This window comes from Castor canadensis, chromosome 7, assembly GCF_047511655.1.
Source record: "Castor canadensis chromosome 7, mCasCan1.hap1v2, whole genome shotgun sequence".
NCBI classification, from domain to species: domain Eukaryota; kingdom Metazoa; phylum Chordata; class Mammalia; order Rodentia; family Castoridae; genus Castor; species Castor canadensis.
This window is the reverse complement of record NC_133392.1, coordinates 60,910,717-61,197,773: the sequence shown is the minus strand read 5'-3', so window position 1 is coordinate 61,197,773 and position 287,057 is coordinate 60,910,717. Positions and strand designations below refer to the sequence as shown.

The following is a 287,057-nucleotide window of genomic DNA, read 5'->3' as shown; positions in this document are numbered from 1 at the left end:
CCCAAACAAAAGTTCGCCCTACAGATGAGATGATAAAACCTTAAGTTCTTAGGAGTCTACTAAAAAGTAATTAATCCTAAAATACTAAATTATGCATGTCACTAACTCTCAATGACCGAGCCTGTTATTCTTGGGCTCTAGGGGCTGCGTGCAGGTCAACAACAACCCTGTTGTGTGTCCTACGCCATTCTGTTAACATCAGCAGTCTAGGATGTGGTTTCTTCCAAGCCATGGCTGTCACTGGGCCTCCTAACTCTATGCTTACCCTTTCTCTTTTTCTGTATCTAATCATTTAAGACATTAGTCTTAATTGGTTTATTATCTTATTAAAAAATGTACATGTTCCCCCATTTTTCTCAGCCTGCAAGCTGACCACAACCCCACAGCTTGATGTGTGCACATGCTGCTGGCTCTTCCTTCACAGCCAAAATCCTGAGCTTTCTGTCCACATCTTCTCACTGCAGCAAGCAAAAGACACAGGTCTTAGGAAAACTGACCACAGGCTATGGGTTTCTACCAACCAAGTTTACCTTGATGCAATCTGGATTTGATTAAGATGTTTCTTTTTAACACTCAACAAATTGTCTTCCTTTATATTGTTATCTTTTCATTTCACATATTTCTGGTATCAGCCTCTTCGCCCAATGTATGTTTTAATAGGTCAACATTGAGGATCAGCATGCCATTTAGGAACACTCATGCAGGGGTGGAGACATGGGCCCCTAGAAGAACAGATAACTCTAGCCAGGGGCCCCTGCCGTTCATTCACTCCAGAGATGTCTGACAAAAGCAGGTCAAATGGACCTGTATTGGAGACTTCCTTGATACAAGGGAGACGCTTCACAGGATCTCAGAAGTTCGTGCTCTCACCCAAAGGGCCTTTCCTTTTCTCTCTCCACCAGCCAGCGTAGGAGAAGCTAACATATTCACCACATGGCTCTGACCTTAAGTACTGGAGTACTGGGAGTTCTTTGATCCTGCTAACCATAAAAAAAAGAAAAAAAAAGATGACCGGTTCTCTACGAAGCCCATTTAAAATTATTTACTATTCTTTACATCCTGTCTAAATTAGTCCCTTGCCAGACACAAAAACCCTAAGGTATTTTTCTGATAACACTAAAAAAAACTTAAGTTTGAACTAAGTAAAAATTATTTTAAATGGTTCTAATACTGCTAGTGCCGTGTATGTGTATCTAAATGCTATATGTCATTTATAGAGTCAAAAGTGTATACATGTAAGCAGCTATAGTTCTTTTATCTTAGATATCTTGTATCTAAGGTACATTCTATCTAATAAGGCCTTTAACATTTCTGCTCTCTATGACAAATGCTAAAAGTTCTGTCATTTAGGCCTGACATCTGTTTGTCAGATAAACATTTTCTGAGAGCTGGTATTCCACAAGTGACATTCAGCCACCTGAGATAGTTCAAAAGGACTGCACAAATGAGGGGGACTTCTCCAGATCTAGATGGAGTCAATTATGCAAGACCTCTAAAAATAACCAAAGCCAAGAGATTTTAAAAGGGGGCTCTTATGCATGTGCTCTCATATTGAAGCCTTCTAAGCTTCTGGCAAAAGGCAAACTCATGTCTTTGGTCAAAGCCTTCTGTTTAAACAAAGGCAATATAACTTTCAATGGTATCTAACTTCTGCTTAGGGACACCATGAATTTTCTTTCTGTACAGAACTGACTCATTTATGTTTATAGCCTAATTGGACTGGAAGGCACAGATTGGGGTGATGATTTTAAAAGGTGAAGGATACCAGACTGCCAGCAAACCACCAGCAGTAAGAGGAAAGACATGGCCCCTAATTGTTGATATTGCCTCAAATAATCAGTCCTTAACTGCCCACTATAGTGGCAGTCCAAAACAAAGGGCCATATAAGAGTTAAAAATAGCTACAGGTATAAACACCTGTAGGCAAAGTAACCATAAGACTCTGTCACTTTTCAAAATTACTTTATCCTCCTGCCACACCTGGCAGGGTCCCTTCTAATGCTCCTATCTTGTTAATGTTCAGGTCAAGTCTTCTAAACCAGATTTATCTCTTCCAGAAAGAAAGCCTTTAGAACCCAAATAATGAGACTATCAATCTTTACAGATGAATGAGATCTCCGTGAGGAACCTTGACTGTTCTGGACAATAATTCAGATACCTTGTGTCCAAATGAACCCCAAGGGAAAGAAATAGGAGAGACAATTTCCCTTTATAGGTAGGGTCTTCTGCCCCTTGTCAGCTCGAAGATGGACTGCCTCCCTTCAGTAACCCCAAAAAAGAATTTTTTGGAATATTGTCTCGGGGAATTTGAGGCAGGCTAGAAGTACAAAAAGTTTAGGACTCATATGTAAGTTGCCCAGGGATGGCCCAGACCACCTGCAACTGACCAAGAACCACTCATGCCCCTCCACACTGATTGACATTGGGTGGGAATCTCCTGGGTCTGCCCTTCCCATGAGTTAGTGTAGGTTTTAAAAACCCCTAAAAAAGAAAAGCACGCTCTCTCTGCTGGCAGACTCCACCTGGGCCCCACCATGCTCCCCTTTGTATTTCCCTTCCCTAACTTTTAACAAACTCCCTTTTTATACCCACGCATTCTGCCACAGAGTCTTCCACGCCAGAGCACAAGAATCAAGGTCTTCTGGAAACACCATTTGCCTAACAAAATGAGATTGTTGCAGATAAATTAGTTAAGACGTAGTACTGGAGTAGGATGGGCTAACTCCTAACTCAAAGTGGCAGGTGTCCTTACAAAAAGGGGAAATTTGGCCAGACATGCAAACAGGGAGAACCATGAGAAAATGAAGGCACAGATTGTGGTGATGATTTTAAAAGGTGAAAGATACCAGACTGCCAGCAAACCACCAGCAGCTAGAGGAGAGACATGGAGCATGCTTTTCTTTAGCCATTAAAAACGACTTACCTTGCCAACACCTTCATCTTAGGCCTTCTAGCCTCCAAAATTGTGAGACAATCCATTTCTGTTGTTTACAGTTTTTAGTATTTTATGTCAGCAGCATAATTAAACTAATATATCTAGATTTTCAAATTACCCTACTATAGTTCAAATGTATCCAAAGGTTGTGTGTTGGAAATTTGATCCCAGATGCAGTGGTGTTAGGAGGTGGGAACTCAGGAGGCAATTAGTCCACCAGGGCTCTGCCCTCATTTGTGGATTAATAATGCTCTTATCAAGTTTGGATCCCTCTTGCCCTCTGTTGCTCTCTTTGCCCTTGGGCTAAAGGACAGCATGACAACAAAGACAGATGCTGGTCTTGGACTTCCATTCCGCCAGACAAATATGTCAATAAATTTCTGGCCATTACGAATGATCCAGCCTGTGAGATTCTGTTAAAGCAGGACAAAGGTACCTAAGACTTAGCCTCAAACCTCAGTAGACTAGTGAAAGAGAAGGTGGGGAGGTGACAGAGCCATTCTCAGTACAGGTAGCCTCTGGTTCCATCCGAATGTCAGTAGTGGGGCAGGGGCTGGTTTGGAAGGTGTCCAGAACCCTGCTTGTAGCTACTGCTCACTGGCTTCCTGGTGGCCAAGCAGCCTGAAACTAGTCCTATGGATCTGTTTACAAGGACTGCTACTTCAACTATGTGGACAAATCAAAACCCGCTGCTCAAGGACAGATGTTGCAGGGGGAACTAGGAATAAAACACTCATTCAGACATATTTCAAATGTTCACTCTTATTGTCCATCACCCATTTAATTCAAGTATTTCAAATGTTTAAACCATTTCCACTGGTGCCATTCAAACTTCCAGCTTAGCATCCCTAGGTATTCTATCATCTTAAAGCATATTAAACTCATTTCACATGAATATTCTTACAAGTCCCTTTAATACAAAAATCCTACCAGTCCCTTAAAACAATTTGTTTATAGCTAGTAGGCCTCTTGCTGACCCCAGTTGCCCTCTTCTAGGGAAGCCTTGCAAAGGTTCTGGATGGAAACAGAAGGCCCTGTGGGGATTGCCCAATGTTGTCCCAGAATGCAACCTTACAACCATGAAAACAAGTCAAAACCCAAGGCCTATTGGCAAAGAATCAGTTACAGGACATTCATCAGCAAAGGTCAGCAGAGGTTGTCTGGGCCTCACCCCAGACTATGCAGAAAGCACTTACCTAGTGAGCTCTCGGTACATGGTAACTCATAGCAATAAGCATCTATCAGTGGATATACTGATCTGTCTATGAATTATGTCATATGTGGAGAAGACAACCTCAAAAAAGAAAGACTGCATGTGAAGCTGGCCTTCACAAGTCAAGGCCCATTGTGATTGGCATTTGCCTCTCTCTATCTTCTTTCCCATTTCCACCTCATCCTTACACTTCAGGCCCCAGCCATACTTGCAGTGACCATACAATTCATCATCCAGTCTGAGAATCTTTGAGACTTAGGGTAGGTTATTATGTTTTCTGGGACAGTAGACATAACTAGACAACTCTGCACACCCTGGGACTTGTGGTCTCTCTAACCATATGGAACTGCCTAGAGTTCCTATTCTCTGCCCTGGGCAGATAAATGCTATTGAATTTTCTTGAATTATCTTTCCCTTCTTGGTCTTCTTGGAGCAAATTCTATAATTCACTCCTCTTGGGGAGCCAAGCTGCCTAGGTAGGCTTGGACTCTCTTTCCTTTGAGTCTCTATTTCCCTAACATGTATCACAGGCTGTCTTAGTTTTGTTTTTATTTATTTATTTATTTATTTAGGTTCCTCATAAGACCAGTAGCTGCTAGGTTAGGTATAAAATGTTTTCATCTTTATAGTTTCTAGCCTATTCCATGTTGTATATTGTGAGAAATACACTCACCTGTCCAAAATCAAAGAATGGACTCGGAGACATGTGGAGCACAGCAAAAGTGAGACTTTAATGAAGATCTTGTAAGACTGGATGTCTGGTAATCAGATAAGCCCAGAGTGATTACAATAGGTATTTAACCCCTAGTGCACAGGTCCTTCCCCTGGTTCCTCGTTGGCTGAGTACTATGGGGAGTACATTCTTCCCATATAGCACCTAAATTTCCTATTGGATTGTTTAAAAATATGCTTCTCTTGGAACTGGTCAAATTTTAGGAACAGGTTTTAGTGGTGTCCACTTCTCTTTGTGGCGGGAAGGTTCCCTGTGATATGTACTTTCTGGCATGTACATAGTTTTTACCCATTTCCTCATTTTATCGTGATTTACCCCTCCCAGTTTAAGTTCCTTTATTATCCCCCAACATCCACAAGCTAATATGCGAGCAAATGGCCAGTAATTTTCCACTCAGGGTTAAATGTCTTGCCTTGAAAATGGACCACCACTGACCTTATTTCTAACACAGATGCTCAACAAATATGTATCTAATAAATGATTTCGTGATTGCACTGGGGAAAAGGAGGGTGTGAGAACTAACTTCAAATATCTGAAGGCTTTTCATAGCAAAGAAGGTTTCAATTTGATTTGTGTGGCCAAAAAGACTAGAACAAGAATATCAACTGGAGCCTTATGGAATTATATGGATGAGGAATAACATCCCTACCCTCAATATGAGGACATTTCTAGCTAACAGAACCACATAGAAAATGAACAGGCAGTCTTGGGCAATACAAAGTTCCTCATTGCTAGGGTAATCAATTGACAAATATTAGCAAACACTTGGTAATGAGGAGGCAAAGATTCAAGCATGCAGTAGATGAATGATCTGGGTACATACCCAAGACTCTATAATTGACTCATTCCTGCCTACATTCATTCAACTAATACTGGGCACCAAGGGCGCACAAAACAAACAACCGTTTAACCACCACACATACCAAAGTCCTATGCTTGATGACAAAAGTGGCCTCTGACCTCCTGGAAGGTCAGGCTTGCAGAAGAGGTACATATAATTGTAAGAATCATTAGATACTAAGAAAGCATGTGAGGTGAGGAAGTCAGAGCATAGAGATTTATGTTGAAAAATGATGCATGTGGGAAGCTTGCATGTTTCTTGACCTTGGACTTTTGAAAATTGAGGCTGCTTCTCTCTCCTCTGTCTGCTCTTCTACTTCAGTGAACTTCCTGGGTGTTGGCTTAGCCCAGTCTATACCTGTAAGTCCTGCTCAGATGATGGGTAACCAGGGGAGACAGGTGGATGAGCTGGGTGGGGTCTTTAGCCACACCTCCTTCTTTCCTCCCCACTTCTCAGAAAGACTGTCAGACTTTCTCTGCTAGTCATACAAACCTCAGGACAGTAAAGGCACAGGCAATGCCATGGTGTACCCCAACAACCTGGCAAAGACTCAACGCCCAGAGTAGCCACCCCTCACCAAAGCACCTAGTGATGCTGGCCACAATCAATTCAAAGCAGAAAAGACCTAGATCAGGCAAGCAAATCTGGTTGCAAGATGTTCTTTCACACACTGATAGGGAGTAACATGAAAATCCAACAGCCATTTGTGAATTAAAAAAAATTTTTTTCGTAGACAATAATTTTTAAAAATCCTGTGCACCAAGCCTTTGCTGTGGGCCGGGTCCTGTGCTAGGTGATCATACAGGCATTATCTTATTTAATCATCAAATAGTCCCATAAAGTTAGTGGAATTTTTATCCGTATTTTACAGACAAGGAAACTGAGGCCCAGAAGCTGTCAAAATTTATCGACAGTCTCATAGCTAAAGAATGGTGGCCTGAAGCTGGGTGCCAGTGGTTCACGCCTGTAATCCTAGCAATTTAGGAGGCAGAGATCAAGAGGATCATGGTTCAAAGCCAGCCCAGGCAAATAATTCATGAGACCCTATCTCAAAAACCCATCACAAAAACAGGGTTGGTGGAGTGGCTCAAGGTGGAGGCCCTGAGTTCAAGTCCCAGTACTACAAAAAAAAAAGAATGGTAGCCTGATTGTCTCTGGAACCCATGTTTAGGAACTCTGTTCTGTGCAACAGTGCATGAAGTTAAATGAAAGCCTGATAAAGCAGAATGAGTTGAAATGAATTCCAAAGGTAGGAATCTTCACCAGAGAAGCAGTTTAGCATGAGAAGAATGTGAGTTCACAACACAGGCAAAATAAAACAATAAGCTAGAAGGAAAACATGTATTATTCATGTTCTAAAGGGATAACTTCTCTAATATTTAAATCTGTATATCTATGTAAGAAGGACTAATGAGCCAACAGGAAAACAGGCAAAAGAATAAAGTTCACTTTGTTTATATATATATATATATTCAATACTGCCTCCTGATATGGCTCTAAATATGGATAGAAAATATTTAAGGCAATTACTTTATAAACAAGGAAGGGGCCAGGTGTGGTGATACATGCCTGTAATACCAGTACTCAGGAAATAACTGAGAGTTTGAGGTCAGCTTGGGCTATATACAAGCTCTGTCTCAAAAAAAAAGAAAATAGAGAAGGGTAAACAAACACAAAGAGAAGTTAGCTTCATTTGAACTGGGAAAACAAGACTACTAGTAGACCTTGGTAAGTTATGCATATATAATACCTAAAACCATCACCAAATAACTATACAAAGAGATATACTAAAAAAATAGATAAATCAGCCAGGTGATGATGGCTCATGCCTGTAATCCTAGGTATTTGGGAGGCTAAGATTGGATGGATCATGGTTCTAGGCCAGCCGGAGGAAAAAGTTAGCTGAGACTCCCATACCAATAGCTGGGCACAGTGGCATGTGCCTATCATCCCATTTGCACAGGAGGCTGAGATCAGAATGGTGGCTGTTCTAAGCCAGCCCAGGCAAAAAACATTGAGAGACCCCCTCTCAATGGAAAAAAGCTGGGTGTGGCAGCATGTACCTGTCATCCTAGTGACATCAAGAAGCATAAAAACAGGAGGATCATGGTCTAGCCAGGAGATAGAGTCATGGTCCAAGACTCTATCTCCAAAATAACTAGAGTAAAAAGGGCTGGGGTGTGGCTCAAGAAGTAGAGCACCTGCCAAGCAAGAACAAAGCCCTGAGTTCAAACCCCAGTACCACCAAAAAAACCTTAAGAAACAAAAAGATAGATTGATAGAGTAGATTTAAAAGCCCAACACAATTATATACTGTTCTTATGGTTTAAATATGAAGTATTCCCAAAAAAGGGTCATGTGTTGAAGGCTTGGTCACCAGTTAGTGATGATATTGAGAGGTGATCAGTTCACGAGGGTTCTAATTTCATGGATGGTTTAATCCATTGATGAGTTATACTGAATAGGCTATTAGGAGGTTGGGCCTGGGTGGAGGAAGTAGGTCACTGGGATCATGCCTTTGAAGGGTCTATCTTGCCCTGTTCTCTCTGTTTCCTGGCCACCATGAGGTAAGCAGATTTCCTCTGCTATTCCCTTCCACTATGACATTCTGCCTCACCACAGATGAGCTTAGAAACAACAATGCCAACTGATCATAGACTGAAACCATGAACCCAAATTAGTTGTGTTTCAGGCATTTTATCAGTGACAAAATCACTACCCAACCATCTACCAAAAAAACTCATTTCAAATATACCAATACAGATAAGTTGAAAGTAAAAGAATGGGACATTAGTGAAACATTAATTAAAGTCATACAAACATTCATTAAAGAAAAGGAATAGTTATATTACTAACAGGTAAAATAAACTCCAAAGCAAAGAAAATTAGCTGAGATAGAGGGAATATCATATAGTGATTAAAAAGTACCAATCCACTAGAAGACATAACATCCTAAATTTGTATGCACCAAACAACAGAGTCATAAACTATGCGAGGAAAAAAATAATAAAAGTGAAAAGAGAAACAGGCATATCCACAATTATAGTTGGAAGCACTAAACCTCTTTCAAAAATGGAACTAGCCAGAAAATCAGCAAAGATATATAAGAACTCAATGACATAAGAACTTATAGGATCTAATCAGCATTTATAGTAAACAATATCCCCAAACAGCAGAATACACACTCTTTTCAAGTGCCCATGGAATCTATATCAATTATAGGTCATATCTTGAGCCACGAAACAAGACTCAACAATTTATAAGGGATTAAAATAATAGTATGTTTCCAACATAGTAGATTTTCCAAATTTTGGAAACTAAATAATACACTTTTAAACAACCCACAAGTCAAAGAGAAAATCTCAAGTTAAATAATAGAAACTCACTGAACAGAATGAAAATGAAGATAGAGCATATTGAGATTTGTGGGACCCTGCTAAGCAGTGCCATGAGGGGGAATTTAGAGCACTAAATGCATAGATTAGAAAAGAAGAAAAGTTTCAAGTCAATCATCTCCACACTCACCTCAGGAACCTAGAAGAATAAAACAGAAAGTTCAGAGCAAGTATAAAAAGGAAACAATGAAAGGTAATTACAGAAATAAGTGAAACTCGAAAGAGAAAAATTAATGAAACAAAGAGCTTATTCTTTGAAAAAATCAGTAAAATTGATACTCCAAACAAATTAACAATACCAGGAAGGAGACGGGACATCACTACAGACTCTACAGACTTCAAAAGAATAGTACAGGAATATTATAAACAACTCTACACAAAAAACAATTGGTAATTTAGGAGCAAGAAATCACTTCTTTAGAAACACAAACTATTACTATTCACCCAACACGCAGTAAATCATTAAAATAGTAGTATGACTGTGAAGAAATTAAAATGAAAAATTACCAAATATAGGTCTTCAGGCCCAGATATTTTCTTTGGAAAGGTCTAGCAAACATTTAAGGTATTAACACAGATTTTACATAATGTCTTCCAGAAAACAGAAGAACAAAGAAGACTTCCCAATATTTTATGAAGCTAGTATTACCTTCCCAAACCAGATAAAGATAGCACACAAATCAACAATCCTTAACAAAACACTAGCAAGTAGAATTCTGCAGTATAAATTGTACACAATTGCCGTGTATGATTTATTCTAGGGATACCAGGCTGGTTCAATATTTTAAAATCAATATAATCCATCATATTCATAAGCTAAAGAAGAAAAATCAACATCAACAGAAAAAGCACTCGAGTGTTTTTCAATATCATGACAAAACTCTCAGAAAAGCAGAGATAGAAGGGAATTTCCTCAACTTGATACAGAACATCAAAACCAAAACCAAAGCAAAACCTTACAACTAGCATTCTATTAAGTGGTTAAAGCTCAAGGCTTACCTGAGACAAGGCAAGGACACCCATTCTCCCCAGTCTTCTTCAATCCAGCAGTGGATGCTTTAGGCGGTACAACAAGGCCAGAAAAGGTGTACAGATTGGAAAGAAAGAAATAAAACCACCCCTATTTGCAGATGACATATTATCTACATACAAAAATCTCCGAGAATCTACAATACATCTCCCAGAATAAATGAATCCAGCAACGCCTCAGGATGTAGAGTGGCGTACAAAAATCAATTGTGATCTCTGTATACTAGCAATGGACACATGGACGTCAAGAGTAAAAAAAGAATACCATTTACACTTGCTCAGAAACTTAAGTACTCAGGTGAAAAATCTCACAAAACATGTATGAGGCTTATCTGCTGAAATCTACACAATGCTGATGAAAGAAAACCATGATAAAATAAACAGGGACTGGGGGTGCACATAGCTCAGTGGTAGAGTACATATTTGGTATGTGAAAGGCCCTGAATTCAATCCCCAGCAGGCACCCATAAACAAACAAATGGAAAGTAATACCCAGCTCATGGACTGAAAGACACAACATAGTAAAGATTTCAGTTCTCCTCAAGTAGATACACAGGATTAACCTGATTCTTATAAAAAATTACAGCAAAATTGTTTGAAGATATTGATAAAATTACTCTAAAATGTATGTGGAAAGGCAAAGAACAAGAATAGTCAAGGCAATCTTAAAAACAAAGCTGGAAGTCTTATGCCACCATATACCAAAAGTTACTTAAAGCTACAGTGATTAAGAAGGTATAATACTGGTGCAATGATAGACAAACTCCAGAGACAGACCCTTGAATTTTGATATGGATACTTTGAATTTTGACAAAGATGATACTACAGAGAAACAAGACAAGGAGAGTGTTTTAAATAATGGTGCTGGTCAAATGGATATTTGTATGGCAAAAAGTATGAATCTTGACCCCTACATTATACCATACACAAAAATCTATTTGCAGTATCATAGATCTAAATTTGAAAGGTAAAACAACAAATCTTATACAAAATGTTATGGAAAATGTCACCATAACCTTGGGTAGACAAAGGTCTCTCTCTCTCTCTCTCTCTTTTTTTTTTTTTTGGTGGTACTGGGGTTTGAACTCCAACTACTCCCAAGCAGACAACTCCTCTCCTGTTTCTGATACTCAGCAGAGAAGGAAGTCTGGGGTTTCCTTAGCTCCTTTACAAAGCAGCTGCAATCAGCATGAGACTCCTTGTGCAGCTCTAAATACAATGGGAGCATTAAAAGACCCCCGTGGGGAGGGTAGTAGTGGGTTTTCCTCTCAGCTGTGTCAGCTTGCCTGGTGGGAAATTCCCCCAGAGTGCTGTAAGCTGCAGGGAAGGCTTGGTCATGGGGAAGAAAGCCTTCTCTTCTTTCACACACAATATGATTTATTGCCATGGTTGCCAGGCTGCCCTGCAGCATGCAAAAGGGGGTTTCAGAATGATTTCACCTCAATCCTGCAGAGGCAGGCCCAGGAAAAGTGCAAGCTCAGACAGGGAACATTCTGACCCCACTAAATGGAGAAACATTTGGAGCAAGGTCAAGTACAGAAGCCACCCTCTGTGATTTCTACAGTGGTTTTAATCCCCCTCAGCTGGGAGGGGTGGAACTTCAGAAAGACGGGTTTACGACTAGCTCCCCACTGTTCTTTTCTTGTTTCCCAGGAGTTAGTCATGGAGTCTAGAAGCCTCAGGTCACTGATAGGAAGGCAGGATGCTGACCACTAAGACCCTCGAAGTCCCACCTCACCAGTTCTGAGGGGCAACAAACTCATTCCCAGGGCAGCCTCCAACATTTGCAAGATCTCACCCCTTGCAGCCTTTGATTGTATCACAGCCCCAGGAGCCAAGGGTCAGCCTTTCCCCTTTCCAGGGGTCCATATTAAGTTGAGCTTCAGAGAAATAAAGTGATTACCCATCGTATTTCTGGACCAAGGACTCACCCCACTATAAAATCGTATCTCCATCAAGTTACAAGTAGTAATCATCATCACCTTTTTTTTTTTTTTGGTGGACTAGTGTTTAAATTCAGGGCCTCACACTTGCTACACAGGTGCACTGCCACTTGAGCAATACCCTCAGCCTTTTTGCTTTTAGTTATTTTTCAGATAGGGTCTCATGCTTTTGCCTGGGCTGGCCTCAACATGATCCTCCTACCTCTGCCTATTGTGTAGCTAGGATTACAGAACTGTGCTGCCATATGCAGCTTGTTCTTTGACAGGGTCTGGCTATAACTTTTTGCCTGGGTGGGGCTCAAAACGAAGATCCTAGCTGGGAACCAGTGCCTCACACCTATAATCCTAACTACTCAGGAGGAAGAGATCGGGAGGATCATGATTTGAAGCCATGTTCTTGAAACCCTAACTCGAAAATATACCCAACCCAAAAACGGCTGGTAGAGTGGTTCAAGTGGTAGTGAGGCAGGCTAGTAGTAGGAAAAGTTTGGGGCTCACGTAGGTTGCCTGGGGATGGCCCAGACCATCCTTACCTGGTTGGGAACCATCCATGTCCTTCCCCACTCATTCATCAATGGGTGGGAATCTCTGCCCTCCCAGGGGTTAGTATAGGTTTTAAAAGTACCTGAAGAACAGAAACATACTCTACCTGGCTGGTGGACTCCACCTGCACCCACTTTCCTAACTTTTAATAAATCCCATGTATACCCATGCGTTCTGCTTGGATTCTTCCATGCTGGAATGCAAGAACCAAGGTCTTCTGAGAACATCATTTTGCTGTCAACAGTAGACTGCCTGCCTAGCAAGCGTGAGGCCCTGAGTTCAAACCCTAGTACCACAAAACAAAACAAAAGGTCCTCCTCCCAAGTAACTGGGATTAAGGCTGGAGCCACTGTACCTGGCCTTATTACTGTCGTTTGGAGTGTCTCTTCTTAAGCCAGGCATATGACTAGGCACTTCACTTACATTAGTAGTTCGCTTGTTCTTAGGATAAATCTAGAACTATTAACTCACTTCAATTTCTAAGAGAGAATAAGCGGGAGTATCATTTCCCTTTCAGAGACCAGAACTGAGGTCCAGAGACATTGGGTAAAATGTCTAAGTCCACACAGCTAAGAAGTAGCAGAACAAGGAATTTGGACAGAGGATTCTCATCACTACTCCACACCTCTGGCAGTATAAGCAACTTACCCAAGGTGACACCATAGGAGGTGTCAATCTGATCAGAAATACTGCCCAAGTGAAAACCCAGAATCTTCCCAGCCAGCCACTCCACCAAATGAAGCTGGATCTTGTGATTGGTCTCCTCTGTCTAAAAAACAATCCCCTATGTATTGATCTGCAGAAATACCAATTGCCTGGTGACAGACTCCTCCATGGCAGTATCGGGCTGCGTTGAGCTGACAAAGGTGGCCCAACCAGCATCTATGGCCAGATTTTCTTTCTGGCCACAGGCTGGCTGAGCCAGATATTCAACCTTCTCTCCCTTGGTCCCCATTGGAAGCACTGCATGGGACAAGGATGACGAGCTTGGAGGGACAAGAAAAAGCCCTCAGTGAGCTGTCTGCCCTTCTGGAAGAAGAAAGAGGAACTGGGTGGGGTGAGAGAGAGGGGTGCTGGGAACAGTTCTGGAGTTGTGGGGAAGGGGTAACCTAGCAACCACTGAGCTCACTGCAGTCACAAAGCCATTGGCTTGCCCACTGTTGCTCTGAGTCGTTCGCTTGGTTCCTCCTCTTGTGCCGTCCTGCTCAGGCAGCAAGGGCTTCTCCCCACATGCTATAGACGGCATCTTCCCTCGGTGAGTCCAGAGGTCTCTCCCTGGAGGCAAAGAATGCTGGAATCAGATTGGGACCAGGGGAAGGCCCTGAGGGGCAAGGGTAGAGAGGAAGTCTTATGACTGAATTGATGGCTGCTTTCAGACCCTTGTGCCTAGTTGTCTGTTCCTGTCTGAGAGCACAGGAACAGAGACAGGGCAGAGTAGGGACAGTCTGCAGTGGCCCCACCTGCCCTGCTCTGGACAAGGCCACATGCAGTAACTCACACCTGTAATCCCAGCTACTGGGGAGATAGAGATAGGGAGGGTCACACTTTGAGGACAGCCCAGGCAAAAAAGTTAAGAAGACCCCCATCTCAAAAATAAATTAGGCATGGCTGTGCATGCCTGTTATCCCAACAATGTGGGAGGTGTAAATAGGATTGTAGTCCAGGCCTGCCTGGGCAAAAATGCCAAGACCCTGTTCAAAAAATAAATAGCTAAAATAAAAAGGGCTCGGGCGTTGCTCAAGTGATAGAGCACCTGTCTAGCAAGCACAAGGCCCCAAGGTCAAGCTCTAATACCACCAAAAAAAAAAAAGAACTAAAGAAAAGAAGGCAGACCCAGTTTATTAGGTCCCTGTTACCCCTCTATTGAGGGTCATGACTCACCCGTGGCCTAGTGAAGCAGTTTAATGAGTCATGTCTAACGTTACAAAATGAAAACTAAAAAGAGCGTGAAAGTATTCATGTACATCCCGTGTCATGTGGGCAAGTACTACTTCAGGACATTCCTGTTTCAGTTGCACACACACACAAGTTCTCACATATGTGAATTGTGTCCTGATGGAAAAATGAGTTTCTTACTATCATCATGGTCAAAAGTATTTGAGAGTTTGTTCTAAAAACTACCTTTTCCTGTAGGCAGTGGACTCAGAGCTTCCAAACACCCTGTCATCAAGCATGCAGCATCTGAGTGCTCCAGAGCTCAGCCCCTGTCATTGAGGATGTCTGCCCCAAGTTTCCTGAAAAGGAAGCTCTGCTCATTGTTTTCAGACAAAAGATAAAGAGCCTGTGAGTCAGATGCCTGTCTCTGGTCTCTTGCTGTGTAGCCTCAGCAAGTCTTTCCCCTTCCCTGATCTCAGACAAGGCCAACCCACCGTACCCTAACTTGACGAAGGGTGGCACTGAGAGATCTCTAGAGTCCCTTGCAGATTCTGTGACTCTGAGGGCCAGTTCTCAGAATGTACTAGTTTTCTGTCTCAACCCCATTCCTTAGCACTTCTGGATAAATATCAGGCTAATAGATTTAGGTGAACAATACTTCGTGGTTTTGACACCTGCCATCTTTTATCCATTTCATTTAATTAGTTAATTTAAGAGCATAATGAACCCAGCTAAGTGCATTGCCCATACCAAGACCAAGAATGTCACCACTAATGTATCTCCGATGTGCCTTTCTGCTTCCCTCACTCCAAAACAGCCACTACCAGAATTTTGCATTTCTCTGCTTTTTTTTGTTTTTGTTTCATCCCATGTTTGTGATAATTTCACTTGCTTTTGGACTTTTATTTTTAAAAAGCATTTCATGTTATCTGAAACATGCTGCCTTTGACTTAGCATCATATTTGTAAGAATCATTTTGGCCGTAGCTATGGCTCATTTCTCTTCAAAGCAGTAAAATGACCCACTGTCTGAGTGGAACACTTTATTTATCCCTTCTGGACATTTGGTTGGGGGTGTCACCAGGTTTTTGCTACTTTGAACAATGTGAATAGGAATATTCTTATAAATAGCCCATGTTGCACATCTGCAAGAATTTCTTTTATAGCTGGTAGAGAAGTTACTAGATGATACAACATGCAAGTATTCAATTTTATCAGCTGTTTTCTCTCTCTCTCCAAAGTGTCTGTTCCATTTATTTTACCACCACCAGCCCACGAGAGTTTCTGTGATCCATCTTGAACTAGCATTGGGTGCATTGGTCTTTTTATCCTGTTAGAAACTCTGCAATGGCTACAGATGTGAAGACTCAACCGGCTGAACACTCACTTCCACGGTAAGGTCCTAAATGCCCACTTGCTGACAAAGGGTAGGGACAGAGGGGGGACAAAGGTGGCTTTGGGGGAACTCAGTAAACTGAGAGAGACAGCCACCATCATCCTGGGTCCCTGAGTCCTCAAGCTGTTAGCACAGGTTATGGGCTGGGCCCCTCACTGGGTAAGGAGAAGACATGAACAAAGGGTAGGAGGAACACATGGGGCACAGGCTCTTGGGCGGAGTTCAGGTGACTTCCTGTTAGTTGTGGGTAGAGGAGGTAGCTAAGTGTGGTTTTCAGAGAAGGTTTGCCTTATTTCTTTAAGTCCCAGATTGACTAGAGGCGAATGGAGAATGGAACAGGAAACTCAGGGGCCTGGTCAGCGAAGTCCTCACAGGGTCCAGGGGCAGCACATCTTGCTTAGCATATCCAGAGTCCACCTATACTCCTCCAGAGGGACCCCCTTCAGCCAGGGCCACCAGGAGAAGGGAATGCAGACAGTCATCAGGCAGGTGGTCACACCAGGGCCCCAGTGGTCTACCTTTGGATCCTTGCTGGACTGACCTCTATTTCTTCCTCCAGGGGCAGAGAGGCCCAGCATCCTCAGGATGGGGTGGGTGCAGGGAACCTGAGACAGCTGGTCTCCAGCGAAGCTCAGCAAGAGAGAGCTTGATGCTTCCCTGCAGCTTCACAGCCCTGACAGCTTCCCATCAACTGTGCAGCTCCTGGGAAGGATCCTATGGGAAAAAGACTTGCCTGGCCTTGTCTGGCCTTGGCTCCAACTCTGGACCTTGGGTCCCAAGCCTGGGTCAGGACTGCCCCTGAGGGCACAGGGAAGGGTGACAGCCTTCAACTGGCTTCTCAGGACTGCCAATAGTTTGGCTTAGGGAGAGGCCCCTGATGGGGACAGTCCCCTGTCCTTAGTGGGTATATATAAGGGGCCTTTACTCCATCCCAGGCATGTGGAGGACTAGGTGGGTCTGAGGCTTCTCTTTCTGGTTTTAGATTTGGTCCCTGGGAGATTTCATCTGAGCTCTCACACATGGATCCTAACTCCCTGCCACGCACCTCAGGAAGACAGAGGCTCACTGGGAGTGGATTGTACCATTGGGAAAGGACGCTGGGGGAGCCAAGCTTTGGGTGCCACAGGCTGGGGGTGAAACCCAGGAAGCAAGATTTCAGAGTGTCTGGGCATGGGCTCTATGAGAAGCCCTGAACTCTGAGACTGTGTGGGCACCATTGTCAGTGCCTATGAGCCAGAAGAGGCTCCATTCGCTTTTCTTTAAACCTTCTCTTTCAGTCCAAAGGCTGAGCTGAAGCCTGAGAAGAAGCCAGAGCACAAGCCACGAATCCATGGGGATGGTGGAGCACAGAAAGAACTGGTGACCCCAGGCATTGTGGATTTTGAGCTGATTCGAGAGGCACTGATGACTCCCAAGCCCCGAATGCCTGGAGCCTACTACCACTTTGGCCGCCTCAGCCACCATTCCTTCTTCTCCCGGCACCACCCCCATCCCCAGCATGTGACCCACATGCCAGGTAAGGCCAGGTCAGCAGGGTCTGGATGGTGGGGGTGTGTGTTACTACTTGGCCTTGAGATCTAGGGGGGATGCACCCCAGCCTGTTTCTAGGCAGGGCTCAGAGAGCATGGGGCCTGGTCAGGGTCCTAGGGCTGCCAAGTTGCCATGCCAGGGTTGACCTGGGGACAGGTCCCTTGGGGACAGACTCCAAGGGAAAATCAGGGGTCCCCTACAGGATTTCCTTTACTGCCAGATTCTTCTTTTCTATAAATCAGAGAAAGGAATGGATGTTCTGTCTAGAGCTGTGCCCTGCCCCTCTAACTTCAGGCTATTCCATCCTCTCAGCCATCCATCCATCCATCTATCCATCACCAATACTTATACCAAGTGTGAACTAAAAGCTGCTGCTTTTCTAGGTCCTGAGGACATGACAGAGAACAAAACAGATGGTTGCTGCTGTCCTGGAGTTCACATACAGTGGGGAATGATGGAAATATATTAGGTGTCACTGTCAAGACTGTAGAGGGGAGATTGATATTTTTAAAAGGTGGCCAAGAAAGACCTGGCTAATACCATGACATCTGAGCAAAAAACTAAAGGAAGCGAGTGTGGGAACCTCGTAGATATCAGGGTCAAGAATGTCCTAGGTAGAGGGATCAGCAAATAGAAAGGCCCTGGCTGTGCTGAAGGTGCAGCAAGGAAGCCCATGTGTGGCTGGGGAAGAGTGAGGAGGAGGAGATGACATCAGAGAAGATGACCTCACAGGCCAGTGGTGTCACCATTAAGCCGCCTTACTGACTCAATGGAAGTTTGAGAGCACAGAAGTGGCAGATGTGATATTTTAGGAAAGTTACCCTGGCCTCTGTCTTGATGGTGGCTCCGACCATCAAGCAGTGGACGAGTCCAAGGCCATAGTCTAGAGACACAGAAGGTAGAGCCTTCTGATTGAAAGTGGAGTTGAGGGGCACTCCCCATCAAAGTTCACTCCAATTTTTGCCCCAAGCAATTGGAGAAACAGGGTGCCCTGACTGAGACCAAGAAGGCACCAAGGGCCAAGAAGGGTAGGAAGTAGCCAGGCATGAGAGGTGTGAAATACAAGCTAGATGACAGAAAGAGGTAAAACATGACAGCCATTCAAGGGGTGCTTTAAAGTGTACACCAGGAAAGATTGTGATGACCCCAGAAAAGAACTTGGGCTCCCAAGATTAATAAGTTGAGGAGTTTGGAAGGCATCAGCAGAGGAGATGAGGAAAGGCCAGTGAGCCAGGAGGAGCCAAAAAAGTGGGGGCTGTGGTACCAAAAGGATGGATTCAGGAAGGAGACCACAGCCATACTAAGTCCTAACCAGTCCTCCATAACATCATAATCACCCACTCTGGGAAGGGTCTTCATGTGTGAACTGCCCCCCACCATCTCCAGGGTGACACATAGTAGAAATTCTCTCCAGAGGTCAAGTTCAATCTCTTTTACTGTGACTTGAGCCCAGGCCCCTCCTGTGCCAAACTATGACTTACTGCTCCACCATCTTAAGCTGTCTGATACTGTGCGCTCACACCTGCAATTCATTGGCCTGTCATGAGAATCCAGAAGAACCACGGGACTACGAAGCCTAGGTTCTTGTTTTGCTTCTGCCAAACTTGCTGGTAAGCCTGAGCAGATCTCTTCCCCATCCATTCTCAGTGCCCTGTGGGTAAGGTGGCTGCTGGTCTAGGTGGTTTCAGGATCCATGGAATGCTGGTTACTGGAAGAAGAGGAACCAGAGCTCTTTCTGCCCACTCCCCTCCCAGCTTTTTCTCACCTCCCAGTGCTTCTGGGGTCTGCCAAGACCCCCCGACAATATAGCCTCTACCCTTCCACAGATTTCACTGGGAAGCCCGTCTGTGTCATCAGGGATGAGTGCTCTATGATGCCCTTGCCTCAGTCCATACTTTTTTCCCACTGTCCGATGGGGATACCAGCCATCACTGTCCCCATTGGGGACCCACACTCCAACCGGAACCCCCAGCTTTCTTCTGGTGGGTACTTGGACCACACCTTTATACTTAGGAGCTTATACCTCTCTCCAAGGGCTGCATTCCTTGGGCAGGTGCTTGAGAAGGAAAGGGCCATCGCTGTTGGGTTGTGGGTCCATCAGGAGGGCCCCATATTTTCCCTCGTTTCCTGGGGTAGCCTCATCTCTATATTACTGCCCACCTCATCCCCAGCTCTTAGCCCTCAGAAATGTACCCTTACTTGTATTTGAGGTGCCTGGGTTAAGCTGATTTTGACTTACAGCTATAGATAGGAAGAGTATTTCAATATTTAGTGACCTATATGCTCAGGCACTAGCCAAACAGAACCACCATCCATGGTGTGCTAGAGTGGATTCTGGAAGCCTCTGTGTTCTACCTCTCTGCTACTAGGGTGTCGGAGAGTCAAGGTGTTGGGGGTGGGGATAGGGGTAGGAGTGAAATCCTGGCAAGGATCTCAGTAGTTAATGGTAGGGCAGAGAGGTTTGTGGATGGGCTGTGGATTTCTATACCAACCTGTTTCAGGAGTTGCTCAATGTCTTCAGAATGGACTCAGAATATCTCTCAGACCTCAATCTGAGCTCCAAGTACATAAAGAGAGGTTTGATGTAACTTTGATCAAACCTCATGCATCTAGACATAAGTAGCCTGGTGTTCTCCAGCATCTCCCCGAAATGCCACAGGCAGGACACCAGTATCAGCCCCCTAGAGAAGTGAAGTGACCACATTCATCCCCACCCATGGTACAATCCTAATCCTTCTCCCTCCAGGGCACTGTCCTGGGGCAGGGAGGCCTGAAAGGAGAGGGGCCTCTTTTACCTAGATCATTCCCTGCCCTTCCAGCCCTGGTGCCACAGAGAGGGTGAACAGGGCCCCAGGATCTTGTCCTGTCCTCCCAGAGACCTGGAAGAGACAGTTGAAGGAGCTGACCTCCCGGGTGGCTGTTTTTACCAAGGAGAATGAGCTGAAAATCAAAGAGGTGGGTGCAGAACAAAGCCTCTTTTGTCTTTTGTCTGGGAAAAGAGGATCTGCCCCTTTGTAAGGAAGTTCCTTCAAAGCTCTGCCTTTGGCACTGGGCAGAGGGGCCAATGACAAACATAAGGGAGGAAGGTAACAGTGAAGGTCAAAGGAAGGAAGGTTCAAGGACAACAAGAGCACACCTCAAGAAGCAATCCAAGAAGGGTTCTCAGAAGAACTGGCCTTTGGGGGCATGGATATATGAGTGGATGCTTTCAGGGAGAACTTCTGAGCAGTGGCTCCTGTCATAACAGTTCAGAAGCTGTCACTCACAGCACATCTTTAGAGACCAGGGCCCAGAGCAGAGGGAGCAAATGGGCAGTGATGGGAAAAAGGTAACAGGAGGCTATCTTTGAACATGGACAGGAGTTCTTAATTTCTCAATGTGGATTAACGTCCAACCTCAAAAGAAATGGAGAATCAATTGCTGAAGGTTTTCAAATAGGATAGGTGTGACTTCTTAGGTGTTACTTGGTGACAAAATGGTAAAGGCAACAGACAGGCAGCATGACGCTTGAATGCCTGGGCTGGCCCTTCACAGTACAGTCTGGTCCTGCCCCTTTTTTTGGGCAACCAGAATGGACAGGCAGGAGCCTGGTTCCTCATCCCAGCTTGCACTTTGTAGCACTCAATTAAGCTATCTGTGTATCAGTTTTTTATCTTTAAAATGGGGAGAAGAAGTGATTATGTGCACCTGGGATCCCAGCTTTGCAGGAGGCTGTAGGTAGGAGAATCACAGTCCGTGGCTGGCCCCAGGCAAAAACTCTGAAAAATAACTAAAGCAAAAGGCTGGGGGTGTGACTCAAGTGGTAGAGTGCCTGCCTAACAAGTGCAAGGCCTTGAGTTCAAACACCAGTACTGCCAAAAGGCGGGGCGAGGGGGTAAAGGAGGAGGATACTGTTAAGAAGTCTTAACTGGAATTGCAAGACAATTCTTGTGCCCAGAGGCCTGGTTTTCCAGGGCAAAGAAAGGATGGCAAGCTGAGGAGTCAGACCTGGTGGTAGCTGAGCTAGGACTTAAGGTAGGCAGTGGGGCCATTGTACGGGATGCTGTTCTCAAATCTCCCATAGGCTGGGGGAGAAGAACAAGGACAACCAGGAGCATCCATGCACATTTAACTCTGGGATGCTGAGCTGGGGGGAACATGCAAGGGACACGTAAGGAGTCTAGAACAGGGTGGAGGTAGCTAGATGAATTGCTGGGTCCCCTTGGCAAGGTTGTGATACTGAGGTTTGGAAGAGGTAGCTCCCTGGAGACATGACCTGACCTCTTCTTCATCATCTTCCTTCTGCCTTCTCCCTCCCCTCTCACTGGCTTCTAGAGTGTCTGGCCACTTTTGTCCCAGCAGAAGCAGGAGCCTCTTCCGAGGGAACAGGGAGCAAAGTACTCAGCTGAGACTGGCCGGCTCATTCCCGCGTCCACTCAAGCTCTGACTCGCCGCAGCTTTCGCCAAGGCCAGCGGAGCCATACTTCTGGCAGTGATGGCATCCAGGCCTCTTTCCTGAAGGACCAGGAGATGCTGGTGAGCTCAGCTTTGGGGGCAGAGACTGTGATGGTCTCTTCCCCCAGGCTTCCAGTTCTCCCATTTGGCACCCTTCCAGACCACTGTGAGATATGGCCTTCCTGGAATACTGGCACCTGTGACTGTAAGACAGGAAGACCCTGCCCTGGGAGTCTCAGCCCCCTATGCTCCAATCCCTTCTGCCCCTAGGGGAGACTGTGCCCCACCTGTCCTTTTCTGTGTAAGTCCTTCTTCAGTGGGCCTTAGTTCCATGATCTACCTGGGAGTATGAGCCCGTTATCATGGAAGGTCCATCCAAGTGGTGGCATCTAATATTAATGAGGGAGAAAGATGGAGGTCCTATCCAGGGTGCTCTCAAAGGCCCTCTGCCTGCCAGGCAAGTCCCAGCTGTTTTCACACCTCTGACAGGGGTTCTGCCTGTGCTTCACCACAGCACAGAGCCCACTACCTCTATGCTCAAGTTTCCCCATCAAGGCCCAAGATGAGTCCATGCCTCATTTGGGTGGGCCAGGGCATGGAAGTCCCTGTGAAAAGTCATGTGTATCCTCCAGAGAAGTTCAGACATAGAGCTGGCATCTCACTTGGATCCCACAAAGTGGAGAACAGATGAGGAGGCTGAGGTTCTGCCAGGTGGTATTTTGTGGCTCAGGTCCCCAGAAAAGGAACACGATTGCTGAGACTAGAACCAGTACTTTCTCCACTGTAGGGTGGCATCACTGTGCCTGGAATTAGGTGCTCGGGTCCTGTGGGGAGGGGGCCCAGGGCAGGTAAGTAGGATGTTGAGAATGGACAAGGGCCCAGAGGCAGACCAGGGTGGGTCACCATAGTAGGTGGGTGCTGGGGGTAAGGGTGGGCACCCAAGCATACACAGGCCTGTGGAAAGGCTCAGCCAGTTCCCACTCTACCAAGGACAAGATAGACCTGCTGGGGTCTGACGGTCCCCTCCAGGTCACAGGAAGATTGACTGCCAATTGCTGAGAGAGTCCCACTTTCCCAGGACTCCGGGGTCTCCATCTCCCACCATGGGCTCCAATTCCAGCCTGCCATAGACACAGCCACCATCAGCAACATGGCCTAGGAAGCCCTCAGAGTCTGTCCAAGACACTGGATCATTTCCTGACGCTATCTGATTGGAGGATGCAGGGGAAATGGAGCCCTGAAGTAGCAAAGATGCCAAAGGCTGAGGAGGCAGCTAGGAGCCAAGAGTAACTACCACTCAGCAGGACAGAGCCCTGTGCTGGGCAGCTTCCAGAACCAGGCCACCCTGACCCACAGCCTGCCCACCAAGAGTCCCCCACACTTTTGCTAACATCTTCAGATTCTAGGAACTCCAGGGTGGGAAGGCCTGTGGGGGACCCTAAATCCCCATCCAAAAGACATGGGCATTGGAAACTCGGTGCGTCTCTGAGGAGGTGGATGGCTAGCTTTGACTTTGCCTTCCCTGTGAGGGACTTTAGGGTACAAAGAGCCCAAGCAGACTCCAGGGATGAGGGTTTCACATATCTGATATCCGAGGCTTAATTCTGCTAGGTATTTTTTTACTTTCAAAGCCTTGGATAAAGCAAAGACTTTTTTTCAGGATTGTTGTAGGAGAAAAAGTCCTCCATAAAGTGCAAAGTCCCATGCAGAGGGGAGGCAGGGACCGTGGTTGGGACCAGTTTAACCAAGCATGTGGTTCTGGAGCCCACTTCCTGGGGAGGAGCCCCCTTGATGCCTGAAGTCCTGGCTGGAGTGTGCTGTAGGTCACACTGACCCAGGCTTTCCTCCTGACCACAGGTCCTGGAGTTACTTTGTCAGATTCTGCAAACAGACTCGCTGAGTGCAATCCAGTTCTGGCTGCTCTACGCTCCCCCCAAGGGTGAGGACATAGCTGCACAGTCCCTCTCTGCCACGATCCTGTCCTTGTTCTCTGGCTCTGCAAGACTCAAATGTCAGTCATCTCCTATCCCAGGGACTTCCTTCTCCTCCTTTTTAGGACTCTCAAAGAAACGCTTTCCAGCTGGACAATGTCACTGCTCCTTCCTGACCCACTCATCAGGATTTCTGCGGCTTTGCTTCTTGGAGGGAACTCTCCTTTATGCTGAGGCAGAAAGCCAAAGATTGTACCTAGTAGACATAGCCTCTCTCCTGCTACTGTGAGAAAGTCACAGACACACGCACTCACACACACACACGTGCATGTAGACCCACAGGTATAAATGCAAGAACACACAGGTATATGCACAAGGACACATTAATAAGCCAGCATGGTGATGGACACCTGTAATTCCAGCTACTCAGGAGGTGAAGGCAGGAGGATCACAAACTTGAGGCCAGTCTAGGTGAAGTTATCAAGACCCTATCTGAAAAAATACAACAAAAGTACTGGTGGCGTTGCTCAAGTGGTAGAACTCTTGCCTAGCATGAGCAAGACTCTGAGTTCAAAGTTCATTCCCTAGTAACACAGAGAGAGAGAGAGAGAGAGAGAGAGAGAGAGAGAGAGAGAGAGAGAGAACACACAAATATACATACATACAGATCCATATTGGGACCATGGGTGGAGGATGTATCTTAGCATCTTAGTGGGAGGCTAAGGGGTGCTGAGATCAGGACGCTAACCAGAGACTTCCAGGGTGGGAGGGAGGAAGGAGGAGGATGGGCAGGTGAGAGGGAGAGGAGGGTGGGCCCCAGTATACTTCCCAGAGGTGGGTGGAGGGTGTGGTGGGCAGGATGGGACCAAGAACAAGGTGTTCTTGTAGGGTGGAAGAAGGTGTTGAAGGGCTGGGTGCTCTGTGTGCACATGGGCCAGGAGAACTGGCCTCTGTGGGGACCTGTGGGCAGAATGTGGGATGGTTAGAAAAAACTGCCCTTGGCCAGGGTTGGGAAGATCTGGAGATCCTGTTTGGGCTCAAGTCGCATCCAGGGTCAGGAAAGGCCCTGGGGCTGAGGACTCTGTCCTGTGCTATACTTTCAGAGAAAGACCTTGCACTAGGACTCCTGCAGACAGCAGTGGCTCAGCTCCTTCCCCAACCCCTGACCTCCATTCCAGAAGAAAAACTCTTGAACCAGCTCCAAGAAGTCCAAGAACCACATCAAGAGAAGCAGCAGACATCTTACAGGTGGGCTCCATATCCCTCACCTGCCCTTCTGTTCCCAGAACCACTCCCAGTTAGCATCTATCTGATAGATGCAGGTGAGGCTAGAGGGATGCAGAAAAGGGGGATGGTGCTGGCCAAGTTAGGTTAACCAAGCCTGTCCTACAGCAAGAGGCCCAGTGTCCAATCCCTGGGGTCCTCCAAGTCTAGGTGAGCTGCCTGAAAGCCCACATTGCCAAACTAGACTCTTGCCTGAGTTTGCTAAGGGCAAGGGGTGTCAGTTGTAACAAGTTAGGGCTGGATATGTTCCATCTAGCCTTCCAATAGCTCTTGGTCTATAGGAAGACACAGGTAGGAAGGAATGTAGCACCAGGCAGGCAAAAGTACCTTATACCCACAATAAATGTCTCAGGGCAGCTGGAGGAGAAAGGGCTTAATTAATTATAAATCACAGAAGGCTTCTCAAAGCAGGTGGATAGAACCTGCATAGCAGCAAGGCAATCAGAAATACTGAGAGCCCACTACACTTGCCTGACACCCAGGCATCTTATTCTAGCCCTGGATTTGGCTCTCTTTTCCTCTTTGAGAGACCAGAGGATGAGGGACATAGTGAATAAGGCAGGCATCCCTGTGACCTTGGACAAGCCACCCCTGTCTTTGAGCCTCTCTTTCATGTCTCTCTAAACCCCCTACCAACATCAGAGAGGGAAGTGACATGGTGTGTGAAAAGCCTGGACAGTGTAAAGCCCCACACAAAGCAGGAGAACATTACTCATGCTCGTGAGTAACCTGCTCAGGAGGCAGGAGTCCTGTCTTCTCCATGCAGATGGAAGGTTTTTTCTCCCTCTGCCAGGGGAACACTGGGGGTCGAGCAAGGGACTGTGGGGAAGGCTGCGGCAGTGGCCATCCCTTGCAGCTCCATGTATAGGAGGGTCGTGGTTCCCAGTGGCCAGGGACAACTTGCCTCTCCTTGGAAAGGGCAGCTGACTACACCTGTACCACCCTCCTACTTCCCACCCGCTGGCCATCTGTGGGCCTGGCCTCACCAGCCTCTCCTTTGTATTTGGTTACAGTCAATCCCTGAAGAAGGTGAAAATGCCACCTCTTCCAAAAAGTGAGAAACCAGGTAAGATCCCATGCTGGGAGTCAATCTGGGGCTCACTTGGAGGGCTAAAGGCAACTTAGAAATGGGATCCCACCTGAGGAAGCTGCTCCTTTTGAGTTCATTCTACATGTTTATTCAGCACCTACCATGTGCTGTGGATTCCCTGGGGGAAAATTCAGACAAGCAAGTCCCTGCATCAAGGGGCTTACATTTCAGTTAGGAAGCTACAGAGAACATATAAAAACCCTCAAGGGGATCAAATTAAAGCAGGTGGATGTGGTGGATGGTAGGGATAGAGGGGGAGGGAGTTTCCCTGAGCTGAGCCACAGGGAGGATCCAGTCCTGTGCAGGTGCAGGAAGAGTCCACAAGCACAGCTCCCACCTCCCTGGTATGTTTGTGGAAGAGCAAGTAGGCCAGGGTGACCAGGGCCCTAGGGGTGGGGGGGATAGTAGTATAAGAGGTGAGAAACAGGTGGGCAGGACTGGCCTGTGGGGAAAGCCAGGTGGGTAGTCTCCCAAAGAGGACATGGGTGGCACTGGAAGATTACAGGGTGGGGTGTAGTGTATCTCTGAGGCTGCTGTGTGGGGCATTAGATTGGGGTGGGGGAGATGAGGAAGACTAGGGAGAAAGCCCCTACGGTCACCCTGGTTCCTTATACCAAAGTGGGGGGGGCAGGATATGGGGGAAAGAGGAGGTCAAATATCAACAGTGGAAACCATTCTCCCCCATCAGATTACAAAGGGTCCTGAGTGCCTGGCAGAGCGTCTGGCTTGGAGTAGGCACTTAATTGATATTTGCTAACTGGATGAGAATGAAGAGAAGGGGTTCTGAGGCATGGAGAAGGGATGTTTGTCCCAGGTCCCCAGCAGAGCTGATGGTGAAGCTGGGCTTGACTCAGGCTTTCCTCTCCCACATTCACTGAGAAAAGGAGTCTGCCAGGACCTGGGGTAGCTCCTCCTCCTGCCCACCGTCTCTCCCCTCCCCCCCAGAGTACATTGGAAAGGCCCAAGTCCTTCGACTGCATTCCAGTGAGGACTCAGAGGAGAAAGCAGCCAAGCCAAAGGCAGAGAGCTGAGGAGCAAGGCCTGTCTGACTCAAGAGCACCTCCTAAGCTTGGGGACTCCTGTCCCACCACCTCCACAGCAGCCCTTGGTTTCCCACCACAGTCAGCTAAATAAAATCCTGCCTTCCCCTACAGAAGACAGTTCATCCTAGCAGCAGTCACTCTGTGCTTGGGTTATTTATTCCAGAAGAGGGGAGGGCCACACTGAATTATAGAGAAAGCCCAGGCATACCACTCATCCAGGACTCACCTAGAGTTCTTCGGTTCTAGGGAAACGAAGGTCAGGTGTTAGCAGGTAGCCTGGGACAGGCTCTGTTGAACCCTGCTTGTAACCGCTGCATTCTACTGCCTCCCAAACAGCAATCCTCACTCAAAGCTGTGGGCGCATTTCTGAAAAGCACAAGGGCTGGCAAAATAGTGGCTGGCAAAAAGGAAGAGGAAAGGGTCTTCACATGAATGTGACCCCTAGTAGCTGGAGAAGATGGCCTTGACCCTGGAGGAATGCCAATGTCTGCCTTGAGATTTCTGCAAATTCCCTGGAGAGCTGGGGTGGGGAGAGGGTCATGGCCACATGTGGTTCTGATCTCCTGTTCTGCAGACTTAGTTCATGAGCCCAGTGGACTTGGTTCCATGGACTGGCTTCATTCTATACTTGCACCACTTCATGTTCATTCAGAGGGACTTTACCCCCTAGGCTTTCCCAAATACAGTATTTCCATAAACCTTTCCATGCAACAGGCTTCAGTCAAGATTAGTGAGTGAGTGGGGACTGATTTCGAGTCCCACAAACAGCTGCACATTCAAAGTTAAATCACCTGTCTTTAAAGCCCATGGCTACTCCTCCACTGGGGGTGCTTCCCCAGCAGCAGCACACGAAGCAACTATGCCACTTACCATCTCTCCCCCTGGGCACCCATTTGGCCCCAGAAAGCCCACATTTATTTTTTTCTAGTTTTAAAAACGGGGAAATTTGTAGACAATAGAATTTTATTGCTCAGTTCTGGAAGCTGAAAAGGCTCTGGTAGATTTGGTGTCTGCTAAGAGCCTATCAATCTTAGATGTGCTTTTTGTGTGATCTCATATGGCAGAATGGATAAACAGGCTCCCTCAAGCCTTTTTATAAGGGCATTAATCCCATTTGTGAGATAAAAACCTTCGTGAACCAATCAGTTCTCAAAGGCCCCTCTTCTTAATACTCTCACCTTGGGGGTTAGGTTTCAATACATGGATTTGAGGAAACACAAACATTCAGACCATAGTACCCATTAAACACTAACTCCACATTCCCTCCTCGGCAGCCACTGGCAACCATTTTGCTTTTTGTCTCTATGTATTTACCCACTCTAGATACCCCACATAAATGGAATCAGACAATATTTGTCTTTTGTGAGTGGTTTATTTCACATAACAATGTTCTCAAGGTCTATCCAGGTAGCATATGTCAGGATTTCCCTCCTTTTTAAGACTAAATAATATTCCATAGAATGGGTAGACCACATTTTGTTTATCCATTCATCCATTGACATGTTGGAGTATTTTCTACTTTTTTCCTTTTGCAAATAACACTGCTATGGGCATCGGTATACAAAAAGACAGTGATTGATTTTTTTATATCATATGCCATCAAAAGGATCTGTAAAGTCACATGCTAGAAGTGATGGTTCTAGAATTCATTCCAGACACATCAGACTCCAGAGTTCAGCTCTCAGTCACTGACAAGAGCCCTTCTTTCCTAAATCTGAGGCATGCCCACACTCCTACTATGAATTTTACTAAAACTGCTAATAATAAAATAAATATAGTTTTGTCCTAAGCAATAATCTCCCTGCACCCTGGTTTTTGTTGTTGTTGTTTTTGTTATTGTTTCTATTATAGGTTTTTGGGCAATATTGGAGTTTGAACTCAGGGCTTTGTATGCTTGCTACACAGGCTCTGTATTATCCAACCCTTTTTGCTCTGGTTATATTGGAAATAGGGTCTCACTTTTTGCCTAAGCCAGCCTGAACTTACTCCTTTTTCATGCTTCCCACTGTAGCTGGGATGACAAGCACATGCCATCACACCCAGCTGTTGGCTGAGATGGAGTCTTGGTACCTTTTTGCCCAGGCTGGCCTTGAACCACAATCCTACTGATCTCAGCCTCCCAACTAGCTAGGATTACAGGCATGAATCACCAGTGCCTGGCTGCATTCTGGTTTCATGTATTATTTATAAAAGTATCTCATATACATGAAAATAAATATAGGTATAATGAAATTTAAAATGTTCCTCCATGTCATCTAAGTTCATCTGTTATACAACAAGAGTACCCTGACTATACCTTGGGTAATGTTGATTAAAACAGATTTCAATTTGAAGATAAGAGAACCATCCTTGGGGACTCTTGGCTTATGGACACATGTAGGTATGCCCCACTTCTTTGCTTCTCCCTGCCCAGTTTGCTGGCTCAATAATCAAGTCCTCCCCTGCTTCACTCCAATAGGTAAGAATAGTCTGAAGAACCATTTTCAGCAAAGGCAAAGAATGCTGTCAGTCAAACACCCCATAGGAACCCCCTTTCCATTTTAGCACCCATTAGAAGGTCAACCTCAGCTTCAACAGGAATCTGGGGCATTACATTTTCTGACTTTACAAATCTTAACTCTGCTCACTGAGCCAGAAAGGTCAAGTTTATTCCCTCTTCCCCTAGCTATCTAAGTTTGTCCTTGTCAAACCTCTTATAAGTCTCCAGCAGACCACACCCCCTTTCAAATACACATACTTTTATTTCCTCTTTTTCTTGTCCTATTGCATTAGTTAATCCTTCCAGAGAAAATGTTAAATAATAATGATAGGAGTCACATCAATACCATTTTAATGGGAGTGCTTCTCATTTTCACCATTAGGCATGAATTATCATTATTTACATATATATTTGCATGACACACATATTCAAAAAATCATGTCAAGAAGCATCTTTTGGTAAGATTGCAAATTAGAAACTTCCCCTATTTGACTGTCTCTTTTTTTTTTTTTTTTGTAGTATTGGGGTTTGAATTCAGGGCCTTGTGTTTACCGGGCAGGTGTTTTGCCACTTGCCACTTGAGCCACACTCCCAGCCCCTCCCCCACCCTACCCACCCCATTTGATTCTCTAAATGAGAAGAGTCAGGGTAATAAAATAGTGACCACAGTCTGGAGAGAGAAAGAGCATCAGGAATCACAAAAGAGGGTCAGGACAGCTGAAAAGCACAGAGAAACAAGAAGACATCAGAGAAAAGTAGGCAATACTCTGCAGTTCCAACTCCAGGTCCTAGAGCTGGGGAGAATTGAAGACACAACCACAAAGGTGAGCCAGGTGGCCCAGACTGGTAGAGCTAAACTCAGAATAAACCCATATTTCCTGTAAGCCTTAAACCTGTTGTGGGGACCTGGTGTGGCAGTCACTACTCCTGCATAGCAGGCTAGCATTGGAGCAAAGACATTTTATCATTCCTCATATCTCAAGAGTGCTGTAGCCTGGTGCCATCTTGAGAGGGGGCCACTTTAGGAACATGAAAACAAGGAACAATCATACCCCAGGGATCCTGGGGACATCCTGCTACACTGTCTGGGTGGGAGATGGCCATTAGAAGGGTTGTAGAGAGGGGTAAGGTTTGACATGGATGCACTGAGAAGTTTTAAGCAGTGACAAGGGCAATGGTCAATGGCCCTACCTGCTCTATGAGGAGAGAGCTCTGTCTCCTGAAGATGGCTGTGGAAATAGAACCCTGAGCCCATGGCTGATGGAGTGCTAGCCTCTGCCTCCCAGCTGTGTGATGGTTGTTACTGGGCAGGATTAAGAACTCTAAGCCCATGTCCTGCAAATCATGTGTTATCCCCAGCCTCCTCCCTCCCATGGGGTGGTTAAGTGCTGGGCTGGTGAAATCAGCAGGTTAGTGCCTAAGACCTTCAGTCCTCTTCCTTCAGTCCAGAACTCAGTTCTCTGTTTGCTACCTCCACTCTCCAATGCATTTGGGGGACACCTCTAGGCTTGGATACTTGCTGCCCCTAGGAACACAAACTGCATAGGGTGGGGGACTATGGAGCAAATGAGAACCTGCCCAGCCCATGGACTGCAAAACTACTTGCAGCAAGCAGTTGCTCCCAGTATATAAACAAGTGAAAGCATCCCTAAAGCAGATAACTTACCCTTGACCAACATATAGCAACAACCTATCCATTAAAAATGACAAGAGATGCCAGATAGTTTTTTTCTCTCTGAGTGGTGCTGGGGTTTGGGCCTGGTGCCTTGAGCATATGGGCGAATGTTTGGCTACTGAGCCATACTCCCACTCCAGTGGTGAGACACCGCATATCAACCCTGCCAATATGCAGTCCTACTCAACATTGAGACAACTTCAATCTATACTCATATCTGACAAAACAGACTTCAAACCAAAATTGGTTAAAAGAGATAGAAAAGGTCACTTCATATTGATAAAGCAAAAATCCATAAAGAATATATAGCAATTAAAAACATTTATGCAACAAACATCAGTATAGTGTTTCTTCATAAAACAAACATTACTGAACATAAAAGCACAGATAGAACTCAAAACAATTAATAGTGGGTGACTTCAATACCTCACACTCCCAAATAGGTGATTCAGACAAAAACTTCAGAATTAAATGACAGTATAGATCTGTAAAATATTCCATCCAACAGTCACAGGATACACATAAAACAGGCACCTATAAAATATTCCATCCAACAGTCACAGGATACACATTCTTCTCAGCAGCCCACAGAACTTTCTCTGAAATAAATCATATTTTAGGAAATAAAGTGAGTCTCAATGAAAATTAAAAAATTGAAATAATGTTCTGTATTCTATCAGAACACAATGACATAAAACCAGAAACCAATAACAAGAGAAACTACAAAAAATATACAAACACATGAACACTGAATAATACATTTTTAAGTGATCAGTGGGTCATCAAAGAAATAAGGGGGGAAAATAAGAAAATTCCTAGAATCAAATGAAAATGAAAATACATCTTACCAGAACCTTGGGAAACAGAAAAGTCAATGCTAAGAGGAAAGTTTTTAGCTATGACAGCCTACATTAAAAATAAGAGATCTCAAGTAAATAATCTAATGATTCATTTCAAGCTCTTAGAAAAACAAGAACAAGTCAAAACTAAAATCAGCAGATGGAAAGAAATAACAAAGACCAGGGCAGAAATAGAGACAAAAAGAATATGCAAAGAATCCATGAAACACAGATCTGGTTCTCTGAAAAGATAAATAGGGAGAGATTCCAAGATGGCGGCTAGAGGGAGGAAGCAGAAAGTGTGCTTCCTAAAGTAAATCATGGAGAGACACTGGAGATACAGCTGGCAGGAAAAACCACCAAGAAGAGGCAAAACTCTGACACCTCCACACCCCCAGCCCATGCATAGCATCCCCACTCCACATTAAATGGAGAAACCAGGAGGGCTCCCATGCCACCAGATGCCAGCTCCTAACCTGCTTGGGAGAAGCAGACCACCAGGTGAGCTAAGTGGCACACAGTACTCCCACAGACAACCCTGAGCCAAATCAGCATAGCCCCCTGGACAGACTGACCCCCACACAGGGGAAAAAAAGAAAAAAAAAACCAAACTGAATAATAAACAAGCAGCTGAAAAAAAAAAAAAGACACATAGCAAAGAGGGTGGGGTGCCCTGAGCCCGGGAGAGTGGGGAGGGGCGCTCCTTCACATGAACTGTAAATAAACAAGCCGGGCCGGAGAAGGAAGGAGTGGCAGCACTCGCCTAGCAACCTTGGAGTGGGGAAAGCTTGTGACAGTGGCTGTTGTGTGGAAAGCTCCACTGGAGAGTGGGGGAGGGGCACTTCCCCATGGGAACTCTAAATAAAAAAAGACTGCAATTGCAACAGGCAGGTAGGGCTGTACACTGGAGAAAACAAAAGGGGCATGTGTCCAGGAGAACTCTAAATAAACAAAGCCTGCAGGACTAGGTGAGTGTAAAGCTCATTCTTGAGATCTGCAATAAATAAACCCTACAGCAGCAGCTGGCTGACAGTAGGTGGCAGGTGAGCCGCAGCCTCAGACATTCACAAAGTTGTCTCCAGACTTTTTTTTTCTTTTGATGAGACAACGACAGAACTTCTACTCAAACACCAACACCAGGACTGGATGCTGAAGGACTAACTAAAACTGTATTGCATTTGAACTTGGGATATATTTTTTTTCCCCTTTGATGAGACAACAACAGAACTACTACTCAGACACCAACACCAGGACTGGGTGCTGAAGGACTAACACCAAACTATTAAGACTGAAACTTTATTGCATTTGAATTTGGGGATTTTTTTTTTTTAATCCTCTCTCTGTCTCTCTAATGTCTGTTTAGCTCACCATTCATTAGTACACTATCTCTCCCTGTTTATTTCTTTGGCTCCGTTTTTTTTTTCCCCTTTTTCTTTACTTTCTTTGCTTTCCCTCTCGTCTCACCCATCCATTCTTGATATCATCATAGTTAATATTACAAGCTAGACAATACTGAATTGCACACAGTACAGGGACAGTAACAGTAGCAAGGGCAATGAAGGGAAGATGGAAAAAAGAGGGAAACCATTTTCCCCCCAATAATAAATTAGTACAGGAACCAGAGGGAAATGAAGAAAACAGATACCCAGATCCAGACTCCAATAAAATGAAGATAAACTATGCCAAAGAACCCAATGATGCCCACAAGAACACTCTGAAAGAAGAAATCCTGCAAGTAATCAATGAGAATTTTATAGAGATGATACTGGATATGGTCAACCAAAATGTACAGGAGACACTCAAGAAATTCCAAGACAACAAAAATAGAGAATTTGAGAAAGCACAAGAACAAATAAAAGAAACTATAGAAGCACTGTATAAACACCAAAGTGAAAGAAAGAACATGATAAATAAAGAGATAAATGAACTCAGGATGAAAATAGACAATATTAAAGAGGAAGTGACTCAGAATGTGGAAAACCTCAGAAAAAAGAATGAAACAGAATTGCAAAACAAAATGGAAGGCCAATCCAGCAGACTAGAACAAGCAGAAGACAGAATCTCAGAACTAGAAGATGAAATGGTAATTAAAGGAAAAACCGAACTATTAGTTAAACAATTCAAGACCTGTGAAAAGAAAATGCAAGAACTTACTGACTCTATCAAAAGACCAAACTTGAGAATCATGGGCATTGAAGAAGGAGAAGAGGTGCAAGCAAAAGGAATGCATAGTATACTCAACAAAATAATAACAGAAAATTTCCCAAATCTAGAGAAATCTATTCCCATACAGGTACAGGAAGCCTCCAAAACACCAAACAGACCTGTCCAAAATAGAACTACCCCACAACATATCATCATTAAAACAAGTACAGAGACTAGAGAAAGAATATTGATGGCTGTAAGAGAGAAAAAACAATAACATACAAAGATAAATCCATCAAAATCACAGCAGACTTCTCAACAGAAACATTAAAAGCAAGAAGAGCGTGGGGTGAGATCTTCCAGGCACTGAATGAAAATAACTTCAACCCTAGGATACTGTAACCATCAAAACTATCATTCACAATAGATGGAGCAATAAGAGTCTTCCATGATAAGCAGAAACTAAAACAATATATGACCACAAAGCCACCACTACAAAAGATTCTTCAAGGGATTCTGCACACAGAAAGTGAAACCCAACATAACCATGAAAGGGCAGGCAGTACCAAACCACAGGAAAAGAAAAACATGAAAGTAGAGAGTAACATTGATTTAGCTACACACAATCAAACCCTCAAACAACTAAGACAATTAAGTACAGGAATCACCACATACCTATCAATACTAACACTTAATGTTAACGGACTTAATTCCCCCATCAAAAGGCACCATTTTACAATCTGGATTAAAAAGGAAGATCAACAATCTTTTGTTTACAGGAGACTCATCTCATTGATAGAAATAAGCATAGGCTTAGGATGAAAGGCTAGAAGAAGATTTACCAAGCCAATGGCCCCTGAAAACAGGCAGGAGTAGCAATACTTATCTCTGACAAAGTAGACTTCAAACCTACATTGATAAAACGAGATAAAGAAAGACATTCCATACTAATAAAAGGGGAAATACACCAAAAGGAAATAACAATTATCAACCTATATGCACCCAATGTCAACGCACCCAAGTTCATCAAACATACCCTGAAGGACCTAAAAGCATACATTAACTCCAACACAGTGGTAATGGGAGACTTTAATACCCTGCTATCATCAGTAGATATGTCATCCAAACAAAAAATCAATAAAGAAATCCTAGATCTAAAACATACCATAGATCAAATGGACCTAATTGATGTCTACAGAACATTTCATCCAACTTCTACACAATATATGTTTTACTCCGCAGGCCACAGAACCTTCTCCAAAATAGATCATATCCTAGGGCACAAAGCAAGCCTCAGCAAATATAAGAAAATAGAAATTATACCATGCATTCTATTTGATCACAATGCAATAAAACTAGAACTCAACAACAAAAATAAAGACAAAAAACATGCAAACAGCTGGAAACTGAATAACTCATTGCTTAATGAATAATGGGTCATTGATGAAATAAAAGAGGAAATTAAAAGGTTCCTGGAAGTCAATGAAAATGAAAACACAACCTACCGGAACCTATGGGACACAGCAAAGGCAGTCCTGAGAGGAAAGTTTATAGCCATGAGTGCGTATATTAAAAAGACTGAAAGATCCCAAATCAATGACCTGATGATACATCTCGAACTCCTAGAAAAACAAGAACAAGCAAATCCCAAAACAAATAGGAGAGAAATAATAAAAATAAGAGCTGAAATCAACGAAATAGAAACTAAAAAAACCATACAAAGAATTAATGAAACAAAAAGTTAGTTCTTTGAAAAAATAAATAAGATCGATAGACCCCTGGCAAACCTGACTAAAATGAGGACAGAAAAAACCCAAATCAGCATAATCAAGAATGCAAAAGGGGAGATAACAACAAATACCATGGAAGTCCAGGAAATAATCAGAGACTACTTTGAGAACTTATATTCAAATAAATTTGAAAATCTTGAAGAAATGGACAGATTTCTAGATACTTATGATCATCCAAAACTGAACCAAGAGGACATTAATCATCTGAATAGATCTATAACACAAAATGAAACTGAAGCAGCAATCAAGAGTCTCCCAAAAAAGAAAAGTCCAGGACCTGATGGATTCTCTGCTGAATTCTATCAGACCTTTAAAGAAGAACTGATACCAACCCTCCTTAAACTGTTCCATTAAATAGGAAAGGAAGGAAAACTGCCTAACACATTTTATGAAGCCAGCATTACACTTATCCCAAAACCAGGCAAAGACACCTCCAAAAAGGAGAACTATAGGCCAATCTCCTTAATGAACATTGACGCAAAAATCCTCAACAAAATAATGGCAAACCGAATTCAACAACACATCAAAAAGATCATTCACCACAACCAAGTCGGCTTCATCCCAGGAATGCAGGGGTGGTTCAACATATGCAAATCAATAAATATAATACATCACATTAACAGAAGCAAAGAAAAAAAACACTTGATCATCTCAATAGATGCAGAAAAAGCCTTTGATAAGATCCAACACCATTTCATGATAAAAGCGCTAAGAAAACTAGGAAAAGAAGGAAAGTACCTCAACATTATAAAAGCTATATATGACAAACCTACAGCCAGCACTATACTTAACAGAGAAAAACTGAAACCATTCCCTCTAAAGTCAGGAACGAGACAAGGATGCCCACTATCCCCACTCCTATCAACATAGTACTGGAATTCCTAGCCAGAGCAATTAGGCAAGAAGAAGGAATAAAAGGAATACAAATAGGTAAAGAAACTGTCAAAATATCCCTATTTGCAGACTATATGATTCTATACCTTAAAGACCCAAAAAACTCTACTCAAAAGCTCCTAGACACCATCAATAGCTATAGCAAGGTAGCAGGATACAAAATCAACATAGAAAAATCATTAGCATTTCTATACACTAATAATGAGCAAACTAAGAAAAAATATATGAAAACAATTCCATTTACAATAGCCTCAAAAAAAATCAAATACCTAGGTATAAACCTAACAAAGGATGTGAACAACCTCTACAAGGAAAACTATAAACTCCTGAAGAAAGAGATTGAGGAAGACTATAGAAAGTGGAGAGATCTCCCATGCTCATGGATTGATAGAATCAACATAGTAAAAATGTCTATACTCCCAAAAGTAATCTACATGTTTAATGCAATTCCCATCAAAATCCCAATGACATTCATCAAAGAGATTGAAAAATCTACCGTTAAATTTATTTGGAAACACAAGAGACCACGAATAGCCAAGGCAATACTCAATGAAAAGAACAATGCAGGAGGTATCACAATACCTGACTTCAAACTATATTACAAAGCAATAGCAATAAAAACAGCATGGTACTGGCACAAAAACAGACATGAAGACCAGTGGAACAGAATAGAGGACCCAGATATGAAGCCACACAACTATAACCAACTTATCTTTGACAAAGGCACTAAAAATATACAATGGAGAAAAGACAGCCTCTTCAGCAAAAACTGCTGGGAAAACTGGTTAGCAGTCTGCAAAAAACTGAAAGTAGATCCATGTTTATCATCCTATACCAATATTAACTCAAAATGGATCAAGGACCTTAATATCAGACCCCAAACTCTAAAGTTGGTATAGGAAAGAGTAGGAAATACTTTGAAACCAATAGGTATAGGAAAGGACTTTCTCAATGGAACCCCAGCAGCTCAGCAACTAAGAGATAGCATAGATAAATGGGACTTCATAAAACTAAAAAACTTCTGCTCAACAAAAGAAATGGTCTCTAAACTGAAGAGACCACCCACAGAGTGGGAGAAAATATTTGCCAGTTACACATCAGACAAAGGACTGATAACCAAAATATATAGGGAACTCAAAAAACAAAACTCTCCCAAAATTAATGAACCAATAAAGAAATGGGCAAGTGAACTAAACAGAACTTTCTCAAAAGAAGAAATTCAAATGGCCAAAACACACATGAAAAAATGCTCACCATCCCTAGCAATAAAGGAAATGCAAATTAAAACCACACTAAGATTCCACCTCACCCCTGTTAGAATAGCCATCATTAGCAACACCACCACCAACAAGTGTTGGCGAGGATGCGGGGAAAAAGGAACCCTATTACACTGCTGGTGGGAATGCAAACTAGTACAACCACTCTGGAAAAAAATTTGAAGGCTTCTTAAAAATCTAAGCATAGATCTACCATATGATCCAGCAATACCACTCTTGGGGATACACCCAAAAGACTGTGACACAGGTTACTCCAGAGGCACCTGCACACCCATGTTTATTGCGGCACTATTCACAATAGCCAAGTTATGGAAACAGCCAAGATGCCCCACTACTGATGAATGGATTAAGAAAATGTGGTATTTATACACAATGGAATTTTATGCAGCCATGAAGAAGAATGAAATCTTATCATTCGCAAGTAAATGGATGGAACTGGAGAACATCATTCTGAGTGAGGTTAGCCTGGCCCAGAAGACCAAAAATCGTATGTTCTCCTTCATATGCGGACATTAGATCAAGGGCAAACACAACAAGGGGATTGGACTTTGATCACGTGATAAAGCGAGAGCACACAAGGGAGGTATGAGGATAGGTAAGACACCTAAAAAACCTAGATAGCATTTTTTGCCCTCAATGCAGAGAAACTAATGCAGAAACTTTAAAGCTACAGAGGCCAATAGTAGAAGGGGACCAGGAACTAGAGAAAAGGTCAGTTCAAGAAGAATTAATTTAGAATGTAACACATATGTACAGGAAAGCAATTCGAGTCAATTCCCTGTATAGCTATCCTTATCTCAACTAGCAAAACCCCTTGGTCCTTCCTATTATTGCTTATACTCTCTCTTCAACAAAATTAGAGATAAGGGCAAAATATTTTCTGCCTGGTAGCTAGGGAGTTGTGGGGGGGAGAGGGAGGGGGCGGGGGAAGGGGGGAGAAATGACCCATTGTATGCACATATGAATAAGAGGAATAAAAAATAAATAAAGAAAAGAAAAAAAAAAACAGGATAAATAAGATTGACAAACCCTTAGCCAAACTACAGAGAGAAGACCAGGTGCTGGCTCATGCCTATAATCCTAGCTTCTTGGAAGGCTGGGATCCAGGAGGATTTGTGATTCAAGGCCAGTCCAGGAAAATAGTTCACAAGACCACATTTCCAAAAGAACCAGAAGAAAGTGGACTGGAGGTGTGGCTCAAGCAGTAGAGTGCCTGCTTTGTAAAGGTATAGCCCTGAGTTCAAACCTCAGTCCCACCAAAAAGAAAAAAAGAAGAGCGAGAAGACCCAAATTAATAAACTCAGAGATGAAAAAAATGATTTCAAAACAAATACCAATGAAATTCAGGTGATCATTAAAGAATATTTCAAAAACTTATACTCCAATAAACTGGATAATCTAGAAGAAATGGATAAATTTTTAGATGCACATGACTTACCAAAACTGAGCCAAGAGAATATAAGCCACTTAGATCTATAACAAGCAATGAAATTGAAGCAGTAATAGAGTCTTCCAACAAAGAAAACCCCAGGTTTTCTTTGGATGGATTTACTCTGAATTCTACCAGATGTTTAAAGAAGAGCTGACATCAATGTCCTTCAAACTATTTCATAAAATAGAAAGGGAAGGAATGCTACGAAACTCATTCTATGAATCCAGATTTACCCTAATACTAAAACTTGATAAGGACACAACAAAAACACTATAGATCAATCTCTTTTATGAACATTCACACAGAAATTCTCAATAAAATACCTGCAAATTGAATTCAACAACATACTAAAAAGATCATACACCATGATCAAGTTTGTTTCATTCTAGGGATTCAAGGATTCAATCATTTATCGATTCATACACAAATCAATAAATATAATGTACCACAGAGATCTCAATAGATGCAGAAAAAGCCTTTTACAAAATTCAACATCCCATAATGGTAAAAAAAAATCCTCAAAGAAACTAAGCATAGAGGGAATGTTCCTCAACACAATAAAAGGTATATATAACAAACCTCTAGCCAACATTATAGAAATGGGGAAAAACAAACCATTTCCTCTGAAGACAGGAATGAAACAAGGATGTCTATACTCTCCACTGTTGCTTCATAAAGTGCTTGAATTCTTAGCTAGTAGAATAAAGCAAGAGAAAGAGAGGAAGAAGTCAAATTATCCCTATTTGCAGATGATATGATCCCATACTTAAAAGGCTCTACCAGGGGCAGGTGGAGTGGCTTAAGTGATAGAATGCTGACCTAGCAAGTGTGAGGCCCTGAGTACAAACCCAGAACCACACACACAGAAAAAAAACAAAACTCTTAGATCTGATAAAAATTTCAGTGAACTAACAAGACACAAAATCAGTAGTTTTTCTACATACCAATAACAAACCAGCTGAGAAATAAATCAGGAAAATAATATCATAGCAGCCTAAAAAAAAATACCTAGGAATAAACAAAGGAGGCAAAAGGCTTCTGCAATGAAAGGTATAAAACACTGAAGAAAGAAATTGGAGAAGATGCTAAAAGATGGAAAGACCTCTCATGTTCATGGAGGACCAGCAGAATTAATATCGCAGAAATGGCCATATTACTAAAAGCAATCTATAGATTCAATGCAATATCTATAAAAATTCCAATGATATTCTTCACAAAAGTAGCAAAATCAATCCTAAAATTCATATGGAAACACAAAAGACCTTGAATATACAAAGCAATCCTGAGCAAAAAAGAGTACACGCTGTGGGTATCACAATACTGACTTCAAATTACACTACAGAGGAGCCATAGTAACAAAAACAGAATAGTGCTGACACAAACAGTCACAAAGACCAGTGAAACAGACTAGAAGGCCCAAACATAAACCCACACAGCTACATCTACCTGACTTTTTTTTTGGCAATACTGAGGTTTGAACTCGGGGCCTACACCTTGAGCCACTCCACCAGCCCTTTTTTGTGATATTTCTTTCTTTCTTTCTTTCTTTCTTTTTGAGATAGGGTCTCATGATCTATTTTCCCAAACTGAATTTAAACTGAGATCCTCCTGAGCTCTGTGTCCTGAGTAGCTAGGATTACAGCATAAGACACTGGTGCCCAGCCCATCTGATTTTTGACAAAGGTGTGAAAAACACATATTACAGAAAAAGCAGCCCCTTCAACAAATGATGCTGTGTTAACTGGATATCCACATGTAGAAGACTGAAACTAGACCCCTATCTCTCATCCTATACAAAAGTCAACTCAAAATGAATCAAAGGCCTTAATGTAAGACCTGAAACTTTGAAACTACTACAGGAAAAGAGGGAGAAACACTTGAAGATGTAGGAATAGGCAATGATTTTCTGAATAGGATTGTAACAGCTCAGGAAACGAGAGCAAGAGTTGACAAAGGAGGTTGTCAACCTCCTTTGCAGACACCATTGGCTCACACCTATAATCTTAACTACTTGAGAGGCTGAGACTGGGAGGATTATAGTTGGAGGCCAGCCTGGGCAAATAGTTCATGAGTCCCCATCTCCATGATAACCAGAGAAAAATGGACTGGAGGTGTGACTCACAAGATAGAGTGCCTGCTTGAATGAAGAAACAACCTCTCGAATGGGAGCAAAGTCTTTGCAAGCTATTCATCAAAGAATTAATATCCAGGATATGTGCAGAACATATCCTGGATATATATAAACAAAAGAACAAATAATCTAATAATAATCAATCCAAAGAATTGAGCAGAAGATGTACAAATGGCAAATAAATACATGAATAAATGTTCAATAACCATAAAGGAGATGCAAATTAAAACTACACTAAGGGTCCATCTTATCCCAGTCAAAATGGCTACCATCAAGAAAACAACAAATGCTGGTGAGGAAATGGAGGAAAAGGAACCTTCAGAGACTGTTGGTGGGAATATAAATTCGTACAATCACTATGGAAAGCATTATGGAGGCTCCTCAAAAACCTAAAAATAGAACTACCATATGATCCTGCTATACCTCTCCTAGAGATACAGCCAAAGGATTGTAGGTCAGCACACAATGGAGAAACCTGCATACCCATGTTTACACGGAGTGTGGTGATAATGGCCAAGGTATGGAAGCATGGATATCCACTAACAGATGAATGGATGACTCAAAGGTGGTGTACATACACTACGTGGTAATTGTTCAGTCATAAACAAAGAAGAAATTTTGTCCTTTGCAGGAAAATGAATGGAACTAAAGATTACCTTGTTAAACAAAATAAACCAGACTCAGATAAATATGTCATTTTTTTCATATGAAGAAGTTAGATCAAAAGAAAGAAATGGACATGAACATACCTAGGGACTAACTGTTGGAGGAGTCAGCAAGAGGTAGGAGAGGGGAGGGGAAGAATATGATCAAAGTGCATTGTGAGCATGTATGAAAAGGTCATAATGAAACCCATTAAATTGCAAGCAAGAAAAGAAAAAGAGGTGGAGGAGGGGAAATAAAAAAGAGTAATAGAGGGATGAATATGATCAAAGTATATTATATGCGTGTGTGGTTATATCACAGTGAAACTCCTCCCATTGTACAATTAATATGTGCCAATGAAAAAGACACATCCTTCAATTCTTCAGTGTTTAATCCACATGAGAATCTTATTATTCTAATTAGATAGGGATCTGAAATATCACACAAGTAATAAGAGGCAGATTCAGGATTCAAACCCTGGCACTTTAGTTTTTTTGTTTTTTATAATTTTGGCAGCACTGGGAGTTGAAGTCAGGGCCTCGTGCTTGCCAGGCAGGTGCTCTACCACTTGAGTCACTCTGCCAGCCCCAAACCTCAAATGGGCTGAGCCCATGCTCTTGACCCTGTACACCCCATAACAATTTCACATAATAGTTACCTTCATTAGCACAATTTTACAGATGAGAACTCAGAAGAGTGTCAATGCTTTGTCCAAGGACAAACAGCAGGTAAGTAGGCCGTTCTCCTGGTTTAGCAGGGTGGGCTAATGGTTCATCACCATTGCATTGGTTCATTTCTTCTATATGCGGTGGGATTTTTTCCCCAGGCTCTTCTTCTGCCTGAGTTTCTGTCATGTCAACTATACTTTCAACAGGAGAATTACTCTTTTATATGCATTGTCTCTGCAGTGGTGTTATTTTTATCCTTAGTTTCTTAAAAGGACTGCAAGCTGCTTTTTACCTCATTCTATTGCCTTGTCTCAATGTTGATCTCTTGTTTCAAAGAGTTAAAGTTCTATTTAATTTCTTGGCAATACAAAACACTTAACTAATATTTTCTTTTATATGCTGGCGGCATCTCTGTATACTTCTTTTTTCCTTTGCATGCTATCCTTACGCTCTCTCTTTCATTCTTAGTCCATTTTGTGCTCATGTAACCTGATGCTGGGCAATTTATAAAGAACAGAGATTTATTTCTCAGAGTCCTGGAGGGTGGAAGTTATTGAGTCCAGGGCCCATGTCCAGCCAGGGTCTTCTTGCTGAGTCATCCCATAGTAGAGGTGGAAGGGCAACAGTGCCGAAGTGAGAGAGAGAGGAGGGAAGGGGCCAATCTCCTCTTTTGCAGAAGCCCACTCCTGTGATTACTAACCCTTTCTGTGATGATGGCATTAATCTAGTCATGAGAGCAGAATCTTCATGATCTAATCACTGTAAAGAGTCTCACCTCTCAATACTATTGGTTTGAGGTTTAAGTTCCCCCCACATAAACTTTGGGTGATGTGTCCAAACCATAGTGTGTTCCTTCTTTGCTTCCTTCCTCTTTCCTGTAGGATTTTTTGCAGACTTGCCTGGTCACTCTCCTCTTGTTTTCACTTACCTTAGTCTGGAACACTTCCACCCAAGCCCCTTGGATGGCAAGATGGCTTCTCCCTTCTGACTTCCTTGGCCTGGTGTGGTGTCCCTGCTCTGAGCATCGCCACCGTGAGGGCAGAGAGCTGTTGCCCTACCCTGTCTGTTTCAGCCTTTGGCTGCTCAGCTCAGAGGGCTTGGGGGAAGGCTGGGTCCTGAGGAGCTGGTAAATGAACCGGGAATTCATTTGTAATTTTTAAAAACAAGCTCTTAACTTTAGAACAATTTTAGATTTACTTTAAAATTTGCAAAAGTACTCCTTCGTTCAGTTTCCCCTATTTTCTTATATAACAGACTAATGAAAGTATAATTCATACACTATAAAATACACCCATTTAAAGTGTACAGTTCAACAGTGTTTAGTATTCACAGTGTGTAACACAATCAATTCCAGAACCTTTTAATCACTCCCAAATGAAACTCCAGTAGCCATTAGCAGTCACTCACAATTTCCCAGCAAGGTCCCTCTGTCTGTCCCACACAACCACTAATCTATTTTCTGTCTCTATAGAGTTGCCTTATGTGATCTTTTCATATAAATGGAATGATGGAATAGGAAGTCTTTGGGTGTCCTTTCATTTAGCATAACATTTCCAAGCTTCATCCATATTGTAGCATGTATCACTACTTCATTCCTTTTTAGGGCTAAGTAAGTAAGTAGACCACATCTAGTTGATCCTTTCATTAGCTGACCGACATATGGGTTGTTTCTACCCTTTGGCTATTCTGAATAATAGTGCTATGAACATTCATGTGCAGGATTTTTTTGAGTGGGTGCATGTTTTCAATTCTCTTGAGCATCTACCTAGAAGTGGATTTCTGGGTCACATGACAACTTCACATTTAACTCTTTGAAGAACTGCCAGTCCCTTTTCCAAAGTGACTGTACCATTTCAAGTCCCACCAGCAGGTATGAGGTATGGATTTCTGTATATCCTGCCAACACTTGTTACTATTTTAAATTCTTGTCATTAAATTCTTGTCAAATTATGTCATTGTCATTTTAGTGAGTACAAAGTGCTATCTCATTATAGTTTTTATTTGCATTTCTCTGATGGCCAATAATGTATAACATCTTTCCTGTGCTTTATAGGCCATTTGTATAAATGCTTTCAAGAACTCTCTATTCAGATGTATTTGTGTTTTAAAAAAATAAACTCTGAGTTTTGTATATGACTCCATCCTGACTAGAATTTTTCTAGTGCTTCAAGAAAAACCCATTAGACATTTTGTTCTTTTTGTGTACTGGGCTCAAACTCAGGGCCTTGGGCTTGCGAGGCAAGCACTCTATCACTTGAGCCACACCTCCAGCCCCCATCAGACATAGTCTTAGGTCTTTGTTTTTGTTTGTGTTGGTGTTGCCCAACAAAGTTGTTAATTCCATTGAGATAAGACCACCAGAGATGATTAATACAGGTAACTATTGCTTACTTACTTTCTGCCAGCTGGAAAGAAAAACAGTGCACATTAGCAGTTTTTCTATCTCCATCTGGGATGTTCTTTTTCCCTAACAGGAGACAAGTACCAGGGGTCACAGTGCTCATCTGTTCCCACAGCCTCCCATATCCACAGTTCTTTTTCCACTGTACTGAGGGGAATGGTGACATAATCAGACTTCTCTCTGCCTGGCTTGTCATTGCACCACTGTGGGGAGCAAGCACCTGCTCATTCCTGCAGCCTTCCTTGGTTTGCCCTAAACATCTCCTTCTCTGGGTAACTCTTTAGGATGCCAATGTTTTTGGTTGAGACCCTTCCAAATTGCCACATAATTGACCCGTTCCTTGCTATTGGATTTCCTTGGGGTCAATTCAGTATGCAAAAAAGAGAAGAAAAATAGCAACAAAATTGCCATAATGGTCATTGAGTTTTAATTGTCCAAGAGTTGGTTGTGAAGGAGTAAAAACCTGAAAAGGACTGAAAGCTTGAAAATTATCCCAGACTGAAAACCACGAAAGAAGCCCTGCCATCCCTCAAACTGGGGGACAGCTAGGGACAAAGCCAGTGGCAGTGTTCACAGGAAATGCTGCTTTCCCCAAGATCACCCTAATGTTATAAAATGCCACAATTCGTCCCCCCACCCCCTCACCTCAACTTCGACAATTGCTTTCTCACCAGTGAGGACCCAAAGCCACTGTTGCCACTTTAACTTTTAACTAGCTCCTGGGAACACCCAGTTGCTTAGCCACCTTGGCCTGGAGCAACACCAATTCCTAGTTCATCCCTGTTCTGCCTCTCCAGCACCGATCCTACCTGCCTTGGACTCTCGCCAGACTCTAGAACGCCCCTCTTCCCTCCAGCCGCATTCCACCAAGGCAATAAATTAGATTTCATCAGACCACAGACTTGAATTCTGATATCTCTGGCTGATTAGACTTCAATATACTAGATTGGTACTCTGTTTTGTCAAATCAGCTAAGTGCTTGTTTGCTCTCAGAGACCATCAACCAAGGCAATTATTGCAGAGGTTCTTCCTTCCCACCAGCAGGAGGGGGAGTGAAATAGCAATATTTCTCCCGGATCTGGTCATCTCCTCTACCATGGTGATAGACCACTAAAAATGCTGTTATTTGATAGTTTTGCTGCATGCAGGAAAGTGGGCAATTGTCAAACCCTGGCTGTGGGCAGCACTTGGATTAGGGGCCAATGGTCACTGAGAGCATTGCAGGGCCACTCCTGAAACCTGCCAGGAAAGAACCACAGGTAGGCAGCTGGTCCTTCCTCCCATTAGCTGTCTGTTCCTTGGGACGTCCCCCCTCTTTTGGGGGCTCTACTCATTCAGTGCCCCCTTCTTTCTCTTTCTCCCTTTCCTCCTTCCTTCCTTCTTTCCTTCCTTCCTTCTTCTTTCTTTCCTTCCTTCCTTCCCTCCCTCCTTTTCTCCTTCCCTCCCTCCTTCACATCTTTCTTTCTTTTTTTAAAAAAAATTATTTTCAAGGCCTCATGCATACTAGGCAAGTGCCTTACATTCAGCCACACCTTCAGCTTTAAGGCCCCTCCTTAATAGTTAGTCTAGTGTGAAATGTTGCGGGCCAGTATTGAGGGTCCTTCCCTTCACAGGCCAGAGAACTGGCTAGTGAGGCCAGACAAGTACATGATGCAGGATTCATTAGCGAAAGGAAAGGCTACAGCTAGAGCAGGGCAGCAGAGCCTGGAAACTGGTGGCTCCCTGATCAGGTGAAGGCTGGGGCTTTTATGGACACTTTAACTCTGGGTTAGGGTAAGGGTTAGGTGGGTTCTTACCATCGGCTATGGATTCGCATGCGTGGGCTCTCTTAGATGAGCTGGTCTGTTTGCTTCTTATTGAGGGGGGAACAACCTGAGAGCATTTTGTTATCAGCCAAATTATGAGATCCTGTATCTCCTCCTCAGGGTGCAAGAATGCAGATTTATGAGCTCCTTAGGGTGCAGAACTCATAGTGCTCTCCATGGGGGATGGGATACTCACTTCTCTGTTCTTTAGGCTCCCAGACCCAATAGTCTGTTATTCTAAGTTCAAACTATAGAATCACCTGGGGTAGTAAGTCACTAACATTTGTTAATTGCTCTTATCCTTTTCATCCTTATGATAATGACCTTATATATTATTAACATGCCCAATTTTAGGTAAGAAAACCAAGTAAGAAGCCCATGCATTTAATCAACACAGCATACTGCTTGCCTAAGTGTTAGAGAGACCAAAAAGAAACTGAGGCACAGAGATGTGACTTGCTTCAGGCACACTGCCAGAACCCAAGTCTCTTGACTTCCCAGCCCAGTGCCTTTCTTGGCCTCCCTTTCTTTCCAGAGGTGCAAGCAATGCCCCTTCCGACCTAGTCTAGCCAGAGCAACGGGAAGGCTCTCCTTCCAAAACTGTGACCCATTAAGGTAACCTGACTTGGACTTGGAAGTCAAGGTGAAGATCAAGGAGGAGAGTTGAGGGGCTCCCTAGATAGGCTGCTCCTTTGCTGGAGGAGCATCCTCCAGTCTGTTCCCAGCAGACAGTGTCCAGCAGTGTAGCAGCTATGTCACCTCAGCAAATGAGAGGCCAAACACAGTAACCACCGAGCAAACCCAGATGATTGACAGCTTTCATCCGGCCTACTTGTGTGGTTTTAAACATGTAAAAATCAGCATTGAGTGTTCTCTTGAAGCTGTGGGAATGCCGGATTCTTGTTTCCCATGGCAACAACTCTTGGGCCCAGTGATTCCTACCCTCATTTACAAGGTATGCCTAAAGTTTGGAGCCCTCCTCTGCAAACCTATGGTCCCTTTATGCATGTTCTGGCTTACTCAGTTCTCCAGTGACCTGTATTCCAATTGTTCTCACCCACTGCAGTGGCCTCTAGGCTCCAAAGCATCTGAACTGCTTTCTCTTGGCCGGGCCATTGCCCAGTGAGCCTTTAGCTCCATCTCCTGTTTCATAGACCAAGCAGAGCCCTAGAGAGGAGCAATTTTGCCCACGACTAGAGCAGGGTACGTTCTGTGAAGTGTCTTGTATCACACAACACACGATCACATTGTAAGTCACTAAAAATTAGCAATGGGCGCGGGGTGGAGGGGGAGCAGTTCTATCCACTGCAAAAAGTGTTTGCTGACAGCTTAGTTTTATCTAGCAGTCAGTTAGTTCTGTAGTTCCTGGGCCAAGGGAAAGGAGGACAGGCTTTCCACTCCCCCTGTGACCTGTGGATACTTCCTTTCTGAGCCTTGGCTTCTTCATTAGGAGGGGAATTGTTCCCAGTCAAACTTTAACTTCATCAACAAGCAGAATGAATATTGGATCCTGACTTCAGTCATACGAGCCTTGGCATCTCCACCCCCACCTTTTGCAAACACTGTCACTTACTAGGTAGCAGAAGCTGTCTTACCTAAATAATGCTAGATTTATGTTTTGTCAGCTGTATGGTCTCTCCTCAGCTGTTTATGTGGAGATTGCTTCTACTGCTTGTTGGATGTGTGACTTTAAGCAAGTGAGTCAATCTCTCTGAGCCTCAGTTTATTCATATGGGAAACAGGGATAATAATAGCACGTTCCTGTTTCTCCTTAGAGGGGCTTGTCACTCTTTGGACTCTAGTTCACTTGCTTGCCTTGCAACCTCAGATCTGATGGCCTAAAAATGCTTGAATTTGTAAATTATCCAGCTTTAGCTTATTTTTAGAGTCTCTCTCTCTCTCTCTCTCTCTCTCTCTTTCTCTCGCTCCTCTCTTGATCCCTCTCCATCTGGAGATGGGACTCAGCGCCTTGTGCATGCCAACAAGCACTCTGCCACTTAACCCCATCCCTAGCCTTGTAATGCTGTCTTACAGTGTCTGCACCCTAAGCACAGCATGAGCGACCTGTGATCAGGATCCCAAGGCCCAAGCGACAGTCCAGACAGCTTAGACCTGAAGGGGTGGGAGAGCCATAGGGAGGCTGGGGGAGGGGGAGGACCCCACAGGCTGATGTGTGGGGACCTTGGGGAATAGCACTCCTATGGCAGAGCCAACAGCTTCACTGACCCCCCAAGCTAACTGATTCCCCTTCTTCTAGGAATAACACAGCAATCAACATCACCCCTGGGAGGCAATCACCATAATAGCACGTTTTCTGGACACGCTGCTTTTGCACAGGCAGGAAAGACAAAGAAACACTTTCATCTTCATTTCTCAGATGAGCAGATGGGCTCAGCGACCCTCAGAATGCTAGGGCCTGAAGGTTCCCCAGGATGTCTCACTCCCATCCTGAGCTCCATGAGCCCCTCAGAGATTCCTTGGATGGGTTTCTAGGTTCCTCTTCCTCAACTTGACCGCTGCACTCCTGCTTCTGAATGCTGCACTTCTTTCCGCCCAAGATGTAGACTGAGCAAAGGTTTCCAGGACTGTAAAACTTAAATTATCAATCCAGCACCCCTGTTCCTTGTCCTGATTGGGGTGGTGATCAGTGGCCACTGCTCAGAGCACTATGGGAAGGATTCTTAGGGGGAACCAGCGCTCAGAGTACGGCGATGGACTGGCAATGTCTGCCATGGACATGGGATGAGAACACATTGACATTGCACTTTCCATGTGTTGACCCTGCCCCACACAACACATTTGGACTGCTGTGAAGAGTTGGACTGCTAGGCATTTTACAGGCTTCACTCTTCCTGTACTATGTCATATGGCAAGTATTGCAGTAGGCCAAGGGGAAGTGCCCAACCAGGGCCCTGGTTCCCCTTTCTGCAGTCCACACTCTGGGAACCTGGACCTACAGGATTTCCTGCCTGTACCATACTAAGCAGGCTTCTAAGGCCTGTGTTAGTATCTCCCTAGGTCAGTCCTCCAAGGTGTGATATCCTAGGATATCCACGTATGATATCCTAGGGCTTTGTGGCAGCTGTTGGCAAGGGGGTAGCTCCTAAGGGGAGGCTATCTGCAGAGAGATGGAGAGGGAGCTTGGCCATGAGGACTGGACTGTTCACACACAGAATGTGAAGGCCTTGCAGGCAGGAAGAGAAGGGGAATATGTTATGGGCTGTGAGGTCTGTGTGCTCTTTTTATGGGTCTCACAAATGTCAAGAAAGGACCTGTGTGTGCACACTGAACCAGGTGATGATGGATTAGTAATATCTGACATGGGCAAGAGGGGAGGCATGGATCAGCTCTTTTTTGTTTGGTTTGGTTTGGTTTTATGAGACAGGATCTCACTGTGCACAAGACTAGCTATGATGTTACTATGTGGACCAGGCTGGCCTTGAATTTACAATCCTCCTGCCTCTACCTCCCAAGTGTTGGGATTATAGGTATATGCCACCACACCCAGCTCATGGGTTGGCACTTTTAAATTATTCGGCCTGATTCACATCTCAGTCCTCCTTGTCCAATAAGACACATCCCAGTCCTTCTTCCTACCTGGCATCCAGGTTCTACTTGGATCCTTCCAGGAAGAGTGCTCACTACTTCCCAAGGAAACCACCCTTGGAAGTTCTAATCATTGGAATGTTTTTCTCTCTTGGACCCCAAAGCTACCTCCCAGGCATATCCACCCTGTGGGTGGTGGCTTGCCACATAGCTCCATGGTGTCCCCTCCCTGCTTGTCCCATCCCCTTCATCTTGCTATAGCCTGGTCAAACCCCTTGCTAGAACTCCTTACTTAGTGCTCTGGCTTCATTGTCCCCTTCCTCTAAAACAGAGAGAGAAAGAAAAACACACACAGCATCACTTCTAGGGTGCAAATCAAAACACCAAGGGCAATGTTAATAAATACATAACATTTTAAAAATCTGAATCTCCAAGGCACAATAGTTTACACTCCTTAACCCAGGCCAAGCTGGTTCTCACAGGAATGACTCAACATGGGCCCCAGAAACCTGCAGAGGGGAGGGCAGTGGTGGGCAGAGCCCTGAGGAGCTCCCAGCACTCCTGTTCTCCAAGGAGGCTGCAGGGCAGAGGCCCATTTTTTAGCACCTCTATGACCTGGCAAGGGGTCTCAGAGACCCCCTGTTGACCTTGGGAATGAGGACCCTAGAAGGCATCCTGGGGACCTGGTCTACTTCCTGAGAGTCAGAGGGCCGAGGGCTGTTGCCTGCTCCTTGTACATGACACAGAAGACAGCTGAGCCTGGCTCAACGTGACTGGGGCAGAGGCCATGCCCTTGCCATGCCCAGGGCCTGGTTGAGGGGCTCTCTGGTGCCGAGCCCTGGGCCCACCTGCCCCTCAGAGCATCGCTCACCTCTGGTCCAGCTCCAGCCAAGTGAGGGGATCCTGACTCCAGTAGGAGAGGACTTTGGCAGAAGGTGATAACTGAAGGGCACAGCCTGAAAAGTCATGTCTCCTGTGTCCTATGGTCACTTGCCAGGCCAGGCTCCCTCTAAGCCCCAGAGTGATGACTAAAGTTGCTGTTTCTGGTCCAGCCAGGGGTCAAGCACCAGTATGGAAAACCCCTGGATGATGAGGACATGGGTCGAGGGTGCTTGGTCCCCTTTTTCTGGTGGGTTGGGTATGTGATTGGGAGGCCAGTGTGTAACCTCGAGTAACCAGAAATAACAGATGTGACATCTATAAAGGGGCAGAGTGCGACCACAAACCATTCCCCCCAGCCAACCAAGATGAGCTGGCTTCTGACTTGGCCTCAGCTAAGGAAGGCTGGGCCTGGGAGGAACTTGCCTCTTCCCCACCCACTGTGCAACAGGGAAGCTTCACACCACGTTCACCCAGCTCCCTTTGTGGACCTGCCCTGCGAGCAGCCCCTACCTCCCTTGACCCTGCTTTGTCTTTCTGGGCTCTGCACAAGGTTCCCTACAAGTTCTGTGAAGGCAGACAGCCCTGACAGCTCCTGACATGAGCTTCAGACTTGCCTGGGCCCAGTGGCAGTGGGGAGGGGAAATTACTGACCTTTGGTCATGGCAGGAAAGGCCCTAGGAGCCCCTGAGAGGTTCAGTCCAGGGCCTGCTGACTGAGGTATCTGTGGTTAGGGCTTTCCCTGATCTTTCTCTTCCTCCCATCCCCATCATGGGGTAAAGAGCATCACAGTCCCAAACAAGAACAAGACAAATAATTTAAAAGGAAGTCTGTGCTTGTCCCTGCCCCATTGCATGTGTCCTCTGAGCTGGGGTCACCAGGGCAGCACACAGAGTGTAAACATTGGCAGGATGGGCATGGTGTAGCTCAGGTCACCAAGGAGGTGGCAGGAAGACTGGTGCCTGGATGGTTTGGGTCCTCCCTGGGCTGTCCTTGATCCTTGGAGGTTGGCACAGCTGCCTGGGTCCAGACCCAAGGCGGTCCCACAGGGGTGGCAGGAGAAGTGCCCCTGAGTGCCCTTGGGCTTAGAGTCTCCGGGTCAAAATGCCTCTGGGTCACCAAGGAGCTTGTGTCCAGTGGTCTTGGTTGCTGTGTGGGGTGGCCTTGCTGATAGTCATTGGATCCTCCTGACCCTCTGGTAGGCCCCACAGTCCCTGGAGTGGCCTTGGATTCTAGTAAGGGACTCCCAGGAGTGGAGAAGGGAGGTGGTGAGGTCATGCTGGGGTTCAGGCTCACACCGGGGCTTGAGACCTTGGTACAGGACTCACAGCACAGCCGGTGGTAGCCGGGGATGGCACAGTAGCGACTGAGCACTTCCATCTGGCAGAAGATAGATCGGTCCCCCACGCAGGGCTCCGCTGCACACAAAGCACAAGGAACAATGACAGGGGAATGCCCATCAGCTGGGTGGCACTGATACATGGGCCACACCAATAGCCTTCTCCCCACCACCCATGCTGGACTTACTACCCAGCTTTTCCTAGGGTGGGGAGAAAAGATCACATGATGGGAGAGCCATCCCATAGAGAAGAGGTACTAAGATCCCCCAGAATAGTGGATCTCCCAAGTAGAGAGCCCCATATACTCAGTGTCACCATCACTGGAAGTTTAGGAGCAATGCCAGTTCTCGAGTCCCACTCGGTCCTAGGGCACCAGAAACTGGGGCAAAGCCAGCACTGTTTTAACACTGGCTCCAGGGGGTTCCAGTGTGGGGAACCTGAGAACATGGCTCTGCACTGATTCATTCACAGACTGAGCTGTGCCCTGGAATCATCCATGGAGCTTCACAAATGGCTCATGCCCAACTCCTCCCCCACTGAACATGGGGTGTGGCCAGGTACTGGGGCCAAGTGGGAAGACCCTGTTTTAGAACTAGGAACCCCTACCCCTTCCAATCCATCCAAAAGATTCTGACCCCTGCAGCCATAGTCAGGCTAATTGCCCAATGTTTAACAAGCAGGTCAGCATCCCGCCACCTTTTAGGGCCTGCCTGTATCATTAAACCCCCCAATCACTAAATTTGAATCAAGAAAATTAAGGTTCAAGTTCAGGTTATATTCCCTAAAAACCGTGAGACCTTGGAGCAGTTACTTAAACTTTCCAAGCTTCAGTTTATGCACCTGTAAAATGGAGATAATACTGACATGTATCAAGAAATGATAATATTACAATCATAATAAATTACATTTATAAAATAACTGGTGAAGAGGAGCGCTCATTAAATTAGCTTTCTTTACTTTAGGTAGAAAATGTTTTTGTTATTAGGCCAAATAGAGATCTTTAGAAAGGAGGCAGGAACATGGCTTTCTACTAATTTTGCCAGAGACTGAAGGGGTAGGAGATGGTAGGCGGGTTTAGGGTAACAGATCAGATGCCAGTGGCCTCTAGGTGGCGCCAACACTCCAAGACCAGAATCCGTTTTTCTGGTCCCTTGGCTTTGGGGAAAAAAAAGGAAGGGAACCCAGGGAACTTGCCCAGCGAACCTTAGCACAAGAGCAGAGAAGCCGAGAGGCCCAGGGATTTGTACCAGGTCACACAGGCACCTGCTCCTCTAACTAGGGGCATGACCTTTCTGCTACTTGTCTTGCCAGACCCTGGTTAGTAACAGGATGAGAAAGAAGGAACTTAGGAAGAGAGCACAGCTTTACTCATGGATGAATGAATGGAAAGATGGGAGGATGACCTGTTAAGCTACCCCTACTGCGTGGTTCTTAGCAGACCACTGGGCAGGAGCCAAGCCCTGGAAATGCAGCTCTCGTCTACAATTTGCTGATACAGATATGGCTCAGCATTCAGAACTTTGGGGTCAGAAGAGTGATCCTCTGTGTATTTATATTATAGGACATCCTCAGTGGAATCTGGGGTGTTACCTTGTAACCAAATATGGCAGTGTTTGCAGCCAAAGCTGCAGAAAGAGATCTCCTTAGCCCAGGTCATACTTTACCACCAAATTTAGGAATAACTCTCTCAGCTCTCAGTACTTTGGAATCACAGATGAGAGGTCAAGGACCAGGACAGCATCAACCCTACTTCCCAGTTGCCAAGTCTGAACTTCAGGGAGGCCAAGGCCACACAGACAGCTGGCACGCCAGCTCTGCTCCCTGCATGGTCCATGCTTGGGACCCAGGCCACTGAAAAGTTTGGGGAGGGAAGGGACCTGTGACTGTACTTACTTGCTAATATCCTGTTGGTAGGGGGCAGGGACCCAGACTGGGGCTCCCATTGCCCCTCTGGAGTCACAAGTTCTAGGACCTCAGCCTTGACTGTGGAATTCTGGAGATTTCCTGTGAGCAGAGAGAAGCAACTCTACTATAGGTAAGCACCTCTTGTCCAAAATGCTTGAAACAGGAAGCACTTCAGTTTAGTGTTCTTTTTGATAGGTATTTGCACATACATACGTCTTTCTGTATATGCAATGACTTACCTTGGAGTTGTGACCCAAATATAAACATGAAATCCATTTCTGTTTCTTATACACAGAGCATGAAGGTAACTTTGTACAATATTTTTAAATAATTTGAGGAATGAAACAAAATTTGTATATCACAGCCAAAGGGACTTTTTCCCTTGGGGATGCTGACTAAACTATATATATTAGGTTTTGACCATGAACTGTCCCATGAGGTCAGGCATGGAATTTTTCACTTATGATATCATGTCAGCCTTCAGAAAGTTTTGGATTTTGGATTTCAGGTTTTCAGATTAGGGATGCTCAACCTGTACTTGGGATTTCTAAGGGCCAGGATTAAAGATAGGGCTGAGTCCAAGGTCAAGGCTTGGGGAATGGGGCTAGGCCTCCCCAGCCCATGTGCTTACCTCCACAGGCTGGCAGGCTGCAGACCTGCACAGTGTCTGGCTTGTCCCCCTCGCACTGCCCAAGACTGTTGGCATTGGTCCGGCATCCCACCTGCCGCTGCTGGATGCCTTCTCCACAGGTGGTGGAGCACTGCATGGAGGGCCAGACCCAGGCCATGGCACCCAGGGTCAGGATGAGTGAACAGAATAGAGACAGAGGACCACCAGTGAGCTCAGAGTCCAGCCAAAACCCAAGGGTAGAAAAGGTATAAAAGAGGTGCCACATCTTCACTTGACCAGAGGGACATGCAAGGTCTGTCCCACCAGGACACCCTCCCCTACTGTCAGGTTTTTTTGAAGAGCTGCTGCCCGAGCTTGGGACCCCCTTAGGCCCTTCCGCAATCTACTCCCGGTTTAGAAGCAAATCTCTGGGACCCTTTTCCAGCTAGTCCCATCTGCATTCACTATGTGTGACCTGTACCCAGTTCTTTTTTTTTTTCCCCCATGTCATGAGTTTATTTACAAATATATTTTGTATGTTATATGAGTTTTCCAAAGAGACTGCACCTCTTAAAACATTCTTCATGTCTGTTACATGGATGACTTCAAACACCCAGGGCCCCCCCTCACAGTGGCTCTGACGGACCATAGTTTGTGAACTTTGGCTGCTCTGCCGCAATGTAGCACTGTTAGAAGCTTTGTGAAGGGCACAGAGATGAGAGGTGGAAGAAATGACCACACTACCCCGTGCCTGATTCTTCAATATTTTGTGTATCACTCTGGCAAGCTCCCCTGTCATGATCCACCACAGATCACTTGAAGTGTGTGAGAGCCTGGATTGTGGCACTGTTGCCTCACTAGGTCAGTTTCCAACTCTGTAAACCAGAAGATCTATGAACAGGTTCTTCATGGACCTTTCTAGCTGTGACAGTCAATGATCTGGGGACTCGACTTACCCAACACTGGCTTCAGAGGCAGATGCACACATCTTCCTCTCCAAAAGGGAAACAGACAGCTGGATGCAAGGACTACCACACACACCATCCCCTGCACCTAACACACTTCTTACTGTGATAAATGTGTGTGTAGGACAGTACTGGGATGGCAGGGCAGGGTCCCCAGAAAAGCAAGGTTGCCTGATATGACTGGGTCACTTCTTGGGCACTGATCACAGCCTCTCCTAGCAGGACGGGGAAGAACTTGCAGAGTTTCACTTCTCATACTGGGGCGTGTGATCACGGATGGAGACAAACATGGCTCATCTTTCCAGGAGGCTGATGGAGGGAGGGCTAATGGTGTAGCCCATGTGCCAGTGCCACCCAGCGATGGGCATTCCCCTGCCATTGGTCCTTGTGCTTTGTGTGCAGTGGAGCCCTGCATGGGTGACAGGTCCATCTTCTGCCAGATGGAAGTGCTCAGTCACTACGGTGCCATCCCCGGCTACCACTGGCTGTGCTGTGAGACCAGGAAGTTTCTTAAGCCCCAGCATGAGCCTGGACCCCAGCCTGACCTCACCACCTCCCTTCTCCACTCCTGGGAGTCCCTTACTAGAATCCAAGGCCACTCCAGGGACTGTGGGGCCTACCAGAGGGTCAGGAGGATCCAATGACTATCAGCAAGGCCACCCCACACAGCAACCAAGACCACTGGACACAAGCTCCTTGGTGACCCAGAGGAACTTTGCCCCAGAGACTCTAAGCCCAAGGGCACTCAGGGGCACTTCTTCTGCCACTCCTGTGGGAACTCCTTGGGTCTGGACCCATGCAGCTGTGCCAGCTTCCAAGGATCAAGGACAGCCCAGGGAGGACCCAAAGCATCCAGACACCAGCCTTCCTGCCATCTCCTTGGTGACTTTAGCTACACCATGCCCATCCTGCCAGTCATGTTTACACTCTGTGTGCTGCCCTGGTGACCCCAGCTCAGTGACTGTTGTTTGTCACTAGCTCTTGGTAACAAATACTAGCCACTGGTCTTACAAGGGGCTCTATCTTCCACTATCTGTCACTTCTCTGTTAGTGTCATCTCTAAGGCTTTGGAGGACCCTGTCTTATATGGAAACAAATGAAGCTATATGTTATAGAGAATATAAGAGGCACATGGCCTGGCCTGGTATCTCATGCCTGCAGTCCTGGCTCCTCTGGAGGGTCGAGGTTTGAGGCCCACCAGGCAAACAGTTAGCGAGACACCCATCTCAAACAATAAAAAGCTGGGCGTGGTAGTGCGTGCCTGTCATCCCAACTATGCAGGAAGCTTAACTTGGAGGATCGTGGTCCAGGTTAGCCCCTGCACAAAAGCAAGACCCTATTAGAAAAATAACTAAAGAAGAAGGACTGGTAGCATGGCTCAAGTGGTAAAGCACCTCTGTAGTAAGCACAAGGTCCTGAGTTCAAACATCAGTACTAAAACCCAAAAACCTATGTGAGTTGAGTGGGGATTTTTGTCCTTTATTTAATTACTTTAAGTTGCTAAGGATCAAACCCAGATCATGTGGGGCAAACTTTCTACCTCTGAGCTATACCCAAAGCCTAAGTAAGGATGTTTAGTTCTTTAAAAGTAGTCTACTATGCACTACTTCAAGGAGACCCTCCCTGACCACCTTCCATCCTGTCCTTGGTCACATTCCCCATCACCCCAGCACAGCTGCAGACTCGATCTGGAATTATTGCTTGTGTCATTAGTCTACTGTCTATTCTACCTCCCTCAGTGGACTGAGTAGGGCAACAATCCTGCTGGTTTCTGCTGGGTCCCTGGCCTTCCTTGCACGATACCTAGCATGCAGTTGGTACTCAGCAAATCTTTCTGGAATGAAAAGATGTGCTTTAATTTGTTTATCTGGGACACGAGATATTAACCCTGATGTGAAACTTGGAGTCAATGTAAATGAATGTAAAGGGCCACACATAGCAAATGCGCAAGCTGTTCTACTTTGTTATGAGAAAAACCAAACTAGATGTAGGGAAGGATTCAGACAGAAATTCTGCCTGTAGGGAACACAAGAAAACTCAGAACCTTCCTCTCCTCAGACCCACATCTTACCCACATGCCTCTCACCTCCTGAGGACCACTCACCTGGGACCAGGCCCCTGTCCGCCACTGGGCTGGGCAGGGCACACGGAAACAGGGCCTCCGGGCTTCTGGACGGTCACCAAGGCAGGCTTTGGCCGGCATGGCCTTGTGGGTGCCGTTGGAGAGGGGCAGCAGGCACTGTACTCCCCGGGTCTGCACCCCCAGTTTCCCGCAACTCCGGCTGCAGGCACCCCACTCCTCTGTCATCCACCTGGACATAGAGCAAAAGATAGAAGAAGGTGGGACTAAGGGGACACACTTTCCTCTTGGAGCTGCCTCCCAAACTTAGAAGACCACAGGCTTCAGAATGCTTGGGACCAGGACAACTGTCCACCTGCCTCTGCCACCGCCTGGCTGTGTGACCTCAGGGAGGTCCTGTTTTCTCATGTGAGGTTCTATTGCATATTTAAATTCCGGCACTCTGTGTCCTTGGGCGAGATTAGCCCTACTAAGCCTCAGTTACTCTGTCTTTACATCAGGATGGTCTCAACATCCCATAAATAGATGAGTGCTACCTTGTGCAGATGCTGTACACAGCAGTGTGAAACACACCAAAGCCACACTTCCACAGATGCGTTTCCCAGGGAGGACAACAGCAATTAGTATGGTCATCAGCACCCACAGCGCTTCAGCACCCAGCGGTTCTGCAGGGGTCTGCAAGCGTCTCAGCAGCAAAGCAACTTCCACCAGTATCTCCAGCGGTGCCACGGTTGAGTGCGACCACAGCCAAGCCTGATGCTGGTGGGGGAGGGGCAGCCCCAACTCCTCCCTCTGGGTTTCCTGAGACTTCTTTTAGTAACCAAGGATCTTTCAGGCCCATTTTCAAAGTCAACCTTTTCTTTAAAAAAAACAAAACTCCATTGTCGGGGTTGGGCAGTGGCCCAGGATCTCAGGCAGAGTTAGTCCTACATGCACACTCTGTGATCACCATGTTTGTGAGAAGTCAAATTTCTGTCAATGACAGTGCAGAGTAACAAGGGGAAGGGACACACAAAGGGAGGGAATGAAGCTGTCCTGGGCACTGGAGGGACTGGGTATCACAGCCAGGCCATGCACAGGGTAGACACAGCAGACTCTAGCTCCCACCCTGGCCCCTGATCACATGACCGGCCCTGGGGCTCCCTGGGGCTCCCTAGCCCAAGGGCACAGGAGCAGTCACCCTGAGACCTAGTCAGCACCCTGTCTCCACCCAGGAAGATGTCTGCACCATGCTGGGAAGCACTCACAGGGGGCTGGGAGTACTCATAGGGGCAGGAGCACTCACGCGGGCTGGGAGCAGTCACAGGGGGCTGGGAGCACTCACGTGGGCTGGGAGCACTCACGGGGGGCTGGGAGCACTCATGCAGGCTGGCAGCACTCACAGGGGGCTGGGAGCACTCACGTGGGCTGGGGAGCACTCACGGGGTCTGGGAGCACTCGCAGGGGGATGGGAGCACTCACGCGGGCTGGTTGCACAGGTGTTGGTTGCAGGGCCGGCGGATGGGCTTGGGCCGCTTCCTGTGGTCGCACAGGTGCCTTTGCACCATGTGGTGATCCCGACGGCGCCGGCAGCCATACTTAGTGAACTGGATTCCTATGAAGGCAGGGTGCTGTGGACCCACTCCAGAGGCCCCCCCCAACATGTCCACACCCTCAGAGAGGGCACCTCTAGAGAATCTGGAGGACCAATTCCATCTCCCTCTGTTCCTCTGTGGCTCCTCCTACCCAAGTCTGCAAGACATCTTCCTCCATTTTCCCAACTGCTCCTCACGTAGCACTGGTGGGCAAGTGCTTTGGACAGCTGCTTCTCTCCCAAGCTCTTATATGGACAGAGACCCTACCCTGGGTCCTACTCTAGCAGCCCCCGGCTCCGCCACAAGGCCCTACCCTGAACAACTTCCACACGCTGGAGATCTTCGAGGGGAAGCTGTGACATGAGTATGGACATGTCAAATGGAAACACCAGTCCCTTTCCCCCATCCCCTGGCTCCTCTCCTCCTTAGAGGCGCTGGATTGCCCCCTTGCAGGCACTGGAAGGTCAAGAGAGCCAGTACCTCCTCCGCAGGTCTTGGTGCATGGGGCCCAGCTCTTGAGGGCCCACTCATAGGTGTCCGTCTCCTCCAGGAGCACATTGTTGCTCCCAATGAGAGGCAATAGGTCCTCGTGGATGGTGTACTTGTAGGATAGGCTGCCTCGGGGGCCACCCTCAGCTGGGGGAAGCACCTGAGGGGAGATGAGGAACAGGTGGTACCAGACAAGAGAGAGAAGCAGGGCCAATACAGAGCGGGGTAGAGGGGCCAAAGAGAAGGATGTGAGAATAGGAATGGATGGGGACTGTGCTGAGTATGGCTGGGGGTGAGTGGGATGTTCACACCAGTGCCACATACAAACTCCTTTTTTCCAAACTAAGTAGCTGTGAGTCAAGCCTGAGAGCAGCCTGCAGACCCTAAGTGCTCTTCCTCCCATAGACATATGTTCTAGCAAGGGCAGGACCCATGTCTGTGGGTCTTTAGCTCTCTGGAGCATCAGCACTGGCTGGCTCCAGAAGATGATCACTAGGCTGGATGCCAGATCTTTACCAGATATATTATTCGCAAACAAATTTTCTCCCATTCTCTGGGTGATCTGTTTCACTCTTTTTTTTTTTTTTTTCTTCCCCTCCTTTGGTAGTACTGGGGCTTGAACTCAGGGCATCATACTTGCTAGGCAGGCGTTCTACCACTCGAGCCACTCCACCAGTCCTTTTTTTAAGTTGGCTAGTTTTGAGATAGGTTCTTGCAAACTGTTTGCCTGGGCTGGCCTTGAACTGCAATCGTTCAGATCTCTGCCTCCTGAGTAGCTAGGATTACAGGAATGAGCCACTGGCACCTGACTGGTCTGTTTACTTCTTGATAGAATTCTTTGTTACACAGAAGTTTCCAATTTTGATAAGTCTTGTTTATATACTTCTTTTGTTGCTTATGCTTTTGGCTACATATCTCAGAATCCAAGGGTATCAAAATTTATCCCTGTTTTGTTTGAAGAGTTGTAGGTTTTCAGCTCTTACATTAAGGTCTTTGATCAATTGTGAGTTAATATTTGTGTATGGTGTGAGGTAGGGGTCTAACTTTTTGTCCAGTTTTTGTATGTGACTATCCAGTTGTCTCAGCACCAATTGTTGAAAAGACTATTCTTTCCCCCTTGAATGGCCTTGGTAGTCATGTTGAAAATCAGCTGGCCCTAGATATATGGGTGGACAAGAGATACAAGGTGAATAGGAAACATGTGTTGGATGGAATTAGTATTAGATATATGGGTGGACAAGAGATACAAGGTGAATAGAAAACATGTGTTGGATGGAATTAGTATGCTGGCACCAATAGCCACAGAGCCTGACCTCCAGGAACTCTCTGACTGAGCAACAGGGCAATACTAGGAACAAAGTCCATCCAAGGACCCCTGCCACCAGCCAGAGCAACAAGCATGTGGAAAGAGCTTTCCTGGGCTTAAAAATCCCTGTTCTATTGGGCCCTGACCCAGGCCTAGGAAGGTGTATGGGCAGAGATGGCCCCGACGAGGACAATGGCCCTGTCCCCTTCCCAAAGGCTCACACTGCCAGATGGCATCCCCAGGCCTTAAAGGCCTAAGAAAGCCATCTAAGGACCTGGGCATTGACCATGCCATAATGCATGCTGACCCTGGATGATGCCAGGGTGACCTTTGGAATCAGTCCTGCCCCCACCAGAAGCCTCCTGCAGGCCCCATCTCCTACGCTGCAGTGAAGGAGAGCAGGCTTCCAGCATGTAGCTCCCTGAGGTTTGACAGCAAGAAGACGCCATTTCCTTTTCCCTTCTCATTTGCCATCCTGCCACAGCTTTCAAGCATGCGTGAGGAGCTGCCCCAGGATGGAGGGCACCTTGGCCTCCTGCAGACAAGGGAATGGCAATTTCCACCATTCCTTTGCTCACCTCCCAGCTCATTATGCAGTGGAGATAGTGAACTGGAGGAGAGGCAAGAGCGACACCAGGGAAGTAGGGCTCACCAGGATGGCGATGGCTTCGGGCAGGGGCCCACTGGTCTTGAGGCTATCCTTGGTGTCCTCCAGCACGTGCTCCCACTCCAGGCCCAGTGCAGTGAAGGTCCTGCTAGAGGCCTCCTTGCCCTTGGGGTTGAGGATGAAGCTGCCCGTGACCTGGTTCTTTACCGCTGACCAGGGGAGAGGGTCATACAGATTTCTATTCCCTTCTATAGGGACCCATTAATATGACAAGCAACAGCCCCTTGGGACTCCCGTCTACCTCATACTCCTCCCTGTCAGCCCTCCCACCACATAGGTCCACACAATGCTGGCGAAATGCACTTGTTCTGCCTCTGGTCCCTGGTGCACACCACTGCTCCCACCTCACCACCTTCCCTTCTTCATGACCAACTAATCTCCACCTACAATTACGGCTCAGCATAACCCCTCCTCTAGGAAGCTTCCTGTGATTGCCCTCCCTGAAGCTTCTGGAGTGAAACAAAGAGGTTAGGAGTCCAGACTGGAGTCAGGCTGGTCATGAGGAAGTTACTTAGCCCCATGCAGTCTCAATTTCACCATCTGGAAAGTGGAAATGATCACTGTAGCCAACACTCAGGCCCAAGAGGATAGTAGCAATACGCACCCGAGGAGCCTGTGTATGTAACAGCCTTAGCGGAGTGCATGACACATGCTGAGTGCTATCCCCACAATCACAGAATAGGACCTGGCTCAGCCCACTGCTGGGATTATAGACACCTAGTCTCTCTCAGCAGCCTGGCAGTACATTTCCATCTTAGGGTCCTTGTCCCGAGGATTCCAGAACAAGTCCCTGCAGCCCAACAGGCACAGTGGGTAGGAGCCATCTGAGCCAGTGTCCTCCAAACTCATGCTCGCTGTAGTACAGGGAGGGCTGGCAAGGGCACAGGGCTGAGACACAGGAGCCTGGACCCAAGCTGACTGCCTCATTCCCCATGGGTGACTTGAAGCTCAAAGAGGGCCTTGAAGCCACTTTAGGACTCAGGTTCCTCTTCTGCCCATTACTAGTGTGCACTACACCTTTTCAAGTGGCTTCTGGAGAGAAGGTTGGGGATCAATTGTGGCTATGCTGAGAGGCACTGATCTCTAAGAGGTGTTAATTTTTCTATTATTATATGGATAGTAATATAAAAAATGATTGTCAGCATTTTGTGATATATGAGCTTGCCAAGAATGTCAAGTTTTGTGTTGCACTTATGATGGAGTAGGCAACAAGCGGTATGACTTAATAGGCATAATAGGTTAGAGGGGCCTCTACGATATGACAAGGTGAAGTCCCAGCCCATGGACTCTCTGAGAGGCATCTGAACACAGATGCATGCAGGAGAATCCAGCCATCACTCAACATGCAGAAGCAGCCTGCTGCCCACAGTCTGTCAGGCCCTGCTGTAAACCACACTTATGGGTTTGTAACTGAGAAATAATTCACACACCATACAATTCACTCTACTAAAGTGTGCAATTCAGTAATTTTTTTAGTACATTCAATCATCATTACTATGTAATTCCCAAACATTTTCATCACCCTCAAAAGAAACCCAATACCCATGAACAATACCCACCCCATTTCCACACTCCCACCCCAGGCCCTGGCCACCATGAACCTGTTTTATGTCTCTGTGAATTTACCTCTTCGGACATAATTACTGCCAATTTGGTTCCAGTAATAATGAAACAAAACAAACCAATAAAAACATCTCTCAGATTCTGTTCATGTTTTTATTTTGAACCTTTTGATCTAATTTATTTTGAGATTCTGATTTTTAATCTATCTTGGCCTCATGATCGTATAACCATTACAAGAAAAAAGTATAGACACCTCATTTAGTTCTGTGTTTAAGTATCATTGTGAGAATAAGTGAAGGGCCCATGTGGTAGACCGCAGAATTAGTTATCAGTTCTTCCTATTCCTACATGCAATGCCCCCTTGTACTGTGACTCTACCATTTCGCCCATCAAGAGACAGTCTGTTTTTCTACCCTTTGAACCAGGTTTGGCCATGCGATTTGAGGGAGTGAGGCATTAGAAAATGACGCAAGCAGAGAATTGAAAAGTACTTGTATACTGGGGCCAATCCTCTCTTGCTACTTACTGCTGAAGACCATGTGACAGACACCATGGGAATAATCTCAGGTTACCCTGCTGGGGACATGTCCCTGTCACCCTTATGATCCCAACTGACAGCCACTATCAACCCCACACTTCCTAGACCTACCAGCTGCCAGAAGAACCATCCACACAACCAGTAGAAGAACTGCACAGCTGAGCCCAGGCCCTACCTGATGGTCACAGATTTGTGAACTCATAAGCAACTGTTACTTGGAATCATTTCATCCTAGGGTAGTATGGTATGCAGCAAGAACTGACCAATACACTCTATGAAAATGGTTTTCCTTTAAAAACTATCTAATGCATGAGAAATTTGAACAGTAATTCTCTCTGGGGAAGAAACCAGCCCAGGGGATAGGGGTGTGAGAGGGACTGTTCACTAGATCCCTTTTAGACCTTCCAAAATCTGAACCATGGAATGGGCAACCCATTCAGCATAAATTAAAATGTAAAATAAAAGGAGTTCTCTGTCCACTATCTGTGTCTGTGAAATCCTACCAACACTGAAATTGTGGCCCTGCTCCCCCAGCACCCCAAGCCTGAGGGCAGTCCTGGCACTCACCAATGCGGTGGGGGGCCTTCTCCAGTGTCTCGATCTGGATGTGCCTGGCACCTGCTGGGATCTGCACGAGTTTGAGAGCTGCTGCCACACAGGGGGATCCAGAAAAGCAAAGAGTGTCCTGAGCAGGTGGCCCACTACTGGCATCCCACCCCACCCAGGATCAGGAGCAACTCACTCAATCATAGAACCTCTCAGAACCTGTTTGTTCATCTGTGAAATAGGGTGGGGCCTTCCCACCAGGGGACCAGGAGGAGCAAATGAGATGTTATGGCTTCAAGTGCCCTGTGAACTGAGGGTTGTTGTAAACACCCATGCACGTATGTTGCTATTATTTCCCACTTCTTGACCTTCTTCTCTCACTTCTGCCCTCTCCCCTCCTTTTCACTCCTCTGACCTTCTCCCTTCCCTCCTTTCTAAGCTATTATAGGGATTTAGATGAAATACACTATGAAGATCCCACGTGACTGTCTTGGGCCCCTAAGGACCTCCTCATCCAAGGCCAGGAGATAAGGCCTTCTCAGAGTCATCAACCCTCCCTCACACCACACAATGAACGATGAGGCAAAGCTGTAAATTCCCCAAGGGAAAATAGATCCAGTTCATATTAAAGTGCAAAGACTAATATCTGGCCCTTTTTCACAGCAGGTTTTGTCAGATTGGAGGTTGGGAGTCAAAGAATTCAGAGGTACCAGGAGTCCAAAACAGGAGGTGTCATAGGTTTTTAAAAAATGAGAGGAAAAGAAAATTACCCGTCCAATCTTGGTTACACATTTAGGCCTATCTGATCCTTCCATCCCACCAACAGCCCCACGGCCAAAGAGATGACTAGGCTCCTTCTTGTCACAATGACACCTATCAGGAAAATGTTGATGGGCTCCAGGCCCATCAATAGCATGCTGGGAAGATGGGGGTGACCAGCACTGGGCAGCTGGGAAGTTGGCAAACAATCCAGTCTCCAACCCTCCCCTGAACTCTGGCAAGGGTCAAGGAGGGAAGCCCATCCGGGAATGCCCTGGTCCCAGTACAGCTCACCTGACTGCTTGGAGACCTTTCCCAGTGTCCCCTTCACAGTCCTGCAGTGGGAGTTGTCTCCACCGCAGACTCCACACTTGTCATCTGCCTTCATGGACCCCACCTCCTTGTCACAGCCGATGGGCTGAGGCCAGAGGCAAGATCAGTGAGAGGAGGCTCCCTGTCCCATCACCCCTAGGTGACTCCACCCTGGTACCCAGGCCCTGGCCAAGGGAGGAACCCTGCCCCAAGAAGGTTCCCAGGACAGAACTGTCCTAAAAATTCACCCTGCAACCCTGGTGAGGTCTTAAACCTGGCATTGTAATTATTCTTGCCATCTCCTCACCCCTTGAATGGGGCTGGCAAAAGGGACTCTTTTCCAGCAGCCCAGGCTATGTTGCAAGCCAAGGGGTGCCCAAGTGTAGCAGTTGTGACCACACCTATCTTAGGGAGCAGGAAGCCATCAGCACAGCCCTCCAGGCCCCAGGAGCAGGCAAAGGGTAGGTGGCCCAGTGGGGCACCCACCACACATTCGCCACGGGCACAGACGCTGTATGGGTCCCGGTAGCTGCAGCGTGTCCCGTCGTGAACCACCTGGTTCATGAACACTACGTCTCCTGTGTCCGCTGACTGGCAGATCAGCTCACACTTCTGGGCATCTGTAGAGAAAGGAACACTGTTGAGCCCCCACTGGGCTTGCAGAAAGTGGCTGGCCCAGAATGATATCAGTGTCATCTCAGCCCAGCCAAGAAGCTCCAGGCCTGCTCTGAGCAGTGAGGGGGCACTAACTGTGGAGCCAGGGCTTAAAATCCCTGCTATGGCACTTACTAACCTAGTCACATGACCTGGGGCAACCCATTTAACCTTTCTGAGACTCAGTTCCCTTTTTTCATTGTCCCTGATCAGTAAAATACCACATCAGGTTATAGAGAAAAATCAAGTGACAAAATAACAACAATAAGTTTACAGTATAAAATATAGGTCCAAAGCCTTTGTACATTCTTAACATGCAACTTTAAATGCCTGTCACGAACCAACTCACTTTACCCTGTCAGTTCCCCTGTGAGGCAGGTTCCAGCATGATGGGGAGACTGAGGACCAGAGGTTAAGGAAGCATTTAAAGCCACACAGTAAGTGCTCAGCTTGGGCCCTAACCCGGGCAGTCAGGCTTGCATCCTGCTCTGAGTCTACAGCACTCCACTGGCACACAAGTAACATGATGGCATGTCCGCGTGCACGTGCACATCAGAACTCAGCCCGAACCTAAGGCAGAGGGGAGGCCTGGATTTGAGTTCCTCAACAGAGCGCCTGTAAAGGGAGAATGAGCGCCTTTCCAGTCCTAACAATGAAATGTTCTCTTTTCTCTCTGGGTTGCTGATATCCTTAAAAGGCGGTTCCAGAGAATACATAAACACTTGCTGTGTTTCTTAGGAAAAGCGAGGTTAGGGGCTTAGCTAACTTCCTGGAATTTGTCTCAAAACCCTGGGAAAAGCCTGAAGTCTAGCGGCCTCAGGGGCCTTTCTGCCCTCCCTTCCTCAGGCCACGGCTGTCTGTTTGACTTCTGAACGTTCCTAGAATCTTTTAAAGAGAGCCTCTCCCTAGCCCATTCCTAGGGACACCGTCTGGCTCCTGTTCCTGTCCCCAAGCTCCCAGAGCACCTAGTGGCTTCTTGCCTCCAGCACTCAGGACTCTAGTCTGAATCCAGCATGCTAAAACCTCCACAGGAACCAGATTCTCAGTGGGGCTTGGGGCTCCAACTGTCGAGGGGACAGGCAGGGTCCAGGCCAATACAGCCCAGCAGGCAGGTGTCTGACAGCAATGGAAGCCAGAAGACAGTGCCAAGGGACTGGTGAGTTGCCTAGAATGGGAGGAATGCAGGCAGAGGGAAGACACCCACTAGGGAAGGGCCTCTGAGGTCCGTCCAACTTGAGGATCATTGTGAGCATGAGCCAGGGAGCCCAGAGTCCTGAGGTCAGCCCAGGCTAGTCCTCTAGTTCTCCTAGGAACTGTCTGTGGCACAGAGGCATAGAGCCACACAGCAGTGTCTGTCATGGAGGACACAGAGAAGCCAGGATCAGAGGGCTGGTAAGGACCTTCTTTCTTTAAGATACCATGTGTTCCAGGCTTCCATGGATTGTCTGCCACTGAGGAAGCCCAGAGCCAAGCCCAAGGCTAGAGCATGCTCAAAACATGAGAGCTGGCACCAGCTAGTCCCCAAATTCAGACCCTCTGTGTGAGACCTGAGCCCTGTGTTTGTCCCAGAGCCACTGAGGGGTCAGTATGAGGATCCTATAGACTCCCACCTGCCTGCCTTTCCAATCACCTTCAGCCACTGTTGAAATGGAGACTGGATTAATGAGATTGAAAACCTCACATGTAGTAGGACCAAGCACCCCCAGGAGGGGCTGAGAGGCCAGTGAGGCAGCAAGACTTTGAGATAAATTCCAGGAAGTTAGCTAAGCTCCCACCTCACTTTTCTAAGGACAACAGACCTCTATGTTCTGCAGAACCTCTTTTTTAAGGACAGATGCCTTCCCACACATGTAAGGACAGATGTCTGAAAGGCACCCCAGCCTCAACCCCAGCACTGCTGCCGGCCTCTTTAGCCTTTCTGGGTGAAGCCCCTCCTTGGCCACATTCACTGCATAAGCATGCAAATTAGGAACAGCTTTAATGGGGACCGTGGCAGCAGCTGCTGGGTACAATGCACAGGCTTGTACGGAAGTATGTGGCCAACCTGCTGTCTGCAATGTCCCCCTTTTGTACTGTCACCTCCCTCTACTCTCACTGGCAGGAACAGGGGAGGGAGGCCCCAGCTCGGAACACTTGGCGCAGAGGACACCTGGGCCATGGGCAAAGCACGACCGCTTACCATCCTCAGACTCATAAGGAACCCAGCTGTGCTTGGCGTTCTGGTGGATGTAGTAGGAGTTGCGCTTGGCACACTGCTGGGCCCGGAAGTCCTCATAGGGCCCAGGGCACTCCTCGCTGTTGCAGATCTGGTACTCGAACATGGGCCCTGAGCATGAGCGACCTCCGTAGGATGGGCTGAAACAGCAGAGAGACACCAGGTGACCTGCCTGGCTGGGAAGGCTGGCAGGGAGAGGGTGTGCTTCCCACATCCAGGCTACTCAGCCTTTACAATAAGTAGCATCGCAAGGGCTCCACTAACTTATCAAGTAGAGACTGACCACATGTGGTGGCCTCTGAGCTCAGAGCCTTCCTTCTCTCTAACTACTCTGTCCTTCACATATACACCACCTAGTCCACTGTGTGAGGGGGAAAGGGACAGAATGACAGTCAAGACACAGGGACTGGCCCCTTTTCAGTGGGGCTGGAAATTAACCTTTGCTCATCCTTCAATGACTACACATGGCCTGGCATGAAGTAGGCACTCAATAAGTGACTCAACAGCTCTTATTTGTATCCACTTCCATCTACTATCACAGGAAACTAAGGAGTGGTCAGAGACTTAGATTTGGAACCAGAAGGGTGGTGTCCAAGTTCTGACCATGCAGACTTAGTCTAATCGCTTGACTGTGCCTTGCTTGCCCCTCAAAAAGACGGACCATCATACCAGTTATTCTACCCACCTCCTGGTGTCTATAAAGGAGGGCAAGAAAAGGGTATTGTTGGGCCAGGGGTGTGGCTCAAGTGGTAGAATGCCTGCCTAGCAAGGGGGAGGTCCTAAGTTCAAACTCCAGTACTGTCAAAAAAATAAAGTCATCTATACTTTTTTTCTCCATTATATCTCAAGACTATTGATATGAAGCATCCAAGTGTACCAGGTTAACAGTCCCCTGCCACAGAGATGGAGGTCAATGCACCTAAGTGCTTACTTAGCATTCTGCCTAGCTCAGACAAGTGCTGGACACACATTGCGATGATAACTATAACAGCAGTTGTCATCTAGTAAGTGGTTAACCTGTGATGGACAGACATGTTAGTATATTTCTGAGGGCATACACATTAGTTCCCTTAAACTTCATAAAATAAAAGCAATTATTACAGAGGAACTTGATAAACGGTAGCTTTGATCAAGAGGATAACTGTCAGTTATGACTGCAAGGTGGTTTATCAGAGCAAGTACCCTCTGCCTTCCTGTCACCTCAGCTTTCATGTGTCTTACAGCCAACAATTACAAGGCAGTCCATGTTGGCTCCCATTTGCAGACTATCTAACAAAGGAACAAATGGCTCCCACTTGTAGAAGGTCAAAATAGCTGTTCAACAAGGAATAGGCTGCTTCAGCAGGTATTAGGTAAATGACACAGCACAAATCACCATTTCTGAGAGTGCTTGAGACACTGTGGTCCTGTGATCTGCTATTTTTGTGCAGTGTTCATGACATCACACAGTGCCAGGAGGGGCAAGGCTGGGCCCTGTCCATGTGGAGGTCCCTAGGCCAACGAACCACATAGTGGCCTCAGCCATCCCCATCGTCCCCATCTCTCACAAGGCTGCTTCAGCCTGGAGATGGGGACCTCAGAGAGCTGTGGCTCTGAAGTTCCAAAAACATGGAGTAGGGAAAGGGATCCTATAAGAAGGAATAAGAAGGGAAATATCGATGTGTCCCCAGAATGCTGAAATTGGGAGGGCATTATTAGAAAAAGGTAAGTTAAGAAAATTAAAGGAAGTTTTGCACATGTGGTAGAAAATAAACTTGGAGATGATGTGTAACACATTTAGGTCACTGTTTACTCAAAGTTTAGCTGGAAAGCAAGGTTGTGGGAAGTCTTGCTTAACCAGACAAGCCCTGGGCCACCCAGACTCTGGGAAACTTTCTCCATAGAATTTGGGAATCACTAATTTATGCACATCCTCAGAAGTTGCTTATGAATGCAGGTGGGAGTGATCTGCCCCACCCCAACAGTGTTGGGTCCTCAAGCACAGAATATATAACTGTCTGTAGAGGCCATTCCATTCACTCCTGCACCCTGTCCCCCACTGCCTTCCCCCTCCAACCCCCTCAGTCCTAGGGAGGTGGGGTCACCTACCCTGCCCACCCCAGCCAAGCACACTCACGGGGGATTGTCACAGCTTCGACTGCGGGATCGCACTCCGCCCCCGCAGGACCGAGAACATGACCCAAACTTGGTCCAGGAGCTCCAGCCTCCATCCTGGCCATAAGTCTGTTCCGGCGACTTCCAGATGCAGTGACCTTTAAAGCACCACTGGGATGGAACAGAGGGCATTAGGTCACCCTTAGCCACTGCAGTGCAGTACAGAATAGCTGGTGGACCCCATAGGGGAGCCCAGAGAAAGAGATGTTGAGGGAGCAGAAAAGCCTGGGGTTAGACAGAATTGCACCCTTACCAGGAGCTGAGCAAACTCAGACAAAGGGCACGCCTTCCTGGACCTACTCCTCATTTATAAATGTAGATAGTTGTACTTGCTCATGGTATCCAGTGCCTGATCCACACAGTGCCCCCCCAAGAATGGCATATATTAGTCAATGAGATTAATGATGACAATAAATGTGTAATTATTTTATTTAGCACCCTGGGAGAAATAAAGGGCAGAGAGGGGAGAAAAGACATAATCTTCCCACACTATCTGAGCCAATCTTGGCTCTGCACATTGAATCACTTCCCAGGAGCCACAAGGTGGGGTCAGGGGTGTGGGGGGCTCTGTCCATGTGTGGGGAGTGGATTATGAGAAGCCTATGAGAACTTGACATAAGCACAGTTGTGCTCAATGATCTACAGGCTGAGTTTGGCAAGGCCCCAGCTGCAGAAGAGAGAGAGAGGCAAAATGCAGCACAGCTGCTTTTCCTAAGTTGTTTACATTCAGAGAGAGAGAGAGAGAGAGAGAGAGAGAGAGAGCAGGTTTCTCTTGTTACAATGTCACACCACTCCCCGGAGAACTATTGCTCCACCTCCTTGTTTACCACTGGATATAAAAGACTCACTGAAGGAGGATGAGAGGTTTTTCTGATGGGGGTTGATTGGCTGGCTACCAGCTGCTTGTGAGACTGCTGCTGCTGCTGAGTTATGCTAGAGATTAGAGGAAACATGGGACAGTGCAAGTCTAAGGACAGTGACTTTAAGAGTTATGCCAATGTAGTTTTTAGATGTGGCTGCTGCACCCATGTTTATTGCGGCACTATTCACAATAGCCAAGTTATGGAAACAGACAAGATGCCCCACCACTGATGAATGGATTAAGAAAATGTGGTATCTATGCACAATGGAATTTTATGCAGCCATGAAGAAGAACGAAATGTTATCATTCGCTGGTAAATGGATGGAATTGGAGAACATCATTCTGAGTGAGGTTAGCCTGGCCCCAAAGACCAAAAATCGTATGTTCTCCCTCATATGTGGACATTAGATCAAGGGCAAACACAACAAGGGGATTGGACTATGAGCACATGATAAAAGCGAGAGCACACAAGGAAGGGGTGAGGATAGGTAAGACACCTAAAAAACTAGCTAGCATTTGCCCTTAACGCAGAGAAACTAAAGCAGATACCTTAAAAGCAACTGAGGCCAATAGGAAAAGGGGACCAGGAACTAGAGAAAAGGTGAGATCAAAAAGAATTAACCTAGAAGGTAACACCCACGCACAGGAAATCAATGTGAGTCAATGCCCTGTATAGCCATCCTTATCTCAACCAGTAAAAACCCTTGTTCCTTCCTATTATTGCTTATACTCTCTCTTCAACAAAATTAGAAATAAGGGCAAAATAGTTTCTGCTGGGTATTGAGGGGGTTGGGGGGAGAGGGAGGGGGCAGAGTGGGTGGTAAGGGAGGGGGTGGGGGCAGGGGGGAGAAATGAACCAAGCCTTGTATTCACATATGAATAATAAAAGAAAAAAAAAGGAAAACCAAAAAAAAAAAAAAATAGATGTGGCTGCTGTTGTTTGTCTGCAAGTCTGAGCACTGAGACTTTAAGAGAGAACAAGGGACAGTGCAAGTCTGAGGGCCAAGGCTTTAAGAGAGATTAAAGAAAACATGGGACAGTGCAAGTCTAAGGAAAGAGACTTTAAAGAATAGAAAAGCAAAGTTTTAAAGAACAGAGAGAAAAGAAGCAAAGTAAAAGAGTTATTAGCAGAAAAGAAGCAACTAGGCTGTTGTGTGTCTCCATCCAAGTGCCCAGCACACCTGGCCCCAACTTTCTGCATGTCTGTCTTCTATTGTTTGTCCTTTCTGCATCTCCAGTCGCCCACAGTTAGGATGGAGAACAAGAGCTTGTGAGAAAGCTCGCTACATCCATGGAGTGGAAGGAGTGTATGCATGGCAGCAGAAAGGCCTGGTTTTGAATCCCAGTTCAGCCATTCCTAGCTGTGTATTCACACCTCACTTTGCCAGGCCCTGGTTTACTCACCTTTAAATGGAACGGTTCTGAGAACTGAAGGCACTAACCCTGCAAAGGCCTAAGCATAGAGCCAGGCATTCAAAGGTGGGCTCCACTAAAGGCAGCTCCCTTCGCTTTTGCTGTAGGGTAACATGGAATAAACACCCACCGGTGAAGGCACAAGCCTGGGAGATGCCTAGTAGGACTGAGGGGAGAGTGGGAAGAGCCTGGCTAGGGCAGAGGTCACAAGTCAGTGGGCAGGCGGTTAAGTAACTGGGTTGGAGGGGCTGGCAAAGTCCAGTGAATGGTCCAAGATCACAACCCAATGGTCAAGGGCAGGGCCAGCAAGAGAGCAGATCCCCAGCTCAAGGCTCTCAGATCCAGCCATAAGGTCCCCTGACAAACACAACCCTGCCACCCACGAAGGCCCAAGGAGCAGACACAAACCCAGAAGGCATAGGTGAAGGGTAGGCTGGGGAAGGGGAGAGAACCCATTTTGGGGAAAGAGGCAGCCTGGGGGCGGGAGAGTAGGCAGGCACCTGGAGTCTTCCCCATCTGCTTTCTCTCCCTGTGTGATCCCAACTGTACCTTAACCATTCTGGGCATCAATCTTCTCATCTGTAAAATGGGAAGAAGCATTCCTGCTGTATGGGCTATAAGATCATGCTAAACTTGGCCAACTGCAGAAGTGAAGGCCATGGTGTGGGAGATATGAGAGTGTATGAGTGTGCAAGGTTGTAGGAAGACTCGAGCACATCTGCTACACACTGGACTCGTGACAGTCCTTTGCTCTGCCCCATCCACATACACACAGGCAGGGAGGGGGCCCTGACACCAGTGCCCATGCCAGTGACAGATGGTCTATACCCTAGAAGACACTTCTGCTGCAGCCCCTGCAGGTACCTTGCCTGGTTCACACTCGGTCCCATCCAGCGGGGGCCCCTTCTTGGTCTTGCAGAAGTATGGGTTGTCAGGGTGGCTGCACCATAGCTGCTTGCAGGGCTCAAAGGTCCTGAACTGCGTGGCAAGAGCACGGGGTCACAGGCTGAACTCTCCAGCTCTGACAAGTTGTCCAGGGGGCAAAGGGCAGTGATATGGAGAGACAGGGGGTGGTGGATGCCAGGGCCCAGGACACTGTGAGGAAACCAAAGACCCCATACCCTCAAAGCTCTATTCTATCCCCAGTGCCAGCAGCCTCCAGGACGCTGCATCTCTCATCAGGTACTGAGAAGGGGCCCAGCTTAGTGCACAGGATCCTTGTCCTCTCTCTCCTAGCCTCCCTCCTATCTTTGCAGAAGCCACTGTGCCAGGGTTTGAGGCTCTGGGGATGTAGCAGCCCTGACATGACAGATGAGGGTGAGAGCCTCATCTTCCTCTAATGGGGACACTCAGTGAGGCCAGAGGTTGGTAACCTTATGTTCAGATTGTCCAGGAAAGCCCCAATCTTCTTAATATTCTCTCTGCATCTCTCGCTAGCCAGACAAGCCCTGTTCTTCTGCCCTCAAAGCAATGCTGTGTCAGACCACATGTCCCACTGTGGCCTGGGGAAGGTGACCACACACAGGCTCCTTCTAGCACCAAGCAGGGCAGGGCCTCTTCTCCTGAGGAGATGAGAAGGCCTGCATTTCTGAGTGGGGGTGTAAAGCACTCAGGCTACCAAGGCCTGCCTTAAAGTCCCCACGCAGGGATGCCCCCTTCTCTGAGCCTCAGCCTGGCCCCATAGTTAGCACTGTTTGCCCCTCTGTTGGGTGGCTTGAGCTGACCTCCAGGCTCAAAGGTCTCCTCCTGCCTATCCTACAGGGAAGGGTGATGCTCCCTGGTATCTATGGCAATGGGGGCCAGGAAGTGACCCTTGGGAGAGAAGTAACTTGCACGTACAGGAGTAGGGAGTTAGACCAAAATGTCTCACCAAACCCCATTGGGGAACTCTTCTTCCCCTGGGCCCTACTCCCAACACCTGGACTACTTCATTGGTAAACTCCCCAGGTGATCAGCCTAGTTGAAGCCTCAGAGACCATCTACCATTCCTGTCCTTTCCCCAGGGCTAAAGTCCGTGCAAGCTTCTGCCTCCACAGGTGGGACTGGGCAGGTCCTATTTCCTTCGTCTTGCACTTCCCCCACCATGCAATGACACCAAGCCTGTGGACCCATAATCAAGACCACTAGCTAGCTGGGTGGAAGGTACTCCATGAGCAATTATCCTGGGTTACACAAGGATATTCCCTGGCCCCTATCCTGGCACAGGCCAGATACTCACTGCCAAGCACATGTGGTACCCAGTGCCAAAGTCAAAGCGGCATTGCTCATCCATTGAGTAGTCAATCCCGGGCAGCTCTGGGGGCTGGGGCCAGGTGCGCTCAAAGGGGTCATCCAGGAGACAGTCGTAGGATCTGCAGTGAAAACAGTAAATGAGCCAGCCAGAGGGCCACAGTCCTAAGCGACTGGGACTTTTAATGAGCAAGGAAGGCCTGCAGGAATCTGCACCCATACCCGGGCCCTAACTCTCTCTTCTTGGGAGGACAGGCTTCCTGGGTACCCCCTCTGTCAGTGATTATCTGGCCATCTGCAGCCAGGGTCATAGGGGCTCAACTCATAGCTGCCTTAGGGGATCAATTTTGCCCACATTAAAGGGACATGCAATGGCCAAAATTAGGAGTTGATTCATAGACAATTTGAGGGCTCACTGCCCCAAGGCAGACATCCCCCCACCACCACGCATAAGCAACACTGGACAGGCTACCCTAGCCAGCTGCTGTGGTCAGGGACTGCGTGTCTGCCTTCATCTGCCCATCCAGATTCACTCTGTGCTGTTCTCAGGCCTAGTGCTCCTGAGCCCAACACTTGTCCTGTACCTCCACATTCCCTCCTCAGCATGTCCCTGTCTAGGGCCCTTGGGAGACACAGCTACTCCAGCCCCAGCCCAGTGTCTTTAATCATAAGAGCACCTGCAGTATTTAATGAATCCAGATTCCCAGGCCAAACCCCAGTAGACACTAATCAGCATCTTAGAGAAGCCTGGGGACCTGGGTTTTTCATAAGAGTTCTATGCAAGTGATCTCCCGGGCACAAGGAAATGAGAGGCTAACCTACCTGGGACGCTAGTGGAGGTGGGGTTAAGGCCAGGTGGACAAGAGCCACCGAAGAGGCAAGCCAGGAGAGTAGGGTGATGACTTGAGGGAGTGGCAGGCCCCCTGCTTCCTGGCCCCAGCCCGGAGAGTGAGGTGACTTACGGGAGGTAGCGGCTGAGCTCCAGCTTGCTGCAGCGGGACCAGTGGAAACGGTGGAAGGCAGCCTGCACCAGGGGTGCCATGACACTGCCCAGGCTAGTCTCATCTGCACAGCCATTCCCCTGCCCGTCATGCTCCATGCCAAGCCTGGAAGGTGGGGGACAGGCATGAGCCCTGAGCCATACTGGGGAACCCGCCCCTCGGAAGGCAGGCCCAAGGCAGGAACCCCTACCCTGACCAGGAATTCGGGCTGCACCTCCTGGCTTAGTTTCCTGACCATGTAGTGGGGAGGACCACCCCTCTCTCTCCATGGCTGCTGGTGAGAGCTGTCCCCAAAGGGGCTGAGCTCATTCTGCCTGGCAAGCCTTTGCTCCCTGATTCCTTCCTTCCAGATACCCTCCCCCTCCCTCATGTCCTGCCCACAGCTCCCAAGGCCAGTTCCAGCCTGACTCCTGCTCCAGGACACCTGCCCTAGCTGCCTTGACCATGAGCTGACTTCCACAGCACAAGTCACCTGCACCACCATTAACAACCTGTATACCATGCACTGTCTCCCCACCAGATGAATGGCCTCTGAGTGCAAGGCAGGATCTCATTCAATTCCATTCAGCCTCATTCATAGAGCCCCTCTGTGTGCCAGCCTTTTAAACTCCTCCAGACCCTGCCCAATGGCAGTTTAAACTTAAAGTTTTGCTCTTTATAGCTAGAATTTAATGCCAAAGCCCAGTGTCCTAATTTCTTAAATAGTCCCAGGTGGCTGCAGAATATTTGGGTCTAACAGCTTCCACAGTATGCAGGGGCCTCAGAGGTTTCTCCAGAGTCAGCTCCATATTTTAGGGGAGGCCCAAGGAGAAAAGGAGTGAGGAACAGAGCTGGGATGAAATCCAACAGAGCCAATGCCATCTCTTGGCTCTGCCCCTGTGGACAGACGTGGCCAGAGTGCGACTGTAGGCTATGTGCATCCCCATGTGACACACTGTACAGTGGCTCCTGGGTTTCTGCCCAACATGTAGCTTCCTGAGGGCTTTTCTATAGCCTTCTGCCTAGAGGGTGAGGGCAGGTACTCAAGAACTATTGGTTGAATGAATGAATGAATGTGCTCTAAACACCACTCAAGCCTACAGAGCCAGAAGCCAGCCTCTACCTAGCCTGCTGCCTGGGTTCTAAGTATGTCTGTTTGTGGTAGGCTCAGGCCAGCTCCTCAGCAAGCAGGAAAACCAGGGTGAGAGCTGGCAGAGTGTGGCTCAAGTGGTAAGAGAGCCTACCCCAGTGTAGCCAAAAAAAAAAAAAAAAAAAATGGGAACCAGGTTGAATGCCTGAGGTGAGGACAAGATGGAGGGAAGTCAGGGATGGAGATCAACCAGGTAGCAGGCCCTGCCTGTTACAGGGACACTGCCACTGACCTGCCCCAATGCAGGGCATATCTGGTTCCCATAGCCCTGCCCTTAGGAGGCTGGGTCCAAGACAGGCCCAGAACTGCTGAGGGCCTCTTGGCTCCCTCTCTCTCAGTGCAGGGTCTCCCTCCATGGGCAGCACCCAAGCATTTCCTGGGACTTGAGGACCAAAGCCTGACCTGAGCAAAGCCTTTCACCCACTGGACTCTTGGGAATTCAGCACAGCAAACACTCATAGACCTGCCCAGCCCTGACCACCTTCCTTGTGCTACTTACACATGGCCAGTCTCATGGGCCACCACAAAGGCTGAGGAGAAGCCATCCTCGTGGTTGAGAGCACAGCTTCTCAGGGGGTGGCACATGCCAGTGACAGGTGCATATCCTGCCAGGGAGAGAGGGAAAGGGTAGAGAAAGAAGTCACAGGCAAGCAAAGTAGAATGTGCTGAGGTCTGTGCCAGCCTGGCCACTGCAGGGACAACTTGGGAGGTGCTGGAGAGTCCCTGGAGAAGCAAACCTGGGCCTGGCTGTCCCCATGTCTAATGACCTGGTGGCTTTTCTTTTGGTCTACAGTTCCCAAGGTCTATTGGCAACTCCTCTGAATTTTCATACAGAATCCAAGCCTGTACACACTCTACTTCCATGCTATCTCCTTCCACTCCTGCAGTCAGTCATCAGTCAACAAACGTGCTTGGAATGCTTTCTGTGTGAAGGTTGGGAATGGCACTATTTGGATAATATGGGGAGCTGAGTGTAGTAATGCAAATCTGTAGTCCCAGCTACTCTTGAGACATCTCAAAAAACAAAAGCAATACAAAACAAAAAACCCACTCTGGATACCATGGAAACACATTAAGGAAGGTGCAATTCGGCAGGCCAGCAGGGAGATTAGGTCTGTGTGCTAAGGACCTGTTTTTAAGACCGTCTAGGCTGGGGTGTGGCTCAGAAGTAGAGTACGTGTTGAGCACTCACAAGGTCCTGGGTTCAATTCCCAGAACCACAAAAAACACCACCAAAAAATACAGGTTGGGAGTGCTGACCAAGCCCTGGAAGATCTCAGAGGGGCAGCCAATAGGAAGCACTCCCTGCCTTGGCCTGCAGTCAACTAGAGAGCTTTCCCTGTCTTAGAGTTGTGGCTGACATGGTCTTTCATTTGACGTGACTTTGGGGAGTACAATGACAGACTGTTGCAGGAAGGAGGTTTGGGGCCTCTATTGTCCTGAGCTCTGGGTTTTGTCCTACATGTCATGCCATTACACCCACAAATGTGTGCATGTGCCTGTGTCTGTGTGTGTGCCTGTGTACATGCATCTCTGTGTGTGCATGTGTGTAAGTCTTATGTCTGCATGTGTGCATGTGTCTGTGCATGCATGTGAGTGGTACGTGCGTGTCTATAAACCACATTTGGGCTTCAGTGGTGCAGACAGGCAACCCTTGGGAAGGCAGGGCTGGCTGACTCATTTCCAATGTTAAACCAGAAAACATGCAAAGCCCTTAATGTGGGGCCTAGAGAGCCAGATCTGCCTCCTGGTTGCTGTGGGGCATGGGCACACCTCTTCATCACTCTGTATCTCAGTTTCCCCACAAAGGAAAGTGGTACATGTTTACAGATGCTTACAGTTGTCAATACTCTGTCACGGATATTTCACACATTCCTCAGTCCTGTGAGCAGTTGAGGACTGAAGCAAGACCATTGTTACAATCTTTCCCATTTGAGAGTTGGGAGAATCCAAGAGCGAAAGGGGAACTTGAGTCCACGGGCCAGCAGGGCATGGAGTGGGATGAGACATGGGCTTCCTTTTCTGTAGCCCACATGACCACCCCTAAGTACCCACAGTCTGTGATAAGAATACCAGACATGGTGTGAGCAGGAAAATTATGGGGTCACCAAGTAGGTGGGCTCTGGGACATAAAGCACAGAGCTCAGGGCCTGACCACACACAGCTGCCTCAGGCTGGGCCAAGACAGTAGGCACCCACGTGGGGACCCTTTCACTTTCCTGGTCCCCAAGAAACCACTCCAAGTTCTATCCAGGTCATGTTTCCTCCCTCCCTGAGGCAGGCTCCACAGAGAGCCTGTCTACCTCCAGGCCTAACCCTGTGCCCTGCAGGCTACACACACCTGGCCACGGCAAATACAGTACCTTGCATACCTGAGGGCCCAAAGTTCTGCCGGGTGAGGAAGACAACATGGTCGTGGTGCTCAGAATGGCTGGGGTCCTGACGCTGTTGGGAATGTGCCCAGCGACACACCTGTTCCAGGCTGCGAGCGGGGTTCCCATGCTCGATGAGGCTCAGAGACTGCAGGGGCCAGAAGAGTGCCACCAGTGGAGTGGTCAGAATCCTGGATGCCACAGGAGCTCTCTTCCCACTTACAAGTGGGAGCTCCGAGGCCCAGGGGGCTGCATGCTGTGCCTGTCCCAGAGATCGCCAGCTGTGTCCACCTGGCATGGCTGGCACACGGCCCACCCTGTTTTAGGGAGTGTTCCTGTGACAAACCAAGCACTTTGTCTACATGTGTCCACTAGAAATGGCACACTATTTCTTGTCCCCTCTACTAACCCACTGGCAGGTGCCAGGATGAATGCTTTCCTGGGCTTTACATTCACTGCACTGTCTCATCTCCACAGCAATCCTTGGAGGAAAGTCCAGATTAAGTGTCTTATTGGAGATTGCAGAGCCCAGGGTTCAACCATGACAGGACTTGTCTTGGTCACTGCCCCCTCTAAGCCTGTTTCCCTAAATCCCTCAAGAAGGGTCTCCTCCATAAGGTAGTAGGATGTCCATTCCCCACTGAAGGAACCCTTAGTTTCTGCTCTCACCTCTAATGCCTCCAACCTAAGCCTTGGTTCTGATGGTCTCAGGGCTCTGATTTTGGAGAGGAAGTTTCTGGGACCACACTGTGGCTGCACACCCCTCCTCCATCCAAGGTCTCTCAGGTGGCAAGCAGGGGCTCACCTGTCGGTACCCGACCATGATCAAGCGGACAAGGGCGATGTTCACATGGACCCCCAGGGACTCGTCATGGTAAATTTCATCCACCTGTTAAGGAGAGGCGAGAGAATTCTATGGGAAGCAAACACACACTGAGGGCCCATGGTGTGCCAAGTACCAGGCTAGATTCCTAGTATATGTTACACCTCTTCACCCTGCCATGACCTTCTCAAGCAGGCATTCTCACCCCTGCTTTATAGGTGAGGAAACTGAGGCTGAAAGAGTTGAAAAGATTTGCCCAAGGATACCCAGCTAATAAACTGGGATTTAAATTCTGGACAGCTAAATCCCAATCCTGAGCTTTTTCCAAAAAACAAAGCTGCTCTCAAACTAAGCAAGACACTCATCTTTCCAAATCTCTGAAGAGCCTCTTCCAGAAAGGTTACTGGACTCAGGGAATCCCTGCTCAAGCTGCTTGTCCTAACATCCCTGTGTACCTTTGCAGTCACCACTGGGACAATGTCTGCCTGATAGTGCCTGGCTACCAGGGAGCCAGCACTGGGCTCTTCTCCAGGGCAGTGCTCAAGGGCCTTGGAGCAGCAGCACCAAACACACAGAGCCTCGGACCCCACCCAAGCCTCCTAACAAGCAGGGGCTCACCTGTCGGTACCCAGCCATGATCAGGAGCCTGCATTTGAAGTCAGGACCTGCACTTAAACAAGAGGCCCAGGTGGTTCTCAGACCCGGTCAAGCTCCAGGAGTCCTACCCAGGATAATTCCTTCTTCTCAGCCCCAAGGACCCCACACAGTTCATCAAGGAATCTGAGACACTGCCTTACCACAAAGCCCTAGACAGCAATCACAAGGAACACGCAGCTCTCCTGAGGATGCTATCTCCTGAGCTGCCCATTGGACATTCCAGCTTTTTTGTTTTAGATAATTTTTTTAAGACATGAAACATTTCACTGCAAAAAATTGAAAAGTACAAAAAAATAGAACATCATCCACACTGCTAGTAGCCAAATACAGAATGGCCGTCGCTAGAATTAGCTTCCTGCCACACGTGCAAGTATATGCACACACGACTGTTGATTTACAAATAGGAGTCTGTGACTTGGAATACATTGTTCACATTTTGCTTGTTTTCTGGAACATGTTCCATGGCGTTGACAGCATCCCTGATGTCTGCTTGAGACGTACCATTGCTATATAACTAATCCCAGGATGCAGCTTGAGAGAAATCATTGCCCAACAGCAGCACTGACTTTGCTTAGCCAGTCAATTTTAGGACACACCAATAGTGATGCACCTATTGAGAGTTCTGGGCTCAAATCCCAACTCTGCCCTTTATGAGATGACTGGTTTAGGCACAGCAAGGAGTTCCTTAGAATCTCTATTTCTTTTGCTATAGAATAGGAATAATAGTGGCTGTTATAGGGACGCCATGTATGAATGTCTGGGAACCACGAATGAGCCACACAAGCCCCCAGGCACGATCAACAGCTGTGAAGGAGGAAGAAGTGGAATCTAGCCTCTGTCTCCTGCGTGCACAGCTTCCTGGGAGCTGTGATGGAGTTTCTGCTGCTGTTGTTCTCACTGCTTCCACCTCTCCATGCCCATTAGGCCCCAACTCTTTCCCATGCTTAAGCGAAGTAACCAACCTACAACCCACAAGGGGACTGTTGTCCACCAGGTAGAGAGGAAGGGGCTTCCAACCATGCATATGTGTGTCCAATGAGGATAGAAAGCCAGGAGGGGAACTGGAAACCTGCTCCAGGGCTGACACACTCCTCTTGGGCCAGCCAAGGACAGAGCCAAGCCATGGGCACAGAGCCACTCAGCAGAAGCCCCATGCACCATGGAGCCCAGCCCAGCCCCAACCCAGCATCCCAGCGCCCAGAACTGGCAGCAGACCCAGTGCGTGAATATGCAGAATTCAGAACAGGCTTCTGCCACGGGGCCTTCCTGGCACCCATATCTGGATCCAATGGAATAGTGAGAACAAAGCTTAATGCCTGCTGTGGGCGACCCTGCCAATCCCCACCACAGGGCAAGATGGACAGGCCCACGGGCACAGAAGTCCCTCCCACCCTCCTGCCCTCCCCAGTGTTCATGGGAACAAAGTGTTCCATGGCATAGAGATGGTATCTTCCTCAACTGCACTCCCCAGACTTATCCTAAGAGGACTTGGCCCCACAGGACTGCAGCCCCCCACACCCATGTTCCCTAGAAGAAAGCCAACTTCAGGAAGTTTTGCTGCTTGATGTTGATAATCCCCCTGCAACAGAGTGACTCTCAAATAACCTTCCTTTCCAGCCCTTCCAACGCAGAATGGCCTTCCTCCCACACAGGGATGTAGTCAGTGTTGTGATCTCCCCATGTGCTTTGGAGGCACATCAAGAGTGGGTTCATAGCCACTTCTGGGCCCCACATGTACATGTGAAAACCTACTTCTTGTCTTAAGAGAAAAGAGGAGTCACTGAGACAACTGTGTGGGGGCATGTTCTGGGCTTCTGGAAGTATCCTAGGCTGCTACCATCTCCCACAAGTCATCCCCCTAGTGGGTTGGACCATTTAGACTACTCCAGAATCCTGCTGTGTGACAGTTGGCCCTCTGTATAGGCAGGCTCTGCATCCCTGGGTTCAACCAACTGTGCACTGAAAATCTTTGGAAAAGTCTATATTGAACATGTACACTCCTTGACGTCACTGACTAAACAATACAGTATAACAACTATTTCCATAGCATTTGCATAGCATTAGGCATCACAAGTAATCTACAGATGACTTAAAGTATATGGGAGGATTGCATTGGTTATATAGGGGACTTAAGCATCTGTAGATTTTGATATCCATAGGTGTCTTGGGACCAAACCCCCCAGGGATACTGAGGAACAATTGTACTTATCTCTGTCCCTGACTTGGTAGATCAAATCCATTCATCGAGGCCTTCAATGATTTTTCAACAGCTACCAACTCCAGCCTACAGCTCTGGGAGGTGGAGTTGGCCCTGCCATTCCAAGTTCCCCGGTCCAGTCCTTCTCTGGCCCCTGGCACGCTCATCTGCACACACCCTACCTGCCCTGAACTCTTGAGTAGGGACCTCAGTGGCTTTTACTCAGTTGGAACTGCCTTGAGGCTTTGCACAGGCCAGGAAAGCTACCGTGCAGGACTCCCATATTGGCTGGCACTGTAGAGGCCACCCAGCACATGGCACCACAGCCAGGAGACTGTGGCCTCTTGGGAAGCCCAGGACTCCAACCTCTCTGGAGCACACTCACACTCCCTGACAGGCTCCAGGCTAGCTATGCAACCAGGGTCTGGCCCTGTCAGCCTTGGCCTTCAACGGCTACATCCCATATGCCAGAGGAGGAGCCAGCTAAGGGGCTATCATAAACTGCTTCCCATGGTTGGGAGCAAGGCAGGATGGTCACAAAACACACCCTCAAGCCAGAAAGAACAGCATGTCTGGTATCCTTGTTTCTCATCTCTGAGCCAAGTTCAAGGTCTCCGCCAGGACCCCCAGGTTAAGGTTTAAAACCACATTTGGCCTGAGATAGCCACTGAGTGTGAAGCAAAAAAAAAAACAAGTAAGGGTCAGGACCCTGGCCAAGGGAAGAAAAACGGCAGAGTGGAGAGGAAGGTAGAGAGCACTGGGGTTAGAGGGACAGATGAGCTGTTCCCTGAGCACGTACTGGGCACTGGGCACTGTGCTGAGGGCTTCTCCCTCTGAAAATTATTCCATCTCATAGGTAAGAAATTCGAAGTTCATTGAAGTTTGATTACTTGTCCCAGGCCCCCAGACTAGGATGTGGGAAGGCCAGGGAAATCAGAACTCTGTGACTCTATGGCCCCCATTTATACTTAGGTGCTATCCAGAACCAGTTTCTAGGCTGCAATGACAAGATGAGGAGACTTCACAGCTCAGAAGAGAGAAGTCCTTCCCCTGGACCAAGGCCTGACTCTGCTAGTGGTGGCATCAGCAGGAAGCACACAGAAACCAAGATTCCAGGGCCCAGGGCTATAGGGAAGTCCTGGCCGTGAATATTCTGTCATTCTGTCCCAGTAGCACACGGTAATCCTCAAGCCAACTCCTACTTCAGAAGTGCAGCCTCTGCAAGGGTGAGGACATAGACTGACCCTGTCCTCCAGTAGTTTATAGTCTTACTAGGAAGATGAGAAGCACTGGCGGGAGGTGGCAAGGGGTCCGTGGCGGTGAGCTTAGGGAAGCCAGAGGAGCTTTACGGCTGAGCTTCAACCCTGGGGTCCCAAACACAGGCAGCCTATATAGAGGGACAAAGGGGATGGATTTGAAGTCAGATGGTCTGAGAAGGCAGAGAATCACCCAGGGGCCAGGAAACAGGGCAAGGAAAGAGGCAACTGGATAGGGGAGGCAGGAGTTGAAGCCGAATCTCTTCTCTGGGAGCCTCGGAGCTCCCAGAACCTGTTCCACTCTCCTGTGTCAACCACGCCCTTGACTTTTGGATCACAAAAAGGGTTCCTTGGTTCCAAATGTGGGTGGAGGTGGGTATCCAGTCAACAGCAACTCAGCTAAGCAAGCAGCAGTTGAAAGAACCCCTCCACCACCTCCATAATCCTGCATAGCCAGGCCCCTCTGGGGCCAGGTGGCCAAGCTCCCCTGGTTTGGGGATTCAGCATCAGTTTTCCTGGGAGGGTCAGGCTTGGTGCCTAAGACAGGAATGCCTAGGCAACAGCTTGTGGCTGGAGGGGACCACCTAGACCCCCAGGGAGCCCATGGAAGGTCATTTGGAAGCCTTCCCTTCCGTGCCAAACCAAGACTGACTTCTCGCTGGCAGAATAGGGGTGAGGGAATCATCACCAGCAATGCCAAGTTCCCTTTCTCCAGGGGTCCACTCTTCCAAAACAGCCTTAGCAGACTGTGTACCTCCTGCTTGGCAGCCAGGTTCTGGTAGGTCAGGGAGAGGGCAGGGACAGCACTGATAAACAAGGCCCTGCAGTATCCAGTCCACCTGTGCTCACACAGAAGGATGACACTAATTGCCATTAGGGTTGGAACTGCCCATGAAGGGGGACAGTCCCCTCACTGTCTCCTCCCAGCAGCCTCCCAGATGGTGGTACGCACCCTCTTTTCCTTTTAATTACAGATGGAGAATCCCTGTTCTGATAATCTGAAATCTGAAATGCTCCTACTTCAAAACTTTTTGAGCATAACACCACAAGTGGAAAATTCCACACCTGGACTCACGTGAGAGATTACAGTCAAAACGCAGGCACACTAAAAATATTGATAAAATCACCTTCAGGCTACAAGTCCAAGATGAATATGAATATAAATGAATTTCGTGTTTAGACTTGAATCCCATCCTCAAGATAGCCAATTATGTATGTGCGAATATCCAAAAATCCAGAACACTTCTGGTCCCAAGCTTTTCAGAAAAGGGATGCTCAACCTGTAACAAACTTTTAATTTTAAAATAACTTGAGATTTGCAGGAAAGGTGCCCGGGTGGTGCAGATGTCCCATGCACCCTGCACCCAGTTTCCCCTAGGTCAATATCTTCTATCACTATGGCACATTTGTCACAGCTAGTGACCCAATACTTTTATATGATTACTAACCAAAGTCCCTAATTTCCCCCTATTGTCCTGGTGCTCCAAGATCCCAACCAGGGCAGGACAGTGCACTGCATCACCACATCTCCTTTGGCTGTTCCTGTCTGATTCTCCTCTGTGACAGTTTCTCAGACCTTCCTGGGTTTTGGTGGCCTCAATGGTTTCATGGAGTACTGGTCAAGTTTTTTTTTTTTTTTTTTTTGGACTCTTCTTCAATTTGGGTATGATCTATGTTTTTTCTTTTTCTTTTTCTATGTCTCACGATATAGTCAAGGCTGGTCTTGAATTCAAGATTCTCCTACCTCTGCTACCTGAATGCTGGGTGCACAGGTGTGTAACACTGTGCCCAGCTTTGTCTATTTTGTGGTTAGACTGGGGTTATGAGTTTGAAGGGGGATGACCACACAGGTAAGGTGCCATTCTTACCACATCATGTCAAGGTGATATCAGATGACTTATCTCCATTGATGTTGACCTTGACCACCTGGCTGTGACAGAGAGTCCGGTTTCTTTCCTGTAAAGTTACTCTCTTTTCATGCTGAATTTTTTAGGGAAAAAAAAAAGTCACTGCACGGACTACATTTAAGGAGTAGGAAGTTAAATTCTACCTCCCTAAGAGTAAAGTATCTTCATAAGTTATTTGTACTTTCTCTGCACCTCCCTCATCTTCCCTACCCATTTACCTGGCAATATGGGCTCATGGATATTTGTTTATACTTTGGATTATAATTCAATGCTAAGTTAGTTATTTTGTTCAAATTGTTCCAGCTCTGGCCATTGGGAGCTCCTTCAGTTGTCTCCTTTGACCCTTTAACACACTCCATGGTTTGGGGACTGTTTGTCTATCTATATTTTGCACGCTTTGTCACTTTCTGGTCTTACAAGATGCTCCAGGCTCATCCTGTACAACCTATGCCCGACTTCTAGAGTTGTTCATTTTTCCAGACAGGGACTCTGAGGAAATTGATACTTTACCTATATTTTCATGATGAGAAAAGAGGCCTAAAGTCATGAAGAAGGTTGCCTAAGGACAGCAATCATAGGTCCCCAAGGTCCTGACCCATTCACATGACTTCTCTGGTCCCTTACTGATTCTGAACCTGGACAGAATGGGCAGCATTGCTTCAAAACAGGGGGTTGTCCATAATGACCCCTCCTGCCTGACTCAAGCCTAGAAGGATGACAGCAACGTAGCATCTCAGGCCCTTAGACCAAGCCCTCCACTCTGCACATGCTGAGTATGACATCCAAGGTACCTGGACACCCACTGCCTGGCATCTCATTTCAGGTGCTCTTCTTTCCTCATGTTTATAATCACTGCCACCCAGGTGGCAATCATGGTGTTGCACTCACTGCCTGAGTAAGCAGGAACCTCTTGGTTATTCTTGATAGATATATGGGTTTGGGGAGGAAGAGCACAGAGGTACAGTGCCATGTTGGCACACACTACACAGCACAGTCCCTGGTCCTTTCAAGCAATGGAATATCTGAGGAAGGAAAACAAGTCCTGGTGGTCCCATTGGCATGTTCCAGTAGACCAAGATGGCACCGGTGCTAGGTGTTGCATAGCCAGAGTGTGTGGCTCAAACAGAAAAGCAGAGATCACAGTGGGGCCCTCACACATCCTGCCTTGCTCCTGGTGGCACACCAGCAATGCTGTGCTGTGCAGAGAAGCACATGCTCTGCCGACTATATTGAAAGCATCTTGGAAGCGTGAGACTCAAAAGTGGAGAAGGTATGGAAACCCCTTAATTTCTCATAACCTCCTGTCTATGTACAAGAGTAACATGCAAGAAAAATCTAAGTTCTGATAAAATACAAAAATGCTAACTGACAATAATTATTACATCAGAGTTTAGTTGGTAGCACTTTTTTCTTAAGTACACGAAATAATGGGGCATCTGACAATTGATAGGTCTTAGGTTTGATGACATATGTTAAGTACATGCTCACACATGGGTGAGCTTGTCTGTGTGTGCACATCTGATTTGGCATGGTATATACCAGTTCATGGATCTATACAAACACATGTGTATTTTCCCATGTGGATGACAAGACATGTACGTGCATGAACACAAATATTACATGTCTGCATGTTTGCATGCATGTGTGGTGTGGATAAACATCACCAATCCATTGCTGCCAGTGACTTGAGATCCTGCCCTCCCTGAAGCTTGGGCTGATGCACAGAGTAGCCAGGCTTGGGCCTGGTTTCCTCTGAGTTGGAACATAGTCCTGACTGGCCAGGGGACCATGTTCCCTCATGTGCCATATCAGCAGACCTTGTCCCCACAGTCATCAGTGAGGACTTAGAGGCTGATGCTGCACTCAGGGCAGTAGAAGGAGGGTGCTGATTGTGCTGACTTATTTCCTGTTACCACAGGACTCCTAGCCCAAGTTCATGACTATAGCCCTGTATTTCAAAGGGCTTATGTGGGCAGTGTCAGCTGCCTGTTAAGCAACACACCTCAAAAGGGCATGGTGTCTCCAGGGCTCCCTAGAGTCTATGGGCTGGCCTGGGTTGTTCCCCAGGGATCAAGCTACTCAGCCCACTCCACACCCAGGCTGTTTGTGCATGGGGCAAAAGGACAGACCCACCCAATCCAACAGAGTTCCTTTCACAAGTCCACAATGCTCAGCATTGATCCCCTATGACTTATTTGCAAAATGCAGCAGCCTTTATGTCCCAGGTTGGCCTACCTGTGTGTAAACAGAGGCCTGGGAAGACCCAAGCTCTGCCCTTCCTGCTGCCGCGTGAGCTCACCTCTTGGAGCCCACTGGGCTCATCTGCAGTGTGCAGGAAATACACCTTGTAGCAGCAGGAGGATGGAAGGTGAAGGCAGATGTGAAGCACTTGAAGCACAGCCTGGTACAAAGTCTGTGCTCCATCACTTGAATCTTAGTTTAAAACTACTTTCCACTTTGGGAGCCCATTAGGTCATTCCAGAAATAAGACTTTAGGAGTCTCCCCTCTAGTATGTCCAGCAGGACGCTGTGTAAGAAAGCATTCTGAGGCCTGGAATGCTCTCTTCCCCTGTGAGGGGCACTCATTACTATCACGTCTCTCTTAACAGGAAGGACAGCGTCTTCCTTCCTTTTGTGGAAGCATGGTTCCCTGCCCAGGATCTTGCTTGGAATATGTAAATACCTATGTGCAGCACCTGAAGCTAACAGCTGAGAGCAGGGCTTCTCACCTGCACCACATACAATCTGGCATTGTAACCCTCAGTCAGGGGACTGTTCCACCATATATACCTCCAGACATCACCAATGTCATCAATGGACAATCACTGCTTTGGGCTGGAGGGTATAGTTCAGTGGTCAAGTGATCAGATCCTGGGTTCAACCCCCAGCACCACAAAAAAATTTATATATATTAAAGTGAATGAGGTTTTGTCCTTAGCAAAAGCAGGGGAAAGTTTCGGGGGAGAGATAAAAGAAGGGAGTGGGAGGAAGAGGACTTGAATCCTTCCCATCCTTCCATTGTCGAGAGCTGTTTTGCAGGACCATCTACTGTGGAAAGGCAAAGGTGTGGCAGAGCATGGTGGTCCTAAGGGTTGAACTCAGGGCCACATGCTTGCTAGGCTCTACAACCTGAGCCACTCCCCCAGCCCTTTTTTGTATTTTTGAGATAGGGTCTCACGAACTATTTGTCCAGACTGCCTTTGAACTGCAATCCTTCTGATCTTTGCCCCCTGAGTAGCTAGGATTACAGGCGTGAGACACTGGCTACAAAAGCAGTTTTGGGGGCTCCAAACCAACCTTTAGGATGAATATTTAACTCAGGTCATGAGCCAACAGAACGCTAACCTCTCAGGCTGAAGCCAGCAAGGCCCTGGTTTGACAGCCATCTGTACCATAACATCCTGGGTCTAGAAGAGGTACCAGGCTCTTCCAAGCAGGCATCCAAGTGGCCTGTAATGAGAAAGAGCTCTGAAGCAGATGGAGCTGGGACAACACAAAGTTGGCAGAGACACCAGCTAATGTCTTCCAGGCAACCTTTGTATTGTCAGCCAGTTAAGGCAAGGTGGGCAGACAAGTAGCCAGGGGCCTATCATCCAAACACGTGGGCTGGCAAGAGGGGTTCCAGAGAAAGAAGAGACTGGAAGCTTCTGGCAGCAGACTGGCTAGATGAAGAATCATGAAAGGGCCTTTGTCTCCTCTCCCTGCAACCTCTGCTCCAACTCCAGGTCCCAGTTGGATCCCCACATCCCTATATCCAAGGCAGTCCTCTACAGCCAAGAGCAGGAACATGCCAGGGTGGGGGGCAGGGAAGCTTCAGAAGATGACTCCCTAGGGAGACCCACATCAGGCAGACACTCTTCCAGAGTTCTTCTAACCTCCCAGCTGGAAGCTGAGGTCTTCCTTCTCCCCTCTAAAGAGCTGCTTGCCTTCACACTCTGAAACAGCAATAGTGGAGGGGGAGGAAGTATAAATTCTGAAACAGACAGATCTGTGTTTGAGGCCTGGCTCTGCTACTTAGGAGCTGTGTAGATTCTGAGAAAGTCACTTAGCTCCTCCAAGTCTCGGAGGTAACAGGGATATAAGCACATGAGGCTGCAGGGTGAGGATTCAATGAGCCATCTGAAAAGTGCTCAGCTCTACAGTGGACATAAGGCAAATGCCTCTCTTCTGGGCCTTTCCACTCACCCATCACAGCCTCAGCTAGGCTCTGGCCCATCCTCTCCTCCCCCATCAACTTGGGGTTGCCACCATCTTGAACCATTCCTCCTGCCTCTTCATGTCAGAGTCTACGCTGTCTCATGGATTTTCCTGCCACAGCTAGACACCAAGAGCTCTCTGCAGCCTCTGGCACCTGCCCCTGCACAACGGGGTCTGCATCCTCCTTCTGACTCTCCACAGTGTGCCACACTGCCTCCTGCTACCACCACACTTGTCTGCCTGCTCCTCACCTCCTCCCATTTCCCTCTTCCCTAAGGCTGCCTTCCCTGCCTCTAACCTCATCTACAAAGCCTTCCACTCATGTCCTGTCTGCAGATTGGTCACCTTCCCTAAGCCCTTCAGCATCCTCAGTGAGTCCTTGATTGTTTCAGGGAACTGAGGCATGTTTCTGCAGCCAGACCAAAGTTTCTAGAAATGGATTCTGTCTGTGATAACAGAGGCACTCACTAAATGCTGAAAACAACTTCCCCTTATGCTTCAAAGGGCTCAAACGGCTCTCTAGTTCTGAATTTCGAAGAAATCTTAAGATATATATATCTTAAGGAAAGTGACTCAGTAAAAAGGGTAAACTAGGCACAGATAAAGACAAGTGCTTCCATGGCCTATGGACAGATGAGGGAAAGATGAGGAGGAGGTCTATGGTTGTCATTTGGAGCTCTGAATATTTTTAGCACATTCCCAAGTTAGTGTGAAGACAGGATAGCACTGATGCTCTCACAGCTGCCCCTACCACTGCAGTGCCACGGGCCTCATCACACAATAGTGAATATTTTCCTAATGGCTTCTGTCTCTTCTCCCTGCATTAGCACAATGGGACCATCCATCCTGGCAACAAGATCTCCTCTCTGGACCTGACAGGCCAGCCCTGGCCCTGGAAATCAGGATCAGACATGGTCACAGGCAGGCGGGCACTTCAGGACAAGAGCAAAGGGACACCCTTTTCACTGGTTCCAGAAAGTCCCCAGGGAAACCTGTGCGTCAAGCAAATGAAAGTCTCCACACTGGCAGGATGATCTGTGGGTATCCTGAGCAGGCAAGGCTGTCTGCTGCCCCATCCGCTCACCATCTGGCTGGCTGGCTTCTGTGCCCGGGAAGCCAAAGCCCCATGTCAGCCACTTACCTCAAGGGCAGTGACAGGCATGCAAGGTGACAGTCCCTAAAGTTGCAGCTGATCCCAGTGCTGTGAGCCTCTCCACAGAGGAGTTAGGCCTTCACGAACACCTCTGGCCCATGGGCCTCCCCATTCACAGGGCAAGTCAGCAATGGGCAAGCCAGCCAGCCTACAGCCTTCCAGAAGCTCTGAGAAGACTATAGCTCTCCTCCTCCCCAGGCCTCTGGTAGGTAGTAAGGAGAAGGAAGGCAGAACCCAGACTATTCAAACAGCAGTCTCCAAGGCAGGCCCTCATGGCATGGTCTTTGGGGAGGCTGACATTGCTCCCTAGCAAAGGCTGTAAGTTGTAGGTTAGAAGTAAAGGGTCAAAAGTCAGAATATGGTAATTGGACCAAGAGAGCTGGAATGGGTCATGGGCTTACCTTTCTCCAGCAGTGAAGTTTTGGGGACATGGGGAAGGTCCCTAGGAAGGAGGAAAGGTGGATGGCTGGCCCTCACACCTTGAACCTTGGAGGACTGAGAAAGAACTTTTTACCCTGCCCCATACACCTCCTCCCAGGTGGACTCTCACAGCCCTAGATCTGAGAGGTTTACCAGACCCTCTGAATTTATCACACTTCAGTGTGGCTAACTCAAAACTACACTTCGGCCTGTGGGAAGGAATTATCTCTTTATATGACCCATCAAAAGACCATTTCCTAGCTAGGCATCATGGTGCACACCTGTAATTCCCGTATTTGGGAGGCTGAGACAGGAGGATCACAAGTTTAAGGCCTGCTTGGGCTACACAGGGAGACCCTGTTTGAAAAACAAAAGCAAGCAAACAAACAAACAACAAAAAAAAACCCACCACAACAAAAAAACCTCTTCCCATCTCCAAAGGACACCCCCAGATCTCGGTGGGGACTAGTTTCCTGTCTACCCTCCCCATCAGCCCTACATCTCCCAGGCAGCTTCACTTCTAGTTCTAGAGAGCAGCTTCTCCATCCCTGCCACTTGGGTTGACCCTTTAGGGGAACTAGACCTGGCCAGCTAACTGGCTTGTGGGGGCCTTGCCAAGGGCACAGTGGCCCAAAACCCACACATATAAGGTCTCACCGCAAGCAGCAATGTCAGAAACCCAAACAGGGTTGAAGGCCTTCCAGGACACACACAGGCATCTCCTGAGGTTGCTTGAGGGGCTGTTCCTGGACTGCATGGGCCACAGAGTTGATAGGAAGATTATTTTTAAGTGAAGACATTTAAAATTCAACAGATTCAGAAAAGAGCCTTCTCAAACATCCGTGCTGACTAACAGCAGTAATTTCTAGGAAATGAGGCCACCAGAAATCCTTTCGGGGGACTTCCACCAATACAGAAGACAGACCCCTCCATCCTGCTTCAGCAAATGTCACCACAAACCTCTTCATCTTCTTTTGTCCTCCTAAGAACCCATTTGACTGGCCTAAAACCTATTTGTAGCCAGGTGCTGATGGCTCAAGCTTATAATCCTAATACTTTGGAGACTGAGATCAGGAGGATCACAGTTCCAGGCCAGCCTGGGCAAAAAGTTCATAAGATCTCATCTCAACCAATAGTTGGTGTGGTGGTGCCCGCCTGTGGTTCCAGCTATACAAGAGGCTGAGATGGAGAGGAACAACTACAGTAGGGTCCACACCTCCCCTCTCGTCCTTTTCTCCTTCTTGCTCTCCCTTGTCTCTGCCCCTTAGCTCAGAAGGTATCCCTGGATCCCCAGGCCAAATGCAGGCACAGTCCTTTATTTCAGCATTTAAAAACTGGAAATTTTCACTTAGATATCTGGATTTGAATTGTCCATAACAGTTTAAGAAAAAAAAGCTGCATTTTTGACTTTTCTTGAAACATTGGTCTGTTTGTGACAAGAATCTACATCTGTGGAGGACGGCCACCGGCCACACTGAGCAGCAGCTGCACACTTTGGACAGGGTCTGGCTTCTACCAGAGTCTCAACATCTGCCCTTGGTCCTTGTCCTTGCCTGCCTGGTCCCTGAAAAGCACTCACAGCCCCTGGCAGGATTCTGGGACCTCCCCTGCAGATGGACAGCTCCCCAGACTGAGTGTGTTTCCAGGGGACAAATCTCAAGAAAGTCCCTCAACCCTAAGGCAAATGATGTCCCAGGCAATGCCCAAGGCAGGCTTGGAATGTGACCAAGCCCAGAACCCACAGACGACAGGCCAGCCTGGGCCTGTGATACCATGGCACTCACTGCTGAGGGCTCCCATGCTGAACAAAAGCAAGTGGTGACTCCCTCACATCCTCCCTGGGAAGCACCAGGCCTGGTGGCCGCCCCACCCCAGAGCACAGGGACACTCACGATGTTCATGAGGGTGAGGACGTAGTTCTGCACATGCTCCTTGCCATGGAAGCGAACCACCGAGTCGTCCACCGCCAGCAGCACCTCGATACTGTAGCTGCCAGGCTTGGCGTGTCGCCGCTTCCGCTCTGTGTCAACAAGCTGTTCCCCCACCAGGTCCAGCAGGTTGGGAAGGTCACCCAGGCCAAAGGCTGGAAGCAGGATGGGAAGGGAGGGAGGCTGCATTACTTGTGGCATTGATTTCTGAGAACACTTGTTTATTTACTGCTATTCAAGAATGCACCCGGGCTGAGGATGTAAGAATGCTACTACGTGTCCCAGTAAGTGGATGCAGGAGGGGCCCACACTTAGATGGATGACCACAGGGTGCGTGACACAGGTGGCTGCCTGCCCTTGGGTCCACAGCCTAGTTGAGGTGACAGATAAAAAAATCAGATGATAACAACACTTGGGACCAGAGTTTTTCAGATTTTGGATTATTTGCATAGATTTTGCCAGTTGAGCATCCAATTCAAACATCCACAATCAGAAATGCTCTGAAATCCAAAACATTGTCAGTGTGAGAGCACCTGGCAGGTCAGGCATCTGAGTCCTACAGTGAGTTCAGCAGCTCAAATGAATCACTGGTGGAAGAGGGAGGGCTGGGAAAGAGGTTCAGGCTCTCTGCATGAAGTGGGTAGAATAAGTCACCCCAACATGTGAACAGCACCCAGAAGTTGAAGAGTTGCAAGTAGAAGGCTAAACTTGACCCCTGGAGCCCTCCCTGCCAGGACTGCCAAAGGGAGATTCAGAGAGGTTACCTGACTCACCCTAGGTCACAAAGCAAGTTAATAAATAACAAGAGTCCAGACTACATCTGGATCTCCCCCTCCTCCATGACTATCAGGATTCACTCAGATTTCCCACTCAGCAAACAAGGGGAACTGAGGGGAAGGAGAACTGACAGTAGCCATGTGTGCTGGGGATGCCCAGTCACATTCTCTTCTATATGTCCCTCATCCTTCAGGCCAGGAGCAGGTAGCCCTCCCAGGCACAGCAGGGGTAGCCAGCCCTGGAGGCTTAGAGGAGCTCACCCAAGGAGTCCAAAGTGAATGGAAAATGGTTGAAAAAACAGTTGGCAGTCCCCCAAAACTTTGAACCTCAAGTCACCCTATAACCCATGCATTCCACTTCTAGATCCATGCCCAGAATGGAAAAGCATATGTTCACATTGAACTTGCACATGAATATTAACAGCATTATTATCCCAATAGCCCAAAAGTTGGAACAACCCAAATGTGCATGGACAGATAATGGACAGATAGAAGGTGATGTATTCAGGCCAGGTGCAGTGCTCATATCTGTAATCCCAGCTACTCAGAAGGAGATGGGGAGAATTGTGGTTTGAGGCCATTAAGGTAAAACGTTAGAGAGACCCTCTCCCCCATCGCAATTAATAAAAGCTGGGTGTGGTGATGCATGCCTGTCATCCCAGGTGTGCAGAAGGCATAGATAGGAGGATCAAGGTGTGAGGCCAGTCCTTGGTTAAAAACATGAGACTACACCCGAAGACTAACTAACGCAAACAGGGTTGGGGCCATGGCGCAAGTGGTAAAACTGCCTAGCGAATGCAAGGCCCCAAGTTCAAACCTCAGTACTACCAAAATCAAAAAGGTGGTAAACTCACACAGTGGACTAGTACTTTGTTGTAAAAATGAGTGAAGTATAAAGCACGTCATAATGTGATGAACCCTGAAAACATTCTGAGAAAAAGAAACCAGGCACAAAAGGCCTCGTGCTATGTGATTCCATTCACAGGAAAAACCCTGTTTGGGAAATCAGTAGTGATAGGAAGCTGATGAACAGTTGCCAGGGAGGTGGGGAGGAAGAAACGGAAGTGACTGCTAGTGGGTATGGAGAGCTTTATGGGGGAGGGGGTGGAAATGTTTTGGAATTGGATAGCAGTCATGGTTGAATAACATTGGGAGTATAACAAAAACCCACCAAACTGTGAACTTTAAAATGGTTAAAATGGTGAACTTTATCTTGATTTAAAAAAAAAAAAAAAGCAGTAGCCCTTTGCCTGGGAGGGAGGGGCTGCCCTAAGGGGCTGCAGTCCAGTCCCAGGCTGAGTGCCAGAGCTCTGGCCACAGGAGCATGAGCGCTGCTCAAATCCAGTTCCCTCCTCAAGAGGCATGTGGGGGTGGGAAGAAGGTTACCTTACCAAGAGAAGGCCTGGGTTGAAGGAGAGGGCAGCTTTAGGTACTGGGGGTGTTCAGAGGACAGCTTGAGGCTGAGGCAGGGCTCAGGAGAGTCCCTGAGGGGAGGGCCTGGCACAAGGCAGCTCATATCAGGAGGCCCAACCAAGGGAGTCCAACCTCTGGACTCCACTTGCATGGACTGTACTTGTCAGCAAGCCCTTGAGAACAGAATTGCTTAACTCTTCCTTGAGGCCCAAGGATGAGTGTGTGAGAGAGTGTGTGGGGTGTGGGTTTGCTGTGTCTATGCTCTGCCCACAGCTGGATCAAAAAAATCTTCTATTGCCTGGTGACTTTTCAAGAAGGGACCATAGATGGCTGGCTGGGACCCACTGGCTAGCACACAGGAGCTTCAGGTAGACAGCCTGAGGCACAGAAGATCATTCGCGTTTCCTGGACCGGACTCCAACCCTGAGCACTCAGCTTCCCAGCTGCCATAGGTGTGGCTCAAGGCCAGGGAGCCAGACTTCCTCAAGACCTCTCCCCAAAAGAGAGGTGGATGGTCTTTTTGATGCAGAATGGGCCTCAAACACAATGAAGCCCAAGTAAGACACCGCTCTTCCCAGCCATGTGGAGGGAGCAGTGCCCACCACCAGCCAGCTCCTGAAGCCACACCAGTGCTTGGTGTGGCTCTCTGCTCATCCCCGCACTTCCACCCCAGGCCAGCAGCCCCCTTCTTGACTCCTCTGTGAGTGACACTTGAGGAGCTACTGGGGCTCCAAGGAAGGCACTGTGTGGGGTGTGGGGGACAACCAGCTTCCAGACATTCTTTCAGGCAAGGCCCAGCCCTTCAGGGCTCTGGTAGAGGGTGTGGCCACTCAGAACCAGATTCCACCTAGCCATCGTCATTGTCTCTTTGCCAAAGGGGCCTCATGACAAAGCTAAGTCCAACTATGAAGCTGGCCCAGGGCCAGTACCTGTCACTTGCCCTGTCTCATTTGTTCATCCATAATCCTAAGTGCCACCAGATGCAGGGCTCCCTGTCTTCAGGGAGCTCCCGCTCTAACATGCCAGTAGTCAGTTACCACCATGAGACGGTTCTCAAGCACCTGCTCAATGTCTTGCTTCTTGCTGGGAATTTATATAAGCTTCACCAAGACACAGTAGCCTTAGCAGGTAGCCTCTGCTCATCCCCTCATCACTGTTTAGGAAAATGAGGCTCAGAGATGTTAAGGAACTTGCCTGGGGGTCACAGAACAGACAGAGACAGAGGCAGAAGCAGGATTTAAAGATGGCCTGCTGGACACAAAGCTGACCCCATACCAAGCAGCTATTCACAATGGCCTGAAGAACCTCCGCACGGTGGGTCCCACAGCGTGGAGTTAATTGTCAGGGAGAAGAACCAACTACAGCCACTCCACCTTCTGCCTCAGCTCAGAAACGACCTTCAGAAGCAATTCCGAGCCTCCCAAAATTGCTGGAGCCCAGAGGACCACTGTCCAGGACATCAATGTCCTTCTAGCTGGCTGTGCCTCCAGCCAGTTATAGGAGCCCCTTAAATCCATTTTGGCTTCTCTGCTGTACAGCAGCTCTGTGTGGCCTGGTCCTATTTTACAGATGAGAACACTGGGGTCAGGCACTGAGAGCTTAAGGCCAGAAGTTATCACAGAAATGTGAACAAAGTTGTGGGCCCCTGCCCACAATTTACCTTCATTGTGAAGGTCCTCGTGAGGCTCTGCCCATTCCTGCTGGATGGCTTCCTGGCGATACACCACATGTGTCCTCCCACTGGCCTCCTTCTCCTGCTGCCCTCGCTCCAGAGGCTCAATGAAGTAGTCAGTTTTGTCTGTGCGGATGAGGCCCGCCTGTGGGAACACAGGAGCAGGAGGAAGAGGGGAAGAGAGAAAGGAGGAGTGAATGCATAGCACACGACAGGCGCGTATCTGTGAATGCAAACGTGTGTGACCGTACATACACATGCACGCTCTTCCTCCAGGGGCTGGAGTTTCATACTTGGGAGTCCTGGGATTCCAGGAAGTGCTGTGGCAGGGAAGGGGAGGGAGGTGGTCGGGAGGCTGAGCGAGGGGAGGGGGGCTCCCCATTTCAAGCACAGCAGACCCATATTTACTGTGCTGTGCACTCATGGAATTCCAGGAGCATTTCATTTGAAGAAAAGGGGGGAGGCACACAAGCTACCACTACAGGCTGTGTACACACCCTGAATTCCAATGCATGTTCATTCCGCTCTTCCTACCAGCGGACAGCAAAGGCAGGCATGGCTCTGCTCCCCTATAGAGTGCTGTTATCTCAGACCTAAGCACTGCACGTACAGTGCCTAGTGGGCTCCTGGGGCCCGCTAAGGCTCCCAGGAGAACCCAGACAGGACGGCGCCCCAGGAGAGCACGCTCTGCTTTCAATCTCATGTTTTGCCTACATCAAAATTTTCCCTTAAAAAATATCAGGTTGTTGGCCTTGGAAATCAAAACATAAAAATATGACCTTGGCCAGCAAATGTGTTATTAGCCACCAATGAAGGCAATAATCAAAGGGTCCAATAAAACATACAAATAGATGAGTGTTATTCTATGTGTGCCTGCATATGCATATACACACGTGCGCCCACGTCATCTCTATAAAGTAGTAAACCAGTCCACCTACCACAGTGTGTGGAAAATAGCAGGCAATATTTAATAAATAAATATTTGTTGAATTTGTTCACTCATTCAACAAGTATCTATTGAGTACCTGCTATACACCAGGCTCTGGGAGCACAGCTGTGAACACAAAGCAGTGAATGAAGGAAATTTTTTATAAGTTGATTGGATTTTCTCCATTTCAACTCCTTTTTTAAAGCAGTCACTTTGTGTAATTCGACTCCACCCATTTCCCCAGCTCAGCCTGGTCCCCCTCCAAGACCAGTGAACCTCTAACCCAGCAACAGGGGGGCCTTTTTTTGTCCTTTCATATTTGTTGATGGAACAGAAAACACCACTTTGGATCAAAACCAAGATGCCTGCCTTCTGTTGCTCATCACAGATCCAATCAGGAGGCCAAGAAATGCTCCAGGGAAAAATGGTGGCGTTATTGTAATGTGTTTGCAGCTTTCCCAGGAACCATTTTATCAGGTGATACTCAATGGTCTGCAGAAGTCCTGGCATGTGTATTAAAATGTCAATGTCAAGTCTTATGCTGAGCACATATTCCTTGGTTCAGAGCTCTCTGGCCCTGCACCTGCTATGTACTCTGGGCAGGGGGAAACAGGTAAGTAAGGCTGACCTTTGGCTACCAGTTTCTCATTACCTGGAGATGCCAAGGATGACAGAATGTCCTGGCCAGTGCTATGGCTGGTGTGACCAGGCATCCAGAAGTGGTCCTGAGGATAGGTATGCATCGGGCTCCTGGATTTAAGGGCCAGAAATTCAACCTGAACCCCCTGGACCAAAAGGAAATGTATTGGCCATGGCAGGGACCAGGAACGAGAGATCCAAATGCCCCAGTGCCACAGCACCGGCTGCATTCTCTCCGACAAGCTATATAAACCCCCAAGCTTGCAGAACAAGTCCACCGTGCCACTAACCAAAAGGGAGACCGTCCCTTAAAAGAAAAAATCAGGGAGGAGGGGAGAGGGTGGGGCGGGGGGCAGGTGGGAGAAATGACCCAAACAATGTACGCATTGTGAATAAATGGATAATAAAAAAAAAGAAAAAATCGGGTGTTGGCCTTGGAAATAAAAACATAAAAATACAATCATGGCCGACATGCACGTCTAACTTTTGCTTACATGCTCCCAGCGACAGAGTGCCCTTCCTCGTAATGCAGCAAAGTCTGTGTAGGGAAGCTCCTAACATTTTACTGAGCTGAAACACATATCCCTACATCTTACCTTTACAAACATTCTTACTGTCATTGTTATTATCAATAATAGTACCTGTCACTTGTGTTTACACATATTATTTTACAGTGCTTCATCATCATAGCCCTATGGATACAGTCTCTAATATTAGACCCATTTCATGGATAAGTAAATAGAGATTCTGAAAGGCTAAGGAACTTGCCCAAAGTCACCCAATGAGTGCCAGCAGTGAAACAGGAGTCTGGTTCTGTGTGGCTCTTAACCTCTATACCATATTACCTCCAATCCTCTCTGGGCCTGCATCTGCCATTGGGGGCACTGGGAGCAAGGAAATAAAGTCCTTTCCTACTCCTATCTGCCAACCCCTGAACCTTTGTTCTGGTCTGACCTTGCAGAACAAGAATGCTCACTTCCCACCTCTGGGCAAAACCCTCCCATGGAAGCCAGCCCACCTTCACCATGAGTGTGAGAACAGAGACTCGATGGATCCCTCCCCTTCCCTAGCTGACCTCCCACCCCTCAACCTAAAAGGATTCTCAACCCCTATGAGCCATCCTCATTACACCCTCAATTCTTCACTACAGTGGACTCCATAGGTCGGTCTGGCCAGCCTCCCTGCCCTCCGGTTTTGCTAAAGCTGGGGGTTAAAGACCTGTCCCCACCTCAGTTAACTGTTCAGGACAAGGGAGCTGAATTCAGTGATCTGAGAAGTGAATTTCCACCTTTCTTTGTGACTGTGGGTCCCATCAGCCTCCAGGAATCAAGGGCAGAACCTCCCCAGATTGTCCCTGTCACTTTTGTACAGGATGTCTGTGCCCTGTCCAGGTCTGGGCTCCTCCTGGGACTCAGAGATCCTCCTCCTGGAGAGAGGATGAGAAGGCAAGCCTGGCTCCAACTATTACTAACATTTGTCAAGCTCTCCAAGGTGTGACCTACCCAGGCAGGATGGGCGCAGTCCCTTCCCCAAGGACCTTGGTCTCCCTCTTTGCACGATGAGAGGTTTTGCCCAAGTTTCCTTGAATCTCTGCCCTGGCCAGGAAACCAGGCACCACGCAGGGCAGACAGACTGGCAAACAGAAACTTCTGGCTCCCTGCCTCCTCACTAAATTACTCCCGTCTCTCAATTTATGAGATGTTTATATTTCTGAAAAGTGGTGGCTAATTTTAAAGTACTAAAATCAAATCAAATTTCTGGATAAGACATCAAGGAAAAGAGGAAAAATAAATTCTGGTAGACTGGAAAATAAATGTCAGCCATATTTCCACCCATACCTTATTCTTTCACAAACAGTACATAAGAAGGAAATATATACTAGAAAGGTTCTTCATGCAATAAAAACAAAACAAAGAATCACTGATTATGTCCAATGGAGCCACATTCCACATGGGCCTTAGCCAATCTCCCCAGATGGAAACTTTCCAACAGGCAGGCCTGGCCACCCCAGCCTTGCTTTTAAGCTCCTTTTAATGTGGCTGCTTCTGAGGTGCCCTTCCTGGGAGGCATGTGGCTGATTGAGGGTGAGGGGAGGACTGTTAGAATTTTCCGATGTGACTGGTGACATCATTTCAGTGGCAAAGACAACAGCTTCTTCTGTATCTTCATCCTCAGGCCTTGTTTTTCCATCTAGGTTCCCCTCAGGGGAAGCCCCCAAGACCAGGATGAAATTCCAGGGCACCTGAAGAAGCCAGGGTCACATGGCAACTGGGTTTGTGAAAGCCGACTTAGAACTTACCTTATGTCTTGCTGTGAGCCCTAGTTGAATAAGTGTTATTAGTCACTAGTAGCTGCCTACTATTAGGCTGAGGTCACAAAATAAAAAAAAAAAACTGCAGACAAATTATTTTGAAATTTATACACATGTATGCATGAGTGTGTATAAATGTGCTTATTTTGTTTGGCAGTACTAGGGCTTGAACTCAGAGCCTCACACTTGCTAGGCTACTCCTCCAGCCCTTAAATGTGCTTATTTTTAAATTGCATGGACATGGATGTAGATTGGGAGGCAAAGGTACATTGAGCCAACAAATGAATCTCCAGAGAGATTCATGGGAATCATGCTGTCAGATCAGAATCCCAAGCTTAGCTATGAGCAGGGTGCTATCTGCTCTAGCAGGTGCAGACAGTGAGCAAGGATCCAGCCTCCAGTCTAGACAGATACAAGTGGACTCGGACAGGACAGTTGCAGGCCCTCTGAGAAGGGGGGAGCTTGGATCCCCTTGCTGCCCCAATGAACTCCCCAGCATTTACCGAACGCCCAGACAGAAAGCCCATTTCCAGATGGCTGCTCCATGGAACCAACTGTGAGGGGAACCAGGTCTCCTCTTCCTTCTCCTTGCATGGCCAGCTGATCTGGAGCCTCCCCAGAGGAGAAGAAGCAAAGGAGCCACCTCCCAGCCAACCATTCCACCACTTCCCAAGAAGTAATTCCTGGGTCTGAACTTATCCTGGAAATTTCACCACAAAGGTTCTGGTGCCATGGGCACCCCTTGGCCAGCTGCACTGTCTCAGGCTCTAGGCTTCCAGAAAATTTAGCTTGAAAGTGTCCCATCATAGGAAACAAAAGAAAACCCAGCAACTGGAGGCTGGGTGAGAGTCAGAAACGGATTCTGCCACATTTCTGAAGGGGTAGCAGGATGCCCTCTAACTTGGCACCTCATATCTGCTGTGTTATCTCCAGCCACTGCCACCATGCTCTCTCCCTAGACCACATGGCTACTATAACCTGCTAAGTCTTCTGAGACTCTGACCACGGTCTCTGTTCCCTCCCACCACCATCCTGTCTGCCCAACACTTGGCTTTTGTTCAACTTCATCAAGACCTGTAAGGTGTAACCCCCTGCTTACCTCACCACCCCAGTCCTAACTTCCCTTCTCACCACCTTGGACCTCTTGGTCTACATGCACTTTAATTCTCTTGCAAAAGCCCACAACTCCGTCACCCTTCTTCCAATACTGCTCTCCCAGAGAAGTGCCTCTGCTTCCATCTGCCCCAACTGCCCACTCCCTGCACAGGTGCACATTGATGAAAATGACCCACACAGGTGCCCACTGCTCACTGAAACCAGTGACTACACATCTCATATGTCCATGATGCTAATGGGGGGCACCGTTGCCCTTCCCTAGCACAGGCCTCTCAAATGGCCCGACTCCCAACACTACCCACCGCCCCCAGCCTCATCCTTCAATGCTCCATTTACCTACTGCAGCTGAGCCCTTCTCTCCTTTCCTGCAACTGGATGTTACCCCTCCAACCTGTGCTCAAGTCATCTCTCTCTCACCTCCTCCAGGACTCAGCTTCTGTGACTAGTAGTCCTCTTGCCAGCATCACCATGCTCTCATCTCTGCTAGATCATCACTATCAACAATCAAGTGCACCTGAGTATCTCCTATCCTTGGCGCTCCTTCCTCCCATCCCTGTTCAGCTGTTGCTCGGGTCTTCTGCTTGCCTCAACAGCAGAAAAGGTTGTCTACTATACTGTCTCTATGCCGCATGGCTTCCTTCTGCCCACCCCAATGACCTTCTCCAGACACTACTTCCTAGAAGCTGCTCAACTGTAACCACCATGTGGCCAAAGCTGGTGATCTTGTCTTTGTCCTGGTCTCCTGTTAACCACACGCTCTCCTGGACATTTCCCCAACCCTGACTTGAAAGACCTCATGTTTGCAGATCCCAGATCACATATGTGGTCCTGGCTCCTACCAGAATTCCTTACATGTTTATCCAATAGCCCCTAGATAGAGACCTGGATCTCTTCTGGGTACCTCAAGCTTTACAGCAGAGTTCTGGGTTCATCTCACCCATATCTACAAATGGCACTTTTTTCCCAGGTGCTCAAGCCAAAATCAACAAGAGAGGTAGACCGGGGATCAAGTTCTTCAACCCCTGCTGGGTCTGGCAAAATCAGTTCAGTTGACTGCAGTCCCCAGGTAACCTGCACGGTTCAGACCCTCTGATGGGTCATCCTAGGCCATTGCCTCTGGGTCATGACAAGCGAGGGCAGCACCACCTGGGACAGGGGTCCTTCCAGGACTTTTCATGGTGGCCTATACCTTTCCTCCCTCAAGTCCTCCTGTCTATATGAAGCATTGACTGCATGCTAAGCATGATGGGAGTGGAAAGGAAGTGCAAAAACACATAAAAGATCAGCCTCTGCTCTCATGTATCTGGGGTGGGGGTGTGTATATATATATATATATATATATATATATATACATATATATATACATATATATATGTATATATATATATATATATACACTCTTTCAACTTGTTAATTAATAGATAAATCACTCAATTTAAAAATGAGCTAAGGCTGGGCGCCTGTGGCTCATGCCTGTAATCCTGGCTACTCAGAAGGCAGAGATTAGGAGGATTGCAGTTTTGAAGCCAACCCAGGAAAATAGTTTACGAGACCTTATCTCAAAAATACCCATAACAAAAAGAGCTGGAAGAGTGACTCAAGGTGAAGGTCTTAAGTTCAAGCCCCAGTACTGCAAAAAAAAAAAAAAGAAAGCGAGCTAAGGACATGAATAGGCTTTCTTCAAGTAATGTATGCTAATGACCAATAAACACATGAAATGATGTTTGGGATCAGTAGTCACCAGGGAAATGTAAATCAAAACCACAATGAAGTGATACTTCACACCCACTAGGATGGCTAGAATCAAAGTCAGATAATAATAAGTGTTGACAAGCATGCAGAGAAATTGGAACGCTCTTACATTGCTGATGGAAAATGGAAAATGGTGCAGTCATTTGAAAAACAGTCTGGCAATTCCTCAATTAAACAGTTACCACACGATCCAGAAACTCCTCCCCTAGGTGTCCGCCCAAGAGAAATGAAAACATATATCCAAACAAAAACTTGATCAGGGATGTTTGTAAGTATTACTTATGGAAACCACCAAATGTTCACCACAGAAGAATGGATAAACAAAACGTGGCAGATCCATGCAATGAACTATTATCTAACCGTGAAAAGAAATGAAGTACTGATAACATGCTGCAAATGGAGGAACCCAGAAAACACTCTACCAAGTGAAGGAAGCCAGATCGAAAGACCACATGTTGCATGAACACATTTATATGAAATGTCCAGAATAGGGAAAGTCAATTAGTGGTTGCATGGGCTGCGGTCAGTAGGGATTAGGAGATGATAGCTAAAAGGTATACATTTCTTTACGAGGTGATGAAAATCTAACATCCGCTGTGGAGGTGGCTGTGCGTATCTGTGAGTATAACAAAGACCTATTGAATTGTGCCCTTTAAACTGGTGAATTACATGGCATGTGAACTACATCTTCATAAAGCTATTAATAAAAAAGGTGATGCACATTCAGGGAGATGAGAGTCATACAAGGAGCCACACGTGTGGCATGCAGACTGCCTGCTGCCCAGGCAGCGTGAGTCAGCATGGCTCAGATGAAAGCCGGCAGGCCCTGAGGTTCTGTGTAACTTGAACCCCATGCGAAGCCCTGACCACAGGAGCTCTGCTGAAAACTGGGGCAGCCAAGGCCTCCGCCCAAGCCAAGGAAAGTCTGTAAACTGACTCTGACAGTTACAGCCTTAGGGATAGGCAGGAGCAAGGAACGCTTGGAGGATGGGGCCGAAATAGCCAGACTTGCTCTCTGCTGGAATGCGATGCTATGCCAATGCCCCAAATCAGTAGCATGAGAACTCCCATGGTCAGAGACTCTACCAGCTGGAGGTGGTTAGCTGGGATGACCCCTCTGCCTCAGTTCCCAGGGTTGTGACCTCTGCAGGCAATGGCAGCTGCTGGGTGAAAGGTCTTTCTGGGCACAGCCTATTTGCAGTAAGAATCGTTCTCAGAGGAGAAGACATATAATGGGTAGGTGGGTAAAGGCAGACCCTAGAGCCAGAGAGTCCCTGGGTTCAAATCCTGGCACCACTCTCATTCATGTAATCTTGGGCAAGTTACATAGCATGTCACACGTAGGTGCTTCTGGATCATAGCAGCACCTATCTTGCAGAGAGGCTGAGAAAGCATTACACTTACAGCCAGGATGGCCCTGACCATGCAATGAAGGCCATGCAAGTATTTGCATTTGCTGCTATTACTGTTGTTGTCATCATTCAAACTATGCCTGGGAGCCCTAGAGGCCCCGGAAAGCAGCAGTGGCTCAGAGCTGGAAGCAACATTCTGGAGCCAGAATGTCAGAGGGTTTGTCCCTAACTCCTGGCTCTCATGGCCTGGCTTTGACCTGCTAAGATCCTCTGCCTATAAACAGGAGGACATCCTGAAAAAGATTCCAGTGTGAGCAGCAAAGTCCAAGACAAGGAGACTAGGAAAGGGTGATTTTAAAGGTGAAAAGAATATGCACAAACAGAAGGTGGGTCAGAAATGTATCCAGCTGATATACCCAAAAGACTGTTACTCCAGAGGCACTTGCACATCCATGTTTATTGCAGCACTATTCACAATAGCCAAGTTATGGAAACAGCCAAGATGCCCCACCACTGACGAATGGATTAAGAAAATGTGGTTATCTATACACAATGGAATTCTATGCAGCCATGAAGAAGAACGAAATGTTATCATTCGCTGGTAAATGGATGGAATTGGAGAACATCATTCTGAGTGAGGTTAGCCTGGCTCAAAAGACCAAAAATCGTATGTTCTCCCTCATATGTGGACATTAGATCAAGGGCAAACACAACAATGGGATTGGACTATGAGCACATGATAAAAGCGAGAGCACACAAGGGAGGGGTGAGGATAGGTAAGACACCTAAAAAACTAGCTAGCATTCGTTGCCCTTAATGCAGAGAAACTAAAGCAGATACCTTAAAGCAACTGAGGCCAATAGGAAAAGGGGACCAGGAACTAGAGAAAAGGTTAGATCAAAAAGAATTAACCTAGAAGGTAACACCCACGCACAGGAAATCAATGTGAGTCAATGCCCTGTATAGCTATCCTTATCTCAACCAGCAAAACCCCTTGTTCCTTCCTATTATTGCTTATACTCTCTCTACAACAAAATTAGAGATAAGGGCAAAATAGTTTCTGCTGGGTATTGAGGGGGGGAGCGGGAGGGGGTGGAGTGGGTGGTAAGGGAGGGGGTGGGGGCAGGGGGGAGAAATGAACCAAGCCTTGTATGCACATATGAATAATAAAAGAAAAATGAAAAAAAAAAAAAAATAAACAAGGTGGCCAATAAACCTGGCCTCAAAGATTGTATTTCCTGTATGGAAGGAAGATCAAATGAAACAAATAAATAAATATGCAAGATCAAAAAAAAAAAAAAAAAAAAAAGAAATGTATCCAGCTGTCATCATATTCAGTTTCCTTCTCTTTAAACTTTTAGGTATTTTCTAACATCTCTATGATTTCCTTATCTGAAAAGGCAAGGCCTGTTCTGCACAGAACAGCCGCCTACTAAGTGAGCAGGCAATAATTATACAACTCCCCTCCCCTATATTAGTTCAAAAAAGGAAGCTAACTGTGTTAGTCAGGTTTCAGTTGCTGGGACAAAATACCTGAGATAATCAACTTAACGGGAGGAAAGGTTTATTTGGGCTCATGGTTTCAAAAGTGCATTCCATGGTCACTTGGCTCCATTGTTTCAGGACCTGTGTGGCACAGTACACCATAGAGAGCGTGTGGTGAAGCAAAACTGCTCACCTCATGGCAGCTGAGAGACAAAGAGAGAAAGAAAAGAGGGACCATGGTCCCAATACTCCTTCAAGACCATGCCACCAATGACATAACTTTCTTCGAGAGGCCCCACCTCCTAAAGGTTCCACCACCTCCCAATAGCACCACAGGCTGGTGACACAAAAATGCCTTTAACACAAAAGCTATTGGGGAACACTCCAGATCCAAACTGTAGCACCAACACAATGTAACCCTCCTTTTTAATCATGCAACTTTCCTTCAAGTTTGTTCAGGCTGCACTATGGAACAGCACACTAGGGTTCCATCCCAGCTAGGCCCTTCCCAGCTTGGAGGGTGACACAGGCCCTCCCCAAGCCTCAGTTTCCGCAAAGAGTGGGAGAATGGAATGTAATAAGGGCTGAAGAATGCCTGTCCTGGAGCTGGCCTGGTAGGGTGTGTTCTCCTGTCTCCTTCCTTCCTTGGTCTGGCCCTCCTGATCCCCCATGACCTGACCCCAGCTTCTCTGTCAAACATGGTAGACTTTCTAGAAAGCTATGGCTGTGGTACTCATTACAATCGCCCAGAGAATTTGCAGATTACTATTGCCTGGGCCACACCCCAGATCCATAAAACAGATCTCAGAGGGTGGGCTCAGGCATCATTATATCCTCAAAGCTGCCTCAGCAGCTCCGATGTGCAGCCAGAGCTGAAAGCCACGCGCCTAAACTCTAGAGGTTTCCAATGCACAGAATGGCGCTAAAAGGAATGTCTGAGTGATTACCTGTGTTTCTTTTCACAAACAGGGAAAGAGCAGCGTTGGGAGGAAGGGGGCAGGTTTCAACCAGAAGGAGTTTGTCATAATGCAGGAAAGGGGCAAGAAAGAGAGGACACGAGTGCCTCCTACATGCGTGCCCTGAAAAGGGTGGCATCCAGACAGGCCAATCTGCACGTCTCTTGCATTGTGAGCATCTTCTTGGCTGAGCATGACCAGGAGATCACATATAGTCTGTGCCTCGGTGCTGCCTCAAGACTGAACTGCCTGCCCACAGTTCCTCTATGAGTGAAAAACAATTTACTAAAATTGCCCCTCAGTTCAAGAAGAATTAACCTAGAAGGTAACACACATGCACAGGAAAGTAATGTGAGTCAGCTCCCTGTATAGCTATCCTTATCTCAACCAGCAAAAACCCTTGTTCCTTCCTATTATTGCTTATACTCTCTCTACAACAAAATTAGAGATAAGGGCAAATAATTTCTGCCGGGTATCGAGAGGGTGGGGGGCGGGGGGGAAAGGAGGGGGTGGGGGAAGGGGGGAGCAATGACCCAAACATTGTATGCACATATGAATAAGAAATAAATAAATAAAATAAAATAAAATGGGGAAAATATTTTTAAAAATAATAATAATAATAAAATAAAATAAAATAAAATTGTCCCTGAAATTTTAGATATAGAAGCAGATGAGTGGCTGTGATTTGCTGGCAGTCAATGGCAAGCCAATGATGTCACGGCCACCCAAGTGGGATGTCCGTAGAGCAGAGAGTGAAGACAATAATTAATAGTAACTGCATACAAATATTTTTGATGATGATGAAGATGACAATGATGGAGTCAATAATTAACCGTCCTCTAGCACCAACTAAAACTAAGTGGCTCCTGTGGCCAAAAGCTTGGTACACGATCTTAAAGGAGGAGTGGTCACTTTTGATTTCTACTTACACCCCCGCCCCCCAGAGAAGGGGTTCTGAAGCAGATGCAGGGGAGGGGAGGCAGAGTTCACACCTGCAGGTGATCAGAGGCTCTCCTGCAGCTTCAAATCCAGCCCTCGAGCCCGGCCAGAGCGAGGACAGACCTTGCCAGGCCCACAGCCACCCCCAGTTTCCATTCCCCAGTGCCCAGGAGCCACGTGGCTCCACTCCTTCATCACCACTACAGCCCACCATGCTCGGGCTGGGAGCTCTGCCTGGCCCCCTGCTTGGCCCTGAGTCCTGGCAGCAGCTGAGGCTTCAGGACGAGGAGACAGGAAACAGCCCTCAAGTGCCAGAATGCAGTGTGGCTGCCAGGCCCTGAGCTGAGGAGTAGCTCCCTGCATGGAGGCCCTGCAGTCTGCATCTCACAGCTGAGATAGCAACCAACTGATCCAGGGCACACCAGGGCAAAGGTACAGAGGAGGACTGGCCAAGAGAGGGTCCAGCAGGTCCCTGTCGCTGCCAGGCTACCCCTCCGCTAGCCAGCAGCCTGACCCAGACAGTGCTGTCTTGGCTACAAGCGATGCCTCCCCCACGTGACATCACACATGTAAATGTTTATCACAGAGCATCACACACACTCTGGTCTGCAGTGGAGTGACAAGTGAGGGGACTCAGTGGTGGCTGAGGAGAAGGTTCCCTATGGAAGGCAGGTAAGCCCGGGTTTGTGGAAAGGAGTGTGGCTCTAGTCCCTGAACCCCTGTGCTGCCTGGCACTGGCCCCACAGTGGCCTTGACAACACATTGACCCTTCAGGCATCACAGGCCTCCTCTGCATAGGGTGGGAGGCATGGATAAAATGCTGTGAAATCCTGCCCAGGGACCCACCACTAGCATGTGTTCTAGGATTCCAGACAGCACATCAAATCATATCTGTCAGTTACTAGGACCAGGAATGTGTACACTGCAGCCGCTAGGCCTGTCCACCAGGTTCCTTCTCCCTTCCCTTGTTCATGGATGTCTCTGTCACTCTGCTTCTCCTACAACTTTCCCTGATGCATACTCTTCATTCATTCATTCATTCATTCATCAGAGAACAGCTAAGCAGGCCCATTCAAGGTGCTGGGGGTGTCCCCACTTAGGGTGGAGTGTCCACTTTAAAATGACAGGCCACACATACTTCCCCAAAGGGGAAAGCAGTGGAGAAAATGAAGCAGAGAAGGAAAGAAGTACAGGTTGAAATATTAAATAAGAGAGTCAGGGAGGATGTCACGAGGAAGGTGATGCTTAAGCAAAGGCCAATGGAGCAGAGGGGCAGACTCAGGCACTATGTGAGGAAGATGTTCTTGGAAGGGAGGGTGATGGCCCAGGGCTTGGCTGGCTTTTCTGGAAGAGTACCATGTGTCATGGGAGGATGTGGATTTTAACACAACTGCTCTAGCTGCCAGCAGAGAAGACTGTAGGCAAGGACCCACAGTGAGGGAGACCATTCCTACCACCAGGGAGACATGGAGATGGTTCAGGGCACCCCAGCGTTTGCTGCTCTTATTATGCCCCATTTGTTTCCCTTTCAGAATTTCTAGAAACAAAAGTTTCCACAAGAGCCACATGGGACCTATTCTGCACCTGGAACCATCCATGTTCATATGACCTCTGTACCTTTGCCTCTCCAAACCACCTCAGATGTCTCCTCATCACCCCCTCCTCCCTTCCCCTGGGGGCTCCTGGCACATGAATGCACCTGACCTCTGTCTGGCCCTCTTCCAGACTTGAACTTCAGAGAGATAAAAACTGATTCGCATCATGCTACCACTTTGTCATGAAAGCATCTTAACAAGCGACCTTGGGGCTAGGCCGTCAAAATGAACTCCCCTGGGTATGTGACCCTTATGAGATGACTGCTTTCCCCCAGTGCTGGCCATGGGTTATCAGACATTTCACCCAGTCTCCCCATCCGGAGGCTGTGGTGGCCAAGTATCCAATGTCCATGTCCCAGGGCAGCAGTATCTAGGGCTGAGGATCACAGGACTTTGGGCTAGAGGAGCTAAGGCAGAGTGAGAGCTCCTGTCTGCCTCAATGGCCACCGTGAACCCACTTTGCAGGTTGGGGGTGGGGGCCTAGTTTTTCTGGACAGAGGAAACATGGGACTGACTTCGAAGCAAAGACTGAAGAAGTCCTTCAGCAATCTGCTGGGAACAAGGTTTGTATACAACCAGCTACGTCCTGGCAAACTCTCACTTTCAGACTTTTCTCAGTCTAAAAGCTCTCTCTGTCATGTTACTGAAAACAGTAACAGGCTGCAGTGTTTTGAATATTCCATGACAAGTAATGGGTACACAACAGCACCCACTTCCCTCTAATATTTTGAAAATGGATAAAACAGCAGCCATGGCAAATGGGGCAGAGAAACTCCGGTTCCATTTGAACTTCAAATCCCACTAACTGGACCATTGACATCTGTTTTTTCTTAGTTGGCCTCCACATTTTGGGGAAATCACTGACATACAGGAGTTGAGCAGCCCACCCCCAGTGCTGGGAGCCTCATAAACACCTCACTCGGCAGCCTACTCAGTATCCTGGCTATCCTACCAGTACCCCAGGACCCAGTTGCTTTCAGCATCCATCACCCCGAGGACATTGCCACGGCTACCAGGTCACTGGATGTCATGTGGTGTGGCCTTGAGTACTGTTCACACATACTCTGTCCCTCTTTCATTGACTCAGGACAATGGCTGAAGGATGGTGGAAGGAGTGTGGCCCTGCCAGCCCTGAGAAAACATTCACCCACTGCTGGTGACCTTGAGTGAGTCTCTTCCCTTCCCTGGGCTTTGGCTTCCTCAGTTGGAAAATGAAGGATGCAGAGGCCCTCAGGGCCTCTTCCAGCCCCAGCTGGCTCCATGTCAGGCCAGGATGAAGAGAGAGAACTGAGATCCAGTTCAGGGTGTGAGCATGACAGCGCCAGGTGACTGTCACAGCAGCTCCTGGTCTTCAGAGGAGCCCAGGGAGCTAGGAATCCCTGAGCCCACCCAGGCCCCTCCCACTGAGGCCAGGAGGTGGGTGGGTGAGCAAGCACCACCTTCCATATCCCCTAAGTCCAGTTGGACAAGCTGCCCCAGCCACCCTCCCTCCAGCTATGGCAGGGAGACACGGAGGAAGGAAAATCAAACCAACCCTTGATGGAAGAGGAGGCTGCTCTGCTTCAGAGCCGTGGCTGTGAGGTGATGTCTGGCTTTTATTCCATATCATAAATAAGTTATTAATCCAGGGCAGACAGCAAGGCAAAGCCGTGGGAGACAGGAAGGCAAGTTTGCAAGATCGGACCATCTGGAGGACTGGAAACCCCCAGCACAGGCCCCGGGCTCCACACATACAGACCACAGCCAGGGTAGATGGCTCTCCAGGGAGCAAGAGCCAGAACAGAACAAAAGTGGGCATCCAGGAATCTGCACAGAAACCTCTATGCATCCCACTGTGCTGACCTTACTCACTCCAAGACATCACAATAGCAATACTCACTCCCATTTATTGTCCCAGGTAGTACTTCCAGCACGTGATTTGGGATAAACAAAATTACAAAGTAGGGGTGCCTACCTTATGTACACAGAAACTGAGGCTCAGAGGGGTCAAGGCACTTGTCTAGGGTCAGCAATGGAGCAATGTTTGCAAAGATGGCTGCAACTGTCCTGTCCCTGTGCAGTCTCTTTGCAATGAGGCTTCGCTGCTAACACTCACTTAAGAGGTGGAGTCCCTGTCCCCACTCTGGCCAACAGAATGTGCACAAGTAACATCATGCAATTTCCAAGGCTAGACCTGGGGGCCATGCAGTTTCTGTTTTCTTCCTTTAGGAATGCTACCCGGAGACTGGTGAAAGAGCTGAGCTGCCTACTGGAGGAAAAGAGGCCACAGAGGAGAACTGAGAACACCTAGCTGATAGCCAGCACCATGCTGGTGTGTGAACAAGGCCAGCGGGGACCCTCTAGCTAGCCCACCCACCCTCAAGAAAAAGCCCAGGAGCACAGGAGAGGGACTACCAACCAACCTGAAGAACTGTGAGGACAGTGTGTTGGTTAACTTCCTCCATTCTGGGCAAACAGGTGGCAACGCTGGGACCCTGCCCCTCGGAAATACCAGTGGAAACATTCATGATGAGAATGCCAAAGGGGACAAGAGAAAAACTAACAGTCCTGGGTGAGGCTGGGACACCCACTGAGATGACAGTCAGACAAATGGAGTGCTCTGGACTTCCTCTTCCTCCCTGTCACCATTCTCAGCCCCAGCAGACTTGACCAATAAACCACATCTCTAATGGCCACTGTGACATGTCCCCAGCATTGCAAAAAGCCCTTTACACACTGACAACTCTGTGAAGTGATGGTTACTATGTTCCTACTTTCCAGATAAGGAAACTAAGGCACAAAGGTTCAGGAGCTACCTACAGTCATATAACATGCAAAAGGTAGAGCTGGGGTTTCGACCCAGGTAGTCTGTCCCTGGGGTCACACCCTCATCTCCAGCACATACTGCCTAACTGCTAGATGCTGACTGTGTCCCCCCAAATTTATATGTTGAAACCTAATCACCAATATGGTCATATTGAGAGGTGGGGCCTTGCGGGGGTAATTGAGTCACAAAGGCAGAGCCCTCATGAGTGGGCTTAGCTGCCTTAGAAACAGGCTGAAAGGAACTGGGTAGGCCTTTTGCCCTTCCTTCCCTTCTTTCTCTTCTGCCATGTGAGGACACAGCATTCATCCCATCCATAGGGCACAGCAACAAGGCACCATCTTAAAAACAGAGACAGGCTCTCACCAGAGATGCCAGCACCTTGTTCTTGGATTTCCCAGCCTCCAGAACCATGAGAAATAAATTTCTGTTATTTATAAATGACCTAGTCTTAAGCATGTTGTTATAGCACCACTAAAGGACTAAGACACTTGCTGACAATCCCAGGCATCTAGCTAACAACCTTACTGTGCTTGCTTCAGACCCCTTCATAAAGATTAAAGCACTTTATTTAAAAATTTGTATTTCTGATTTTTTCCAAAAATAAGCCAAACACTTGTAACACCACACTGGCACTACAGCAAGCAGGTCATCTCCTGTTTGCCACAATGCCACCTCCTCCTGCTGTCACTTGCACTCTGTTCTTCTTCTGTTACCCCTCTACTCCTGGAGGTATCTGAAATTTCTATCTCTTGTCCCTGAACCCTGGGGTTCAGCCTTGTACTCAAGCACAAATACTGAAGCACGGTGTCTGATCTCTAGGGACTGGAGTTTGAAAAGGGACATGCATCAGGGAGTGGAAGGGAGAGACACAGTGGGAGATGTAAAGACCATGAGCTAAGGTCAGGGATGGGAAAGTGAGGCAGGAGCAGACCAGCCTGGTAGGGGTGGGGCCTGGAGGGGTTTACAGAGTCAGAGCCGATGAGGTGAGAGGAACAGGTCAGCAATGTCTGCACCGATGTGAGGTTCAACACAAACTCTGGTGAGCCCCTGCCCCTCCCAGGATCTCTAGGCACCGAGGTGTGAGGGCAGCAGTCTGCAGGCTGTTATTAGGGGTCAGGCCGGCTGGGTGTCTGAGTGGAGCATGGTCAAAGTGAAGAAGCCAGGCCTGCACAGTCCACATGTTCAGAGTAGAGGGGGAATGTAGGGCCAACCTGGGGCTTCCCAAGGGGTCTCCAGGAAAGTCCCCACATTTACCCAGAAAGGAGCAATCCCTGGGTGAGAACCACAGACAAACCTGCGCATACCAGCTCTGCAGCTGGAAAGATGACTATCTTTCCCAAGCACTAACATCACTCATGCCCACAAACCTCTCATAGCTCCCTGGGGCCCCAGGAATGCTAGGCTCCATGGTGAGATGGAGAATTTCCAGGTTATGTTTTCTCACATTCCCCATCTCCCACAGAGACCTGGGAGGACTTGCTGTTTCCCAAATCCTACAAAGACACAGGATTTCTCTCCCTGCAGAATACCTGCAATTCCTCCTCCACAGTTTTACAATCTCATATACATCATTTAAAACCTGGCCCAAATGTCCCCTCCCTGGGAAGCCTTCTCTGAGCTTCTCTGAGAAGAGGGCTTCTTCTATGAACTCACCTCCAGGCTACCTGTGGAGTTCATGGTGCATTTTTTCAAGGCCCCACCATCAACCAGACATGTCACACAATCCCCATGAAACTTCTGAACACCCCTTTAGACAGTTGCTGTCCCCACAGCTGAGGAACCTAAGCCCAAGAGATTAGAAACACTCAGGGCCACACAGACAGTGGGCACCAGAATGGAAGATTCCACACTTCTCACATCCTAGACCATATCCTCATGACTACCAGCAGTGCCTCTCCAGGACCTTTCTGTAGGCCAGACACTTTTTATAACAGCTTTATTGAACTATAATTCACACACAATACAATCCACCACTTAAAGTGCAATTTACTGGAGTATGTGCAGCTAGGCAACCACCACCATCATTGATTTTAGAGCATTTTTCAATCTCAAAAGAAAAGTAAAGAGAGCCCTTACTCTTTGGTCACTGCAGTCCCATTTTAAAGAGAAAAGGAATGTGGTTCAGAGGGTCCCTGGGACATGGCCAGCGTAAGAGGCAGAGCTGGGAATCTGCCTCCTCATACCCTCCCCGCCGCCTACAAGGGTCTACTCAGAGTAACCCATCAACAATGCAGGATCTGCAGAGTGGAAAATGGAACCAGATGTGACAAATCTTACACGTGTGGCTGCTTCCGCGCCAGGCCCTGACTCACAGAGGCACTGAGGGAAAAGGAGGGAGCCCCACGTAGCCAAGCCCCCACCAGCCAGCATAGGGCCTCATGGCCCAGGACCCATGCAGGCAGTGATGACTAGCGGTCTGAGTCCTGAGTCCTGAATGCACAGCTCCATGAGAAGCCTGCCCACCCTGCTGCTCCTGCCCCTGCCCCTGTAAGACCCACAAATAACTGGACCCTGCCCAGGCCTCATGCTCTTCCTTGGAATAGGGCATTAGTCTGAAGAGCTGGCCATTGGGTCACTGCCATCTGGACACATTCCCGCTTGGGCCCTGCATCCCAGCTAGCTGTCCTCAGCCCCAGAGAGGTACTTTGCAGGTGGGACTGAGCGTCCCCAACATCCCTTATTTGCTTCCCCAAGCATCCTCAGGACTGACTGGGTCAGTCACTCTCTCTGCTGGCACAGAACCCAGCACTTTAGTTCATGTTTGAACAGTCTTGAGCCAATACCACCTCCTCCAGGGAGCCATGTCCAGCTGTGGATTGTTGCTTCATGACACAGGGCAGTCCTGGCTGGGATTTTGAATCTGAGCCCTTTAAACCCATAGCTGACTCCTCCCTCCCTGGTTGGTACTTAGCACTAGCTCTTGCCAGGCTTGTGATGGGCTGCAGGTTCAGAGAAGAGTAAGACTTGTCCTGAACTTGGCTTTCATGGCCCAACAAACCTTCAGTTGTAAGACGGCCCGAAGAAAAGCCCTGTGTGGTCAGACCTGTAGCCATGTGGCATATTCACTGCCTTGCTGAAAATCACAGTGTCTACATGGGTGTTTGCTTCGCATTTGAACTAGAACCTGCACTGGGGGCAGCGACCCTCTGTGCACCTCCCTGCTTACCCAACAAAGTCACTTACCATGGGTGCCTAGGACAACACTGTGCACTGCAGTTAATTCATGCTTAACCGTGGGTACAGACTCTTTATCTTACCTGTGCTACTGTTATTTTCCTGTGATCTCCCGTGGCCAGCTCATGGCTGGTGCCCAGTACATGTGTTTTTAGCACATGTATTTTCAGTTGTTTAGGAATGAATGAGATGTGAGAGAAAATAGTGTTAAGATTCAGGGACAGCATAAAAGAACAATTAAACCTTATCATAGGAACTGCTGTAGTGAAGCCTTACAGTCCAAAGATAAGCTCAGCTGGGCCATGTGAAGTGGCACTTCCCTGGCTGGGCTGGGACAGAGGAAATTCCCACTCCAGAGGCCTCTACACTGGACAAGTGCTGATGGCCTCTGGAGAAAGGTAGCCACAGGGTGCCACGCTGGCCTGGAGAGTAGGCATCCAGACAATGAACTTTAGGACTGGCCTGAAGACAGACAGCCTAGGGCACAAGCAATGGTGGAATGCAGTGATCCAGCCTAAGGCTTGGCCCAGGGAATTCCATTTTTGCCTCTCGATAAGGGCAGGGAAACCCTATGGAGTCATTCCTTGGAACCCCTTGTACAAGGTATGGCACAAGGCTCATGGACAGCCTCAGAGACCTGACTCAGCCTCCAAAAAGGTCACACAGAATCAATTCACATCTGCCAGGCAGTATCAAGTACAACCTCTCTTTGGACAAATGAGAAGAGACAGGGAGCAACTTGCCCAAGGTCACACAGTTAATGAGAGCATTAACTAAGAGACCACCAAAAGTCAGCATGCTGAGCCCAGGGCCCACCAATCGGCCCTACCTCCACCATCTGCAGCCCCAACAACCAGAGCACAACTTGCCGTCACACACATTGGATTGTGCAGCCATGTGGTCATGCTTCATAATGTGCTGGGTGGGGGTCTTTATTGTCCAGTCCCTGCAGCATCAGACTGCTGAGCTGGCTCTAGACTGTGGGAGGTTCTCAGGAGGTCTGGATGGTGATGGTCATCCACCCCTGCCTTAGCAGAGATCCCCAGCATATACTTACTGAGCACCTCCCTGGCTGTGCAGATGAGCTCTCAGGCTTTGCCTGCTGACTGTACAACTGGGCTTTCTCAGTCTGTCTATGGAACCCTTGCCTCAGATCCCATGGAGGGTTTGGTAGAACACACAGCTGCTGAGCCCACTCTGGAGAGATAGATTCTTCACCTCTGGTGGGGTGCTCAGTAGTACACACTGCCTACATGCCTCTCAACGGCAGCCCTATGCTGGCAGTGGGTGTGAAAACTGGTTTTAGGAAATGCCGTATATCCACACAGCGTATCAGTGGTAGTATATTTTTGTGGGGGGATGAAACTAAAATAGTTTCATGGAGGCTGATAATAAATAAGGTTGAGAAGCACAGGCCTAAGCTGGGGTGGTAGTGCACACCTGTAATCCCAGCACTTGTGAGGTTGAGGCAGGAAGATTGTGAATTCGAGGCCAGTACGGGCTACATAGGGAGACTCTGTCTCAAAAAAATGAAAAAATGAGAGAGAGAGAGAATACCATGGACCTAGACACAGGCAATCACGACACTGGGCAGGAAGGATGAGAAGAAAATGGGGACAAATGCTCCCAGCTCTCACTCTCTCTCAAAGCTGAAGTACACAGGGACAAGTGGGTCCCTTTTTGGGACACATCAGTTCATGCCTGATGTCACTGCCAAAGGAGACTGAGGAAAGAACTGCCAATCAGGGGCAGAGGTAGCCAGGCAGGCTCATAAGAGCTTGGCACACAGACAAGGGGAAACAGAGGGAGTGATAGACAGCACAGGTGGACAGTGAGAAAGAACCCATCCATGGCTTTCTGGTTTGCAACACGAAACCAGGCAGCAGGACATTCCCAGCGGAAGGTGAGGGGTTCTAAGACAGGGACCATGCAGAGAAGCCAGGAAAGAGCAAGCAGCTTTGGGAGATGCTGAAAGGAGGAAGAGTAAAGGTGTAATAAACATCAGCAGTAATGATATCAGCAGCTACCACTGACTAAGCCTTGAGCCCTGTGCCACACACAAGCCAACTACCAGATGAGATGGCTGGTAAGGTAGAACACAGAAAACTACCCTGTTGGCTTGGTGAGGACAGGGACAAGATCTGCCTCAGGCACTACCATATCCCCAGCATCTAGGAAGTGGGTATGTGAGACATGAATAAGTTTTCATTTTATGCATGAGAAAGAACCACATGTTCACAGATAGCAAGTAGTACAGCCACCCAGAGCCTGGGCCTCAGACCTATGTCTGTCCAGGCCCAGAGAACGTAGCCAGGTACCACAAGGTCCAGGTGGGCCTCTAGATGGTGAGGAAATGAGCAAGTAGGCTGCTTCACACCCACCTAGTGGAGGTGGCTGGCCAGCGCATATGGTACCCTCTCTGGAAGGCAGCACAACCCTGAACTGGTCCCACTGCATACCATGCTCTTAAGCATACCAAACCCAGGAGAGCACCACATGAGTGGGGGACTGCGGGAAGGGCTTGAAGCTTAAGAGAATGAGTCAGGTCCCTTACCAATCCATCACAGTTGCTGATGGCAACAGCTGCACCAGGCATCCCCGTGACACCTCCAGTGTACACACATTCCTGCTGCAAGGGCTGCCAGAAGACCTTCTGAAAATCCTCCTGCCACTCCACAGAGGCCCCGGGCACCACCAACCTCCGGTTAGGCCTCAGTCGCAAGTGCAGCTCTTTCCCAAAGACAGTGACATTGAAGTAGAGGAAGTGCCGCCTGGCAGGTGACACTTTCAGCTGCAGGGGGCTGCGAGCCACCCGGTGACTGGAGTGCGATGGTGCGATAGGTGACCTGTCCACTCCCACACTCTCTGTGGAGGCTGCTGCAGGGCTGGACACCACATGTGAGAGGAAGCGTCCTCGAAAATCTGTGCTGCAGGGCACAGTCACACCATAATCACTGAGCTTCCCAGAGAGATGCTCTGTTGGAGGTAAACAAAGAGTCATTTCGCACGCAGAGACAAAAGCAAGCTGGAAATCTCATGGGGGCAGAAGCAGGGACTGGCAACCCTGACTGTCACCTTTGATGGATCCCTTAGCCCACGTCCATTTATTTTCCACCCGTTGTTTCATGAGCGCCTGGATTTCTACCTTTGGATGACTGGTTGTTCAGTTGAATACACATTTGTGGATATAAATTACTTGCTGCAGCCCTTGGGTCTTTTTTATATTTAGCAAAAGAAAACAAATGATACCAGAATCCTGTCATTCTAGCAATAAGCCTTCCAACCTTGAGCACTGCTAAAGAAAGGGCTGAAATTCTACGAAATCCCCCAGGGCAAGAAAGGGAGGGACAAATCTGCCCAAACTCCCCTAATGTGCTGAAGTCACCAGCCCGGGCTGGGGTAGGGCCATCCTCGCCAAGCTCCAAAGAATGCAGCTGCCAAAACAAACACACCTAGAAACCCAGGGGATCCTGGCCCATGTCGTGGAGAAAGGTGGGGCTGGAGTAGGGAAGGAGAGAATACACGGTTCTATATTTTTCCAAGGTTAAAAAGAAAACTTTCTAAAGTAGCAGAGTGGCTGCTGAGATTTTTGCATGGCCCAGTCCCAAGAAGGATAAATATAGATCTTCAAAAATAAAAGGAGACACAGGGGGTGACCTGCCCACTTGGGCTGAATTAAGTGTGAGGTCACGGCCCCATGCTCCAGGCCACATGCCAGCCATCCCATCCTCACACAGCTCTCCCTGCGCCTACCCAGGCCAGGCAAGAATGACAGTTCCCTGGCTTTCAGGCCTGGTGATTCATGGATATGAGTTTGGGAGGAATTTTCATTTCCACACTGCTCTATCTCTCCTCTCCCCAGTTCGCTGCGCTGATAAAACATAGAAAATGATGTGTCCTGAAAACTCCAACACAGCTACCAGTAGAGTGCTAATTCTCCTCCGACGCACTATAGTGGAGGACCACAAGACTCCTGCAAGAGTGGTACCACTTTAGCACCTGAATCCTGCCTGGAAATGACCAGAGCCTCCTCCCAGGTCCACAGAACCACCAGGAGGCTACCGCATGCCATAAGGTGAGGCGCAGTGTGTCTGCCCTGTACCTGACAGGATGTCCTCACACTCTGAGAATGCTACGTTGGAAAGGACCAGAGATGCCAGTGTTTCTGTGCAGAAGTGCCAGTGCCCAGGTGGGAGCAGTCACCTGGTACCCTGATTCTGTGTGTGAGACAATCAGACCCACGCACATGTATACACTCTCACACGCGCGTGAACTCAAGTTGGAGAATGAGCAGACACTGAAAAAGAAAGACACAGGAAGAGCCAGAAACAGACAGACCCTCCCCTAAGAAAAGACTCAAAGTTCCCAAATCCCCTGCTGGAGTTTCTCTTCCTTCAGTGACAGAAAGGAAGAGAACTTGGTTAAAGAAGCCAGAGCAGCTCAACCCTGAGTGTACGCACCGCCTTGCTCCCACCCGGTGCAACCTTGCGGGCATGACTCGGGCACCCTGAGGGCCACTCTGACCGCTTGCACCCCGGACCCCACGCGTCTCTGCGCGCCCGACCCACAAGCACCTGGAGTCTGGCTGTCGGCGGAGCAGAGCGTGCAGAACAGCAGACAGGACAGCAGCGCGCAGAGCGGAGCCATGTGGCGGCACGGGGACGCGGGCCGGGCAGGCGCCCTAGCCCCGGGCTGCGGGCGAGGCTGGGGCGCTCCCCGCACTGCCCGAGCGCCAGCCAGGCGGCCTCCGCTTCCTCCCGGCCTCATAGCCTCCGGATCGCCGGGTCCCGGTCTCCCGCACTGCACCGCTGCCTGGACGGCTGGCTTCGGGCGCCCAACCGCTCCAGCGCCCCGGGTGCCAACTGTCGGCTGCTGGTCCGCCCGCGCCGTGCCGCTCCGGGACGCTGCAGGAGCCGAGCCAGGGGCGCGGGGCGGGCCAGGGGTGGGCATACCGGGCGGGGCGGAGCCGGGCGCGGATCGGAGCAGGGGGCGCCGGCGCCCGAGGGCGGAGTGCAGCGGCGAGCGGCCGGGATCGGAAGTGCCACGCGGAGCCCAAGCAGGGGCTCCTGGCGCACGGGGCGACGGTCCCTTCAGACGCCGGAGCTTTCCGGAGTGATGGCCCCAATCCGCTTCCCATGGCCGCTCCGCCCCTTTGTCGGCTGCTGGGCGGCTCAGTGTTACTGCTGCAGAGTCAAGGCGCCAAAGGGACGTCTGACTACATTTGGAGGATGAAGAATAGAGAGTCCCCAAGGAGTCCCCGAGGAGTCCCCCACTTTCTCTCGTAGTGGTATGGATGCCCTCCTAATCACTGACCCTTCAGATCTACCCATTTTGCAGAGTACAGCAACCTGGGCCCCACGGTGCTTTGACTGTGCTGAGTCCTGACCAAGAGCAGGCTGAGCAAGGTGAGGAGAGAGCTCTGGCTTTGTAGTCAGGCAGCCCTGATTGAAATCCCAACTCTGAGTCCAATTTCCTCATCTGCGACCTGGATGTTAGCTATAACGCATCGTTGGTGCCCAATATATGATAAGCGCCCTCCACACACACTCCTGGCACCAATAGCACCTGCCGTGGTCCACAATGAAAGGAACCAAGAGCCGGACAGATAAGAGCAAATGGCTGGCCTGGCAATGGTGTTGAGACCAGTTCCATAGTCAGGGCCAACAGCCATCAGAAAAGTGACATTCCTGCTTTACTCTGTAAATGTGTTCCTAATAATTTGAAAATAAATTGTATTTCAAGCAATCCAGAGGTGAAAATTGGAGAAAAGTTCTTTTTTTTTAATTCTTATTATCACATTATTGTGGTACTGGGAGTACATTGTGACACTTACAACAGTGCTTACAATATATCTCAGTCAAATTCACCCTTTCCATCACTCTCCTTTATCCCCCCTCCCTCAAAAGTTGTTTTTTTTTTTTTTAATAACCATAAAATTAAGAAGCTTTGAAATGATACTGAGGTTTTGGGAAGCAGGTCAGTGAGCATATCACCTTCCAAGCAACATGGGAGCACCCAGTAATTTGGACATGGCACCCCCCAAACTGATCTATATGAAGTTCAGGAAGCATAGAGTTTTTGCACTTTCTGGTCCTTCAAGATCCTGGGAAATCAAAAGCCAGGCAGGGCACTGTGTGGGAGGCCAAGGGGGCCAAGGTGGGAGGGTGGGGATGAAGGAGAGACTGGGAGATGACCAGGTGGAGCAGTTCTGCTAAATAATGGCTTCACAGGGTCTCAGTTTTCCAAGCCGCAGAGTGGAACCCTGTGGGGACAGAAAAGACACATATCATAAGGATTGCTCATTTTCTCCCTGCCTTTGAGGTCCATGCAAAGAAGAGAAAACTCAGGGGGTCCTGGCCCCACTCCAGCCTTTCTTCCTGCCTCAAGCAGAACAAGTCAAGAGGGACAGCCTGCAGCTGGGACCCCAGCATCTGAGTCATGGGGAGGGCTGGGGCTTTCCCTGGAACCAGTCTTGGCAAACAGAAAGCAGAGCCTCACCCTGCTTCCCTGCCCCCATCCCTGCCCGAGGGCTACAATGCTTGCTTTTGTTGGCAAGTATTGTGTGTCCAGGCTCTCTTCCACTGAGGAAGCCTTTGTTAGGAAGAGGGTCTAGGCCAGAAGTTGGGGAAATGGCTGGGTGGCCCCATTTCTGGAGATGAACGAGACCAAAGCAAAGAAATCCACCCCTATCAGCTGGGGATGCTTCTGGTAAGGTGAGTTCTGAATTTCCCCAGATTCTCACCTCGGGAATTTGCACAGGGGAGAATGACTTGGGGATTCTCAGGGTAGTGGTCCCCTGACCCTGATCCAACACTCAAGTGCAAGGCTCTGGGGAGCAGGACACAAGAAGTTGGTATTGTATGAAGCCAGCAACTATTTGAAGGACACTTGCCAGTGAGGACTAGGGAGATCCTAGGAAAGAAGAGCCCAGAGGAAGGTTTTGGGGACCCCAGACAGGGCTTCCATGAGAGAGTCGGAAAGGACGAAGTGTCCCGGTCAGGGAATGGTCTGAGCACAGGCAGGTAGTGGGCCAGCCCGCCTTGAGTGAGTACTCCAGGCAGAAGGAAAGGCCAGACAAGCTAGAACCCAGGATTTAGGAACCCAGAAAGAAGGAAGGCAGAAGGGTCTAGCACTGAAAGTTTGCAAGTTTGAAGATCAGCTGGGTAGCTGGAAGGGCTTGAACAAAGCCCCAGGACTGAGGAGGAAGGCAGGTCTGGTTTTCAGCATATGCTTCTTTTAGCACAGACAAAACCCTAGGGACTTGGAGCTCCAGGGGCTCCACTTCAGACTCCAATCTAATGCCCCACCTCCACTTTGCAGTTAAGTAAACTGAGGTCTGCAGTAGGAAAAGGATTTCAGTCTCCTGACTCTAGACCTCTGGTCACACAGCTAGTTTAGAGCTGGCTTCACATCTGAGACACCTGGTCTCACTTGTAAAAGCTCAGCCTCCACCAAGCCCCACGTCCCTTCTCCCTGCTTGTCAGCTCCAATGAAGATGAGATAGCTCAAGGTAGAAGAGTCCTACAGTGGGTAACTGAAGAAACAGTGTTATCTCAGCTTGGAAATCCAGCAGGTGTCATTGTTGAGTTCCAGCTGCTGTACTAAGCTCTTTGCATGTTTTATGGCTCTCTGGACAATGTGAGGACCCCAAAATACACACAGAGGGTCCCTAGTGTGTCAGTAACCAGCCAGGATCTGAAATGTTCAGGAGCAGAGACAGAGAATTCTACCCTAGCTCAGTGAAAGCCACCACCATCCACCTAAACAGCTAGTCAAGAGGGCAGGTAGACTCTCCTCCCCCTGCCCGTCACCTCTCACCCACCACGTCAATCACCTCCAAGTCCATCTCAAACACACACCCAACACACTCTCCATCCAGAATCCCTTGTCTGGACACCACAGTTTTGTCCTAACAGATCTTTTTACGCCTCTCTGGCCCCTAGAATCTTCTCCGATTGCATCCAGAGGAGATACCTGAGATCTCACCTCACGTGATGTGGTCCTTTCTGCTGCAGACCTCCAAAAGCTCTGTTGGTCTTGGGCTAAAAGCCAGACTCCCTGCTGCTCACCCTCCTGTCTTCACAGCCCTCCAGCCTAGCTCCTTGCAGGTGCCATGTTTAGCCTGCCTCAGGGCCTTTGCATGGGTCATTCTCTATGCCTTGAAGGTTCTACCTTCCCTCTTCACCCAGTCAATTCTTCTTCCTTCAGATGTAATCCTTTCAGTAGGCCTTCCCTCAGCCTGTGAGCGCCATGGGAGCCAGACAACATCTAGGTTTTTTTTTTCTTTCCCTTAAGTCTCAGTGACTGTCCTATATTGCACATATGGCAGGCCCTCAATAAATATTAAATTAATAATCAAGTGGGAATCAGACAAGGAACAGTTCATAGAAATTTTGGGGAGTTAAGTATTTCCCAGAACAATCATTCCAGGGGAAAACTTGAGACATGTACAATCTCTCGTTCCACCATTACCATGAAGGTCACCAGACTGCACAGGAAGGCAGGGATGGGGAAAAGGAGTTGCCTTCCTGTGTCTCTAAGCATTGAAAAGAAATTGCAAATAGAAACCATCATAGCTGAGGCTTGTCACCCTTGCATGTTATGGGTCTATCTCAGTCCTCAGGTCCCTCAAAAACCTTAAAGGCTGGCGTCCTTATCCCTACAGGGAGGCCAAGGCCCCACCGGGTTGGGTAACTCACCCTAATCCTCACAACTGCCAAACATAGAGCCATGTTCAAACCCAAGTGAGATCCAACTCACAGGGTTCCAAGCACACTGAGCCGACAAGACTCCTCCACCCTCCTTCAAGATTGCACCGTTCATTTTGTCTTCCTTTTTATTATTAAAAACATTCTTGTTTTGTAAAAACAATAAAGCATGCAGAAAAGTGCCACCTTCTCGTTTTAAAGGGGGACAAACAGGCCCAGAGAGGACAGGTAACTTCTCAAGGTCACAGAGTAAAGTCATTCAGGGTCTCAACACCCCACGTCTCAGGACTCATGGTCCAGTGGCTTCAAAGCACTAATGGTAGTGGGCCTTTCTGCTGAGAACCACCCTTGGCCATTCACTGTTGGGTCCTCCCTCAGCAGGAAGCAAAGAGGAAGTTGGAGCTCTTCCTCCTGCTACATACAGCCTTTGGACAAGTTCAAAGCCAGTGGTCCTCTAATCAGTGTCACCCTGGCCAGCAGGGGGCAGCACTTGGGAGCTTACTAGGCATAAGGAACTCGGGCAGGCAAGCAATCGAGGGGATTCTGGCATATGTTCAAATTTAAGAATCACTGTTCCAAGCAAGGCCATAAAAACTGGGGACAAATTAGGACCGAGAATAAACACAGTCTATGACCTGCTTCTCATTCAAGGTGGCCACCTTGTCCATCTTAGACTCAGAAGCCTAGGCTGGAGACTATCCAAGCTCCAGAAGCCTAAGCAGCCTCAGGAGCCCTGGAGGAACAGAGAGACCATGCTTCGTGTCCTTCCTCCAGATCTTCTCTTCCTCACTCTCCCCAGCGTCCCGGCTGCACATTTTTGGCAAGTGTCTAAAGCCTGTATCTAGGAAACCCGGATGGGTTAAGCTAACCACAGTGACTTGTCATGCATTACAGAGCAGGGCCTACCCCCCGAGAGCAGCTGAGACATGAGTTCAATAAGAAGCAATGCTGCCTCTGCCGCGTGTAACGGTTGCGTGGTCTGATTGCTGCGTGTCAAGGGTGCGGGGAAAAGAGGTCTCCTTGTCTTTGCAGGAGGAGGCCAGAAAAGCCAGCTGTTCTCCCCAAGCTATGGTTCTGGTTCTCTTGAAACTGTAGGGCTATGATTGCAACACCAGCATCCTCCCACCCAAAGTCCTGGGCAGCCCCTGGCACTGGCCTCTGGGCTTTAAGAGCAGCTAAGGCCGAAAGCAGAGACCTCCCTATGTCCGGGAGCCTGTCGGGTGTGATGGACATTCTCAGAGAGGTTGGTCCATTTCTCACAAAACTTTTCTTCCGATGTGTACTGGCACCCTGTAGCTAAGAGGGCCAGGCCCCCATACCATTCTTTCCTCTAGATCAGTTAGAGTATTTTGGGTTACATGTAACCAAAAACAATTTTGAAATTAAGTATGGCTTAATTTATTATCTCACATAAAAAGGAATCCTCAAGCAAGTCAGTTCTGGACCTGATTAGTATAGCAGCCAAAAGAATCATCCAGTATGCAAATTCCTTCCTCTGTTCACTCTGCCACTTTTGGTGAGTAGTCTCAACTTTAGGCTTGTCCTCTTAGTCACAAAATGACTGCATTAGCACTGGGCATCACACAGTTACCTGATGCAACGGTGGCAGACACAATGGAAGAGACAGTTTTTCTTTACTGCCCATTTCTATTTTATTAGCAGATTTCCAAATACCATGAAAGAAGACAGAATAGTATGAAGACCCCCTTCCATTTACCTGTCACCTAGCTTTAATCCTTATGATCACATGGCCAGTATTATGTCTTCTTATCCCTCTTCCCCTACACCCTGGGTTATTTTAAAGCAAATCCCAAACACAGACTCCCTGATAGGTAAAGACTTTTCTTTTTTTTTTTTTTTTTTTTTTTGAGGTACTGGAGATTGAACTCAGGGCTTTGCACTTGCTAGGCAGATACTCTACCACTTGAGCCATACCCCCCAGTCCTCCTTTTTTTCAGTTTATTTTTCAAATAGGTTCTCATGCTTTTGCCTCAGCTGAATTTGGACCTCAATCCTCCTGCCTTGACCTCCTGAGTAGCTGGGCTTACAGGTGTGCACTTATCATGCTCAGCAAGACTTCTTTAAAAACAAAATTAGCCAGGCACCAGTGGCCTATGCCTATAATCCTAGCTACTTAGGAGGCAGAGATCAGAAGGATCATGGTTCAAATCCAACCCAGACAAATAGGCTGCGAGACCCTATCTCAAAAAAATATCACAAAAATAGAACTGGTGGAGTGGCTCAAAGTGAAGGCCCTGAGTTCAAATCCCAGTACTGCAAAAAAAAACCCAACAAAACCATTTTGTCTTTGTCACACTTAACAATAGTAACAATAATTCCTTAAAATCATCTTCAATCAATCATTTTTCACATTCCCTCAATTGCCATTAAGAAAATGTTATCTTTTGTTTTTAAGATTTGGTTCATTGAAATCTGGATCCAAGGAAAGTCCATGCACTGCATTTGGCTGACGAGTCTCAGAAGTCTCTCTTCATCTAAACCCTGGGTGGGCAAACTACACCCAGGGCCAAACCCAGCCTGCGCCGCAAGTGTGCGGGACCCAGCCCCTCCCCCCGATTACACATTCTCTGATTTATTCCATGTGGAATTGAGATGCCGCAGAGGCAAGATGGGCCAAAATGCTTAAATATTTACTACTTGTCCTTGACAGAAAAAAATGCTAGTCCCCCCTCTTTGGAGGGTTGAAGGAACCTCTGTCCTACACAATCCCCCAATATTCTCTAACCCCTTTGAAAAGCAAGCTCAAGGTTTCCCAGGTCCCTGGCAGCGGGGACCCCAGTCTCACTGTGCAGAACCTCTGAGCCCATTCCTTACAAGTCCTGTGTAGACAGAGCCTGTCTTGAGGGGCACATAGTTGCTGATAAGAGGATAATCAAAATTGGGGTTCCATCAATCAGAAAGGTGGGAAGGATGTGAATGATTACCAGGTGGGGAGCCAAGGATGACTGCAACCTTCCAAAAAGGCCAACTGGCAAAACACTGGATGATGCTGGCCCCTGGTGGAGGCTGGGGTCTTAGAACTTAAGAGAGGGAGAGCCCTGCTTATTGAAGCATATCACATATGTGCATATATATATGTCTTCATATTCTATTTTAAATATGCAATTTTATTTTAATATACAATTTGTATATTGTGTACTATAATACTATAAAATATGTTCTATCATATATAATGTATAGTTATATATTGACTATATAATATATGATCATCTCTTAACATATTGATATAATAAATATGTAATTCAATATATAAATGTTATATAGGTCAATATGAAATATAATATGAACATATGTATCAATGTATGACCTATTTTAAAAATCCAGAAGAAATAGCCTAATAGAACAGTCTTCTAGTTCTAGTTGATCAATCCAAATTCAGAAACTGCAGAAGTAGGAATGACTTTACCTGGGGTTTGGGGAACTGCCATTGCAGATACAGGTTTGGGGGGCTCTGATCTGTGTTTTGAGAGGGAAGACTGTGAGCAGATGCAGATTGATGGTTCAAACTCCTTTGTAGGAAGGTGCTATTGAAATGTCGAGAAAGAGAAGGGTAGTAGACAAAAGAGCAGAGAAGAACATATAAACATAATGGAAATGCCCAGAAACCAAGAGTCCAGGTCCTCTTCTTTTGAGACTGGGTCTTGTTAAGTGGCTTCACACTTGAGCCACTCTGCCAGCCCTTTTGCAGTTGGGTATTTTCAAAATAGGGTCTCACAAACTGTTTGCCCAAACTAGCCTCAAACCTTGATCCTCCTAATCTCTGCCTCCTAAGTAGGTAGGATTATAGGCTCCACACTGTCTGTTTTCAACATAATGGGAAAGTGGTCCAGAGATGCCATTGAGCCCCTGCACCCACACCAAAGAGCTGGTGATTTCTCTCTTTGCCCAAACCCTGGGCCAGGCTCCCTCTTTTGGCCTCAGTTTCTAAATCTGGACAATGAGACTGGGCTCACCCACGTGCTGCTACGAAGGGTCCCAGCCATCCCAGCCACCAGTCCAGCAGCTCAGTGAGAGCCAGGACAGAAGACACTTCAGCCATCATCCGGCATTGCTGCTTCCCCTTGGTCCTGCAAAACTGAAAGCCCCAAGTGCCTGTGAAGACCTCCTCACTGCAGCCACTTGCGGGGCAGCCCAGTCGGAGGTGACACTTGGTCATTTCCACGATGACCCGTCCCTCTCACATTGAGTAATACAGGTGCCTCAAAATTCTTATCTTCATTTGCTAAGCGGTTTCACAAGCCTGGCCTCAAGCCATCACAAGTTCAAAGGTGTCACCTGTGTGTCCTCCGAAGGAGAGGGACACCTTCACCATCTCCCAGCTAGGGAGACCACAAACAATTGGTTGAACACCTGTCGTGTATCAGGCACAGCAGAAAGCACTTCACAGTCCCCACTAAACATCAGCCCCTCCAGCTCTGCTCCCCACTTTCATGCTTTGAATTAAATTCAGATGATTTGAGCGTGAACCTGCTTGTGCCCCAGCAAGTGACGAAGATGGTATGGTGTGTGACTTCTAGCATTTTCCCAGTAAGAGCAAAATGTTCCTGGTAGTCACAAGGCTAAGTTCCACTCAGAACTCTGCTGGTAAACAGCTGTGAAGGCTCTGAGCCTTCTGCAGCCCAGTCTCATCCAAGCCACCAGTGGGTGGATGAGGTCACCTCTGTAGTGCCTCTCAGGTCAGACAGTGTTGACTCAGCCCCTGGACCTTTGCACAAGCTGTTTCCTCAGGATGCCCTTCCCCACACATCCCCTGATAGGCATGAGTCTTCCTTCCAGTTCTACTTCAGTGAAACCCTCCCAGACACAGCCACCCCACTCCCTCCAGCAGGTCTTTCCACGCTCCCTCTTTTCCCGTCTGTACTTCCAGCTTCTTGTGCTGAAACTATCCACTGACAGAATAGTTGCAAACCAAAGGTCTCATTCACCTTCACTTCCTGTTTAGCACACAGCCTGGAACATGGTAGATCCTGCTACAGTGTCAGGGGATCCTAGTATGGCCTGGAGAGATGCACACACTTCTTGTTGAAGCATTTCTTATTTTATTTATTTATTTTTGGAGACAGGGTCTTGCTATGTTGCCCAGGCTGGCCTTGAACTCGATCCTCCTGCCTCAGGCTCTGAGGCAGTGCTGATCAAATCCAGAGCCTAATGCATGCTGAGCAAAGGCTCTGGCACTGGGTCCCACCCCCAACCCTTCTTTTATACATTTTTTTAAGGGCAAGGGCCATCCCTCGCTCAACTTTTGTCTCACCAAGCCTAGGCACTCAATAAATGTGTGTTGCATTAGACAGTATGGAGAAGTCCCCCACTGCCACCACCCCAGCCCTCCACACTGGGTAAGCAGGCTCTTCAGAGGGCTGGATGATTCCCCTAAAAGTCTGAATTTGTCCCAAAGGGTGAGGGGATAGGGATTAGATCAGAAGAGAAACTATCTCTACTTGCCTTAGTGTGGGGACCTGCAGGCCGGGCTCCAATAGCATACCTGAGAGATCATCATGACCCAGGCTTATGGGAAAAGGTCCCTGAGAAGAAAACCTCTCCTATCAGAAAAATAGTAGTAATGATGTCTTCTTATGGGGCAAAGGGTGGGTGGTGCAGGCTTTGGTCAAGAGGCTGGGCTCATCAGAGTATGGTGGTACACACACATAATCCCAGCTTTCAGAAGGCTGAGGCAGGAGGATTGAGAGTTCGAGGCCAGCTTGGGAAGGGAAGGGAAGGAAAGGAAACAAAAGAAAGGAGAAAAGAAAAAAGAGGTTGAGCTCAGATCTGCACCTAAAAGGGCTGGATATGTTGAATGTGACCCAGCCAAGGATATTCTTTTTTTTTTTCCTACCCCAATGTCAGCTAAAACTGATGTTATGATCTCTTCACTAACCCCTGTGGGATAGGTACTGTCCCCATTTTACAGATTAGATAAACTGAGGTCCAGAGAAGTTACAAGGTCACACAGCTAGTAAGTGCCAGACTTGGGATCTAGAGTCAGCTGTTCAGACTTCATAATCCACATTCTCCATGCTCCTGTAGGGACTGCAAGCACTCAGTTTGTCACTTCTCACCAATTGTGAGCTTTAAACGGTTCCTTATAGTACATGGCCTGCCATCATGCCTGGAACTGGGCTGGACCACAGTCAGGTCTTAGAGGAAACGGTGGGCCATTGAACAAAGTCTTTTGACCAAGGTAGAAATGGTCCCTGCACAGCCTGGAAGATGAGGAAAGATATCCAGAAACAAGCCTTGGGAACTAGGTGGGGTTGCTACATCCCCAGTAGCTGACGTGACACCCTGAGCAGCCACCATTAATCACCGCCCACCACAGCCACTGCTGTTCTTTTTATAACTCCAAGCAGCTGAACCCAACCCAGCCCTCCAGCTGCCCCACGTTTTTAGCTCCCAGACCTCGGGATAGGTTTTTGGCAAGGCCTCCAACTCAATTAGCCAAGTCAGCACTGGGAAGCTTGGAGGTGATGGGGTGGGAACCAGGTCAGAAATTCCTCCCAAGGCCACTGACTCAGTCACCAGATGGCCACTTAAGGCCAGTGTTGCTTAGCAGAGGCCTTGGGTGGAGCGCTACAGAGAGCCACAGGAAGACGAGGTCATAGAGAGAGCAAAGTGCGTGGAGAATTAAAGTACAGTGTGAAGACCCAAATCCGGATCAAGCTAAAAGAGGCCACTAGATTGTACACTATAAGACAAAAAGCCAGGGCCCCTCAGCTGTGTGTTCCCACAGTCCACTCCAATTGGCCGAGAGGAAGCGCCCTCTGCTCACTGGAAGCAACTGAATTTCCAAAAGAGGCCCACACAACACCCAGCTCCACTGCCAGAGAGGAACTGGATTTTTAAGCCCACATGCAGGTCCAGCCCCTCACCCCAATACACCAAATCAAGAGATACAGTGAAGGCAGAGAAAGGTGTATTACAAGGCACAGGCTGCTAGCCACAGGAAGAAGCAAAGTAAGCACTTCAGCCCATCTTTAGTCATTTTAGGTTACAGATATGAGCCTTAGGTTTAAATGGGAAGTGAGTTAGGGTGGGGGGGTGGTTTAAACTGAACATAGGTATATAGTCCCAGTCACAAGTGTGGCCTGGTTGGTATTATCTGAGTCCTGGTTTGGGGAGGAGCTCTGGAGAAACTCTTAACCCTCTCATCACTTGAGAGGAGTAATCTGGTCAGATAAACAAGTCATTATTGCCTTGTAAGTGTTCTGTCCTCAGGAAACTGTGCTGTTCTCCTCTTTGGGCAGTTTCTGCATCCTTCCTTGTATCTATCAGTCCTGTTCTTCCCAGATTCCAAGGTGGCTGCAAGGTGAATGGCTCAGAGCAAAGGACACAGATATAAAATGGAGGCAGAAGTGTCAAGCTTTTATGGGCCCAAGTAAGGAGTCAGTGTTTTTTTTAGCAAAAAGCAGTTTAAGTTCCTCTGACAACCTCACCACACTAAGGTATGAACACCAGGGAGGTAGTAAGACAGTCAGTCCCTTGTGAGTAGCATTTGTAATGGAAGTGCACCATAGTCAAGGTCTAGAAAGCCAAAGGTAAGACCCACCTTGGGTTTATCAGTCACAAGAAGAAATGTCAGTAATGGAGGGTCAGCTTGTTAATCTGCTGGGCGAGGCAGCACTACACTGCTTGGGGTTTCAGCAGCCCTGTGGCTACCTTGGCTCAGTTTGGGCTCATGTGGAACTTCCACCAACTTGGGAGTTAACTGTTGAACGAGGCAGGCACCTTTAGGGGCAAACTTCTACACTGATTCGGGAAGGAGAGGCAGGGAAGTTGCTGCCCCTTTAAAAGACTGTTAACACGCTTCCAAAGTTGGGTTTTCTTTTTGTTTCAACAAAAGTTTTTGGAAAAACTTAGGAGGGACCAGCTAAGGTCACGAGGTCACTCTCACTCATTCAACCTAGAGTAAACTTGGCTCATTATAATACTGAATTGAGCATGCCAAGTAGCATGCATGTCCACCATCTTTCCTTTTTGATCATGTGCTCTATGAGCTTAAACTGAGCATGCTCAGAAATGTGCCTGCCCTTACATTTGCTTTCCTGTGTGAATCTGTATAAGTTTCCCAATAAAATCCCTATACTTCCTTTGTTCACAGACAGCACTGCTTTGCAAATAACCCCAGCACTCTCGTCACCAGCAGCAGATAATAAAACTACCTCCATTCTTTTATCTCCTGCTTGTGCTTTTTGGCTTTGCACTCCCCAAGATCCTCTCACTATTTCAGTTACCCAGGGACTCCTTGGTCCTCCTTCCTGCTCACAGGAGGGTAAACAACAGCCAAAGTGACACTGGGGCACTACAGCCTCATTAACAGGAAGGACAGTGAGGAACCCTTATTCAACAATCCTCACCCACCATGCGTATGAGAGCACTTACCAGACCTGTATCTGCCACCGAAACCTTTGTGGAACTCCCCCAGACAGTCGTGCCCCCATCGCCACCCCCTCTTTGCCAACTGTAAAGTGTTGTGAAGGGTATGAGATGTTCCTCTTCTAACCCAGTTTCCTGGCAGGAGACACTAACCCAACTTGGGTCAGGACTTTGTTGCTCCAGGGACAGCAGGCAACACGAGCCTCATGCTCCCCTTGCGCCCCAAGACCCATGAGGCCAATTTGGACGCAGGCCCAAGTTAACGCTGTGCATGGGATGGTTTTCGTGTCACAGCTGAAGAACCTTGAGTTTGGGGAACCCCTGATCTCAAGGGGGGAGCTGCTATCAAACCTTACCAATCACTCCTGGGGGGAAGGGCAGCAAACAAATCTGCCCTCCACCCTGGAGAAAAACAAGATCTTCATCTTTCAAGGCCATTTCCTTTGCAAAAATCCTTGTAAAGATGATCTGGAATAAAGATGTGGCAAGACAGAAAGCCCTGAGAATCTTTTCCCAGCAGACACTGGTTGGGGGTAACGGGAAAGGCAAGCCTATGAGCTGAAAGAGGAGAGGAGACCTCTCAAACTAGAGAGCAAGGTGAGCTGAATCTGGAAGCAGGATCAGAGATAATCCAGGGGTGGGCACCTGGGCAGAGGGGAGGAGGTGGAAGAAGGGGTGGCCATATCAAACTGATAACAGAGGCCACTGAGGGGTAGCCTCTGACTGAGATGACAGTACCTTTCTCATTTCCCTTTATTATTTGTGACCCTACCCTTGGGATCTCCTTCCCTGCTTCAAGATCCCTCATTACTTCCCTGACCCTAACAAGAGAGGAGGCTCCCCCCGCACTTCTGATTTTAATCAACATGAGGGCTTCACAAATTCCATAATTGCCCAGATAGTAAACCCTTGGAGATTGGTCCACGTTCAAACTTGGTGTCAACACTAAGCATCCAGGTGACATGGTACAAGTCATTCTACCTGTCACATGGCTCACCTTCCTTCTCTGCACGGTTAAAAGAATAATGGCATCCACCCGTGAGTGAACTTGTAGAGACCAAGTCAGTATCATCATGGTAACACCATGAGTGATGACTGCTGTTACCCTAACAGCTTTTCTAGTGGGAAACGGAATGGGCTGGATGGAAATAAGCTCTGATTTTCCAACCTAGGCTCCCCAGCATCCTGTACAGGGTGCCCACGCCCACTGCGGGGGCCCTACTGACTAACTCCAACTTCCTTTTTTCCATCTTCCCTCCAACCTCAGCAGCTTTGCAGTCCCCGCATTGACATCAGAAACCTTGACAGGGGGTTGGGCACATTGCCCTAGACTTGTCCCTGTCACAGGCAGGTTCGGTTCTAGAAGGTTTTAGAAAAGTAAGCAATGCTAATGAAGGTCCAATGTCAGTTTGACTCCTAGCACAAAGGGAATGTTACTCAACCCCTCCACAACCCCCAATTTCCCCGGATGTTGAGAAATCTTAGACATGGCATATTGGACACTGGTGAGGGTTAAGCAATGTGAAGTGCTTAGCAGTGCCTTGCACATTGGAAAGACTCAGCAAGCATACATTGTGTTTTATTACTGTTCCAAATGAGAATTATAAAATGCTCAGACATCCATGCCTGGGGCTTTGGCAGATTCTGTGCTTAGTAAATGAGAAATAGAGACACTGCTGATGAGATCGTGGATGAGTATGAAAGCCCTTTGTAAGCTCTGGGAAGCCCTGCAGGTGAGAGAGGAGATGCCAACCAGGGGTGGGCCTGACAGAAGAGCCAGTGGACTATGCACAGCAAAGTAAGAACCCTGGGGACAACAGGCTGAGCTCAGCCTCGTAAGTTTCCCCACCAGAGTGAGAGCAGAGGTGGAGAGGGCAAGGGCACCAGCAGTCACCTGCCAAAGTCCCCACTAGATCCTTGCACATTCACAGTGCCCTTTTGTGGTTTGCTGGGCAGAAGGATATTAATACTCCTGTTTGTAGAAATGGAGGCTCCAGCCTAAGGTCACAGAGCCAGCAAGGGGAAGAGCCTGTGTGGCAGAGAACTGCCAGGGTCTCAGAAATGTAAGGCCATAGTATGGCCAGGGCCGGGGAGGTCCACAGCTTGTGTTAGTGGAGTGCCTGGTGGGAGTAAGAACCTGTTCTTAGTTTGCTGAGGAGATTCCTATTTTCACATGGAAAGTTCCTCTCCTAGATGGGAGCAGCCTGAAAGAATATCAAGACCAATGGCAGATATGGTTGTATATGAGGCATGAAAAACAAGATAATAAAAACACTGTAAAAATAACTTATAGTAAAATGTCTTTAAGGACTGTAATTATGTCTATTTTCAAAGTCAGTGAAGAGTTATAAAGTTGGATGAACACACTTATACAAAGCAAATAATCTTGATGTATAACATAATTCTGAGACTCGTGTGTGTGTGTGTGTGTGTGAATACCCTATCTTTAACACATACATAAAACACATTTCAACAAAGCATATGCTAAGAATATCTTGAGATTATCAAAGAAGAGATATGTAAGTCTGGAGCACAGTTTTTTGTTTGTTTGTTTGTTTTACTTATTTTTTATTGTTGTGCTGGGGGTATATTGTGCCATTTACAAAAGACCTTACAATACATCAAATATATCATACTTGAATCCACCCCCTCCATCATTCTCCTTTATCCCCCCTCTCCCCATCCCTGGAATAGTTTCAACTGGTTTTATTTTTCCATTTACGTTTGGAGTACAGTTTAGACATCTGTGTTTTTATAAAACTTCCTACACGCACCTGAGGGACATGCCTTATGCTAGGATGAGTCTAACTTAAGATAGCTGTTTCTTCCAATAAGTTCAAGTGCACCTCTCTTCTACTTATGGTTAGGCCCTGACTCTGGGCATCCAGAGCGACCATCTGCCATGAGGAGACTGGTTGTGCTGGACAGCAGGGAGGAGTCCTGCGTGCTACCAGCCTTTGTGCATGCACAATGTGCTACCCACACCCTAGAGCACTTTGACCCTCGCTATGGCCCTTAGTACAGGGGCCAATTTGCATAAATGCACCCAGTATGGAGGCCAGACCTCCCAATCCCTTGGCCAATGAAGGATTCCTTGTGCAGGATTGCCACTCCTAGGAAGCTCTAGGGTCAGGCTTGTGGGACCTCTCAGCCTCCTTTTCCTCATCCTCATCTCCAAAATGAGAAGCAGGACTGGAGAACATGTGGGGTATGAGGACCAGAGACTGTTCAGACAAGAATTGCTCTTCTCCAGCTAAGGAAGTAGCTCCGTGGTAGAGCACTTGCCCAGCATTCGCCAGGCCCTGGGTTTGAGTCCCAGCATGGACAGGGAAAAAAGATTCTTCTCCTTGGCTCCTCACCCCAACTGCTGTGCCTCTAGGAAAGTCCTTTGCTGTGCAAAGGAAGTCCCAGGGTAGTTAAGAGCAAGGGTTCTAGACTCAGCTGACCTGAGTTCACATCCCAGCCTGCCACTTACTATGTAACCTTATGTAGGATTTTTGTTGGGATTAAATGAGATAACACAATTGAGGCCTTAACTAACAGGCTTTCAGTAGATACTGAAAATAGGGTTTTTGGCTTTTGTTTGGTTTGGTTTTTTGGTTTTCTGAGGTACTGGGTTTCGAATTCAGGGCTTCATGCCTGCTAGGCAGGAGCTCTGCCACTTGAGTCACTCCACCAGTCCTTTTCTGTGCTGGGTATTTTTGAGATAAGGTCTCACTTTTGTTGCCTGAACTGGCCTTGAACCACGATCCTCCTGCCTCCTGAGTAGCTAAGATTACAGGCATCTTTCACTGGCACCTGGCTCAAAATGGTATTTTTAGTTTGATCTTCAATCCTCCAGTCTCTGCAATGTGCATCCTTCTCTCATTGCTACTCTCTTTTTCCCAGATGCCCTGTCCTTTAATGTCTGGCTCCCAACTTGCCCTCCTCCCCAGTTGAAAGCTTATTCTTTAGGCAATAAAGAGCATGGGAAATGGCTAGACAGGAGAAATGTGCTTAGCAGAAAGGTCTGACCACATTGGGGGCCACGTGACAGGACATACAGAGGTGTGTGAACTACCCAGGACACAGGCCACAGGGCCAGGAAAGAGGGTGTAAACTCAGATTTTGGTGAATGCTAATGGGGCGGGGGGTGGCTAGAGCAAGAAGGAGAAGGAGCAAACAGCGATTATCCCTCTAGGTCTTGCTTTGGTGATTGGGACCAGGGGGGAATTTAAATCTATAATGTCCCCCAAAGGCCCATGTGTTAAAGGCTTGGTTCCCCAGGGTGGTGCTATTGGGAAGTGGTAGAACTTTTAAGGAGTGGAGCCTAGTGGGAGGTCTTTAGGTCATTGTAGGAGTGTCCTCAAGGCGATTGTGGGACCCTTTCCCCTTTCTGGCTCTCTTCCATGAGGTAAGTAATTTTCCTCTGCCATGTGCTCCCACCGTGATGTAAACCTTTACCATGGGCCTAAAAACAACAGGGCAAATTGATAGTTTGACACCTCCAAAACTGTAAGCCAAAAAAAAGCTTTACTCTTGATGAGTTGATTACCTCAGGTATTTGCTCTAACAATGTAATAACGACTAACATACCCTAAAATGGAAAAGACATGCAAAAGGAAGAGGAAATTATTCATTTGGGGTGAGATGAGTTTGAGACAGCTAGGACTTACCTAAGGGAACCCACAACCCCCCATGCATTGAGCACCTGTGTCTGGCCTGGAGCAAGACTGAGAGCCATCAGCCTCTGTGGCAACAGAAGCCACAGGTGTGAATGTGCTGACTCTGTGAGTGTGTACAGCAAGAAGAGAAGCTTGACAATGAAGCTGAAACAGACCGATCCCTTGCAGCTTGCCCTTGAGAGAGATTTCTCTCACTTCTAGACTGCTTGCTGGCTGCCTTCAAACCTCTTTGTATGGTGTCTCCCACTCCTGATCCCAAGGGTAGTATCAATCCTTGAGCAACTTTTCCCAGTAGGATTAGGATCTTTTAGCAAATGACCCTTCCAGTGACCTTCCCTGTTCTCCAAGATGGACACATAGGCAAATTATATCTCTACTGTGTCCCTTGCTAAACCCTGGTACTTGGGGATTTTTGTGTTTTTAACTTTTAATGATGAAAATCTTTAAATACAAACAAAAGCAAACAGTGTAAGAAACCTTCATGTATAAGCTATTAGGTTTTAATAATTAATGTGTGGCCAACCTTCATTTATACACTTGCCATGTGTCTGCACACGTGTACTTGCATGAACATACACACACACACACACACACACACACACACACTCCACTCCCCACTGAATTATTTTAAGGCATATCATAAATAATTTAGTATCTATCTGCAAAATATAATATCTTTATAGGGAAGGTAAAGTTCTTTATTGAAACGTAACATAGTGAAAGGTACAAAGATAGTTAAGTATTTGCTGAAAGATTGTAAGAAATACATGCATGCGACCCCTGTAACCACTTCCCAGATCAAGTCATAAGGCACCACGAGCAGAAGTCCCTCCCTGGGCTGTTCCCATCCCCAGCATATATAAGCAGTTTGATCTTGTCAGCCTTTTTCTTATGGATTTGTGGGAGTTTTTATTTGGGGTTCAAATCCTTTGTCTATTGAAAATATTTTTTCCTACACCGTAACTTGTTACTTCACTCGCTATCTTTTCATGAACAGTTCTAATTTATCAGTTTTTCTTCTATAGTAAGATCTTTTTTAAAAATTCTATTTAATAACCCTTTGCTGCACCACAATCTTAAAGATAATCGCTTATATTCTCTTCTGGAAGCTTTGTTGTTGTTTGAGCAATTTACTGTACAACCAGCTAGATATATTTTATAGAGAGTGCAGTGAGTTTGAGATACAAGTTTTAGCTGGGGTGGTGGCACACAGTCTGCAATCCTAGCACTTGGGAGGGATGAGGATTGTGAGTTCCAAGCCAGCCTGAGCTACACAGCAAGACCCTGCCTCAAAAAAAAAAAATCCATGTTTTTCCTCTATGACTATCCAAATTTCATATATCATTTATTCATTATTTATTCATTGTGTCCCAGTGACACACTTGTCATAATTCTGGTGTGTGTTTATTTCTAGACCCTATTCTTCCCGTCAGCCTATTTCTCTCTACTTATGCTAATACTACACTAACTCAATTAATTTGGCTCAATAATGTCTTGTTATTTTCTGGTATAAAGCCCAGCTTTGTTCTTCCATGTATACTTTTTATTTGGGTGTATATTTTGGGGGATTAAACCCAGGCCCTCATGTATACTAAGCATGTGCTCTTCCACTGAGCTACACCCGCAGCCCTTCTACAGATTCTTGGCCTTTTGCATTTCTTATAAATTTTAGAATTGGCCTAAATTCCATAAAGTCTTATAACAGAAGCTCAGGATTTGGATTGGAATTGCATTACATGTACAGGTCAAATTAGGGAGCCAATTATTTATGCTATAGTTTACATCTAAGATGACCACTAAAGCCCATGTGTTAAAAAGCTTGGTCCTCAGCTTGGTGCTATTGGAAGGTGGGGAACCTTTAAGAGGAAGGGCCTAGTGAGGAGTCTTAGGTCACAGGAGGCATGCCCCTGAAAGGGCATGGTGGGACTCTGGTCTTTTTCTCTCTTTCTCTTTCGATTTCCCCACCATAAAATTAAAGAGCCTCATTCCCCAATCAGTCATGGACTGAAAACTTTTTTAAATATCTCAGGTAATGGTAATAGAAATCTGACTAACATACTTTTCCATGGTCTTGACTCTCCTAATTGACGAACATAGCTGTATTTCTCTATTTCATTATTTACCTCAGTACAATTTTTGTACAGAGGTCATCTCTTACTAAATTTATTCTTAAGAATGTGTTGTTCTACACCAGGTGCGGTGGCTCATTCCTGTAATCCTAGCTACTCAAGAGGCAGAGATCAGGAGAATCAAGGTTCAAGACCAGCCCAAGCAAAAAGTTTGAGATACCCCATCTCAAGCAATAAAAAAGCTGGTCATGGTGGTGCATACCTGTCAACCCAGTCACACAGAAAGTATAAGTACAAGGATCTTAGTGCAGACAACTGGAAATAAATGTGAGACCCTATATGAAAAAATAGCTAAAGCCAAAAGGGCTGGGGTAGAAAGCTTGCCTAGCAAGCAAAAGACCCTGAGTTCAAATCCCAGCACTACCAAAAATTTCATTGTATTACAATGCTATTATAAATTGAATTATTCTTTAGATTTCATTTTATGGATTGTTGCTGGTATGCTGACTTTGAATTCAGTGGCCGTGCTGGCTTCTCTGTTATAATTATTATTTGTGTTTGTGTGTGTGTGTGTGTGTGTGTGTGTGCGCACACACGAGTGTGTGAACCCCAAAAAAGGCTCTCCCCTAATGCTTTCCCTGTCTTCTGCCTCCTCATTCCCCTCAGGTCTCTCCCGTGAAGTGGTGCTGAGCCTCCTCCTCTAGGACTCCAGGACCTGTGAGCATAGAAGACCTTGTGTTTTCCTGGGCTTCTCTTCTGTCTCCTCTTGTGGCTGAACCCAACTGCCCACCTCATAAAGGTGATAAAATGTAAACCTACACTTTTATGACCAATTGACTTCCAATAAGAAAATGACTTGATTTTATCTACATGGTACACTGTCCTATATATGTCAACTGTGTCAAGCTTGTAAGTGTATTGTTTGAATCTTTCATATCCTTGCTGATTTTATGCTTGCCTACTTGTTTTATCAGTAACAGAAAGAAACAAGTTCAAGTATTTCACTAGAAAGACTGGGGTGTCACTCAGTGATAGAGTGCTGCTTGCTTCACATGTGCAAGATACTGGGTTGTTGATCCCCAGCACTGAGAAAAAAAGAAAAACTTTCAGTATAATTATACCTCTATTCTGGTCCATTGTTTTACTCTTTGCCCTGGGATCTCTTTTCTACACAGGTTGAATCTTCTTCTTTAACTTCTGTATTTGTCACTGAATCCATGAATGGGTGAACGCTCTCCTAGCACAACCAAGTCTGGTTTCCCACTGTTTCTGTTTTGCTTCACTCCCCAAAGCCTCACTCCCCAAATAATTAATGCATAAAGTCAGCCTTGCCTGAAAAGAAGAATAAGGGAAAACATTGAAGAACAACTGTTATATGACTGCCTGATCTGCAATCTTTCTTTAGATTTACAGGAATCTGGAACATCTGGAATGCCTGGTGACTGGTGGACCACAACAAAACCACGTCCAGAGAATCGGTTCCTGCAACAATCACTCCAGAGCCCACCTGGTTATGGCTAAAATTAGACTCTCCAGAACCCCACTTAAGCCCTTGCATCTGTGACCCCTGGCAAGATGAAACTTGAGTGGAAGCCCTCCATCTTCCACCAGCCAAGAAAGCTCTTTCTTCTCCCATCTCTCATTTCATGGTTACATTACTTTCAAATCTTTTTTCCTACCATTCTGCAGTTTATTTTGATTAAAAAGAAAAAAATCTCCTTTTCATCTTCTATTTCACTTAAGACCCTATTTATATAATTAACTCCCACTAATTTGTTTCCATTTCTGAAATGATTTGTCATTTCAGAAAAGAAAACATGGCTTTTCTTTACGGAGTTCTGTGTGAATGTTTTTTCAAATCTTCCTTTTGCCCAATTATCTCCTAGCTTAATTTTTAGAACCTTGATTTAGGCTTTAGTTCCACAGATTCTGTCATTCAAAAAAATTCTTTTTCTTCATTTTAAGATATTAAATTAGGGTTTTCATCTATAGGTGTGTCTTTCTAGAGACCTCTATTGACTAATGACCTATTTTTGTGCTTAGTCTCTGTTTCCTGTCAGCACCCTGAATGAGGCTGGGTTTCCTCTCTGTCACCCTTGTCTATTGCTGATGTTTAAATGAGATAGGTTTTCCTGTGCTCCTCAGTGGGAAGAACAGCAAGGATTTCTTGGCAAGATATATGACTACAACACCCTCTTCAGTTGTGCTAAAAAAGTCCTTAAATCGTGGCTTCCAGGGAGCCCTGCCCAGTGAGAACTGCACAATCAGTCTGGCCCCACTTTTGTCTGGCCCTTGGCTTTACCTGGCTCCCTGCTGTGCTGTCCAGTTCGAGGTCTGTGCCCAGCCATTTCTCCTCAGTACAGAGCTTTGTCTAGAAAGGAAGTTGGGCTGGTGTTTCAAGATTTTATGGGAGGATTTCATAGATTGTTAGGAGGATATGTTTACATAATGCAAAGCACATTACCAGACACATAGTGAGTGTTCACTGGGATACTCATAATTAAAAACCTGTTAATACACACTCGCTTGCACCTCCAGGTTAGTCCTACTCATAAACATGTGCTATTGTTTTTGCTTAGTTGGTTGGTTGGGGGTTTTTGTTTTTGAGACGGGATCTCACTAAGTCCAGGATGGTCTCTTGAGCTCCTGGGATGGGCTCCTACCTCAGCCTCCCCAGTTCTGGGACCAGAGGCTCACCCCACCATGCCTGGTGGACACAGGCTATATGCTGAATGTGTGTGGCTCTTTCTCACCTCTATGCCTTTGCATCAGAAAACCTCTTTCCATTCTCTGCCAGCTGAGGCTGGAAGAGTGACTCAAGTGGTAGAGCACCTGCCTAGGAAGTGTAAGTTCAAACCCCAGTACTGCCAAAAAAGAAAAAAAAAATTATCTTCCACCTGCCAAACCTGCAAGAGCATCTTATTCTGGTAACATCAGTGGGTTTATCCAGCCCCAAACCACTGTCCCCCTTTCTGGACCACAATGTCTCTTCATGTATAAGCCACACACCCCACATCTTAATGATGTTACACCAATGGCCTTTTATTTAGGTTTACTCTGTGCACCCTCTTATATATACATGCCCTCACTTAGTCTCCACATCAACACTGAGTGATAGGAATTTTTTTTAATTTGGTGGTTTGGGGGTTGAACTCAGGGCTTAGCATTTGCTAGGCAGGTGCTCTATCACTTAAGCCAGGCCTCCAGCCCTTTTTGCTCTGGTTATTTTGGAGATAGGGTCTTGCTTTTTTTGCCCAGGTCAGCCTGGACCATAATTCTCCTATTTTACATTTCCTATCACAGCTGGGTTGACAGGTGTACACCACTACCCCAACTTTTTCCTGTTGAGACAGAGATCTCACAAACTTTTTTACCCAAACTAGCCCACGCAATCCTTTCAATCTCATCCTCTCAAGTTGCCAGGATTAAGGAATTATTGATTGGTCTTAGTTTACAGATGAGGACAGTGAGGGTTAAAGGGATTTGACACTTATCTAAGGTTGATTGTTAGTCAGAAATGGTAGAGGAACCCCAATGAGCAGTCAGCCTGGTTTAATCACAATGTTGAAACTTCTATAGATTGCAGACTTTTTTTAGGATGCAATTCTGTCTTTTGCACCTCTGTAGCCCTGTGTATAATCATCAGTATGCTGTGTGTATTGAGTGTTTATTAAAGATGGATGAGTGTGCACAGTACTTTGTGCTGGCCAAATGCACGGGGCTTTGGGATTTGAGAAGGAAACTTCTCTACTGAAAGGCAGATGGAAAAGTCTCAGACACTGATCAATTTCTTCCAAAGAGTTATTAGTCAGACTCTTACTCAGCTTTTCTTCTTTTTTTCCACTCAGGTTTGAGCTCAGGGACACACTTGTATTTTCAGAAGTCCTTGACCACCAGTAATCCATCAGAAAACTCTCAGTGATGGCCAAACATGGCTGGACAGCAAGATCAAGTGACAGATGGACCCTTGGCACATTCACAAAACCCACACCGAATTTTTTAAGTCTATAATTTAAGAGTACCATTCTCATATCACAGATTTGTCATAAAAATTTCTTTCATAAAAATATCAGAAAGTTGGGAGCCAAGTGATGAGTTAGAAATCCAGTTTGTCCAGATGTTGGAATTTCCTTTAGATGCGTGTTTACTAGACAGCTGGCTGAGCTAGACTCCTCAGAGCACACTGGCCTCAAGCTAGAAATCCTGGGTTTGTACCTGCCCTGCCACTTGTTGGCTGTGTGATGTTAGACAAGTACTTCTTGCTGGGTCTCAGTTATTTCATTTAACAATTATAGATAACAATATTCTACATCACAACATTGTTAGGCATAGGTGAAATCACATCTGTAAAACTTGTAAGTTGTAAAGTCTATGCTCTGCACAATCAAAAGAGCCAAATAAGCTGCAGCTGCCATTTCTTAACCACTGTGAAGGGACCAGCAAACAAATCTGTGGGCTGAGAAGGCCACTAGGTGAAAGCAAAGGATGAAGTAGAGAAAGAAGAGGAGAAAAGCTATGATACCTGGAAGACTAATGCAGAAAGGACAGAAGAAAAGATAGAGCCTAAGGCCTTTCTATTTCCTATGAGTGCCAGGGGCCCTCAGGGAGATTCCTATAGTAAGATTCCTATAGTAAGATTAAGCAAAACAAAAACCAGGTGTGCTGGTGTGCACCTGTAGTCCCAGCTACCTGGGAGGCTAAAATGGGAGGGGGTTTTGTTTTTCGTTCTGGGGTTTGAACTCAGGGCCTGAACTTGCTAGGCAAGCACTCTGCCATGTAGGGTCTCACATTTTTGCCCTGACTGTAATTGCCTGGCACAATCCTATTTACATTTCAAACTGCGATCCTCCTGATCTCTACTTCAACAGTACCTGTGATATTGGTGTGAGCCACTGCACCTGGCTGAGATGGGAGGATTTTTTGAACCCAGGAGTTTGAGTTCAGCCTGGGCAACATAGCAAGACTCTGTCTCAAAAAAATAATAAAGTCTACTTTAAAACAATTCTAAAAGACAAAACACATCTTTCTTCATCTGCTTAGGCTGCTATAACAAAAATCCAATAGACTGAGTGAGAAATTTATTTCTCACACATCTGGAGGTTGGTAATGTGAATCAGGGTACCAGCAAAAGTGGATTCTGGTAAGGGCCCTTTTCTGGCTTGAAGATGACAGCCTCCTCTTATATCCTCACACAGTGGAAAGAGGGTGAGAGATCTCTCTGGGGTCACTTATAAGGGCACACACCAGTTCATAGGGCTCTACCCTCATGACCTAGTCACTTCCCAAAGGCTCCATCTCCTAATACCATTGTATAGGGGGTTAGTATTCAGTGTACAAATCTGTGGAGGTGCGTGTAGAGAGTTAGTCAACTTTCCATCACTATGACAAAATACCTGAGATAATCAGGAGGAAAAGGTTTATTTTGGCTCACAATTTCAGAAGTTTCAGTTTATGGTTGCTTGGCCCTGTTGCTTTAGGCCTGTGGCTGCCCAGTACATCATGGTAGGAGGGACTGATTGAGGAAGATGCTCACCTAATGGTGGCTGAGAAGCAAAAAGAGAGACAGAACAGGGCTGTGATCACAAAGTCCTCTTCAAAGGGTACAGCCCCAATGACCTAACTTCCTTCCATTAGGCTCCACCTCCTAAAGGTTTCACCATCTCCCAAAAGCACCACAGGCTGGAGACTAAGCCTTTAGCACGTGGCCTTTGGGGACATTTATGATCCAAACCATGGAGGAGGAGGGGACATTCAGTCACGACAGCAGAAGAGTCTACTTTTCCTTCTCATTTCCACGGATATACATCAACATTCTAGATTTCTGTTTATTAATCAAATAGAGATTAATGTAGTGAAAAGTCAAGGAGTTACATGTGCCCTCATCATGCTGCCTAAATTGGGTTGATCGCATGTGAAAATATTGTCCATTTGAATTTGTAAACACCGTAACATGCTCATAGTCACCATCTACCACAGGCTCAGATCCTGTTATTAAAACAGAACAAAAAAAAAAAGTCTGGGGGCGTGGCTCAAGTGGTTCAGCATTTGCCTAGCAAGTGGAAGACCCTGAGTTCAAACCCCAATACTACCAAAAAAAAAAAAATTCCCTTCATCTACATCTAATGTTGTGAAGTAACCAGTGGTTGCCGTACTTACCAGAGTGTTGTTTGTGTGCGTGTGTGTGTTTGGTTTTGGGTGGGGGGTTGGTGGCACTGTATATTGAACTCAAGGCTTCACACTTGCTAGGCAAGCACCCTATCTCTTAAGACATGTCCCCAGCCCTAACTATATTATTTAAAAACAAAATTAAAGTACAGAGCAAGATGTATAATATGCTTCCTTTTGTATGATAAAGGGAGAGAATAAGAAGTTATTTACACGAGTATCTATTGTGTGAAATACTGTGAGGAGCCAAAGACACTGAAAAGGCAAAGAAGGCTAGTGGGCCTGTGGAGGGAAGCTGGGAAGTCACAGATGGGGCAGAGAAAGACTGTTCACTACATATCTTTTTATATGGTTTTGACTTTTGCATCCTGGAAAGTGAATTACCTAATTTTGAAATTTAGTGGATAATTTAATAGCAAAATATACACATCTAAAGTAAGAATTAGTGACTCAGAACAAAGGCCTGGAGAAACCTAGTGCAGAGAGATGAAAAGTAGAAAGTTAGAAGAGGGTTAGGCACCTGGAGGAGAGGGAAAAGCTTCTCCATTTCTAAAGGATTCAAAAAAGGCAAAAACTAGAGACTGGGGCAGACCAGAAATATGACATGATCGTGGCCCAGATATTTTCCCAGGATGATGAATGATGTAGAGTCCAGAAGCACCACAAATCCCAAGCAGTGTGAATCTAAAGAATTCATCTCTAGATACAGAGTTCGTAGTAAACTTTCAATGATCACAACTGAGAAGACCTTAAAATCAGCCCACTCGCTAATCGTCAAGCAACAGTGAAGCAAAACACGGTGGCGTTATAACATCGAAATCCTGAAAGGTCAACCAGTAATGACTTCCATGTGCTGGCCAGCTGAAGTTATGATTGGAGAACAAGGATGAACTCAAAATGTTTAGACCAGCAGTGAGTGTCCATAGACACTCAGTGACAGCACTGATAAAGGGTCTATTTTAAGAAAAAGAAAAAATATCCCCAAAGAAAGCTGGGAGATGAAATAGTGAGAAAAGACACTGGTGAACATAGAAATATGACCAGACATTGACTGTGTTGCCAGGCACTGGCGGCTCCAGCCTGTGATCCTAGCTACACAGGAGGCAGAGATCTGGAGGATCATGTTCGAAGCCAGCCTGGACAAATAGTTCCAGAGACCCTATCTTGAAAAAACCCACCACAAAAAGAAGGGCTGGTGGAGTGACTCAATCCGGAATAGCATCCGCCTAGCAAGCGGGAGGCCTTGAGTTCAAACCCCAGTACCACCCCAAAAAGACAAAAACACCAACTGTGTCAAGTCATAGGATGAATAACTGATTTAGTTAAGGGAAAATAACAGAGGACTAACATATAGGACAGAGATCACACTCAAAACGAGAGAAGGTGGCTTTGGTTAACAGCAGGTGAGGTCATCACATCCCTTGGTGGGAGACCAGCTATGAACAACTTGAGACAGTTCAGAATACATGCTAGTACTTATGAGTAACCACTAAAGAATCAGAAATAGAAGGTGTAAGATCCAAGCCAAGAGATAAAGAAGAATATATCTTTCTTAACATTTCAATCAATAAAAAAAAAAGTGGGAAAGGAAGGAGAGGACACACAGAAGTGAAAAAAATACAAAATATGATGGTAGAAACAAACTCTGATAGAACAGCAAATGGAAGTGGACTTCATGAAGTTAAACAGATAGTCACTCTGGCCGGGTGACAAAACAAATCCAAACCTTAACAGAGACCCACCTAAAACAGAGAAAGCTAGGGAGTTTAACAGTAAGATGAGAGACTGTCTCTGTGACAAGAGTTAATCAAAAGAGGGCTGCTGCTCTTAAACATGGTTAGCATGGTAAATTTTATGTTATGCATACTTCACCATAATTAGAAACTAGCAAGGCATGGTAGGATGCACCTGTAATCCCAGCACTCAGAAGGCTGAGGCAGGAAGATCACAAGTTTGAGGCCAGCTTGGGCTATTGAAAGTTGGAATAGCTCTATTAACATCAGGTAGCATTTTAGCAAAAAATAAAAAAAGCATTATCTGGAATAAAAGTGGCCACTACATAATGATAAAAAGCTCAATTCACAAGAAAGACAAAACAATGCTAACCTGTATAGTGAGGCAGCCTCAAATATATATAAGGAAAAAGTTACAGAACTACAGCTGAAGGGAAAAATTAATCTACCTTCATCCTGGGAGATTTCACATGATTCTCTCAGTAATTAGTGCATCAAGAGACTACAGTTTGACATAGAACCCTACACCCAAAAATTCATATTGTTCCCAAGTGTGCAAGCACAAGGCTTGAACATTTTGTATATCATAGTGAAAATCGCCATTCACATGCAAGAGCAGGTGTCAAAGACATGCTCTGACCACAACACACATGTACTTAAAATCCAGAGCAAGAGATGGTACTTAAAACTCCACAAGCTTCAAAAGTTTAGATACACACTTTATAAATAGCTTCTAGGCCAAGAAGAAATCAAAAGGAAAATTAGAAAAAATTAAGAAATTGGACAATAACAAAAATGCTACATCCCAAAACTTAAGAGATTCAGTTAAAAAAAAAATTCTTAGAGCGAAAGGTAGACTTAAATACTTCCTGAGAGAAAAAAGACTGAAAATTAGTGACCTATGAGTTCATCTCAAGAAGTTAAAAAAAGCATCATAAGAGAAGAAGCCCAAAGAACACAGGGAAAAGGAAGAAATAAAAAGTCAATAATTAAATTAATAAAATGGAAAATAATGCTAAAATACAGAAGATGAATAAAGCCAAGCAGGTTGTTTTAAAAGCACCTGTTCAGCAAGACTCTTCTAGAAACAAAAAGAAAAACCATTAAAAATTCTGTGATCAAAAAGAGGTCACCACTTACTGGTTCAGAAGGATTTTTTTTTTAAAGAATGAGCAAAAGCACTATAAACAATTCCAAGCCCACAAGTGTGAAATGTTAGACAGGCTGTGAATTTTTCTAGAACAAAAACATCACTTGTCAAAACTGATGAGAGAGAAGAGAGAAAAGGGAAGGGGGGGAGGGAGAGAGAGACGAAAGAAAGAAAAAAAGAAAGAAAGAAAGAAAGAGAAAGAAAGAAAGAAAAGAAAGAAAAGCGAGCCTGAATTGAGCTGTAATTATTAAAGACATGAACTCAGTAGTTACAAATCTACCCAGCTACAAAAACAGAGTGCCATTTCCTACAAACTTCCATGGAATGGAGAAAGAGGAACAACTCTTCAACCCATTTTCTGAGACCAAGGGGAAATGTCTAGAACTGTGGGTAACACATACGGTGGGGAAGAGGAAGAACATCTAAGTTTCACAAACCTGCCAAGAAAAGTGATCAAAGAATTAACACTGGGTGAAGAAATAGACATCCAAAGCAAGAATTAGTGACTTGGAACAAAGACCTGCAGAAAAATTGTGACACATCAGGGCAGAGAGACGAAAAGGAGAAAATAAGAAGGGTGCAATGCACATGGAGGAGAGGGGGCCTGCCTGCTATGTCTCTAACCAGCATTCAAAAAGGAAAAAACTGGAAAGACCAAGGCGGACCCCATATATGAAATGACAGTGGCCTGGATCTTCCTCCAGAAAGCTGAATGCTGTGAATCCTCAAAGTCCAGAATCACTATAAATCCTAAGCAGGGTGAATTTAAAGAATTCACCTTTAGGTATAAACTTCACAGTAAATTTTCAAAGACCCCTTCATTACAGTTTGTGGCTGTAATTTATATGGTAGGCACAGTCCATGTAAGTAAACCCAGTCAGGATCAGTATCTTCCCTCATGCAGTCTATGTATTGTCTTAGTCCAATTCCGGCTACTGTAACAAATGCCCGAGACCAAGTAACTATAAAGCATGTCTCACTATTGCAGAGCCTGGGAAGTCCCGTGGTGCTGGCATCTGCTAAGCATCCAGCGTGGGCATCACTCAGTGAGACAGACCAAGCAGATCAGCTCTGGTCTCTCCTTTAATGCTGTCATAGGGGCTCCACCCTGATGACTTTATTTAATTCTAGTTATCTCACAGAAGTCCAAATGCCATTTATGTATGATTTTGAACATCAAGTTCCCATCACAGGATTTCTGGGAAGCAAACACTCAAACCTTCCCATAGCAGCTGGAAATTTTATAAGTAGAATAATTTATTTCTCATAATTCTGGAGCGGATGTCCAAGATCAAGGCACCAGAAGATTCAGTGCCTAGGGAGGGCTCGCTCTGTCCCATAGGTAGCTCCTGGCTTCAGTGTCCTCACAGGGTGGAAGGACAACAAGGAATGAATAGACTCCCTCCAGCCCTCTTATAAGGTCATTATCCATTAACTTCCAAAAGCCCCACCACTCATTACTTGAGCAATGGGGATTAAATTTTAACATGAAATTTGGAAGACACAAACATTCAAATCACAGACAGCATCTATGGAGCTTTTCTGTCAGAAGTAGATATTTTGTAACTTTAAAAAACTATCAAGACCAGGCACAGTGGTACAAGCCTATAATCCCAGCTACTTAGGAGGTGGAGATCAGGAGGATCACAGTTTGAGGCTACCCCAGGCAAAAAGTTCATAAGACCCCATCACAACTAATGGCTGGGTGTGGTTCTTTGCACTTATCATCCCAACTACACGGAGAAGCACAAATAGAAAGACTGTGGTCCAGGCCGGCTTGGGTATAAAGTGAAACTCTACCTCAATAATAACCAACAAAAAAAAAGGGGCTGCTGAAGTGGCTCAAGTGGTAGAGCACCTGCCTAGCAAGCCTGAGGCCTTGAATTCAAACCCTCAGTACCACAAAAAAAGAAAAAAAAAAAAAAAAGGATATCATCAAGACAGTGAAAAGACGACTCAGAATAGGAGAAAATATTTGCAAATCTTATATTTGATAAGGGTGGAGAATCCAAAGTATATAAGGAATTATTACAGATCAACTATAAAAAGACAAATAACACAGTTCAAAGTAGGCAAAGGATGTGAGCAGACATTTCTCCAAAGAAGATAAAGAAATAGAGGGAGAGGGTGGGGGACAGGGGGGAGAAATGACCCAAACAATGTATGCACATATGAATATATGAATAAAGAAAAGAAGATTAAGAAATGGCCCACAAGCACACAGAAAACCATGCAATTATTATCCATTTAGGAATGAAAATCAAAACCACAGTGAGATACCACTTCATGCCCAAGAAGATGGCTATGATGAAAGAAGGAAGGGAGGGAAAGAAGAAAGAAAGAAAGAAAGAAAGAAAGAAAGAAAGAAAGAAAGAAAGAAAGAGAGAGAGGAAGGAAGGAAAGACAAACTGGAAGCAGTGGCTCCTACCTGTAATCCCAGCTACTCATGAGACTCCCATCTCAACCAATGGCTGGGAATGGTGGCGAATGCTTGCCATCCCAGATATGAGGGAAGCATAAATAGGAGGATCAAGGTCCAGGCCAACTAGAGCATAAACATCAAGATCCTATTCGAAAAATAGCTAAAGCAAAAACGGCTGAGGGCAGGGCTCAAGTGGGAGAGCACTTGCCTAGCAAGCTTGAGGGCCTGAGTTCAAATCCCAAAATACCTTCAAACGAGAAAGACAAATAATAAGGGTTAGAAAGGCTATGGAGACATTGGAGTCTTCATACACTACTGGTTAGAATCTAAACTGCTGCAGCCACTTTGGAAAAATTCCCCCCAAAATAAAAGCTGGGGTTACCACCTAGCCCAGCGATTCTACTCCTAGGGAATGAAAACATAGGTTCATATAAAACTTACAGACAAAGTTCATTGCAGCATTATTCCTAATAGTCAAAACTGGAAAAAAAAAAACAGCCCATGAATAAACAAAATGTGGTATGTCCACCCCATCAAATTTCAACCACGAAAAGGAGTGAAGTACTGATGCATGCTACACCGTGCGTGAACCTTGAGAACATTAAGCAAAAAAAGCCACACACAAAAAAGCCTCATGTTACACGGCTCCATTTATGTGACATGTCCAAAGGAAGGAAACCCACACAGGTGTAAATAGGTTAGTGTTGGGGAAATGAGAACTGACTGCCAGCGGGTCCAGGGTTTCTACTGGGGAGCAGTGAAGATATCTTGAAATTGACCATCACTTTAAAATTGCTCAAAGACTATAATTAAACACAATACTACAATGATAAATCCACATCTCTCAAAGTCATTTACAGCATAGGATAAAGACTGCATAGGATTCTATTTTATTGATTTGTCAGAATGATTTAATAACTGCTATTATTGCACCTTGTAAAATTATCACTGTTAGTAATGTTAGAATGTTCTTAGAAGTGAAAATTGTTTTCATCTATATGATATTTCTTATATACGGAACAGCGTGTGTAAGGTTGTTAGTATAATTTTATTTCTGTCCCTCACTTTATTGCTTAGAGGTTTTGCTTTATATAGTTTGATAGATTATAATAGTTATGAAATTTTCATAACTATCATATCATCATTGCAAATTGTATTTACTTCTGTAAAAATCAACAATAGTTTCTCTAATGTTTTCACTACCTTTTTATTTTGAAGTACTGGGGCTTGAACTCAGGGCCTTCACCTTGAGCCACTCTACCGGCCCTTTTTTTGTGAAGGGTTTTTCGAGATAGGGTCTTGGAAACTATTGGCCCGGGTTGGCTTCGAACTTCAATCCTCCTGATCTCTGCCGCCTGAGTAGCTAGGATTACAGGTGTGAGCCACTGGTGCCTGGCTTTCACTGCCTTTAATTTAGTTGTACCTGGTTTTATCATAATCTCTGCTGTTTTTTAGATATTTTAATCTTGAAATGAGTAAATAGTTTCTGGATTATGTAAATTAGAATACAAAAAGAGCTTTTCAATTAATTTAATGTACTGATATAATTCTGATTTAAACACTGACAGAAAACAGAAAGAATGACACTTCAGTTACTGATAATAGAATATATCTTATTAAGGGATGCCAAAAACCATATATGATGAAAAGAGAAAAATCTATTACTCAGTAATAAATAATAATAAAACTTATTATGCATGCTGGGGTTACCAGTGAGGCCAGCCATGTTAGGTGGCCACCCTCCCTGCTTGCAGGTGGCTTACTGGAAACCCCCTCACCTGACCCCAAAGACTGACAAAGGGACAGTTGTTAACCTTAATCTTTGGGTGGGAACCAAGTACAGTTGAGCAAACAAGTGACCTAACCACAACTTATCTTGCTTGGTTCCCCAGCAACAGCACTCCTTAGTGACCCACAGGAAAATCTCCCTACCCAGTGACCTTCCTGATACTTTTCCAGCAGCAATCTGGCACTCGGCAGTGGGCTCTAGCTGTCTTGCTGGAGACCCCTCCACAGGCTCTCTTTCCCAAATAAAGCCTGTGCTGATGCTGAGCTGCCTCTAGCCTAACCTTCTGTGCCTCTCTTCAATCTAATGCAAGGCACCAAAACCAGGGAAGGGTGTGTAGGTTCAGTTCTCAGCTCTCCACTCTTGCAACCTGAAAAGCAGTGGGCAGCAGCAGCAGCTTTTCCCAGGTTAATTCCCAGAAACTGAGCACAGACTAGGGTCATCCTCTCCCCATCACCTGCTGCCTCCCCTCCCTTCTGTCACTCCATCTCTTCTACTCGTTTCTTCCTTTCTTTGATGGCTCCAAGAGGGATTACTCCCCACTGCTGGACCCCCATCTAACACTGGCCTTCAATTTTGGTGACTTTTCCCTTTTTTGGGTTTCTCTCACACTGACTGTCAGAGTCCAGGACTCTATCTTAGAAGCCCTGGTGCAGGGTAAGTTACTCTTTCTGCCTGCTGGATGGACTCACCTGTTATTTTCTGGGGATGCTTGTAAAGATGCAGGTGCACTGCCTCGGAAGCATATCGGAGACTTCAGTGGTTGAGAGGGTACTCTGGCCCTCTGATAGGTCTGTCCTAACAGGCAGAACCACCGTGGAGATTACGCACCACCTTTTTCCACAAAAATGGACTAGAGCTCCCGAGGAACAGATCTATGGGATGTCTCCTCCAAAACCTCCAGACCCTGGGTCTCACAGAAATCATTAAGCCTAAATGGCTGATTTTCTGCTATAACAGTCTGGCCCCAATATAAATTGGACAATAAAACCATTGACAAGAACAGGACACTTTCACTTTCCAAATTCAGTGCGATCTCAAAAACTTCCTCCAACACTATGGAACATGATCCAAGGTTCCCCTATATCTAAGCCTCTGTTTATCTCTACTCTAAACCCTCTATCTGTCAAAGTCGTTCACTTTGTCACAGTCTCCTCCTAAAAAAAAAAATCTCTCTCGAGTTTCATCATCTTCCATTAAAAAAAAACTCTCCTCCTCCTCTGACTTCGACCCACCTCTATGTCATTCTTTCCTCTTCCCTCATCTCACAAGGTATGAAAAGGGTTTAACTTTGAAACTCTTCTCTCTAAATCTGTCTCAGCCATGATGGAGGTTCATTTCACCCTCCTACTCCATATCCTGCTCCTGTCTCCTCCTGGCGTGGCCATCCCAGTGAGGACAACAGAGACAGATATGGATGAGGAGAAAAAAAAAAGTCCTACTCAAATTGGATTGTCAATTTTCTCAGCCTCCCGAGTGACTCACAGGGTTCCAGGGCTAAAAACATAAAATCAATTAAAAATCTAAATGACATATTGCAGAGGATTAGAGCTGCTTTTCTGTCCTGAACTCCTGGATTTTTTTTCCCACCTAATGCTTAGCCTCTAAACCTGTCTAAATGCTCTACTAACACTCCCTCTTTAAAGTCTTACTTTGGAGATGGGCCATTTTCCCCTTGCAGACATGTAAAGACCAGGGGAGAGGACGGGTCATATCCAGGTGGTGACCTTGGACTGGCCCGTCTGCTCTCCTGGCCAAGGCACCATGAGGTTGGGGTTACAGACCCATGCCCTCAGCCTTTCACACATGCCTTCAGCCTATGTGCACGCCTTCAGTCCTAAGTGCACATAGGCTGGAGAGACCAAAGAAAGAAAAAATTTCAATTTTCTGTGAAAGTTTTTATCTCCTACAAATGTCCCATATATTTAAAAGTTGGGATTTCAATACTCTGGGTTATGGAATTAGCTAAAAGACAAAAGGACAGCCTTTTTGGGTTGTGTCATGACTTCAATAAGTCATTTGGGCTTTTTTATTATAAAAGACCCCTTTTCTAAAATTAATTCTTGAGGGGCTAATTCATTCTAACTTTTCCATGCTTACTAAGATAGCAAGATATCACCAGTTTCAATGGAGATGTAATCCTTTTCACCACTCCATACCAGTCTGCCCCTTTCCCTGCCTTGCATACAAATTCTGATTTAAAGACTAATTTTTGATATAAAATAAGAGTGGGGACTCATGCATCCTGCATCCTTTGTCTGGAGGAGGATATGGGATAACAGCTCTACACCCAAAACTAGGCTCCATAAATTCACTTAAAAGATTTGACTGATAACAAAGTTGCTATAATCCAAGGTAAACTATTTTTACAAATTATTTAAAAAGTACCCTTTAGAGGTAAATCTAAAGTCTTTTAATGTTAAATAATTACCTGCCTCCTGGATAAAATGGACAAGGCTGCATTTAAGGAAGTTAACTATAAAAATAATATTAAAAAGTAAAAGGTTCTACATGGCCCCAATAAAAACTCAGCCCTCTTCTCTCACCTTCCAGAGGCAATGACCAAATATACCACTCTTACACCTGACTCAGATTAGGAAAAATTTACCTTCACCTTCATTTTATTTTCCAGTCAGTCCCCAACATTCACAAAAAAATTCTCCAAAAACTAAAAGATGGGCTGATAACTATAAAAATAAAGCCTATAAACAGCTTTAAAATAAAAAGCACATCTTACCTCCTAGGGAAAATTCAAACTGACTAGTCTATTATAAAAGAAAAAGACAATATCTAGAGCACACTTGGAATTAATGTAATTGTTTTGTGTGTCCTTATGTGGATTTTGTGTGTGTCTGTTTTTGTGTGTCTGTTTTTGTATGTCTGTAACAATTGACTTGTTAGAGACCAAAATCTGATAGCTATGGCCACAGTCTTACGGGAGACTGAGAATGACTTTTCTAACATTGACTCTTGTTTCACCTTATCAAGCCTCCCAAAAGAGTCTGAAAAAACAACATGGGACACATCTCAATCTGCTCGAAAATTTACAAAATAATTGACCAACAAACTTGCGGCCACTAAATTAATTTTTTCATGTTCTTGACCTCTTAAAACTATGCCTACTCAACTTGATATTTATGGCACACCTAATTTAAAGACTTTTTCACATATGCATGTATACAAACATACTTAGGATAAATCTTACTGTAAAATTAATGTAAAAGAATTGTTGCTTCTGTTTGTTCTCCCCCACCTCTTCTGCTGCTACTTTTAAGAAAACCTGTTTTTTCTAAAGTTTTTATGTCTAACTAAATGAGGCATTCAAGAATTATCTTCTGCCTAGGACCAAAGAAAAATATTACATGAACAATAACCTTGATCTGTTTCATTCTGTAATAAGTGTAATTTACATTCAACTCTTTTATAATTGGATCTATTAACAAATATTTTTACAAATTGCTTATTGGATAAAGAAATAATTTAGGATTGATTTTCTTCCTGGGTCTGTATTAAATATAATACTAATATTTTATTTTGTTGAAAAAAACAATTCTGTCTAAATTTAAATTTTTATAAGTTATTTCAAAAAGCAAATTAGAAAGGTCTTAAACTTATCAAGTTTATGTGTGTAATTAACTTGACTACAATTTTTAAATGCCTAAAAATTTCTCTAAGGTCAAAATTTAGTGTGTTAATATAAAACTAGAACTTAAGTCTATGTCTATAACAACAAGGCTGTCTTAATATTGTTCTGCTCTGAGTAACGTCTGTAAGAAACTGGCTTTAAAAATTTTTTATCAAAATAATCATGTGTTTTCTGTTGATCTTGTCAAGCCTTTGACTACTTAAGAAAGTAAACCTTAACTAAATCAGAATTCAAGTATCTGTTCATATAAAAGTCTCTTAAATAACCTCCTTCTAACTGTGTGGTAAAACAACTATTATTCTAAGTAATTCTAAGTTAATTCCCTATGTATCTGTGACTAAAAGTATGTAGAGTTGCGTGTTAGACTTTATCTAAATATTGTACAAACTTTTATAAAATTAAGAGTGTGTTAAACTTTCTTCTAAATTCAAGGTGGAAAATTAAAATTACCTCACTTAATTTTTAATCATGTTTGGAATATAATTATTTCATGAAAATTAGTAATTTTACTACCTGATTGATATTTTGATTTAAGACTTAACCATGGGTGTTGAGGGACTCCCCAGGTTTTCATCCTAAGGCAAGGAAAGAATTTGTCAAAAAAGTGAGAGATTTGAAAAGAAATTCCTTAATGATTGCATCAGCTTGTGTTGGTTTGTTCAAATAATATTTTATTACAGTGGATGACAGTGATAATAAATTTTCGGTTTACTGTTCTAAAAAAAGTGTATCAGTTTAATACATGTAAAATGACCAACTAATGTTCTCTTTAATTCAAAATACATTACATCTAGTGCCTGCCTAGCAAGCATGAGGCCCTGAGTTCAAACCCTAGTACCCCAAAAATAAATAATAAATAAAACAAAATACATTACAACTAAACCTGGTCAGTAAGATTCTTAACATTTCTGCTGTTTGTAATCTGTAATATTAAAAAAAAACCTCTGCCACTTGGGCAATCCTATTTAAAATCTTCCCTACAATATTTGCCTTAACCAAATGACAGTTATTGTATACTAAAATGCATTTGTACATTAGGAAATGAGATTATTTGGGATCAAGAGCATTGTCCCCCTAACTCATAAGAAATAAAATTTTGGCTTTTGTCAGTACTGTATGCCTACTATCTTACCTAACCAAAATTCTACATTTTATTCCCTCCCCCCAAAAAGCTAAATTAATATATATCTGATATCTATATAACTGTAATGTTAACTATTGTTGGCTCCTTTGTAATGTATTTATACTCCCCATTATATATGCCTTCTAAAATACAAAGCTTAGAAAAAAACTTTTACCACGTAGATGTTCTCCAAATTAAAACTGCTAGTGATGCTAGGCTTGTGCAGGCTTGTGTCCTTATACTCCTGACTGTAGGAAGGAGCACTTAATGTTGCTGTTGAAATGCTGTCACTCAGAATTATTTTCCTAAAATGTTGTGTACTAGAAAAATAACTAGCTGTTCTGACAATTGCTCAATTACTTTTCAGTATTTTCCACATGACTATTCTAAGTCGTATCATTCACAGTGTGGATCCTACTTGGAAACATTTACAATCAAACCCAAAAATGACTAACAAGCATTTATTTGTCAATTGAGTCAGCCTTTTAAATATTTGCTTTTGTTGGCTTTTTTAATTCCCCTTGTAAAACTTTTAACTATTCTCTGTTGACATTCTGCAGCACTTTTAAGATGTCAGAAACATCATCTATAAGACAGACAAAATTAAAAATGGATGCCAGGTGAACACTTCTTCTAAACCTCTTGTTGCTTAAATTTGGCTAAAAGGGTCTAGTTGGCACTGATAATACAATAATGATACACTGATAATACAATAAATAATAATGCATCATTTATTATTGGAACTTCCAATGAAGGACTAATTAAATCTCTGTACATATTCAAAATGAAGAGGATGTTCTAAAATTGATTGTGGTGATATATGGCCAACTATGTGAACATACAAAACACCATTGAGCCGAACCACTTTAAATGGGTGAAAATATGGCGTGTGAATTAAAGTTGTTTTTAAAAACAATATAGACAATGCCTGGCAATCAAACAAATTGTGTCCTTGTTAAACATTGTGTCTCTGGGGAAGGCTTAATGCACATTTCAAACACTCAGTTTCAACCAGGTAGGACATCTGACATCAATGACACGAGCCAAGCACAGATATAACCTCAATGTCATCACAACTCTTTAATGGACACCCCACCAGCACCTGCCCCCATCTCCCAGACATCAGCCCCTTCCCCACCTTCTAAATGCACATTCATCAGGGTTCTGAAGATCTCAAAGTCCTCCTTTGGATTTTCAGGTGAGGTAACTCAGGCTCAGGCAGCAGTTAATAGCTACTGAGAGTCACGTGGCAAGTTTCTGGAGAAGGTGGGCCAGAGCCTGTTCAGAATCTCGCCTCTCCTTGCCTACACATTTTTCCAGTGTTTCCATGCTGGCCTTCCCAGCACAGTCAGGGACTAACCGTCTCACAGCCTCTGCATCCAAGTCATGCCACGGTGAGGGCCGAAGGGCTCAGGAGGCTGTAATTTCTGGGATAGGGAGGGGAGACAATGGGGCCAGGTTCCGAGAATTAAGCAGAAGGTCTGGTTCCTGTAAGAGCAGGGACAGAGGGATGAGCCTTGAGATGTGACCCATGAGATGTGGTGTCACATGTGGTCTGGGCCATGTGGCCTCGTGTTCCCACCACACACACAGTTGGAGGTGTTGAGAAACCAGCCCCCCACTTACGCACTTGTCCCCACCTCAGAACCAGTGTGATTTTGTCCCCAGAAGGTCCCCTATGAGTCACTCCACCCATGGACACCTCCCCCACCCTGACCTCAGGCGTGGTAGAATGGAGAAAAACTGACCTCAGTGTCAGGTTCCACCTGATCTTTCACCAACACCCACATGTTGCCCAGGGCAGGAAATGGACACAGGTTTGGACATCTCTCTGCACTGCCCCAGAGAAGGGACAGTCACACACATTGACACTGATTCACCTTGTCTTCACAACCACCTCTGGGGTCGACATTATTGGTATCCCCACTCTTGGATGAGGACATTGAGGCTGAGAGGGTAAAATGCCTTGCCTAGCCACACAGCTAGTGCCTGACTGAGCTGGCCATGCCTGGGTGGCTCTCAGCTCCTCTCCTGGCTGCCTTGCACATCTTACACACACAGATCTGAAACGGAATGACCAACACGCCAGAGTTCAAGTGCCTGTGTCTGGGCTCCGAGCAGCTGTATGGCAGATGAGCCCTGGCCCTGAAGCTTGTTTCCTGAGGGCTGTCAACAGGCCCGGATGAGGAGGTGATGACACTGGGTGCTGGTGGGACCTGTGGCCACAGTTTGGGGGCGGGACAGGAAACAGAAGTGATGTGAGCGTGGCCAAGGGTAGAGGTGCACCTGCCTGGGGACAGACACCACCATTTCAGGAGCCTCTGGTGGAGAGTGAGGGCATCTGGCAGCAGCTTCTCCCAAAGGACTCCAGGTAGGGAGGAAGCCTGGTGAGGAGCAGGGAGGCTGGGAGCCTCTAGGTCGGGGGGGGGGGGGTGAGGCTGCCACTTTGGGGGAAGAACCTGATGGAATAGGAAGTGCCAGACCCTAAGACAAGAGGCCTGGGTGTGAGGAAGCTCTGGCCCTCCTTTGCTAACACGCTGGGCAACCTTGTGCCCGCTCTGAGCCTCAAATATAAGAAGTTAGTGTACAGTTTCAAGTTCCCTTTAAGTGCTGACAGCTAAACATCTTAAAAAGTTGGAAATAAGCAGGGTACCATGTCTCACTTGTAATCCTAGCTACTTGGGAAGATCAAAGTTCTAGGCCAGTTTGAACAAAAAATTTCCAACCAATAAAAGTTGGCATGCCTGTCATCCCAGCTATAGTCCAGTCTGGCCCAGGCATAAAATGAGACCCTGTCTTAAAAATAACAAAAGCTTTCTTTGGCTGGGGGCGTGGCTGTAGTGGTAGAGTGCCTGCCTAGCAAGCAAGAGGCCCCGAGTTCAACCCCAGTAACACACACACACACACACACACACACACACACACACAAAGCTGGAAATGAAATAGGCTGGGTAAGGTGTTGCATACCTGAAATCATTGCAAGTTTGAGGTCAACCTGGGCTACACAGTGAGACACTGTCAATAAAAAAATAAAATAAAAACAACAGGACAATGGAATGAGTAAGTGGTCACAAACTGCACTAGACTCCTAAGCAGGATGATCACAGGGCCTGAGAAATATCTCCTGCCACCTCTTCTCTCCCCAGCCCTGCATCCTGTCAATTCCGCCTCCAAGTCACTCCTTGGGTATTGCATGGAGGGCTCCAGCAAGAATGTTGGGACATTCCTGCTTCCCATAAGCCCCTTGTCTCAGAACCTGCTGCCCCTGTCAGGCGCACAGGGATTAGGGCTCTGAGGAGCTCAGTTTGGAAGGGGATGGAAGGGATTCTAAATCAAAAGCAGGCCTGGGGGAAGCCCCTGAGTGAAAAAGAACCTTCTAGCTAATCGTCCCCCAAAAGTGGGCAACAAGGGTCTGCAGAGCCTGGTGGGAATTTGAAGAAACCTGAGCACTGAGAGGCTCTGAAGAGGAAATCTAAAGGTCCCTCCACACCATAGCAAGGGCGTGGGCTAAGACAGCTTTTCATTCCAGAGTTCAGGCTGGTGCTCCTCCATGGGGCTCAGAGGGCTGCACAGTGCAAGTGGTAGAGTAAGGGTGGTGTGTGACCTTGTTTCCAATTTGCTGAAGGGCTCCGTGGGAGAGACAGATCAAAGCTAGAAACAGAATAAGAATCAGGTGAGCTGTTGTGAAGCTCAAAATGCCACTTCTCCAGAACCTAGGCTTTCTCAAGTCCCCGTGCCCTCCCCCAAACTCCCTACAGCTACTCTGTTCCCTCTTTTGTGGCCAGGGCCCCCTCCTTGCCAGTTGTGTCCTGGGGACAGAGCCATCTATCTAGATGCCCATTAGACCTTAGATAGTGAAATCCTAGCAAGCAGCATCTCCTGGCTGTCTGACTCTGGGCAAGACACTTACCCTCTCTGGACCCATTGACCTTCTATAATTTTACATAATCTCAGTCTCTTTCCTTCCACAGCTGTGGGTGGGGAAACCAACAATCCTCTGTCTCTCTGCCCCAACTTCCCATAGCTCACAAGGTTCTATTCCTGCAGCTCCATGGCAATGTACCTGCTCCTCCTAGCCCTTCTCCTGCTGCTGCCCTCACCTGCTCCTGCCCCCTGCTACACAGCTGCTCGCTCGGAATGCAAGAAAAACCACAAGTTTGTGCCTGGTTCATGGCTGGCTGGAGAAGGTATAGACGTGACCACCCTCCTTCGCTCACGCGCCTTCCCAGTGGACACCCAGAAGTTCCAGCGACCTGACGGCACCTGCACACTCTGCAAAAATGCCTTGCAGCAGAATGCTGTGCAGCGCCTGCCTCTGGCGCTCACCCACTGGCGTGCTGAGGGCTCTGGCTGCCAGCACCATGTGGCCAAGGCCAAGGTCAACTCCATTGAGGGAGTGGCCCAAAAAGCGGCCGCCAACATCCGCAATAACTGGACGGTGGGACTGGACGTGAACCCCAATCCCAGCATCAACTTACATGTGTCTGTGGCCGGCTCACACTCCAAGGTCACAGACTTTGCAGAGCAGAAGAATCGCCAGGACCAGTACAGCTTCAACACTGACACTGTGGAGTGTCGCTTGTACAGGTGAGAGTCGGGGCAGGTGCAAGATTGGGAGTTGGTAAAGGAGTGGAAAACGCCAAGTGGTCTAGGAGCTCTGGGATGGCAGGGTGGGAACACAAAGGTTGCTTCTACCAAGAGAAGGCTGCCATCCTGGCTCTCAGACTTCAGGTGGGAACAGCCTGTGATTTCTGCCTCCATGAGAACCCAAATCTAGAAGGGCCCATTGAGAGACCAGGCAGAGAGCATGTAACAAGACTGTGCCATTTAGATCCAGTGAGAGCCCAACACCCTCTTTCCTGGGCATGCCAGCTTCCCATGGGGTCCTTCCTGGGTAGAGACAGGGACAGACCTGGCCAAGTCCTCCCTCCTCACTGCTGCGTGACCTTGGGCATCACTCTTCTCCTCTCTGAGCCTCATTCATCCACTCAACCAATAGTCTTGCCTTTCTTATGTCAGAGCTACACCTCTGAGCAACCACAGCCACCATCCCAGCCTCCAGGGGACAGAGAGTTTGGGCCTCGGGTCCTACATCAGGCAATATATGGTTGCCATAGCCAATCCCAAGTCACCTGCTTGGATTTCTCGGGCTTAGAGACCACCTTTCCTCCAAAGTGAAAGCAAGAAAGAAGGGTGGGCAATTCTTGCCTGCAGGATGAGGGCAGTCAGGAGCCCAGACACATGGGTCCAATCCCTGGGACAGATGGTTGAAAGCCAAATGACTAGGTTCCAAAGGTACATAGATGTCATCCATGTGTGTCACTTCTTTACAATAAGAAAAAAAATAAAAAGCTTCACTTTGAAAAAGAGGAGCTAGTGGACTAGAGGTGTGGCTCAAGCAGTAGAGTACCTTTAAGGAAAGGAGATCTTAAATTCCACCCGCCGCCGGGCCCTCCTAATCCTCCTCTCTCCTCACAGTTTGCACCTGGTGCAGAGGCCCCCACTGCACCCCGATTTCAAGAAGGCACTCAGCAGCCTGCCCCCCCACTTCAACGCCTCCACCGAACCTGACTACAAAATGCTCATCTCTACCTACGGCACTCACTTCATCCAGTCCATGGAGCTGGGTGGCCGCATCTCATCGCTCACAGCTCTGCGCATCTGCAAGCTGACCCTGGACGGGCTCACAGTGGATGATGTGGGGGACTGCCTGGAGGTCGAGGCCCAGGTCAGCATCACTGGCCATGCCACCTCCTCATCTGAATTCAAGGCCTGTGAGGAAAAGAAGCAGAAACAGAATATGACTACCTCCTTCCACCAGGCCTACCACGAGCGCCACAACGAGGTGGTTGGTGGCCATCATGATTCTATGTATGACCTGCTGTTTGGGAACCAGGCTGGGCCTGAGAAGTTCTCAGCCTGGGTGGCCTCATTATCCAGCAGCCCTGGCCTGGTTGACTACAGCCTGAAGCCTCTGCACATGCTGGTGAAGAGGCAGGACCCGCGGCGGGAGGCACTGAGGCAGGCCCTGGGCAAGTACCTGATGGGCAGGGCGCGCTGGAGGGACTGTAGCAGGCCCTGCCCGCCCGGACAACAGAAGAGCTCTAGGGACCCGTGCCAGTGTATGTGTCACGACTCAGGGGCCACCAACCAGGACTGCTGTCCACGTCAGCGGGGCCTGGCTCGGCTTCAGGTGACTATCATCCAAGCATGGGGTCTATGGGGAGATACAGTCACCGCTTCTGACGCCTACGTGAAGGTCTTCTTTGGTAAACAGATGCTGAGGACCGAAGTCATATGGAACAATAACAACCCCAAGTGGAAGACCCGGCTGGACTTTGGGGACGTGCTCCTGGCCACACGGGGGCCCCTGCGGGTGCAGGTCTGGGATGCGGATCATGGCTGGGATGACGACCTGCTTGGCTCTTGTGACCGGTCTCCAAAGTCTGGCTCCCATGAAGAGAACTGCCACCTGAACCACGGTCACCTGCAATTCCTCTACCATGTCACCTGCTTGCCCCACCTGGCTGGGGGAACCTGCCTGGAGTATGCCCCCCGTGGGCTTCTGAGGGAGCCTCCAGGAAACCGCAGTGGGGCTGTGTGGTGAGAACAGAGAGTTGTGAGAGGGCCTAGGCTCTGACTCCAGGGTTTGCACAGCACACGCAGGGACTGTCTTCACATTCCCATTACACAGGTAGAAACTGAGGCTCAGACATCTTTCACGGATGTAACTGAGTTCACAGACCAACCCCGAGCCTCCCTGTCCAAACTCCTCACCCTACCACATCCTCGAGTTTGCTGGTTACACTGCCCAGACCACAGCCTCAGCTGGGAGCCAGGCAGACAGCCTAGAGAGAAAGAGCTGCTTAGAGCTCATTTTTCAGACCCTTCCACTTGCAGCTGTCTTTGGTGTGGCGAGTTCTTCATTGTATCAGATCTAACCCCTCTGCTCCAGTGGCTCTTTGTCTTCCTTTTGTCCCCTATGTTGCCTTGCAGACAAATCACATACAACTTGATAGAAGGTTAATAAATGTAAGTGACCATCATGGCGGTGTGGTGGCAGAAGAGACAACAGAGACCCTCTCCTTCACTCCTGGAGATAAACTTTTATATCAGCAACCCAGGTAAAAATGGGCAGACAGATAATATAAGTAAAGTACTTTTCTATTTTTCCTGGAAATGAGGAGACCCCACACATTTTACTTTCATCCTATTGCTAGCCTGAGAAATCACAGCAGAAATCTGGTGATAAGTGACAACAGGCATTCTGTTCCCAGCTGGAAGGCAATGAGGAATGGTGGGGACTGTGGTGAACAGAAGAGCGTGTGTCTTTTCCTGGGGTGAAGCATAGCTAGAGCTCTATTCTGGTCAAACATTCCCCCAGCAGGGAAGTGAGCCTGGTGGACTGCCAGGTCTTTTCATTTCTTATAGTAACCAAAACCCTACGTCGATCTCTAACTGTGGCAGTTCATTTCAGTTTGTGAAAATAAACTTATGTGGGCAAACATGGCACAAGCCAAAGAGAACATGAATGCAGGCCAGAATGACCAGGGCTGTCAGTTTGAAATCTCTAGTTCCAAAAGAACCCACCTGCACGGCTGGAAAGCTTTGCCCCACCTCACAACTCAGGGTTTTAAAAAAAAAAAAAAAAAGTGGCCTCTGAGGGTCTCCCAAGCTTGGTGTGCACGAACCCTGGAGTCTCCAGTTCTAATGTCAAGTGCAGTGGACTTTGTGTCACATGCCTGGGGCACAGGCCCATCAGGCTGGGGGAAGGGAGGATTCTAAGCAGCTCCATAGCTGTGGCAGAACTTGGCTGAGCAGAGTCAGGGTCAGAGAGACTCAGAGGAACTGCACAGACCTGATTTGAAACTCCCAACAAATTGAGCTCTGAGATTTGCACAGGACCCAGAGACTCAAAGGCCAAGTAGTGACACTGCACTGACCCTACATCCCCAGGTGTGCAGGAGGGATCAGCAGGGTCTAGAAGAAACCACAGTTCTTTCACGTTTCCATTGACAGCCACACATGAGGTTGACCTTGAACCCTCATGCTGGCTGTTGTGCTAATTGAAAATAAGCCTGGATGTGAGCCATACCCCTTGGGGAAAACACATCCACAGGACAGGGCAGGACTCAGCAGGCCCTCTACGCTCTGGGCCTCAGTTTGAAAGGGGGCCATGGGCCTTTCTAGTAGAATGGAAGGGATCCTGAGAGGTCACCTGAATAACCCTGAAAGGTCATCTGGCTGGCCCTCCTGGCTTTTGTTTTTTTATTTTTGCCATACTGGGGGATTGAACTCAAGACCTTGCACTAATCTCCTGGTTTTACATAGAGGGAAACTAAGACACAGAAGAAAGAAGGGACTTTATTTATTTATTTATTTTTGGCAGTGGGGGGGAGTGGATGTTTGTAGAAGAAGGGATTTAGCTGTGATCAAAGAAGTTAGCAGCAGAAAGAGCCAGTTCTTAATTCCTGGGCATTTCACCATGAGTACAGCTTCAGAGTGACAGATATAGGACCCTGGAAGGAGATCTTTTATGGGAATAGCAAATAGTGTAAGAGAAAGAAAAGAACCATCTGCTCTTCTTGAGCGGCAGCTACATGGGGCTATTAGCCCCAACTCAAGATGCTCCGTGACATTTCCCTTTCCACATGGGGACGTTAAGACCCTTTGTTACACCTAAGCCCCCTTGGAGAACTTCCCACTGTGTGGGATACCTTCCATTTACCTGCAGCTCTTGTCCCCACCCTGCCCTGGCCCAGGGGGCTGACCTGTCAATGGCAGGAGACTGGGGCGGAGGACAGAGTTAGGGTCTCTGCTCCCCTTAGTGGCCTGGCAGGAGGCCTCTTTGTGTCTCCTTCCCAGGTTCAGGAGTAACCCTCCGCTCCCCCTTCACCTCAGGGTGGGGAAGCTTTGCTGCACTGTGTGTTCTGAGTTCCTGCATTGTCCCCCAGCTCCCAAGTCCCCTCCATTTTTGCAAATAAACTCTCCTCAAATTCCAGTAATGTGAAAATGCCACTGGCTTCCTATTGGGAACTGAGTGACACTCATGAGTCCTGTGGGAAGCAGAGCCTCTTCTCCCAGAAGACGAACATTCCAGCTCCTGCTTTAAGCACATGGGACTGGGGCTGCCAGGCAGAGGCATCTGTCACAGGTGTGGGATCCCCTCACAAAGCCTTCATCCAAACCCCAGTACCACAAAAGCAAACAAAAACACGTACCACAGTAGGGTCCAGGGAGCTGGGTCCCAACACACCACCTCCCAGTCATTGGTTAAGGACATTGAAGGTGCCCATTAATTTCCCCAAACTCCTCCTCTTCCCAAACAGAACATACACCAGCAGTCAGAGAAAGCCCTTAGAGAAGACACCAAGGCTGAGTCCAAGTCCAGGACAAACAATGAAATAATATCCCCTGTAGGGGATGTGAGGCCAGGCATGGAGGTGAACAGTTGTGACCCCAGCACTCGGGTGACTGAGGTGAGGGGATTGTGAATAGTTATCCTGGCCTACATAGTGAGACCCTGTATCAAAAAAAGAGTGGAAAGAGGAATTGCCAGGAGTGGTGGCACACACCAGTAATTACACACACTCTCTCTCTCTCTCTCTCTCTCTCTCTCTCTCTCTCTCTCTCTCTCTCTCCAAGGGGTCTCTTCCAGGACTTGGGGGTGGAGTTCATGCCAGCCCAGCTTTTATTTCTTAAGTGGTTGCCACAGTCCCTTCACTTCCCTCACAGGCACCTTCTTGGTCTCCAGGGGCCATGTCACTTTTCTGAAAAGCTGCTGACAAGTTGGGGCAGTAAGCCTGTGTCCCTGATGTGTGTGAACAGAAGAGGGCCTGTAGGGGAGGCAGTCTGGGGGCAGGGACAGCCCTGGGTGAGGGGCTTCCTGCAGAGCTGAGTTCACCAGCCACCCTAATCCTCTCTATAGTGTTCTTCATTCCCTGACATCTATCACTAAGCCATTCTGCACCCTAACTTGTCCTCTGGTCTTCACCAGCATCTCTTGCTTGGACTGTCTGCTGGACCTCCTCACTGACCTCCAGGCTCCAGACTCACTGCAACCCAAGCTGCAGTTGTCCATCGTGGTGACTTGTTTGATCACACATACTTTCTTGGCAGCCGCCCTGCCCTATCTAACTTCCCTACTCTTTGACTAACTTCTCTAGAGTCACCTCCCACGGAAACTTCCTGCCCTGTCCCAGGGACTATGCCTGGGGAAGTCAGTTGCATTGACCACGTCATTGCTTTGTTTAAAACTTTTCATTGGTTCTGGTGGCTCTTGGAAAAAAGCACAAAGCTCTGACTTAAGCCACAGGGCCCAATGCTGACCTCACTCTCAATGCTGCCCCCACTAAGTCCTGCCTCACTGACCATATTGGTTTTTCTGTTGGCCTCACTCTTTCTGGCTCTTCACATGTACTCCCTCCTTTTTCTGGAACTTTTCTCCTCCATCCTAAGTCCTCCTCTACCTTCAGGCTTCAGCATCAATGACGAAGAACCTTTCCCTGACTGGCACAGTCATGTCCCCTGCCATCTCCTGCCCCCATACCCCCCTGTTTTTCCACAGCACCCTGTGGCCAGGGGTCATCCCTGTCTTACTAGCTTACACCTGGAGTAAATGTGAGAGATGAAAAAAATTGGAAGGATGATTGAGTGAATGATGAATGAGTGGATAAGTGAACCCCACCAAGGAATCTTCCAACGTCTGCTTAAACTGTCCCAGAGATAGAGGACTCATTACTTCCTATGGTAGCTGGTGTGCATTTGGAAGGTTCTAATGGTGACTCCTCTTGGCTCAGAAACCTGCCTTCTTCTAATATCAACCTGGTGGTGGCTCAGGGATTCTATGTATCAATATCTTTGTCTCAGCCAGGTGTGCTATACCTATAATCCAAGCTACTTGGGAGACAGAGACATGAGGACCTCAAGTTTGGGGCAAAGTTAGTGAGAGCCTATCTCAAAAACAAAAATACAAAACAAAAGGCCTGGGAGTATGGCTCAAGTGGTACCACACTTCCCTAGCATGTACCAGGCTTCCTTGAATTCAGTCCCCAGTACTGCCCCCTAAAACACCAACTCTGTCTCCAGTGTGGTTGGACAGAAGGACCAAGTCCAGTCTATGCTGCAGCTATAAGTGCTCATTCTCTCTCTGTGGAGCCAAAGAAAGGGTGGAACACTGCCTGTGGAGGGGCCGGCCATCTCTCTTTCCTGTCACTGACCTGTCATGGAGGTGATGGCTTCATTTCGTGGCTCCTGAAGATTTGTTTCTCAGTGGGCCCCATCACCACCTGGGGTCAGTTGCAGCTGGGTGGCTTTTCATCTCGGCAGAGCTGCTGCCCTTTCAACCTAAACAGGTTCTTACCTAGAGAGGTGAGGTCCACCACCAGCCTGCCCATGAGCTCCCCTCTCCCCTGCCTCTGCTCTGCCTGATAAGATCCTTCCAGGAGCAACTTCCTTGGTCCAGCTGGCCACCCACCCCTAGGGTCAGGGCAGACTGAGCACCAACTTGAGCTTCCACTGTGGACTGGGCCGTGTCTATTGCAATGGAGACCAAGGTCAGGTGAGATTCTAATGGGTGGTTTAGTGTTAGAGTTGGTTGCACAGAAAGAGACAAGCCTCAGTCATAGTCAAGGACTGACAACCACAAATGAAAAGACCCCAGCTATATGACCACCACACAGCTGCCCACTGAGACTGATCACATGGATTTGGTCCAGGCTCTGACTGACAATCTCCATTGGCTCTCTTGAACACAATGCAGCCACATAGAACTTTTCCAGATCCTGAGTTCCCCAGTTGTGAAGTGAGGGGCTGGAACAATGATTTCTTCCCAGCTTTCCCGCTCAGAGAGGCTTGGCCCTGATTCCACAAGCTGACTCACTGTGACACTCAGCCCCATTTCACCAGCCTGCATGACTGGCACCCTGTGGCACCACCATTTCCCAGCTTGGAAGGTACCAGAATCCTTTTGCCTTTCTCTTTCCAGAGGCCAGATCCTCGACCCCAGCCAGCCCCAACCAGAGCAGCTGCTATTATTTTGCAGGGTATAAACAGGATTTTTGTTGTTCACTCTGGGGCCTCAATAGCACATCTGGACTCACAGTTAATCTCTACAACAGCTGGCTCCTGGTTTCGTTTTAAAAGGACAGTGACGTCAGCTGGCTGGCAGGACACTGGATTTTTCCCTGGGAAACCCAGTTTCCCTGTAAGACTCAGCAGCCATGAAATGAGGCTGACCCGAGGAGGACATCCTTGTCTCCTGGGTTTTCTTATTCACAGGATCAGCACCATTTAGGCACTAGGACCTCGGCCCAGGGACCTGCCACAAGCAGTAGGCAGTAATTGAGGAAGAACATCATTGCCGCCCATGCCTGACCCAACACAGGGTGAACTGGGTACTAGGGCTTCATGTGATTTCATTTGTAAAATGTTTTTCCAAGTTGGAGAAATTGAGAGAGATCTCATTCCCTCTCTCTGCCCTTCACTTCCATTGCTTTTCTCTCACAAACAGCAGACGTGAACTACAGCAGAAGTGACAATAAGTGAGTAAATACTCAAGTCATTTCTTGATTATTTACTGTAGTGCTTTAAGTACCTGGATAGGTTTTAGCTTCTCTGATCTCCCCAACAGCCCTATGAGGCAGATACATATCTCCCCATCATTGAAATGTGGTAGCCCAGAAAACTGAGGCTTTTCCCTGTACTTGCTTCACAAACCTTCGGCACCAGCCTCTATAGGATCCCACAGTGTCCCTGCTGTATTATGGACTGCCTTCCTAGGGCTCTCTCATGACCATCTTCAATGCAGTGCTATAAGGTGGCTACAGAAGACCCACTAATGGGGATGCTCTCAGGGGAGCAATGTCCCCATGCCACTTTCCAGTTAGTTTTCCTAACCTGTGGTAAAATGTACAGAACATAATTATCTATTGTAAGTGCCATTTGGTGCCATTCAAATGAATTCACAATGTCGTGTGACTATCACCACTAGGTAGGCCCCCAAAATTTTCATCATCTTGAAAACACAAGTCTTTAAAAGATAACTTACTCCCAGCCTCCAGTAATTTCTATTCTATTTCCTGTCTCTATGAATTTGCCTATTCCAGATGCTTCGTGGAAGTGGAGTCATGCAATATTTATCTTCTGCATCTGGCTTATTTCACTTAGCATAGTGTTTTCAAGATGCAGCTGTTTTCAAGATGCATGCATCATAATTTCATTCCTTTTGTGGCTGAATAGCAATCCATTCTATATCTGCAACACATTTTCTTTATCCATTTATCCATCAACAGACATATGGGTCATTTTCACTTTGGCAATGGCAAGTAACTGCTATGAACATTGGTGTACGTGTACCTGTTAGGGTCTCTGCTTTCGGTCCTTTGGATATGTACCTAGGGATGGAATTGTTGGTCATATGGTGGCTGTTTAAGCTTTTTAGAGACCACTAGAGAGCTTCCCACAGACTGCCACTAGCTTCTTAGTTGGCCTCTATTGTGGCGTTTTCTGTACCCACCGTCTTACCTGCCAGGTCAAGACTTGATACAGGTGAAACTCAGCTCTATGGTATCAGAGATGTCATCCTCACCCTCCTGCCAGGGCTATGGTCATTCCAGGCTGTCTTCCCTTCCACTCTCCCACACAAAAAGCCCTGGCCAGGAGGGAGATAGAAAGCTGAGTGGGTAGGCATCTGCTACCAGTCCTTAGGATTCTCTCCTAAGACCCCATTTCACTGTCTTAGTCACCACTGTCTCCAGCTTAGCACATAGTTAATAGTCATTAACCATTGCTGAATGAAGGAGTAAATGTGAACATGACTGTGAGCTCATTGAGGGTGGAGCATGGCTTGCTCATCTCAGTGTGCCCACAAAGCCAGAGCTAAAAGAAATCCACAAATAAGAAAATGTCTGTTGAACCAAAGTCAATTAAGATGACTGACAACTGAGAACAGAACATTGAAGAGGCAGGTACTGCAGGAAATGAGAGTGTGGAGGGTAGGGAAGAGAAGAGAGAGGAATAGAGAAGGAGAGAAGAGTGAGTGGGAAGGAATGAGGAGTGAGAGAGAAAGAGAGAGAGAAAAAAAGACCAGAGCCCTGTTCCTGACACCTCCTTGCTTTGAGGGAGGGGCTCCCCGTACCAGAGGCAAGTGCCATCCAGTCCTCTTCCCACTGCCCCTCCCCCAGTGGCAAGCCAACTCTTCTCTCCCCCACCCTCTTCATACCAGGAGACCCACAGCTTAAGGAGTCAGTATTTTTGGCAGATGGGACTTTCACCCACAGTCAGCCAAAGTCCCTGCCCTCAGGGACACTCTTCCACAAGCAGAAGAAGCACAAGCTCATAACAAATGCCAAGGTAAGGTTTGCCTATGTCCATCATTGCTTTCGTACCTACTATGGGACAGGTCCTTTGTAAATCCACATGCTTTTATTTAGTTTTCCTAAGAGCCCATTTTACAAATGAGGAAACTGAGCCTTGGAGAGCTTAGGTAGCTTGCCCAAAGCCCCTCAGATATTTAAGTGCTGAGAAAGGTGGAATCTGAAACAAATGGCACTGTCGGCGTCCCTTTCCTGCTCCCAGTCCACTGCCCGAATCCCTTGGCATCAGACCCATGGTTGCTGAAGGACTGAGGTGGTGTCCAGGTGGCCTAAGTCATGTCTTTCTTCCCAGCAGGGGGACAGGGAGCTCCTCAGTACTCTTCCTGTCTCTGGGACAGGGGTCCAGCCTAGTTAGAAACCCTGCCTCACAGCTGACAAAGCAAGCAAGGCAGAGCAGAAAATAGAAAGGTCTGTGTTTAAGCTGGAGCTGGTGGTGTAAACACACATCTGTTTATGATTAAAAGCAACAATAAACAAACAAGGTTTGCAGAACCAATAGGCAAAGCAAATGAGATGGCAGAGAATTGCCTAACTTTCTTAAGAACCCAAACTGCTTTCAAGGCCTTTGGAAAACATTTTGACCAGGCAAATTTGCTTATAAATCAAATAGCACAAATTGATTCATAAACCAAATATAATCCACATGCTTTTGTCACCAAGGAAAGGTCTGGGTGAGGAAGATTCCTAACAGAAAAAGGGAATCCCCTACTCAACGTCCCAATTCCCACCTAACCCAAAGCACAAGAATTAGCAACAAAAAGATTTCAAAGAGACTCATGGACGCGATTCACAAGATAAAGAGCCAACAAAGATCTATTAGTAAAGCAGAGAAAAGTAAGAGAGGAAAGAGCAAGCACCCCTGATAGGCAGAGAGTGGGAGCTGGGGGCTGAATGGATGGACCTCATCCCAGGAGTATTCATACCATCTGAGCTGGTCACCTGGCAACCTTCAATCATTTTGCTAAGTTTCTGTTTTGTTGATATCACCCAAACATGCAAATGATGGGTCCAGGGTGGGTTTACAACCAAAGGGTCTTATGACATGGGTGTCTGCTTCTTGTGACCTTGAATATTCCTTTGGGTTCAAAGAATTTCTGAACCAGGACTCAGCTAAGTTGTAACTCACTTAACATATAAAAGAAAGGGGTGTGGTGAAAGGAATGCATGCATGTGCACTCTTAAAAAGATTAATTTTTGGTGCTCTAGTAATTTCTTTTAGTCTTAGTTCCTGATTCTGGCTTATTTTCAGATTTCCCTGCCATCTAATCCTATCTATCCTGCCTCTCTTCTCACTTGTGCTCCAACAGGTTTGGCAGGGACCCCTGCTGATACAGTAACCTATTCATGCCATGTTCCAAAATTCTTGAAAGGGTTGAATTAGCTGGACTTTCCTTCATTTCTCCCTTATTGTCTTCCAAGTATTTCTAAAAGCATTTGTTTACTGCTTGTCTTTGTCATATCAACAAAACGGCAAAAGAGTCCATCTAGGTCAGGCATGGTAGTACATACCTGTAATCCCAGCATTCAGGAGGCTGAGGCAGGAGGATTGTGAGTTTGAGGCCAGCCTGGGCTACACGGTGAGACTATGTCTCAAGAAAAAAAAAAATCCATCTGAAGAAATTATATTCCCAGAGCCTTCCCAGAAGAGGAGTGTGTGGTGTGGGGCCCCATACTTGAGGAGTGACATGGAACAGTAGCTTTTCCCTGAGTCTCCGTTTCTTACTCACAGTTCAGGGCACATTAACAGAGAGGCAGGTTTTCAGATCATATATGTGCTCACAGGGGCAAGGCCTGAACATGGTATATGGGAAACAGCCTCTGCTTATGGGGTGACACCTGTCCTGCCCCAGCTCCACTGATGGCTGAGAAATCCTGCCCATGCTCACAGGTGGCATCCAGGGAAAGCATTATCCATTCCAGTTAGAGATGAAGGAGCAGAGGCCAAAGGAAGAGGAGCGACTTGTCCAGCACTTAAAGGTGTTCACTAAGTCTCTCTGCACTCAGAGACACCCAGGGACTCTACCGTGTGTGATGGGGCAAGGGTGGGGGAATGGACATAAAGACACCCCTCTGTCTGTACACTGCCGCACCCGCTTCAGCACCAAGAGAGCTGGTGTTGAAAGACCTGCCACCTTCCCTCCCCAGCAAATCTTCCCTGGAAAGTCTCTTTCTGAGATTACGATCCTCCTGTCCTCGGCCAAGGAGACAAGGCGCCTCGCTGGGCAGGCTGTCGGCCACTACTGGGGAGATGTGCTTACTCCATAATGTGGGCCAGCCACATGTCCACTTAGAAAAATAACTGATATTCTCTATCTCATGTCAGTCATAAGAATTTATTCCAGATCAATTAAGGAACTAAACAGAGAGAAACACTGTAATCATATCCAAAGAAAACATAGGAAGGAAACAAGGGTCTTGAGTAAGGAGGCCTGCTCACACAAGACACAGAACACAAAATGCATAGGTTTACCTCATAACCTACAGATTTTGATGGCAAAATACACTGAAAAAGTTTAAGACAAGAGACACACTGGGAGAACGAACTAGCTATCTATCTAGCAATCTACCTACCTAGTAAATAGGTTGCATTTAAGTTTTATGCCTGTATTTCTGTGTGTGTGTGTGGTGCTGGGTATTGCACCCTGGGCCTCTTGCATGCTAGGCAAGCACTCTACCACTTGAGCCACACCCCCAGCCCTTTTGTTTGCATTTTGATTTTGAGATAGGCTCTCACTAACTTTGCCAGGCTGGCCTCGAACTCATGACCCACCTTCCTCCACCACCCAAGTAACTGGGATCACAGGCATGCACCACCACAACCAGTCAATGCATATTAATTAAACAGTGGGAAAATGGAATAACAGAATAAATTCAAATGACTGATAAATGCATGAAGAGATGTTCTAATCTCGCTAGTAATCCAGGAAAGTCAGATTAAGATAAAACAAGACTGGTTTTTTTTTTCTCCCAATCAGATTGACAAAATATAAGACTGGTGACTTCTCATGCCATGTGGGAGGAGAAATGATGTTTGATGAACTACTAGTGTTTAACTCTGCCCAAAAGCCTGCCCCAGGCAGCTCAAAGGAACCAGGCGATCATTTTCTGACAACGACACACGATACACGCTCTCCCTCAGATTTGTTGTGTGGGATGTGGGAGGAGGAAAGAGTCAACTGAGAGAAGGTGTGAAGAGAAACTTCAAAGGCGCCTGTCACAGTGCTCCATCAGTGTGACTCACACAGAAGCAAGCACTGCGAGCAGTGACAGCACACTGGGGTTTGAACATCAGTGTGTCAGAGAACCACAGGCCTTCAGGGAGGCTTTCAAAGTCATCATGTTTTCCCTAGTCCCTGCCCCAAGTCACCCTAGCTTGCCCATTCTTCCAGAGTGCTTGACTTTCTTACTCCAGTGAGGATTACACACCCAGAGCTGGCTCAAAAAGCACCTCCAACATAAGCAAGGGCTTGGAACCAGACATTCTGCAGATCTCAGTATCACTATCTATAAAATGAGAATCCCACCAGGTGCAGGGGGCTCACGCCTGTAATCCTAGCTACTTAGGAGGCAGAGATCAGGAGGATTGCAGTTCAAAGCCAGACTTGGCAAATAATTTGAGAGACCCTATCTCAAAAAAAAAAAAAAATCACACAAAAAGGTTGGTGGAATGGCTCAAGGTGTAGGCCCTGAATTCAAACTCCAGTACTGCAAAAAAAAAGTGAATCCTGATAGTGACCTGGTGGTCTTGTTGGAGGGTTGAACAAGGTGATGATTGTAAACAAAGCCAAATAGCATGCGAGGCAGAATAAGTAGCCTAATAAAAAAACACAATGAAATAGGCCAAGGTCACTGACCTAGACTAGGTCAGCCCTAAGGTAGCACAGTAATGAAGAGGGTGGGCTCCACGGGAGCAGGTGGATCTGAAGATATTTTAAAGCTAAAAGTATATGTAACATAAAGGATAAAGTGTTACCATCATAACAAGTTAAAAAGGAAAAGACAAACACCCAAAAGGAAAAAAAGTCAGCAATTCTTAAAAGAGAAAATACAAATGGCCAATAAACATGAAAATAAGTTCAACCTCACTACAATATTTGTTATGCAGACATAAAGTTAAAAGAGTATAACATTCCATTTTGAGTCAAAACTGGCAAGAATTTTTTCTTTAAATGTGGCAGGCGGTGTCAGCAGAGGCTGGGACACGGCATGCCAATGACTGCTATTTGAGACGGTCACATAAGGCATTTCTGTAAGGGACGAAGAGAAGGTATATGTGGTGCACCTTCAAAATGTGCATTTCCTTTATCTAAAGATAATCAAGAGTTTATCCACAGGTTGCAATATCAACTCAGATTCTACAGCCTCCTCAGCAGGGTGTGTGTGAGAGAGAGCGATTGAGAGAGAGATTGTGTCCCACAGGGGGGAAACAATTGCCCTCCCTCAGGCCACAGTCCACAGGACTAGCAGCCCCTTGCTTGAGATGGCAGAGTAGGCACAGCAAGAGAGAAAGGCTGGATGGAACCGGAATACTAAGTGGAAACCAAGGTGGCCATTTTCACTAAACAATGCCAGGGAAGGACCGGTCTTCGCCAGAAAGAACAGAGGAGAGGCCCAAAGGCTGATACGGAGAAAGGATATCACTCTGATCCTCAGAGCCGTGGAGGCCAAGGTGGCCTTACATGTGCAAGAGTTTCATTTGGGGGATACCCGTGAAGGAGGAGGAAGCAGGAAGTGGAAGGAAGGTCTCCAGATCAAAACACAGGCAGGACACCTTTGAAGAGAGAGGGTAGGCAGAGCCTCACACTGCAGTGTGGCTCTGGGCAGCAATCACCCAAGGCAATAGGGAGGCCCCAGCCGGGCTGCAGGACAGAGGGGCAGAAACAGCCCTGGCTGGGGCAACCAGTGAGCGGGCAGTGCTGGAGTGGAGTAGGAGCCAGGTGTTGAACCTACATGGGCTGCCTCTCGAGGCTGGTCAACTGCTCTCTGCAGTGGGTTCTCCTCAGAGGACATCTGAGCAGCAGATGTGGGACACAGAAGTAGCTTCAGGGCTCCTTGGACAGTCTCTTAGCGCCCAGCCCCCACTTTCCCCAGTCCCTGCTGCATGGCCGTCAGTGTCTGCCTACTGGTCATACTTTTTACAACCTGCCTTTGTGCCTAAGCTAGTTGGAGTCCTCTTCTCTAACATGCAACCCCAGGGGTCTAATTATTACCTGCGCAAAGATCAGTGTTTGAAGATGTTCTGTGAAGTACTGTTTAGAAGGGCTTTTTGTTCAGTTGGTTGGTTTGGTTTGGTTTTGGTTTTTATTTTGTGCTGCCAGAGATTGAACCCAGGGCCTCATGCATGCTAAGCAAGTGCTCTACCACTGAGCCATACCCCCAGTTCCGTTTATAAGTTTTAATACAGATGGTTGTACATACCGGCAGAGGGTTGAGTTACATAGGTGTATGCATTTGCAAAAACTCCTAAATGGAACACTTAAGATTTGTGCATTTCTTGATAGCTACATTTTATCTCAAAAGAAAATGGTCACTCCTCTTCTTTCTCTACAGATGACCCACTTTCTATCGAAAGTGTATTCCTTTCCTAGTAAACTTTATCACTTTCACTAAAAAAAAGACTATGAACATAAAGTAACCTAAATGCCCTAGAATAAATCGATAGGATTTTAAGGTTACTGAGTGCCCACACAATGAAATGCTGCACAGGCATTAAAACGTTACAGAGGCTGATGGCAGAGCGGAATGCTTTTGTGAATATGTAAATGAAGGCCACATAAAACTTTCTGGCCCTAATTTTAGGAAGCATCCGTGTATTCGTGTTATAAGACATGGATATTATGTTCACAGCAACAGAATAAAACAAGAAAGAAAGAGACTAAGATGCTGAACGTGGTTTTATCTGGCTGTGGGACTGTTCGTGATTTTTATCTTCTCCTTTACTTCTTGTTTTTCTGAGCTATTTTTTGGAAGAATCTCCATCACCTTTGGAAACCTGGTTTCCTCGTCTTAGTGTCACAATCCCATTAAGATAGCATAGGTAAGGAATTTAGTGCAGAGCTGGCTCATAGTAAGCACCCAGCATCCCTTGAGCTCTGCCAGGTCCTGCCTTCCTTTGAGCCAAAGCGCAGAGGGAGAACAGCTCTTCCTCAGTTTCCCTCACTGCCCAAAGGCAAGAGGGGCTAGGATTGGTCTGCTAAGGAACGGAAGTCACCTAGGGAAGTCAGTGAGAGATGGGCCAGTGTCTCCAGCAAGCTCTGTCCTCGGCAGTGCAAGGGCAGGTAGGTTTTCTGGAAGCTTGGTTGTCTGCCCTAATCCTACTGCAACAAACAAGGAAACTCTGTTTTCCTTTCCCAGGTAGACACACCAGGGACCTCATACTGCTGGCTTCCCTGGGAAACCAGCAAGTTTGTCCTCCATGGCTCCCCCGCCCTGCACTTCTGTTTAGAGGTCAGTGTGGCTTCCCCCCAAGATGCTAAGGACTTCCTTTGTGTCCCTCTTACTGGCTCCTGTACAGCCAAAGGACACTTGGGCTGAACCTTCCCACAATCTAGAACAAGCCTGGGGTGCTTCAGACACACCCCTCCTGTGTATTCCTCCCCCATCCCTGACAGCCAGTGGTACCCTCTTGCCCCTGACCCTCCCCCACTTTTTTTTTTTTTCAGGTACTGGGGCTTGAACTGAGGGCCTTCACCTTGAGCCACTCCACCAGCCCTATTCAAGATAAGGTCTCGCAGAACTATTTGCCCTGGCTGGCTTCAAACTGTGATCCTCCTGAACTCTGCCTCCTGAGTAGCTAGGATCACAGGCATGAGCCAGCAGCACCCAGCCCCCCACCCACCCCCCCACACCCTCCCATTTCTTCTGGTCCTCATTTACTCCTGAGTGATGCTGCTAATTCAGTGACTCTTCAGCTGGACTCACATACTCCAGTGTCTGCTGGATGTAAGGAGGACACCAGGCACTTTTCACACACATTACCTCTCACCCTATGCTGACCCTGCACAGTGAGTATCCGGATCCCATTTTCCATTAAGACCCAGAGAGCAAGGTGCCTTGCCTGAGCTCTTCTGAATCACTGCCCTGGGTGAATCACTGCTCTTGCTACTGAGCGGAAAGGTGTGTGTATCACACAGTGGTAGGTAGCTCATGAGCAGGTGGGGTGGAAGTTCAGCCCACCCAGCACTACCAGCTGCTCTGGTCACAATGGCTCCTTGTTTTAGTCATATTATTCCACCACAGTACCATTTAAAACCAAAGGGCAGGGAGAGGGAATGAGAACAGAGGAGTAAAGAGATGGGTTGAATTTCCACAGCTAGAGTACAACCCTGCCTTACTGGCGTGAGTTACAGGTGGACAGCTTTTTGTGAGGGGAAACCAATTAAAATAGAGGTTGAGCATCCCTAATCTGAAGTCTGCTTAACTGGGGCAGAGGACCTGAAAGGCCATTTTTTAAAAGAAGATGTACAAATGGCCAACAGATATAAGGAAAAGTGTTAAGCATCGCTGATGGCCAGGGAGACACAAAGTAAAACCACAGATGTCCCCACACACCTGGAAGGATGACTACTATTTAAAAACCTGAGAGACAGCAAGTGCTAGCAGGGTGTGGAAAAGGGTAAGCTTTGCACACTGTTGGAGGGAATGTGAATTAGCCAGCCACGGTGGAACACAGTATGGAGGTGCCTCAGACAGTTGAGAATAGAATGACAGTGTGATCCAGCGACTCTGTGTAAGGGTGTAAGTGCAAATGATCAAAGATCATGTGGCATGCACTCCACTTCCCTACTGTGCATCATCCCCAATAGCCAAGACCACCCTGGCTGGCCTGAGAACTGCCACTCAGAGCCTAGTCGCCCTAAGCCTGCAGGAGCTCCTAGAGAGGCCTGGGCCAGGGTGCTCTCACCTTCCCTATGACCCCCTCACACTCCACTCTCCATCAGAGCTGGGCCACTGGTCTTGAAGGAGGAAGGAGAGGCTGAGGTCCAACTTTCTGCTTATGCCCTAAACTGCATTTTGCTTAGATACAGCAGTTCTTCACACTTAAGTGAGAATTAGCTTCCTGTGTTACTTTATCCAGCACTGGGTATCCAGTGTAAGAAGGAAAGGCGTGACTGGGGAGATGAAGAAAGGAATAGGGATGTCTGCAAAAACTCACTTTCTCTAAGACTCAGAAATGCTAAGGGCAGGTGCTCTCTCTCCAGTCACTTTGTACACCAGCCCATACTCTGAAGGGGCAGGGATTCTGCCTGGGCCAGTTCTACCCCATCTACCTCACACTAGATATCAGCAGCCAGACACATTTCACAGTTAAGCTGTTTTTAATGCTCAAAAGTTCTGTACAAAAAAAATCACAAATGATTCCTCACAACACCCCTGTGAGGTAGGAAGGCAAGTATTATTCTCCCATTTTACAGATGAGGAAACTGAGGCAGAGAGACAGCAAGACTGGTCAGTGGTCCCAGCACAGCTGAATGTCAGAGCCAACTACAAGAAGCAAAGGATCCCTTCCAGTTCAGCCCTGATCTCTGACTCTTTAGCTAGACCTTGTCTGCAAAGAAATGAACACTTCTGAGTACATGCAAATATAACAAAACAAACCTGAAAAGGTAGTGACCAGACATACAGTAGTTTTGCAAAATAATTCAGCTAAGAGGGTCAATATTTTCTAATACAGGGTAGATGTGAACAACTTCGGCCTCTTAACCCATTTTTAAAGATCATGGCCAACAAATGTCTTTTTGAAATGTAGAAACATCTATCTTTCTACAAAAGGGCATGAGCCACCTGGAGAGGTTCCCCTGTCCCCAAGGAGACAGGCAGGTAGACAGGATCCTCTGTGTTCAGCCCCTGGGTTCCAGCAAATACCAGCTCCAGACAGAGAGCTGCAAGATTCAACCCACACAGCCCTCTTGGTGCCTCTTCCACACAGTCATCCCACTAATGATCTAGGGTCTCAGCCCTAGATCAGCATGGTCTGTCCCTTCTGGTTCTTCAGGAAGGCAGCTTAGTAATCCTTGCAAGGATGGCCTGGAATCCAGGGGCGCACACACATCATTTTTGACCAGTCTTACACTCCATCATTCACAAAGGTCACCCAGCAACCACCCTTGACCCAGCATCCTTGGGCTCCTCCTGTGACAGTTGGGGCTTGGGTCATCCTGGGCTGTCGTGGTAGAGAGATGTGGAGGGGCTGCCGCTCCCAGCTTTGACTTCCTCAGCACCTCTTGCTCAGGCTCCTGGCAAATCGAGCAAGTCTCTTCCACTGTGCTGCATCTGCCTTCTGAAGCTCTTTCCTTCTACTGAGAGGGACTCCCTGGTATTTCCAGCTTTTTGGAAACCTCCACCTCCTGTCAGCACAGGGGAGGGGAGAAGGGAAAGGAGGAGAAGCCAAACCTCAGCCAGCCTGGCTATTCAGGTGGTGTTCAGGGTTTCCCAAGCTAGAGACAGGCACAAGACAGAGAACACTGGGCAAATCTGCCTTTAAAGGACTAAATCAACCCAAAGCATTGTCCACTCACCCACCTCAGTGCTCAGACAGCAAAAGGGGAGAGGCAAGGGCCAAGCAGCCAGAGGAAGAAAAGGAACAAAAGTGACAGGGAAAGGGTTGCTCCATTGCAGGGTGGTCAGAGGGAAAGAAGAGCCGGAAGTGGCAGCAGGCTGTTTGGCAGTTTGGGGTGTGAGCCTCTAGGAGGCAAACGCCACAAGATCTGCAAGGTGTACACACCAGCTTCAATGGAGGGCCGTCACGCGCCTCTGGGTTTACAAGGAATGACTGCATATCCTATAAAAAGCTTTTTCCAAAAAGGCTTCCAGCCCCACCAGGAAGCTGGAACCTTTTCCACTGATGAGAACCTCCGGCTCTGGCCTGCCTTGCAGGGGACAGGAGGGAACCCTATAGGAAATCCCCAGAAGCAGAGGGCTCGGGGCTCTGCTCCTGCCAGCGGTGGCGCAGCCTGGAGAGGGGTTGGTCCTCCTGGCTCTCCAGCTCGGGAAAGCCCAGCTGGTTGAGGATCTCGTAGACTCCAGCCTTCGACGCTACCTAGGGGAGGACAGAGATGTGGGGCAGTGCTTCAGGGGAGAGAAGGTGTCATCAGATCACCCTGGCCCCCTCCATCATACTGCCTTTCCCTCTCTGGGCTCTGAGCTGCCTCCTGCCAGCTGGCACAAGTCTGTATGTCCATCTGTCCACCTCTCTGGCCCCAGTTTCCTATAACAGGGTAACAGTTATTATTTGTAGGACTGCATTCAGGGGAACTCAGAAGACAGGCAGCACTCTACATGGAGGAGCACTGGACACACTCAGGCACCCTCAGCAGCACTGACGTGGTAGCCTCAGCCTGAGCCCCTTAGCTGGGCTCAGCCCCAAGCAGCTGAGCGGCTTCTCTAAGAACACTCACTGCACAGCCCTGCTGCCGGGCAGCACAGGCCCTGGCCTCAGACTCTGACACCCCACCATCCTGGAAGACAAGGAAAATGTACCTCCACCTCGAGACAAGGAAAATGTACCTCCACCTCGAGTAAAGGGATGGCTTCATCCTGCTTCCTATACCTACACACACACACACACACACACACACATCCCAGGAGAGAGGCCCTGGGGCTGGAACCACAGTCCTGTAGCTCTCCTTCCTTGAAGTCCCCCTAACATCAAACACCAGATTTAGCTGTGGAGGGGATCAGGTTTCTCCCAGGTCCTGGTCCCCTGATTTCTACTCTCTAAGCAGAGCCAAAACAGGCAATGTCCTTGTTGTTCCCACCTGCAACCCACCCAGTGGCTCAAAAAGGATGCTAAGTACAGGCCTGCTCAGGCCTGACATGGCCTTAACATGACCCATCAGGTCTCCTGACTCAATGCCACATCACATACGTGATACTTCCTCACCTTGACATCCCAAGGACCACACCCAGGCTCATCCTCAGCAGCCCTCAGTCCTGTCTCCTGCCTCTGCCCCACCCCATCCTACACCCACTCTAGCTGGGTCCCTGCTCCAGTTCTCCACCCACCTGCCCCAAGGGAGCTAATTCCAGCCCTGAACTCAGATTAGAACTGCCATGATCTGCTGGAGAGGTCAGGAGGGCCAGCTTCCTGGTTGAGGGTAATTATAGGCCAGGCCACTTTGCTGAGGAGGACAGAGGTCTCTCTCCTGATCTACAGGTGCCCAGGCAGGAGGCAGGAGGTCAAGCAGAGATGAATCAAGGGGTCCAAAAGTGAGAGTGGCATCTTAGGTCAGAATGAGGTGGGCTTTGGAACCAACCAACCAGCTCTAATTATGGCCTTAAGTGAATTCTTAAACTCTCCACTCGGTCCCCTCCTCTGTGAATTGGGGGGGAGGGGTGACAGTCATACTGTTCAAGGCATGTCTGGAAGATGACACTACGTGCATCTCATTGAATCCCCACCACTTTCTTAGCTGAAACCAAAACTATTAACACTATTCCACATAGGGTTGAGGACAAGTTAAGCAGGATGACCACGTGGTCCAAGGTCAAGGAGGCAGGAGTGGGGACATGCAGCCTTGCCATTAGCCATGAAAGGGCACAGATGGAGGTTGAATGAAGTGCCCAGAGCTGGTGTCCAGGTAACATTGGCCATGGGGACACAGACAGCAGGGTCTTGCCCAGCAGACAGCTCCCTCTACCCCCACACTCTTCTTCCTCGCCAGTCGTTTATTCACTCACTCTGTCACCTGCTGTTGGCTGCCTGCCAAGTGCAGATATTACACTGAGGACTCACAGTCACAGTCCTGTGAGACAATCTGGTAGAACGGAACTCTTCCCCTCCCCAGGGGAGCCATCACCTGGATCCCCAGAGACAACACAAAGGGACCAGGTGGGAGAACCCAGGCTACCCGTGAGCTCATCACCCCAGGCTCCCCGCCATCTCCCACCTCTCCCTCACCTCCCGCATCCAGGCGCTGAAAGGCCTCTGCCATGCGTGGGCCTTCTCCAGGCGGAGGTAGGCGTTAAAAAGGATCAGGTAGACATAGCGCTCCAGATACTGCAGGCCCCGCAGCTGAAGCCTCCTCATCTCCCGCGCCTCCTTGGCAGCCTTTGCCTGGAGAAGAGGACACAGTGGTGTCAGTGCAGGGGACTCACTGTCCTCAACACAAACACACACCCACTGCCCTGAGCACTCGGCATGGTGATTCAGATGGCAGGAAGAAGGGTACCTCCCCATTAGGCATCAGGGAAGACCAATGGGCATATTGGTTCCTGGGGCCACCCACCCCCCCTGAGTCTCTGTTTCCTCACTATGGAACTGTGACCACTGCTCTCTCTGAGGGGTGACTGAGGCACACTGTCAACAAGAAAGCTCTGTAGTACCTGAGGTATGAAGAGGCCCTCTAGGTGGCAGGACCAGACACCGAGCCAACTTCTACCGAGGAGGGTACATCTCCTCCCATCCTCTAAGGATTATAGGAAAGACTTCAGCTCCCCTCTCCCAGCCCCCTGGCTTCCCTCAGGAGAGCTATGAGGACTCTTGATCATGGCCTGGCAAGGGGCTGGTGGCAGCAGGGTTCTGACTCGTGGAGACAGCTTCGACCTCCTCCCTCAGCCTGGGCTCATTGGGTTGTCGCCCCTCTTTGACTGGAGAGGAGAGAAACCCCATCTTGGCCTCTAACTCCCCGCCATCTCCACCTAATTTCCTTGCCTGTTTCTCAAACGGCCTAGGATCAGAGTTGACAGAGATGGGAATACTCCCTCCTACCTCCACCCTTACCCTCTCCAAGGCTGGGACAGAAAATAGGATGAGAAAGGCCATTAGAGCCAAGGAGCAGCAAGACATGCAACACGTGGGAAGGGGAGAACCCAAATGCATGGGGGGGAAGCGATGAGGATGGAGTAGTGGGACATCAATCTTTCTACCAAGTAAGGCCAGACCTTCTCTGCAAATGGCATCAGGTTACATGTTGGAGACAGAGGGAAAGCAAAGCTAATTGAAAATAAGCTTCCTAGAGATCATGGCAGTGCAGGTGGGCTGTGAAGACCTTGTTGACCTGGACAGTGAGAACCAGCACTAGATAGGGCCAGCACAGAGATGATGATGGGGCCAGAGTGTGGGAGCTGAGAGCAGCTGGCCTGGCTGGAAGGAGGACCCACTTATGGAAGCCACCAGTGCCACCTAGGAAGCTAATCCTGCAGGGCGCTAGTGGCTCACACCTGTAATCCTGGCCATTCCGGAGGCAGAGATCAGGAGGATTGTGGTTCAAAGCCAGCCCTGGGCAAACACTTTTTGAGACTCTATCTTGAAAAAACCCATCACAAAAAATGGCTGGTGGAGTGGCTCAGGTGGTAAAAGTACCTGCCTAGCAAGCGTGAGACCCTGAGTTCAAACACCATGGTCGCCAAAAAAAAAAAAAAAGCAAGCTAATCCTCCAGCTGTGTTCATGACCTTGAGTCCATGAAAACCACAAGGAGTCTTAAAATGCATGTGCCTGGGCCCCACCCGAGACCAGTCAAATGAGAGTCCCAGATGGCAGGGCCTGGGCAGTGGATTCATTAAGGGCTGCTGACTAGGGTTGAGCACCATGACTTCAGCACTGGGGAGCCCCTGAAGGATTAGGGGTAGGAGAAGACTCACTAGAGATTCATGTCAGAAGGAAAAGGACTTTAAAGAGATTCTTTCAAGGTTCTCCTCAGTGTGAGGGTCAGGTGGACAAAAGCCCAGGACATATACAGCCAGGGGTCCCTCTGTAGAGTACTCTGCCACTGACTTTGTCCCTCTAACTCCCACAGATGTGCCAGTCACACAGTCCCTGCCACACTCCATGGGGGGAGAGGACAACTGGTAGGAGGTGGCCATACCTCACTGTCCTTACCACACACCCATGCCTGTACCCAGGCCCATGGCAACTCTCTCTACAACAGAAAGGTCATGGCATGGTGTTGTCCCTTGGGTGCCAGGAACACCGTGAGAGGGAACAGTGAGCCAGTCTCCCAACAGCAGGCCCACAGCTGGTCATGAAGGCACACAATGTCAGTCCGCATGCATCTCCTCCTCAGCTGCTGTGGGGAACTCTGGGGTGGACCCCAATCCAGATGTGACATGGCCCTAAGAATCAGAGCTAGAGTGGGTCTGTGTAGGGCCAGGGGACCCCAACCCCCACTTCTGCCTTTAAAGCAAAGTTCCGGGAGTCACATGAATGGAAGGTAACTGGCAAAGCCAGAGGCCCTGAGGAGGGAAGCAGGAGGGATGGAGAGAGTCCCAGGAAGGCTTTGGGGACCAGGATCAGTGCTCTGACTCCCTAGGCAACAACTGAGACCTATGGGCTGGGTCCTGGTCTTGCTATTCAATTCTCAACCTCTTTAAGTTTCCAGGGGTGGGATTTTTCAGTAAAGCAAGGGGTAAGGAGGCACCTAGTACCCATGAAGAGCCATGCTAACATCAGGGCTGAGGACACAAAGAAGTGTTACACCCAGGTCCCGCACTCTGAGCAGCTAGAGTAAGCAGTGGTAAGGATGGAGGAAGGGCAGCAGAGGGAAGTGACATGTGAGGTAGGTGACGAAGGAGAGGTGGCAATAAGTGCTCTGAGAGGGACAGAGCACCAGAGGGACAGAGCACCCAGGAGGCAGGAGGAGTCAAGAGTGCAGTCTGCCGGGTGCTGGTGGCTATAATCCTAGCTACTCAGGAGGCAGAGATCAGGAAGATCATGGTTCTAAGACAGCCCAGGAGAATAGTTTCCAAAACCCTATCTCAAAAATACCAACACAAAAAAGGGCTGGCAGAGTGGCTCAAGTGGTAGAGCACCTGCCTAACAAGCATAAGGCCCTGAGTTCAAACTCCAGTACTGTCACAAAAAAAAAAAAAAAAAAAGTCTGGCCCCAGGGTATCCCCCCACACCTAGGGTAGACAAGCTGGGGGGAGGGGAAGGGAGAGAAGGGCCAAGACGGGGAGTATAGGAGCCAAGTCAAATAAAGACAGCCTTGCAGACAAGGGCTAGAGCTGGCTCTGAGGTCGGGGATGGCCAGGAGGTTGCTTGCAGGAGAGAAGTTGGGGGCGGGGAGGCCACACTGGATGCCTATTGTTATAAGGGTTAACTAAGCATGTATTCCAAAAATACCCATTTTACTTAGAAATTAGACAGTAGACAGAGAAAAAGAAAAAGATTTTACCTAAATGTAAACTGTGGCCAACACAATGGGACCTGCCTGTCTCCCAGGATAAATAGTTGGTGCCACACTGTGGATACCCTCTCCCTCTCACCCCGCCTCCCCAGGGCTACTTTTCTCTTCCAATCTCCACTGGAGGCTGGAGTCTATTTAAAACATTTTTTTTTTTTACACAGGGGGAGAAGAAATCACCCACACCCCACTGTGAAAAGTCCTTCAAACTACTTTCGATTGAAGAATTCAGAAGAAATGTCCTGTAGGCATGTAGAGCCTCGGCTCTCACCTGGCCGCACCAGCACAGTCCTAGCCGTGGCCCACTCCGGCGAGACACCAGCAAGGACTTGGTCTGAGGATCGTTCGGGTGGAGAGTGGAATGATTTCTCCCAAGTCCCACTGGCAAAGGTAGAATTATCTCTAAATTCAGAGCACTGTGTAAAGACGATGCCTAACGCCCCCCATGTATGTTCCATGCATACATCCTGCCCTTGCAGGGCTGTGATTTGAGATGATGACCCATCTGCCTACAAAGGCCCCAGGTTCCTTAAAACCATCCCAGCCTGGGGAGTAAGTAGGCAGCATAAAAATAGTGCAGCTGTTTTTAAATGGCCTGGCAGGCAAGGCTGTCATTAGCTGTGGCGGCGCTGGACAAGCCTTCCTCCTCCATTGAGACTGAGCCCTGAAATAGAAGAGGACCAGGAGAGGAGGCCAGGGCTCTGGGAACTTCAGCCTCTCACACCTCTGGTCTGCAGGCCTGGCACTGCTAATGTGGCTGTCTAGAAGTTCTATTCTTTGCTAGGGAGCCTCCTTAGGCTAGCTCTACAATGGGGGCATCCAGGGCCTACTACACACCATGGCCACACTGACTATGCGACATCTGATATGATGGCTAGATCCTAACACTCTCCTAACATCCCTGTATCTGACATGGGACATCTCTGTGAGTGATGTGGATATCCTGTTTTGTAGATGAGGCTCACTAAGGTTTTAAGTCACTGCCCAGGGTCACAGGGTTCCGAGCTGGGAAGTGAATGCCAATACCCATGCTCTTCCTCTGACCCTAGCCTCTTTTACCACCGTCAACCCACCCCTCCCTGCTCATGCCAGCTTCTGTGCATTCCTCTACTCTGTTCCTTCTGCCTGGATTGCCTTTTCTCTCCACCTGGCCCAGGAACCTTTAGCTTGTCCCCCTAAGCCTGTCCTGAGCACCCTAGTCCTCACAGCCTCACCCTCCTGGGCCTTAAACCTTAAACACTGCAATACATTCCATCTTAAGGGTTTCTAATTGCTTTGCCAAGGCAGGATCTGCTTCTCAGACACCAATAAACCCAGGGGCCCCAGGAATCACCAGGTAAACCCCCCCTCTCCCTTCTCCCCATACCCCTGTGCCAGAATTTGATATACAGCAGGTGCTCAGAGTCAACATACTCACTCGTAGGTCATATCCTCTATCCACAGATTCCAGGAGCGTCCAGATTTTGGCTTCTGGTTGGACACTCGGAGCCCCACATAAGCACTCCTATGGATGTTGGCCAGGCATCTCAAGCTCCCCTAATGTATGGTGATAGTCCTCCCCAGCCCTTCCAACATCTGCTGGGCCAGGTCTGCCATCCCAGTGCAATTCCACCTTCCAGCTGCCTGGGCTAAACTTCTCCCCTTCTTGACCCCACATCCACTCAATTAGAACCCCACTGGCTTCAATTCAAAACACTTCCAGAGGCTGCCACCTTCACCACCTGGTCCAAGCCACCAGTAGCACTCAATGACAGCCTGACTGGCCTCCCAGCACCACCTCCACCAGCTGTCAACTCCCAGTAGAGCCCCATACAATCCATGTGCATTAAGCTGGCACCTCTGCACCAGCTTCCCTCACACTGAGCAGAAGGTGAAGTCCAAGCAACCCACACAATGTCCTCCATCCTGCATCCCCTGGCCTGTTCCCTTGACCTTGCACTGCTCCTCAAACACACCAGGCAGCAACCACCGCAGGGGCTTTGCATTTGCTGTATTCTCTGCCTGGAGCACTCCTCCCCCACATGCTGGCATTGCTCCTTCTCTTACCTCTTTTTTTTTTTTCTTTTTCTCAGAACTGGGGTTTGAACTCAGGGCCTCATGCTTGCTAGGCAGGTGCTCTACCGCTTGAGTCACTCCACCAGCTCACCCCCACCACCTCTTTCTGGCCTATGTTCAAATTCTATCTTCTCATCCAGCCCTTTCCTCACTACCTATTTTAAACTGCAACCCCAGGGCTGAGGTGTAGCTCAGTGGTAGAGTGTTTGCCATGGCTGAGTGAGGTCCTGGGTTCCATTCCTAGTTAAAAAACAAAACAAAACAAAAAACCTGCAGCCCGTCATCCCATATCCTCCCTATCTCCTTACACTTCTCCCGCAGACCAGTCACCATCCAATGTACCACAAGTCTCACTTATGCACAGTCCACTGTGTTTCCCTCACTAGAGCACAGACTCCATAAGGGAAGGGAAGGGACTGTGTCTTTTGTGCGTCGCACTGCAGCACCTGACAGTGGCAGGCACTTAATAGGTGTGTAAGGAATCAATGCATGACGAGTGCCCACATCTGGCATTTTCATTAATCCCATCCTCTCAGAATGCCCAGGGTCACCTTCCTCACCCTTTTGCTTTCCAGAAAGACAGGCTGAAGTCAACACAGGTGGACATATCCACGAGGGTTACCTGGAGAGCTGGTGGCAGGAACCCAGGCTTCCTGTCTACTCTCACTAGGAACTACCCACAAGGGAGGCTTGCACTTAAAGACCTGGCCAGGCTTAGACTCCAGGGAAAACAGCCTCAGCAAGGGAGGCCAGGCCCAAGGTCTGCATCATTCCAAGCCAACTACCCTCTTCGCATTCCTGGAGCCTCCCTGTGTCCCCCCACCTAGCCCTGAGTGGCAAGAAACATGGCCCTCTGCATGAGCTGAGAAGTCCAGGCTGAGCAAGCAGCTGACTGTCCTTCAAGATGGCAGGTCCCAGAGCTCAGACCCCACTCTCTTCCCAAGTATACCACCCCTCCACCATCCCCACCCCCTCCCAGCAGACACAGTCCCCAAACAATCAGCTCTGCCTGTAGCACAAGGTGATTTTCTGTTCCTGACCTCTGGAAGGGAGAACATGACCCTTAGCCCATACACGTGACTAGTTTTCCAAAGACATCATACTTTGTTCCATATTTTCAACATGGGAAGGTACTAAACCTCTACCTGCTATTCACCCAACCAACCTTGTTCAGTAGCCAGACACTGGGATTCAGTGCTAATGAGAGCGGCCCCCACCCCACAAAAAGCCCCCAGCCCTGCACGTGAATCCCAGGCATGCTGTGTGTCCCCTACACACTGTTCCTGCCTCCCCTGCACTGGACTGGTCCTCATCACCACCCATCAAGGTTGGAAGTACAGGGTAATAACCTGGGTGACACATGGGAAAGCAGAGGCCCAGGCAGGCCAAAGTGACATGCCCAAGGTTGCATAGGAAATTACTGGCAGACAAGGTTTCTCACCACAACCCAGGGCTTTTCCCATCTCTGGAGGAGAGCATCCTGTCCTAGAAGACCAATACTGTGGACAGAGAGCCAAAGGTACAGTAAATAGATTCATTTTCCCTATCTATTTATGCAACAATTTATTGTACCTTTCATTCATCCATCCATCCACTCACTAGACAGAGATTGTGGAGCCCTGCTTATACCTGGCAGGGTCCTGGGAGCCAGGCTTTCAGAAGTTGACCTGTAAAGCTAAATCATGAAGCTCTGGCGACCACCACACCCTGGACGTGAGAGCTATGTGCAGAGGCAGAGGCACATCTCACCAGACGAGGATGATGCTGGTGGTCAGGAGATGCTGGAGTTGAGACTGAAACCCCTCTCAAACCATGCCTACAGAGACCCTGCCTGGCACAGTACAGGGGCACAATAGTGGTTTGCTGCTGAATAAAGCAGGAAAGTCCCCAGTGGGGCAGAAATGGTTCCAGCTTAGCCTACAGTGGGAAGGAAGAGGCCTCAGCCCTGCACAAACACATGTTCACACATGCATGCAAGAGCACACACTCACACTCATGCACATCCACACATGTGAGAGAGCATTCACACATACACTTATGCACACACAGAAATGCGCACACTCATGCACACATGTACTCATGCACATCCACACATGTGGGAAAGCACTCACATACACTTACAAATACACATAAACTCCATTCTGGCAGCCACACTAACCCACTGTATCTATTCTGGGCAGAGTGTGAAGAGCCTGGGAAAACAGCCCTTCCTTCTGTCACATCTTAGATGACATCTCACAGCATTCCAGGGCTGCTCTAATTGCATGGGCCTGGCCCTGAAGACACATTACCTATTGGAATATCAGCAGGGAACAACACTGGTCATACCTAGGTCTTAGAGACGCTGAGGAAGATCCACCCAGGCTTAGGACTAAAGCTGTCTCACTTTCTATATTCTTTAAAAAGATGGCCTCAGTCCTGAGCTGATCTCACTGGCCTCCAAGCCGCTCCTATTTGCAGGGCCCACTGCACCAACCCAAGCAGTGAGCACAGTAGTGGCCTGTGGCTTCTTCACCAACCCTTCCTCTTTCTGCTACCAAAAACTGACCCCTGGGTCCTGACTGCCACAGTGAAGGAAAAGGAACACAGGTAGAGGTGTTGTGAGACAGGTTCTGGTCCGACTTCCAGCCAGGCACAAAACTTCTATAAGCCTTAGTTTCTTCCACAGTCAAAAGAATCTAATTAAACTTGCTCTGATCTCATCACCAGCAGCACTGAGAAACGGTTCTTAGAAAATTCAAAAGGTGCTAGGCATGTAGCACATGCCTGTTATCCCGGTTACTTGGAAGGCAGAGACAGGAGGATCACAGTTTGAAGCCAGCCTGGCAGTTATGGGGATACCCTGTCTGAAAAGCAAACAAAACAAAAAGAACTGGGGGTGTGGCCCTGAGTTTGATCCCTAGTACTGAGGGAGGGAGGGAGGGAGGAAGGAAGGAAGGAAGGGAGACAAACTCAAAAAGCACAGCTCAAATCTAAAGCAGTCCAGTCTGAGAATTATTACCATGACCAGCCAAAGCCAAGGAAAAGTGCCACTGGCATTAATGAAGCTAGCAGGGCTTCCTCCAGGAGCTCTGACCTTGGTTTCTGTCACAAAAATCTCCCCTTTCCAAGTCCAACAGGAAATAACTAATTCACCAGATGGTGTCACTCTGTGGGCCGGCAGCCATCTTGGAGTCTCCTCAGCCTGGGCCTGGCCTTCTCACATCCATCCCACATCTTCATTAACTGGCTCAATTCAAAAGATTTTCTTTTTCTTTCTTTCTTTTTTTTTCCTGTTTAAAGCAGTTCTTAAAATTCCCTGAGCACTCTGGCCCCTCACACACACAGACTGACCAGGCTTTGACCCAACCTTACTGATGCCCTTGGAGGATGGAGGAGGCAGGGTCGGGGCTGCAGCCCCAAAGCCAGGCAGCTGAGACAGGATGACGCAGAAGCCCAAGACTATCACGTCAGGTCAAGTCCATCCCAGTGGAAAGTGTGTGCACAGATTCAGAGCCCGTACCTCCAGGCTGTGCCCGCAATGGCCTCTGGGATATGCTCTCATCCCCATGGCCTTTCTCCTACTCAGCCTGAAAATGCCTCAGGGCCAGGCCTGAGACATCCAGTTCTTATATTCTTCACAGCAAAGCTAGAGGAAGGCAGGGAGAGAGGAAACCATCTGCTTTCTGGGAGCCAGTGTGGTGTAGCAGAGAGCCTGATCTGGAAGTCGGGGTCTGGGCTTAGCTTTCCTTCTGCCACCTTCTGGCTATGTGTTGAACAAGCTCATGACTTTTGTTCCCTCTCCCTCACATGCAAAACTGGAACTAATGTTAAAGCCAGCCTGCCCTCAAACACAGGAGCAGGAGTAAGGGTGCAGCCAGGCTGTGGCTGTGAAAATGTGCCTTAGTCTAGTGTGGGCGCCTCTTGGGCTGGGTGGTTAGGTCAACATCAGGACATGCAGGCCTGGGTCCCTGGTCTCCAGAGACTTCCCTCTTCCTCCTCTCTCCCACCCACTTATCACCCAGACCTCTTCAGAGTCTACAACTCTACCCAAGTCTGGAAGAATGGGAGGCCTCACTGAATCCAACATCAAACCAACTCATCCACAGAAGATGAGAAAATCAAGCAAAGAAGTGAAGCAAGCACCTGCCTTTCTGGCCCACGGCACCTGGGAGCAGCCTCCCTGTCTGGAACTGCTCAGTTAACTAATGCAGAAGGAATCACCGTTCTGCAAATTCCAAATGAAAGGAGGGGTACAGGCAATGTGCACGGTGGATTCCTTCGCTTGCTCCAGTCACAGCAAGAGGCAACAGGACCTCCCAGGCCTGATGGCAGCACATAGCACAGCACCACCTGCAACTACTCCTGCCAAAGGCTAGGCCAGAATCTGATCAAGCCTGTGACTGGCAAGTTTCAGAGGGGCACAGGCCAACCTACGTTCAACTGGCAAGATGAGCTTCGGAAAGCCCAGGGAGACAACCCAATTCCCTCAATAAACATAGTACAGGGGTAAAGGAGAATGGCTCAGTGGTAAAGCCCTTGTCTAGTATGAGTGAGGCCTGGGCTCCCTCTCCAGCACCAAATAAATAAATATACGTTAGGGGCCAACCAACCAAATGTGACATGGAGCTCCTGTCTAGATTCTGATCCAAGGCCAAAAAGACTTTATGAGACAAGTGAGCAAATCTAAACACTGACTTGATATATGACGATAAGAATGACTTAAGGGTGACAATGGGATATTGGTGTTATGATTATCTTTTTCAAAAGAGCTCCTTCTTTCCCAGTATGTGCTGAAATATCTACAAAGGAAATAGTGTTGGAAACAGCCAAGATGCCCCACCACCGATGAATGGATTAAGAAAATGTGGTATCTATACACAATGGAATTTTATGCAGCCATGAAGAAGAAAGAAATGTTATCATTCACTGGTAAATGGATGGAATTGGAGAACATCATTCTGAGTGAGGTTAGCCTGGCCCAAAAGACCAAAAATCGTATGTTCTCCCTCATATGTGGACATTAGATCAAGGGCAAACACAACAAGGGGACTGGACTTTGAGCACATGATAAAAGCGAGAGCACACAAGGGAGGGGTGAGGATAGGTAAGACACTTAAAAAATTAGCTAGCATTTGTTGCCCTTAACGCAGAGAAACTAAAGCAGATACCTTAAAAGCAACTGAGGCCAACAGGAAAAGGGGACCAGGAACTAGAGAAAAGGTTAGATCAAAAAGAATTAACCTAGAAGGTAACACACACGCACAGGAAATCAATGTGAGTCAATGCCCTGTATAGCTATCCTTATCTCAACCAGCAAAAACCCTTGTTCCTTCCTATTATTGCTTATACTCTCTCTACAACAAAATTAGAAATAAGGGCAAAATAGTTTCTGCTGGGTATTGAGGGGGTAGGGGGGAGAGGGAGGGAGCGGAGTGGGTGGTAAGGTAGGGGGTGGGGGCAGAGAGGAGAAATAACCCAAGCCTTGTATGCACATATGAATAATAAAAGAAAAAAAAAAAAACAAAGGAAGTAGTGTGAGAACTGACACTTGTTTTAAAGTGGTCCAGCGTGGAGACTGCGGGAGCTGAGAGGCTGGGACTGGAGGGCACACAACTCGTCAAAAGTCTGCTCTCCACCTTGACGTTTTCTGTTTTAAAGTTTTTAAAATAAGGTGTTTTGTTTTTTTTTTAATGTACAACTACCTTTCAACACAGTCAATAATTCTACTTCTAAGAATCAGGCTTCAGAGAAAATCCACAAAGATGTCAGGACAACAGGTGCTCATCACCATCACCATTTCAGAAAACAGCGGGACACACTGGGAAGACAGAACAGCATGGAAGGGGGCTGCACGCTGCAAATACATTAACTGTGACAATGTGAAGGCTCGTCAGCAAACACAATAAAACACCAGGAGCAGAGGAAGGCACTCCTTTGCCTCTCTCCACCCTGCTGGCACCCAGGCTCAGCTTTCCCTACCTACCTGTCCTCAGTGTTAGCACAGGTGAAGCATAAGACAGGCATTCATAGTGAGCACGCAGTGAGTGGCCTATGCACACATGAACACTGACCAGGTGGGCACACAGGGCATCACATGGACCCACAACAGAAGGTGCATACATGTGCACAAGGACAAGAACGAAAAGGGATCAGCAAAAATGAGAGCAATCGTGGTTAGCAGGATTCTGGGAGATGCCTTGCTGTCCCTGGACTGGCTAAGCTTTTGGTAATATTCTAACAGAACATTATGTTTCATATACAACAAACAAGCCACAGACCGACCTCCTCCTTGTGGCAATGCTCCTCCTACAGACGGAGAGCTATGCACGTCCGGAGCACTCCTTCCTGCTCACAACAGAGCAGTGACTCCCACACTTTTCCACTCTTCCCTGATGAGGACCTTGGGACCCTGCGAGGCATCCCAAGCACCAAATGTCAGAAGCCATGTTGTTAATTTCTTCTTATTAAACCAGACTACTAAAGCTGGCAGAGGGCCAGGAAAGGGAAATCCACCATCTAGGGGCTCTAGGAGGTGAAGGGAAGAAAGCTGAGTAGTCACATGCTACTGAGGGTTTCAGAATTCCAAAGCAGTATTCTCTTGGGAGGACTTGGGATGGACAAACCATGGGCCCAACCTGGAAAGTTCCCAGGCAGTGGAGCCAATGGAGGGAATATACCCTGCCGCTCAGGTCCGTTTCCATCCAGAGGCTCTAGGGGTCTGACCAAGCTGACCAGCACCCTGCATACACAGTACCCAGGCCTGCTCTGTGAAGAGAACTGCAGATCCCACTGCAGGTGACCCAGGGATTTCTGGTTTGAACCCAGAGGGCAGAGGTTTAAACAAACAGTCAGATACTGAGGTAAGACCTGACTGCCAATTTCTAGAGGAGTCAGTTCATGGTGGGGCAGGGGGCAGCTGCCATTCTAGAGTTTTAGCAAGCCTCCTCAGCCCAGTAGGGCAACACCAATGAGACCCTTGGACAACTGGACTGGGCAGGGGCGTGAGACTAGAGTGGAGACCTTTGCCTCTTGCCCACACCCCACCACTGACTCCCATGGGACCTTGGGGAACCTGCCCTTCCACTCTAGGCCCCATGGCCTCATCTGTAAACCGAGGGGCCAGATACTCTCTGAGACCATTAAGCACTGGACTCCGAGGACCCACAGGGGCGTTCTGAAGCTAGGAGGAATACTGTAGGGCACTGGCTCTACAGTGCATCCTCAGAGCCCTCCTGTTTGCTGAGCACTTACTGTGCAACAGCCACACCCTATGCACACAGTCCCCCAAGGACTTCCACACACTGTTGTGAGAGGAATGGGGGTGCAGCCCAGCAGGTGGGAGCACAGGCTGCATCAGAACCGGGCTCCCTCCAGTTCTGATACCCACATCTTCATTCCTCCACCTAGCAGCCTGGGACAGTATGGCCTCAGTCCTTTCCACCTGGATGGGGCTTGGCACTCGGCTGTCCACATAATAAACCATTCCACTGTACTCCAATCACAGGTGCTTTCACAAAAACACCTATGAATTAAGAAATTGTGAATGGTCATATTTCAGATGCTAAACTGAAAGCCTCCCCCATCTCCTTGCACATAGGAAGAGCTGGCAGAGGTACCTTCTAAGATGTGCAACTGAGACAATTTAGGTCAGAACACAGCTCTAGGCTGGCTGGGACATGCAGGTGACCCTGTGGCTAAAGGAGACAGTAACCAGAAGCTACAATCCTCAAACCCAGGCCTATGGTCAGTTTCCTGGGGCCACCAGAAAGGGAAAATATGATTCTTTTCAAGGACTGTCCTCTATTCTGAGATGACATCCTTTTTCCTTTTCTGGTTACTAAAATACCCTTGCTTTTATGAAACATCAACAGTGTAAGATGGTGGCTAGGGCTTAAAATGTTTATTTCCGTCCTTCCTTTCTTCAAAATGGACACTTTGAACAAAATCTGGCATCCCTAGGAAAGTTCTCCCCTTTTTAAAAATTGGTGAAGGGCTGGGGGTAGGGCTCAGTGGTAGACCACTTGCCAGTATCATGGGAGTAGGGGGGTGAAGAGGGAGTGTTAGCCTGTGAAATGCCAAGAACTATAAGGTTCTTTTAGCACCTGCCTTGCTCTCCAGCAGCACTTACAGCACTCTATGGCTAGATGCCTTGAAGATCCACGCTGACAAAAATTCTATCACCAGCCAATCATGGTGGCACTTGCTTATAATCCCAGCTACTTGGGAAACAGAGACAAGAAGATGGCAGTTTGAGAACGGTTCAGACAAAAGTTAGTGTGAGACCCGATCTGAAAAGCAAACAAAAAAAGCAAAACAAACAACTAGGAGCATGGCTAGAGTGCTTGTCTAGCAAGTGTGAGACCCTGAGTTCAATTCTCAGTACAGGGGTAGGGTGGTAGTGGGAGCCCTATCACCAGAATCATGACACAGAATCCCCATCCTTCCTTTTAAGTGGTGACATGTGAATCAGGTGACAGTCTCCAAAAGAAGGCTTCCAATTGCCCCAGGCCAAGCCCAAGTCTCCCTCTCCTTCCCAGGCCCAGACACCACTAATACAGTAGGTAAACCACTCTATGCACTGCAGTGAAGAGGGTCCCCATAGCAGAACAGCTATGGCTGGTGGCTAATGTTTTCCATAAAACTATATGGATGTAAACAGAGGGCTAGGCCTGGGAAGAAACCAGGGCTTTGTCCTGCTCAACCGCCCTCCCCTCAGGGGAACTTCAGCCTAGGCTGAGTCCTAAACCTTGACTGGAGCTTCAGGAACACAGCCATGGCTAGACCTTAGGGCCTACAGCTTGTGGACGCCTTTGAGGGGACTCTGATCCCAGAGATCCTCAGTCCAAGCAGTGTGAGAACAAAACTAGCCATGACTCCTGGAACCATGAACTCCCAGCCTGGTTCTAGTCAGTCACTTCCTTCCTGCTAGACCTCCAGCTGAGAGGTGGGGGCCTGGCAGCAGCCAGAGGGAGCAATGAGGATGGTGTCATGTTCTGGCCACACAGAACCATGTCCAGGGAGGGACAGGGAGATAGGCAGAGGTTTTCTGGACTGGATACCAGGCACGACTGCTCCTAGCCCTGATGGAAAAAATAACAATCTTAAGAGTGATCACAGCAGTGCTTGAGCTCAGCATGAGGTCTCCACATCACTTGTCCACTGTGACCATGCCTGTCCATCTGGTGCCCTTTGTAGTCCATGCTACAGGCAGAGAACCTGGAGGCCTGAGGCTTCCAGGGCAAGAGCTTCAAACCCACTCTGTTAATCCTCCTGTCTCATTTCCATGCTATCCCAGAGAGGGTTGGGAGACAGCTAGGTAAAAGTATTTTGTAGACACGGGGAGAATGTGCCAGAAAGGAAGCTGTATTACCATGACAGCAAAATCAAACAAAAGCACCACAAGAAAGAAAGATACAGACAATATCTCTTATGAACAGAGACAAAAAAAAAACATCCTCAGCAAAATACAAGCAAACCAAATCCAGCAATATAAAAAGAACTAACACTATATGTTAGTAGGATTTATTCCAGGAATGCAAGGTTTGTTTAATGACAAAAAATTATATGCTTGACCCAGGTGCCAGCTCACACCTGTAATCCTAGCTACTTGGGAGGCTGAGATCAGGAGGATTGGTTTAGGCCAGCCCAGGCAAAAACTCTGGTGAAATCCCTTCTCAACAGAAAAAAAAGGTTGGCACGGTAGCATCCACCATTCACCCCAGCAACAGCAGGAAATCTAAAGTAGGAAGATCGTGGTCCAGGGTGGCCTTGGCAAAAAGCAAGACCCTATCTCCAAAATGGCCAGAACGAAAAAGGACAGTAGGTAACACTCAAGTGGTAGAACACCTGCCTCACAAATCTGAGGCCCTGAATTCAAACCCTAGTATCACCAAAAAATTTAAAAATTAAAAAAAAAGACAGACAATAACCAGTGTTGGCAAGGATAGATAAACTGTAATATTCACACACAACTGGAGGGAATGCAAAATGGTGCCACGACTTTGGAAAACAGCCTGGCAATTCCTCGAAATGTTAAACTCAGAATTACCATATAATTCAGCAATTTGATTTTCATCTATACTTCCTGGTTTGTAACTCCCACCACAAGGCAGGCTATAGAAACTACAATTTCTTCCCAAAATTCTGTAATTTTCCCATAAAGAAATTCCCTAACCTACCCATGATAGGCAGCAGATTCTAAGCCCCTCCTCATTCCAGAGGGCTGGCATCCCATACTATGGAGAGAGGGCGAGGCTAAAAACACCAAATAGACCAGCCTTGCTGGTTTCCCCACCTAGCCTGTTAGCAATGATACGTGTGCAATGAAATTCCAAAAGTACAGAGCTTGGAGCTTCTGCACAGCTGAATGTACGGAGGGTTCAGGAGGGTGATGCTCCCAGAGAGGTACTGGAAGCTCCACACCCCTTCTCCCATATCTCAACTTTGAGGTTTTTTTTTTCTTTGGTAATACTGGGGTTTGAACCCAGGTTTCATGCTTGCTAGACTCAGCCCTTTTGCTTTGGATATTTTTCAGGTAGGGTCTCACAGTTTTGCCTAAGCTGACCTGGACCAAGATCTCCCCACTTACGTCCATGTAGCTGGGATAACAGACACAAACCACCATGCCCAGCTTTTGCTGTTGTTGTTGAAATGGGGTCTCCCTTATTTTTTACCCCCTGAGCTGGTCTCAAATCAAGATTCTCCCAATCTTTACCTCCCAAGTAGCAAGGATTACAGGCATGAGCTACTGTGCCACTAGAAATATTCTTTATAATTAACTAATAAATGTGTTCCCCCTTGAGCAACTCAAGAAAATTAATGGAGCTCTAAGAGGAGCTTATGAAACCTCCAATTTATAGCCAGTTAGTCCGAAGCCCAGGTAGAACCACCAGGGGTAGAGGGGACAGACTTGGGGACTAAGCCCTCAACTTGTTGGACCAGGGACCTCCCTGGAGGGGAGAAACCCACACCTTGTGAGGTCACAGCAGTCTTTGTGTAACTACTATAGTGTGATAGCAGAGAAAAATCAATGTTTTTCTCACACAGATGCACATCCCCAAGATAAAAGACACATATGCCACACAAAAACCAGCACACGAGTTCATGGCAACAAGAAGAAACAACCCACACGTCCACTAGCTGATGAGTGGGTAAGAATAATGTGAAAGTTCACACAATGGAATATTACGGAACCATAAAAAGGAATAGAGTACCCATCCATACTACCACCTGGATGAACCTTGAAAACACGACCTTGACTGAAAGAAGCGAGTCAGAAAGCCACACGCTGCACGATCCCCTCTGTGTGAGCTGCATTAGATATGCCACAAAGTCTCCGTAAAACCCAAAGAGAACAGGCAAATCCACAGAGACTGAAAGGAGATGAGAGGTTGCCAGGGCTGGCTAGGGAAGTGACTGCCAAGGTTGTGAGGTTTCTTTTGATGAACGCATTCTGAACTTGATTGTAGTAATGCCACACAATTCTGCTGCTGTACTAAAAACCACAGAGCTGTATACTTTAAATAAGTACACTGCACGGTATGTGACTCATATCTCAATAAAGCTGTTATAACAAAGACAGAGGACAAGACACAAGAAAGGCCAATCCCCACTATGGTCCCCAGCCAGAAGCATCAGCATCTGCAAGCTGGCAGACATCCAGACCTGGAAGCAGACACTCTGGAGTGGGCCCAGCCATCTGCATTTTGACAAGTCTGCCAGGGGAGTCTGAGTTTGCTGGCTGAGGACTGCTGCTTACTGTCAGTGGCCGCCAGCCTTGGCTGTACACTGGAGTCACATAGGGAACTTTAAAAACAAGACCCATGTGCTGGCCCCACAGCAAATAACCAAGTCAGTCTCTGGGGATGAAGTGCAGGCATGTGTTTTAAAGCTCTCAGTTAAGCTCAGCAGGCAGAGCAAGAGCCTCTCTTCAGACCCCTCTGTTCTTTAGCACTTTCAAAAATCTGACCTAAGGCAGGGGACAGAGCTCAGTGGTAGAGCACTTGCCTAGTACAAGCCCCTACATTTGAATCTCAGGACTGAAAAGAAAAAGTAAAAAAGAAAAAAATTTAACCTAACACAGCCCACCAGGGCCACCTGGTGGCCATACTCAGGAATAACTATGTCTAGCCTCTGGCCCCTCTAGGTGCCCTGGGATGGGGCTCAGGGATTCCCATCCTCCAGCTGCAGAGGTCAGCACCGCCCTGAAGATGGGAATGGGGTGAGTGGGAAGGGGTGGCAGTCCTCACGGGTTCTGCTTCCTCCCTTATTAAACACTCCACCCCAGGAAGGCAGCCAGACCCAACCAGCCTTCCAGCCCTACTTTTGAAGGAGCAAAGTCAACTAACCCACCCAACCCATTTCTGACAATTTCTGACGAAATGTGTCGCAACAAATCAGCTTTGCTGCCTGTCAACTCACCCTCCCAGCCTCTGCCCATGTGGTCCCTTCTCACTCGAAGGCAGTCTCACTCAGTTCTGTGAGACCTCAGCACAAGCCCCCCATGTTTGCTGCTCTTTGTGCCTCCAGTGGGCAGACAGGGCTGCAGAGCCCAAAGGCGGGGAGGGCCTATCAGCTCTGAAGTCAGGGTGTAGAGAAGGGGACTCTGACAGCCTGGCCAGCGTGGTGTGGAGCTATGCTGCTGGGAGGTACAGCTCGGCCTCCCCTTTTAACTAGTTGGCCTCTGGCTGCGGAGACAACTGGAAACCTCAGTTCTGTCTCCACACTCCCAGCGTGGGCTGAAGGTGGAGATGCAAAGCCTCTTGACTCATGGCTGCCACCTGGTGGCGGCATGGAACACTACGGTAAATGGAACCCAAAGGTAATTCAAATGGAGCTTCAAAATACAATCTAATCAATTTGTCCATCTTCAGAAGCTCCTTAACCATCCTCCCTCCCGATGGCTGAAGGCCTATTAGTCTGTGAACTCCTCTCCCAGCTGACTTCTAACCTTGAACAGTCTGATCCCAGATGCCCGGCCTGTCTCCAGCCAGGAACTCACCCTCACCCCAACCAGGGCCTGACCTATGACCCTGAGCCAAGACTGTTCTGGATCAATCCATCCTGCCAGTGCATTCCCAGCTTCAGGCTGAGCACGGGGTGGCCCTCTCTTACAAGGGCCATGGGCAGAAGCTGTCCCTGAGAACTGCTGACCAGTGGAGAACACAAGGTTGGCACATACTGGCCCCTCTTGGCACCACAGGAGAGTTTACCTCTACTCCCATGGCTGCTCCCTCCCACTCCAGCATCCCTTTCTATCCTGGCAGCTAGAGAAAAGCAGAAGTGGGCAGGCTGGCATGCTCCACACCAAGACTGGAAACTGCAAACTCCAACACCACACTGTCCTCGGGTCCTGTAACAGGCAGAGCAGGGGAGGCAAGTGTGATGGAGTAGGGAGCTCTGGGGATGGCAGAGTCCAGGACACACTATTCAAGACAGGCTGAAACCCAAATTTGTATATGAAATCTGAACTGCTATTGAAACCTTATTTTTATAATTTACTGAGGTATTACAGAATAATTCTTAACTGAGCAGACCCCAAAAAAATCCAAATAGGGGCAAGATGACACAGTCCCAGGACAGTACAGACATGGTTGTTAAATACTGAACTGTGTCTCTGCCAAATATCACAAAGCCACTCCTAGGGCCAAAGGGCTCTAGCACCCCACCTGACTCCTGCCCAGGACTCTAGGACCTCACAATCTACAAACTGGACTGTTATCTCCTGGTCCCACAGAGTTTCAGAGACTCATCCTGATTACTCCAAAATTTTGTGCTTGATCCCAGGACCACAGCAGGTATTAAATTCTTTTGTCCCTCCTCCTCCCCACCGCATACATCCCGTGTGCAGAACCAGATGGGAGAGGCTAGGGGCTAGGCGTTTTCATTTCCAGGATCATGTCTGCTTATAGAAGGTGGAAAGGTAACCAAAGGCCAAGGAGGGCCCATGGAACCCATCGCCACCTTAAAGCCACCTCAGTGAGTCACAGCCCAGGCTGTGCACCCCAGAAGCACACGTGGGTCAGGGCACTTACCTGGCGATAGGTGCTGATGATGATCTCCCGCAGGTGGTAGTGCATGGGTGTCATGGTCTCACTGACCGTGTCCAAAGCAGCGTCCACCTCCTTCTTCACACGGTGCCCGTCAGGCAGCAGCTGCACCACCTTCATCACTACCTACAGCCAGAGGAGGGGGCAAATGGATGGAAAGCTGGCAGGAGCCTCAGCACAGCACCAGACTCTCCCCAACCACAGAGCCTACCCCAAACCCCCTCCCCCACCTGCCGCCCAGGCCTGAGACCTGGGACCAACTGCAGAGCCCTGCTTGCCCTCTTCTCAAGCTAGGGGACACACGTGGGGGGTAGGGGAGGTACTGGGCATCAATCAGGCTGCACCCCCATGGTGCTTTTCATTTTTCTTTCATAACCGAGATACTATGGGTTATGCACACAGAAATTTCATTTTGTGCATAATTCTTAACATACAGACCAAAACTCTAAAAAGCCGAGTGTTGGGAATCTTTGATAGCTCTCCCAGTGACCTTCCAGCTCAAAGCCTGGGGGCCAAGTTTCCTTCGGAGGACATAAGTACCAGTATCTTCAGGTGTGGAAATGCTGTCTCAGTCCCATTGTCCTGTAGCCCCCAAGACCTTCCACTCCATAGTGTCCTCCTCTCTCAGATGCCTGCCTCTCCGCTCCTTCCCAGTTTCTCCTCCATACCACTGCCTACGGGGGCCCTCAGACTGGGAGTCTGAACACAACCTCCTCTGCCTCCCTGCTGGCCTCAAGGTCAAGCACAAACATACCATCGTGTGGTCCTCGGGGTCCTGATAAGCTGGGGCCCCACCCTTCAGCCCCACCTGCTTATGTTCTGACCAATCCAAGCTTGACACAGTGCCTGCCCTTTCCAGAACCCCTCCTTGGCACACTTGATCCTTTGACCCTCCCCTCTTCTGGTACCCCCGAGCATCTTCCCATGTCACCTCCTCAGGCTCTCAGTCACGCCCTAAGCCCTCAGAACTGATGTCCATGCCACTGAGTGCTTGCCACTGGACTGTGGGTTCAATAAAGACTAAGCTGATTGCTGGTCTTGACTTGAGTCCAGCTAGGGTGCATCAGGACAGAGGGCACAGGGCATCTTTGGGGCCGATGACAACTTTGCAACACAGGCTCAGAGGTCCACAGACAGCTTATACCCCAGCTTCAGCACCTCTCTAATGTGCCCCAGGGAAATGCACATGGCTTCCTGTGCCTTGATTTCTCCTCTTTAAACTGGGAGTGGTATGGACACCTGCTCTTAGGGGTATGAAGGGTGAAGAAGAGAATGCACTGGCCAGGTGTGATGATGGAGTCCTTGCTATCTCTCCCTTAGGGACCAACATGAAGACTAGAAATTCAACTGGCAAACTCTCATCCATAGGGTCAAAACCAGATATTTAGTTTTCTACAAGAAAACTTGTGCACTACTGGTGGAAATGCAAAATGGCACAGCTGCTGTGGAAAACAGCATGGCATTGCTCAAAAAATAAACAGAATCGCATATGACCCGGCCTTCCACTTCTGGGTGTATGCCCAAAATAACTAAAAGCAGGGACTCTGCAGGGCATGGTGGTATATACCTGTTCCTCATAAGGCTAAGACAGGAAGATCATGAGTCTGAGACCAGCCTGAACTACACAGTGAACAATGGCTCAAAAAAGAAGGAGGAGGAGGAGGAATGTGGGTCTCAAACAGTTATTTTTCTACCCATGGTCACAGCAGCATTCCACACAGTAGCCAAAAGGTGAAAGCAACCAAATGTCCATTGACAGATGAATGGATAAACAAAATATGATAGATTTATACAATGGAATGTGATTCAGGCTTACAAAGAGAAGTTCTGATGCATACTACGATAGCACATGAGCATGAAGACACTGCTAAGTGAAATAAGCTGATCACAAAAGGAGCTACCTAGAACAGCCAAATTCAGAGAACAGAGGTAACCAAGGGTTGGGAGGACAGAAGAATGGGAGTTGTGGGTTATCTGTTTGGTTTGGTTGGTTTTGATTTTGTGTGTGTGTGTGTGTGTGTGCGTGTTACTGTGAACTAAGTCACATTTGAGCCATACCCCAGTCTTTCTACTTTGTAGTTTGTTTTTTGTTTTTCAGATAGGTTCTTGTGCTTTTATACAGGCTAGCCTTGGACCAAGATCCTCCTACCTCTGCCTCCTGAGTAGCTAGAATTACAAGCATGCATGGCCACACCTGGCTGGAAGTTGCTGTTTAATGGGTAGAGTTTCTGCTTTGCAGGATGCAAGATTTGGATGGTGATAATGGTTGCACGACAATGTACGTGTATTTAATGCTATACACTCAAAAACAGTTACAAAGGTAGGGCTGAGGTGCGGCTCAAGCAGTAGAGTGCCTGCTTTGCAAGTACAAAGCACTGAGTTCAAACCCCAGTCCCACCAAAAAGAAAAAAAAAGTTACAAAGGTAAATTTTCTGTTTTGTATATTCTTCCATAAAAGAAAAGAAAAACAATCAGAGAATCAGCCAGAAGAAGGAAGACAGAAGAGGTCTAGAAAGAAGGCACAGTATGTACAAAGGCCCAGAGACACACAAGCTTGGCAAGTTTGAGGAGCTGCATGGAAGTGGGGGCAGCAGGACTTCAGGGAGGGTGGGGGAGGAACATGGTGCAATTGTGCAATTGCCAGTTGGGTAGCAGCCAGCCATAATACCAACTCCCTCCTCTCAGGGTGTCTGAAATGACACATGACGTGTGGCAAGTGCATGATACATGGTGGCTGAATCTGAAATAATAGGAGCTGTCCATCCATGCCCTGAACTAAAGCAGGGGAGCAGGCAGGACAGAGTGAGCCAGGGTTCCCATGCAAGGACGCCAATTGCAGCTGGATCCCAGGCGCCCATGAGGACATAAAAGCTACCCAGATAACAGTGTGGCTGTGGACCTGTCCAAGCACAACCAACAACCCAGCAACAGGGTCAGGTGGGAGGAGGGCTCCAACCCCCCTGTCTCCTATGACCATCTGCCAGGGCCCCAAAGCCAAGCTCTCCCAAACCTTGACTTGCTTATCTAGGAAGTGGAAAGATCCCCCAAAAGCTGCCATCAGGACTCCTCCTGCTCCCTCCCTAAGGTGCCCCCAGGGATCCCACAGGACATACTTACCTGAAACTCGCCCTTGGTGAACTTGGCATCAGGCACACTCACCAGCTCCTCCTCACCCACCTCGGGACAGCCCTGTGAGAGGACAGCTGCTGGGACAGAGCCCCTCCCAGGCCACACCTTCCCCATGCCGTGAGACCCTATGAGTTGGCCTCTGCCCCCCTCACCCACTGCCATAGCCAGTATCCCCAAGCTCCAGTGACCACCCCTCCTGGGCAAACCCCTGTCTTCACATAAGAGGCCATGCACACACCTGAATATGCCAGAAAGCCAGCACAGCCACCACCATGGCAGTCGTGGTCCGGCCCTGGCCACTGAGGCAGCTGAACACAAAGCCTGTGCCTGGGTCCTTGGCGAGGGCAGCCCGCACAGTCTCCAGCAATCGGTCAAAGTCCTGGAGAGGGAGAGGGCAGGGGAGAGCTGGGTGTGAGTCTCGGAATATGCTGCCTAGCTTCCCTGACTCCCAGTGTGCCCCATCCAAACGGCAGACCCTGCAGCTACCCCATGTCAGAAATCACCAGGCTCACAACCTCGTACACACATGAACACATGCATGTGAAGATGCACCCTCACACACCACCACCCTGGGCAGACACAGCACACACAGGGCTCAAGTCATCCCCCTCTACCTCACAGGAGACGCACATGTGTTTGCCAGCCCTGTGTGCTGCATCCTTGTGGACCTAAGCTGGACCCAGCCAATGTCTCTATATGAGGGCAGTCCTGAGCTCAGACGACCACTGCAGGGCATGGCCAACAGGGGGAAGCACATCCCAGGCATCCAGTGGAGCCCAGAGGTGCACAAAGCAGGGGAGCTAGGCGTGAGGGGCTAAGCAGGGGACATAAGCCCAGCATCACTATCACAACCAGTGTGCACAGGCACACAATGACCCCCAGACAACACATGCCAGGCACACACACCACACAGATATACCCACGTGCCTTAAAGACAAACTATACAGACAGCTGCAAACACACACACACACACCACAAACCTAGACATCACATACTCCCTTAAAGACTGCCCAAGACAAGAGGCATCAGACTCCACGAGAGCCTGCACCACACACATATGCACACTCCATGAGGCCACCACACTCCATACGTATCCCTACACACACACACACACACGCACACACACACACTCCTGCAACATGTAATACACATACCTGCAACACACGATTTGGGCACATGGTTTCTAATACATTACACATGTGTGCACACACTTCTAATACGTGATAAATACCTGTGTACACACGCACACATGCACATATACATAACACCAGCAAGGGATGTGAAAACCTCATGAGAATCCTCTGGCCCCACAGTGGAGTGGGCTGCTCTTTCCGTTCTTGACCTGTCCCTCCCAAAAGCCTCGCCTCAGCCCCTCACCTCTTCTCGGGGGGCACAGAAGTCTGGCACAGGGATTCGGTGGTAGATGAGGCCAGGGCAGGTCCCATGGTGCTGACTGAAGACGTCCTGCATGGTGAGGCACTTCTGGAACCTGGGAGCTGCTGGACCCTTCATGTCAGGGGCAGGAAGGCTCAAGTAGGCCTTCAGCTGGACTTCCAGGGCCTGGGGAAGGGTGGGACACAGGGCAGAGGCCACTGAAGCAGCCTCTGAGCCAGACTTGAAAGGCCAGAGTGTGCTGTGGCCATGACCAGTCCTGGCTTCCCAGCCCAATCCTGCCCCCACCCTCAAAGCCTCAGGTCAGAACCATCCCAGAGCCAGGAAGATGACTGGAACGAGGGACCAGGGGGTCTCAAGAAATCAGCCCCACCCTGAGGCCGCCACTCTTGGGGCCTCCCTTCCTCCATGTATACAGCAGGGATGTGACACTCTCTAAAGGCCCTCCCCAGCTGTGTCCTCCAAGACGGCCTCCAAGTCAGGGGCATGCAGAGGGTAGGAGGCCTCACCTCCAGCTGGTCAAGGGACATGGGGGGGCCGGGCCACCGCAGGCTGTGGGTGTGGTCGTCACATTCCAGCACTGCCTCCTCCCTCAGGTTGACCCAGATGACCTGCCGCAGCTTCCTCTTGGCATCGGTCAGGTAGGCCAGGATGTTGCCCAGTGCCTAGTGGGTGGAGGGACCATCAGGGACAGGGACAACCTTTTCTCTGCCCCCATGTGTGGACCAGGGCGTTGGAAGCAGGCACCTTGGCGCTGGGCTGGGCTGTGCCGTAGATGGGCATACGAGGCACACGCCGGAAGTTGGCCACATCCATCTCTCTGACGGTGCTGAGCACATCTGGGGAAACGAGATCATCCTCCTCCTGTGGGGAGGGAACTGAATTAGCCTGGGGCCCATGGCAGCTGACAGTCACAGAGGATTCAAGTGCTGTACACTTGGAGACTCGTCGGCACCCCGAGGAGGACACCTGTGATAGCGCCCATCCTTCAGAGGAGGCTGAGGCTCAGATGCAAGCTCGAAGCAAAGATCCTACAGCCTGGTCTCCTGACTCCCCACTAGTGCTCTGGATGTGAGGTGGAAGGAAAGTACTACAACAGTGGCCAGAGCTTCAGGCGCTTCCTGGAGCCCAAGCATGGCAGATTCTGCTCAGAAGAGGAGCCCACCAGCCCACCAGCGATGTTTCCCCAGCCTCCCAGGAATCTAGAGCTCCATGGGCCAAGACTCGGTCCCAATCACACACTCCCCAGAGGGTTAAGTCACACTCACCAGGGAGCCCTTGGTGATGAGGTCCCTAGGGGCCACGGGCCCCACCAAGCTCAGTGTCACAGGCAGTCGGTACAACTCAGGATGGGCACACAACCAGCGGCTGAAACTGAGGGCAAAGGCCAGGGGGTACTGCAGCCCGAGGCCAAGAGAGACGAAGCATTCAGGGGGTGGGACCATCCTGAACTCTCCCTGCCTACCCTACCGAAGGGGTGTCCCAAGACATATGAACATGGCCCAGGGCAGAAACAAGGGGATGGTAAAAAAGACCAGGATATCTGAAGGGAAAAAGAATCTGAGACTTGGCACCACCCTGCCTCCTCCTCCCCCTCAGGGAAGCAGAGATGGGGACATTAGGCCCTGGAGGCCAGGGGGAAGCAGTGGAGCTTCCCTGGACCAGGCCTGCTCAAGAACCACCTTCCATCTGGGTCCCTCCTGGCTTCTCCCAATTTGGTTATACCCACCTTCCTCAGAGACCAAATATGTCCTCATCCTGCTCCCCAGCTCCACAGGGACCCTGGCCCCAATCACCCTGGGATGGGAAGGCTGGAGGAGCCCTGGGAGCAAGGGGTATGGGTCTGCTCTGCCCCCAGCCCCACCTGCTCATGCAGATAGTAGTTAAACAGGATCAAGTAGAAGTATCGCTCCAGGCTCTGCAGCGCCCTCTGCCGGACCCCGTGCTGGCCACCGCTTCCCTGAGAAAGGGAAGGCAAGAAGTTAAAGAGGGTCTTCTCAGGCTACCTCTCTCCATGACTGGAAAGGCAGGAGTTAAACCTGGAAAATCCCAGAAGTAAGAATTTCCCCTCCCCAGTTCATGATACAGTTCTGCCAGGCTAGAAGTTCTTCTAAGCATCTATCTGTAGTGCAGGGAGAGTGGTGGTGACTAGTGACCACACCAGGTGCCATAGCTTGGATTCAGGGATTCCCTCTCAAGTAGGCACCCAGCCTGGGGACAGGTGCTGGGAGGCTCCTTCGCTTTGCTCCAAGACCACCCCTAAGTCAAGTTCTGTACCCTCTGTGTTGAGGAAGAAAGCATCCAAACCTTTTCCCTTTCTTAATGGAAGCCCTCTTTTGAAAACCAGGGACCTCACTCTGGAAAACAGATATGGTGGCACTGGGGCAGGGGGACGTGATTATAACCCATAATGTAGAGAGAGAAATAGAAGTTCAAAGAAATGAAGTGACTTCCTCCAAATCACACAGCTGATGGCAAACAGGTGGGTCCCACTCTTTCCTAACCCCAATCCAGCATCCTCGGGGCAGTGGGAATATGAGAAGGAACCCCACGGGCTTCCCTTGGAGCCCAGGGTTAATCTGCTGGGTCAGTGCCCTGGAGGGCAAGTGAAAAATCCAAATCAGCCTGAAAGAAGAATCACCCCATTGATGATGGTAAACACAAGAAATGTGCTCACATAGCTGGTGGGATTACGGATGATCTCTTTTCCCTTCTCTCATTTCTCAATTTTCCATCAAGGAATATGGCTTTTCAAAGGTATTGTTTAAAAGTGCTACAGCAGGAAAAGGCTCTGCAGGCTCAGACTCTTTCCACACACTGTGTGGAAATACTCTCAGGCCCCACCTCTTCTCCCAGAGCTGGAGGTACAGTCTGCCAAGCAAGCCCAGACCTAGCACTCTTCCAGAAGCAGCAAACTGGATTAAGTCCCAGTCTTCCCAAAGGAGCTCTAGTTTTATTTGCTGGGAAAGCTTGCTATAGTTTGGATCTTGAAAGTTTGTGAGAGGCCCATGTATCAGGGATTAGGTAGTGCTACTGGAAGATGGTAGAAATCTGTAAGAGGTGGAGCCTACTGGGAGGTCTTTAGGTCACTGGAGGTGTTCCCCCAAAGAGGACTGGAGGGACCCTGCCTCTTCCCCTTCCTCTCTTTTTGCTCCCTGGCCATGACATAAGCAATGTCGCTCTGTCACACACTCCTGCCACAATGTGCTACTTCACCATAGCCCAAAAACAACAGGGCAATACATCACAGACCAAAATTTCCAAAACAAGGAGCCAAAATAAACCTTTTCTCTTTATAAGTTGATTATCTCAGGTATCTCACTGTAGTAATATGAAGCTGACTACACAGGAACCATGACTGTTTGGCCTCTGAATCCAGAGGCCCCAGCGGCCCCACTAGCAGCCCCTCTGTCCATCCTGTTTATTCTGCAGCCAAGGGACCTGGTCAGGGAAAGTAAACTTCCCCTCTTCCATGTCCTTCCTGCAGGCCCAGCACCCCCACCTCTCCTTCCTCTAGAAACTGCTCTTCTGTGGAGAAGCAGCAGTCGGGAGAAATTGGTCTGAAAGAAGCCAGTCACAGGTCTAGCAAAATCAGGTGCAGGGCTCCTGTGAGGCAGAAGTTCTCCCAATGTCCTCCCAGGCCTCACCTGCACAGGGTTCTCTGGCTGGACGCCTTCCAACTTCCTCTGGTTTTCCAAGACTACTTCCTTCAGGTCATGCAACTCTGCACAGGCAGTGACTGCTCTGTCCACCTGGGGTCAGGGACCAGGACAGAGAGGACAGGGACAGGAGAGAGAGGGAGCAGGGCCAAAAAAGATGGTGGTAGAGAAAACAGAAGAGAGAAAAGCAGAGGATTGGCAAGAGAGAAGAGGGCATTAGGGAGGAAGACACCCCCGAACCCATGAAACGAGTGATCATCCCCTCTACTGCTCTTGTCCCAGCTCCCCTTGCCTAGTCCTTTCTCTCACCTCTTCGACCACCTTCCGTCCCTGTGGCACCATGTGAAGAAAGCTCTGGATCACCTGGAACTGCTCCATAGGCAGTGTCTTGGTCTGCAGAGGGGCAGAACTGACAAGGCAGGGGTCAATAGCATTATCAGGGCTCCCAAGGCCTCTGGTGCAGTCCCACTGCCCATTCTCTCCCACTCATGTGGCTACTGGGAAGCACCAGACTATAGGCTCTTCTGAATTTCCTTGAGGGAAGCAAGGGGCACTTCCCCCGTGGGGAAACTGAAGCACAGAAAGGTCAAGTACCTCTCCCTAACTCACCCAGAAAACCTGTGACAAACCAGAAAATGAACCCCAGATGCCTGATTCACAGCTCTGGCTCCAAACCCCTGAATGTGTCCCTATTATCTGGGCAGCCCCATCCACTTCTTTCCTGGTCCCCACAGACCATTGGTTTGCTGGGGCCCAGGCTACTCACTCTGGCTGTAAGGTGGTACCACCATGGTGAAACAGCACAAGGGTGCCCAGGACCATACCCAGGTTGGTCCTGCCCACACCTGACTGGCAGCTGAAGAGGAGGGCAGGGGGAGGCCCGTGGGCATCACGGAGCCACAGCAGGCTGGGGATCTCCTGCAGAAAGATCATGAATGATACCTGGCAACAATGTGAACCAGAAACCCTGAGGCAGGGGACCAAGTCAGGAAGGGTCTCATGGCATCGGCCCATCCCCAGCTCACAGTCTGCATCAAACTGGGGTCAGACAGGAGACTTAGCTTCTTATGGTAATGGCACAGTTCCATCTGCTCCACCTGCCCAGCCATGAAGGACCTCAGTGGGCAGGAGCAGGATGGTAGTGTCTGCAGGGTCTAGAAGTGACAGATAGCCAAGGGCCCCAGGCCTGTACTGATCATCCCTTGTACGGTGCAAGTTAAATAAAGCAATAGAGGTAGGACAGATGGGCCACCTGTCCTCAGCGAATACTGGCAGAAGAGTCTGTGGGACAAGAATCAGTCTCACTACAGACACGAGGAGTGGTAGGTCTGGAAAGGAAGTGGTGTCTCTAAGACCACACAGCCAGCTCATAGCTGAGCAAGGGCCAGAAGCCAGTCCTCTGGAGCTCACTGCTAGACCCTGGCACAGGAGAACATGCAAGTACACGCCTACAGAAAGTGCATATACAGAGACACTGACACAGAAACATGTACACATGCTGCAAAGGGACACAGAGAGATAGTACACCCCGACACACTGGACCCACACAGCATGGAATGAGGCCCTTCTTTGAGAACAGCTAGAGGTCATGGCCACCCTAAGCATCTCCACAGAGACTGACCCCAAGGTACCTGCCCCCATGCAGTGCTCCCTGGCACCACCTCTGCCCCCACTTACCCGGAGGACACTGACAAAGGTATCAAACTGGGCTTCCAGGGGGGCCCCTTGCTCTGGCAGAGGCAAGCGGTGGTACCTGCCAGGATAAGGGAAGCAGCCCATCAGGAAGGCCACCCACCCTGGGCCCCATCCTGAGCCCTCATTCCCAAGCACAGCTGGAAAATATCCAAGAGAGATGAGTGTGGAAAACTCGGCCCAACCTGCAGATGGTGCAACTGAGGCACAGCTAGAGAGCAGGCTCACAGAGGCTGCTGGGCTGGGGCTGAAGGGCCAGCCCTGGGGTACCTGTAAGTGGGCTGCAGAAAGAGCGGCCGCTTGTACACCTCCTCAGTCACATGCACATCGTCTTCACCCCGGATGGCCACAGCATGGGGCTCACCCCGCAGGTCCTCTGTGTTGTGGTACACATGGTACATGTTCTCACTCAGCTGGGCAAAGTCATGGATCTAGAGCAAGGTGTGGAGATCAGAGGACCGTGACCTGCTCTTGACTTGACCTTCAGGGCCCTCTCTGACCATCCCACTGAGCTCTGGTGACCAAGCCACACAAAAGCCATGCACAAGCTTCTTTTCCTCCAAAGGCACTCTTTATACCCTGCATGGGAGTCCTGGAGGGATCAGGGAGGCCACTGGCCCAAGGGCATCCAGTTATGCATAGGCTGGCCATTGAGCAGGAAGGAAGAGGGCTCTACCCAGTGGGTAGCAGGAATGCACTAAGCCACCTGAGTACCAGGTCAGGGCGAGGCTCGGTCAACTGGGAGCAGGACTGAGGGGATCAGAGTGCACAGGAAGCCTAAAAGGGCAGTGGGAAGAGAACAGTCACCAGCAGGCCTTGGGTCCTGCCTGCAGGAGTCTCTGGGCACTGTGACCCATATCCCATTGACACACTTATGTGCCTTATTGGCTGCTCAGAGACCCTGTCAAGTCTCCACATCATGGAAGGGAAGAGGAGAACAGAATACTCTCATGGACAAACTGACAGAGGGGCAAGAGTGACTCTCCATGGTCCCACAGCACACAAGTGACCAAACTTCAGCCTTGGGTCTCCTTGCCTAGCACTCTTCTAACCTTCCAGACCTCTTCTGTATAAGGATGTTGAACAGCAAGAGAGAAGTGGGGTGGGAGAGCGCCAGAGGCAGGAAAGCCAGAACAGGAAGATCTTCCTCTGGCTGCGGGGAGCCAACCTTGCAGCCAGTCACCTGCCCAAGCAAGGCACAAAAGCTGGAGTGTGGACCAGTACGAGCCAGTAGGCTGGCCCAAGGAGCAAGTCTGCAGAGCTGAGTTGCAGGCTGGGGTCTCAACTCTGCTGCCTGAGGCCTGCCAGGGAGAAGGGCCCTACCTCCTCCTCAGGTCCTCACCTCTTTCCGGATGGCCAGCTCTAAGCTCTCTGCCCCAATCCCAGAATTCAGGGCCTGGAGGTTCTCATGAAGGCTCTGCTTGTCTCGAGGTGTATAGGACACAAAGTCCTCATCAGCACGCAGAAACAGCACAGGCTCCTCCCGCACACAGAAGATGACGCACTCCTGACGGAAGGAAGCCATCACCATCATCCAACACAAACATCTGCCCCCTGCCCAATTTCTAAGCCCTTACCCAGGCAGTTCCACCCTCCTCAAGGGTCCAGCACCTGACTAGTCTCTGCAACCTGAATCCTACCCAAAAAACTGAGTTCAGTCCAAATGCCACCTGCTCTTGACCTTCCCAGGCAACAAAACCCTCTCCTCCTCTCAGGGCCTGCAAGCTTTATCTGCATCTCCTGGGTTAATTCCTGATCTGTTTTTAACATTATCAGTGAGTTCATCTTTTCTTCCTGGATGGATTGCAAGTTCCTCACAGGCAGAATCATGTCCTGGTCATTTTCACATGCTCACAATGCCTAGCAAAGAGTCCTGGATAAATCAGGTGTTTGATGAACATTATCTGAAGAAATGAACAGCCCCCAGTAATACAATCATCCATTCACTGAGCACCTACAAGGAACTTATGACCACTCTAGAGGAACTTATGCCCAAACTCGGAAGACAGGGTCTGTGTACGGTTCTCCCTGCATACCAGTCCAGTTCTGGTTCCCTCACGCCTCTCTTAATCTCAACCCAGCCTCTCAACCTTCAACCCAAGTCAACTCAGATGTGTGCTGCCCCGCCTAGGAGCCTGTAGGCATGGCAGCCCCCCAATCCCCTGCCTCATCCTGGAGACAGAAAACCCCATCACATTCAGGCAGGAGAGGGGAGAGTTAAAAACAGGGACTTGGGGTCTAGCTGCCTAGGTTTGAGTTTTGGGGCTCCTCAGGTGAGCTTCACAGCCTTGATAAAGTCACCTTTCCTCTGTGGGCCTGTTTTCCCCCCTGTAAATGAGGCAAGCAGCCCCTCCCTCAGGGGTTGACTCAAGAATTTAAGCATTGTTTGAGACCATCATCTGGCTGTCTCTGGAATTACGAACTGGCCCCTCTCATTGCCCTGTCACACCCCTTGCTTCCTCTGAAGCTCTCAGATTGGGATAGATAAGGGGCTTCTACCTTGGACTCCCATGTCCACGTGAGACAACGTAATAAACGTTTGCCAACCACACTGACCACCCTGGTAATCAAGGTCTGGCATGACCTGGTCCAGGCCACCACCCATCCTCCCCGGCTGACAGTCAGGTCCCTCCAGAGCCTCTGAGGCTGCTCTTCCTCTGAGCGCCTTCCCCCTTTGGGGTCTGGCCTGGAAAGCAGCATGCTCACCTTGTGTCCGTCCTTCTGGAGTTTCTGAAGGACCCGCCTGAACCCCGAGAGGCTGGGCTGTCCCATGCCAAACACAGGGAGCCCACTCCGCACCTGCCGAAAGTTGGGGGCCCCACAGCTCCCTGAGGTGCCCAGCATGTCCATCTTCTCAGTGACATCCCGCACCAGGAAGTAGCAGCCCTGGTAAAGGGAGAGTCACAGGGGAGTCACCCAGAGGATTCAGGAGGATCCTGGTTCTATTCTGAGCTCCAGGGAACAGTGTAGGAAATTAGGGGGGAAAGGCACATGGTCCTGTCCTCAAGTTGCCTTACAGAAAAAAATAACAAAAAGCAGACATCTGTGATGACCAGGGCATCATAAAGTGCAGGAAAAGAAGGCCAGTCCTCCCAGGGGAGAAGCAAAGAAGGCTTCATGTAGGAGGTAGCCTTGGAGCCAGAACTTAGAAAGTAGGAAGAGGCAGTGCAGAATGAAGGTGGCTCTCGGGTGGGCCCACATCTCCCTGGAAGACGATAAATGTCTCTTACTCCCGGGGGTTGCAAATGGAGAAGTGGCCCAAGGAGGGGTCATTTCTGGGGTACCAGGAATAAACCAGAGGACCCCTATCCAAGGGCCTAGCCAGTTCTGAGGATGCAACACCTAAGAGGAAGAAAGCCCTATCTGGCTAACTGTGAGCAGAGAGAAGCAGAAGAGTTGATTCCTGAGCACACAGGAGCCCTAGGTCACCTTCTGCACCCTCCCCATCCCCTCAACTCCAGCAGGACCCACATTCTCGTTGCCTGACACACAGAGACTGGGAACCAGAAATTCCTGTGCCTCCTTCAACAAGTTCAGTGTAACCATCCTGATTATTCATGCAGTCAGTCGTTCATCGAAAATTTACTCTGCACCTACACTGCTTCCAAGCTCTGTTCTAGGCCTCAGGCTTGCAGCAGCGAACAAGCCCTCATGGACTTTACTTTCTAGGAGACCTCTAGAGGGAAGAAAAAAGTTAGCTAAGTCAGTCAAATTCTGAAACTCAGAGAACAAGATGGAGACCCCAGCCTGGGGAAGCCAGGGGCTGGGGTCTCCAGGGCCTAATGACCCCATCTCTGCTCCTCCTGGTTCCCTGAGGAGGAGCAGGAGGCAGGCTGGGCCCAGGCAGGGGGTGGGTGGGGAATAAAGAGCAGGGGCTCCACTGCGGGGAGGAACTGCCCCAGGAAACCAGCAGGTGAGGACCCCAGAGGGAGGTGGAGAGAGTGAGTTGCACTGGCCTTTGTAAAAAGCTGAGTCAGTGAAGGAGACAGAGAAGGGAAAAGTGGAGAACAGGAGGAAGGAGGCCAAGAGGAGGCAGGGAGAGGCAGAGAGAAGCTGGGAGGGCGGGGCCTGCCCTCACCTGCACCAGGTAATGCTCAGGGGTGGAGTCGGAGAGCCGGCCTAGCCTGTAATGGGCCTTGAGCAGGTCATCGTGAATCTGGAACTCCTCCTTGCAATTATACCTGCCAGGGACAGAGTGGAAACCAAGCCAAACCTGTGAGGTCAGGGTCTCCACCACCCTTGCCACAGCCCACAGAAAGGCCACCCTCCATGTGACTGCCCATTTGTGACAAAGACTGCCTGTCCTCCCCCAAGAGTCACTCTTCCATTCTTCCTCAAACAGAATCCACCCAGACTACATTTCCTAGCCTCCCTTGTAGCTAGTTGTGGTTATGTGATTAAGTTCTAGCCAATGAGATATAAGGGAACATGATATGAGTAAATCCTGGGCCAATCCCAAAGGGAATGCCTTCTACTTTGTTTTCTGCCTTTCTCTTGGCCAAAATCCAGAAGTAATGGCAGAAGTAGAACACCCATCTCAGACTGCAAGACAGAAGGCACACACTGATGACACTGGGGCAAGACAGAGAAATGAGAGATGACCTTCTGTCTTGATTCGGGCGTCTTGTTTGGGGATTACTTTGTAATGTTGGCTAACCTGGACCCTAATTAAGAAACTGTCATTGGATGGTCCACCTCTCAGATAGTGCCTGGAACAATTACCACAGAGCCAGTCCTGCAGCCTACAACCTGGTGTGGTGGTTCAGCCTGCCAACTCTATAGGATAAATCCTGGCCTTGCCTCTGGGAGACTCTGTGGCTTTGCACAGTGACTCTGTTTCTGGGCACACCTGCCTCCTAGGACTGGGGTAAGGACTGAATACCCTAAGGAAGGTAAGCCCAGAGCCTGGGCACAGTCTCCAGCCCCTCATTAGCATAATTATTATTGCCAGTCATTATTACTGATCAGAGTTTTACCTCTACACAAGGCTGTGTGAAACAGACCCTCAGGTTAGCATTCTGTAGGTAAATGTTTAAACACTCAAGCAGGATGTCTGTATGCTCAAGATACAAAGCCACAGTGCTGGTTCTAACAGTGTAAGACACCCCTCGCAGGTACAGCATTGGGTCCTCTTTACAAAAGAACTGCCCTTAGGGAAGCAGGGAGAAGAATGGGTGGGGCAGAGGAGCACTGGACAAGGAGTCAGGAGACCTTGCCTCCTCTCTAGCTCTGTCTTCATATCACCCTGTGATACTTGGTGGGTAAATCTATCTGCCTCCCTATAGCCCAGTTTCAGACCTAGATCAGTTTTCACACCTGATCTAAAATGCATTAGGTTAAAGTTCTGTAAACCTTTCCGGCAAAAGACAGGATAATAAATACTTCAGGCTTGGTGGGCCATGAGGCTCTGCTGCAGCTGAGTTCTGCCACTGAAGCCTTAAGCAGCCATAGACAACAGGCAAGTAGGAAGGCATGGCAATGTCCAATGAAATGTTATTTACATTACAGGATTTGACCCGAAGGACAGAGCATACCGGTCCCTCTACTGGATGATGTGAAAGGTTCCTTCAGCTCAAAGATAGCCAGCTCCAGGCCATACATACAGCTGGTCAGTGGCTGTTCTGAGCCACACTGCTAGACTAAATATTTTCCATGTCATCTGTTTATTTTGATAAGGAAACAGAGACCCAGAGAGAGAAAGGGACTTGCCCAAGGTCACAAAGCAAAGGAGAGACAGAGCCTGGCCCTGGACACGTTTACTTCCATGCTGCCTTTGAGGTCCAAACTTACTTCTGTTGTCTGCTGGACAGAGATTTCACATTAAGTCCCTTTTATTGGACCTATCTTTCCTCCCCTTATCCTGGGCACAGTGATTTACCATAATTATATTTTCCTGCCAGGCCCAGGGCTAGCAGGCAGGATCTATCATCCTCACCCTGCAGGGTTCCTGACGCTGAAGGCCCCTTCCTATAGATTTCTGCCAAACGCCTGTGTGGGGGACATATTTCATTCTAACTCACTGTGTCTCAGCATCAACAGAGGCAGAGGAGCACGGTGGGCAGAGGCCACAGAAAGTACAAGGCTTTCCAACTCCCCACCACAGGGACCCAGTGCCCTGCTGTCCCCAGGTTCCCGACACCTGCTCCTTCATCCACACTGCTCCATGACCAGACATGGTCTCAGGCCCCTCCTTCCCCTGCCTCCCCTGAGCCTGCAGTGTGTCCAGATCCCTCAAAGCACACTCTGCCTCCTTGGCAAATGTCCCCAAAGGCTCCAACTAGGAGCATACAGCTTTTTCAACTTGAGGCCCTTAAAGAGCCTATTGCAAACCTCAGTTTTAAGCCACAGTTACTGACTTTGAAAGAAAAACATCTAAATTCCATGTATCTCAGTATGCCTATATACTCCTTTGAAAACGTTCAGTCAAAAAATTACTTTCAAAAGGGTGCCCCTCCTTCCATTCCACTTTCTCCACACTCCCTGGCACTGTGATAACAAGGGCTCAGAGACTCACATCAGAGTCTCAGCTCAGCTACCTGCTGGCTGTGTGACTCCAGAAAATCAGCTTAACCTCTCTGGGTCTCAGAATCTTCATCTATGAAACCGAAAGCAATTTGTAACCATTAAGTGTTATGCCACTACTTCCACACGGGTCCCAGGGGCCATGTCTTCCAAGAACATGGTCACACTTCCTCTGCCACTCACGTGATCACAACAGGTGCCACCTTGTTGGGGATGATGGACTTGGCCTTGCTGTTGTGCAAGCTTGTGGTGTGGAAAGAGTGGACACTGAGTGAATGCCGGCCGTCCATCGTGCCGCTGCCCTGGAGTCCCTCAAAGGGAACACCTGCCGAAACCGTCTGCTGGGCTGTGCTGGCTGTTGTACCCATAGTCTGCTGGCAGCCTCAGGACCCCAGACCTGTGGGTGAGAGGGCATGTCATACAGGAGGGACTGGGAAAAGCCACACCAGGGGGCACTGGTCCATCCTGCACCGGCGCCCACAGGAAGCAGCAGCTCTCACCACAGCTGCAGACAAAGACTGGCTTACACCTCCACCCTGGGTCTCAGTCCCAGCCCTACAGGGTGCCTGCAGGTGCCAGGCCCTCTGCAGAGAGACATGAAGACCAGCGTTGGCCCTCAGAGTTAACAATCCCTGGAGAAAATAGGACAGGAAGGAGTTAACCACCCACAGCAGTGACAGGGATAGAGGGTACAGACAAAGACCAGGCCTTCCAGGCTCGGGGAGAGGCAGCTTCACTGGGTGGGGAGAACCAGGGTGGAGTAAGACAAAGTGGATTTGAAGGACTGGATGGGAACAGGATGCAGGACATTCTCTGGGGGGAGGTGGCATTTCATGAATTCCTGTGTCATCCTTGTGCAGGGATCCTGTTCATCTCTCTGTGTCAGTCTAATTTTGGGATAGGTGGTGCTGAAGCGAACATGCAGGAGGACATTGAAGCCATGATAATTTCATGACAGAGGCCACAGATATTCAGACAAAGTAAGCTCTCAGCAGATCACGCATTCAAAGAAAACATCAGAGCCCTGAACTCAAATAAGCACGGTCACAGGGTAAGTCTTCCCACCTGAAAGAGGCCGGAGTCCTCACGGATCAGCAATCCCCTTGCAGGGCTTTTCTCAAAGGACACACTGCAGGAAGGATGGGCCACCTGGCCACAATCCCCTCTGTTGACTGGGGTATTATTTATAAAGATGAAACACTGGGAACCACTTCCACTCAACAGTTGGGGTTTGCTCAATGAATTATTAGAGCTCTGTAAGGTTAAGCAGCCATCAAGTCTATCAGCCTGAATGATGGAGAGAGACATCTCAGAAGGGGGACTGGATGGGGCTGGCTGCACAGCACTGCCCCCTCCACTCTCATTCACCAAGGGCATGAGGAAAGGGGCTGTGTTGGAGGCTCCCTTAAGTTCCCTCTAAGTGATGAGGTTAGAGCAACTTTTATTTCTTCTTTTTGCTTAGCTGCATTTGCTGATTTTTCTCCTCTGAACATGGTGATAAAATTACCCGGAAAAGAGGACTAGGATGTCTTTGAAGAGCTGGGGGACTGTAGGAAAGGAGAGACCCACATGGCCAGAAGGGAAGGGAAGGGGCTGGGAGTTTCACACAGAGTTCCACATGGCAGGCAGACTCATGGTAGCTTCTAGAAATTCAGTGGCCATAGGCCCCACCAAACACTGATGGTCCAGGATCAGAAGGAAAACCTGTCCTGCCAGCACTCCAGCCTCCTACCCCCTCGGAAGACAGCTCTTCTCTGCAGCTTAGGACACGCAGCAATCTTAGCTGCCTGGCAGGGCACGTGTTGTTCCACTTCTTGGGGACTGTGCTCCCCTCCCCAACATCCCCAACGCCCTAAACCAGAGCTCCAGGTCCCCAGACCTCCCTGTGCTGTGCTCAGGCTCCTTCCCCAGAACCACCCCTGGACCCAGAAACTTTGAATGACTGACCACCAGACTCATTCACCCTTCCAGAACCTTCTCAAACCACCGCTGGTTCTTCTCCCCCTTCCACTCAGCTCTGTCATTCCTGAAAACTCCCAGGAGCCACCTGACAGTTCTGTGGACACATGCTCTTTATGTTTATAAGAGTCCCATCCTGGGTTGGCCCTTCGAGCGCGAGCCAACTTCCCTTTCTTTCTCTCTCTCTTTTTTTTTTTTTGGTCAAAGGTGGAAAGAATGAGCCTCTATGTCCCCGAACAGAAAAGCAAGTGACTCAGAGAGGAAGAAGGGCTCCCCATGGACCCCAGCTGGCCCATAGCACAACAGGAACTTTCTTTCCCCTTCACCAGGCTCTGGAGCTCACAGACCCTAAACAGAGGTCACCGAAGTTCCCTCAGGTCCTTCCCAGCAGCCTGGTCAAGGGGACTGCGAGGGAATATTGTAAGAAAGGGTATAGGGACAAAATGATGGATTCACTTGGGAAGGACCTGTAAGAGGCAACAGCTGACCACAGCTGTAGGCTGAGGCCAGGCCAGGACCATTCCCACAGGGGTGGGCTCCAACCAATACTTCTGCCTCTCCCCCCTCTTCCACCCCGACTCCCTGCCTGCCCCGCAGCTCCAGTACTACCACCTTTGCCTTTCCTGGGTTCACAAGCGATGACAGGCCCCAGCTGGTGCCCTGGAAGGGCAGCCAGCACACAATACAGATGTGCACAGCTGCAGACTGCAGAGGCAGAACAGGCAGCAGGGGTGATGGAAGGACAGTATCCTTGAAAACTGAGCCTGCCCCAAAAATGTCCGGAGAAGAGCACAAGCCTGGGGTTTCTCACCCTGAAGCCCTCCCCCTGAAACCTCTTTTAACCCACAGAGTGATCCTCGCAGTTCAAGAATCTATATCCCGTAGGCCACAGGCTGAGGGTCTTGAGCACCTTCTCTTCCCTGGGCCCTGGGGTTCCAGCACATGATCACAGTGAGGGCGCAGGGTGAGCCATACGACTCAAAAGCTTCAGGCGTACCTGGCTCCTATGACCAGCAGTCCTACTGGTCTTGCTACTGCAGTCCACTACCAGTGACAGTGACCACTAGGGCAGGCTCCCTAGTGTCTAATTCTCCACTAGGGGACCTTGAGCTAGGGATGGAGTGGGAATGAGACAAGACTATATGAGGAGGCTTTATGACTTCAGATGGCTTATGAAAAATGATGCCTGCTGGGCACCAGTGGCTCACGCCTGTAAATCCTAGCTACTCGGGAGGCAGAGGTCAGGAGGATCGTGGTTTGAAGCCAGCCTGGGTAAATAGTTTGCGAGGCCATATCTTGAAAAACCCATTACAGAAAAGGGCTGGTGCAGTGGCTAAAGGTACAGGCCCTGAGTTCAAGCTTCAGCACAGGAAAAAAAAAAAAGAATGATGCCTATGTTAGGTAGCTTCATGTTACTGTAACAAAATACCTGAAATAATCAACTTTCAAAGAGGAAAAGTTTATTTGGTCTCACAGATTTGGAGGTGTGAGTCAATGGCTGATTGGCCCTGTGGTGAGGCTGCAATCATGGTAGAAGCTCATAGTAAAGAATGCCAATGAAGAACTTCTGACTGCCAAGCATTTGTCATCTCGTCTCCCATTAATCCTGACCCACAAAAGAGCCACCAACTCTTACAACTCAATAGCAAGTTGGAGATACATATGGGTGTCAAACAAGCATACAAGAAGACATCTGGGATCGCTTGTCTTCAGCCACATACACTAGAATGATAAATCTTAAAAGACTGGTAAGAGTCTGGAATACCTGGAACTCTCACAGGTGGCTGGTGATATAAACATTGGGAAATGGTTTTGTAGTTTCTTATCAACTTAAACACACACTCACCATACGACCCAGAAATTCCACTCTTAGGAATCTACCCAAGAGAAATGAATGCATCCAGAGGAAGATAACGTAGCAACATTACTCAGAACAGCTAATACCCGAGACCACCTCAAAAGTCCACGAACTTTCCTGTACTCATAGGGACCTGGTGTGCAGTGGCTGCAGACAGCAGCCTCCTCAGTAGTGTTCACAGCCTGCTGCTTGTGTGGGTTGCCCTAAGGAACCTTGGAGATAGGTTACAGTGCGCATTTATCTCTGATCTCACACTATCCCAATCTAGGCTCCAGACAGGTATGTGGGATGAGTTTGGGAAGCCCCAGGGCTCAGCGGCTAGAGCTCCCATTGTCCAGGTAATCGTGTCCATCTGCACCAAGCTGCAGAATAAGGAACATATGACTGAGGCCCTACGCAGAGCCAAGTTCAAGTTCCCTGGCTGCCAGAAGATCCACATCTCAAAGAAGTGGGGCTTTACCAAGTTTAATGAAGATGAATTTGAAGACATGGCAGCCGAGAAGCTGCTCATCCCTGATGGCTGTGGGGTCAAATACATCTCTAATCATGGAGCCCTGCACTCATGAGGACTTCCCACTGTGCTGTCCCCTCCTTAACCACCTTAATCATGCTCATTAAACCATCCTGTCCACTTAAAAAAAAAAAAAGCCCGTGAACTGGTACTGATGAACCACTGTGGAGGACAGTGCAATGGGAAAACACTCAGCAACAAGCAGGTCCGCTCTGCCAGCAGACACTCACATGATGAGTCCCAGAAACGTCACACGAAGAGAAACAAGCCAGGCCCCAAAGACCTCACCCTGCCCAACTGCGTGACTACATGTGACATTCTGGAAAAGCAAAACTATAGGAACAGGAAGTGGGGCACTGCACAGGGGTCTGCAGGCACCTTTGGGGGACGCAGCTGCTCTAAGACTGGATGTGGTGGTTGCACACTGTATGTATTTGCCAGTGCTGAGTGAAAACTTTTTTGAGTTTGCTTGTTTTTGAAACAGTCTTGCTATGTAACCCAGACTGTCCTTGAACTCGCCAACCTCCTGCCTCAGCTTCTGAGTGCTGAGATAATACACATGCACCATCATGCCCAGCACACTGTACATACCCATTGTGTGAAATTTGCCTGTCCCCTTCCCACTGTGCTCGCCCTCTAGGCATATCTGCCTACCCAGCTCACAGCTTGGCTGCTATACAGCCTGAGCCTCAGTTTCCATTTCTGAGAAATGGAGAGGCAGCAGCACCTCCCTGGTGAATGGCTGCAAACGCTAAATAATACAGCATTTGCAAAGTTCTCGGTAATGGCCAGTTAGTACTCCATAGAGGTCAGGCATGACTGGACACTTGGGGACACTGACCACGGACTCTGGAACTGAGCTGTACAAGGGCAAGCAGCATCTAACATAGTTATTGAGCACTTTCTAGGGCTGTCCACACTGGAGGTGCTGCAAGTGTGAAGGACACCCTGGATTCTGAGGGCTGCCACCAAAACCAGAGGTAAACACCTTGTTAACAGATGATGTGGCTATCACATCAAAATGATATATGGGGATGAGTGATCTGTGTTCAAAAGCGTCAGTATGTGTATTTCTCTTTGCTATCTTAATGTAACTATTGAAATGGCATCTATTACGGGATCCTGCCATACCACTCTTGGGCATATGTCCCAAGGAATCTAAGTCTGCAAACAATAGAGACACCTGCGCACCCATGTATAAAAGCAGCACTGGTCACAACAGCCAACCTATGAAATCAGCCCAGATGCCCACCAACCAGTGAATGGATAAAGAAAAATGTGGCACATATACCCAATGGAGTATTATTCAGCCATCAAGAAGAATGAAGTTACGTCATTTGCAGGAAAATAAATGGAACTGGAGACCATCATGATGAGGGAAATAAACCAGACTGAGGAAAATAAATGTCACATGTTTTCTCTCATATGCAGAATCTAGACCTTTGAAAATGAATGACAGAATTGTAAAACGGGGTGGTTTGGCGGGGGTGGTTTGGGGATGGAAACCAGCAGGAGGAGCGTCAGCAGAAGGACAGGTGAAGGAGGATGAATATGATCAAAGTTCTTTATACAGGTATGAAAATAATAAAATATGTTTAAAAAACTGCTTAAAAGGGGGATAGAAAAGAGTAATAAAGGAGATGAAATGATCAAAGTACATTATATTCTTGTATGGAAATATCACTGTGAAACCCCTTTGCACAATTAATATATACTAATAAAGATTCCGGTAACTGAACCCTGTAAGACAAACTCTGAAATTCAGGAGCAGCATTATAATATAAATCATACCTAATCAGAGTTTCAATAAATACTTCTTTGTAAAGTTAAAAAATAAAAAGAAGCCACAGGCGCAGGTGGCTCACGCCTGCAGTCCTAGCTACTCAGGAAGCAGAGATCAGGAGGATCCCAGCTCAAGGCCAGCCTGGGAAAATAGATAAATAAATAAAATAAAAAGGGAGATGGGGTTCCCACTGAGTACCGAGTCCTCCGTGGTCTGGAGGGCAGCTCTCGGTCAGTTCAGTGTCCTCAGAGCTGAGCCCAATGCCTGCTGAGGATAAAAACCTAACAAAAAGGAACGCTGCAAGTCAGTGTTTGCACCCCTGCTTAATAGAAACAAAAGCAGGGGAGGCTGAGGCTGAGGCTCAGAGCTAGAACGGAAGCCTACCAGCATGCATAGGCCCTGAGTTCAATCACGATGAGAGGAAGTGGAGAGAAGAGACTTAAGACAGCTGTGAATTTCAAAATCATTCCTAGAGGGGGACACAGAGGTTCCAGCTCTCCGTGCAGCAGGGGCTCTGGGCCAACAATTGGCTGAGTCCTGTTTCTACCCCCTATCAGCTATGTGGCCTTGGGTGCACAGCTTAACCTCTCTGAGCCTCAGTTTCCACAGCCATAGATGGGACCATCAGTGCCTTCCTCGTTGGACTATGAGAATGCAGTGTACGTATGTTAATAACAACTGACTCCTAGGCAGCTTGACACACAGCAACAGCTCAAACTCACCAGCTGCCCTCACCCACCACACCCAGGCTAACTCTGCACTTCTTTGCCTGCCTTCTCCACGCCCCTCCCATACCCCAGGCTGCTGAACACCAGGGCCAGGGCCTGACCCGACTCCAGGACCTGGCCTGGAGGAAGAAGTCCCCTGGATCTCACCCCTAGTCCTGCAGAAGATCACTCATCAAGGCACTCTGTCCAGTCACCACCAGGAAGGTTCCTTACCCTCTGGTCTTCCTTATAAGCCAGGAGCTCTAACTCTGCTCTGGGCCCTCAGGCAAGCCTCCACCCCAACAGAAGAGCTGTCACTCCTGCCAGTCCTATTCTGTCCAACCCTCTTCCACACCCAGTGTGTGGCTGCTGGCTGACAGCACAAGCCTCCAGTTGGTCCTTCCCTTGTCCCCATGATCTCTTCTCATGCAGTAGCCAGGAGGGTCCTTGAACAGCCCAAAGCAGACCATGTCCTTTCCTAAAACGACCCCTGAGTTCCTCCCAGACTTCCAGCCCCACCGCTCCTCTCTCCTTGCCAGGACCCTCCAGCCACGCATGGTCCACACCTCTCATCCTTCCAGCACAGCAGGCCCACTCCTCCTCAGACAGACCCAGCACCTGTCACCTGGAACCTCCACCAGCAACATTGCCCCAGAGCCCTCTGGCCCTCCACCCCAGACCAGATGCTGTCTGCCCATACCCCCAGTCCCTCTCCCTCTCATGGCCCCCTTGAGTTTCGCAAGACTACACGTTCCAGAAGGCTGCCCAGCTCCATAGGGCAGGACAAAGCCTGGCTTGTCTACCCTGGGGTCCCAGCCCCAGAACAGCACCCAGATGCTCAGTAAGTACTAAGTACCTATGAAGTGAACACATAGTCAGCACTCTCACAGCACTCAGGACCAAAAAGCAGACCTCAGCCTTCCACCCCATACTCCTTCCTCTTGTTCTTCCCTCCTATGTTCTACCCCAAAAGCCCAGGGCCTCCAGGAAGCCATCCTTGACTGCACGCTCACCCCTGCCTTGCAACTCCCACAGCCTTTGTGAGCTGCCATAAAAACGGGACCTGCCATTCCCAGCAAGGGCCATGCCTGTGTCCTGCCTGCTCTGGACCAGTTGCCTGGACCAATCAGCTTGGAGCAGGCAAGGCAGGGTCTGGCCATCACTTCTCCAGCCTGGCCATTGTCACTGGGTCAAGGCCGGCACTTAGGCACACAAAGCTGGGAACTACTTAACACTCACAGCATGCATCACGGAGTGATGGGACAGAGGGACGTATTTATCCTCTTTCTGCTTGTCCATCGCTTCTGAATTTCCTATAAGGAACATGACTGCTTTGGGAATGATTTTTTTCAAGTGCAATTATTTGTATCAGTTTCAAAGTCAAGCAAAGATCACAGCTCCTCTCCCAAAGAAACCCCACTCTACCCACCCCCAAGTCCCCATGTTTCGCCAGCTCCAAGCCTCGTTGGGCCTCTGCCCACTGCAGTCCATGTTCCCTCACGACAATCCCACTCTCCAGCCTGTGGTCTCTGTGGCTTTGCTACTGACAGTAACCCTCTGCAGGGCGGAGAAGCCCACTTTGCAGAAGGGGATTGGCTGAGCAGGGCAAAGGTGGGCCGCCCAGGTGACACAGCTTAGCAAAAACAGAATCACCTACCCTGTGCCCTTCACCTCCTGGGGTCCCCCACACCTGTCCCTTCACAACCTCTCTCCCCTTTCCCCCCTCCTCCTCCTATTTAAAACTAAGAGCAGATCAAAGCCATCTGGGGGCTAAGGATGGAAGAAGACCCTTCACTTGCTAACTTAGAAGTTTTGGAAAGGTCCTTACTCTATCAAAACTGGAAAGAAGAGTGTAGAAGTCACAAGTGGAGGATGGAGAGACCTGGGAGGAAGGCCATGCATTCAGCAGGTGGGGCTGGTGCACCAGAGTGACCCTGAACTCCAAGCTCCAGCCTACAAACAAGGGAGCCTGTGAAGGAGCTGAGTCTTGGCAGGAAGGGATGTCATCACTGTCACATCACTGGGACAAGTCAAGGTGGCATGGAGAAGCAAGTGGACAAAGGCAGGAAGAGTGATTGGAGGACAGGTGAGGACTTGTGGCGGGGGGGCAGCAGCAGAGGCAGCTGGAAGTGTAGATGGGTCCACCAAGCTGGGAGAAGAGGCAGGTGGGAAGCAAGCCCCTACCCCCAGGGAGGGAACAGGTCTCCTCCTTGGCTCATCTGGCAGGTAACAGGCAGAAAATGGACTCTCAAGGTGACAGACCCAGCTCTGTAGCCAGCAGAGGTCACTGAGTGACCAGACACTGGACATCAGGAATAGGCTGGAATTTCCAGCCCTCTCTACCACCAGCCTCCACGTGGGGCAGCTGTGCCCAATGGAAAGCTCGGTCAGTCTTTGTAGGGCCTCTGGATGGGAGGGAAAGGCCACAACATAAGAAGTTTGGGTAAGGACATGAACCACCTTGGTCTGTGCCCAGGAGCCACAGGCAAAGTGTTAGGTGAAGCCTGGGAACTGTGGAAGGCTTAGATTGCAGCAACGGAACAAATGTTAACAATAGTGACAGGGACAGGTGCTCACCACGCTCCTTCAACCTGCCTGTAGGTCTGAAGTTTTTCAAAATAAAAATAGTAAAAATTCCAAAAATAATTAAAAAAAAAAAAAGTAAACTGCCTATGAGAAGCTGGGTTTCCACGGATGCCTCCAGGTCTTGCCCTCCAGGACTCAGAAGGCATCTGAACTTCAGGGAAACACCAAGGCTTTCAATAAAAATCCAGATCCCAAGCTTCTCTCAAATATCCAGGGACACACAACAGCAGGGCTGGCCTCTATCTCCAGGGGAGCCCTGTGTCCACCAGGCCTTGGAACACTGGGCCCTTCCTGGCCTCTGGAGGTCTAGGGTGTGGGGTTCCTGGTCTAAGGCAGCTCTTCCACCACTGCATCCCGTCCCTGGGGATCCAGACACCTGTAGTGTTTCCACTCTCCCAAGAGCAAGCCTGTCACTCACCATTGGGCAATCTCTGACCACAGACAATGGGTCACCTGTCTCCCTTATTCCAATCACCGCCAGCAAGCTGGACCCTAACACCTCAGAAGCTTTCCTCCCCAGGCTTAGCTTGGGCTCCCCCTCCTGGCCTGGGCCATGTGGATCTCTGGCCCCAAAGTAGGACTGCCCCCCTCTCCAACTAGAACTTTCTCCCTTAAAGTCTACAGGCCCTGAAGATATGGCCCCACTTCTTGGCCTGCGAACATCCTCAAGTTCAATCACAACATCCACAGTGCCTTCATCCCCCAGGGGAGGCAGGGACAGTGGCTGAGCACATGGCTACCAAGACCAAGACTTCATTGTCCACCTCCTTCATTGCCCAGGGCTACGTGACTAGATTCAAGCTAATGGGACATAAGGAACAGTGTCACATGCCAAGTTCCAGAATCCTTCCCTATGAGGGCTTTCCCTCCCTTTTCCACCCTATTGCCTGGAACACAGATGTGATGATGCAAGTTTCACAGCTACCTTTAACCATGAGCACAAGGAGCCACGTCCTAGGAGTAATGGAGATCCAAGTTTCCCAAGGACACCCTGGAGTGGAGCCACCATGCCAGGCCTGGTTTGCAAAGCTCCAGGCTTGGACAGACTGAGAAGTAAACTTCCATCTTGTATAAACTACAGTTATTTGGCTTTTCCTATGACTTGCAGTCAAATCTAATCCTGACTAATGTACTCTGTTATTTTTAAGTTTGACCCTCAGTGGCCATAGGCCACATAGCAACAGGACAGAATTTTGTCCCCCCTTATAGAAGCTTCCCTGTTGGCAGACAGGCTACACTGTGGGCTGGCCGGTTAGTGCTCAGGCAGAGAAACTCCAGGATCCAGGGATGGTGGGTTCACTGAACACTGAAGACTTAATCTCCAGCCACCAGGGTTCAGAGGTAGCTGGGGACACATACAGTGGGACCAGGGGAGCACTGTACACCTCTCCCCTGTCAGTTGAAGAGGTGTAGAAAGTTCCAGTTAGGCCAGGCATGGTGGCATGGACCTGTGAGCCCAGCTACTCAGGTGTCAGAGATAGGATTTTGATTTGAGGCAAGCTCAAGCAAAAGCGTGAAACCTAGTGCTGCCAAAAACAAAAGAAAGTTCATTCCAAGCAGCTAAATGTCTGTAGATAGAGACCCAGCCTCTGCTGCTCCCAAAAAGGCAGAGGAAGACAATAGGGTTATCCAGCTGAGGACAGAACTTCTCCTTGTCCCTCCAGGAGCCCTTCTGAGCTGTGCAATTCCTGGAAAGCAAGAAGGTGTCGTCTGGGAGCAAGGGAGGTGCGGAAGAAGGGCAGGGTGGAAATTCCCAGGAAGGAGCTGGCAGTTCGCAGGGAGGTGGCGCTTCCTCTCCAGGTTCCAAGTACTGAGGATGAACACTTGGTTGGAGAACGCTGCAGGGAACAGGACTGAGTGTCTGCAGAAAGAGATTCTCCTGAGACTCCATCTGGGCTGTCCTGCTGACTCTTTCCTGGTGGCTTCCCGGGCTTCAGAGGGCCAGCAGGACCATGCCCTTGAATCCCACTTGTGACCTCCAGCAACCCCACAAGGACCTAAGTCATCATTTCAAGGAGCTGCAGAAAACCATGACACCATTCTGGGGTCTATGCCCATTCCTCCCACTCTTGGCCTCTAATCTAAATTCCCTTGCCTAGCATTCAAGAACCCCCTTCCCACCTTCAATAGTCCCTTACTGGTCCCCCAAGGACCAGTTGGCAAACCTGGATGGCAGCTTCCCTACGGTGTTTGAGCTGGAAAAGCCCTCACAGAAGTCTCCCTCAGTCCTGACTTTCCAAGAGGCCTTGGGGTCATCCCTGCCCTCTCTGGCCACATTTTGTTTCCGCATGGAAAGTGAGGGGGCTGGCTGGACAAATGGGTGGATTTCAACATTTTAGCAGCTGAATCCTTTGTGCAAAATCAACATTTTATGAAAGTCCAGTGTACAAACAGCCAGGAGCAGAACCACTGCACCAGCTACTGCCTTGGGAAGTGGACTGTAGAGCCTTCTACTCCCAGCCCCATCCTGAAACCCCTCCCAGGAAGAAGCTACAAAGCTGCCCAAGCCCTTAGGACCTCCTGGAAGACATGAGCCACTCCCTGTCTCCATGCCTCTGTATCCACTGGCTCCACAATGAGGAATGTCACTCCCATTCTTACCCCCTCCATCCATCAATCAATGGCCAATGGAAACACCCCCCCCCACCCCCCACCTAAGCCATCCAGCACTCAGCCTGGTCTCCACCAGCCTTTGAACCTCCCGGTGTTGGGTAAATCCACGCCTCATCACGCTCTGGGGCCAATGCTCTTCCAACACACAGGGTAGAACCCACAACACATGGGAGCTGCAACTGTCATTTACTGCGTGAATTTCATGTTCACTATCTCACTGGAACTTCAGAACAACCCTGAGGAGGCAGAGGCACAGGCAACCATCTCGTTCAGCAGGTAGAACAAACTGAAGCTCAGAGTCCACTGCCTGACACGGTGAAAGCCCTGGGCCCCTCCTGCTGCATCAGCCCCTGCCAGGCACCCATTTCTCCCTGAAGCCGCCCCAGCTTTCCCAATGGACATTGGGAGGCCAGGAGCCTCAGCTAGCAGAGGCAGAGAGCATGCTGGGTGTGGGGAGCCTTCCAGGGCCACAGCCTCCCGCACACCCCTGGCAGCCAGATGCCCAGGGTGGTAACAATGGAGCTAAAAATAGGCCCATCCATGTGGGGGTAGGGGGACACGGGACTGAACAGCCAGCTGCAGGAAACATCTGCCTCAACTTCAGGAACAAACACGGAGGAAGTCGCCACACTGCAGAGTTCCCCTACTGTGAAGCCAGGGTGTGGGCACGTAAAATTCAGGTCTATACCCAGAGGCTCAGACCCTCACCTTGCCCCTCAACTCCCAACACACACACACACACACACACACACACACACACACACACACACACACACACAAGCTCATGGCACAACCCCACCTTGGGCAGCAACATGTGCCTAAGAATTAGACCAGAGGCACCTTCAAGACTATTTCTCTCATTTTACAGAGGAGGAAACAGGTCCAGAATGGCCACAAACATAGCAGGCATCTCCTACCCTCTGTCCCCTGCACCCCCTTGCCCATCTGCTTCTCTGGACATGGCCACCAAGGTGCCCTTGCTGCAGGGATGAAGCAAAAGAGACAGATTTCAGCACAAAGGACTTCAGATAGACACAAGAAGGAACCACATGGCAATCCATGACTCCCCTGAGCAGGCCTAGCCCTCTTCTCCAGCATACTGCTCCCCAACTCCCACCTTGCACAAAACTCCAGCCAGAGTGAACTTCTCACAGTCCCAGGAATGGTGACATCAAAGGCATTTACAAACAATTAATAATAAAAATAAGAAAGCAGGGTGCATTTTCATGGGCCAGGACTGGGGGTGTCTTCAGAGGCAGACATTGTGCTTCTGAAGGTCCCTGGAATCTTCATAGGAACAAGGCTGTCACCTGGCCCAGTGCAGCCAGTCCTCCTCCAGCACAAACAGATGCTGCCTTGCCTTTCTTGCTGGACTGGGCAGCAGATGAAGCCTAAGGGCCTCACTCCAGTCTCCCTGCCTCACCCAACTTCAGCCCACACCTACCCTGCACCAGGAAGCCTTTCTAATCCCCCATCATGGTGTCTCCCTAGGGCTTTCCAGGTAGGGGCTGGCCTTCAATAGCCTCCCAGGGCCTGGCCAGTACTGGGCACAAATCGGCCACTTTAATGAGCAAAATTAAAGAACAACAACAAAAGGATCAACTTTGCAGGTATCTGTTGTGAGAATAAACAAGACAATACGGCAGAGTTCCAGCCCAGGAGCCAGAACACAGCACTGGCTCTGGCCGCCATGTTGACTGCCCACACAAAATTATGGGTGGGAGATGCTGGCCCCAGAATCACAAACAGCTGAGAGGGCTAATGAGGACAGGACATGGAGGCCAGAGGCTGTGGACACTAGCAAGGGAGAGGATGACTCAGGGGTCTCCTGTCTGAGAAGCAGACCCCACCCAGAGCGGCCAGTTGCCTGGCTGAGACCTCTTGGTTTCTCCCACTAAAGAGACCTTCTTATCCCTGTCTCTCAGAGGGATGTGGTAACAAGAAAAATGGGGTGCCTGCAAGGTCCCCAGAGCCCATCACTCACCCCTAAACCAAATGTGTTAGCACTCAGAGGAAGATGTGAAATCAAAATGATGAAATCTCACCCCCAAAAAAAGCTTTCCTCTCCACTCCCCACACTGTTCTTTTAGGGTTATTAGACAGAAAGGACAAACATGGTGGCAGCAGGCGACATGCACTGTCCCCCAAGATAATACAGCCGCTAGCTAAGGTCAGACATCTATCACTGGATTCCAGAGTTCTGCAAGCATGATCCACCGACCCCAGGGTCACCACACCTTCTGCCCAGGGGTCCACGAGGTCAAATCACTTGCCATGACAGAACACTGCTTTTCTCACGGGATGACACTGGTGGTACAAAAGTCACAGCGAGTAAAACTGCTCAAGTCTTACCTGGAAGAAAGGCAGTACCCTCAAACAGGCTGGTCTATGTCTGCACAGACACTCACTCCCAGAGACAAAATGTGCCAGCATCATGTCATGTAGGGGGTGTACTTGATGAGGCAGTAGAATGAGTCATTCCCCTGAATCTCCACCTCAAGCCTACAGCTTTTTGATGTTCTGTATGCTGAATCGGGAAGTGCACACCAAGCCCCTCAGCCACTCGTCCAAGGGTGACAGGGGCTTGGAAGAAAACTGCAAATGAGCTTTTAGAGTCAGAACTGAACTGGCCTTTTGGGTCGGGGTGGGGGGAGGGCAGGCACCATTTTCACTTGAGAGAACATCCAGCAGACAAGCAGTGGGCATGTGGCGGGTGTCTTCTCAAAAGGCAGTGAAGTGAGTAAGTGGCACTTGTTGCCAGTGATAAAGTCAGGACTTTCCATGGGAAACCAAAACTGTGGAAAACCTATACCAGCCACCAGCTTGACAGCTTCCCAAAACAAAGATTTTTCAGATGATAAGTGTGATGAAATTAACAGTAATTAACAGTGCAAAATTTTGTAATGAGAGCTGTCCACATTTGGAAGATATGGGTAACTTGGTGAGTCAGTGTTTCCCCAATGACCAACGCCTGATGTTGTAAAATCACAAAAAGGAGCCATGAAAGGGCAACACTGTTCAAGGGATTTTAATGTAACAAGGTACAAAAAGGTCACTAAGGCCAGGCATGATGGTGTGTGCCTACAATCCCAGCACTAGGGAGGCCGAGGCAGGAGGACTGTTGAGTTCCGGTTCCGCCTGAGAGACTCTGCCTCTAAAAACAACCAAAAAATAGTATTTCCAGAGTCCACATTTCAGCTAACTTCTAAGAACCTACCACTTGTTCAAATGTTTATGTAGAATCTACAGGCTAATAAAATACCTCTTCGTACTCCCCTTTTCCAACTACACAGCTATGTGAAGCTGGATTTTTCTTCAGATTCCTGAATGCAGAAACAGATACTCCAGGCCAGTTGGCTTCTATTGGGCCAGACATCAAAGGGACTTGAAAACTGTAAAATGAAACAATGTCACTAAACACACACACACCCACACACACACACACACACACACACAATCTTGGAAGGATAAATCTCAAAGCTTTCATGGTGAATCCAGATGATTTTTGTCTTGTTTTGTTTTTGCAGTGCTGGGGAACTGGCCCATGGTAGGTGAGCGTGCCAGTACTGAGCAGCCATATCTGCTGCTTGTCCTGCACAATGTTACTGAACACACAGTATGGTTACTGGTACCAGCAGCCATGGTTCTGTATCAGCTTTACAGCCAAAGAGATGTGAGCCCCCAGAAGTGGGGACACCCCTGAGGTGCCACAAGTGCTCCACTAAATACCTTCCCATGGGAAACACCAGAACACAGGAGCCAGAATGCCCAGGCAGACTGCCAGCACTGTCCCACACCAGAGCCTGGCCAGGCCTCGCCTCTCTGCGCCTCACTTCCTGCAGCACAGTGAGGGTTAAATGAGGTCGCACCCCAGCCTGATCAGCTCAGTTCTCTCATTTGCACAGGTAGCTCAGATACCTCAGAAGAAAGAGAGGCCAAGGAGGCTGGCCTGCAAGGGACACATGGTCCGCAGAGTCCTCCCCATAACTTCAGTGTGGCCCAGAGGCCTGTCTCCTGTCTTCTGACCTCACGAAGTCCTGTACCCTTTGTGGCCTCAGTATCCCCACAATTAAAATGAGCAGGCTGGGCACCATACTTGACCTCAGATAGCTTCCCTCTGACTTCACGCCCATCATTCTCATCAACCCCCAGTGGAAGGCAGAGGGAGGAAAGGTGGATGGCTTATCCAGCCAGGAAGTGACTTGCAGGATGAATGACAGGCCAACATTCCATTGAGAGTCCCCACCTGCTGCTGGCCTGTGGGGTCATGGGAGCGGGAGTGTGTGGGCATAAGGAGGCCAAGGAGGAAACAGGATTTACTGCGGAAGGCCAGGCACACGGCAGACCCCCAGGCGGGGAAGTGACTTCATTTCACACTCTGTCCTCTTTACTTCCGCCCCTGGCACAGGAGAGACTTAACCCTGAGAGGGCCAGGTTCTAGCAGGCCCTGGTCAGCATCACTCAGGCCAGGCCATGAGAATCCAGGCCTGTCTGAGAAAGGCAGTGGTGTGGCCTAGACTTGTGGAAAAGAAAGAGAAGCACCAAGATTTGAACTCAGTGGCCCATCAGGTGCATTCCTAGGCCTCTGGATGGCCTCTGGTACCTGGAACTCTGGGCAGAGGGAGCAGAGGGAGGAAGGGTGTGGAGGAGAAGGCTGCCGTCACTGTCCCTCTTTTCCTGTTTATCTATCCCTCCATCCAAAGCTTCTGATAGTTGTTTGTTCAGGGAAAGTCCTGCCAAGAGAGACATCTTGCTCTCTGGCCAACCTGGTCAAGCCACCTCTATGCTAGGGGCACTGTGTGTGTGCCCACCTCCCCTCTCCAGCCCAGGGAGCTGCTGCATAAAGGGCTTTCCACAGAAGCCAGCTCAGAAGGGGCATCTGGACCTGGGAACACAGCCTGCCAGTAATCAAGCTGAGTCAAGCCAAGGAGAGGTAACAAGAAGATTCCAGGAGATGATTCTCAGCCTGATCTGGGATAAGAAGCACAGAGCCTAAACTGTGCAGGCAGGCAGACCTACTCACCCATGGCCTGCTGTGTGACCCTGGGCAAGCTATGAGCTTCTCTGAGCCTCTCTCCCTCATCTGCAAAATGAGGATGATATTAATACTACTTTCTAGGACTGTGGTAAAGATTCAAGAAGACCATGCAGAAAGCAGACAGAGAGAGGAGTCAACAAAGAAATACAATTATGACGTATTTTATACATTGTGATGTTGGCTGAAAGGCTAAGACGTAAAATGGTGAAGGCAGACATTGTACATATTTTAGATAGTAATGGTCACAGAAGGCCTAGGTTAACATATGGAGAACATACAGACAATGGCCCCATGGAAAGCATGCAGAGTAGAGGGAGCAGCACGTGCAAGAGCCCTGAGGTAGCAAAGAACACAGAACTGAAAGGAGACAGTGCAGTCTTAGGACCTCTACTACAAAGCTGCCAACAAATCCTATGCATACAGTCTTATCCTGAGAGTTTTATTTCTTTAGGACACACTACCAAATGTGGAGTGCTTAGGGAAAGGCTACAACATTCAAACAATTCAACACTTCAAACAGCTGTTGTATCATTTGCCCAAAAGACCATCACAGTTCACAGCAGTCAATGTGGCCCAAGAGGGCTGGTTTCCCCACATCCTCACTTTTTCATTTCTGCCCTGTGGAAGCTCCCTTTGTCCCTGCCTCAGGAAACCCATGTGCCCAGCAGAGTGAGAGCTCAGCCAAATGAAGGAAGGTTGTTGCTGCAGCTGTCACTTCTACACACCTGCCAGGAGGGAACTGCCAATCCCATGGTTACCATGTTAACAAGGGGTACTGCTTCTGGCTCAAGTCCTCCAAGTGACACGTGACCCAAGCATTCCTAGAGATGTGAGGAGGTGGCCACTTAGCTCAGCAAAAGAGCAAGGCAGAAAATGAAGAGGCAAGGTTCCTACAACCTCTCCAAGGCTCATTCCCCTATCTGTAAAATGGGCTTTCATTCTCTTCACGAAGCCATTCTACAAACATTTCCAGGGCATTTGCTACATGTGAGGCAGGGCTCGAGGAGCTAGCAACACAGGAGGTCCCTGCCTTGGGCATGTTGGCAGGAGACACAGCAGTACACTCACACCAACTGGGGAATATACAGTACATAAGAAGGTACAGGAAGAGGTGCGAGATCTTACGACATCCATGGGAGGGCTCGCATTGGGGGAAAGGTCTGATGAAAGTGACCTCACAAGCTATGGGGTTCTCCAAAGGAAAACCATCCTGGGTGGAGGGACAGCTGTGCAAAGGTCCTGGGGTGTTGAAGGAGCAATGAGCAGCCACTGTAAATGTAAGGTTAGGTACTGGGTGGAGCTGTCTCAGAAGCCACTTGAAGGACACAGTAAGTAAATAGGGAGCCACTGGGGGGCTAGGACAGAAAATCGTCCTACTCTGACTCCCATGTTCTGTTGCATCAGAAAAGGTGGTAGAGCAGAATCAGAGAAAACCTCTGCCAGCTATACATCTCACAGGGGATTAATAACCAGAATATACATGAAACTCAAAAAACTAAACTCCCAAAGAATCAATGACCCAATGAAGAAATGGACAAATGAACTAAACAGAGCCTTTTCAAAGAAAGAAGTCCAAACAGCTAAAAAAATAAAAAAAAAAAAAAAACCCATGAAAAAATGCTCACCATCTCTAGTCATAAAGGAAACGCAAATCAAAACCACATTAAGATTCCACCTCACTCCTGTTAGAATAGCCATGATCAAAAACACAAACAACAAATGTTGGTGAGGATGTGGGGAGAAAAGAATCCTCATACACTGCTGGTGGGAATGTAAATTAGTACAACCACTATGGAAAACAATATAGAGACTCCTCAAAAAACTACAAATAGATCTGACATATGATTTAGCAACTTCACTCCTAGGGATACATGAAGGAATGTGACACAGGTTACTCCAGAAGCACCTGCACACCCATGTTTATTGCAGCACTATTCACAATAGCCAAGTTATGGAAACAGCCAAGATGCCCCACTATTGATGAATGGATCGAGAAAATGTGGTATTTATACACAATGGAATTTTACTCAGCCATGAAGAAGAATGAAATTTTGTCATTGCAGGTAAATGGATGGAACTGGAGAAAATCATCTTAAGTGAAGTTAGCCAGGCTCAGAAGGCCAACGGCCGCATGATTTCTCTCATATGTGGAATACAGACCTAATACAAACACGAGCATCATCACACATACATACACACGTTTACACACATATACACATGCTTGCACACATACACGCACACACACAGATAACATGTTTTGAAAAGGGGGCTGTTAGAGTAGACTAAGGGAGGAGGAAAAGAAGATAAGAATGACAGGGAGCAAATAAGGAAATCTGCCATATTAGGAACAAGACAGAACAAACACACTGCAACTGCTGAGCAACAGCGAGTAGGGGAAAGGGTGAAGAAGAGTAATGGAGGGGTTGGACTGATTAAAGCACAATGTATTTATAGGGAAAACACCAGTGCAGAACCCCACTGAACAATGAACACTCAACAATGACAGGCAGGAATGCTGTTAAGGGGAAGGTAACGGAGGGAGGGAGAAGGTAAGTGAAGAGGGTAAAGGATGGTGAATATGGTTGATGCATTTTCTATACATGGATGCATACGGAACACTGAAACCTGTCAAAGTCATTTTAAGAAGGGGGGGTAGAATAATGGAGAGGTGAACCAAACCAGGGTACACTGCATATCACAATGAAACCCCCTGTACAACTATTATGTACTAACAAAAAGGTCTTTAAGAAAAGAAGTAGAGGTGATGGAGGACAAGAGCAGAAGCCAGCAGCTCTGTTAGGAGTCTCCTGCAATAATCAAGTGACGTGGGATACACAGCCAGGTCTCGGGGAAGTGGCTCTCAGGACAGGTAAGGGGAAGTTGCTCGTGCAGGGTCCACTCTGAAGGTGTGGCCAGGAGGCCCTCCTGACCCACAGTATCTAAATGACAGAAGCAGAAGAGCCACAGGCGATTTGATCTGAATGAGAGGCATGGGGCTGCCACCAGCCCAATGGGACAGGCGGGGGAAGCTGGTGTCCAGCGAGGGCTGAGTGGACAGACAGGAGGGCTGTGGTCTCTGCCCTCTGCAATCTCAAAGGGAAGCGGCAGGTCCTGTGGTCCCTGTGAAGAAAGAGGAACTCATCCTGAGGTTCATGTGGGTCACTGCGGGAAGCAGCAGGAAGGCAGAGGAAAAAGCCTGTCCAGAGATGACGTGGGCACAGCCCTCTGCCCACCACAGGCTTCACTGCCTGCAGAGCACAGGTGTGGCCAAGGCTGGGCTGCTCAGATGCCATACCCATGTGGGGAAACTGAGGAAACTGAGTTCTACAGTGAGCACCTTTGGTGTAAAGTCAGAAAGGGCCAGGATGTGAGCCTAGGCAGGGTGGACAGCCAGTGAGTTCACTGGTTACCTATGGCTCGCACCTGTCACCTCCAAACAACAACTACAGATTGACGCCCAGTGTCCTCACCCACCCTAGGAGCACAACTCTTTCTAGACTCCATGAACATCTGCTTAGGGACCCATCAGCTCTGTTGTTAAATTGAGACCTAATTCACATATCATCTATTTCAATGGTTTTTAGTATATTCACAAAGCTGTGTAGCATCACCACTAACGACTCTAGAACATCAAACTCAAAATGGGAAACACAGAGCACATGACCCAGCAACCCCACTCCTAAGTATTTGCCCAAGAGCACTGAAAACAAACCTCTAAACACAGGCTGACATGAGTGTTCACAGCAGCCACATGGCCACTCACAAAAGCCAAAATGCAGATGCAACCCAAAAGTGTAGCAATTAGTGCATGAATAAACAAAAATGTGCTATAGCCACACAGTGGGAAGTTAGTCACCCATAAAAAGGAGTGACATTCTGAAAAATGCTACAATGTAGACAGACTTTAGAAACATTACGGCAAGTGGGGGAAAAAAAGCCAGACACAAAAAACTACATGACAGAATTCCATTTATATGAACTGTCTGAAAATGGCAAACCTGCCGAGACAATGTAAAGTAGTGGATGCTAGGAGCCAGAGAAGAAGGAAGTAGAAGCAACTGCTCACGAGCACGGGACTTCTTTTGCAGATGCTGAAAATGTTTTAGAACCAGAAGAAAGCTGAGCACCTGCGGCTCACACCTACAATTACAGGCTTGAGCCACTGCTCCTGGCCTTATTTATTTATTTACTTACTTACTTAATAAAACTGCACGCAATAAATCTGTGAATTGTCAGGTCTCTGTGGCTCACACCTATAATCCCAGCTACTTGAGAGGCTAAGATTTGGAGGACTGTGGCTTGAGCGCAAATATTTTGGGAGACTCCCCATCTCCAAAATAACCAGAGCAAAATGGACTAGAGGTGTGTGGCTCAAGCAGTAGAGTGCCTACTTTGTAAGCATGAAGACCTGTGTCCAAATCCCAGACCCACCAAAAAAATAATCTACTGGGCTTACAGTAATATATGTCACACACTGGACTACTACTCAGCAATAAAAAGGAATGAATTAGCGGATAGATGGAATAACATGGATGAATTTCAAAAACATTATATTAAACAAAGAAGCCAGACACCAAAGTCAACTTCTTATATGATTCCATATATGTGAAAATCTAGAAAAAACAAAATTGTATGACATAAAGTAGAGGAGGGGGCTTGGGACCAGGGGTAGAGTGGCAACAGGGCACAAGGAACCTTCTAGATGATGGAACAGTACTCAGATTGTCTCAGGGGGTGGCTCCCAGGGTATGACATCCACCAACACTCACCAACTTACACTCTTAAAATGGATTTCGTGGTGTGCATTCCTCATGAAACTGATTTGTTGTGGTTGTTGGTGGTGGTATTTTTTAAAGCAATGCAGAGGAGGGAATGGAGAGTAACTGCTTAACAGGGTTTTCTTCTGGGGTGATGAAAGTGTTCTGCAGCTAGACAGAAATGGTGGTTGCAAAACACCGTGACTGTACTAACCACCAATGAATTGTGCACTTTAAAAGTGGTTGCTTTTAGCTGGGCATTGGTGGCTCACGCCTGTAATCTTAGCTACTCAGGAGGCAGAGATCATGAGGATCATGGTTCGATGTCAGCCCAGGCAAGTAGTTCATGAGACCTTATCGCAAAAAAACCCATCACAAAAAAGGGCTGGTGAAGTGGCTCAAGGTGTAGGCCCTGAGTTCAAGACATAGTACTGTAAAAAATAAATAAAGTGCTTGTTTTTGTCAGGTGAACTTCACCTTAGTTGAAAGGCAGACCAGGAGAAATTATTATGCCCATTTAGCAGATGAGAAAATTAGGCTCAGAAAGGACATTCAAATGCCAGCCCAGAGCTTGTCCCCTAGTGCCTTGGGCCCCATTCAGAGCCCCATGGAGGAGAGACCCACTCCACACTTCCCCAAGGGCTCTGCAGCCTGATTCTGGGGGGCCCTTCTCTCCCTGGCTTCTAGACGCCAGTTTCCCGACAGGCCTTGGAGTGAGGCAGGCAGAGCCACACCTGCGGGAGACTCCAACAGATAAGGCTCCCTCAGGTGGCAGGCCAAGCGCTGTGAAGATAGCAGGCACCCAAGTGAGGCTAAACCACCATGCACAACCAGATGGGTGAGGACCCTGGGGCTCTGATGGAGTGTGGCGCTGCAGGGTAGAGGTGTGGACACCAACCTCAGGGGTCCCAGGATGAAGAGCTCGGACACTACGGGGTAGCAGTCCACAGGTACACATCCACCAGCTTCCTGTGGCCAGCAACAGAAAGGGTAACTCTTTCATGAGGTTGTCCAGTTCCAGGAAAAGGAAGAGGGGAGGAGAAGTTCCCCTAAGCTTTCCAAACATGATCTTCCAAAACGCCCAGCCAGCATCCCTGACCTCCACTCCAGGAAGGGGCAGCACAGGGTGGCACAGCCTGCAGGCTGGTAGGACCCAGGACTCAGCAGGACAAGAGGCCGGCCAGGTCCCAGGTCATCTGAGGACCACTCTCCTCCTGCATGGCCCCCAACCAAGTCTCCTGGCAAGTGGGGCCATTTCTCCAGGGGACCCACAGTCCTCCCAGCACCATACCCTTTCCTCTCAGAACTCCTAAAAGCCCTGGCTCCCTAGACACCCACAGGTCCCACAGGGATGCACCCAGTTTCCAAAGCCCAAGAGCCTGTGGGAGGACCATGGGCAGGCAGTGAGCCCAGACACCCAGTGTCTCTTTCACCAGAGTGTCCCAGCTCCAGCCCAGGCAGGGCACCCCTCACAGCCACTGCCATCCAGAGGCCAGTTACAGGAAATATATAAACACCTGGGGCTGTCACACTTCTGCCCTGCCGAATCTTCCAGGGAAGCTTTCTCTCCTTGCCTTTGCAAACTCCTGACCTACCTGCAAAGCCCATAAGAGGTGCCCTTTGCCCCCAGGCCTTCCATCCAGCTCCAGCCTTGGGCAGCACAGACCCTGGCCCATCCATCGGGCACCAGTGGGGTATGGTACAATGCATGTATGTACCCCACTCTCCTCCTGGAAGAAGCAGAATAGAATCCATATGAGGTGTGGATCCCCTATACCTCATACTGAACCCAGGGCCAAAATAAAGATGCCATTCTGGTCTATTTCCCCACAAGGCACTGTATAAGCATCCTGGCCTCTCTGGTGTCACAGGTTCCTTCTTGGCTGGGAAAATATTGATTGAGGCAGTAACTGGAGCACCTAATGTGTTCCCAGTATGCCTTATGAGCCAGATAGCACTCCAGGGCTCTCTACACACTACATTCTTATGAGGGAGTCTTTATCCCTAACCTGTACTTCAGGAAACTGAAGTACAAAGAGGTTAAGTCCACTGCCTAGGGCCACACAGCCAGTAAGAGAGGGACAGGAACTCAGAACCCAGGCAGTATGCTTCTGAGCTGGTGTCCTTAATCACTACAGGTCTCTTGGGAGGTAGAAAGAGGCAAGGGGCACAGCTGTCAGGACAAGCCCTGAGTGGAACAGGAATTCTGCAATTACAAAGGCTAGTGCTCACCTATCTTCTCTTTCCCAGATCGCAGATGAAGGCCTAGGAAGGGGAGCAAGAGCCGCCTGCTTCCAGGCCCATCCCTGTGCGGTGTGCCGGTTATAGGAAACATAAAAAGCCTGTCTGCAAGGGCCTTGGCCTGGGACTGGGAGAGGCATGGCTGCCCACTGGGAGGGGAAAGCCATGATTTGGGGCTATTCTTAGCAAACCACTGGCTCCCCTCCCAGAGGCCCAGCAGGCAGCAAGCCCAAACTTCCACACGCCCAGCCTGCCATTTCCTGACCCTGCTCAGAGGTCCCCCCAGGGCTAGGAGGGACTGGTGGGCAAGGAGGGAGGACAAAGCACTGAGGCTTTCAAATGAGAGCTGCCGGGCCCACTCAGTCCCTGAGCCTTTGCCCAGACCCCGGGGCCACACACCTGGCTGCTGAGGAAGCTCAGGAGAGTCCTGGCCATAGAAGAGGCTCCTGTTCAATGCCCCACCCCCATGTTGACTGAGTGCCACATATTTTCCACTGACTTTCTCCCATTTAACACCTCCAACAATCCCAGGGGACTAGGGTTCTGGCCCCGCTTAAAGATGAAGCAATTAAGACTTTAAGTTACTTGCTGAAGGTCACACAAGGTACTGATGTCAAACTGTATCTAGGCTGGCTCTCAGCTGAAAGTTGGGCAGAGAAGCCACGCCCACAGCCAGAAGATGGGGGGGGATGGGGGGGGGGGACCCCACACACTGTCCAAGCCCAGGACTTGGAAAGGAGGAGTCCATGCAAGGGGCAATAGCACTCATGTCTCCAGGGATCACCCCATGCCTGCCAAAGACCCACAGGCTTGGTTGGGTTCAGCAGGAAAATCCCACAGTCAGGCTCCTCCCCTATCCTGGGGGCAAAGAAAAATTATCACCCCCCCACCCCCTGCCACCTGGCTCCCAGAGACCCAGGGAGGGTGAGAATGGAAGATACTGGTGCCTGGTGCCCCAGGCATGGATGGGACCCTGTAACTTAGGAAGTAGATGATCAAATGACTCTCAGTATAAACCAGGAAACTGAGCCCTCCAGAGTCCTTAAACCAACTCCAACGTGAGAGTCTAGAAATGAAGGCACACCACAGAGCCCCTGCCTCACCACCATCCCAAACACAACAATGTCTGGGCACTGCTGCCACATGGAGAAACTGTGGTGACAGTGGCTCCCACTGTCCAGCTCCTGGCCTGTACTGTCAGGTGCCTCTGCCCGGTAAGTGTTTCCCCTGAAGTGGAGTCCTGTCTGACTCCATGTTTGCCTAGGTACTCGAGCCATTTTGTGGCCCTTTCTGCAAATGTCTGCTCACATGCATGTCTGCCCTTCAGTGGGTCCACCTGTATGTCTGCCTCCTGTGTGAGTAGATTCAAATCGCAGCAGCAGTGTAGATCTGTCTATACCTGACTGTGGCCCACATGTGGCTCATGTTGATGTGTACATGTTCACCTGTCCCTGTGCTGCTCGCCCACCACACTGTCTTCCTGTGCCTGGTCCCCTAAGCATGCACACACATCTCTGTCACACAGGCATCCCCACCTGTGCCTGGGAGACCAGGGTATGTGAGTAGCACCTGTTGGAGATGGGTGGGTGGGTTACCACAGTGCTGGCGATGGGCTTCCATGAGCTCAGTGACTCCCACTCCCTGAACAGCACCCAAGGCCACAGGCACATGTGCGCTGCCACCTCCGCAAAGTGTTCCAGAAAAGAAGAAACCTGCCAGGGACGATGGACGAGGGGCAAAGTCCCAGATACATCAGAACCTCACAGAGGTGATGTTAGAGCTGCCCCAGACCCCACCCTGCCCACCCCAACCCCAGGAAAGGGAATGCACCCCACCACCTCAGGACTGTCTGCACTCACAGGAAACCGCGTCTGGCCCAGCGCCTCCCAAGCTCCCCCCACCCCCCAGCAATAGAGGCCCTTCAGAAAGGAAGTAAGGACTTCCTCCCCCTTGCTTCTGAGCCTCCTACAGGGCTGGCTCTAAACCCCAAACCTCAAGAACCCCAGGCAGCCATCTGCACTCAGTCTGACCAGAGAAAAATAAATGTGTGTTCTAGACCCCAAAACAAAACCAAATCTGGGAGTGGGAGGGGTGGGACATGCACAGACAGAAGGACCTCCCCAGCCCTCCTGAGGCTGCAGCCCTTGCCAGTCAGGTGACTGGAGTGAGATCCTGCTGACTAGCTGGCTAGTAGGGAGGATGCGGATGCAGCCAGGACGCTGAAGCCCACTGGCATGGCAGCATGAAAAATGAACCCCAGTACTGCAGCCATATCGAAGCTTGGGTCACTCATGTAACAGCGCCCCTTGCCTATGTAGTCTCTTGGCATTTCTACTGTTACCAGTCTCACGCTGGCATCAAAACTCTTTATCAAAGACTTTCTGTGTGAGCCACTGGAGGACAGACCCTCTGATCCACCCACCACCCACACCCTCTGGGTGTGGCCCAGAGCCTGGAATCCGACAGGTGCTCTGTGGGAAAGCCAGAGAGCTGCTGCCTGGTCTCTGGTTGGAAGAGCAGAAATGTCCCAAGCTTGCTGAGGTCAGGAGACTTCTCTTCCATCCCTGGCTCTCCAACCAACCCCTGCCACTTTAAGGAGAGGGGTTCAGTCTCTCTCCCACTCACCAAACTCTGACAGGTCCCTGCCACATCAGGAAAACCCTATGAAGTTGAAAAATGGCCTGCTGCCAGGAGACCCAGGCCCTCAGAGGAAGAGGGCCAGTCAGGGCCAAGAATCAAACTTGTGCGCACTAGGGCCTCTGGACTTTTCCTAGCTTCTGGGGAGCCCATCTCTGGACTTCGCAGGCAGTCCTTCTTCAGGCCTACAATGAAGAGCAGTGGTGTCGCCAGCCCCTATCAACCCCAATCCAAGGGACACCTTGAGACGGGCTCAGCCCTGAGTTCATAACCACCCGTTATCCACTAGCTCTTTAATGAGGTCCGGCTTTCCTCGGAGGCGCCAACCCAAGCGGGCTTGGTGGCAGCCCAGGACCTCTTTTCTCCGGGGATGGGGTTAGGGGGTGGACGCCTCGGGATCTACCCTCCTCTGGCCAGCCCCGGGCGGGGACCCATCGGTACCTGCCAGCCCGCGGCTCCAGGGGACATCCGTGCTCCGGCGGCCGGAGCGCTGCGCCCGGAGTGCGGGCGCCGAGTCAGGCAGCGGCGGGGCGCGCCCGACGCGGGCTCCGGCTCGCTCCTCCCAACTTCTCCAGCCCATCCGTGGGCGGAAGCGGCTCCCGCGGCGGGCAGGCCGGGCAGACCAGGCCTGACCGCGACTGCTGAGCCCGCACTCGTCCGCGACGGGAGCTCTGCGCCCAGTGCGCGCCGCGCCGCTGCCCCGCGCCCGCGTGCCCCACGCCGGGGGCGGACCTGGCCCGGCCGCCAATCACCGCGCCCGCCGCTGCCCGGTCCGGGGGAGCCCGCGCCCCTCCGCCGAGGGGGCGGGGGGCTCGGATTTAAAGACACACTCACACAAGCCGGGTAGCGATGGACATCCGGGAGCCGCGGCTCCGGGCGGACCCCACTTTCCCACCCGCTTCCTCCCTGAACCCGCCCACCCTCCGCCAGGAGGAAAAGTTTGGGGCGGGGGAGACTGTCTGGGAAGGCAGTTCCTCTTCCCTTAGCATGAGCTCGGTTGGTTCTGGGAGATACCCAAGCCAGACATTAAGCCTCCCCGGCTTGAGAAAGAAGCAAAAGCTATGGGCGCCACACCCCCTCCCAAACTCCAGCTCCCCGGGAGATCGGCGGGCCCGGGCTCCCCTTGACCCTCTCTGCCAGGTCGAGCCTCGGCGGGACCGAGATGAGCATCCGGGCTCCAGAACCAGCCTCCCTGTGCTGTGCGGCCTGAGCTGGGCGATTGACGTCTCTGGGCTCGAGCTTCCCCATGTGTCCGAGGACGAGCCCCTAATGAGTAGACTGTCAGCTCAATCTTGGGCTTCTCCTAGGCACTGGACTCTAAGGAAAACAAACCCCTCAGAGCCCAGAGGAGAAAGAGAAACTTCCGAATAGGAGGGGTCCCTCCGCACCCACCCGGTTCCCCTGAGCAGTAATGTCCCGGGTGGAGCCTGCCTGCCTAACCTCGCCGCTCTGGTTAGCACTGAGCTTCAAAACACCCGGACGGGCCCCTCGTCCTATGCGTCCCTTGGTTCACGTACCCCCGCGGGCACCCACGTGCACTCACTCACTTTTACCGCGGCTTCCTCTTCTGGAGACCCGCTTTGTTGTGTATGGTGAGTCACTTCCTCCCTCTCCTTGCTCCACACTGGGGAAATCCTTCCTCACCTGTCACTACCTGCCTCACCCCCAATCAAAACCCCAATCAGAGCTAAAGGGGGAGTAGTGCGCTTTGAGGAGCCTGATGCACCAGAATGAAGGCAGCGCAGGGCCAAATCAGACCAGAACCCGAGAGAGGGACTCGCAGCCCCTAGGAACAACCAATGATAAGAGATAGGACTGGTCTACCCAGGCCTGAGCGCCTAGGTCTCAAGTGTTTCACCTGGCTCATTTTAGGAGGTAAGAATTTGGATTAGCCCTAATTTAATGAATGAGGAAACTGAGGCCCAGGGACCACTTGACCTGGCTCAGGCCTCCTGCTACCCCACCCAGGATGCAGACTCCATCTTTGGGCCGGATTCCCTCCTTCTTCCTCTTGCTGTAGCCCCATATCCTACTCCATCAGATTCCTCACCTAATGCTCTTATCATCCTGATGGTGTGTTCTAGACACCCAGGAAGAAGGTAAGACTACGAATGCCTACAATATGTGCACGTGCGCACACATGCACAGCACATCCTCATGCACATCCACAAGCACACACAGTGCCACACACACACACTGTCCAGCAGATGGCTGGAGCCATGGGTGGCTGACTATACCCTGAGCTCCTGGAGAATAAAAACATATTTTGGCCCCCAGCACATGCCTGGCACATCTTCATTCATTCTTTTGTATTCACCATGCACATAGTAGGTGTTCTTGTTGAATCCAGCAGAAAAGCCCAGGGCAGCCTACTTCAGGACCACCAACCATCACAACCCTTTTGGCTCCACCCACAGCCTCAAGACTCAGCTGACAGGCCCCAGATTTAGGGGGCTAGGGGCTCAGAGGTGTCTCAGGGACAGGCCAGACTGCAATGAAACCACAGCCTTATCTCCCCAATCCTCTCCAATCCCCAATCCCCAGAGGGTCTGCCAAGTACCTGCTCAGAGCAGCAAGTCCTGAAGCCCCAGCTATGGGTAGGGTAGGAGTCCCCACAGTCATAAGAAAGCCTTCAGGACCACATATGTCCCACCCTGGACCCAGGAGGGAGAACCAAATGATGAGGGAGAGAAGACACAGAGCACCCTGTGTGCATCAAGAAAGCATACTGTCCTCTCTCCTGGCCTTACCAGAGCCAATGTGAATCTATCAAACTGCATCTGGAGCTCCTAAGATGCAGGGCAGGTGCTCAGAGCAAAGCCCAAAAATCCCCTGAGAGAGGATCCATGAGTCCCAGAACAAGATGTCAAAAAGCAGAGGTCTCAGGACCTATCACCATTCACTCGGCAGCCCCCACATCCTGCTCACTCAAGCACTGAGACACTACCTTGTCACCTAGAGAAGGCCAGGATGGGGATGACCCTGCACAAATGTGTGCTTGTGTTGAACATGTGTATACAGGCTGTGCTTGTGTTGCTCGTGCAGGAACTCTTGCAGGGAAGTGCATGAATGAGGGATTGCATGTTTGTGAAAAGGTCAGTGGGAATGAGTGTGGATATACACATGTGGGGTGGGGGTACACGTAGCCCACACAAAGCATCCCACCACAGTACAAAGTCAGATGAATAACGAGCGACCTCAGTACTCACACTTCTGGAAGGGATGCCTGGGTGTGGCCATTCACACCCCTCGGCTCAACCCAGGTGCTAGTGCTCTTGGGAGAGAGCTCCTAAATTCAGTCCTTCAGCAGAAACATAAGTTGTGGGAACCCCAGATTCTCATGGGAACACTCAAGCTGAGAGTTATTTCCTGACAGGCACAAATGACTCGCTGGAAGACAAGAGGAGCTAGGTCCAAATCAGTCAAGATGAGACTTGACAAAGACAAGAAACAGGCCCTACTGCTCTTCTCAACTCCCCACTCCCTGCCAAGCTTGCTGTGGCTGGGGACACAAGGCCCAAGAAATGGGCTGGGTCAAAAGCAGGGGCCTCCCTGGCCTTGCTCCTTGTGACCACATTACTGCCAAGGATGGAGCCAAGGATGGAGCCCACAGGATCCTCCAGAGTGTGTGTTAGCAGCTTTCCCCGAAGTCTGGGAGTCTCCAAGCCTTGAGTAATTGATCCTAGCCAAACCCAGGTGGGTACCTGGCTGCCTGGCCATCCTCCCATGCAGATCCACTGCCCATCTCCAGGATCCAGTCCCATAGCTCACTCAGCATCCCCTTCTGTGTGCAGTCCAGGAACTAAAGACATGGGCTTTGAGCTGGGCAGACCTGGGCCTGGATCTAGCCTTGGAAGCTCTCCCGCCGCAGGGCCCTTACTCTACATGTTACCATAGTTCTTCCAGTCTACACAATTCTAAAATGGCTGGAGGAGCAGCTCTCACTTCCTGGGAATGTCTGGAGGATTAAAGGGGTGCCTGGCGCTCAGCCAGTACTTACTGGTGGCAGCTTTAGTGTCATTGTATTGACACCAAAGCCCAATCTAGCCAGGGCAGAGGATTTCTGGAAGCAGAGAAATCCTCCTCCTTCTCCTCCCCCTCCCTTTCTCTTCCTCTTCCTCTTCCTCCAGGGAGTCCTCCCTGACACTTCCTTTGCCTGCCCATGGGATCTCTGGTTGCTCTGACTGCTCCACCTTGCTTCCCTGCAAGGCTCTGGGACCAGAACCCCCTGCCTGGCACTGGACACATGCTCAGTAATTGACACCATCATTATCTGCAGGATTGGTAATTGTACAGACATAACCTCCATTGGATCTAAGTCCATGGAGCACCACATCTCCTACCTCCCAAATTCACTCATAAATTCAAACTATTCCAAATTTAAGTTCAAGTTTTTTTTTTTTTTCTTTTCCTTTTTGCAGTACTGGGGATCAAGCATGCTAGGCAATCACTCTTCCACTGAGTCACACCCCCAGCCATTCAGACTTTTTTGACCAAGACCCAAAGTAAAAAATATGCTTTACCCTGGGACTGGCTACACAGATGTGTGAATGTGTGTGTTTCACTAGAACAAAGTTCAGCCTTTCTGCAGTGGACTCATTCTGGTACTTTCTGATCTATTCAATCCTGTCTCTTTGTTATTGCTAACTGCAGTGTACCCCATTGATTTTGCCTGTGACCTGCAGCTTGAAAATGCTACACAGAACAAGAAGGTCCCTGAGAACAGGGACCAGATCTTGCCTTCCTCCCTCCCCCGGCTCTGCTTAGGGCCTGACTGAAGAGGCCTGGGATGAGGGAGAGGATGATTCTCTAGAACATTCTTCAGGTACTACAGGGAAAAAGCTTCATCAGAGGAGAAGAGAAAGGGGGAAGAAATCTTGACTCATTCGTTCATTCAGCAAGTACTTTGGTGAGTCAGCAGACATTCTCAGAGCCCCTTCTACATTCCAAGCCCTATTCTTGACCTTGAGCAGTGAACAAAGAAGACAGCCCTGCCTTCCTGGAGCTGCCATTTGAGTGGGGGAGAGAAGGGAAGACACAATAAGAAGGGTCATTCCTTGTAGGGCTGGCCGTCTGGAGAGGGAGAGGACCATAGTCAGACAGCTGAACCCCACACAACATTGTTCTTTAAGCACCTGCTGTGTGCTTAATCCTGGTGTGGGGGCCCAGGATTGAGCAAGGACCTACCCTGCCCTCAAGGTGCTTAGACCTGTGGGAGAAGCAGACTAGTCAACTGATCTTTTCAGAACTGTGTTCCCTGCAAGATGAGGGCAGAGCTAGCATGTCGAAAAAACAAGGAGGATTCCTGCTTGAGCAGGGATGCTCAAACTTCTAAACTAGCCTGTAATGAAGTAGATGCCGTGCAAGGGCACTGCCAACTCTAGTAACATGGGTACATCAGACAGACCTGACTTTGAATTCCATTTCCGCCATTTAATTATATGACTCCAGGTAAAACTTCTTTGAGTCTCAGTTTCCACATTTATAAAAGACGGACAGCAGGGCACTATGACTAACGCCTATTACTCCACCTACATGGGAGACATAAGTAGGAGGATCGAGGGCCAAGGCTAGCCTGGGCAAAATCACAAGACCTCAACTGATAAACAATTTAAAAAGCAAAAGGGCTGAGGACTTGGCTCAAGAATAACTGCTTAGTAAGCACAAGGCCCTGAGTTCAAACTCCACTACTACCAAAAATAAGTTAGTAACATCGCGACAGTCATATCCATCTTGACAGGGTTTTAAGGTTAGATAAATGTAACAAATAGCTGCCCAAGAGGAAATTCAGTACAGAAGAGTACTTGTGGTTATTATCAACTCCTGAAGATCCCCTCTGAAGTGTCACACACCTCCCTCACCTCCCCCATCCTCTGGCCAGCCCCTTGGAACATGCAAGAATTCACCACCCCCACTGCTGTCAGGAAAGAGCTTCAAGTGGCCCGCTGTTGGGCCTCCGTGCAGACTCCCAGGCCCTGGATGCTAAGCATAATGTGGAGGTGGGAGGGGGAGGACTGCCCAGCCCTGCAGCCAGGAGACCATCCATCCCTGAATAAAGCGACTGTCACCCCTTCCCTCCCACCCATTCTCTCCTTTAAATAACCCAGATCTGTTGCCTGGTTGTCTCCAAGCAGCCCCACTCCAGGCTCTCTCTCAAGGATGTCTCACTCTGACAGAGCCATTTATGAAAATGCTGCAGGGGAGGTGGGAAAGGGAAGTGGGTCATGGGAGTCAGGGAGACCATCCTGACACAGTTCCCAGGGGCCTTCATGTGACAAGCTCTCCATTCCCAGGAGCAGAGCTTCTGGGATGGCACCTTGCTGGATCATCAGTCATGTGTGAGTGTGCTTGCTTACCTAGAAGGCTCCAGAGGAGACTGAGGAACTCACAGGGAAGGTCCTAGTGCTGTGAAGCTTGGGACACATAGGAGTCAGTGGGTGCAGTGCCTTGGAAATGTCACTGTCCTCATGGAATCTAATCTCAGGGCCAACCCTCAGTGGCTGGTTATTCCAGTCTGGCCTCCTACACTCTCTGAGCTTCAAAAACCTTTGTGCGAGAAGACAGCTTTGATGAGGGGTAAGGAAGTATCCAAACAATACATGAACAGACCCCCTGCCCTAACAATTCCACTACTAGGAATCTTACCTAGAGATGTGCTTACACGAGCAAATTGACAAGTGGACAAGGCTACGCATCATTTTTGATGGTGAAAAGTTGGAAAACCAAAAGGCCTGTCAACCAAGACATGAGTGGCTAGATAAACTATGGAACACAGGGAAACTAGAAATACCATGCAGCTATTTTGAAACATGAGGCAGATGTATGTGGGCTGATGGAAAAGTATCTCTAGACTGAGGACAAGGTCCGGAGGTGGACAGGGACCGGGATAGTCAGGGTAGTGTTGTCCATGATGGTGGGACGAAGGAGGTTGTGTGTCTCTATGAGAATGGACGTCACATAGCCTCTAACATCACATTCCTCCTTAACACTTCTAGGGGCACACACAGAACATTGAGCAATTTTGGAAAGTGTATCCCTGCCTGAGAGCAATAAACCAAGCTAGATTAGCTGTGTAATGCTATTGATGTAAAGTAACAAAACTTCAGAATGCCATAATTTTTCCATAAGAGGACAAGTATGTTAGGTGAACACATTTATCAGACATACTACCATGAGTGCCCAGAAGGAAAAAGAAATAGGATGAAGGAAAAATACAAAAAAAAAAAAAAAAAAAAAACACAAGAGAAAGGGTTCTTTGTATACTGATGATGCTAATGTTTTCTGGATTAGGAAAGTTATTAACTCAACTCTGCAGCTGAGGAAACAGGGGGAGAGGGAAGAGAAGAGAAATGCAAAATAGATTCTGATATTCTAGCACTTGAGGATCTGGGAAAAGGGTGTGTGTGCATTACACACATACACTCATGCTGCCTTGACTAACTCTGAAGGACAGGTAAGCCATGCAACCAGTAGGGCAGAGAACTAGGGGTGGGAGAAGGGTGCTCAGGCAAAATGAAACTTTTCACTATGTATTTTGCTCTATGTGAATGTGTTACCTATTTTTAAAATAATGAAAAAGAAATCTAAATCATGTCTGTACTCAAAGGCTCATGCATACAACCTCTGGAAGGCTCTGGAAACAGGTGGTAAAAGAGCTTAGCCCTAGGAGGGGACCTGGGGCTGAGGGCAGGGAGCAGACTTACCTTCAGCTATCCCTTTGTTCTGCTGGATGTACTTATGGACATGTTCTGATTATGAAGTCATTTTAATTTTGATTTTGATCATTTTTATACATGCACAAATATAGGGAATAGTGTCATGAATTAATTCTATGTGCCCTTTCATCCAGATATGACAGCTATTAAGATACCGCCTCTCGTGCTTCCTCTGTCATTTTCCTTCCTTTCTCTTGGTGGTCTTGCTGGAGTATTTGAAAGCAACCCCAGACCTCACACCATTTCACCCTCCCTGCGTCAGAATAGGAGGGACGTGATACCTGCAGTTTAAAGAGTCTAAAAACCCAGTGTACCCTGCTGGACCGGGAGCTAAATCCCCAGAGGTGGCATTGCCTGCCTCTGCTAGGCTGATCCTAGCAAAAAGGAACACATTACCCCAGCCCATCTCTTTCTTTGTCCTGGTGACTGAAAGCTGGGCTTCTCAGAAGGGACAGATACCACACCACCCTCCCTTTGTCATCTTGCAGACATCCAGCAGAAGCAGGGTGTCACTGGAAAGTCACAGATAAGCCCCCCACCACATCAGTCTGTTCTCCAAAGCACCTTCAGAAGCACCAAGGCATGCAACACACATGCACAGAAACTGGAAACCACCAAAGCTCTACCAGAAAGGCCCCTCAGGCTCCCCCTGGCCATCTGAAACAGACACTCAAGGTCCCGCAGTTAGGAGTAAGCCTGCCTGTGAGTGCATTTGAGTCACTGGCAGCAGCAATTTGGCACTGCTCCCCACCCCACCCCCAGGAGGGAGGGTGTCTCAGACAGTAATTGAGTGTCTGTTTGGGAACCACAGGACCCTGTGACTCTGAGGACCTATTCCTGCTGCACCAAACTAATTGATTTAGCCACAAGCCCCAGCTTGCTGGCAGCGCTGCTTGATGGCAGGGGCACCTTCTCTTAACCTCGGGGTGCCCTGACCAAAGCTCAGAAGGGGCACAAGCAGCCCCAACTACAGGAACTTTCCAGGGCTGGTGATGATGAGTCAGTGATGGTAGTTCTGCCACTGTGAGTAGAGAACCAGTGAGCTATGAGGTTGGGCTGTCTGACTTGAATCTCACATCTGGCCCATGCCGGCCATGTGCCCTGTGCCAGGTTAGTCCATCTCTGTGGGCCTCAGTTTCCTCACCTGCTCAAGAAGGATAATAAAAGGGCCCATGACTGCCTTGTTGGGTCAGGGCGAGGTTCCAGTGAATGAAGACTCATAAACTGGCACAGAGTAAACACTCAGCACTGCTCTGTTATCCTCGTTCACCTGCTTCCCTAGCTCACCCAATGCAGGAGCCTGCAGTACTGTTTGCTTCACTATGACCATGACAAGTCCTGGTGGGCAGGAGCACCTCTTGAGCCAAAGGCAGGGGAGAGGGCTCATTCTTGGGCTCTGGAGAAAAGAAGCTATTGACTTTGCAGTAAGGCAGTCAGGCAACCTCTCTACTGAGAGGGAAACAGTGGGCTGATGAGAACTATAACCAGACAGGGTCCCTGACACAAGTACCAGAGACGCAAGTCACAATCCACTTCCTACTTCCCCATGTCTACACTGGCCAAGTCACAGAGCCTCTCTGAGTCTCAATCTTCTCATCTGTAAAATGGGATGATTCATGCCTTGTGCATAAACACAAGGTACTCTTCTCAGATCCCATCTCTGGTGGGTGAGTAGGTAAGTAGACAAATTTCCCATTTGGTGCAGATGACAGACTTCAAACAACTCAGAGACACTGACCCTCTCATGGGACCTCAGGGCTGAAGGACTCTTGGTGAGAATGTACCCTAACTCCCCACCTCACCCCAGAAGCTCCACAGGACTTTTCTCCTTTCCCAGGGGCCTTCCCAGTGCTGGTCCCCATCTCATTCCTCACAAAATCTCTAAGGCAAAGTCCGTCAGTATCCTCACTTTATATGAAGAAACTGAAGCACAGAGCAGTTGAGGAACTTGCCCAACATCTCCCAGCCCTCCCCAGCTGCAGAATCTTTATTTTCAGCCACTCCACTGCTAGCTGACATGAACCCTCCCAATGACAGGGAGCTTACTCCTTGGACGCAACCCTTGTTCCTGAAGAGCTGTGCTGGGTATCAGCATGCCCTTCATCCTTGCTCTCAGTGAATGTGACAATCACCTTCCAGTCACATCAATCCCTTCCTTTCCCAGATGGTATGCACAAACACAGCCCTTCAGAGTACATATACCTCCTCCTACGGGGCTGCATTTCAAATATTTGAAAAAATACCATCTCTTACCCTGGCCCCAGACTTTTCCAGCTAAACATCATAGGACTTTCAAAGGCTGCTGGGAATCTACAGGACCAGAAGAGGCCTTAAAAGGCCTGCTACCTCCCCTGAGGGATTCTTTCCCAAGGGGGTCAAAAAGAGAACCAAGCCCTCCTTTGTCTCACCACCCAGGACCTCCCATATCACTGAGAAGCTGGTCTCTTGGCTCTGACTTCACACCTAGTTGGCATTTTTCATTGAGAGACCTGTGGACAAGTCCCCTTCTGAGACCTACCACCCAGCTCCCTGTTTGTCACCTGTCACCCCCCACTTGTGTTTGAAAAGGGTACATTACTGGGATATTACAAATAGGAGGCAGTGAAGTGCTCACTGTTTCCTAGGAAAGAGAGAGAGAGAAAAAAAAAAAATCAGATCCCATGGGAGAAGCCAGAGACAGGAGGAAAGTAAGAGTCCAGTGCAAGGCTCAGTAAACCTCAACAGGTCTTAGAGGTGACCTGCTCTGGGGCCTGGGTGCTGCTTCTCAAACTCCTGCTTCTTCCCCAGAGTAGTCCTTTCCTGTCCCAGGATGCCTCCCTTCTCCCCTCCAAACAAACAAGCAAACAACAATATGAATACACTAATGCCACCAAAGAATTTACTTTAAAATAGCTTAAGTGTTACTTGTTTGTTGGGGGATGGAACCAAGGGTCTTGGGTATGCAAAGCACTCATTCTACCCACTCAGCTATACCCTCAGTCTTGTTATACATCTTTTACCACAATTGAAAAAGAAAAAACAACCCATGGAATGAGAGAAAATAATTGCCTTTAAAAAGACCAAAAACAGGCCTCCCCAAGAAGAAGTTCCCAGGGGTCCTGAGTTCTGGCTCTGAGTCAGGAAAACCAGTGGAGGTGGAGACCCCACACAGTGTGGGAAGGACTGTGATCCTGAAAGTCCCAAAGCCACCTCTTCCCTCTTCAATGGCAGCCCTGGGCAAGGAGCCATGGCAGCCAATGAAAAGCAAGAGCCCCCAGTCTCCTTCCCCACTCAGAAGGTAAGAGCTAGAAGGTGCCCAGGTGCAAAGAGGCTGCCTGGCCCCAGGATGCAAGGCAGGTAGAGAGAAGCTTGAGGCTGTGAGTTGTTCAAACACAGAGCCATCTCAGGGGGTAAACCCTGGCCTGTGGGAGCCTAGCAGGAGCTCAGAAGATGACTGGACCTTCACATCCTGCTGTATTCCACCCCACAGGGGGCCCCTCAAGCTCTTCATATCAGTCTTTAAACCTAGCATGGGGGTCTTCACCCCTTCTTGGGCTGCAGTGTGATGTGGAAGGGGTCAGGCTTTGAAATCAGACAGACCTGCTTGAGTCCTGACTGTACCTCATAAATATGGTTCTTAGACTCAAGCCCCTCATCTGTAAAATGGGCATAATAATACCTAATTGGCAGGGTTATTGTGAGGATTACAACAAACGATGCAAATCTGCAGAGGACCTGATTATATGGGAGGTACTCAATAAGTATTCTCTTCTCTTCTGTCCCTGGCTCTCATAGCCTTCTGCCTTGAATAAAGAGTCAGCAGCGTCCCTGCACCAGCTGCTAACTCTCCAGATAACTGGGGTAAGCCCATCCCCCTCTTGGAGCCTCAGTTTCCCCACCTGTAAAATAAACAAAGAGAATTAGTGGACCCTTCACTGCAGGCTTAATCTATTTAAGAGTATCCACACACTTCATACAGCCACGTACAAGGATGCTTTTAGCCAGATTTACTCAGAACAGCCAAAACCTTGAAACAACTCAACTGTCCATTAAGAGGACGATAGGCAAACTGTGGTATCATCACAAAATTCTACCCAGCATGTGAAATTAGTGAGGATCTGCTATCAACATCATCATGGCTGAAAACCACAGAATTAATGATAAGAAAAAGGAACCAGATGCCAGCAAGAACACGGCATAAGATCCCATCACCCTATGCCAGTCCTTAGACAGACTGCACCAGCCTATGCAGATCAACGCTATGGGGAGGTCGTGTGTGGATGAAGGGTAACACTGACCAGCAAGGGTCCTGAGGACATTTCTGGGGTGCTGGGGGAGTTCTCTAGCGTGATCTGGGTAGGAATTACTTGGCATGTGCATCTATGAAACTCGTAGAGTTGTGACTTTAGTGCTTTCTACTCCTCTTACCACTAAATTCCAAGGACACTTTCTTTAGTTCCTTAAATGGGCCAAGTGTGGTTCTTCCTCTGGGCCTCTGACTTGCTGTTCCCTGTTCCTCCAAATCTGCCTTTATTCAGGTTAGCTCTTTGTTTAATGTCACTCTTTGAAAAGGTTATCTCTGTCCCTAAAGTAACCCCTCAGTCCCTGCTGTCATCACCCCATGACAATCCTCAGCCTGGATCCCCTATTGCTACCTGATCTTATCCTCATTTGGCTGGCTGGATTTTTTATTGTCTGCCTTCCTCCACTCTGATGTTGACCCCAAGAGAACAGGAACTTGTCTGTCGGGGTTCAAATCTTGTTTCCACCTAGAGCAATGTGTGGCACATGACAGGCACTAGATAAATGCTTATAGGATGAGCAAGTCATCACTAGAGAATGTCAGATTATGTCTCATGACTGTACTATCCTCAAGGTGGTAAGAGGGAATTCATGTTTTGTGTTTTTATTCTCCCCAAAACACTCAAGAGAGGCCCGCTGTGTGACAGGTGCAATTTGAACTCTCGGGGTTCACACAATGGAGTTGAATAGCCAGGCCAGACCTTTCTAGTGGAGCATAAAGAATGGGGAGAGGGTATTGCTCAGGGCTGGGAGACACCCAGAAGTAAGAGGCAGGCTCAGGACTGGCTCAGTCTCCGAGTTTCCAGGGCCAGGGGCTGCAGTGGGCTATGGGCGTGGCACTGGCTGCAGCTGGCAGCAGAAAGAGGGCCTGTGCTTTGGCAGGAAGCCACCCCCTTCTAAAAGCCAGAGAGCTCCACCAAGGCCAGGTCACCTGTTGCCTTGGTAACTGTCTTGCCAAGCCAGTGGCACTGGGAGCAGAAGGCACAGGGCCAGGGAGACAACAGGCATTTGCCAGGCTGCCCTTTCCCAGTGAGGGAGGCTTCTTGGCCTGCTTAAGCTGCAGCTGAGAGAGCTGAGCATTGTTCTTGCACTTTTTCCCATGTGTGTATGTGTGTGTATATGTGTGTGTGCATGTGTGTGTGCACCTGTATATGCCATGCACAAGCATGCACAATTGTGCCCAGTGCAACATTAGGCAGTCTCATCCCCTGCTGGGATTAGGGCTCCCAGTAGGAGGCAAAGGGTTGTTTGATAATAAAAGCTCTCATTCACTGGTCCCTAGCATTTAGTATATGCTAGGGATCAATCTAAATACTTTTCATGTATGTCTTCATTCCAGTCTCACAGCAGCCCTGGAAGGCAGGTACTATTGCCATTTTACAGAGGAGGGAAATAAACTAATTTGTCTAAAGTCTCACAACTAGCAAACCATGGAACTGGGAGTAGAACCCAGGTAATCTGTTCCATAGCTTTGACATCAGAAAAGCTTTGACATCACTAGGAGCAGAGTTTCCATGGACCCAGTCCCTGTGGGAAATTTACTTAAATAATCACTAGGCAAAGTCTCAAAGAAGTAAGAGGAGGGCAGCAGGCTCTCTGGGAGAGAAAGGCAAAAGAGGGCAGCCTGGCTCCAGTACCTACCATGTGGCTCTCAGTTGGGTCCTAAGACAAAGGGGAAAAGGAGAAGTTCTCAACTGAGGACTGATGTGGGAGCCTCCCTTAGAGGCAAAGCCCAAGCCTGGGAGGACACCTGCTGGACGGATGGCAGCAGGACCACCTCAGCAATCCAGCCTCAATGCCTCTCCCTCACAACAGGTGTTCCTGTGCCCACTGTGAGCTTCGCACCGTGCTAGACACCAGGGATGCAGAACAACTCAGACATAATTCAGAGAGTCCTCTTGGGGCTTGCAGTCTGTGAGGTAGGTAGCCATCAACCAAGAGCCCAAAAATGAAGGCACTGTAACAGCTTACTAAGTAAGTAAGTAAGAAAGAAAAATCTGAAGTGCTCTTAGAGATTGTGAGGAGGTCGTCTTTAGACAGGAGGCTGTATTTAAGCTAAGACTTTAGAGCTAACTAGATGTTTGCCAGGTGGAGTAGGAGAAAGGGCATGCCAGGACATAGGCGCAGAGGTAGGAACAGCATGTCAGATTCCAGGAACAGAGAGAAGTCTGCTGTAGCTGGAGGGGCATGAGCTGGGGGGTGAGGTTGGAAGGCTAAGGCTGCATGTGCTTTATCCTAGAGGCAAGGGGAGGCATGAAAGAGTATTGCTTGAGAGTGGGGCTGGGGGAGGCAGGGCTGGGAGCGGGGAGAGCAAAGTAGAGGGGTGCAATAGAGCCTAGAGACCACTTTTGGAAGCAGTATCTTGCAGAGCTGGTATTGGACTGCTTGGTGTAATGCTGGGGGGCAGAAGGACCCAGCAGCTCACAAGTATTGGAAGAGATGCCTGTGAGGGCGCCCAAGGAGATGCTCAGGGGCTGTGCATGCAGGGACTAGAGGATGTGGGGAGAGGTCTGGGTGGAGAAGGCAGGTAAGCCACAGAGTGGGAGAGACCCCTCGGGAGAAATCTGCATCCAAGGGGCCAGGAGGAATCAGAGCAGAGCCCAAAGGGTAGGGCATGGCCACCAAATGGGGAGGAGAACAAGCGGGCTGAGCTGGAGGTCAGAGGGGAGGGGAGCTTGTAGCATGAAAGCCAAGAGGCAGGTGAGACTTCGACCATGCTAAAGGCTGCTGTGAGGCTAAGGAAGGCAAGAACTGATTTGGCAACACAGTCTCCCATAGCCAGCAGGGCAGCCTTTGGTGGGTGGGGGAAAAGGCACACAGAATGGAAGGGAGTGAAGTGACCCCCATGGTGGGGAGTGTGGGAGTCAGCAGGTGGCTATAAAGAGGGGGTGGTGGGCACAGTGATATATACCCACTGCAATGGCTGGGCATAGGGGAGTCAGAAGAGAGGAGCAGAGGCCTTGACTTGGGCAGAGCTGGGCCAGTGTCTTCCCAGTGCCTCTCTCTCCTGTTTCTTCCACTTTCACCCCAGTTTCTGCAGTCACTCCATAATGACTATCCCTTCCTCAAGTGAGAGAAACTGAGCCCTAGAGAGAGACCTGAGGTCACACAAGGGCCCTGCCTAAGTTGGCTACTTGCAAGGCAGGCTGTTTGGAGTCATTGGAAGCCAAGAATCATGTCAAGGTTATGTGAGTCCCTTCCCTCCCTGCAACTTCCCTCCCTGCCAGGCCTGCAATGCCAGCCCAGAAGTCCCTAGAGGACACCAGACAGACCAGGTACAGCCCCCTTGATCTGAGGTTTTACTTCCTATTTTACTACATTTGACCAAAGGTAGCCCAAAAAATATTAAGTAAAAAATTCCAGAAACAATTTATGTTTTAAATTGCACAACATTCTGTATAGCATGATGGAATTGCCAGCTGTCCCATTCTGTCCTGCCCAGGACATAAGCCATCCTTTTGTCCAGCATATCCACACTGTATAGTCACTTAGTAGCTTTCTTAGTTATCAGATCAACTGTTGCGGTCTTACAGTGCTTGTGTTCAAATGACCCTTATTTAACTTAATGCAATAGTGGCTCTACCTTATCAGTGTTGTGACAATTTCTTACACAGTCTCTCTAGGATTTAGCACCATCCTTGGTTTCAGACATTCCATGCTGGCAGTCTTGGAATATACACCCCTTGAATAAGTGAGGACTATGTACTGTCAGAGAGATCACATTTGATAGACTTTGAGCCTCATGTTGTTGGGGAAGGGAGTTTTAAAGAAAAAGTACACAAAAACACAAATACAAAATCAGATCCAGGGGCCTTAGAAGGAACTAAAACAAGCTTCATAAGTCTCAGGATCCCCCTGGGTAGCCTCTGATTGTCATGACCTCCAGCAAGTGACACCACCTCTCTGAGCCTCTGTTTTGCCTTTGTGAAGGGCAGCAGTAACTGTGGCAACAGTGGGATTCTTCCTATTAAATGAGGTAGTTGTGGTGTAAAGTGTTCCTCACAAGTCTGAATGCCTTGAACTCTAGATCACTGTGGCAGTGATTGTTATAAATTGGGGTCCTAGGATGGGAACTCTGGGAGGAGAGCCTCTCTGTACTTGAGGCTGGGGGCGCTCTATGATCTGCAAGAAAGGCAGTGACGGTGTATGTGTGACCCACCCCAGGCCATGTCTCAACATTCACTGGGGCTCTGCAAAAGACCCTGAACTGTGACTTCATCCCCAGCCCCCCACATAGGGTGGCACTCGCTCTCAACTCAAGCCCATCTCACCCCTCCCCTCGTACAACAAGAGAAGGAGGCCACTGGACAGATGGGAAGGGACACATTTTCTGATAGTGGCTCCCTGGGTAACCCTCACCCTGGGGGGACAGGGTCCGGGAGTGGGGGAGCTCAAGCCAGAGTATCCCTGTTTAGCACAGATTCCCATCCCACAAGCTGGTGGCACGACTGCAGGATAAGGGAGCTGCTACCATGGGCTGGCAGGCACCAGGACCAGGAGAGCATGCTGTCCCACCCCAGAAATTCCACCCCACTCTACTCTTACCCACCAGGATATTCACGGCCACCTCCTGCCCGGGTCCTCTTGCTCATTCTGCAGCCCACTCCACAAGGGCTGGTTCTCTGCTGTGCCAGGTGCCAGGCCAGGATGCAGCAGGCCACACTGAGCATCGTCCCCCACATGCAAGGTCCTCCACTACAAATGATCAGCAAGGCCAGAGGCAGGCACCTCTGTGACTCCAAGTCCCTGTTTCTTCTTTGCCTCATCCACTTTCTAGTGACAACAGTAAAAAAAAAAAAAAAGTTCTTTCCAACCTCAATTATTGAGTACCTGTATTGTACATATAGTGCTCAGCACTGGGGGCCCAAGGAGGTGTCTTGGTCTAAGAAGGTAAGATGAGGCATGATGTAAAGGCTCTGAAAGCGAGGCTGACTGTGTTGGAGAAATTCAGGCTGGCTTCCTGAAGGAGTACTAAAGAATAAGCAATATGTACTTATTTTTGTCTCTTTTTTTTTTTTGGTGCTGGAGATTGAACCCAGGGCCTCACACATGCTGGCAAGTGCTTTTAACACAGAGCTACATACTGGCCCAGCAACATTTATTTCCATATTTATTTTTTGGTACTACTTGGCTTCGAACTCAGGGCTTCATGCTTGCTCGGCAGGTACTCCATCAGTTGAGCCACTCCACCAGTCGTGTTTTGTGAAGGGCTTTTTCGAGATAGAGTCTCCCAAACTACTTGCCCAGACTGGCTTTGAATCACCATCCTCCTGATCTCTGCCCCTAGAGTAGCCAGGATTGCAGGTGTGCGTCACCGGTTTCTGGCAATATTTATTTTTAAATGGTTGTGGAGAAAGGATGATTATTGGCCTGGAATTATGTTCAGATTTCATAAAGAGGCAGTTTATAAAACAGTTCATATAGTATGATTCTCCTCGCTAAAAAGATGCATGTGAGGGGATGCGGATGCAGCTCAGTAGTAGAGTGCTTACCTAGTATGTGCAAGGCCCTGGGTTCCAGCCCCAGAACCAAAAAACACTGCGTAAAAAAGTTGCAGGTGAACATAGATGCTCAGGAAAAAAGAAGGATGTACCCAAAATGTTAATCATGGTTGCAAGTGGATCATGGGGTTATAAGAGGTTTTTCTATTCCTTTACGTACTGCTTTATGGTCTACAAACTTTTCAGAAAAGCACAGTACAGAGACTGAGGGGTGAGGCTCAGTGGTAGAGCCATTGCCTAGCATGTGGGAGGTCCTGGGTTTCTTCACCACCACCACCATCGAAGAAAGGAAAGGAAAGAGAGAGAGAAAAAAAGAGGAAGATTAAAAAGAGAGAGGAAGAGAGAGAGAGAGAGAAAAGAAAAAAACACATACATAAGAAACACACTACATGGATGCATTGTGGTTGCATCCATGATGAAGCTGAGCACAGCAGGGAAGTTGTAGCCACAGGTGTGCAGGGCCTCGGTGCTAAGAAACACTTCCACCCACTGGCCTCAGATGGTCACCAAGCACAGATAGACAACTGGGGTACAGAGCTGGGAATCACCCCAAATGTGGAAACTGAGGCTCGACAGGGTCACGTGCTGGTCAGGGTTGGGCTGGGAGGAGGCCCTAGCTGTCCTGGCCCCTCCACACCACAGGCCTAACAGGTAGCAATTGATCACCTCTTCCCACTCCCCCACCTCTGCGCTCAGAGTTTCCTGCCTAGAGTTCCCCAGTAAGAGAGATTTTCCAGGCAGGGCAGGTGCCTCCCAATTCCTGTGAGCTCCTCCCACCCTGTTGGGGCAGCTTGGGACCTGGGGCAGGTACAGGCAGAGAAAGATCATATGACTTTAGGACTTACCACTGGGAAAGGAAACAGGGTTCCAAGGACACAGTCCACTTGGAGATTGGAAATGGGGAGCTGAGGGATGAGACTGGAGAGCAAGGGTTGTGAGAGCTGACAGTAGGCTGGACAGGTTGAGCTGGATTCCCCTGGGAGGGAAGCCAATGTGGTCAAGATGAGCTGACAGGCACAACCCTAAGTCCAGAGGCCCGTCAGACCTCATAAGCTGGGGTCTCTCTGGCTCTGAAACATTGTCAGGAGGTACTTAGGAAACAGGTTGGTGGGAAGATGAGTCGGTTTTGGGGGGATGCCTGTGGGAACAATAGAAGAGAAGGGTTGTGGTTTTTAACATTTCCAGTCATGGGGATATTATTTCAGCATTGGATTGTCTATCTGTCATTCTCTAAAGATGTATAAAGTATAAATGCAACAGACTTAAAAAGGACATTCCCTCAGGATGCACAGTGACAAGTAGGACCAAAGAGTCAGGATGTGCTAGGGTCTTAGCTGCTTGTCCCGTCCCAAACCAGATGGCAAGGAATAGAGGCTGGAGTCAAAACAGACCCCATCCTAGCTCAGCTATTTAGTATGAACTTGACTGATGGCAGGTATTGAAGCAATCCAAGCTCATGGATAACATGGGAATAATTATACCTACAAGTGCAATGGGAAAGGAGCATCTTGGAGCTGTTTGTGTGTGACCTTGTGCCTGGATTCAGGATAAAAAGCATTCACCACTTCACCTGTCAGATTTGGTAACAGCTGACTTCTAGCAAGTTTTTTTCCATCTATGGAAAGGACACAAGCTTAGAACAGCCCCATCTCACCTCTGATCCCCAAGTGTCCAGACGCTTGTTAGTAGCTCTAGAATAAAAGGCTCTGAGCATGCTTGGAGGGTGAGAAAGTACTCTCACTTCCAGTAAATTCTCTGCTCAAGGAAGATACTTCCTGCCCCACTGGGACTCTGGTTAATTGTGTTAACTCTCCCAACCGGGTATGTGCATCTCTCCCCCAAGCTGCCTTTGAAGTCTGGGGCCCTTTGATGTGAGTGGGGGATGCATTAGCCTGGGGGTCCTGCGAGCCCTGTGGTCACTGGCCAACTGAGGTACAGGGCCTGAGGTGTTTGAGATGCAAGTGCCCTCATCTGCCTGAGTGACCCCCAATGTGGGCTTTGGAGTCAGACTGCCTGGGCCCCAACTGGAGCACTGCTATTAATTGTGCAACCTTTGGGAAGTCACCCAGCCTCTGAACCTCACTCTTCCTCTTTAGAAAGAAGGCAACAGAAACATGTAACATGTGCATGATATTTTATGGAATGCCAGAGAGGGGTAAAAGAAGAGAGAGAGAAACAGACTACTTTGGGATCCCAAAAGTCTTAGAGCACTTCTAACTTTCATAGAAATATGTTCTATTAAGTATACTTCTATTAATGTTATCATTCGCTGGTAAATGGATGGAATTGGAGAACATCATTCTGAGTGAGGTTAGCCTGGCCCAAAAGACCACAAATCGTATGTTCTCCCTCATATGTGGACATTAGATCAAGGGCAAACACAACAAGGGGATTGGACTATGAGCACATGATAAAAGCGAGAGCACACAAGGGAGGGGTGAGGATAGGTAAGACACCTAAAAAACTAGCTAGCATTTGTTGCCCTTAACGCAGAGAAACTAAAGCAGATACCTTAAAAGCAACTGAGGCCAATAGGAAAAGGGGACCAGGAACTAGAGAAAAGGTGAGATCAAAAAGAATTAACCTAGAAGGTAACACCCACGCACAGGAAATCAATGTGAGTCAATGCCCTGTATAGCTATCCTTATCTCAACCAGCAATAACCCTTGTTCCTTCCTATTATTGCTTCTACTCTCTCTACAACAAAATTAGAAATAAGGGCAAAATAGTTTCTGCTGGGTATTGAGGGGGTGGGGGGGAGAGGGAGGGGGCGGAGTGGGTGGTAAGGGAGCGGGTGGGGGCAGGGGGGAGAAATGACCCAAGCCTTGTATGCACATATGAATAATAAAAGAAAAAAAAAGTATACTTCTATTTCAGAAGTAAAAATGCTACAAACTTGCAAACAACAAAGTTTAATCATTCCAGTTTCTTTACACTTACTAGTTTTATGAATTTTGAGTAATAATATTTACTTTTTTGGCAGTACTGGATTTTGAACTCAGGGCCTCATACTTGCTAGGAAGGCATTCTACCACCTGATTCCCTCTGCCATCTCTACATTTTTAAAGTTTATTATATTTACAACTGGGAGCATAGTTCAGTGATAGTGTTCACCTCGCATGTACAAAGCCCTAGATTCTGTCCCAGCATTGCAAAAAAAAAAGTTTATTATTTTTAATTCATTTTCACAGCTTTAGTAAGGTAAAATTGACACACAACTGCAAATTTTAAAGTATGAGTTTTGATACTTTTTTTGAGAGAGGTCAAGACAAGCTCTCACTATGTAACCCAGGCTGGCCTTAAATTCATGATTCTGTCTTAACTTCCCTATTGCAGGGATTACAAATCTGTACTATCACGCCCAGCCATTTTGAAGTTTTGACATATGTATGCAACCATCACCATAATCAACATAATAAATATATTTCTCCCCAAAGTTCCCTTTTGCCCCTTTCTTATCCATCCCTTCCTTTCTCTGCAGGCAACCATTGATCTGCTTTCTACTGCGACATTAGTTTTCATTTTTCTAGAATTTTATATACATGGTGATACCAGTATGTACTATTTTTTATCTAGTTTCTTTCATTCACCATCATTATTTTGATATTCATCCTTGTCATATGTATCAATAATTCATTTCAATATATGGGTATATCATTTATTCATTCATATTTGAATTTGAATTATTCATGGATATTTGGGTGATTTTGAATGTTGAATTATAAATATGCATTTATATATTTAATATTAATAAATATATATTATATATAAATACATATATGTATATGTGTATGTAATGCTGTGGATCAAAACCAGGGCCTGTGCATGCTAAGCAAACACTCTACCACTGAACTGTGCCCCCAGGGATTGAATTATATAATTTTATTATTAATACTTTTTGAAGATAGCAAACATTTACTGAAATAAAAAAAGGCTAAAAATATGCTATTCAACATCATAAAACTAAATAGACATCAAATTTAAATAAATTATTACAGGAATTTTTTTATGTTTTTATTGTGTATACTTTTGAAGTTATTAAAGCTTAAACGTACACAAAAAAAGTGCACTCTGACTTTGGTTTTCTCTTTATTCTTAGTAAGCGTCCTGAGTTATTATTATCATAAAGAAATTTTGGGAGGCACAGAGCAATTGTGCACATAAAGTCCTTAGCAGAGGATTCTCTGCCAACAGAGAGCTCTCCCTCAGTGTTTGCACATGCACACACACAGCCCTTTTCCCAGGCCTGGGCTCAGCTCAGAGTTGGGTCATCAAACTACAATCCAACTTGCAACTTCAGCACTGTGACTCTCACCAGAGGGGCAAAGGGGAGGTGGGAGGCAGGAGGCAGAGGTGGCTGGCTGGCTGTGGGAACCTCAGGGTGGGAGGAGAGGACTTCCTCTTGGTGGTCTCTTTGTTTGTTTCACAAAACCCTCCCATTCTGCAGGGTTCCCAGACAGGCAAGTCTTCACCTCCTGACCCTGTGGGAAGCACCACTTGGGGCTTGGGCTCCCCAAGGAGGGGCGGGGGAGGACAGCAGACTGTGGAGTTGAGAAGCCTGAGCTTCAGACAGCACTGGTCTCCAGAACTAGACCATCTTGGGCCAGTCACTCAGCCCAAGGGTGGTACCAGCCGAGCTCAGGTCACAGGTCCTGTCCGGCTTATGAGAGGATGGAGGTGAGGGCATAGCAGGAGTGATGTATGTAGCAGGTGCAACAGGCAAGGCTGGTGTCCAGACACTGGCAGGCCAAGACAGGCGTCCTCTGCCATGTGCTCAGGAAATGAGGTGGAGACCTGAGACCAGAGGAAGGTGCAAATTGGGACTGATGTCCTTTGGGTGTTCACTGGATCAAGTAGACCAAGAGGTGCCTTACCCCCTTCCACTTTGTCCTCCATTGCAGGCATTGAGTTACATGTATTCATTCAGCAAGCATGGTCTGAGTACTTGCATGTGTCACAGGAACGGTGCTGAGGCCTGGGGACCACTGATGAACTGAACAGAGTGGATCTGGTGTATGGTCTAGCATTGGGGGTTGGGGCAGATAAAAATAAATAAACAAACTAAATAAAACAAGCTAATTTCTGACTCTGGAAGCACTGTTAGGAAAATGCACCCAGAGATTTAACAGAGTACAGGAGGTCCATTTAGAATTAGATGGGGTGAGTTGGTGAAGACCGTTCTGTAGAGGGAGGTGACAAGTGACCATGTAGGGCCATGACAGCATTCGGTTTAGGTTCCCAAATTAGAAGGACTAAGGGCCTATTCCTGCATTATCACTTGCTGGGTGCTCTACCTTGGGCAAGCTGTTAGCCCCTCTGAGTCTCAGTTCCCTTACCTGTAATAAATCTCCCATCTGTTTCATAGGATCTATAGGAGGGGTCAGTTAGATAAAGTAAGCACATTATAGCACACACTTATGTCATAGAGTAGTTCTAACTCATCCAGCCAGGGCCCGATGACCACAGTCCGTTAGTCCTTATGAAGAAAGACAATGGATAGATTCTTGATTCCAGGATGTCTTTCTCTCACCCAACATACAGCATGGATACCAAACCCATTTGTCTTTAGGGCCAGGCAAATGAGTATGATAGGTGAAGGAGTGTGGAGACTGTGGCAAACAGTCCTACCTGCTACAGGAGGAGCGACCAGTCAGCTTTACACTTGACCTTAGGCAAAAGACTGAGTGATAGATAACTAGTCAGCTTTATGAAACATTCACTATGTTGAAATGAGGGCCCAGACATTTCCATCTCTCCAGTGAAGCAAAAGTCTATTTTACGCAAAATCTCAAGAATTTTTATTGTTGATGATTTAATAAAAACTTAAAAGAAAAAAACACGGTTGGAGGCAGACAAAACACTGCTGACAATCAAGGCCAGCTGCAGGCATGGTTTGCAACCTCCACTTAACAAATGCCAGGCAGGCCATCCACTCAACACTGTGCAGGATACAGAGCAAGCCAGGCACCAGGCCTGCTTCCAGAAAACTCCTGGGGGCTCAAAGACCTGTAGTCTTATAAAGTAGTGCTGGGGTGCTAGGAGCACAACCTGAAGCTGGGAGCCATGGGGGGAGGGACATTACTTGAAGAGACCCTTGAGCAGGATTATGAAGAATAAATAGGAATGTCAAGATTTTTTTTCCTGAGGCTCGGTCTCACTATGTTACGTAGGGTGTTCTTGAACTCCTGAGCTCAACTGATTCTCCCACCTCATCCTCACAAGTAGCTGCCACTGTGCCCAGCTAATAGGAATATTTTGTGAAAATAAAGAAGGCACAAAATCATTTCAGTAGAGAAAGAACAGCTTTGAACTTGGGAAAGGGAGGGTGTTTCAGTGGGGCTGGTGTTCTCTTGGAGAGGAGGGGTGTGAGCAACAGAGCAGATCAGGACCTATCTCTACTTTCAGACCACAGAGCGCCCCATATGCCCAGAGTCACCTGGATGGTACCTCCCAGCTCTGGATATCAACCTTCAAGACCCAGAGGGTGGGTCTCAGAATGGGTGGGAACATACTGAAGTTGCAAGCAGGAGCTGTGCTCAGACCCACCTCTACCATTCTGGGGATCAGATTCCTTCACTCAGGCAGCAGGTAACAGCAGGCAATGGTCTGTCATGAGTCAGAGGCTTGGGCTCTGAATCAGGAGTCAGGAGCTGCCCCTGCTTCTAGGTAGCTCACTGTTTGATGGCTGTCACTGGAGGGAGTTTAGACAACTACTCTATGATGCTTTGCTTAGAAGGGGGCTTTGCTAAATAGCTGGGGGTGAGGGAATGCTGGCTTATAGAGGGGACTTTTAAACTGTGTTGTTAGATGAGGAAGAGTTTACCAGGAAGATACAGCAGAAAGAGTCTATGAAAGGTGAGAATCCTAGGATCTTGTTTCAGGGGTAGGGAGTCATTTAATCACTTGGCAAGCACTTTTTTAGTATCTGTGTGCCAGGAGCTGTGCCAGGCATGGAGGGGTGTGATAAGGCAGGTGCCCTCCACCCTCACAAAGCTGTTGCTGTGCAATTCCTCTTCTATGGCTTTCAGAGGCTAACATACACAGTTGTCCATGAGTATCCTAGACATCTGGTGGGTACCAAAATCTGCAGACACTCAAGTCCCTTACATAAAATGGCACAGTATTTACATACAACCTGTGCACATCCTCCTATACACTTTCAATCATCTCTAATTACTTGTACTACCTAATACAATGGAAAAGCTGGGCAAATGGTGTTGTTTAGGGAAGAATGATAAAACAAAAAGTCTGTATGTATTCAGTACAGATGCAATTTTCCCTGAGTCTTTTCTGTCCAAGGTTGGTTGAATCCCCAGATGCAGAACCCTCAGATACAGAGGGATGACTGTATGTGAAGATCGCCAGTGTCAAACCTGGCATACAGCAAATGCTCATTAAATGTGTTCTTAACTCCCTGAGAATCTAGTCTGAGTTAATGTGCTGTAGACTCCCTGGATAAGCAGGTTTATTCAATTAATGAAGAAAGGAGTAACCAAATGCTACATCCACAAAGCTTTTTATACACCTTTGCTATTTATGACATTCCTGCTAATTAGATGTTATCATTTATATCCATTTTACAGTCAAGCAAGTGGCAGCTTCAACATGGTAAGTGGCTGGCCAGATATGCCAGGAGGCCTGACCTCAGGGTCCATGTACTAAGCTACACTGCACGCTGCTGCTCAGATCAGGAGGGACAGTCCTCCACAGCCTGATGGAGAGCATTGGAAAACTTCAAGGGACTTTGCCCCTGCCTCCAGCCAGCTGGGCTGGCCTCTGAGGTTATCTCCTAGGTCAGGTGACATGTCGGTCAGTCTGTCTGAGGCAGGGGAAGTGAGATGTCACTCCCCACCTGGGAAAAGGGCACTTCTGGTCTTTCTTGCAGGAAACAGACTGCAGACTAACTGATGTCCTCAACAAAAAAGGATGACTGTTAGACTCTGTTCTGAACAAAGATTTGGGTTCTTCCATGGTGTCAGAGCCTGAGAAATCGAGGAGATGAACAAGCTTTGTCAAACGTTGCAGTGGCTTTTGCTAGTCTGAGACTGAGAGAAATTCCAGATCCCCATGCAGCTCTAGGCCAATCCACATCAGAAATGTGCTGTCTGCAGCAGCGAACCCTGAGAAAGACAAGACTTCAAGAGCTTAAAAAAACTCAGTACAAGCCACTCTCCCACTCATCTTCTATGGGGACACACTAGGGGCTAAAAGAGAGCTTGGGTGACAAGCCCACTCACCCTTCACGTACTGGCTGCTTCCTCTGGTGTATTTGTGGCCTCCAGCAAGCTACCTTGCTCCCTCAGAGCTCTGTCTTCTCATCTCTGAAGTACAAATGATGATAAAATCTACACAAAGATTAGCAGAATGGCTGATACATTTCAACCTGACAAATATTAGCAGTTGCTGTTATCATGCACTTTAACTCAGTCAAAATGCACATAGTGAGCTGGAGGTGTGGCTCAGGTGGTAGTGCCTGCCTTGCAAGCATGAGGCCCTGAGTTCAAACCCCAGTACTGCCAATAAGATAAGTTTAAAAACAGCTTAAAAATGCACATAGTGCAAGGGACACAGGATGCAAAGAGCTTCATTCTTAATTTCAAGAAACTTCTAGTCCACTGTGCAAAGTAGATATATCACCTTTTTTGTTCTTTCCCCAATCTTTTTGATGTTACTGGGATTTGACCCCAAGGCCTACTAGGCAGGAGCTCTAACACTTGAGCCACTCCACCAGCCCTTTCTTCCCAATCTTGATGGACATAGCTGCCAGGGATAACCTGAATTCTAAGACGCCAGTATTAGGAAGCTTGGGATCTGGAGTTGACTTGCTGTCCTTCCTGGCACCTCCCCTCATCCCATGTATTGCCATTCCTGGTGCCATGCCATAGCCAACCCCTTCCCCAGCCCCTCCCTCAGTCTATTATTGATTTATATATGCATATGAGCAGGAGGTCCCTAGCCTCTGGGAAGAAGACAGGGGCTCACAGCCAGGGAATCCTGGGCTAGGGCAGAAGAACAACGTGTGTGTGTGTGTGTGTGTGTGTGTGTGTGTGTGTGTGTGTGTGTGTGTAATCCTTTGTAGTTACAGAGTTTGTGAAGCATTTTTACATTCATTTCACTCGATCTGCACAGGAAGAGGTATCTTCAGCTATATTTTACATGGGAGGAAACTGAATTTAGAAAGATGGGTTCCAAACTGCAAGTAGAACCTTGGCCCACCCAGGTTCCCAAATCCTTCTGATAAGAATCACTGGGGTGCTTGCTAAACACGTAGATTACCATGTCTTCTCTCCAAATTCAAATTCTGAAAATCTGGATGGGACTCAGGAATCCAGGGTTTAGCAAACACCTCTGGAAACACTTGTTCTCCGGCAAGTCTGGACACAGTGCTAATTACTGACATGTTCACTAAATTTCTTTGGATTGTCAGGGCCCATGATAGGTTGCAACCTGGGTCTCTGGATTCCTGGGCCAGGCCCCTTTCAACTGGGTGGAACAGCTTCCTCCTGGAGGACACAGGCTTGCAGCTCCCCGTGGAGTCTGCTGGGCCTCCTTCCATTTTCTAACACTTGCTCAGGTCTGGGCCCATGGTTCTTTGGAACTGGAAACATCCTGTTGCAGAGCCAAAGTGTATAAAGCACTTAACCTTGTGCCTGGCACATAGTAAGTGTTCAGTGAACGTTAGCCAAGCTGCTAATGCACTCGTCCAGGCTGGAAAAGGGAAGGGGTGGGGGTGGGGAGTCACAGAGAAGAAAGCCCTCCAGCATTGAAGAAAACAGAGAGGCCAGACTCCGGGGCAGGAATTTACATTTCTTTAAAGGTAATTCCAGCCTTGAACTTCCTTGTCGAGGGAGGCAACGCAAGGATCATTGCAAGTCAAATAAGTCACAGGCCCATTTGTCCTATTTATCATTGCAGAATATACTAACATTATTATATATTAAGGCTTTAACAGCGATCCTTTTCTTAGTAGCATTGTATGACCCACACACACTAGAAATTTTCACAACCAATTTCATTTTCAAGACCTTCCTCCTAACTACTTCATTCCTATGAATTCAAGAAAACAATTTTCTACCCTTTTAACTTTAGATCTATTTATATGGCATTTCCCTATATCCACTATTATATCAAGCATCCCCCCAATAAACCTAAGAAATAAGTCTGATAAAGAGTTACTTTGATAGAGTAAATAACCAGAGTTTAATTCCTTGTGAAATAAGGTGCAGGGTTCAGGGAGATGGAGTGCTTGGTCCTGACTGGAACCCAGGTCTCCAGTGGCCCTGCCACTGCAGGCAACACCTTTTTTTCTTTTTTTAACATCATTGAGGTGACAGGTGCCTGCCAGGGAGAAGAGCCTGCTGTCATCCAAGTCATCCATGTTAGCTACACCTGGGACTTCAGCTTGTACGGACCACTTCCTTTTTCAATGATGAAGTCTTCATCTCCTACCATTCCCCAGGAGAGCACTTCCATATTTGAAGCTGGCATTGGCTCCCATGGACCTTTTCCTGAAGCTCACCATTGTTTCTGCGAACATAGCGTGTCCACTATTTTGCTGGAGGCTGACCCTCCACACAGGCCCTGCCACAGAAAGCTGCACCTTTACAGCCAGATTGGGCAAACTACCCTAGGCTCAGCCTGCCAAGAAGCTGAGAATTTTCCCCAGAACTCCCTATCTGCTTCTTGATGCTCCAGACATCATTTTGGAACTGGAAGGGGACAGACAAGATTCCAGGTGAGGCACAGTAAGGAAGCCATTTTTTGTGGTGCTGAGGATAGCACTAGGGTATCGTGCACACTAGGCAAATGCTCCGCCACTAAGTTACATCTCCAGCGCAAGGAAGCCGCAATTAGGTTGCTGGGAGTTCGCCGGGAGTAAGCCTGCTCTGTCTCAGCAATAAGATTTTCTAGCTAGAGGAGCAAGGTGCCAGGCTGTCCAGACCCACAGACAAGGAGCCCAGATCACATCCCTGGATCCAAGGCCTTTTGCCCTTTTGTGGGTCTTCTCTTTATCAGACACAGATCTCACCCTCCCACAGCAGGGGCACCCTCAGCATCCTCCTCCCCTTGCAGGGAGGTTATAGGTTCTTAAAGCTGCTCGCGAGGGAGGAAGGGCAGGGGCGGGGCAGCGGCGGCCCAGGATATAAGGGGCGGAGGCGCAGTTTTCAGCTCCAGCCAGCCCACCATGCGCGCCCACCACCTCCCGTTCCTCCTCCTGCACGCCTGGTGGGTGCTGCTGCAGGCGGGCGCCGCGAGCGTGGCCACTGTGCCGCTATGGGTGCCGGGGCAGCCCTCGTCGCAGTCCCCTCTGTCGTACATGCTGAGTCTCTACCGCAACCCACTACCTCGGGCAGACATCATCCGCAGCCTGCAAGCGCAAGGTAGGCTGCGCGCCCCGCCCCGCCCATCCCGCACGGTGGGGCGCCTGGGGCCGACGCCCCTTCCAGATTCCGGAAGTGTGCGGGGGGTGAGGGGAGGATGCAGCTGGGTGCTGGGTGGCCGCGGTCCAAGGTACCCTGCCCAGGGCTCCAAGGGCACATGCAGGGTCTGGCTCTGCTGGTGTTTCCGTGTCGGCAGGCTTGGGCGCAGGGCTGCTGGCGAGTGGGAAGGGATCCCAGCGTCCAGGGAGTATCTTCTACTGGGACCACTGCCTCGCAGGTCCTGATCTGGGGTGCGTAGAGCGCAGTACTGTAGGGTGGGAACCTAATTGCGCCACTCTCATCTCGGCAGCCCTTGCAGTCTTGGCAGTCACGTGCCCGGGAGCCTCAGTTTGCGCATCTGTAGAATAGGCTGGGGACGACGCTCGTAAAACGCTCGGCTCAGACCCAGCATAATAATAAAAGGTCATTATTGCTGGAATTATCTCGTCGAATTTTTTCTTTTTTTTGCGAGGAAGGGCGAATGGGGAACATCGTGGATTAGGGTTCACAGAACCGAGATTAGGGTTCACAGAACCGAGATTAGGGATGGGGGGTATTGAAGTCGAGAATTGAGGCATCCCTGGGCGTTCGAGCCCTGGCTCGGGAAGTGTCAGGTGACCCTGGTGACCCTGGATAAGGAGCCTAGATTTGATTTGGAGTACATGTGTCGGGGACAGCACTCCGCAGTGACCTGAGAGTGTCGCCCTCTGCACGAGGCAGCGCGACCTGGGGACCGAGCGCGGCGGGCAGGTGGGTGCCGAGAAGGATCCCTGACCCAGGACCCCCTTCCCTGATGCAATCCACATCCCGCCACCTGGGCAGCTCTACCGCCCGGTGCCTCCCTCCGTCTGCGGGGGCCAGACGGCCCTCCCCGGGGCGGGGGCGCAATCCACATCCTCTAATCTGATCTGCCCGCTGCCCGCTGGCCCTCGTGGCCCAGAGGCGGGGCTGCTAGCTCCCCGACCCGCTGAGTCGGGGTGAGATGCTGGTGACCCTCTCCGGAAGGGTCATCTGGGGACCTACCAGACAAGGGACACCCTGGAGGGCGAGGCGATGGGAAATTTGCTAGAGTGCTCGGCCTCTCCGCCAGGGGAGCAGAACGCACCGCAGGTGGGATGTGGGAAATGGGGGGAGGGCGCGCTTTTCCAATTCACTTCCTTCTGGAAAGTTTTTGAAGGTTTGTGTGTGAATGGGACAGACTGGGAATGTGGAAAATGGGTTCTGGTCCTTCAGTCCTGCTTCCCAATTTGCCTGTGTGTTCGTGGCACATCACCACGAACCACATACATAACAAATTTTGCCATTTTAACCTTTTTTGCTTTTTTTTTTTTTTTTTTTTGCCATATTGGGGATTGAACTAGGACTTGAGCCATGCCCCCCAGCCCTTTTTTGTTGTTTCGTATTTTGCTTCTGACACAGGCTGCCCTCCATTACTGATTCTCTTGACTCTGCCTCTCAAGTAGCTGGGATTACAAGTGTGAACCACCACACCCGCCTCATTTTAACCATTTTTAAGTATGCAGTGGCAATAATCACCTTGACATTCCTGTGAATTGCCTCATTTTCTAAGAGCAGTAAGAAAAGCCAGCTTGGAAAAGGGGTGTCCTAAGCCAGCTCCCTTCCCTCTGGGGTGCATTTGTAAGCTGCATCACCAGAGCTTGAAGTTGAGAGTTGGAGTCTAAAATTAAGTTTGCCTGTGTGTCACTGTTTAACCTTCACCTTGGACCTTCAGTTTCCAATCTGAAAATGGTGGGGGTGGAAGAGCTGGGGGGATTAGGAGACAGTGCTTGTAAAGCATTTGGTAGTGGGAAGCAGCCAATGGCTATGCCACTTACAATCTATAGTGGCCTTTTACAGCCCCTGCCTTCCAAGGACCCAACTTCCTTTTTTAGAGTTGGAAGTGGGCCAAAGTACCACTGGCCTGTGCAGCTAAGTCTGCATTCAGCCTACGGATGGGGTTCAGAGTGCCCATAAATCCTTTCCTCATACCCATCCCAGTCACATTTGTTGTACTAGTTGGGGAGATGTGGGTTTTTGGGGGCTTTTTTCCCCCCTAGGAGAACATTCCGACCTTGCATCTGTCTTCAGTGACTGCCAAAAGATTAGGAACCCCCTATTCTAAATGAGCTAGGGTCCTGATCAGGGAGCTCGAATCAGGGCTTGTGTCCAGGAAGCCCTGGTGGGGAGAGGGGGTGGAGTCACAGATGTGGAGCAGTCCCTTCTTGCCTCTCCATGCACACCTCCCGTCTTGTTTGTGTGTGACTGTGTGCCCCTGTCCAGGGCCTCACTGCCTGGCTAGACACCTGCATTTCTAAGTTGAACTCAGGTACTAAGTAGGAAGCTGAAGACAGCCAACATTTACTGGAGTTTGGTATGCTGGGAAAAGAATTCTACATGCATTATCTCAGTTAATCATAACACTCCTATAAGGTAGACCCTGTTACTATCTCCCTTTTACAAAGAGGGAAACCGAGTCCCAGAGAAGGAAAGGAACCTAACCAATGTCAAACAGTAAGTGGCAGAATTGGAACTTTAATGGAGAGACTCCTGGGGTCCTTGCTGTTAACTGATAAGCAGGAGTGCCTTTCTCTAGAGAGCCACTTGCAGAAGCTGCAGATAAAACATTTTCAAATCACAGGTCTACTGGCACAGGTAGCCAGAAGTTGCTACAGTGTCCGACCTAACTCCAGATAGGTGGCTGCAAGGCAACGCAGCCACGCAGCCACGGGTGTCCTCCCCACACCTCTGGAGAGAGTTGCTAGTCAGGGGCGGGTTATTACCTCCTGCAAGTGCTAATGAGGAGGGAAGTGGAAATTAAGTGAAAAGGGCAGCTGGAGATACCAGGGGGCTGAAGCTGGGAATTACCCCATTATAATCCAGGCTGAATTCCCCAGAGAAACCAGACCAAAGATGCTCTGAGACAATTTAAAAAAATACACTGTTATCTGTTATGTGGTTCACCCAGACTGGACCTAACCATGCTCACCACTACCTCCAAAGTCTATTCATGAACGGGCTTCAGACTCCCAGTTTTTGTTTCTAATGAGTAACTCCTGATTTTTCAAACCATTTTATTTCCCTGGGCCCTCGTGCATTGTTACTCCCACTGCAAAGAAGAGGTTTATAGCCTGGTTAGGCTTGAAAAAAGTGACCTGAAAATCCACAAATATGTGCTAGTTCCAGGCTTCAGACAGAATTAGTATGGGACTAAAATAAATGGAGTATTACCTACTCCAGTCTCACCCAGTTTGAACTTGGGTGGGTAGAGTGGGGCTGTGTGTGGATGTGTGATTGCTGTGTGTCTGCCTTAGGTGTGTGAAAGATCTGAGGCAAGGGCATTTGTGAGCATCTTGTAGGTAAATAGAAAGGACCACTGGATGAAAAACTGAAGTCCCTGCAAAGCTATGCCTAAAACACCTTTAGAATCCTGTAATCCTAGCTACTAGGAGGCAGCGATCAGGAGGATCATGGTTTGAAGCCAACTTGGGCAAATAGTTCGTGAGATCCTATCTCGAAAATACCCAACACAAAACAGGGCTGGTGGAGTGGCTCGAGTAGTAGAGTGCCCACCTAGGAAATGTGAGGCTCTGAGCTCAAACCTCAGTACTGTTGTGGGGTGTTTGGGGAGAGAAACCTATTTGTATGGCTACTGACAATTCCTGAAGTTACTTTCTCCCTCCTTAGGAAGGATGGAGAGAGGGTGGCGGCTGCCTTCAGGCTCTGTTGCCTACGCCTCCCTGAGAGCACTGAGGTTCCTGCCATATTCACATTTACCTCAATGTGTCTGTGAAACAGGCTACCCTGTCTACTGAGCAAACAGCCTGAGAAGGGGGTTTGCTTCAGGCTCATAGGACAGACAAGTGGAAGCCCAGGGTTTAGGGTGGAAGACTTGGGTTTGGCCATAAGACTGAGTGACAGTAGAGAAGGGGAGGTGGAACTCAACCAGTTCTTACCAATTGTTCTCTGACTGCAGAGGATGCCTTGAAGGGGGGCTGGCAAAATAGTGACTTGGAGGACTTTGCACTCAGGAACATCCAGGTTTGCTCCTGGCTTTTGTCACCTTTCAAGATGGACACCTGGGACAAGTCCTTTAGCCTCCATTTTCCTGATCTGTAAAATGGATTCAATGACATTAGAGTCAATAACTAGAAAGAGTGGGGTGAGGATGAGAGGTGTCAGATAGAAAGGAAGTAAGGGCTCGTACACTAGCTTGGGTTGTTGTGACGTGACTCAGGCTGGGGCAGCCCCTCTTACGTACTTTTTCCTGGTTTTCTCTTCCCCCAGATGTGGAGATGGATGGGCAGAACTGGACCTTTGCTTTTGACTTCTCCTTCCTGAGCCAAGAGGAGGACCTGGCATGGGCTGAGCTCCGACTGCAGCTGTCCAGTCCTGTGGACCTTCCCACTGAGGGTCTGCTAACCATTGAGATTTTCCATCAGCCAAAGCTGGATGCTGAGCAGGACCCAGCTGACTGCCTAGAGCGTCTCCGGATGGAGCTGTTCACTGTCACTCTGTCCCAGGTCACCTTTTCCTCAGGTAGCATGGTCCTGGAGGTGACTAGGCCACTCTCCAAATGGCTAAAGGACCCCAGAGCACTGGAGAAACAGATGTCCAGTCTGGCTAGAGAATGCTGGCGGCGACCCTCAACCCCTCCTGTCACTGTCACCAGCACCAATGTGGTCCTCATGCTGTACTCCAACCTGTCACAGGAACAGAAGCAGCTGGGCAGTTCCACTTTGTTATGGGAAGCAGAGAGCTCCTGGCGGGCACAGGAAGGACGGCTCTCCCAGGAGAGGGGCTGGTGGGGCAAGAGGAACCGCCGACATCAGTCACCAGACCGAAGCCAACTGTGTAGGAAAGTCAAGTTCCAGGTGGACTTCAATCTGATCGGTTGGGGCTCCTGGATCATCTACCCCAAGCAGTATAATGCCTATCGCTGTGAGGGCGAGTGTCCTAACCCTGTGGGTGAGGAGTTCCACCCCACCAACCATGCTTACATTCAGGTATGATGCCAGGGCATGGTGACAGGCTATTGTACAGGGGGCACAACTTTAGCTTTGCTATCAAATTATGGTGTTCAGTCATTTGAGCTTTTCAATATGTCAGATCCTGTGTGAGGTCCTGGGGAGGATGCCCAGTCACAGTATGGGGTTGTGCCCTGTGGGATGGCGTTGAACGCACTGCTTTCCTGGGACTTTCCTTTTCTTTCATAAAATTAGGGGGTGGAGTTAGAATATAGGGTCTCAGCTCTTCCCCAGCCCTGACATTCTAGGAAAGGAAGTTCAGAATCTGGACTTCGGAAACTCATAGGCCTGAGTTTTACTCCTATACATTAACTTTGAACTATCAAGTTGCTTATTCTATCAAGCCTCAGTTTTCCCATGTGAGCATTGGGGAGGGCGGTGCCTTATTTCATGAGATGCTATACTTGAGGTGACAGGCAGTAGGCATGTTAGATGTTGTATCATCATTACTTGAAGTCTAATTTACTGATAAAAATGGAGTCATGTTTATGCGGCCATGTACAATAATGCTGTCACAGCCACAGTACTTTTGCTGCTTAAGATAGGAGTTGACTATCCATTTTACAGCAGTAGAAAAGGCCAAAGACTGACACCAGGCTCCACTTACAAGCTTAAGGTCTAGGAGGTGGTAGAGGGAGAGACAGAGGATTGGTGAGTTAGGAAGGGGAATGAGATGGAGAGAACAGAGCCTAAGGTGGTGGTCCTGGTGCTAGAAGTGGCTCTGTCCTGCTCTCAAGTGTTGGGATTATAGCTATATACCACCACATCTGGCTCTTGATTTTTTTTTTTTTTTTTTTTTTGTACTTAGGTTTGAACTCCCTAGGCAGGTGCTCTACTGCTTGAGCCATGCCTCCAGCCCTTTCTACTGTGGCTGGAAAGAATTTTCATTTTTGCCCAGGCTGCCCTGGACCTGTGATCCTCCTATTTTATGCCTCCCACCATCACTGGGATGATAGGCATGTACAACTATACCCCATTTTTTTTCCATTGAGATGGAATCTTGCAAACTTTTTTGCCCAGGCTGGCCTGGAACCTCCATCCTCCCAATCTCAGTCTGCTGCCTAGCTTGGGATGACAGATGCAAGCCACTCTGTCCAACTACTGGTTGAGATGGAGACTCGTTAACTTTTTACTTGGGCTGGCCTCGAATCGTGATCATCCTGATCTCTTACCTCTCAAGTAACTAGGATTACAAGCATGAGTCACCAGTGCCAGACTGAAATTTTTTTGAAATTGGTATTCATTCTAGACTAGAACAGTAGGACAGGCATATAAGTTAAGTTACCACTCTATCCAGACACATATAACCATTTTTAGGGTGCTAGAGATAGACTCGAGGGCTTTACGCATGGTAAGCAAACACTCTACTTCTGAACTACACCCTTAGTCCACATGTAACTTTTAAAATCTTTAAGAGTTAGAATAAAGCTAAAATTATTTGAGATGTTAGAGTTGATATATTAAAACAATTTTCTTCTATTTTTGTCTAAGAAACTGGTTTCACTTTTTTTTTTTTTTCCATGTACTGGGTTTGAACTCAGGGTCTCCCACAATAGACAGGTACTCTACTATTTGAGCCATGCCCCAATCCTTTTTGCTTTAGTTATTTTTGGGATAGGGTCTTGAGTTTATGCCCAGCCTGGCCTGGACATTGATCCTCCTATCTATGTGTCCTACATAGCTGGGGTGACAGGCACACACTACCATGCCAAGCTTTTATTGGCTGAGATGGAGTCTTGAGAACTTTTTGCCCAGGCTGTCTTTGAATCTTTTGCCCAGCTGTTTCTCTCTTTAGCCAAAACTAAAACTATTCTGCCCTCCCTTAAATGTGAACTGACCCACTCCCCCTTCCCTTTCAGAGTCTGCTAAAACGCTACCAGCCCCACCGGGTCCCTTCCACCTGCTGTGCTCCAGTAAAGACCAAGCCACTGAGTATGCTGTATGTGGACAATGGCAGAGTGCTCCTGGAGCATCATAAGGATATGATCGTGGAAGAGTGTGGGTGCCTCTGACAAGCCCCGGGGGAAGGCCAGACTGGCCTGCACTCTAGAAGGTTGGGAAGCTCCTGGAAGACACAATAGCATCTATCCAGGGAGGAGAAACAGAAGTGGCTGTGCCCACCAGACCTGAAGAGGAAGGGCTGCCCACTGTAAGTGCAGGGCTCTGCTGAAGCCAGAGGCCCCTGTTGGGAAGAGAGGTGAGAAAGCCTGGCAGGGGGCTTGCTGGGTTCTCTTTCTGAAAAGATAGTGGCAACTAAAACCACAACAGCAAGAGCTTTCCCGATTTTTTAAACTTGTGAAAAAAAATTGTGTACACAATGGAGCATATGTGCATTTATTTTTTGAGGCTATCTATAGCTTTTGTGTATTCTCAAAAGTGGTCTGTGACCCACCACCCCTTCCCAAAGATTAGTATCATTGTATTAAATTAAAGCTAGTCTTTTAGCTCTAAAGCTAGGTTAGGAGAGCCCATCTTTCTGGATGGCCAGCAGCAATCTGTTGGTTGTATCCAAAGGCTCCTTGGTGTGGTCTTTGCTAATTAGTTGCACAAACAATAAAGCCATTGTCCAATTCTTCTAAACCAGCTGGTCCTCTTGGACTGGCCACGTTATACTACAGAAGCTGGAGCCTTCAGATGTCCCTGTCAGTCTGCTTGGCAGACACAATCCAAGTCTATTAAAGTTGGCGATAATTCACTCCAGTCTCAATGTGTGCTGTGTATGAGGGCCTCAAGGTTCCTGGTTAACAAGGGTGAAGGCCGTACCCTGAGTGGCCAGAGATGGGGTTGTGGTTATACTTCAACCACTGAGAAGCTGTGTGACCTATAAAATGAAAGGTGGCAGATCCTGAGGCATTCATATGAGAGGTCTGTTAGGGGCTGGAGGTGTGGCTCAATGGTAGAGCACTTGCTTAACATGCACAAGGCCCTGAGTTCAGTCGCGAGTTTTATTGGCAGGCTCAGAAGAGCCATAAGCTTTAAGCTATAGATTGGCCTCTGGGCCTTATCCCCATCTCCCTGTAAAGCTTACAAGGCCTGCTAAATCCAGTCACTGCCAGTTCCCTTTTTGTCTAACCATTATCAGCTTCTTTGCTACTCAGGGTTCTAAGACAGCAAACAGCAAAGGAACACAAGCTTCCTATAGGAAGCTCTACCACAAACACCTGAGCACAAGTTTCCATCTTCTGGATGCAAAAACCCTAAAGTTCAGCATTGTGAAAATAGGGGCTCTGCTTTTGTTTGGTGGGGTGAGTGGGCCATTTTATGGGGAATGCGAGTACATGGAAATCTAGCCTCTACTCTATTTCCCAGGAAGCCCCTGCACTTATGCTCTGGCCTTACAACCCCAGTTGTGTGGAAACCCACCTGAGACTCCGCTGCATCCTTGGTGGAGTCAAGGCAGTAGTCCTGGCCTAGGCAGGGGGCTGCATTTGCTAAAGTTAAGCCTGGGTTTGAGGAACCTCAAGGCCTTGATCAACAAAGCTGACTTCACCGCTCATTTCCTGCACTGGAAAGAGATCTACAAAAATCTAGTTACAATAGAATCTTGCATTTTACTTTTGAGAACAGGAGTGCTGGGGCTTCTTTTGATATCGGCTTGTTCCATTCCCTTTCCTGAATGAGACCCCAGGGTGGCCTCAGCCTGGCCACAGCAGAGCTGAGCTCTGGTCTCCTAAGCTCTAGGGGCACTGTCCTTAATAGCATCTAGAGAATTTGTTCCCCTAGTTTTGACCAAGTTTTGGATCACAACCTTGGCCTTCGAAGCCCAATATTTGAACCAAACCCCACCGACCCAGCGTTCTGGAGGAGTGAAAAATCACACCCAGGGCTTCTGGGATTTTTACTCAGTAGGTGTTAGTTCTTATATGGGGGCTGGGGCAGGAAAGCAAAAAGTGACTGGGCTTAGCAGGCCTTGTAAGCTTTATAGGGAGATGGGGATAAGGCCCAGCTTGTGGGATTTAACTGCTCTATTAAACTTCCCAGATGGCATGGTTTTGCCTTATGTCTAGCAGAAGACACAGGCACAAAGTAGCAGAACTCCATTTGTTGATGGCTGCCTAGAAAAGATGCTTGCTATGCAGCAGCAGGGAGGGTCTCTGCTGCCTGGTCAGGAATATTTGGGCAAAACCTACCACACCGCAGCCCAACATGGGATACCAGAGGCTCTGTGGTCCTTTTTTTTTTTTTAAGAGTCTACAGTTAGTTAATTTACACAAAATTTTAGGATAGTAATTATGATCGACAACATTAGTTTAGAAATGTCAAGGTCTCCTTTCTACAATAAGGAATACACGGACATCAGGTTTTTTTGGCCTTGTGGTCTTAAGAGAAAGGACTGCCCTGTCCTCTAATAGAAGTTATTAACTGCTCTCAAGGAAAAGGGCTGCAGTTCATCGAACAGTGCCAAGTCAGAATTGTGAGTGGGAAAAACTGGATTCCTTACTCCTTGGCCAGGGAAGTGGGAGGGCCTTGCAGTAGGCAGGAATAAAAAAAGGAAAGACCTTTGTAAGAGCAGAAACACTAGGGAGTTTATCTCCTTCTTGAAAAACCCCTTTATTAGCAGGAAGCTCCTGTCCCACTATCCTAATGACTTGGGGCAGAGTACAGGATGTATGAAAGGCTTTCAAAGTTCTTTAGTC

General features: G+C 48.2%; 5 protein-coding genes, 2 long non-coding RNA genes and 1 other non-coding gene across 12 annotated transcripts in view; 4 read left to right on the top strand and 4 right to left on the bottom strand.

The window, feature by feature from the left end:
* Positions 1–3,202, bottom strand: part of LOC141424629 (uncharacterized) — a 3,249-nt gene extending 47 nt beyond the window's left edge. The window contains exons 1-3 of the long non-coding RNA XR_012449503.1: positions 2,924–3,202; positions 2,593–2,658; positions 1–458 (exon numbers count right to left, since the gene is read on the bottom strand). The exon at positions 1–458 is cut by the window's left edge and continues 47 nt beyond it. This is a non-coding gene — a long non-coding RNA (uncharacterized lncRNA). The remainder of the gene's footprint in view (positions 459–2,592; positions 2,659–2,923) is intronic.
* Positions 3,203–15,783: 12,581 nt separating this feature from the next.
* Tbata (thymus, brain and testes associated) lies at positions 15,784–28,966 on the top strand. 3 transcript variants are annotated; one of them, XM_020161712.2, is made up of 10 exons: positions 15,784–15,900; positions 17,180–17,418; positions 19,259–19,414; positions 20,308–20,391; positions 21,101–21,105; positions 21,771–21,947; positions 23,724–23,805; positions 24,901–25,045; positions 26,095–26,147; positions 27,117–27,337. In XM_020161712.2, exons 1-10 carry the CDS (start codon positions 15,854–15,856, stop codon positions 27,200–27,202), a joined length of 1,074 nt encoding a protein of 357 aa, XP_020017301.1. In that variant the 5' UTR covers positions 15,784–15,853; the 3' UTR covers positions 27,203–27,337. The 3 variants fall into 3 exon arrangements, 2 of the variants coding, with proteins under 2 accessions (XP_020017301.1, XP_020017307.1); XM_020161718.2 differs by lacking the exon at positions 21,101–21,105 and having other exon boundaries at positions 20,308–20,393; XR_012449502.1 differs by lacking the exons at positions 15,784–15,900; positions 17,180–17,418; positions 19,259–19,414; ... (3 more) ...; positions 23,724–23,805; positions 27,117–27,337 and adding an exon at positions 27,551–28,966 and having other exon boundaries at positions 24,587–25,045.
* A 22,013-nt stretch (positions 28,967–50,979) lies between these two features.
* Positions 50,980–122,832, bottom strand: Adamts14 (ADAM metallopeptidase with thrombospondin type 1 motif 14). 2 transcript variants are annotated; one of them, XM_074079074.1, is made up of 22 exons: positions 122,530–122,832; positions 120,510–120,931; positions 98,891–99,047; positions 95,006–95,196; positions 81,309–81,392; positions 80,495–80,651; positions 78,631–78,736; positions 76,964–77,107; positions 75,991–76,123; positions 74,637–74,750; positions 71,460–71,608; positions 69,308–69,483; positions 66,961–67,094; positions 66,457–66,580; positions 65,425–65,502; positions 62,742–62,905; positions 60,775–60,943; positions 60,182–60,314; positions 58,745–58,952; positions 55,697–55,826; positions 55,054–55,164; positions 50,980–53,238 (listed from the first exon to the last, which is right to left on the bottom strand). In XM_074079074.1, the coding sequence occupies exons 1-22, from the start codon at positions 122,720–122,722 to the stop codon at positions 52,748–52,750; spliced, it is 3,768 nt and encodes a 1,255-aa protein (XP_073935175.1). In that variant the 5' UTR covers positions 122,723–122,832; the 3' UTR covers positions 50,980–52,747. The 2 variants fall into 2 exon arrangements, with proteins under 2 accessions (XP_073935175.1, XP_073935176.1); XM_074079075.1 differs by having other exon boundaries at positions 80,504–80,651.
* Positions 122,833–123,804: 972 nt separating this feature from the next.
* Positions 123,805–156,830, bottom strand: LOC141424628 (uncharacterized). The gene is made up of 3 exons (XR_012449501.1): positions 156,696–156,830; positions 155,736–155,841; positions 123,805–124,217 (listed from the first exon to the last, which is right to left on the bottom strand). It is a non-coding gene; the product is annotated as an uncharacterized lncRNA (long non-coding RNA).
* Positions 156,831–162,055: 5,225 nt separating this feature from the next.
* Prf1 (perforin 1) lies at positions 162,056–166,858 on the top strand. 2 transcript variants are annotated; one of them, XM_020162135.2, is made up of 3 exons: positions 162,056–162,183; positions 163,860–164,399; positions 165,291–166,858. In XM_020162135.2, the coding sequence occupies exons 2-3, from the start codon at positions 163,864–163,866 to the stop codon at positions 166,417–166,419; spliced, it is 1,665 nt and encodes a 554-aa protein (XP_020017724.2). In that variant the 5' UTR covers positions 162,056–162,183; positions 163,860–163,863; the 3' UTR covers positions 166,420–166,858. The 2 variants fall into 2 exon arrangements, with proteins under 2 accessions (XP_020017724.2, XP_073935174.1); XM_074079073.1 differs by having other exon boundaries at positions 162,099–162,183; positions 163,837–164,399.
* Positions 166,859–182,486: 15,628 nt separating this feature from the next.
* Pald1 (phosphatase domain containing paladin 1) lies at positions 182,487–249,178 on the bottom strand. The gene is made up of 20 exons (XM_020162106.2): positions 248,921–249,178; positions 221,973–222,186; positions 219,346–219,448; positions 217,974–218,153; positions 216,610–216,774; positions 215,538–215,698; positions 215,253–215,328; positions 214,342–214,493; positions 213,885–213,984; positions 213,564–213,668; positions 211,781–211,876; positions 211,185–211,313; positions 210,664–210,780; positions 210,426–210,581; positions 209,902–210,084; positions 208,763–208,903; positions 208,513–208,584; positions 205,381–205,521; positions 186,087–186,242; positions 182,487–184,226 (listed from the first exon to the last, which is right to left on the bottom strand). The coding sequence occupies exons 2-20, from the start codon at positions 222,155–222,157 to the stop codon at positions 184,080–184,082; spliced, it is 2,565 nt and encodes an 854-aa protein (XP_020017695.1). The 5' UTR covers positions 222,158–222,186; positions 248,921–249,178; the 3' UTR covers positions 182,487–184,079.
* Positions 225,696–225,831, top strand: LOC141425285 (small nucleolar RNA SNORA70). The gene has a single exon (XR_012450356.1). It is a non-coding gene; the product is annotated as a small nucleolar RNA SNORA70 (small nucleolar RNA).
* A 27,983-nt stretch (positions 249,179–277,161) lies between the features above and the next one.
* Positions 277,162–285,114, top strand: Nodal (nodal growth differentiation factor). Its single transcript, XM_020161686.2, has 3 exons — positions 277,162–277,357; positions 281,681–282,399; positions 284,280–285,114. The coding sequence occupies exons 1-3, from the start codon at positions 277,162–277,164 to the stop codon at positions 284,430–284,432; spliced, it is 1,068 nt and encodes a 355-aa protein (XP_020017275.1). The 3' UTR covers positions 284,433–285,114.
* Positions 285,115–287,057: the final 1,943 nt, after the last annotated feature.

Coding starts and splice junctions, on each gene's coding strand:
- Pald1 (XM_020162106.2), bottom strand. CDS start 222,157: ATGGGTACAACAGCCAGCACAGCCCAGCAGACGGTTTCGGCAGGTGTT. Junction 213,669..213,884: donor GACGGAAGGTGGTCGAAGAG/GTGAGAGAAAGG, acceptor CCCTGACCCCAG/GTGGACAGAGCAGTCACTGC. Junction 210,085..210,425: donor TGTCCCTTGACCAGCTGGAG/GTGAGGCCTCCT, acceptor ACCCTTCCCCAG/GCCCTGGAAGTCCAGCTGAA.
- Nodal (XM_020161686.2), top strand. CDS start 277,162: ATGCGCGCCCACCACCTCCCGTTCCTCCTCCTGCACGCCTGGTGGGTG. Junction 277,358..281,680: donor CCGCAGCCTGCAAGCGCAAG/GTAGGCTGCGCG, acceptor CTCTTCCCCCAG/ATGTGGAGATGGATGGGCAG. Junction 282,400..284,279: donor CCAACCATGCTTACATTCAG/GTATGATGCCAG, acceptor CTTCCCTTTCAG/AGTCTGCTAAAACGCTACCA.
- Prf1 (XM_020162135.2), top strand. CDS start 163,864: ATGGCAATGTACCTGCTCCTCCTAGCCCTTCTCCTGCTGCTGCCCTCA. Junction 164,400..165,290: donor GTGGAGTGTCGCTTGTACAG/GTGAGAGTCGGG, acceptor CTCTCCTCACAG/TTTGCACCTGGTGCAGAGGC.
- Tbata (XM_020161712.2), top strand. CDS start 15,854: ATGGCTACAGATGTGAAGACTCAACCGGCTGAACACTCACTTCCACG. Junction 15,901..17,179: donor GCTGAACACTCACTTCCACG/GTAAGGTCCTAA, acceptor CTTCTCTTTCAG/TCCAAAGGCTGAGCTGAAGC. Junction 26,148..27,116: donor TCCAAAAAGTGAGAAACCAG/GTAAGATCCCAT, acceptor CCTCCCCCCCAG/AGTACATTGGAAAGGCCCAA.
- Adamts14 (XM_074079074.1), bottom strand. CDS start 122,722: ATGAGGCCGGGAGGAAGCGGAGGCCGCCTGGCTGGCGCTCGGGCAGTG. Junction 65,503..66,456: donor AAAGGTCTCCAAGCAGTCAG/GTGAGCTGTACT, acceptor GTGTGGCAGCAG/CTCTCAAACTCGTGCAGATC. Junction 55,827..58,744: donor GGACAGGGGCCTGGTCCCAG/GTGAGTGGTCCT, acceptor CCCTCCATGCAG/TGCTCCACCACCTGTGGAGA.